This window comes from Aquarana catesbeiana, linkage group LG11, assembly GCF_042186555.1.
Source record: "Aquarana catesbeiana isolate 2022-GZ linkage group LG11, ASM4218655v1, whole genome shotgun sequence".
NCBI classification, from domain to species: Eukaryota; Metazoa; Chordata; class Amphibia; order Anura; family Ranidae; genus Aquarana; species Aquarana catesbeiana.
The window spans coordinates 17,998,286-18,283,517 of record NC_133334.1 but is presented as its reverse complement, the minus strand read 5'-3'; the positions used below and the strand labels follow the sequence as shown (position 1 = coordinate 18,283,517).

Sequence of the window (285,232 nt, the reverse complement as noted above, 5' to 3'; positions counted from 1 at the left end):
GTGTTCACATATTAATCTTCTGCTGATAAAGACGGGATTCTGCCACAACACCGAGAAGATAAAGTCCGGATTCTAATGAATTGTAATTACTGGTGAGAGCCGAGATAATGACGGGAAGAGACGCGTTCCGCTCGTGTTCCGGGGCCGCGTCAGACTATAACAGGCCGTAACCTCCGCAGGAATTTCACCTTCACAATGTATTTTAAGGGGAAATTATTTTATATTGATGTGAAGGTTTATTTCGTAGTGAGTTGCTGAACGGAATCATTTCTTTTGGATGTAGATGTGTGCCATCCGACTTAAAGGGAAAGAAGACTTTTGGTATTTTTTTTAGATATACCTTAATACTAGACATGTGCAGGACGAAAAAAATGTGTTTTGTTTCATTATTTAAATAATTTAATTTCATTCAATTTGTTACATTCAGAATTCATTTAGTTTAGTTTCGTATTCGAATTAGAAAAATTCATCCAAATTCGAAAAAATATCGAATCAGTATTTGAATTCCAAAACGCATCCAAATTCAATTTTTTTTTTTCCATTTAAATGCAGCTGTTGCATTAAGCTATTGATACTGACTGTCTGACAATTCGAAAATTAGAACAGAACAGAATAAAATAGAAAAAATAAATCACCATCTTCCAAAATTCGAATTTCAAATAGAATGAATCTGAAAAGAAAATTATAGAAAATAATAGAATAGAAAATATGAGAATACAATAAAATAGAAATTAATAGAATAGAAAAACAAAATAATAGAATAAAATAGAAAGAATATTATATTTAACCATCTTCCAAAATTCGAATTTCTAATAGAATGAATTTGAATAGAAAATAATAGAATAGAAAATAAGAGAATACAATAGAAAATAAAATAATAGAATAGAAAAACAATATAATAGACTAAAATAGAATATTATATATAACCATCTTCCGAAATTCTAATTTTGAATAGAATGAATTTGAATAGAAGAGATTAGGATAGAATAGAAAAGAAAATCATAGAAAAAAATACAAAAGTATAGAACAGAAAATAACAAAATAGAATAGAATAGAAAAGAATGGAATAGAAAAAATGTAAAAAAAAAAAAAAACATCTTCCGAAATTTGAACAGAATGCATTTGAATACAAAAGATTAGAATATGTAAAAGAATATAATATAATATAAGAGAATAGAATAGAAAAGAGTAGAATAGAAAAGAATAGAATAGAAAATCAATAGAATAGAATAAAATAAAATATAACCATTATATTCTATTTTATTTGATTCTTTTGATTTTCTGTTCTATTGAAAAAAATAGAACATTACAAAAAATAGAAAATTCTCCGATTTTCTATTTTATTCTATTTTATTCAAATTCATTCTATTCAAAATTCAGAAGATGGTATATATTATAGAATAGAAAAGATTAGAATGGAATAAAATTAGAATAGAATAGACCATAAAGAAACAGAATAGAACATAATACAAAATAATAGAACAGAAAATTATTTTATTCTATCCTTTACTTTTCTTTTATTTTTATTCTGTTGCTTTATTGTTTTATATTCTATTTTATTGTATTCTTTTTTTGAAAATCAATTTCTAATTTTTTCAAATTCGATTTTGATTCGAATTTGTGATCGAATTCGATTCAAATTAGTTTTCAAATTTGAATCAAATGTCGTCCAAATTTCGGTTTGTTATTTCGGGTTCGTTTAAACTCGTTACTATTGTAATTTGGTCATTCTAAAACATCCGAATTTCCAAATAACGAAAAATGTGTCTGAATTTCGATTTGGGACTGAAAAGAATTGCACATGTTTAAAACAGTATTAAACCCAAAAGCAAACATTTATTTTATTGCAGCTTACCAATTCTTAGATGTGATGGCTGCATTTGTTTTCCTTTTTAGAATTCTTTCTTCCAGACAGCGAGTCTGATGTTTTTCAACTGCCATTACTAGTAAAAAAATAAAAATAAATAAAAAGTCCATAAATCTATCCCATAGTTTGTAGACGCAATAACTTTTGCGTAAACCAATCAATATACGCTTATTGGGATTTTTTTTACCAAAAATATGTAGCAGAATACATATTGGCCTAAATTGATGAGGAAATTAGATTTTCTTCATTTTTTTATTGGATGTGTTTTATAGCAGAAAGTAAAAAATATTGAGCTTTTTTTTCAAAATTGTTGGTATTTTTTTGTTTATATCACAAAATATAAAAACCGCAGAGGTGATCAAATACCACCAAAAGAAAGCTCTATTTGTGGGGAAAAAAGGACATCAATTTTATTTGGGTACAATGTCGCACGACCGCGCAGTTGTCAGTTAAATCAATGTAGTGCCATATCGCAAAAAATGGCCTGGTCATGAAGGGTGGGGTGAACCTTTCAGAGCTGAAGTGGTTAATGTAACAGTAAAAATAAGAAATATTACGAATGTAGTCAAAAACAGAAGTGAGGGTTCGGAAGCCAAAATAGATGAGCTGGGATCAGAAAGCCAGGAGTCAGTATTGCCAGGAGCCAAAGATCAGGATCAGGAGCCAAAGATCAGGACCAGGAGCCAAAGATCAGGAGTCAAAGATCAGGACCAGGAGCCAAAGATCAGGAGTCAAAGATCAGGACCAGGAGCCAAAGATCAGGAGTCAAAGATCAGTATCAGGAGCCAAAGATCAGGACCAGGAGCCAAAGATCAGGAGTCAAAGATCAGGACCAGGAGCCAAAGATCAGGAGTCAAAGATCAGTATCAGGAGCCAAAGATCAGGACCAGGAGCCAAAGATCAGGATCAGGAGCCAAAGATCAGGATCAGGAGCCAAAGATCAGGATCAGGAGCCAAAGATCAGGATCAGGAGTCAAAGATCAGGAACCAGAAGAAACATCAGCCAGGCAAAAGTCAAACAGGAACACAGCTGAAACACATGGAAAATGTTGACCAGGCGAAGGCTCTGAAGGAATAGGCAAGGCAGCTTAACAACTTGCCAACCAGCTGCCTTCGTTATACGGCAGTAGGTCAGCATGTTCCCGCAAATTGCCGTAGGTGTACGTTGGCTCCTCTAAGGAGCCATAGCAGGCGCGCGCCTTCTGTGCGGCGGGGGACCTGATGCGCGTGGCCGGCGGCCTGCGATGTCCGCCGGCCACCCGCGATAACGGGAGAGAGATATGCCGTTCCTAGTGATCAGGTACAGCGATCTTTCTCCTCCTCCAGTCAGCCCAGCCCCCATACAGTTAGAAACACCCCCCTAGGGAACACACTTAACCCCTTGATCGCCCCCTAGTGTTAACTCTTTCTCTGGCAGTGACATTTATACAGTAATCGGTGGCTTTTTTTCAGCACTGATCGCTGTATAAATGTCACTTGTACCAAAAAAAGTGTTAAATTAGGCCGATCTGTCGCAGTCCTGCTAAAAATCTCAGATCACCGCCATTACTAGTAAACAAAAAAAATTATAATAATGATAAAAATGCCATAAATCTATCCCCTATTTTGTAGATGCTATAACTTTTGCGCAAACCAATCAATATATGCTTATTACGATTTTTTTAGCAAAAATATGTAGAAGACATTTTTATTTTTATTTTTTTTAAATTTTGGGGATATTTATTATAGCAAAAAAGTAAAAAAATATTGGGGTTTTTTTTTCAAAATCATTGTGCTTTTTTTGTTTATAGCGTAAAAAATAAAAACCGCAGAGGTGATCAAATACCACCAAAAGAAAGCTCTACTTGTGGGGAAAAAAAGGACATCAATTTTATTTGGGTACAGCGTCGCATGACTGCGCAATTGTCAGTTAAAACGATGCCGTATCGCACAAAATGGCCTGGTCATTAAGGGGAAAAATCTTCCGGTCTGTAAGTGGTTAAATAGCCAGAAGGGGCTGGCTGTAGGCTGGATTAATGAGGCAGGTAATGGTAACCAGGAGAGTCACTGTGGAAACAACGAGTGGCTGGTAATTAACCAACAGCTGAGCACTGAGATGAGAGCCGCTAAAAGCCCTGACAACCAATCAATATATACACTTATTGGGATTTTATTTTTTACCAAAGACATGTAGCAGAATACATATTGGGCTAAACTGATGAAGAAATTCGATTTTTTTACATTTTTTTTATTGGATATGTTTTATAGCAGAAAGTAAAAAATATTGTTTTTTTCTAATCAAAATAGTCAGGTTTTTTTTTTTTTTTTTTCCAAGAATAAAAACCGCAGAGGTGATCAAATACCACCAAAAGAAAGCTCTATTTATTGGGGGGGGGACATAAATTGTATTTGGGTACAACGTCATATGACCACACATTTGTTAGTTCAGGTAATGCAGTGCCGTATCGGTAAAAGGCCTAAAAAAAAAAAAAGAAAACAAATGCAGCCACCCCATCTAATGATTGGTAAGCTCCGATATATGACATTTTTTGATTTCGGGTTCAATACCGCTTTAAGGATTGCGTCTGAGTGTACACTTTTTTTTTGCATTTCCGCACAGCATGTTTTCGGCAGCCCAGAAATTTAAATGAGAATGATATGGGGGCCTCAAGTAAAAACTACAGGAGGGGCGGAGACAAGACCAGTCACCCTGCACAAGGAGAGAGAGCAGAGCTGAGGGAGGGGCCCAGCAGGCTCCACCCACTACAGACTGTCTGCAAAGAACTACTATAGGGGGCGGAGACAAGACCAGTCACTCTGCACAAGGAGGGACAGCAGCAGTGAGCGGTCTTTATTACAGGAAGGAAAAGTCTCACACTGGATTACTGCACAGATCTGGAAGTAATACACAAAGCTCACCGGGATTCAAGAAGAGGACACATAACCAATGAATTTAGACAATATTGATAATGAAAATCCCAATGTATTAAGTTTGTTTATTTTTGTATCAAATTGTATCGAGCACAAATAAGCAGAAGACCATCTGGAGATATCTTCCTCCTCCTCCTCCTCCTGTTGATACTCTGACAGCTTTGGATACAATGTTGGTGGATTCTTGTTGATGCAAACCAAAGTGCTTGAAGTTCAGAGGATACCGGGAGAGCAACCATGGAAATGTCCCAGTAAACCCACTCTGACCTCCATGTTCATTTATGGGGTCACTACTGTGAATGAGTGGTCTTGGTGGTGGCTCCTTGAAGTATCTAAGCCAATGGTGGTCAACTTTCTTGATATGGGGAACAAGTGCGTTCCCTAACATCACCATAGGATATGGTGAATATTCATTACCAGAGATAGCAGAAACACAACAGAATATAGTCAAAGGTTGTGGGCATGATGTAAGAGATAGTCAAAGATTGCACACACGATACAGTAGATGGTCAGAGATTACATACATGATACAATAGATGGTCAGAGACTGCAGACATAACACAAGAGATGGTCAGAGACTGCGGACATGATACAAGAGATGGTCAGAGACTACAGACATGATACAAGAGACAGTCAGAGACTGCGGACATGATACAAGAGATGGTCAGAGACTGTGGACATGATACAAGAGATGGTCAGAGACTACAGACATGATACAAGAGATGGTCAGAGACTACAGACATGATACAGGAGATGGTCAGAGACTGCAGACATGATACAGGAGATGGGCAGAGACTGCAGACATGATACAGGAGGTGGTCAGAGACTGCAGACATGATACAAGAGATGATCAGAGACTGCAGACATAATGCAAGAGATGGTCAGAGACTGCAGACATGATACAAGAGATGGTCAGAGAATGCAGACATGATACAAGAGATGGTCAGAGAATGCAGACATGATACAGGAGATGGTCAGAGACTGCAGACATGATACAGGAGATGGTCAGAGACTGCAGACATGATACAAGAGATGATCAGAGACTGCAGAAATGACCAATGGATTTAGATAAAATTTTATTTTCCTGGAGGTTACCTCAGGCTCAGCAGCATTGTCTGTTCCCTGGTCTGTGCACAATTCATACATTTTCCAGCAAGAAGAACAAAGTGAAGGTTACTTCTATATAGATTTAAAGCTTTATAACTCAGAAGAGACGCTCCATATGTACAGAATAAAGTGTTCTTGACTTGTGTTGCTCATTTTGTTCCCTTAGTAATTGCTTTGGATTAGCAGCATGGTGGCGGTAAGAGGAGATGTGAAGCCTTGGACTGGAAATGGTGAGTTACAGCCATGTGTGTGTGGGGGGGGGGGCATTCCAGTCTGATCAGTAAAGCCCTATGGGGTCAGGTGTGACTGGCTGAAAACAATGGGCTCCCTATAATCTTTATATAATCTAATTATAATATATCCTGTCAGAACATGATGACTGCAGAAATTATTTACAAATCTGTGCAGTATAAAGTATCTCACAAAAGTAAGTACACCCCTCACATTTCTGTAAATCTTTTCTTCTATCTTTTCATGTGACAACACTGAAGAAATGACACTTTGCTACAATGTAAAGTAGTGAGTGTACAGCTTGTATAACAGTGTAAATTTGCTGTCCCCTCAAAATAACTCAACACACAGCCATTAATGTCTAAACCGCTGGCAACAAAAGTGAGTACACCCCTAAGTGCCGGTTCACACAGGGGTGACTTGTCAGGCGACCTAGCCGCCTGACAAGTCACCTCCCGTTCTGTACAATGGAACCATTCTAATAGGAGCGACGCAAGTCGCTCCGACTTAGAAAAAGGTTCCTGTACTACTTTGGGGGCGACTTGGGGCGACTTGCATAGACTTCTATACAGAAGTCGTTTTGCAAGTCGCCGTGGCAGTCGTGTGCAGGTCGCCTCAGTGAGGCGACCTGCAAGTCGTGCCGCCCCTGTGTGAACCGGGGCTTAGTGAAAATGTCCAAATTGGGCCCAATTAGCCATTTTCCCTCCCCGGTGTCATGTGACTCGTTAGTGTTATAAGGTCTCAGGTGTGAATGGGGAGCAGGTGTGTTAAATTTGGTGTTATCGCTCTCACTCTCTCATACTGGTCACTGGAAGTTCCACATGGCACCTCATGGCAAATAACTCTCTGAGGATCTGAAAAAAAAAGAATTGTTGCTCTACATAAAGATGGCCTAGGCTGTAAGAAGATTGCCAAGACCCTAAAACTGAGCTGCAGCACGGTGGCCAAGATCATACAGCGGTATAACAGGACAGGTTCCACTCAGAACAGGCCTCGCCATGGTCCACCAAAGAAGTTGAGGTCACGTGCTCAGCGTCATATCCAGAGGTTGTCTTTGGGAAATAGACGTATGAGTGCTGCCAGCATTGCTGCAGAGGTTGAAGGGGTGGGGGGTCAGCCTGTCAGTGCTCAGACCATACGCCGCACACTGCATCAAATTGGTCTGCATGGCTGTCGTCCCAGAAGGAAGCCTCTTCTAAAGATGATGCACAAGAAAGCCTGCAAACAGTTTGCTAAAGACAAGCAGACTAAGGACATGGATTACTGGAACCATGTCCTGTGGTCTGGTGAGACCAAAATAAACTTATTTGGTTCAGATGGTGACAAGTGTGTGTGGCGGCAACCAGGTGAGGAGTACAAAGACAAGTGTGTCTTGTCTACAGTCAAGCATGGTGGTGGGAGTGTCATGGTCTGGGGCTGCATGAGTGCTGCCGGCACTGGGGAGCTACAGATCATTGAGGGAACCATGAATGCCAACATGTACTGTGACATACTGAAGCAGAGCTTGATCCCCTCCCTTCAGAGACTGGGCCGCAGGGCAGTATTCCAACATGATAACGACCCCAAACACCTCCAAGATGACCACTGCCTTGCTAAAGAAGTTGAGGGTAAAGGTGATGGACTGGCCAAGCATGTCTCCAGACCCAAACCCTATTGATCATCTGTGGGACATCCTCAAATGGAAGGTGGAGGAGCGCAAGGTCTCTAACATCCACCAGCTCCGTGATGTCATCATGGAGGAGGGGAAGAGGACTCCAGTGGTAACCTGTGAAGCTCTGGTGACCTCCATGCCCAAGAGGGTTAAGGCAGTGCTGGAAAATAATGGTGACCACACAAAATATTGACACTTTGGGCCCAATTTGGACATTTTCACTTAGGGGTGTACTCACTTTTGTTGCCAGCGGTTTAGACATTAATGGCTGTGTGTTGAGTTATTTTGAGGGGACAGCAAATTTACACTGTTATACAAGCTGTACACTCACTACTTTACATTGTAGCAAAGTGTAATTTCTTCAGTGTTGTCACATGAAAAGATAGAAGAAAATATTTACAAACATGTGAGGGGTGTACTTACTTTTGTGAGATACTGTATATACTGATGGTGTCATTAGGGCAGAGATTGGTGTCAGTAGTTTTTATTTTTAGTATTTATTTTTTTACAATTTGATTATTTTAATTATTTTTTTTTTACTATTTTTTAGGAGCCCTGTTAGGGAGCTTTGGAGAAATATCAAGGGTCTAAACATGGGCAACCTGCGCCAAACAGGGTAAATAGGGTGTGCCCAGGCACAACTGGAACATCCTGTGTGTACACCTATGGTGGGAGGGGCAGAGACACAAACTACTGCAGGAAATCTCAACATTGTGGGAGGGGCAGAGACACAAACTACAGCAGGAAATCTCAACATTGTGGGAGGGGCAGAGACACAAACTACTGCAGGAAATCTCATCATTGTGGGAGGGGCAGAGACACAAAGTACTGCAGGAAATCTCACCATTGTGGGAGGGGCAGAGACACAAACTACTGCAGGAAATCTTACCATTGTGGGAGGGGCAGAGACACAAACTACTGCAGGAAATATCATTGTGGGAGTGGCAGAGACACAAACTACTGCAAGAAATCTCCCCATTGTGGGAGGGGCAGAGACACAAACTACTGCAAGGAACCTCACCATTGTGGGAGGGGCAGAGACACAAACTACTGCAAGAAATCTCCCCATTGTGGGAGGGGCAGAGACACAAACTACTGCAGGAAATCTCACCATTGTGGGAGGGGCAGAGACACAAACTACTGCAGGAAATCTCACCATTGTGGGAGGGGCAGAGACACAAACTACTGCAAGAAATCTCCCCATTGTGGGAGGGGCAGAGACACAAACTACTGCAGGAAATCTCACCATTGTGGGAGGGGCAGAGACACAAACTACTGCAAGGAACCTCACCATTGTGGGAGGGGCAGAGACACAAACTACTGCAGGAAATCTCCCCATTGTGGGAGGGGCAGAGACACAAAGAACTGCAGGAAATCTCATCATTGTGGGAGGGGCAGAGACACAAAGTACTGCAGGGAAATATCATCATTGTGGGAGGGGCAGAGACACAAACTACTGCAGGAAATCTCACCATTGTGGGAGGGGCAGAGACACAAACTACTGCAGGAAATCTCCCCATTGTGGGAGGGGCAGACTCGAGACACAAATTACTGCAGGAATTCTCACCATGTGGGAGGGGCAGAGACACAAACTACTGCAGAGAAATCTCATCATTGTGGGAGGGGCAGAGACACAAACTACTGCAGGAAATCTCACCATTGTGGGAGGGGCAGAGACACAAACTACTGGAGGGAAATCTCCCCATTGTGGGAGGGGCAGAGACCCAATTACTGCAGGGAAGATATCTGTATTGTAGGTGTGACAGAGACATTAAAGCAGTTATAAACCCAAAAGCAAACATTTATTATTTTGCAACTTACCAATCCTTATATAGTATGTGATGGCTGCATGAGCTTCTTTTTAACATTATTTTCATTTTGGTGATCCAGCCTGTAAGTCTGTTGTTTTTCCAACAGAACAAGCTTTCCTGTGGATGTAGCAGTTAGAGTGTTGAGACAAGCCATTTACCGCTGACAGGGGTGCTTAAAATGATCAGCTTTTACTATACCTTTTAGTGCAGTGATGCTATCCTAGTTTTTTGTTTTTTTTTTCACGTAGGCTATTACTCTCTTTATGCAGAAGTGGGTGAATGACTGCAGTGAATTGTCAGTCGATGGGTCACATTCGCGTCATGCCGTCATCGGCGTCTTTTTCCCGATCGAATCCAATTCAGAGATGTTCAGCAAACATCTGCGCTTCCCATTTTTCAATCATGATGCACCCAACATTTTTCTGTATTTATTGCATGAAACTCTCCGGCAACCAATTTCTTTCAGAACATTTTCAAATAGCGGATCGTTATTTTATAGCTTTACAAAAAAAAAAAAAGGAAAGAAAAGGAGAAGAACTTTCAGAAGGTTCGGACTCCCTTTCAAGGCTTTCCTTTCCTCTTGTGCCGTTCTCCTCCATCCCTCCCTTTGTCATGCTCTGTATACATTACAGCCGAACCTTATTAGATTCCGCTCAGCTCTCGGCATAATCTGATCTCCCCTGACCTCACCACACCCGGCTACAGGTGATGACAGCTCCTCTCCTCATTATCCCCGCCGCCTGTCACTGCAAGGAGGACTCTGCAATATTTACACCATCTCTCCTGTCTTCTTCTACAATGTCCACAGATTCCTTCATTCTCTGCCAGACATTATTATTTTATTCCTATCAGAAAAAAATTGTCATTTTATGCAATATACCCGCTGCTGCTATTCCAGCTTAAAGCAGACCTAGCGCCGGCCCGGCGACTCCTGCAGACAGAAGTCCAGGACACACTTCTTGCATTGCTTCCTATGTGTGAAATGTCTGGGGATGCTGACCAACCCCTTCCCCCCCCCCACCCCTCTTCTTTTCTATTTCAAACTCAGGGCCGGTGTTACCACTAGGCAAACTAGGCAGACGCCTAGGGCGCATTGCTGCCTAGGGCGCCCGGCCACTGGTATTCCTACTCTCTTCTCTCTGCAGCAAGCAACTAAGTGTCAGCATCAGCAGGCAGCCGCCGCTCCGTTCACACATAGTGTCAGAGGCTCAGGACTGTGTCCCGACTCCCGAATGAATGGAAGCAAGCAAACGTTCATTGATGGGCGCTGGTGAGGCTGCAATTCATGGGCGCTGATGAAGCTGCAATTGATGGGCGCTGGTGAGGCTGCATTTGATGGGAGCTGGTGAGGCTTCATTTGATGGGAGCTGGTGAGGCAGCATTTGATGGGCGCTGGTGAGGCTGCATTTGATGGGCGCTGGTGAGGCTGCATTTGATGGGAGCTGGTGAGGCTTCATTTGATGGGCGCTGGTGAGGCTGCATTTGATGGGAGCTGGTGAGGCTTCATTTGATGGGAGCTGGTGAGGCTTCATTTGATGGGAGCTGGGGAGACTTCATTTGATGGGAGCTGGTGAGGCTTCATTTGATGGGAGCTGGTGAGGCTTCATTTGATGGGAGCTGGTGAGGCTTCATTTGATGGGTGCTGGTGAGGCTGTATTTGATGGGCGCTTCATTAAAAAGGTGGGGTATACATGGGCAGGGCAAAGGGGCTGTAGTCAGGGGTGGAGCCGGGGGGGGCAAAATGAGGTTTCGCCTAGGGTGTTAAAAATCCTTGCACCAACCCTGTTCAAACTGACCACACCAGGACATGGAAGCACATCTATCCCAGTGTGGTCAGCTTGCTTCTTTGCATTCTACTTGGAAGCGGAGCATGCCTGTACTCCAGTGGTCAGACTTCTGGGAAGATAGCAGAGTACTGCTGTTTCTCCAACACCTACAGCTCTTCACTTTGAAGATCAGACTGCTGCCTCTCTGCCTTCTGTGAACACCCCCCAAACCCCCCCCACCGCATAGCTTTTCACAATACAGATCAGTGTACTGCTGTTTCTCTGACACCTACTGACCTGCTGCCTCCCCTGCACAGCTCCTTACTATGAAGATCAATGTACTGCTGTCTCTCTGTCTCCTGCTGACGAGTCCCCTGCGCAGCTCTTCACTATGAAGATCAGACTGCTGTCTCTCTGCCTCCTCCCCCCTCCCCTGCATAGCTTTTTACAATAACGATGAGTGTGCTGCTGTTTCAATGACACCTACTGACCTGCTGCCCCCCCTGCACAGCTCCGTACTATGAGAATCAATGCACTACTGACTCTCTGCCTCCTGCTGACACCCCCCCCCCTCACACCGCATAGCTCTTCACAATAGAGATCAGTGTACTGCTGAAGGTCCATAAAGACGTGGATGAGGGAGTTTGTGGTGGAGGAACTTGAGTCCTGACCTCAACCCAATAGAACACCTTTGGGATGAATTAGAGCAGAGACTGCGAGCCAGGCCTTCTCATCCAACATCAGTGCCTGACCTCACATTCCCATAGACACACTCCTAAACCTTGTGGACAACCTTCCCAGAAGAGTTGAAGCTGTTATAGCTGCAAAGGGTGGGCCAACTCAATATTGAACCCTACGGACTAAGACTGGGATGCCATTAAAGTTCATGTGCGTGTAAAGGCGGGCGTCCCAATACTTTTGGTAATATAGTGTATCTATATCTCTATCTATATCTATATCTCTATCTATCTATTTATCTATCTATCTATCTATCTATCTATCTATCTATCTATCTATCTATCTATCTATCTATCTATCTATCTATCTATCTATCTATCTATCTAGATAGATAGACAGACAGACAGACAGACAGACAGACAGACAGACAGACAGACAGACAGACAGACAGACAGACAGACAGACAGATAGATAGATAGATAGATAGATAGATAGATAGATAGATAGATAGATAGATAGATAGATAGAGATAGAGATATAGATATAGATATATATATATATATATATATACCTTATATATATAAAAATTAAATTTTGCCTTGCATCTGAATGAGTTTTTTTAGGGTGAGGGTTCATGAATATTTTATCATAGTGATCATATTGTATTATCATATTTAAAATACAGATCATATTGATCCCTAATAGTAATTACTGATTGAGGGTGAAATGCGTCAGACGAGGGCTAAAGTATAGATGTTGGAAATACCAGGTAGTGGAATCAATAAAGTTTATTGCACCTGAAGAACAAAGAACTGTCCTTTTGTTTGCTTGAGACCACAGGGAGGATTGGGCTTGGCACCCAGGGCTAGTAGTTGCATAAAAGTCGCCTGAAGTGCTATCACTTGGAGTTGTTTAGCGCCAGCCTTTAAGTTCTACTTGTACAGATGTCAGCTTCAATACTTTCTATGTTATTGATCCAGAACAAGTGTGCAACCAGTGAAGTCTGGAGTCCTGGTAAGCTAGCCTGAAAACCTGTGGGCCAGCATCTTCTAGAGGGAATAGAAAGTGTTATCCTAAATATATATCTCTAATGACAGGTCCCCTTGGCCCAGGGCCCACCAGCTGAGTGTGTCTGACTCTCGTCTTACCATTGGTTTTGAATAACTGGCATCTCCATCTACGATGGGTGCCAAGTGTCCTGGATGTGCCAGGAAAGTCCGGCAGTATAGCCCTCTGTCTGTCCCGTGCCATGTCCCGGGATCACAGCATCAATCTCGAGTAATAAATGGGCACCATGAGTCGGTGGTCTCTGCATATTTAGAATGAGACAAGCCTGGACTTGATGGGCTGTAAATCTCTGTGAAGTACACACACACCTCACCTTGAGGGCAGGCAGGGGGCGGGAGCTGGCAGAAGCAGCTAGCTGCAGGGGGCGAGAGCTGGCAGAGGCAGCTAGCTGCAGGGGGCGAGAGCTGGCAGAGGCAGCTAGCTGCAGAGGGCGAGAACTGGCAGAGGCAGCTAGCTGCAGGGGGGGGGGCGAGAGCTGGCAGAGGCAGCTAGCTGCAGGGAGCGAGAGCTGGCAGGGGCAGCTAGCTGCAGGGGGGTGGGCGAGAGCTGGCAGAGGCAGCTAGCTGCTGGGGGCGAGAGCTGGCAGGGACAGCTAGCTGCAAGGGGGTGGGCGAGAGCTGGCAGAGGCAGCTAGCTGCTGGGGGCGAGAGCTGCACCAAGAATCTTGCTGAAGGGGGCGGGGCGCACACGTGACATCACACCATGTCTTGCTGAGAGCTGGGAGAGATGGTGAGGCGGGGGAGCAGGGCACACATGCAAGGTCATTGGTTGCTGGGGCACCCGCGGTCCTGACTGTTGGGCAGCGGGGATATGGCACATTGGACTAGCAGGCTGACGGTCCGGTAGGAGCACACCGATGGGGACACTTGATATAAGGGGGTACTCTGACGGTGACAATTGATTTATGGGGTAGTCTGATGGGGGCACCCAATGTAATGAATTACTCTGGTAGGGGCACCTGATGTAAGGGGGGACACTAATGAGGACATTTCGTTTTCATTAACCTCTTGCCTACAGGGCACTTTTACCCCCCTTCATGCCCAGGACATTTTTCAGCTTTTAGCGCTGTCGCACTTTGAACGACAATTGTGTGGTCATGCTACATTGTAACCATATGACATTTTTATCATTTCAAACAAATAGAGATTTTTTTTGGTGATATTTAATCACCACTGGGGTTTTTATTTTTTGCTAAATAAACTAACAAAGACCAAAGTTTTTGAAAGAAAAAAAACTTTTTCATAGTTTGCTATAACATTTTTCTCCTTCACTGATGGGCACTGATGAGGCGGCACTAATGGGCACTGATAAGCAGTACTGATGGGCACTGATAGGTGCCACTGATTGGCACTGGTAGGTGACACTGATGGGCACTGGTAGGCGGCACTGATAGGTGACACTGATAAGGAAGCACTGATGGGCACTGGTCAGTGGCACTGATAGGTGGCACTGATGGGCACTGATTGGTGGCATTGATAGGCAGCACTGATATGTGGCACTGATGGGCACTGGTCAGTGGCACTGATAGGTGGCATGGCACTGATAGGTGGCACTGATGGGCACTGATAGGTGACACTGATGGGCACGTATAGGCAACACTGATAAGGAGGCACTGATGGGCACTGGTCAATGGCACTGATATGTGGCACTGATGGGCACTGGTCGGTGGCATTGATAGGCAGCACACATAGGTGGCAATGATGGGCACTGATAGGTGACACTGGTGGGCATGGTTAGGCGGCACTGATAGGTAACACTGATGGGCACTGATTGGCAGCACTGGTGGGCATTGTTTGGACTGCACTGAAAATCAGGACACTAATTATCAGTGCAGATGTCCCTTTTAGAGAAGCCGGTTATCGGCTCTCTTCTGTCTTCCTCACGCTGTCAGCATGAGGAAAGGAGTGCCGATGACTGGCTTCTATTTACATCCGTGATCAGCTGTGATTGGACACAGCTGATCACGTGGTAAAGAGCCGCTGATTGGCTCTTTACCTCAATCTGTGATCAGCAGTGTCCTCCGGGCGCGATCACGGGAAGCCTTCATATGACGGCCACCCGAGCTGTAGCCAACTATAGCGCGTTGGCAAGTGGTTAAAAGCACCTGAGAGCGCGGCTTGCTCCACAAAAAAGGAAAGTAGATGCGGACAATCTTTCTCAGTCATAGCACAGACCTGAGATTCGGACATTGGCTGGAAGAAAATTTTAGTGTCCTCCTTGAATTTGAATTCAGTACCCCTGATATACAGCATAATGTGACGCCGCCCGCCATGAATAGCCGCCAGTCACCCGTTTACTCAGCCGACTCTCATACCAACCTGTTCTTCCCAGCGGCTGGTCTTTTATTCTGTGACAAGTCCTCACATACACTATGTGTAAGGTTTATTTTTAACAGCAACGTCATTCTGAAAATCCATCAGACAGCAATTACATGAAGAGGAGCCGGAGCCGGTTCACCTCTAATTAGAGACCTGGGAAGACGAAGTCGCTAGTCTGAGACTCTCACCAACTTCATTTAACAAAACGAGCGAATTCAGAGGATGTTATCACTTATTTACACCTTTCTGTATTAAGAGAAGATGTTTTCCTGCTTCCAACATGGATAGATAATAAATAGGGATGAGCTTCGAGTTCGAGTTAAACTCAGGTTTGACTCGAACATCGGCTGTTCGCCAGTTCGCCGAACAGCGAACAATTTGGGGTGTTCGCGGAACACCCTTTAAAAGTCTATGGGAGAAATCAAAAGTGCTAATTTTAAAGGCTTATATGCATGGTATTGTCATAAAAAGTGTTTGTGGATCCGGGTCCTGCCCCAGGGGACATGGATCAATGCAAAAAAAAGTTTTAAAAATGGCCGTTTTTTCGGGAGCAGTGATTTTAATAATGCTTAAAGTGAAACAATAAAAGTGTAATATTCCTTTAAATTTCGTACCTGGGGGGTGTCTATAGTATGCCTGTAAAGGGGCGCATGTTTCCTGTGTTTAGAACAGTCTGACAGCAAAATGACATTTCAAAGGAAAAAAAGTCATTTAAAACTACTCGCGGCTATTAATGAATTGCCGGTCCGACAATACACATAAAAGTTCATTGATAAAAACGGCATGGGAATTCCCCACAGGGGAACCCCAAACCAAAATTGAAAAAAAAAAATGACGTGGGGGTCCCCCTAAATTCAATGTCAGGCCCTTATCCGAGCACGCAACCTGGCAGGCCGCAGGAAAAGAGGGGGGACGAGAGAGCGCCCCACCTCCTGAACAGTACTAGGCCACATGCCCTCAACATTGGGAGGGTGCTTTGGGGTAGCCCCCCAAAACACCTTGTCCCCATGTTGATGGGGACAAGGGCTTCATCCCCACAACCCTTGCCCGGTGGTTGTGGGGGTCTGCGGGCGGGGGGCTTATCGGAATCTGGAAGCCCCCTTTAACAAGGGGACCCCCAGATCCTGGCCCTCCCCCCTGTGTGGAATGGTAAGGGGGTACAAAAGTATCCCTACCATTTCACAAAAAAACTGTCAAAAATGTTAAAAATGACAAGAGACAGTTTTTGACAATTCCTTTTAAATGCTTCTTCTTTCTTCTATCTTCTATCTTCCTTCGGTTTCTTCCTCCATCTACTTCTTCTTCTGGTTCTTCTGGTTCTTCTGGTTCTTCCTCTGGTGTTCTTGTCCGGCATCTTCCTCCGCGGCGTCTTCTTATCTTCTTCTCCTCGGGCTGCTCCGCATCCATGATGGCATGGAGGGAGGCTCCCGCTGTGTGACGCTTCTCCATCTTTTTCTCTTCATCTTTTTCTCTTCATCTTCTTCTCTTCATCTTCTTGTCTTCATCACACTGACACACGGGGACTTGACGGGGACTTCCCTGTGGCATTCCCCGTGACGTCTGAAGGGGGTGGGGTTACGTAACAGGTGACCCCGCCCCCTCTGACGTCACAGGGAATGCCACAGGGAAGTCCCCATCAAAGTCCCCGTGCGTCAGAGGGGGGGTCAACGGGTGGCCCCGCCCCCCAGTTATTTAAGAACTGTCAGAAGAGGAGAAGCGTCACACAGTGGGAGCCTCCCTCAATGCCATCATGGATGCCCCAGTGGTGATTAAATACCACCAAAAGAAATCTCTATTTGTTTGAAATTATAAAAAGTCATATGGTTACAATATAGCATGACCACACAATTGTCGTTCAAAGTGCGACAGTACTAAAAGCTGAAAAATGTCCTGGGCATGAAGGGGGGTAAAAGTGCCCTGTAGGCAAGAGGTTAATGAAAACGAAATGTCCTCATTAGTGTTCCCCCCTTACATCAGGTGCCCCTACCAGAGTAATTCATTACATTGGGTGCCCCCATCAGACTACCCCATAAATCAATTGTCACTGTCAGAGAACCCCCTTATATCAGGTGTCCCCATCGGTGTGCTCCTACCGGACCGTCAGCCCGCTAGTCCAATGTGCCATATCCCCTTTCACAAAAAGGGGCGACGCTTCTCCTCTTCTGACGGTTCTTAAATAACGGGGGGCAGGGCCACCCGGTGACCTGCCCCCCTCTGACACACGGGGACTTGACGGGGACTTCCCTGTGGCATTCCCCGTGACGTCAGAAGGGGGCGGGGTTACGTAACAGGTGACCCCGCCCCCTCTGACGTCACAGGGAATGCCACAGGGAAGTCCCTGTCAAAGTCCCCGTGCGTCAGAGGGGGGGTCAACGGGAGGCCCCGCCCCCCAGTTATTTAAGAACTGTCAGAAGAGGAGAAGCGTCACACAGCGGGAGCATCCCTCCATGCCATCATGGATGCGGAGCGGCCCGAAAAGAAGATGAATACAAGAAGATGAAGAGAAGAAGATGAAGAGAAAAAGATGAAGAGAAAAAGATGGAGAGAAGCGTCACACAGCGGGAGCCTCCCTCCATGCCATCATGGATGCGGAGCGGCCCGAGGAGAAGAAGATAAGAAGACGACGCGGAGGAAGATGCCAGACGAGAACACCGGAGGAAGAACCAGAAGAACCAGAAGAAGAAGATGGAGGAAGAGGAAGATAGAAGAAAGAAGATAGAAGAAGAAGAAGATGGAGGAAGAAAATGAAGGAAGATAGAAGATAGAAGAAAGAAGATAGAAGAAAGAAGAAGCATTTAAATAAAGGAATTGTCAAAAACTGTCTCTTGTCATTTTTAACATTTTTGACAGTTTTTTTGTGAAATGGTAGGGGTACTTTTGTACCCCCTTACCATTTCACACAGGGGGGAGGGCCGGGATCTGGGGGTCCCCTTGTTAAAGGGGGCTTCCAGATTCCGATAAGCCCCCCGCCCGCAGACCCCCACAACCACAGGGCAAGGGTTGTGGGGATGAGGCCCTTGTCCTCATCAACATGGGGACAAGGTGTTTTGGGGGGCTACCCCAAAGCACCCTCCCAATGTTGAGGGCATGTGGCCTGGTATGGTTCAGGGGGGGGCTCTCTCGTCCCCCTCTCTTTTCCTGCGGCCTGCCAGGTTGTGTGCTCGGATAAGGGTCTTAAATAAGGGTTTTAAATTTTGGCCGGGGTTCTCCTTAATATCCATACCAGACCTGAAGGGCCTGGTATGGAATTTAGGGGGACCCCCCACGTAATTTAAAAAAAAAAAATTTGGTTCGGGGTTCCCCTGTGGGGAATTCCCATGCCGTTTTTATCAATGAACTTTTATGTGTATTGTCGGACCGGCAATTCATTAATAGCTGCGAGTAGTTTTAAATGACTTTTTTTCCTATGAAATGTAATTTTGCTGTCAGACTGTTCTAAACACGGGAAACATGCGCCCCTTTACAGGCATACTATAGACACCCCCCAGGTATGAAATTTAAAGGAATATTAGACTATTATTGTTTGTCTTTAAGCATTATTAAAGTCACTGCTCCTGAAAAAAACGGCCGTTTTTAAAACTTTTTATTGCATTGATCCATGTCCCCTGGGGCAGGACCCGGGTCCCCAAACACTTTTTATGACAATAAATTGCATATAAGCCTTTAAAATTAGCACTTTTGATTATTCATGTTCGTGTCCCATAGACTTTAACGGTGTTCGCGTGTTCAAACAAATTTTTTGCCTGTTCGCAAGTTCTGGTGCGAACCGAACAGGGGGGTGTTCGGCTCATCCCTAATAATAAAGAAACAAAGAGGTAGATAGATAGATAATGATAGATACACTATATTGCCAAAAGTATTGGGACGCCTCTCCAAATCATTGGATTCAGGTGTTCCCATCACCTCCATGGACACAGGTGTATAAAATCACCCACCTGGGCATGCAGGCGGCTTCTACAAACATTTGTGAAAGAATGGGGTTGGGCACTCAGGAGCTCAGTGAATTCCCTGATAGGCGGCCACCTGGGCAAAAAGTCAATTCGTGAAATTTCCTTTGCTACTAAATATTCCACGGTCAACTGTTAGTGGTATTAAAGCAAAAGTGAAAGCAACTGGGAACAACAGCAAACTCAGCCACGAAACGTAAAATGACAGAGCGGGGTCAGCGCAGGCTGAAGCGCACAGTGTGCAGAAGTCGCCAACTGTCTGCAGAGTCAATAGCTACAGACCTCCAAACTTCATGTGGCCTTCAGATTAGCACAACAACATATGGTTGCCACCTCATCCCTTTAAACCCGAACACATATTAATTACACGGGTTCTGTGGCTGATTAAGGTGGTAATTAAACTCACTTGGTGCCTTATCTGCATTTAATTAGTCTCAGAACCCGTGTAATTCATATGTGTTCGGGTTTAAAGGGATGAGGTGGCAACTCTACGAACAACAGTGCATAGAGAGCTTCATGGAATGGGTTTCCATGACCAAGCAGCTGCGTCCAAGCCTTACATCACCAAGTTCAATGCAAAGCATCTGATGCAGTGGTGTAAAGCGCGCCGCCACTGGACTCTAGAACAGGGAACTCCAAACGATGGCCCTCCAGCTGTTGCGGAACTACATGTCCCACGAGGCATTGCAAAACTCTGACATTCACAGACATGACTAGGCGTGAAGTGAATTGTAGTTCCTGAACAACTGGAGGGCCGTAGTTTGGAGACCCCCTGCTCTAGAGCAACATGTTCTCTGGAGTGAGGAATAACGCTTTTCTGTCTGGCAATCTGATGGACATGTCTGGGTTTGGCAGTTGTCAGGAGAACGGTACTTGTCTGACCGCATTATGCCAAGTGTAAAGTTTGGTGGAGGGGGGATTATGGTGTGGGGTTGTTTTTCAGGGGTTGGGCTTGGCCCCTTAGTTCCAGTGAAGGGAACTCTTAACTCTTTCATGCTCCCAACTTTGTGGAAACAGTTTGGGAATGGCCCCTTCCTGTTCCAACATGACTGCGCACCAGTGCACAAAGCAACGTCCATAAAGACATGGATGAGCGAGTTTGGGGTGGAGGAACTTGACTGGCCTGCATAGAGTCCTGACCTCAACCCAATAGAGAACACCTTTGGGATGAATTAGAGTGGAGACTGCCAGCTAGGCCTTCTTGTCCAACATCAGTACCTGACCTCACAAATGTGCTTCTGGAAGAATGGTCAAACATTCCCATAGACACACTCCTAAACCTTGTGGACGGCCTTCCCAGAAGAGTTGAAGCTGTTATAGCTGCAAAGGGTGGGCCAACTCAATATTGAACCCTAAGGACTAAGGCTGGGATGTCATTAAAGAGGTTGCTAACCTCAAAAAAAAAAAAAAAAAAAAAAAACTGCAAGACAACTGGTATGCATCACATACTAGCTCATTATGAAATACTTACCTTAGAACTCACCGGCAGTGCCGCACACACTCCGCTTCCACGGCCAACATCTTTCACCGGCGTTACTTCTGGGTTTGCGGGCTCCGGCGCAGCGATGACATCACTCCCACACATGCACACGGGTGCCGCCAGTCACGGCACGGGTACTGGAGAAACATCGGCAGCAGCGCATATAGTGAATGTTAATGTATTTTATTGTACAAATAAAGTTGTTTATGATAGAATTCTATTTTTGTATTGGCACATTTAAAATCCCTATTTTCTAATCTCCCTGTTGGTTGGCTGGAAGTCTTTACTGTACATTTAAATTTTGGGGGATGGTGCCTTGAAGTTGTGCATAAGGGGATTTCCACTCCCATAGCAACCCTGCATACCTGGTGTGGATAAACCACAAAATGTACCTTTTATTTTTTTTTCTTGATTGCTGCATGGGGTTACTCCTTAAAACTGGGCCTGGTATGGAATTTAGAGGAGGGACCCCTAGACATTTTTATTGGTTTGTTCACTTCAGACCCTAGTCTGAGTATGCAGCATTGAAAGCCAGAAAAGGGGGGCAAGCATGCTATTTTTTTTTTGCAGACCTTAAAATACATAGCAGACCTAACAGGGCCTGATATAAATTGTGGGTGGCACGCTGTGCCATTATTTCTACCCTATCCCGGCCGCTTTGTTACATGGCTGGGTATTCCTCGCCAGCAAATAAATAGAGCCAGGGGACATGATTAGTTGCTGAAGCTGCAGAAGAAGGAAGCCCTCTACTGCAACATTGTACATAACTATTGATATCTTCCCTCTCATTACTGACGGCAATCTTCCTTTAACCCCTTCGATATCGGGCACTTTCACCCCCTTCCTGCCCAGGCCAATGTTCAGCTTTCAGCGCTGTCAAAATTTGAATGACAATTGCAACGCTGTACCCATATGACATTAATATCATTTTTTTTTAGAAAGATAGAGCTTTCTTTTGGTGGTATACAATCACCTCTGCGTTTTTTTTTACTTTTTGCTAAACAATGAAAAAAGCACAAAAATTTTGAAAAAAAAAAAACATTTGTCTTTGTTTCTGTTATAAAATTCTGCAAATATGTAATTTTCTTCTTCACTGATGGGTACTGATGAGGCTGCACTGATGGGTACTGATGAGGCTGCACTGATGGGTACTGATGAGGCTGCATTGATGGGCACAGATGAGGCTGCACTGATGGGTACTGATGAGGCTGCACTGATGGGTACTGATGAGGCTGCACTGATGGGTACTGATGAGGCTGCATTGATGGGCACAGATGAGGCTGCACTGATGGGCACAGATGAGGCTGCACTGATGGGTACTGATGAGGCTGCACTGATGGGTACTGATGAGGCTGCACTGATGGGTACTGATGAGGCTGCACTGATGGGCACTGAACACACCTGCCTGACACTGACCATTACACTGACCTGCCTGACCTACACACACACACTGTGTGTCTGACCTAGCCCAGCTCAGCCGTGGTGTGCGGTCACAGCAGGCAGTCAGTCAGTCACTCGTCACCGTCAGAGAGGAGCCGAGCCGAGGAGGAGAGGAGAGCCGCCCGCCCGAGCGGGGATGTGGCGTTCCCACCTTCTGGAGCCTGCAGGCTAAGATGGACGACACGTCACACGTCCTGCGGTCCTGGCATTGGCGCTGCAGGCTCCAGAAGGCGGGACCTGCAGCACTCGGCCACTTTCGGCTGCACTCGGAGTTGGCTGCTATGGCACTCGGCCACTTTCGGCTGATCAGATCAGTCCCGGCGGCCGGCGCTCGGGGCTAACAATGGAATGCAGCATTCCATAGACACGGGGCTTTTCGGGGTCACATTTGGGTCTTCAGCCCTCCCTAGCCACCCCCTCCCTACGCCCCTGCTGATGGACAATGATAAACTGCACCAATAGGCACCGATAAGCACTGATGAGGAGGCACTGATGAGGTAGCATTGATGGGCACTGATAGATGGCACTAGTAGGCACTAATGGGCACTGGTGAGGCTGCACTGATGTACACTGATGGGCACTTATGAGTCTGCACTGATGAGGTGGGACTGATGGCCACTGATGAGGCGGCAGTGATGGATTTCGATAAACTGCACCGATAGACACTGCTGAGGAGGCACTGACAAGGCAGCACTGATGGGCGGCACTGATGGGCACTGATTGGCAGCATTGGTAGGCTGCACTTATAAGCTGCACTGATGGGCACTGATTGGCGACACTGGTAGGTAGCACTGATGGGCACTGATAGGCAGCATTGGTAGGCTGCACTTATAAGCTGCACTGATGGGCCCTGATTGGCAGCACTGGTAGGCAGCACTGATGGGCACTGATAGGCAGTATTGGTAGGCTGCACTTATAAGCTGCACTGATGGGCACTGATATAAAGGAATGTGTCAATTGGCTCACATTCAATTCACTAAAGTATTAACGAATGCTGTTTGAAATTTGGCAAACCCAAACTTGGTGAATGCATTGAATTTTGCGCACTGCGCCCTGAGCTCGCCCAGTTCTGTGAGAATAGTGAATTAATATTCGCTATTGTCTTCCTGATTCTTCATCTAGGACTCCCAGCCAATCGGGTCTCAGGACCCATTTCCTGTTGGGCCAGGAGGAGAAGCACCGGATCTTCCTGGAGTGAGGAGCAGCAGCCCTACCCCGGATCCGTGTCATCCTCCTCATCACGGTAAGGCCTCCAAACCCCCGCCTTCCCATCCATCTAACGGGGGGAGGGGGGAGAGTGAGGGGGACAGGTTTGTATGCCGCCCTCCACCCCCTCCAAAATATTGAGCACCAGCCGCCACTGGTTGTTTACATACACAGATCCATCTCTTGTCACTCGCTATGCCCATCAGAGGGTCCTGGCTAGGAATCGATGGACAGGACCCGGTGATCGGCATGTAAGGGAGCCAATAAAAGCGCAGGTGGGCAGAGCGAACGCATTACCCGAAAAAAGCAGAATCACGTACTGTATATACCTACAGGATTCTGCGCAGCCAGCAGTAAAACTACAATGCGTGGTCGGCGAGTGGTTAAAGGGCATCCGTGATGTACTGGATGTCTTTCCGTGGAACCAACAACACACAACCACGGCACCGGGAAACACGCCTGTTAATTGGTTTTCTCTCAAGTCATCCTCAGAGATGCAAATTGATTGTTGGGCATCCACGCCATTCCATGAAGAAAATCCCTGCAGGTTATGCCGCAGGGGAGTAGAGGTGGGGAGTGGGGGGCGCGCGGTTGCGAATGGGTCCTCTCCGACTTCCATCAATAACAGAAGCGCGGTTTATTCTTCGCGTTTTGCTCGCCTTCAGACCTACAGATTAATAGTCCATGTTAAGAAGCGCGGCTCGGATTTCGTGTTTGGTCTCAGCGGGTGGAGAAAGCCAAAGACAAAAAGCAGCTGGAGTAAAGAAAACGCCTCTGTTTTCATCCCATTAATAGAAACAATACGTTGGCATCTCGCTGTTAGATCCGGCAGGCTGAACACAAGGAATTATTAAACAGAGAAAATGTCTGCAGATTCCATGTTATCGTGCGGGCAGGTGAACAGAAAACACCGAGCGCCTGCATGGAGGGGAGATGTCATTTAAAGTAGAACTTCAGCCCAAAAAAAAAAATATATAACAACATAAGTGAATAACAAGTCAAAACAGAAAAACCAGCTGCAACATTTACCTTCAATCCAGAGATTTCCCCCACAGTACTTTTTTCTTCCTCTAGATGTCCTCAGTCCGATGGTCAGCATCATTCCTCTGAGGCCAGGTCATCCTGGACCCACCCCCATACTGTGATCAAACATTGAAAGGAGAAGCAGCACAGAGAGGAGCTCATCTCTCTCTGTCACTCTGCTCTCTCCTCCTATCAGCATGCATCTTGTCAGTGCAATTGGCTCCTTGTGCTGCTTCCTCCTCTCGCACTCCAGCTCTGCTGTACAGGGATTGCAAGAGGCTGAGACCAGGTTATATTCAGGTACTTACAGTCAGTGGCAGGATGGCATCATCAAGTGCCCAGGCTGATGATGGCCGAAGATGGTAAATCGTGCCCTTGCCAGGCGGAATCCCCCTTTACATCAGGTGTCCCAAACAGAATTCCCCTTTACATCATGTGTTCCCAATAAAAACCCCTTTACACAGGTGTCCCCAGTAGAGTCCTCCTTTACATCAGATGTCCCCAGTAGAGTCCCTCTTTACATCAGATGTCCCCAGGAGACTCCCCCTTTACATCAGATGTCCCCAGTAGACTCCCCCTTTACATCAGATGTCCCCAGTAGAATCCCCCTTTACATCAGGTGTCCCCAGTAGAGTCCCCCTTTATATCAGGTGTCCCCAGTAGAGTCCCCCTTTACATCAGGTGTCCCAAACAGAATACCCCTTTACATCAGGTGTTCCCAATAGAAACCCCCTCTACGTTAGGTGTCCACAATACAGTCTCCCTTTACATCAGGTGTTCCCAGTAGAGTCCCCCCCTACATTAGGTGTCCCCAATAGAGTCCCCCCTTTACATCAGGTGTCCCCAATACAGTCCTTCTTTACATCAGGTATCCCTGGTTGAGTCCAACTTTACACCAGGTGTCCCCAGCAGAGTCCCCCTTTACATCAGGTGTCCCCAGCAGACTAACCCTTTAAATCAGGTATTACCAATAGAGTCTCTCTTTACATCAGGTGTCCCTGGTAGAGCCCCACTTTACATCAGGTGTCCCTAATAGAGTCCCCCTTTAAATCAGGTGTCCCCAAATAGAGTCCCCCTTTACATTAGGTGTCCCTGGTAGAGCCCCACTTTACATCAGGTGTCCCTAATAGAGTCCCCCTTTACACCAGGTGTCCCCAAATAGAGTCCCCCTTTACATCAAGTGTCCCCAATAGAGTCCCCCTTTACATCAGGTGTCCCCCTTTACATCAGGTGTTCCCAATAGAATCCCTCTTTACATCAGGTGTCCCCGGTAGAGTCCTCCTTTACATGAGGTGTCCCCAATAGAGTCCCCTTTTACGTCAGGTGTCCCCAATAGAGTCCCTCTTTACATGAGGTGTCGTTAATAGAGTCTCCCTATACATCAGATGTTCTTAATAAAGCCCCCCTTTACATCAGGTGTCCCCAATAAAGTCCCCCTTTACATCAGGTGTCCCCAATAGAGTCCTCCTTTACATCAAGTGTCCCCAATAGAGTCCCCTTTTACATCAGGTGTCCCCAATAGAGTCCCCTTTCACATCAGGTGTCCCCAATACAGTTCCCCTTTACTTCAGGTGTCTGTCTCAGCACTTGCTCTTTTCTGCCCCATGCAGGCTGGAGGGAGGAGAAAGCCAAATCCTCCCTCTAGCAGCAGCTGTTAGCCGCTGCCCCTTCTGAAAGGAGTGACACTGCGGTCACTCGTATCCCAGTGAGGGACGGGACGAGCAGCCAAATCAACAGCACCTCCCCACCTCAACACAGTGCCCGCTCGCACCCTCCCCCTTAATTATGTATTTATGATTACAGACTGGCATTCATTTATGGTTTTAATATTTGCATAGTGTTGGGCTTTAACCACTTCTCCTCTCACACAGGGGCGGACTGACAATTCATGGGGCCCCCGGGCAATAGGAGAAGATTATGGGGCCCCCGGTCAATAGGAGAAGATTATGGGGCCCCCGGGCAATAGGAGAAGATTATGGGCCCCCAGGCAATAGGAGATTATGGGGCCCCCAGGCAATAGAATATGGGGCCACACAGTATACACACACAGACACACAATATACACACACAGTATAGACACAAAGAATACACATACACACACTGAAAAGGTACTGGAGAGGCAGGGCAGCTATAATCTTGGGATTTTTTTCAAAAAACACAGATTTTTACATACTGTCCCTGGTTTTATTGAGGCTGGCAACCCTGATGGGGCCCCTTAGTGGCATGGGGCCCTCGGGCAGCGCCCGAGTGCCCGAATGGTCAGTCCGCCCCTGCTCTCACACCTGTCCACCCCCTATGGTCAGAGCAATTTTAACATGTCTGCTATTTATTTGGCAATAACTTTGTCATTAAGATAGCAAGGTAATACATACTGCATACATACTGCATATTATTTTTAAGGACAAGGCTTTCTTTTCACAGTATTGAAATGCAGCAATTATTTTTGTCACATCACAATCATAAGACAAGAAAATACAACAAAAAAAAAATTAGCAGTGTTAGTGTAAAATAAGTGTTACTACAGAAAAGTGCTCATTTTATTCTGTAATTTTTCTTTTTTTCAAAAAAATTTTTCTTTTTTAACCACTTCAGTACCCGGTCATTGTCAAATGACGTCCACAGATGGGATCTCCCATCCTGGGTGGACGTCATATGACGGCCTGGGCTTCCCGGCCGCCTAGGGGGCGCGCGCCCGCCGCGTTGCTCAGGACCCGGTGCGTGTGCCCGCGATTGCTCGTTAACCGGGCCGGACCGTGGATCTCTGTGTGTAAACACACAGATCCATGTCCTGTCAGTTGAGAGGAGACCGATCTGTGTTCCCAGTACGGAGGAACACTGATCGGTCTCCTCCCCTTGTGAGTCCCCTCCCCCTACAGTTATAATCACTCCCCTAGGAAACATTTAACCCCTTGTGTCCCCCTAGTGGTTAACCCCTTCACTGCCTGTCACATTTACACAGTAATCAATGCAATTTTATAAGAAGAGAAATATAAAGTGTGGCGCTAGTGGTGATACCTCGTTAGAGGTAGTGTTAACCCTGTCACGAGGATAGGGATATACAATCCTCAGATGTGTACAAAAAAGGAAAAAGAGAAGGGGAGGGGTTGGAGTGAGGGAGATATCACCTTCCCCACCCGCACTTCCCCATGGGTGAATTCAACATTAGTAAGGAAATTCATGCAAAGATATGTCTATATCTGTGTGCTAAGTAAGTGAAGATTTAGGAGGTAGGTGTTCCGTATCGTGACAAATAGGGAACACCTATCAGACTGGTACTTGGAGGTTCAACTCCAGGTTCTAATCAAACAGAAAAAGGAAGCTAAAAGAAAAAATATTATTAAGGCTAATACAATGATGTATACCAAGTACTATGCCTCCCAAAGGGGAGGGGGGCTAAAATAAATAAATATATAATCAAAAGTCCATCAAAATGGTAAGTACATAGATGCAAACATATTTAAAGTCCACCATCTTAGATATGGGATTACTAGATATCAATCTTGGTATAAAAAGTTCAATAATCTGCGGTGAACAGGGACTGTTGAACGTATCCCTGTTCAGAGGTAGGATTCCTCCCTTAGAGTGGTGACTTTGGCCCAAAAGGAACAGGTATATAATGCCCTTACCAGATCAGGTGGACTCACAGGCCCTTGGCGGTGAGTCAAACGAGCTTTGTACCGTCAAGCGGTGTGGGGCTGTAAAGCCGTATGTCGTTCCTGGGTAGAATTTTCCTGGTGTCACCGGAAGGCACGCCTCTAGCTCGATAGGTTTTCCCAGATGTCAATTAATGGTGTGCCCTTGGCAGGGCGTAGCTGGAAGCCGGGGTCAGCCAAAATCTTCAGGTAAAGGAAACCTAATCCTCAGCAGCCAATACCGTTTTTGTAGATGAAACAAGAAAAAAAGAAAAAAACTTCCACATAGTGTAAATCTTTCTCAAACATGGCGACGTTTATTAAAATAAGGTTTTGGTAGTAAAATACAAAAAATGGGCGGTAAAAACTAGGCTCAAAATATTGTAAAGTGTCCCAAGATTAAAAGTTTGCGCAGTAGGTGATGGTGAGGGTAAAATCCACAGAAATCTGACGCGTTTCGTCCTCAAAGACTTCTGCTGCAATTTTATAGCATTGATCGCTGTATAAATATGAATGGTCCCAAAAATGTGTCAAAAGTGTCCGATGTGTCCGCCATAATGTCGCAGTCACAAAAAAAAATCGCGATCGCCGCTATTACTAGTAAAAAAAATAAATACACTTTTTTTCTAAAAATGCCATAAATCTATCCCGTATTTTGTAGACACTATAACTTTTGCGCATACCAATCAATATACGCTTATTGCGATTTTTTTTACCAAAAATATGTAGAAGAATACGTATCGGCCGAAACTGAGGAAAAAATGTGTTTTTTAAAAAAAAAATGGGATATTTATTATAGCAAAAAATAAAAAACATTGTGTTTTTTTCAAAATCGTCGCTCTTCTTTTGTTTATAGCGCAAAAAATAAAAACCGCAGAGGTGATCAAATACCACCAAAAGAAAGCTCTATTTGTGGGGGAAAAAAGGATGTCAATTTTTTATGGGTACAACGTCGCACGACCGCGCAATTGTCGTTTAAAGTGCAACAGCGCTGAAAACTAAAAATTGGCCTGGGAAGGAAGGGGGTGAAAATGCCCGGTATTGAACCGGTTAAAATTACACTAAAGTTATGATTCTGGTACAAATGAAATAAAGTAGTTTTATTTAAATAACAGTCAGCAGAGAAATGATAGTTGAGGAGAGAAGGAGAATAAGGGGTTAGTTAGGGCTGGTTAGAGTAAACTAAGTGTTAATAAGGGGTTAAACAGAGGAACATTTTATTTAAAAAAAAAATCTTTTTTTTTACTTGTCAGGTTTCTTTAACTGACATAATTTGCAGATGGAAGTTCTTTGCTTTGCAGACAAATGAACAAAAAGATACAAAAGTAACAATATGATACATTGTATCTTTGTATATTGGCACCTGGAGCTGTGTTATTTATAAACACTGTCAGAGAGCTACACCTGCCGATACCCTCTCTGAGTATACAGTATAAACTACAGTCATGCCAGCTTTGATGAATCAAAGCTGACAATTGTTATATAATAGTGGGGGGAGTCTCAGAAGTGCAGAAGAGAGACTGGATGTGCTACACACGTCCTGTGTACAATGATGATGTTTTTTTTGGGCATGGGTAGCACGCCCAGGTCTGCAACTTGTTATGGAAGACCTGTAAGGCCTCATGTACAATGCTGCAGGTAAACGGTTTAGGAGCAGTTGAGAGGTTTTTTTCGTACACAGGGTCGTTTACAGTAGTTTCTAGGCAGTTGAGTTTAGGCTTCATGTACACGGGACGTTTTTACAACTTCTCCAGAACGATTTAACCTGACAGATAGTAACCCGGGTTTAAAGCGTCCGCTTTGCCACGTTTACATGTCGCGTTTAGCTGCCTTTTGCCGTGTTTGCATTTAGAAGCGTTTTAAAAAAAATGTTACTTTTTTTTTCTCAAAATAGCCAAAAATGATAAATGCCTGTAAATAAAACGTGGCTAAACGTGAGTTACTGCGTTTAGCCATGTTTAGAAGCGTTTGGCGCTTGAAATGCCTCTAAACTAAGTTTTTGAACCCATTTTTTTGCGTTCCAAAAAAAGCCTCTAAACTCAACTGCCTAGAAACGACTATAAATGACCCTGTGTACAATGCACTGATAAGATAACATAGAGGAGAGATCAGGGGCAGTTGAAAAAAATGCCCAACGGCTCCTAAACGTCCGTTTAGCAGCAGCAGTGTACATGAGGCATTAATGTTAAAAATATCACTTTTAAAAGTTAGGAGGGTGATTCATGATCATTAATGATATGATAAAATTAAAAAGTTCAAGATTTTTTTTTTTAATCTCTATTTTGGTGTATTTTGTTGTTACTCTCACCTTTAGGAGCGCTGGACACTATGAAAATCACAAAGGGCACAGCCCCATCTGGTGGCTGCACCCTGCACCTGCATACAAGCTTAGTAGCAGCAGAGAAGTAAATGCCAGAATGATTGAAGCAACCTTCAGATTTTGTAGCAGCAGGCCAACATCAAGAGGCAAAGGTCCACCAGAAGGGAAAGAGATTTGTCTTTACTGGAAATTATGATTTTAGGCAAAAATGCCATTATTTCCCACCATGCAATGGAGGACACAAGGACTCTATTTCTTAATGTATGCAATAATACTGTATAAGGCAATCCCTAAAAAAGAGGGATGGGAAGGGATATCATCAAAAAGTAGGGGCAAGAGAAACAGCTCCAACAACCCTTGAGAAGTTTCTATGACTGTAGACCAGTGATGGTGAACCCTGGCACCCCAGATGTTTTGGAACTACATTTCCCATGATGCTCAACCACACTGCAGAGTGCATGAGCAACATGGGAAATGTAGTTCCAAAACATCTGGGGTGCCAAGGTTCACCATCACTGCTATAGTGATGGTTGAAGGACCCAGAATGAAGCTTGGAGCACTGCTCTAAGCAAAAGAAGTTCAACCCCCCTGGTCCTCAAGTAGGGATTTTGGCCTTAGGCTCACACATCCAGCAGTGGCAAAACCCATAAACATGGACAACCTGACCTTAGTGTAAATATGAACGTTGGAGAACCTCAGCCAGCGCTGCTCCACAAACCACACTGACTGACGCGTTTCTTCCTCACGCATTGGGCGGGGCGAAACACATCAGAGAGTGTGGCTGGCAGTGCGGCCTTCTCCATGTTTTTGGATGCTGGCTGAAGGACATTATGCCCAAGGCTAGCATCTGTGGATACAGCGATATCCACCCGATAGAATTGAATAAAGGTTAAGACCGAAGACCAGGCAGAAGCCTTACAAGTACAGGAGATAGAAGCCTGATGTACGAAGGCCCAAGAGGTGCTCACCACCCGTGCCTAGATCCAGCAGAGCCAAAAAAAGAAGTTCTACCTCCTTTGGATACTAAGCTAAACTGAATGCAGTCATAGTGGCATAGCCCTTAGATCAGGGGTGTCAGACTAAATTTCATCATGGGTCACATAAGTCTTATGGTTGCCCTCAAAGGGCCAGTTGTATCTGTAAGACTAGATGTACAGAACACCTCCCCTTACACCAGATCCCAGCGGGCCTCCCCCACCTTTAGAAGTCAAGAGTCCCCCAACGTTCCTTACATCACAGTGCACCCTCCTTACCTTCTGCTGCTGCCGGGAAGAAGCTGGGGGCGGAGCTGGGAAGCGGAAATTGCAGGGTCTGGAGGAGGACTGGAGTCAGCTACCAGAGTCCGCTGAATGCTTAGACCAGGGGAGCCAGAGACGAGGGGGGTGCTGCTGCTGCACAGAGAGGTACGGGATCTGTAGGAGGAGTTCTGTCCTCTTTTCCGCTGCCAACTTCAGCAGCCTCTCCACAGCTACACAAAGAAGCACAGGATCTGGCGGAGGAGTTCTGTCCTCTTGTCTGCTGCCAAATGCTGAGACAAGGTGGAGGGTGGGGGCGGAGAGGAGGGGGGCGCCACAGCTGCCGGAGAGGTGTGAGGACCACATAAATAGCTTGGTGGGCTGGATTCGGTCGACGGGCCTTGTGTTTGACACATGTGCACTAGATGGCGTTGGCCCTTTTTGATGTATGTAATGTCCAGTAGGTGGCAGTATAACCAAACATTAAAGATTAGAGTCATGTGTCCTCCAATGAAACTTGGGAGAAAATAGATCTCCTTCAATAAATGATGTAGGGAACAAAGTGCAAAATATCAACCAATTATAATCCCCTTTACTGAACGCAGCAGATCACTATAAGTTGTATTCTGATTTCTTTTCATTGGCTACTTTTATCCATTACCATGTTTTAATGAATAGGCCAATGACAGCAGGAAATTGTTTTAAAATGGGAAAATGTTTTCTTATTTGCTTGCTTTTTTCATAATCCTACTCATAGTACAATCTGTTTCTAGAGATCATTTATAGTAAAATCAGAATTTTTCTATGAAACGCAGGAGGCGGAGCCAGCACCCAGGAACACACAAGATACATTTACACAGGTTCCGATTTCAGGCTGTTCAGAAAATGCGCACACTGCAGAAGCAGACAATCGATTTGCTAAAGGAACCCCTTAGGATACATTGTAATATTTAATAAAGAGAAAGTGCAGAAAAGTGTCTACATCGGCAATTACATTTCAGATCACATTTTTCTACAGCAGACCGGAAAATTAAAAAAAGAAATTGTACGTCACATGACGAATTTTTCCTGATTTACGGTTTTTGTATCTCATCGCATTGTGTGCATTTGTAACTGAAAGTGACCTGCAACAAATATCACAATGTACTGCATTTGTTTGCTGGCATATTTATCTTTCAACTGCTGAATTATGGTATTATTGATGGGCGTTGAGGACGTGGCGCTGCAGTGCCATCTGCTGGCTGCTTGAAGCTTATTCTAGATCAGCCTTTCCCATTGTGTTTTAACATGGAGGAACCCTTGAAATAACTTTCCAGTGTCAGCGAACCCCTGATAATAGTTACTATAGGGTACATACGTGCTATGATTACTGGGAAGGATGTTCCTTACATTGGTGATCAGTGGGAAGAATGTTCCTTACATTGGTGATCAGTGAGAAGAATGTCCCTTACATTGGTGGTCAGTGGGAAGAATTTTCCTTACATTGGTGGTCAGTGAGAAGAATGTTCCTTACATTGGTGATCAGTGGGATGAATGTTCCTTACATTGGTTATTAGTGAGAAGAATGTTTCTTACATTGGTGGTCAGTGGGAAGAATTTTCCTTACATTGGTGGTCAGTGAGAAGAATGTTCCTTACATTGGTGATCAGTGAGAAGAATGTTCCTTACATTGGTGGTCAGTGAGAAGAATGTCCCTTACATTGGTGATCAGTGAGAAGAATGCTCCTTACATTGGTTATCAGTGGGATGAATGTTCCTTACATTGGTGATCAGTGAGAAGAATGTTCCTTACATTGGTTATCAGTGGGATGAATGTTCCTTACATTGGTTATTAGTGAGAAGAATGTTTCTTACATTGGTGATCAGTGAGAAGAATGTTCCTTACATTGGTAATCAGTGGGAAGAATGTTCCTTACATTGGTGATCAGTGGGAAGAATGTTCCTTACATTGGTGATCAGTGAGAAGAATGCCCCTTACATTGGTGATCAGTGAGAAGAATGTTCCTTACATTGGTGATCAGTGAGAAGAATGCCCCTTACATTGGTGATCAGTGAGAAGAATGCCCCTTACATTGGTGATCAGTGAGAAGAATGTTCCTTACATTGGTGATCAGTGGGAAGAATGCTCCTTACATTGGTGATCAGTGAGAAGAATGTTCCTTACATTGGTGATCAGTGGGAAGAATGTTCCTTACATTGGTGATCAGTGAGAAGAATGTTCCTTACATTGGTGATCAGTGGGAAGAATGTTCTTTACATTGGTGATCAGTGGGAAGAATGTTCCTTACATTGGTGATCAGTGGGAAGAATGTTCCTTACATTGGTGATCAGTGGGAAGAATGTTCCTTACTTTGGTGATCAGTGAGAAGAATGTTCCTTACATTGGTGATCAGTGAGAAGAATGTTCCTTACATTGGTGATCAGTGGGAAGAATGTTCCTTACATTGGTGATCAGTGGGAAGAATGTTCCTTACATTGGTGATCAGTGAGAAGAATGTTCCTTACATTGGTGATCAGTGAGAAGAATGTTCCTTACATTGGTGATCAGTGAGAAGAATGCTCCTTACATTGGTGATCAGTGGGAAGAATGTTCCTTACATTGGTGATCAGTGGGAAGAATGTTCCTTACATTGGTGATCAGTGAGAAGAATGTTCCTTACATTGGTGATCAGTGAGAAGAATGCTCCTTACATTGGTGATCAGTGAGAAGAATGTCCCTTACATTGGTGATCAGTGAGAAGAATGTTCCTTACATTGGTGATCAGTGAGAAGAATGCTCCTTACATTGGTGATCAGTGAGAAGAATGTTCCTTACTTTGGTGATCAGTGAGAAGAATGTTCCTTACATTGGTGATCAGTGGGAAGAATGTTCCTTACATTGGTGATCAGTGGGAAGAATGTTCCTTACATTGGTGATCAGTGGGAAGAATGTTCCTTACATTGGTGATCAATGGGAAGAATGTCCCTTACATTGGTGATCAGTGAGAAGAATGTTCCTTACATTGGTGATCAGTGAGAAGAATGTTCCTTACATTGGTGATCAGTGAGAAGAATGCTCCTTACATTGGTGATCAGTGAGAAGAATGTCCCTTACATTGGTGATCAGTGAGAAGAATGCTCCTTACATTGGTGATCAGTGAGAAGAATGTTCCTTACATTGGTGATCAGTGAGAAGAATGTTCCTTACATTGGTGATCAGTGAGAAGAATGTCCCTTACATTGGTGATCAGTGAGAAGAATGTTCCTTACATTGGTGATCAGTGAGAAGAATGTTCCTTACATTGGTGGTCAGTGAGAAGAATGCTCCTTACATTGGTGATCAGTGAGAAGAATGTTCCTTACATTGGTGGTCAGTGAGAAGAATGTTCCTTACATTGGTGGTCAGTGGGAAGAATGTTCCTTACATTGGTGATCAGTGGGGAGAATGTTCCTTACATTGGTGATCAGTGAGAAGAATGTTCCTTACATTGGTGATCAGTGAGAAGAATGTTCCTTACATTGGTGATCAGTGAGAAGAATGCTCCTTACATTGGTGATCAGTGGGAAGAATGTTCCTTACATTGGTGATCAGTGAGAAGAATGTTCCTTACATTGGTGATCAGTGGGAAGAATGTTCCTTACATTGGTGATCAGTGGGAAGAATGTTCCTTACATTGGTGATCAGTGAGAAGAATGTTCCTTACATTGGTGATCAGTGAGAAGAATGTTCCTTACATTGGTGATCAGTGAGAAGAATGTTCCTTACATTGGTGATCAGTGAGAAGAATGTTCCTTACATTGGTGATCAGTGAGAAGAATGTTCCTTACATTGGTGATCAGTGAGAAGAATGTTCCTTACATTGGTGATCAGTGGGAAGAATGTTCCTTACATTGGTGATCAGTGAGAAAAATGTTCCTTACATCGCTCAAGTTAACATCTCAAACTCGTTGTGTTCCTCACAGCATTCTTGAACCATTTTTGCAGTGTGGCAAGGCACATTACAGGGGGTCCCCTAGTTACAAACATCCGACTTACAAACGACTCCTACTTACAAACGGAGGGAGACAACAGGAAGTGAGAGGAAATCTACCCCTAGGAAGGGAAATTCACTCCTGTAAGAGCTATTATGGGGAAAAGGTACCTCCACTAATGCTTTATCACCAAGGCTTGTTTCCACAACAACCCAAAATTTTCAAAATCCAATTGTCATTGGGACAGAAAGTGAAGTGAAATCTTCTTAACAGGGGCACAGACAGCAAAACAAATGTTACAAGGGTGATGATAACCCTTCCCTATGTTATCCAAAAAGCTTAAAAATAGTTTTTTTGGCTGGAGCTACACTTAAAAAATGTACCTGTTCCGACTTACAAACAGATTCAACTTAAGAACAAACCTACAGTCCCTAACTTGTTTGTAACCCGGGGACCCCCTGTATCCTGCAGAAAGATTCCACTGCAATCAGGGAATACCATTTCCATGAAGGGGTGTTCTTGGTCAGCAACAATGTTTTGGTGGGTTGTAAGGGTCAAGTAACATCCACATGAATGGCAGGATCCAAGTTTTCCCAGTAGAACATTGTGTCAGGGCTGGGCTCAGCCCTTCCTTCTCTGAGCTGGACGCTTAGCTGTCGGCTAATTGCCAGCTTCTATCTCTCCACAGTTACTCACCTGTTTATGATATCCTGCTCGTCAGTCCTGCCTTCTTAAGCCATCCAGCTCAGAGGATCTCTGCCTTTGCCTTTGTCAACATCACAGAGACTATCTCCTGCGTTCCTGTTAAAGACTTTCTTGGCTGACATCCCTTCTGGCTCCAGATCCTGCTTGCTGTTCCACTACACTAATCCCTGACTTTCTGGCTTGGTTGACTATCCGTTCCAGTTACCGAACTTTGGCTATATTTTGAGTATGTTTGTTCCATTTACTTTTATTGTTAAACAAGTGTGATTTAACTGTACTTCTGTCTCGGTCTGATTCATGGTTTCTGACACATTGCCCAAACCATCACACTGCCTCCTCCAGCTTGTCTTATTCCCATACTAGATCCTGGTGCCATCTCTTCCCCAGGTAAGTGATGCACACGCACCACAAGATGAAATTCATCAGACCAGGCCACCTTCTTCCATTGCTCCGTGCTCCAGTTTTGAGGCTCACATGCCCATTGTAGGTGCTCTTGGCTGTGGATACGTGTCTGCATGGGCACCCTGACCCATCTGCAGCCTGGTTTGAGTGAACAAACTTCATACAAATGTAGCGCCCTGGGGTTTAGTCAGGGAGCTCCTCACCAAACGCCTTGTCAGGAGTAGCTACTGCAGTTAGTTGTTAGAGATCCATTGATTTTCTCCCTAAGTTTGGCCTTGTTGCACTTCTCTCTTCTACCACCAGGTGGCCGCGAACTTGGTGGTACTAGATATGAGAAGGGCAACCTAAGGTCAGGTTATGGGTATATGGGTATCTCAGCCAATGGGTAGGGGTTTTCTTGAATCCCTTGGCCTGCTGGGAGAACCTATATATTCGGGTAAGGTCAGGTGATCTGTGTTCTGTGCCCCCAGGACCTCTGTCTGGGTGGATGTGTGTCGTACACCCCAGGCTGCTAGGCTGGAGATTGGGCCTATCCTGGGGGCATCTGGCTGCCAGGCTGTGTGAGGGCCTATCCAGAAGTAAGAGGGCAGCACAGGGTTGGGAGTCCAACCAAAAGTGCCGGTTCTGCCGGTTGGAGAACCTGTCAGTGGTCAGAGGTAGAAGGGAAGCTGTCACCACTAAGGGACCAATCGCCTTTACCAGGGACCACAGTGAGTAACTGAAGCAAGTACTGGAGCAACATTCTCTCTCTGGAGAATCAGAAAACTTCAGGTGGTGATCTTGTCAGGGACCCAACCAGCGGAGGTGAGGCTTGCAGAGCAGCCTTGTGTGTCAAGCCAGGGACTGAGCCGGTTAGCAGGGGTAAAGCTTGAGGAGTATCTGGAGTGCCAAGCTAGGGACCCAGCCGGGAAGCGTGGGTGACGCTTGAGGGAGAAACCACCGCAAAAGCCTTGAGGCACTCACGGGATTCAGGGTCGGTGAATCAGAGAGTCCAGTGAGGGACCAGGAGCTCAAGGGGCTGAAGAACTACAAGTAGACGTTGTAGTGAAGCTGAAGGAACCGTTGAACTTTGTGTTAGGAACTGTTAAGTACTGTTGCCATAGGAAACAGCAATCCTGCACGTGCAGAAGTGGTGCCATGCTGGGGCTTTCCCTGTACGGCTGTCCTCCTGCTGAAGTCTCTGAGTTTGCCAATTGAAATTGCAACTACTCAAGGTTGTCCTGGCCCTAACCCTCTTTCCCTTCAAAATATAAAAAGGACTGTTAAAAGAAATAAAACATCCAAGAAGTGTCTGGCGCCCAATGACTTTCACCATTTTTGCACCCACTATGCCTCACAACCCACCACATATTGAAGGATGTCAGCTCTCTTTGGCCTTGAAGGTTCTCATTATACTGGAAGAGGTTAAAGACTTTTCTACACAAATGACATATGAAAGTTTCTGTGCTCCTAAAGATCCCTTAAACGTCCTGCAATGACTGTAGACTCTCCCATCCCATATAATGTACAGTGGGGGCGGAAAGTATTCAGACCCCCTTACATTTTTCACTCTTTGTTATATTGCAGCCATTTGCTAAAATCATTTAAGTTCATTTTTTTTCCTCATTAATGTACACACAGCACCCCATATTGACAGAAAAACACAGAATTGTTGACATTTTTACAGATTTGTTAAAAAAGAAAAACTGAAATATCACATGGTCCTAAGTATTCAGACCCTTTGCTGTGACACTCATATACTCATATATATAACTCAGGTGCTGTCCATTTCTTCTGATTATCCTTGAGATGGTTCTACACCTTCATTTGAGTCCAGCTGTGTTTGATTATACTGATTGGACTTGATTAGGAAAGCCACACACCTGTCTATATAAGACCTTACAGCTCACAGTGCATGTCAGAGCAAATGAGAATCATGAGGTCAAAGGAACTGCCTGAAGAGCTCAAGGCACAGATCTGGCCAAGGTTACAAAAACATTTCTGCTGCACTTAAGGTTCCTAAGAGCACAGTGGCCTCCATAATCCTTAAATGGAATACGTTTGGGATGACCAGAACCATTCCTAGAGCTGGCCGTCTGGCCAAATTGAGCTATCGGGGGAGAAGAGCCTTGGTGAGAGAGGTAAAGAAGAACCCAAAGATCACTGTGGCTGAGCTCCAGAGATGCAGTCGGGAGATGGGAGAAAGTTGTAGAAAGTCAACCATCACTGCAGCCCTCCACCAGTCGGGGCTTTATGGCAGAGTGGCCCGAAGGAAGCCTCTCCTCAGTGCAAGACACATGAAAGCCCACATGGAGTTTGCTAAAAAACACTTGAAGGACTACAAGATGGTGAGAAATAAGATTCTCTGGTCTGATGAGACCAAGATAAAACTTTTTGGCCTTAATTCTAAGCGGTATTATGTGGAGAAAACCAGGCACTGCTCATCACCTGTCCAAAACAGTCCCAACAGTGAAGCATGGTGGTGGCAGCATCATGCTGTGGGGGTGTTATTCAGCTGCAGGGACAGGACGACTGGTTGCAATCGAGGGAAAGATGAATGCGGCCAAGTACAGGGATATCCTGGATGAAAACCTTCTCCAGAGTGCTCAGGACCTCAGACTGGGCCGAAGGTTTACCTTCCAACAAGACAATGACCCTAAGCACACAGCTAAAATAACGAAGGAGTGGCTTCACAACAACTCCGTGACTGTTCTTGAATGGCCCAGCCAGAGCCCTGACTTAAACCCAATTGAGCATCTCTGGAGAGACCTAAAAATGGCCATCCACCAACGTTTACCATCCAACCTGACAGAACTGGAGAGGATCTGCAAGGAGGAATGGCAGAGGATCCCCAAATCCAGGTGTAAAAAACTTGTTGCATCTTTCCCAAAGAGACTCATGGCTGTATTAGATCAAAAGGGGCTTCTGCTAAATACTGAGAAATGGGTCTGAATACTTAGGACCATGTGATATTTCAGTTTTTCTTTTTTAATAAATCTGCAAAAATGTCAACAATTCTGTGTTTTTCTGTCAATATGGGGTGCTGTGTGTACAATATGGGGTGCTGTGTGTACAATATGGGGTGCTGTGTGTACAATAATGAGGAAAAAATGAACTTAAATGATTTTAGCAAATGGCTGCAATATAACAAAGAGTGAAAAATTTAAGGGGGTCTGAATACTTTCCGTCCCCACTGTATAAAGGAAAAAGTAATGTATATTAAATGAATGGCAGTTTCCAATTGGCACAGCTCTCCCTCTTCAATGGCGGGTACTTTACATTCTCTCGCTCTACCTGCGCACACACCCGCCACTTAGACGCCTTTTAAATGCATTCTTAAATTGATCGGTTTCGTTCTTGAGATCCACACCACTTTTACAGCACGTCGCTTTGATGTCGGACAGAATTTCTCAGCTAAAATGAGCATTTAATATTATGCAGCTCAAAATGATTTTGATACATGAATTGCGCCGCTCGAAGGACGCTTTTCCCGGAGGCATGTTTGAAGTTTCTGTTTGACGTTGCATTCTGGAGTCAAGTTTTTCGGGTCCCCTCGATCTCTTCGACTTTTTTCCTGACTGAAACTGAAGTCTTCTTTCAGAATTGAGCTACGTGATACCAGCGGATGGACAAAGGCAAGTGTATCGCCTACCCCTGGTGATGTTTGGGTGAACGGACTCCGGATGTCATACAACCTTCCTGGCAATACCACACTCTCTGACACGCCCGGGCTGAAGGGTGGATATTTATTGTAACAATGCACAATAATTTAAAAAAAAAAGAAATGGAAAGCAGCAATAAGCATTTCAACAAGCGTGCTGAAACAGTTTCGAAATAACACATAACCTTAGTAATAGGCAATCAGACCAATGACTGACCCCTAATCCCTATACTATGGGAGGTCCCAACTAAGGGGCAATGAAGGAACATTTGTCTAACAGTCCCTGTATAACCCTCCCCTGCTGGCCAGTGCATTGGGGCCCAAATGCAACGTCGGAGCACGCAAACTTAAGTCCCTCTGAACCTGGGTATAGGTGCCTAAACTATTGTTCCTTTAACCACTTCCCGACTGCACTACAGCCAAAAGACGGCTACAGAGCAGCTGACTTGTTCTGGGAGGAGCATTAATTGTTGTCCTCTCAGAACCCCACCTCCTGCGGCACGCATTTCACCAACAAATTGGGTTATATATTGTGTTCTGTGCATTAAAATTCATTAAAGTGCACTTTTCCCAAACAAATTTAGTTAGAAAAATCTCGATGTAATTGCAATGATCGCCATTTTATTCTATCTGGGTTTCTGCTAAAAAATAAATATATGATGTTTGAGTGTTCTAAGTAATTTTCTAGCAAAAAATACTAATTTAATCTTGTAAACAAAAATTGACAGAAAAGGCCTGGTCTTCAAGTGGTTATACCTTTTAATAATCAGCTCTTTATTAATTCACAAGTTTAGTACACTTTAAAACTGGTGCACAAAAGTAAGATCGCTTTAACATTAATCGTGTACTGCCCCCTTAAAACCTGGGCTTCAGCATCACCTCAAAATAAACCGCTGTTTCCTGCACCTCTGGGTTAACGTGATGACGTCACGTAGCTCCGCCCCAACGCGTTTCATCACTGCATCATGTGAATTCATTCAAGGGTAAAGGCAGTTATCAGCTAGTGTCCGTGATTCAGCTTTAAGAGTCCAGGAAATGCCACTTTGCATCCACATAGTTTGTGCTTTCTGAAGGAATAACTCATCTGCTCATAGCTAATATTATAGATCTTATGAGAGATGAAACATATTAGCTCTGATCTTCGGAAAATTAATAATAAATCCAGACAGTTTGGTGCCCAGCAGTTGCAGAGTCTGGAAAGGTTCTTTTGATGGCGTGGCCCCCGGTGAGGTGATAATTGATTACCTTTATCTATAGCCTGAAGCCAGCAGGATCTTGTCATGGAGCCCGAGGGGGGTTACTGTCAGAGACTCATTAGCAGCGAGGTGTTAATTCCTTAGATGTCCCGACCCTGAGATGCCGATTCATATTCTGAATTATGAACATATAATCCTACTTTCTATATCTAATAGGGTTTAACCCTTTCATACGCCATCCGATAGAAAAAAAAAAAAAGCTCTGGATTTAGAAATCCTTTAATGTTTTGTTGCACAAAACTGAGTTCTCTTTGATCTGTCATATAGTTACATAGCTTGTAGGTAAGTAGCCTACTGTGTTCTTAGTCTGCCCAGGTCAGGGGGAAAGGATTAATGTTTCGCTGGGGGTCCAGCCTCCCTCCCGTATCCTATAAAAGGGAAGGGTGTCAGGGCTGGGCTCAGCCCTTCCTTCTCTGAGCTGGCCACTCAGCTGTCGGCTAATTGCCAGCTCCTATCTCTCCACAGTGACTCACATGTTGATGATATCCTGCTCGTCAGTCTTGCTTACTTATCCAGCCTAGATAATCTCTGCCTTCGCCTTGGTCAACATCACAGAGACTTTCTCCTGCACTCCTGTTAAAGACTTGCTTGGCTGACATTCCTTCTGGCTCCAGATCCTGCTTGCTGTTCCACTACGCTGATTCCTGGCTTCCTGACTTTCCAGCTTGTCTGAGTATCCGTTTCGGTTACCGAACTTTAGCTATGTTTTGGCCACGTTTGTTCTATTTACTTTTATTATTAAACAAGTGTGATTTAACTGTACTTCTGTCTCGGTCTGATTTTATGGTTTCTGACAGTAGGCGAAGGCCATGAATTCAGAAGATGCAGTCAATCCACTTGTTGGTAATATTTTTTCCAGATTGTATGAGCAGGATCACCGCATGGATCAGTTTGCCATGGCTTTACAAATGCTCCTGAGTCGCATGGCTCACCTGGAATCTCCTACTGTGGCTGCTCCAGTACAACCTTTGTTGCAGACCGTCCCTGCTGCTGCTCCAGTCTCTGTGCAGGCACCCGCCTCGAGTATTACCTCTATAAGAGGTATGTCTGGTTCCGCTCCATTTCCCCAGCAATTTGGGGGCGATCCAGTCCAATGCAGAAGGTTTCTCAACCAGGTTGAGATATACTTTAAGATGCTGCCCCAGGCGTTTCCCGCGGACAGAAGCAAAGTAGGTTTTGTCATATGAGAGAGCCTTGGCCTGGTCAAACCCTCTATGGGAGACGCAAAAACCCATTGTCCTGACTTACCCGGAGTTTGTGGCTTCCTTTAAAACGGTATTTGACGTTCCCGCACACTCCGCTTCTGCTGCCAAGTGCCTCATGTCCATCGAACAGAGTACGAGAACTGTTGCCGATTACGCCATTGAGTTCTGTACTCTGGGAGCAGAGGTTGCGTGGAACAATGAGGCCCTCGTGGCTGCTTTTTCTCATGGTCTCTCGGATACCATCAAGGATGAGATAGCAGACCGAGATATACCCACTGAGCTGGAGAAGTTGATCACGTTTGCCATCCTCATTGACTCCAGACTCAGAGAAAGACTCTCTTTTAAGGGGCGCTTGCGGAAGCCTCCTGTACGTTTGCCTCCGAACTTTGCAGTACCACCCGTGCCTCCCTCACCTCCCATGCCTCCTGGTACTGAGTCGGTCAGTGAAGGTGAACCCATGCCCTTGAGCTTCACGCATTTCTCTGCGGATGAGCGAACCCTTAGGAGGAGGGAGAGATTGTGCCTTAATTGTGGCCAGGCAGGTCACTTTTTGAAGTCATCTCCTACCTATCCAGGGAACGCCCAAACCCTGAGGTCCCGTCACAGACATAGCTTAGGTGGCGTTGTGTCGTCCCCAGTTATCCTGAAGGATAAGCCTCTGGTTCCGGTTACCCTTTCTTGGGCTGAGTCGTCTGTCGAGATACAGGTTCTAATCGACTCTGGGGCTGCAGGCCTGTTCATTGATGCTGCCTTTGTATTGGAGCACTCGATTCCCATCATATAACGCCCTCCCAGAACTGGCCGACAGCGCTATAGCCGTCATTCATCTATAGCGTGACCGGGAAGTTGTTAAGGAGGAACTCCGTACTTTTGGTACTGCACACATGTGGCTCATCTTTGAGTTGTGAGGCCATTTTAGTGTTTCATTCTTCATGTGGCCGCAGTTTCCGCCTGGTCCCGGGAATTGGTGAGCACAACTTCAGGGAAAGTGTTACCCCACGTGCAAGGGTCAATGACCCCGTTCAATGCCTGGCATAGCCCAAAGAACCCTCTCTGGGGTAGGACTCTCATGTGACCCTTTTTTGGAGCCCAAGAAGGAGGGAAACGTGAAGGACGTGACAACCACTACACCACACCTACCCTTACAATTCAGTCAAGTTGAAAAAGTCACATCCATTGGGTTAAACCAGGGGGCCTCAAACCTAAGCCTGTAGACCACATCCAGCCCCCTAGAAGATATTATAGCCCGCAGCTAGGGTCAGCTGTGAATTCTCAGACTCATTGCACAGATACAGATAAGTTTACCTCCCTTTCAAATTCCTTTACTCCCCCCCCACTGCACTGTGTCATAGGTTGCTTTGACCACTGGCATCCTACCTTCGCACTGTAAGTTGGATTACATTGGTAAGCAGGATTTCCGATGAGGACACTGACATAAGGGGAGTTCTGATGGGAGCACTCATGTAAGGGGGAACACAGATGGGTTATCTGATGTAAGGAGGGACCCTGATGGGGTAATGGGGTAAGGGGGGGGACTCTGATGGAAACACTTGTGTAAGAGGGACCCTGATGGGGACACGCATGTAAGGGGGGAATCTGATGGGGACACTGATGTAAGGGGGGGGCACTCCAGGTGCCACTGATGTAAGGGGGCATTAATAGGGACACTGATGTAAGTGGCACTTTGATGGGGACACTGATGTAAGGGGGGCACTGATAGGCGCACTGATGTTAGAGGGCAGTTTGATGGGGACACTGATGTAAGAGGAGGGGGGAGGGGTACTGATAGGCACAATGATGTATGGGGTACTAATATAATAAGGGGAACACTGATGGGAACACTGATGTAAGAGGGACACTGATGTAAGGGGGGGCACTAATAGAGACACTGATGTAAGGGGCACTTTGATGGGGACACTGATGTAAGGGGAGGGGGGGTACTGATAGGGACAATGATGTATGGGGTACTAATATAAAGGGGGGAACACTGATGTAAGGGGGACACTGATGTAAGGGGGGCACTGATAGGGACACTGATGTAAGGGGGACACTGATAGGGACCCTGATGTAAGGGGCACTTTGATAGGGACACTGATATAAGGGCAGACAATGAGGTAAGTAGTAAACTTATAGGGACACTGATGTAAGGGGTACTAATATAAAGGGGGCACACTGATGGGAACACTGATGTAAGGGGGCACTGATAGGGACACTGATGTAAGGGGCACTTTGATGGGGACACTGATGTAAGGGGGACACTGATGGGAACACTGATGTAAGGGGGACACTGATGTAAGGGGGCACTGATAGGGACACTGATGTATGGGGTACTAATATAAAGGGGGGGGCACACTGATGGGAACATGTAAGGGGGGACACTGATGTAAAGGGCAATAATGTAAGAGGGAGTACTGATGTAATGGGAGACGCTGATGTGGACACTGATGAAAAGGGGGACACTAATGGGGGCACTAATGTAAAGGGGGATACTGATATAACAGTGATGTAAGGGGGACGGTGATAAGGACACTGAGGTAAGCGGGGGGGGGGGGCTATTTTGAATTTCTTTCATTTGTTTTACTAAAGTTATTTTTCTTTTGTTCTGATTACAAAAAATTAGAACAGATCTAATTAAACGCATTCATTGATTTACATTTTATTTTTTATTTATAAAACTTTTTTTTTCTGACATGTAAATATTTATAAAATATACTTTGTAGCCCCTTGTCCTGGAAAGTTCGGAGACCCCCCCTGGGTTAGACCCGCAGTATGGCAGAGTAGTCCATGGACAGAATAACGTTTGTAGTGACCACCAAGGTTCCTTCTCAGGGACGGATTCCCAATTAGAGGATTTTTCCTTCTCTTATAAAATCAGTGGCAGATCTTCCATAATACTCCGGGCTCCATGGAGGAGAATCTCTGCCAATTAATATCTTATAAAAAATGAAAAGTTTCATATAAACACGCGCTTAGTAAAGAGGAATTAATTGCGGATAAGATTTCGCTTTGAAGTTGAAAGATAAACAGAGGAAACTGTACAGATTAATTCCATTTTATCTGCTACTCCTAGCCGGTGAAATAATCAAATTTCATTCTTGTCTTTGGGTCAAACGAAGCGACGTCACCAGCCGAGACTGCGGCGAATCGATTTAGTCGCAGTTAATGAAGGCGGCTGTGACTGCGCTCGCAGTTTTTTTTTTTTCCCTCTCTCTGTCAAGTGTTTGTCGTTCCATCCTTTCCAAATACAGATAATGCAATCAGCTTTCTGGACTTTGAAGAGACGGTGTGGGGGGGAGGGGGGGTCGCTCGGTGTTCAGTTTTGTATACAATGTAACACTAATGACTCCGGTATTCATGAAAATGTTACATATTTGTGCACTCACTCAGATCAGATTGTGTTTTGTATTCATTTTCCTAGGCATGTCTTTTTTTAAATGCAATGGAGAAAAAAAAGGAAGAGGAGTGGAGTAATATAAAAAGAATAAATACAGGTAAAAAGAACACAGGATGGGGGAGGGGGAGAGAGATGAGATGAGAGAGAATAGTAAAAAATAGAGAGAGAAGAAAACAGACAAAGAGGGAAATGTATACGGAGGAGATTGATTTGGTTAAAAATACAATACACACAAAGATTGAGGAATTTCAAGAAAATGCCACATTACGGCCACTAGATGGCGCTGACAATAATAGGAAATAAACATATTAGGAAAATTATGGCTTTTAAAATCACTTAGGGTTGATTCACCCCAGAATCGCTCATGGTCCGCATTCCTGTGTGATTCCTGTTCATTCTTTTGTAGTGCGATTTGCCAGCCCAGTCATTTTCATGGGCTGCAAATTGCCCCAGAACTCATGCAAAGTAGTGCATGCTGCCTTTCAGTGCCCATCAGTGCTGCCTATCAGTGGCTATCATTGCCGCCTGTCAGTGCCCATCAGTGCCGCCTATCAGTGCCTTTCATTGCCCATCAGTGCCGCCCATCACTGCCACCTGTCAGTGCCCATCAGTGCTGCCTATCAGTGCCTTTCATTGCCCATCAGTGCCGCCCATCATTGCCACCTGTCTGTGCCCATCAATGCCGCCTATAGTGCCTATCATTGCTGCCTGTCAGTGCCCATCAGTGCCGCCCATCAGTGCCTATCATTGCCGCCTGTCAGTGCCCATCAGTGCCGCCTATCAGTGCCCACCATAGCCCATCAGTGCCACCCATCAGTGCCTTTTATTACTCATCAGTGCTGCCCATCAGTGCCGCCTATCAATGCCTATCATTGCAGCCTGTCAGTGCCCATCAGTGCCACCTATCAGTGCCCATCAGTGCCACCTATCAGTGCCTATCATTGCCGCCTGTCAGTGCCCATCAGTGCCGCCTATCAGTGCCTATCATTGCTGCCTGTCAGTGCCCATCACTGCCGCCTATCAGTACCTATCATTGCCCATCAGTGCTACCTATCAGTACCTATCATTGCCCATCAGTGCCGCCTATCAGTGCCGCCTATCAGTGCCCATCACTGCCCATCAGTGCCCCCTATCAGTACCGCCCGTCAGTGTTCATCAGTGCCCATCAGTGCTGCATATTAGTGCTTCCTGATCAGTGCTGCCTCACCAGTGCATATTAGTGCCACCTCATCAGTGCCAATAGTGCCGCCTCATCAGCGCACATCAGTGAAGGTGAAAAATGACTTATTTACAAAATTTTATTACAGAAACTAAGAAAAAAATTCCCAAATTTTCTGTGTTTTTTCGTTTGTTTAGCAAAAAATAAATAAAACCCCAGCAGTGATTAAATACCACCAAAAGAACGTTCTATCTGTCTAATAAAAATGATGTTGTTTGGGTACAGCGTTGCATGACCGCGCAATTGTCATTTAAAGTGCAACAGCGCTGAAAGCTGAAAATTGGCCTGGGCAGGAAGGGGGTGAAAGTTCCCGGTTAAAAAAAAAAAAAAGGATGGGTAAAGTGGAGGGAACTTCATTAACCGCTTGCCGACCAGCTCACGCAGATATACTGCGGCAGGTTTGACGGCGCTGCGTGAGTTATGGTACCTGTACGGCGATTCACGCAGGTGCAATAGCGGGCGCGCGCTGCCAGCGGCACGCTCTCACTCCCACTGCACGCTGCTGGAGCGTGCCCGCGGGCTGGGTAGACTTGATGTCCGCCGGCGACCTTCTGATCGGGAACAGCGATCTCTGTCATGTCCCTGGTAGCCCGTCCCCCCTACATTTAGGATACACCCAGGGAACACACTTAACCCCTTGAGCGCCCCCTACTGTTAACCCCTTCCTTGCCCATGTCGTTTTTACAGTAATCAGTGCATTTTTATAGCACTGATCAATGTAATAATGTCACTGGTCTCAAGAAAGTGTCATTTGGGGTCAGATTTGTCCGCCGCAATGAGGCAGTCCCGCTAAAAATCGCAGATCGCCGCCATTACCATTAAAAACAATAAAAAAACAATAAAAGTCCCTAAATCTATCTCATAAATTGTTGGTCTTTGTTTGTTTATAGCACAAATAATAAAAAATGCAGAGGTGATCAAATACCACCGAGGGTACTTAGGGAACTCTATCAAGTAATTTCCAGACCGTTGTTCCTAATTTTTACTGACAGTCTACTGACTAGAAGGGTACCAGCTGATTGGAGAAAAGCCAATGTAGCACTCATTTTTAAAAAGGGCCCAAAATACATCCCTGGGAATTACAGACCAGTTAGCCTAACATCAATAGTATGTAAACTCTTGGAGGGGATGATAAGGGACTATATACAAGATTTTAGTAATAAGAATGATATCATTAGCAGTAATCAGCCTGGATTCATGAAGAATCGTTCTTGCCAACCCAATCTATTAACCTTCTATGAGGAGGTGAGTTGCCATCTAGATAAAGGAAGGCCCGTAGACGTGGTGTATCTGGGTTTTGCAAAAGCATTTGACACAGTTCCCCATAAACGTTTACTGTACAAAATAGGGTCCGTTGGCATGGACAATAGGGTGAGTACATGGATTGAAAACTGGCTGCAAGGGCGAGTTCAGTGGGTGGTGATAAATGGGGAGTACTCGGAATGGTCAGGGGTGGGTAGTGGGGTTCCCCAGGGTTCTGTGCTGGGACCAATCCTATTTAATTTGTTCATAAACGACCTGGAGGATGGGATAAACAGTTCAATCTCTGTATTTGCAGACGATACTAAGCTAAGCAGGGCAATAACTTCTCCGCAGGATGTGGAAACCTTGCAAGAAGACCTGAACAAATTAATGGGGTGGGCGACTACATGGCAAATGAGGTTCAATGTAGAAAAATGTAAAATAATGCATTTGGGTGGCAAAAATATGAATGCAATCTATACACTGGGGGGAGAACCTCTGGGGGAATCTAGGATGGAAAAGGACCTGGGGGTCCTAGTAGATGATAGGCTCAGCAATGCCAAGCTGCTGCTAACAAAGCAAACAGAATATTGGCATTAAAAAGGGGATCAACTCCAGAGATAAAACGATAATTCTCCCGCTCTACAAGACTCTGGTCCGGCCGCACCTGGAGTATGCTGTCCAGTTCTGGGCACCAGTCCTCAGGAAGGATGTACTAGAAATGGAGCGAGTACAAAGAAGGGCAACTATGCTAATAAAGGGTCTGGAGGATATTAATTATGAGGAAAGGTTGTGAGCACTGAACTTATTCTCTCTGGAGAAGAGACGCTTGAGAGGGGATATGATTTCAATATACAAATACCGTACTGGTGACCCCACAATAGGGAGAAAACTTTTTTTGCGGGAGGGAGTTTAACAAGACTCGTGGCCCCTCATTAAAATTAGAAGAAAAGAGGTTTAACCTTAAACTACGTAGAGGGTTCTTTACTGTAAGAGCGGCAAGGATGTGGAATTCCCTTCCACAGGTGGTGGTCTCAGCGGGGAGCATCGATAGTTTCAAGAAACTATTAGATAAGCACCTGAACACCCGCAACATACAGGGATATACAATGTAATACTGACACATAATCACACATAGGTTGGACTTGATGGACTTGTGTCTTTTTTCAACCTCACCTACTATGTAACCACCAAAAGAAAGCTCTATTTGCGGGGAAAAAAAGGGAGTCAACTTTGTTTGGGCACAGCGTCGCACGACCGCGCAATTGACAGTTAAAGCGACGCAGTGCCGTGTCGCAAAAAAAAAAAAATAGCCTAAGGGGGCAAATCCTTCCGGGGGGCTGAAGAGGGTGAAGATCACAGCTTTAAAGTGGCCTATGCAGCTATCTGCTGCCTCTAGTGGCCATGGCACCCTTGGCCGTGGCCTATGTTGATTATTGAAAAATTCGCCCCCCCCCCCCCATCAATACACCCCTCCAGCTCCTGCGCTCTTTTCCATTTCCCGCACATCCTCTCATTGAATCTATTCACATCCTCAGCATTTCATCTCAATATCCCCCGAAAGCCGGCTGTCTCTAATCCATTTTATTTTTCATTTTCAAAGTGCCTGGACATTGATAAATCTGCATTAGGCAGCGACACGCTCCACCTAAGAGGCTGAATTAGTTTGTAAAAAGAATTATTAAAGTCTTTTGATGTTAATAAATACCATCTCGCTCGCTGTTTGAAGGCGCGGGCCGCTGCGCTTTTGTCAACAGACAAGGATAATAGCGAGAAGCAGTTGTGATCACAAACATATAATTTAATGACTAAAATGGAGTTGGTGCCGTTATCAGCGAGGCCAAAAGCAATTTATAGAAAGGAGTTGTTTTTTTTTTTTTAACAGCAACCGTTAAAAAAAAAAAATAAAAAATTAGGAAATCGTAGAGGGAAGCGTTTGCTGTGACAAATAACAGCGGCGTGACACACCAGACATTATTATTTCAGCAAAAATATTTTATTATTTGCTTTTTTTTTTTTTTTTTTTTAATTGCTACTGAAAAAAAAAAAATATTGTGTACACACGCCGCCGACAGCCTTAATTGCTCTTCACAGTGTGAGTGGCTGCAGAAATGAATGAGCGGAGATTTGTCTCTCTTAGGAGACGTTTAATAGGAGATGAGACCCACAGCCACATATTTATTTAGGTGGAGCGCCTGCAATTATTCCACGCATTGACACCACCAGATCATGAGACCAATTAAGATGACAAAACCTCCTATTAAAAAGCAGGAAGCTAGACGTTGTGTGCTTTTTGAAGAAATAAAAAAAAATAAAATTTAAAATATTACATAACGGTTTTAGATAAACAACATACATAGAGATTTTTTTTTTTTCTGGGTCGCCAGGGAACAGTCAGGATTGAGTGGCGGATGCAAATTAATTTTTATGAACTCGGGGGATTGCGGGAAATATTGGCAAGGTGACTTCTATGATATCTCAGAGGGTTTATTCTCCTGAAGGACAGTCATGTGACTTCTCTGAACCTATTTCCATTACGAAGAAATTCTGGGAAAGAACATGGAGGCAATGATCTTTATGGTTCATGTGCTTCTTTTTATTTAAAGCTTAATTGACCATTCAGCTTAGGAGCCTAGTTCAAAGGGCTTTGGGCTTGTGCCAAATGCATGGCAATTTGAGATGCTTCTGAGATCATTCAGAATTCTTGATAGGTACAGTTGACTTGCAGTTGACCTTCCATTGATCTAGATTTGGCTTACAAGTTGACCGTCCATTGATCTACACTTGGCTTGCAGTTGACTATCCATTGGCGTCCACTGACCTACATCGGACTTGCAGTTGACTATTGCAGTTGACCATTGACCTACATCGGACTTGCAGTTGACTGTTCATTGACCTACATTTGATTTGCAGTTGACCTTCCATTGATCTACATTTGGCTTACAAGTTGACCGTCCATTGATCTACACTTGGTTTGCAGTTGACCATCCATTGACGTCCATTGACCTACATCGGACTTGCAGTTGATCATTGCAGTTGACCATTGACCTACATCGGACTTGCAGTTGACCATTGCAGTTGACCATTGACCTACATCGGACTTGCAGTTGACTGTTCATTGACCTACATTTGATTTGCAGTTGACCTTCCATTGACCTAAATTTGACTTGAAGTTAAAGTGAAGCTCCAGCCCCCCCCCCCATCAAAATATTAAAAATCAGCAAATACAAATACTAGTAGCTGCTGACTTTTAATATTAGGACACTTACCTGTCCAGGGATCCCCTGATGTCGGCACCCCAGGCGATTTTTTAATCGGCTCTCAGGTGCTGCCACCACCATTTCTTGTGAGGAAAACTGACAGAACTTTCCAGTAACGGTTAAGTTACCCAGAAGTGGGAGCGGGTACCTGTCAAAAATAGTGCCAAATGTGGCAGCGGAGGGGGGGGAAGCAAACAAGTGGAGCTTTCTCTTTTGGGTTGAGCTCTGGCTTAAGTTTCCATCAACTTGCAGTTGACCTTCCATTGACTAACATTTGGCTTGCAGTTAAGTTTCCATTGACCTACTTTTGACTTGCCATTGGCCATCCAATGACCTACATTTGGCTTGCATTTAAACTTTTATTGACTTACAGTTGGCTTGCAGTTGACCTTTCATTGACCTACATTTGGCTTGCAGTTGAGTTTCCATTGACTTGCACTTAGCCTTCCGTTGACCTACATTTGGCTTGCAGTTGAGTTTCAATTGACCTACATTTAACTTGCATTTGACCTTCTATTGACCTACATTGGACTTGCAGTTGAGTTTCAATTGACCTACATTTAACTTGCATTTGACCTTCTATTGACCTACGTTGGACTTGCAGTTGACCATCCATTAACCTACATTTGACTTGCTGTTGAGTTTCCATTGAATTTCAGTTGAACTTCCATTGGCCTACATTTGAGTTGCAGCTGAGTTTCCACTGACTTAGGTTTGACTTGCAATTGACCGTCCATTGATCTACATTTGACTTGCAGTAGATCTTTTATTGACCTACATTTATTCTGCAGTTGACCTTCTTCTGACCTGTAGTTGAGACTTTGCATTCCCATAAACAGCCCGTGCGCCCTTAATGGACGGGCCGACCCCCTGCATCCCAGTATCATTCTTTTCAGCTGGCGATTCTCTTTCAGGCAGAAGTGATCTGAGTGGCTAACTGATCGCTTCTGTGGGTTGCGGAAGGGGGTCCCATCCCCCCCTCCCGCCATGCCGCCTCTCCTGGGCTCTCCTGTCCCATCGCAGAGGCCGGGAGCAATGCGGCCTACTGCGATGGTTGCCCCTGACGCCGTTCCCTTTTCTCTGTAACTATGGAAACCGGGAGCGACGAGTAGTATGTCACTTCCGGATCCGCCCCTTTGGTTACCTGGCCACCAGCGGCCAGGAAAGCAGATGATTGGACCGATCCGATCTCCATGGACCAGCCCCTGCTGTTGTACACCTTGCTATATAAACAGTGACAAGTCTCAGGTGATACACGGAGATGAAACAAATCTTCCTACATAAGTTGTACCTGTTTATCTGCAGTCTTCCCTTCTCTATAGCTATTCAAAGTGCAGAATTGACACAGCATTTCTCAGCTCCAGAAGGCAGAGAGCAAGGATCGGATGTCATACAATGCACAGCATAGAAAAGGGAACTAAGTGTAATCTGAGACCTGAGTGGAGGGAATGGACACACCCCCCCCCCCCCTCTACATAGTCTCATAAGGAACCTTGCACAGCTAAGGCTGTCAACCACGTGCCATGTGCTGGAGGAGTGTGGGGGAGACTGTCTCCCAGGATTCTGTGGTGTGGGCATAACCTGTCAGAAGTGACTCATGCAGATAGTAGAGAGAGGAGAGAGCAGACAGAAATCACACTAGGTCCTATGGATTGAGGCAAGTACACTATAGAGAGATATGCTTTGTTAATTTTCCATATCAGGGGTAAACCTGTTCAATTGTTTGGTAACATAAATTGCTAATCAGCAAATCACATGGCAGCAACTCAATGTATTTAGGCATCTAGACCTGGTGAGGACAACTTGCTGAAGTTCAAACAGAGCATCAGAATGGGGAAGAAAGGGGAATGAGGTGACTTTGAACGTGGCATGGTTGTTGGTGGCAGACGGGCTGGTCTGAGAATTTCCGGGATTTTCACACACAACCATCTCTCAGAGAATGGTGGGAAAAGAGAAAATATCCAGTGATCGGCAGTTGTGTGGAGGAAAACGCCTTGCTGATGTCAGAGAAAAATGAGCAGACTGGTTCCAGGTGATAGAAAGACAACAGTAACTCAATTAAACATTCATTACACCCAAGGTATGTGGAATACGATCTCTGAACACACAACACATCCAACCTTGAAGCAGATGGGCTACAGCAGCAGAAGACCACACCGGGTGCCACTCCTGTCAGATAAGAACAGGAAACTGAGGGTACAATTTGCACAGGATCACCAAAATTGGACAATAGAAGATTGGAAAAACATTGCCTGATCTGATGAGTCTGGATTTCAGCTGCGACATTCAGATGGTGGGGTCAGAATTTGGAGCATGGATCCATCCTGCCTTGTATCACCGGTTCAGGCTGGTGGTGGGGGTGTAATGGTGTGGGGGATGGGGTATCACCGGTTCAGGCTGGTGGTGGAGGTGTAATGGTGTGGGGGATGGGGTATCACCGGTTCAGGCTGGTGGTGGGGGGTGTAATGGTGGGGGGGATATTTTCTTGGCACACTTTGGGCCCCTTAGTACCAATTGATCATGGTTTATACACCACGGCCTACCTGAGTATTGTTGCTGACCATGTCCATCCCTTTATGACTACAGTGTCCCCATCTTCTGATGGCTCCTTCCAGCAGGATAATGCCCCATGTCACAAAGCTCCAATCATCTCAACACTGGACAATGAGGTCCCTGTACTCCAATGGCCTCCACACTCACCAGATCTCATCCAATGGCCTCCACACTCACCAGATCTCATCCAATAGAGAACCTTTGGGATGTGGTGGAACAGGAGATTGGCACCATGGATGGGCAGCCGACAAATCTGCAGCAACTGTGTGATGTTATCAGGTCACTATGGAGAAAAATCTCTGAGGAACGTTTCCAACACCTTGTTGTATCTATGCCACCAAGAATGAAGGCAAAAGAGGGTCCAACCCGGGACTAGCAAGGGGGACCTAATAAAGTGTCCGGTGGGTGTAGATCTGATGACAGGTCCTCTTTAAGGTCTTTAATGTGTCACCAAAACTCCCTTTTTATTGCCTTTAACAGAATAATATATTGGCTACAAAACCAGTATATAGACGCGGATCCACGAGACAAAGTAAAATCTTATGTCACCGGCAGTAATAAGACCCGTTACCTCTGCAGATTCCCGCCCGCGGCCATAAGACTCGGTTTGCCATTTGAAGGAGATTTACGCGCGCCTGCCGCGGTGATATATCGATCGGCTCCCGGTATAAAACGCACTTTTACTTTTCTGCTTGCTCTTGAGTGAGACGTATTATAAATTCATCAGGGGCAGCAGCCGTAAATCCCGGGGAAAGTGTCAATTCCGCCATAAAAAGGCGCTAACTCGGAACACCAACTGGTGACATTTGAAGGAGTGTTGGGTTGGCGTACGATCGCTCCGGAATGCTGACGGAAAATGTTTCCGGCTCAAGGACAAACAGACAACAAAACTTCCCCCCGTGACAGACGATCCTGAATGCAAAGTGTAAATCCAACTTTATACAAGTTTCCAACAACAAACAAGTCGTAAATCTCACCGACGTCTTCGATTTTTACTGAGCCGTCATCTTTGGATTCGCTGAAAGCCAAAGTTTAATCTGCTTGTAGTTTGTTTTCCCTGGGACCCCCCTCCCCCGCCCTAATCAACATGCTGATAACATTTTTAAATAAAACTTTTTAATTTTCATTACAGTATTAAAGATGTTATCACTGGGTCTTTGTGCTTCTCTATGCAATGCAGGTAGATCATGGCTGGTGGGAGGAGTGCTGTACATACCTTCCTGACAACATCACAGCAGCCAGCCTCAGTACTCTTCCCTTAAAAAGCCCTCATGCAAGCAGTGGGCTGGCCCGTGGGAGGAGTTATGTAAATTTCTTGAAGGGTGGGGTTAATATGGAAAAGTAGGTGTTCCTAAGCAGGAATGCAGACCACTCTAGGTAACGCCCACTTAGTACTCCCCTCAAAGAGCCATCAACCTTGATGCAAGCAGTGGGCTGGTCTGTGGGAGGAGTTATGTACAATTCTTGATGGGTGGGGTCAATCTGGAAGTGGAGGTGTTCCTAATCAGGAATGCAGACCACTCTAGGTAACACCCACTTAGTACTTTCTCAAGGGCCATCAACCTTGATGTAAGCAGTGGGCTGGCCCGTGGGAGGAGTCATGTACATTTCTTGATGGGTGGAGTCAATATGGAAGAGCAGGTGCTCCTAAGCAGGAATGCAGTCCACCCTAGGTAACACCCACTTAGTACTCCTCTCAAAGAGCCATCAACCTTGATGCAAGCAGTGGGCTGGCCCATGGGAGGAGTTATGTCAATTTCTTGAAGGGTGGGGTCAATATGGAAAAGCAAGTGCTCCTAAGCATATAATGCAGACCACTTTAGGTAACGCCCACTTAGTACTTCCCTTAAAGAGCCATCAACCTTGATGCAAGCAGTGGGCTGGCCCGTGGGAGGAGTTATGTACAATTCTTGATGGGTGGGGTCAATCTGGAACAGCAGGTGCACCTAAGCAGGAATGCAGTCCACTCTAGGTAACACCCACTTAGTACTCCCCTTAAAGAGCCATCAACCTTGATGCAAGCAGTGGGCTGGTCTGTGGGAGGAGTTATGTACAATTCTTGATGGGTGGAGTCAATATGGAAGAGGAGGTGCTCCTAAGCAGGAATGCAGACCACTCTAGGTAAGGCCCACTTAGTACTCCCCTTAAAGAGCCATCAACCTTGATGCAAGCAGTGGGCTGGCCCGTGGGAGGAGTTATGTAAATTTCTTGAAGGGTGGAGTCAATATGGAAGAGGAGGTGCTCCTAAGCAGGAATGCAGACCACTCTAGGTAAGGCCCACTTAGTACTTTCTCAAGGGCCATCAACCTTGATGCAAGCAGTGGGCTGGCCCGTGGGAGGAGTTATGTACATTTCTTGATGGGTGGAGTCAATATGGTGCCACTAATCAGGAATGCAGTCCACCCTAGGTAACACCCACTTAGTACTCCTCTCAAATAGCCATCAACCTTGATGCAAGCAGTGGCAGGCATGTGGGAGGAGTTATGCAAATTTCTTGAAGGGTGGGGTCAATATGGAAGAGCAAGTGCTCGTAAGTATAGAATGCAGACCACTCTAGGTAACGCCCACCTAGTAATTTCTCAAGGGCCATCAACCTTGATGCAAGCAGTGGGCTGGCCCGTGGGAGGAGTTATGTAGATTTCTTGATGGGTGGGGTCAATCTGGAAAAGGAGGTGTTACTAATCAAGAATGCAGTCCACCCTAGGTAACACCCACTTAGTACTCCTCTCAAAGAGCCATCAACCTTGATGCAAGCAGTGGGCAGGCCTGTGGGAGGAGTTATGTAAATTTCTTGATGGGTGTGGTCAAATTTGAAAGAGCAGGGGCTCCTAAGTAGGAATGTAGACCACTCCATGTAATGCCCACTTAGTACTTTCTCAAAGGCCATCAACCTTGATGCAAGCAGTGGGCTGGCCCATGGGAGGAATTATGTCAATTTCTTGAAGGGTGGGGTTAATATGGAAGAGCGGGTGCTCCTAAGCATAGAATACAGACCACTCTAGGTAACGCCCACCTAGTAATTTCTCAAGGGCCATCAACCTTGATGCAAGCAGTGGGCTGGCCCGTGGGAGGAGTTATGTACATTTCTTGATGGGTAGGGTCAATCTGGAAGAGGAGGTGTTCCTAATCAGGAATGCAGACCACTCTAGGTAACACCCACTTAGTACTCCCCTCAAATAGCTATCGACCTTGATGCAAGCAGTGGGCAGGCCTGTGGGAGGAGTTATGTAAATTTCTTGATGGGTGTGATCAAATTTGAAAGAGCAGGGGCTCCTAAGTAGGAATGTAGACCACTCCAGTTAATGCCCACTTAGTACTCTTTCAAGAGCCATCAACCTTGATGTAAGCAATGGGCTGGCAGGAGTTATGCAGATATCAAAATACCTTGATGGGTGGGTGCAAGTTTGGAGGTATGGGCGTTTCATTTGCATGCAGACCGCCCACAAATCCAATGCATGAAAGGGGCGGGCCATGGATTATAGGGATGGGGGGGAAAGGGCTAGATCAGTGATTCTCTGCCAGGGTTCAAGAGGAATAATGGATCTATATTGGACAACCCATTCAATCAATATCCCACAAATAGGAAAGTGGATTTTAATTAATGGTGCAGATATGATTGATTATCAATCACATCTCTATTTCCACTATGTAATCTCATCAATAAATCTCTGACCTGGACGATTGACTCCCTGGTAAAACTTTTAAAGGAAGGGGCTCAGGCTGTTTTTTGCCTCTCTGCCAATTCCTCCACTGGCCTCCAGTCAGTGTCCACCACCTTCTCTACCAATACCTCCAATGGCCTCTATTCAGTGTCCAACATCCCTCTCTGGCAATCCCTCCAATGGCCCCCATTAAGTGTCAAACACCGCTCTATGTCAATCCATCCACTGGCTTCCATTGAGTGTCCACTACCCCTTCTCTGTCAATCTTCCAATGGCCTCCATTGAGTGTCCACCACCCCTCTCTGTAAATCCTTCCAATGGCCTCCATTCAGTGTCCACCACCCCTCTCTGTCAATCCCTTCACTGTCCTCCATTCAGTGTCCTCCACCCCTCTCTGTCAATCCTTCCAATGGCCTCCATTCAGTGTCCACCACCCCTCTCTGTCAATCCATTCACTGGCTTCCATTGAGTGTCCAATACCCCTCTCTATCAATCTTCCAATGGCCTCCATTGAGTGTCCACCACCCTTCTCTGCCAATCCCTCCACTGGACTCCATTCAGTGTCCTCCACCCCTCTCTGTCAATCCCTTCACTGTCCTCCATTCAGTGTCCTCCACCCTTCTCTGTCAATCCTTCCAATAGCCTCCATTCAGTGTCCTTCACCCTTCTCTGTCAATCCCTCCACTGTCCTCTATTCAGTGTCCACCCCTCTCTGTAAATCCTTCCAATGGCCTCCAATCAGTGTCCTCCTCCCTTCTCGGTCAATCCTTCCAATGGCCTCCATTCAGTGTCCACCCCTCCTCTCTGCCAAGCCCTCCACTGGCCTGAACAAAAAGCTGCTCAAACTTGGAAATTTGATAATAATAATGATATTATTATTACTATTATTATTATTATCATCATCGTCATCAATCTTCTGAGATGTTTGAGCAGTTTTTTTTTTTTTCAGCTAAACTTTTTAAAAACAAACTCAAAAATGTTAATTTTTGGAAATGGAGGTCTCACTAAAGTAATTATTATTATTACCTTCAATGGGTCTTCCATTTACAAAATGTATAATTTTTTAGGTTCATTATTCATTATTTTTAAAAGGTTTAGCTGAAAAAAAAACTGGTCAAACTTCTCAGAAGTTTGCTCATGAAAAATTATAATAATAAAAAAAAATAATAATAATAATAATAACTTTAATGGGACTTCCATCTCTAAAAATTTTCATTTTTTTAGGTTCGTTATTTTAAAAAAAAGTTTAGCAGAACAAAAAAAAAAATCTCCAACATCTCAGAAGTTCGCTCGTGTCTTTTCACTTTTCTGAACACCTCCAACAAAAGCCAAGCTGGCATTTCCGTTTTTTTTCTAAAAGCCAAGCTTTAAATACAAAAATTACAAAGGTTTACTGGATATAGTGAAAATCCATCAAGCTAATAATTTTTTTCCACTTCTTCAAGAAGCAAAACATAAATTACAGAGCCGTAAAAATCTGTTTTGGAAAATAAGATTGTAAAATTGGAACCTTTTTATTCAGACCAAACGCACGCCAACTCGGTAATGAAAAACATGAGTAAAAGTATTGTTCTTATTCCCAGCTTATGAGCTGTAAGCTATGTATGTGCTTCTTATGAATATTTTTTATTGATAAAGAGACAGCTACAAAAATAAAAATTATTACTCAAATAAAGCGGGAAGAATTCTCTGCAGCGAAAGGTAAAATCTGGATTCGCAGTAGCCGGCGTCGGCTGCCAGGTGTTGAGAAGCGGAAGACGCACCGAAGCTCTGACAGTTATCTACGATCTCTCTTCGGAAGAAAAATTATTGACACCGGGGGCAAGCTGACACTCTCGTCTCTTTTTTTTTTTTTTTTTTTTTTTTTCCTTTAAACATTTTTTTTTTATTCTAGTGTTTTAATTTCTCTAGACCTCGAGCACTAAATATGCTCAGAATTTTATAGCTGGTGTGCTAATGATTTATTCCAGGCTACTGATTCTATGATAAACGCAATTTCCACTTGTCTTTCTTAGCAAACTTTTCACGTGCATTAAAATTGATGTTGCATAAAAGAAAGTGCACTTTTAATTGAAAAAGAGAAAAAAAAATGGCTCACTTAAATGACTGTCTTTTTTTTTTTTCGCCGTTCTGGAAAAATATTGAGGCCGTCAAAAACGAGAGCAAATAAAACCCGAAAGGACTGCAACCTCATGGTGTAATCCACAATGATTTACACTTAAATTTTAATGGTATGATTTTTAAGACCCATTTTACGTGTATGGGATTGGCTGGGGAAAGAAAAAAAAAATAATGAAAAAGAGCTATTCGAGTAAATTGAATTTACGAGGAAAAACACCCATTCAGCAAAATAACTGAGAGTTTTGAACTCGTTATAACAAAGTATAGAGAGCAAAGAAGTGCCGCAACCCATGGCAACCGGATAATTCTATATCCTGCGGGCCAATTAAATTTGTGGTTGCTACAGATGTCCATCTCTAATTTATGGTTTTATTTAAAAGGACCCCCTTTGAAAAAGAAATTTCCAATTGGATCATTTAAGTTTTGTTAAGTAAAACAAACAAAAAACAAGTGCATACATTTACTGTATATACAGTATATTTAATTTATTTTATTTTTTATTTAAATATACATAATATATATATATATATATATATATATATATATATATATATATATATATATATACAGTAAATACAGCTGTTCTTTGAAGCCCTCCGAGGTTTGTTAGAGCACCTTAGTGAACAAACAGCATCATGAAGGCCAAGGAACACACCAGACAGGTCAGGGATAAAGTTGTGGAGAAGTATAAAGCAGGGTTAGGTTATAAATAAATCTCCCAAGCTTTGAACATCTCACAGAGCTCTGTTCAATCCATCATCGGAAAATGGAAAGAGTATGGTACAACTGCAAACCTACCAAGACATGGCCGTTCACCTAAACTGACCGGCCGGGCAAGGAGAGCATTCATCAGAGAAGAGCCAAGAGGTCCATGGTAACTCTGGAGGATCTGCAGAGATCCACAGCTCAGGTGGGAGAATCTGTCCAGAGGACAACTATTAGTCGTGTTCTCCACAAATCTGCCCTTTATGGAAGAGTGAGAAGAAGAAAGACATTGGTGAAAGAAAGTCATAAGAAGTCCTGTTTGCAGTTTGTGAGAAGCCATGTGGAGGACACAGCAAACATGTGGAAGAAGCTGCTCTGGTCAGATGAGACCAAAATTGAACTTTTTTGCCTAAAAGCAAAATGCTATGTGTGGAGGAAAACTAACACTGCACATCACCCTGAACACACCATCCACACCGTGAAACATGGTGGTGGTGGCAGCATCATGTGGTGGGCATAGGCGTGCGCAGCCTATTGCATTAGGGTGTGCACCCCAAAGCTCAAACAGACAAAAGTATTGGGACGCCTGCCTTTACATGCACATGAACTATAATGACATCCCAGTCTTAGTCCGTAGGGTTCAATATTGAGTTGGCTCCGCCCTTTGCAGCTATAACAGCTTCAACTCTTCTGGGAAGGCCGTCCACAAGGTTTAGGAGTGTCTCTATGGGAATGTTTGACCATTCTTCCAGAAGAGCATTTGTGAGGTCAGGCACTAATGTTGGATGAGAAGGCCTGGCTCGCATTCTCCTCACTAATTCACCCCAAAGGTGTTCTATCAGGTTGAGGTCAGGACTCTGTGCAGGCCAGTCAAGTTCCTCCACCCCAAACTCGCTCATCCATGTCTTTATGGACCTTGCTCTGTGCACTGGTCCTAATCATTTGGTGGAGGGGGGATTATAGTGTGGGGTTGTTTTTCAGGGGTTGGGCTTGGCCCCTTAGTTCCAGTGAAGGGAACTCTTAAGGCGTCAGAATACCAAGACATTTTGCACAATTTTATGCTCCCAACTTTGTGGGAGGAGTTTGGGGATGGCCCCTTCCTGTTCCAACATGACTGCGCACCAGTGCACAAAGCAAGGTCCATAAAGACATGGACTTAGCAAGGGTGTTGGAAAATTACCTTCAAGTGCAAAAATTCACATTACAATAGTAACTAAAATATCTAAAATTAAGTGTAGTGATCTAAAAAATAAAAATTCAAAAGTGCTATAATGGTGGGAACCTCCCAACTAAAAAAATTTTCACTTGAGATTAATCTGTATGGTAAATAGCTATAGGAGGGGTTTCCACCATCCTTGCTAAGTTTATTTTTATACAGTATGTCTTATTCTCAGCTTGATGTGTATTATATGTGAAGTTGCATATCACAGAGATCGGTGTTGTGATAATATTGAAGTTTATTGAGATTTCCATATATTAGAGGATTCCACCATTATTGTTAAGTTATTGATCAGTAAGTTAGCACTGCACTTTTCTTTTTTTTATTTTGTGGTGTGGGAACACATAACAGTGCTTAGTGGCCGGCCTTTCAATTACACTTTTTTTATTTTACCTCCAGTACTTTATTGTAAATAGTAGTGTGGTGATTACCTATTATACTAAAATCAGCATGTGGCATTAATAAACATCAACAGATTTCATTTGTGCCCCACCAGGCCGGCACACCCTTGGACAATGTGCCTGGCTGCTGAGTTCATCACCCCCATCCCTGCACTCAGTGCACTGATGGGCACTTATTAACAGCACTGATAAGCGGCACTGATTGGCACTGACAGGTGGTACTCATTTGCACTGGTGTGTAACTGACTGGCACTGACAGGTCGCACTGATTGGCACTGACAGGTGGCATTGGCACTGATTGGCACTGACAGGCAGCACTGGCACTGATTGGCACTGACAGGTAACACTGATTGGAAGTACTGATTGGCACTAACAGGTGGCACTGATTGGAAGCACTAATTGGCACTGACAGTCAGCACTGGCACTGATTGGCACTGCCAGGTGGCACTGATTGACACTGACAGGCGGCACTGATACTGATTGGCACCGAAAGGTGGCACTGATTGGAAGCATTGATTGGCACTGACAGGTGGCACTGATTGGAAGCACTGATAGGTGGCACTCATTGACACTGACAGGTGGCACTGATTGAAAGCACTTGGCACTCATTAGCACTAACAGTTGGCACTGATTGGAAGCACTAATTGGCACTGACAGGCGGCACTGGCTGGCACTGACAGGTGGCACTGTTTGGAAGCACTGACTGGCACTCATTGGCACTGACAGGTGGCACTGATTGGAAGTACTAATTGGCACTGACAGGTGGCGCTGGCACTGTTTGGCACTGACAGGTGGCACTGACAGGCGGCGCTGGCACTGTTTGGCACTGACAGGTGGCACTGACAGGCGGCGCTGGCACTGTTTGGCACTGACAGGCGGCGCTGGCACTGTTTGGCACTGACAGGTGGCACTGATTGGAAGCACTAATTGGCACTCTCAAACTGACAGGCGGCACTGACTGGCATAGACAGGTGGCATTAGTTGGAAGCACTGACAGAGGAGAGGGGGGGTTTACAGGGGCGTACCTAGAGCATTTGGCACCTGGGCGGATCATATATCTGGCACCCCCCACATTAAAATGTAAAAACACCCCACTGTGCTCCACTGGACCCCTTTACATTATTCAACCCCCCTCAGCACAGACCCCCCCTTCAGCACAGACGGACCTCCCCCTTCAGCATAGACCCCCCCCCTATTCAGCACAGACCCCCCCCCATTCAGACATACCCCACTTCAGCACAGACCCCCCCTTAGCACAGACAGACCCACCTTCAGCACAGATGGAGCCCCCCATTCAGCACAAACCCCCCCTTTACCACAGATGGACCCCCTATTAAGCACACCCCTCCTTCAGCACAAATGGAGCCCCCCATTCAGCATAAACCCCCCTTCAGCACAGACAGACCCCCCTCCCCCCATCCCATTCAGTACCTCTGATCAGCGTGGCACAGGCACAGCAGGTCCCCTCCCCCTGTGTACACATAAACACTGGAGGGGGAGGCGGCTTCACTCTGCTCGCTGTGCCTGTGTGACATCCGAGCAGGACCGAGCAGCTTAAGAAAGGGGGCGGGGCTACATACACGTAGCGGCCCCGCCAGACTCATCCCATTGGCTGGTATTCGGTAGCTGCTCGGTCCCGCCCACCCCGACATCATACATGAATTCTGACAGGTCCTCTCTCTCTCTCTGCATGCAGTTATTATACAGGAGGACAGTGTCACACTAAGCGATCGGCAATGTTATACTGCCTCACAGGTGGTGCGGGGTACACATTGCACATCAGCCCAGGCAGATGTCAGGATACAGAGGGCATGCAACTAAACACTGCTCAGGGGATTAGGGTGTGCCCAGGCACACCCGGCACACCCCGTGGGCACGCCTATGGTGGTGGGGATGCTTTTCTTTGACAGGGAAGGTGGTCAGAGTTGATGGGAAGATGGATGGAAACAAATACAGGACAATCTTAGAAGAAAACCTGTTAGTCTGCAAAAGACTTTGGACTGGGGCAGAGGTTCACCTTCCAGCAGGACAATGACCCTAAACATACAGCCAGAGCTACAATGGAATGGTTTAGATCAAAGCATATTCATGTGTTAGAATGGCCCAGTCACAGTCCAGACCTAAATCCCATTGAGAATCTGTGGCAAGAGTTGTAATTGCTGTTCACAGACGATCTCCATCCAATCTGACAGAGCTTGAGATATTCTGCTAAGAAGAATGGGCAAAAATGTCCCTCTCTAGATGTGCAAAGCTGGTAGAGACATCCCCAAAAAGACTTGCAGCTAAAAATTGAAGCGAAAGGAGGTTCTACAAAGTATTGACTCAGGGGGGCAGAATAAAATGCCCCCCACACTTCTCACAGATTTATTTGTAAAAAAGTTTGAAAACCATTTATCATTTTCCTTCCACTTCACAATTATGTGCCACTTTGTGTTGGTCTATCACATAAAATCTCAATAAAATACATTTACTTTTTTGGTTGTAACATGACAAAATATGGAAAATTTCAAGGGGTATGAATACTTTTTCAAGGCACTGTGTGTGTGTGTATGTATATATATATATCTATATATATATATATCTATATATATATATATATATAGATATATATATATATATATTTTATGTGTTATATTAGTATATACTGTATATCTATCATAACACAATACCTGACCCCTGCACTGTGAACATACTTCTGACTCCTGCATTCGGTACGTAGGGTCCAGTTTTAGGCCCCTCCTGCTGTTAGCATAATTTTGCCACACTCACCATTCACTATTAGCCCCACCCCTCCTCCACCCCCACTCTCGGGAAAACTGATTTTCAACAGCTTCCAGGCATGATTATTTTATTTTATAAATTGCAAAGTGCATCAACATAAAGTACATTGTTGCAATTCAGCTTTCACCACGTAGTACAACATTCGCTCTTTGGTCAATACTTTCTTCATCACCTTTGGTCTTTGCATCGCTTCACTGAACCAGCTCGTATATCCTTTGAGAAGGTTCGGGAAAATAGTGCCGGGAGCCCAGGTGTCCTCCCGTCGGTAATAAGGTGACCACGCCGTAATCAGCCAAAGATGAACGACGCGCTGTGATTTAAAACAAAGGTTCGGTGCGCCAGTAATTCCAGCGCTGAGGTCTTGCTCTAGAGAGTCTGATCTGTAATATAAAAGTTAAGTTAATTTTACAGTTGGCTGCTCATTTATAACGGTCTTGGTTTTGGGAGACGCGCTCAAAGATTAAAAGAGCTCCCCCCTGAGATGTCAGCCAACTGAACGCCGGGAAAAACGGTGGAGAGACTGAGATGTCATTGACCTGCCCCAAGCCGGATTTATAACACAAAGAAATAAAGTATGTGTTTCTATGTAATGGGGGCTGGCACAGGCGACAAAACCAAGGGCAGGGGTGCAGGAGATGTCAAAAAGTAAGCGGGGGTCCTTTAACATGTTTTTCAGGTTGTAATTGTAATGTTTACCTGAAAACAACTTTTTATGTAACCTCCATGCTTGCTGTACCATATTCCATCTTCAGATTCCTAGACCTCCCTCTAGTGGCCATCTGTATATATTTTTATAGCTTTTAAGAGGGCAGTTGACAGGTGGCTGGTAGGTGATATGCTGCCTCCTCAATGTCTGTTTTAACCCTTAAAGGCCCTCACCAGCATGCCGCAATCACATGCATTGCATGCAGTTGTAGGGCAATTGTAGTGAATGTAGCGCGGCCCCATTCTTCACACTTGAATGTATCGTGGCCATGAAGCAAAGCATGGCAGCCATGGCATTTGTTCAGCCTTGAGCAGCTGCACGTTTTTCTTTAGGTGGGTAGTCAGGGGGCTGCTAAAACTTTGGCTGAACAACCTATTTTTACAATCCACTGGGGCAGTCAGCCCATTTTACCACATAAACCTTATTGATCTCCTATGGGCCCATTTACACCTTTGAATTTTGAACCGATAGCAGGCTTCCATTCAAATGCATCAGCAAACGATGGTCGTCAAGTGATCACCTGATCCTTCCCACCTACACATCACACATAGGCATTCATTGGTGACAGAGCTTTCTGTGTCAAAGAAAGCTCATGGTCTCCGCTGATGATCGGTAGCTGGCGGGACTGACTCCTGATCGTGTGACCACTGTGACAGCCAATAACAGTGGTTACATGATCAGTCGATCTTTCCCACCCCTTAGTGTAAGACCCTGTTAAAGGGACCTTGGCTTGGCACCTGATCTAAACTCTCTTTTCCACCTTGTACAGACCACCCATACATGACCATCTCTTGGCTTCCAATCTCAACTCTCACATCCACATCCTACTGATCACTCATATATGACCTTGGCTTGGCTTCCAAACTCTGCTTTCTCATCTACGTCCTACTGACCACCTGTTATCTTTAGTCCTACTGGCCACCCATGCAAGACCTTGGCTTGGTTCCCAATCTCAACTCTCTCATCCATGTCCTACTGACCACTCATACATGACCTTGTTTGATCTCCTATCTCGAACCTCTCATCCACGCACATCTGACCACCAATACATGACCTTGGCTCTGCTCCCAACCTCAAAACACTCCCCCATGTCATACTGACCACTGGTACATGACCTTGGCTTGACTTCTGGCCTCAACTCTATCATCCACATGCTACTGACCATTTGTACATGACCTTGGCTTGACTTCCGATCTCGACTCTCTCTTCCACGTCCTACTGACCACTAGTACATGACCTTGGCTTTACTTCCAACCTCCACTCTCTCCTCCACATCCTATTGACAACCAGTACATGACCTTGGCTCTGCTTCCAACCTCAAAACTCTCCTCCATGTCTTACTGACCATTGGTACATGACCTTGGCTTGACTTCTGACCTCAACTCTCTCGTCCACATCCTACTGACCACTTGTACATGGCCTTGGCTTGGCTTCCGATCTCAAATCTCTCTTCCACGTCCTACTGACCTCTAGTACATGAGGTTGACTTGGCTTCTGACCTCAACTCTTTCATCCACATCCTACTGACCAGATGTACATGACCTTGGCTTGGCTTCCAATCTTGACTCTCTCCTCCACATCCTACTGACCACTACTACATGACCTCCTGATCACCCGTATATGACCTTGGCTTGGCTTCTGACCTCGACTCTCTCATTCACATCTTACTGATTAACCGTGTATGCCCCTGGCTTTGGCTCCTGACTGCTTTGCTATCTTCAATCCTACTGACCACCCATACATGATTTTGGCTTGTCTTCTGACCTCGACTCTCTCATCTACATCCTACTGACCACCCATAGATGACCTTGGCTTGTCTTCTGACCTCGACTCTCTCCTCCATATCCTACTGACCACTAGTACATGACCTTGGCTTGACTTCCGACCTTGACTCACTAATCCACATCCTACTGACCACCCCCATACATGACCTTGGCTTATAACCCCAACTCTCTCATCCACATCCTACTGACCACTCGTACATGACCTTGACTTGGCTTTCAACCTCGACTCTCTCCTCCATGTCCTACTGACCACTGGTACATGACCATGGCTTGACTTCTGACCTTGACTCTCTCATTCACAATTTACTGATTAACTGTGTATGACCCTGGCTTTGGCTCCTGACCACTTTGTTATCTTCAATCCTACTGACCACTGGTACATGACCTTGGCTTGTCTTCTGACCTCAACTCTCTCCTCCACGTCCTACTGACCACTAGTAAATAACCTTGGCTTGTTTTCCGACCTTGACTCTCTAATCCACGTCCTACTGACCACCCATACATGACATTGGCTTCTGACCCCAACTCTCTCATCAACATCCTACTGACCACGCACTCGTACATGACTTTGACTTGGCTTTCAACCTTGACTCTCTCCTCCATGTCCTACTGACCACTGGTACATGACCTTGGCTTGACTTCTGACCTCAACTCTTTCATCCACATTCTACTAACCATTTGTACATGACCTTGGCTTGGCTTCCAACCTTGACTCTTTCCTCCACATCCTACTGACCACTACTACATGACCTTGGCTTGGCTTCTGAACTTGACTCTCTCATCCACATCCTACTGACCACCCGTACATGACCATAGCTTGACTTCTGACCTCGACTCTCTCATCCACATCTTACTGATTAACCCTGGCTTTGCCTCCTGACCACTTTGTTATCTTCAATCCTACTGACCACTCGTACATGACTTTGGTTTGTCTTCTGACCTTGACTCTCTCATCCACATCCTACTGACCACCCGTACATGACCATAGCTTGACTTCTGACCTCGACTCTCTCATCCACATCTTACTGATTAAGCCTGGCTTTGCCTCCTGACCACTTTGTTATCTTCAATCCTACTGACCACCAGTACATGACTTTGGTTTGTCTTCTGACCTTGACTCTCTCAACCACATCCTACTGACCACCCATACATGAGCTTTACTTGGCTCCCGACCTTGACTCACCATCCATGTCCTACTGCTCACCCATGCATGACACTGGCTTGGCCCTGAGCTCATCACCACTACTCCAGTTCTTTCTTGCTGGTAATATCCTGCATCCAGCTACTGGGCCTGACCTGATCTTCTATGGGGCCTCTTCGTGATCCTTCTGAGACTCCAACTTCTGATCACCTTCAGGAGCATCCACCAACGTACTGGTCTCCTGGTACTCGCCACTTTGCCTTGTATTCTCTGCCACCAGCTCCAGGGATGTTCGGACCAGAGCCACATGGGGAGCCCTTTTGTCACTTCAGTTTCTAACTGGGTATTTTATAATATGGTGCAATCAATACATAAGACAATGTTGTCAATACATGTACACTCACTGATAAAATAATTTAAATAAATCATTATTACATGGCTGCATAAAATGGTGTATTGACATGATGTTTGTGAAGTACAAAAAATGGCAAGATCTTTGCACAATGATTTGATAGTTTGTGCTGGAGCAATTGATGTGTGAGTAAGTTTGCAAGAAACTAGGCCATTTCTAGCAAAACTGGCAATAACCAAGTCATAAGGGGGTTAAATACTGATGGAAAATAAGAACATGAAATCATCATATAAGAGCACATAGAACATGCTGAAAAATGCATTCCTTGGCTCCTGAACTCTGTGTTTTATTTGTCCTCTGTTGTCCATAACACTTTAACGCGTTTCGCTCCATGAGACTCCAATATGTTATAGAGTGCTAATTACTTTTTCTGCATAGCAGAGTGAACTACCTACCATACATATTCTACCAGCTATACAAAGCAGCTTGGGGGAGACATATGTTTGTGCTGTGTATAGCCATTATTTTAATATTCAACTTGAGTGTTTTATATATATATATGTATACAGCCCTCAAAAATTCCACTCACCTGCTTGCACTTTGTAAGTGGATTTTTTTAGGGCTTCCTGGGAGCGAGGGGGGGGGAGGGAGGTAAGCACGGGTTGTATGGGAGCCGTTCTCCCAGCAATCGGAGGGGAAGAGAGAGGAGAGCCGCCACCTGGTTGATTAGAGCTCAGGGAACATATCAGCTTTCATTTCAACAGCTGTGTGTTACCCGCCGCGCGCCGTCATATACAGCCCCTCCTCTTTGTCCGGGCACTTTGATAGACAGATTACCTAGCCAATCCCGGGACGGGTGATCTGTCTTTCAAATTGCCCGAGCTATTGAAATTAAAGCTGTTATGTTCCCCGCGCTCTAATCAACCAGGCGGCGGCTCTCCTCTGTCTTCCCCTGCACAGGTAGGCTGCATTAGTGACACAGGCTGCATTGGGGACACAGGCTGTACTGGGGACACAGGCTGTACTGGGGACACAGGCTGCATTGGGGACACAGGCTGTACTGGGGGACACAGGCTGCATTGGTGGACACAGGCTACACTGGGGACACAGGCTGCATTGGTGGACACAGGCTACATTGGGGGACACAGGCTGCATTGGTGAACACAGGCTACATTGGGGACACAGGCTACATTGGTGGACACAGGTTACACTGGGGACACAGGCTGCACTGGGGGACACAGGCTGCATTGGTGGACACAGGCTACATTGGGGACACAGGCTGCACTGTGGGACACAGGCTACATTGGGGACACAGGCTACATTGGTGGACATAGGCTACACTGGGGACACAGGCTGCACTGGGGGACACAGGCTGCATTGGTGGACACAGGCTACATTGGGGACACAGGCTGCATTGGTGGACACAGGCTACATTGGGGACACAGGCTACATTGGTGGACACAGGCTACACTGGGGACACAGGCTGCACTAGGGGACACAGGCTGCATTGGTGGACACAGGCTATATTGGGGACACAGGCTGCATTGGTGGACACAGGCTACATTGGGGACACAGGCTACATTGGGGACACAGGCTACACTGGGGACACAGGCTGCATTGGGGACACAGGCTACATTGGGGACACAGGCTACATTGGGGACACAGGCTACACTGGGGACACAGGCTGCATTGGGGACACAGGCTGCATTGGGCACACAGGCTACATTGGGGACACAGGCTGCATTGGTGGACACAGGCTACATTGGGGACACAGGCTGCATTGGTGGACACAGGCTACACTGGGGACACAGGCTACATTGGGGACACAGGCTACATTGGGGACACAGGCTACATTGGGGACACAGGCTGCATTGGGCACACAGGCTACACTGGGGACACAGGCTACACTGGGGACACAGGCTACACTGGGGACACAGGCTGCATTGGGGACACAGGCTGCATTGGGCACACAGGCTACACTGGGGACACAGGCTACATTGGGGACACAGGCTGCATTGGTGGACACAGGCTACACTGGGGACACAGGCTACACTGGGGACACAGGCTGCATTGGTGACATGGGCTGTACTGACAGACACAGGCTCCCAATGCAGAAACCAGGCACTCCCTATAAAAAGCCCCGGGTCTCATACTAACAACTGGGACCTGGCACTTCTGGTTCAAGGTCACCTGATTGCTGTGATAGCTTCTGATTAGCTATCACAGTGATCAGTCACTGTGAGCCCGCTGCTGTCTTTACTTCCTCTTATGAAGAGAAAGATACTGTACATTGTACACATACAGGATATATTATTACATATAATACATTGTATACATACAGGATCCATTATTTAATACATTGTATACATACAGGACACATTATATAATACATTGTATACATACAGGATACATTATATAGTACATTATATACATATATGATCCATTATATAATATATTGTATACATACAGGATTCATTATATAATACATTGTATACATACAGGATCAGTTATATAATACATTGTATACATACAGGATACATTATATAATATATTGTATACATACAGGATTCATTATATAATACATTGTATACATACAGGATACGTTATATAATACATTGTATACATACAGGATCCATTATATAATACATTGTATACATACAGGATACATTATATAATACATTGTATACATACAGGATCCATTATATAATACATTGTATACATACAGGATACGTTATATAATACATTGTATACATACAGGATACATTAAATAATGAATTGTAGACATACAGGATACATTATATAATACATTTTCTGGATTTTTGGTTGATATTCTGTCTCTATCATTTAAAATACACCTATGATAAAAATGATTTGTAAGTGGGGCAAACTTACAAAGTCTACAGAGGATCAAATAATTATTTTCCCCTCCGTACTTTCCTATCTAATTACTAATTCTAGCAACGTGAGCATTAAAAACAGTCGGTGTTGACGGAGCGAGTGAAGTTCCGGTGTAATCTGCGGTGCAGTGCACACACTCGAAGCTAAACACCGAATGCAATAAAAAAGTGAGCACACAAAAACTGAACCACAAGAAAGGACCCTGCCTCCGATATCCTGGGGTGCAAAGCTCCTGACGGGGACTGGGGTACTCGTGGTCCACCTTGGCCAAAACCAGGTGGATCCCATTCTTAAGACCTGCTGAAGCGAGTAATAGGTGGGCCCCCCCCCCGAAGTGAGACCCCATTAGAGGGGAAAAACCTGACTATAAGGCCACCCCCCCGCCCCCCAAGAAAACCTTTCAGGGCAAGTCAGAGGATCTACACCCTACCAATCAGAAGTGAATAAAATGCACAGTGTTGTGCAAAAAGTGCAAAATAAAAAGGTGTTTGGGGATGCCAAGTGAGAGAAATTGCCGGGCTTTCCCCTGAATGAAGAAATGATCAAATCAAGATCAAATAATTATTTTCCCCACTGTATATATAGAATAACATAGAGAGGGCGCACCGGCCTGGCGCATTATCTTTAAACACCGTTTTTTTTTTAAAGGAAAAGAGGTTCTTATACACACTAACCAATAGAAAGGTCATGCTCATCATAAATATCCAAGTAGAGACCCACCAGAACTACTATGCATGCTTCGTGTATACTGGGAAGATACCACATGGGTCTGCCAAACTGACGCGTTTTGAGGGGGATCCCCTCTTCGTCAGAGCTCTCTTATAGGGATGCCAGGGCATAGGTGACATAGTTATTTGTGTCAAAGACAGCCCTATGGTCTATGCTGATAATTGGTAGCCAGTGGGACTGACTCCTGATCATGTGACAACTGTGACAGCCAATCACAGAGGTTAAGTGATTGGGCAATCTTTTCCAACCCTTGGTCTAAGACCCTAAAGGGAAGCCAGAGCTGGGCGGGAAGGGGTTAATCTTGTATATTCTAGAGTTAAAAATATGTTTATATACATTTACCAGCCACTTTATTAGGTACACCTGTTCAATTGCTTGGCAGCACAAATTGCTAATCAGCCAATCACATGGCAGCCACTCAATGCATTTAGGCATCTAGACGTAGTGAAGGCGACTTGCTGAAGTTCAAACCGAGCATCAGAATGGGGAAGAAAGGGGATTTAAGTGACTTTGAATGTGGCAGACGGGCTGGTCTAAGTATTTCTAGGATTTTCATGCACAACCATCTCTCGGGTTTACAGAGAATTGTGGGAAAAGAAAAACTATCCAGTGAGCGGCAGTTGTGTGGAGGAAAATGCCTTGTTGATGTCAGAGGAGAGTGGGCAGACTTGTTCCAGATGATAGAAAGACAACAGTAACTCAAATAACCACTCGTTACATCCAAGGTATGCAGAATACCATCTCTGAATGTACAACAATATGAAACCTTGAAGCAGATGGGCTACAGCAGAAGAAGACCACACCGGGTGCCACTCCTGTCAGCTAAGAACAGGAAACTGAGGCTACAATTGGCACAGGATCAACAAAATGGGACAATAGAAGATTGGAAAAACGTTGCCTGGTCTGATGAGTCTGGATTTCAGCTGCGACATTCAGATGGTGGGATCAGAATTTGTGGCATGGATCCATCCTGCCTTGTATCACCGGTTCAGGCTGGTGGTGGGGGGGTGTAATGGTGGGGGGGATATTTTCTTGGCACACTTTGGGCCCCTTAGTACCAATTGATCATGGTTTAATCACCACGGCCTACCTGAGTATTGTTGCTGACCATGTCCATCCCTTTATGACTACAGTGTCCCCATCTTCTGATGGCTCCTTCCAGCAGGATAATGCACCATGTCACAAACCTCCAATCATCTCACCACCGGACAATGAGGTCACTGTCCTCCAATGGCCTCCACACTCACCACATCTCATCCAATAGAGCACCTTTGGGGTGTGGTGGACAAATCTGCAGCAATTGCGTGATGTTATCATGTCAATATGGACCAAAAGCTCTGAGGAATGTTTCCAAAGCCTTGTTGAACCTATGCCATGAAGAATGAAGGCAGTTCTGAAGGCACAAGGGTGTCCAACCCGGTACTAGCAAGGTGGACCTAATAAAGTGGCTGGAGAGTGTATATCAGGTTTATGTGTTTCCCACCGCGCCAAGAAGTCAACTAAACCACAAAATTAGCTTCCCAACTGAACCATCCCTGGCTCTAGGATTGCATACATTTGGCTCCTGAATTTTGTTTCGTCATTTGTCCATATTCTGCTTACGTGTTTCACTCCATGGGACTCCAATATGTTTTTCTTTATTCATCCATGGTATGCTTCCCTCTAATGACTTGCTGGTTGTATATTTATCCCATTGAACTTGGAGTGCAGTAATATGAATCTAACTCTCTTTGTATATAATAGACGTATTCCTGGCAGTATGAAGAGGTGCCATTGATCGGTGAATTGGCCTCCATACGGTTGGAACCTTTCATCCTCTGATTGCCATGTAAACAAATGCCGTCATTATCTAATTGTGATGAGACGTGACTGGAGGAGGAAGGAGGGAGGGAGGCCAAGGAAGACAAAGTCATTTCTACGCACTTCAGGTAATCAAGGTCCGCACTAGAAGTGACAAGGGCACTTTCCATTCACAGAGCACCAAGAGATTGCGCTCTAACGACAACGCGCCTCTCCGTGTGCTTTTCGCACTTGTGTGGCTTTCACTCCGGGGCTGAATGGAAACCTTCTGACTGATGGCTTTAAGTAGCTATAATGAAGACACCTGACTCTCAGCAGCTCGAAATCTGCCACTTAAGCTGGGAAATTGCCCACAATTTTAGCTGGTTCATTCCACGCCGCGCACTTTGGGGAGATTAGAGCTTAAGGAAGAAAAAACCTTCCTAATCATTTCCCAGGGAGGATGATACGATTGGGGGACAAGCTTCAGAATTTCTAGATAGTTTAAAGCGGAACTCCAGCCATTCCTTCAGTCTTGCACGGTTGTACAGGCCCTTCTCCTGGACTGAAATTACGTGAATTACTCTGATTTCACCGCACACTGTGAGCTTCTCAAATGTACATTGAAAGCCTCATTCACACCAGGTACTGATCCGTATAACCTGTATGAAGAGCCTCCTTCACCCACACAGGTGTGTCAGGCAGTCTGTTGAAATCAATGACTGGCGGTCAGCTGCATGGACCTGCACGGGTCTCAGACTACCGAATGTGCTTGGAGGTACATGAAGGTCCCTTCAGCCAGCTGCCTGTCATCGATTTCACCAGACTGTCTGCACGGGGCTACACAGAACACCTGTGCATCCCACATTGTTGAAGACAGCCCTTCACCAGGGCAACGCGGGTGCAAAAGGGGGCAGCTGCCCCAGGCCCGGTCATTGTTGTGGGGCCCAAAGCAGTTGTCCTGCCCCTTGTGCCCGCACTGCCCGCAAAAACTGTTGATAACTGGATTTGGTTATCACTCAGGAGATGAGGGCAGGACTGAATGTTGGGGGTGCTGGTGATTGGTTGGGTGTTATATCTGCAGCTTGAGCGGTGATTGGCCAGCTCAGTAAGGTAAACCTTGTCTTGGGAGAGCACCTGTCAGTCCCGGGCACAGTCACACCGACCTCTCTCCCCCACCGTGTCCAGCAAGCCGCTGACTATCGGCCCACTAAAGAACTTCTTCGCTGGAGGGTTCGTGGGGTGTGCCTGGTGTTCGTCTGACAACTTCTGGACACTGGGAGGGGGAGGCAAGATAGGTGTCTGTTGGGGGAGGGGTGGGGTTCCTGTGTACTGATGGGGTTAGTATAGGGGAGGGGGCCCTGTGTAATAATGAGGTTAGTATGGGGGAGGGGGTCCTGTGTAATGATCGGGGTAGTATAGGGGAGGGGGCCCTGTGTAATAATGAGGTTAGTATGGGGGAGGGGGTCCTGTGTAATGATCGGGGTAGTATAGGGGAGGGGGCCCTGTGTAATAATGAGGTTAGTATGGGGGAGGGGGTCCTGTGTAATGATTGGGGTAGTATAGGGGAGGGGGGCTTGTGTAATGATGGAGGTAGTATAAGGAAGGGGATTCTGTGTAATAATGGGGGAGGGGATCCTGTGTAATAATGAGGGTACTATGGGGGAGGGGTCCTGTGTAATGATCAATAAGGGGGGCCCTGTGTACTGATGGGGTTAGTATAGGGGAGGGGGTCCTGTGTAATAATGGGGTTAGTATGGGGGAGGGGGTCCTGTGTACTGATGGGGTTAGTATAGGGGAGGGGGCCCTGTGTAATAATGGGGTTAGTATGGGGGAGCGGGTCCTGTGTAATGATGGGGGTAGTATAGGGAAGGGGATTCTGTGTAATAATGGGGGAGGGGGTCCTGTGTAGTAATGAGGGTACTATGGGGGAGGGGTCCTGTGTAATAATCAATAAGGGGGGTCCTGTGTAATGATGGGAGTAGTATAGGGAAGGGGATTCTGTGTAATAATGGGGGAGGGGTCCTATGTAATGATCAATAAGGGGGGTCCTGTGTACTGATGGGGTTAGTATAGGGGAGGGGCCCTGTGTAATAATGAGGTTAGTATGGGGGAGGGGATCCTGTGTAATGATGGGGGTAGTATGGGGGAGGGGGCTCTGTGTAATGTGAGAGCAAAATTGCATGGGGGAGCAAGAAAATGTTTGCCCAGGGTCCAATCAATATTAAAGATGGTCCTCCACATGGGTGTACAAATCAGTACACTTGTGTGAATGAGGCTAAATGCACATATTTTTCTGCATTTATTATTTTTATTATTTTTTGCATAGGAGCCTGCAAAGCATTGCTCCTGTTATTACCGTGTAGGCAGATGCAGTTAGCTACTTTGCCACTAGGTGGCTCTGCACCAGAATAATGGCTGGTTACAGCAAATAGGGTCAACAGGTGCTAGGCCCCCTTTAGGTAGAACCCTCCCGCAGTGATATCATGGGTGAGTCGGTGCCCTCTTATAAGCTAGGTTTAGAGGAGCCCTAACAGCACTTGGGGCATGGGAGATAAACATCCCACATGTAACCAGATGTAATGTAACCAGCATGTGGAGGTCCTGGACAGGGCAGGAGGCTGGGGAGGAGTAAACCTGCACCCAGGAATAGCTGGTTTCAGTCTTTCTGTTCCTTAGGGAGGTGGGGGCTAGGGCAGATTTTAGGCCAGGCTAAGGGTTCCCTGTGTTGAGCTGTTTCCCTGGAGGGTTCCAGGAAAGGGGTACCTAGCTAGGGGGTGACTACAGATAGCACAGTCCTGAGAGTACTAAGAACCCTGTTGGAGGAGAGACTGTAAGGGAGATGGCTGCTGAGGTGCTGCACATGCTTTCACATGTGACTACTGCAGACCGCCCACTAAATGTGATTGACTGTGTAATGTGGAATGCCTGAATTCCACCAGTCAAGTGCAGCAAAACCAATTTTACATGTGGACATTCCTTCCTTGAAGGATATAAAGGTCAATGGCTGGGAATGTTGGGTGGAGGCCTCTGGCATAGAGTGGGGCACAAGATGGCTGAGGGCTCGGCCACAGCAGGAGGCACAGAGTTCTGGCTGTCAGCAATTTCCCCCATAACGGGCAACCAGGACCCCCAGGCATTTCTCAGTCGGGCAACACCACTTGCTTTGAAGACTACATGGCTTCCATGAGTGCCCCACCAAGTTCCATGAGGTTAGACCCAAATTCCCTTTCTTGTTTCTACTAATCCTATGCCTGGACTCCACTAACTTTTAGAAAACTTCACTATATATACTAGGGAAGGGTGTCACCTAGTGGAAGAAACTCCTCCTAGCATTTCCTTACACATTTGGATAGAAGAATCCACCGGCTGAATGAACAAAAAAAAATGTCTATGGCCAGCTTTACTCTAATTGAGTTCTCCAACTAGGACCCCAAATCCAGCAGACAGTTCATGGACCCACTGACCGGTGGTAAAGTGTTAATTCACATTTGCAGGCCTGAGCTTTCTTGAGAATTAACATTTGTCTGATGACCTTTTTTTGTTTTGTTTTTTAAGGTCCGCTGTGCGGTGTACACACTTATTACCAGGTGCAATAATAAAATAGTGAGCACCCAAAAATTGAACCACAAAAATGTGCAGAGGGTGTACACATGGTCCTGATATGGACCTTGGTTCTGACTCTGATATCCTGGGGTGCAAGACTCCTGATAGGGACATGGGTGCTTGTGGTCCACCTGGCCAAAACAAGGCGGACCCCATTCTTCAGAGGAGCTGCCGAAGCAAGATCCACCCATGTAATAGGTGTGATGCCCCTGAAGTGAGACCCCATAAGAGGAGGGGGGGGCCTGACCATAAAGCCATGTGTCTCCCCCCACCTCCAAGACTTTCAGAGCAAGTCTGAGGACCTACACTCTACTAATCAGGGGGTGAGTAAAGTGCATAGCGCTGTGCAAAATAAATAAGTGCTTAGGGGTGCCAAGTGAGAGACATTGGCGGGCCTTCCCCTGAAGAAATCATCACCTCACTCGCTATATTTGAATCACAGCCTTATCTGACTTGCTGCAGCTTCTAATGCACATGATGAGAAGCTCACAGTGTGCAGTGAAATTAGAGGAAGCCATTTCAGTCCAGGAGAGGAGCCGGTGCAACTGTGCAAGGCTGAAGGGAAGGCCGGAGTTCAGCTTTAAAACAATTCAAATTTATACTTTGTAATGATTAGATGACGAATGATCACCTTGCAGTCTGCAAACAAAGATTTTATGACACGCCGAGCTAAAATACAGCCATGAAGAAGATGCAATAATGATGTACATGAAAATGTCTATTACAGCAGAAGACAATACAAATCTGATATTACAGAGGTGAGCCGCTATTTCCAGTGCCGCAGCGCCCCCTGCTGTGTGATCTCAACAGTGGGGACCAAACAAAGTGTCTTCATAGAGCACAGCTGGACTGATTCACCTTGCGTTAGACGTCCTGTCATTCTTAATGGAGGGGTGGGGGAGGCACAGACACATAATTATTTATTACTGGGTTGAGCTTAGGGTTTAGCAGCAAGGAAAATGGCCGGCTTTGAAATCCTGCTTGCCTACATCCTCACAAAAATGCAACATGATCTTTTTTGGTCAGTCTGGGTTTATCGAAGGTTTTTCAGAAGACAAGTCAGGGATACAGAATGAAGAAAATAATGGGGGGTGGGGAGGGGGGAAGAAATCGTACATTATAAATATAATGTGTAGGAAGAACCAAGATAACTACCAAAAGGCCTCCTGCCTAAATATTCGCTAAAATGGGCCTTGCTCCCTGAGGAAGCAATATAGTATTCAGTCCACCATAACATGCATAGGCACCTTGACATGCCACATCACCCTGTTTCTGCCCCTACTGAGCCAAGAACCAGTTTCAGAATAGGCCACCCATAAAACCAAGAGACAAGTCCAACTTGCTTTTCAACACTTTAATGGATGTAACGGCACACTCTTGTCAATTCCCGGAGGTAGCTGTTAGCATTTTCCTCTATAGAAGGCAACCTTTCTCCTGTCCCTAGTGCTAAGCCCAACTAAGGGAACCAGAACCTCCAGGTGTTCCCCAGCCGGGCAATGCCACTTGCTTTGAAGACTACATATCTTTCAGGAGGGCCCTACCAAGTCCCATGTGGCCAGACCCAAATTCTCCTTCTTCTTCCTACTAACTCTATCCCTAAACTTCACTAATCCTTCCAAAACTTCACTATATGTTAGGTTCTAAGTGCTAAGCCCAACTAAGAGAACCAGGCCCTTTAGAAGTTCCCTAGCTGGGCAACGCCACTTTCTTTGAAGACTACATGGCTTCCAGGAGTACCCCACCAAGTCCCATTGGCCAGACCCAAATTCTTCGTCTTCTTACTGTCTCTATGACCTAACTCCACTAATTTGTATGAAAATCCGCTATATATACTATGGAAGGGAGCCAATTATTGGCAGAAACTCCTCCTAACACGTCCTTACATGTGTTGTAGTCTAGAAAATTTAATATTAAGACCCGTATGGACATGTCATAGTGTCTAAATACCTCTAATACCTGGTCATGTGAATGTACCCAAAATTACCAAACCAAACTGGATAATACTCATTTAGATAAGTCATGTCTATTTTTTACAGCAGTGCCCTAAAATCACCCCAAAACCTTCTCCTCCCATTTTGGTTTGTACCAAAGGTGTTTTTTAACACGTGCAAAGACCAGCTCAAAAACATGGGGAACAAAGCATCAACAAGAGAGTGTTGAGTTCATAAGAAATAGAGATAAAAGTGGAGAATGATTCCTTATCTGGGGGCTCCTCCAGGAAAAATATTCTCCTAATTAAAATACCGAGCTGATTACTCTCTCAATCCAGTAGTCAGAACCAGACTGGGGAGTCTCAGAGGCATTTTGAAAAGCATGAAGAAAGTTTGAATGGTATTTGTGACCCCAATTTGGGAGACATCAGACAGCATTCAGATGTGCCACTCCACCAGGAATCCACAAAGACACTTTTCATCATTTTTACAATTAAAAAAGTCAACCATAACAAAATGTTTCTACATTTTTTTTAAATAAGTCTGAAAACTGCAAAATTCCAAAGAAAAAGTTACTTGTGCTGGTTTTAAGGTGTAAACGGTAATCGTGTTGTACGTGATGCTATGGCAACCGGCCTCGCGCAACCTTTAGCAGGCTCAAGTATTCCTTTTTTCCTTTTCCATCTGTGGTGGCTGGCTTCACCAGATTTCAGGCGTACGGCTCAGCGGTGCCATGGGGTGCAAATCTTCAGAAAGCCATATTAGAGAAGCACTGATACAATGAAACAGAGGGAAACTTTCAGACAAGGCCACTGGCTCTGACGACGCAGCTCAGATACAACATGGCTTCCAGTGATGGTTACCCATCAGTGATTCAAACCATAGAAGTATAGAAAGGAGCGCCAAACTAAAAAAATAAATGAGAGAGTCCAAGATACTTTTAATTCATAATCCAATCACATAAAACAGCCAACATGTTTTGAGGACCAAAACACTTTCTCAAGATGGATTCAGAAGAAGATGTGCGTCAATGCCAATTCACAGAACAAGGGTCATTGCCAGTCAGCTACAAGTGCATGCACATTTACATCTAAGCTCATTTACAAGAGCACACTAATTCACTAGGGCACGCTATTTCACGCGGGCATGCAGCATGGTCCTATCCGCATACAGATGGATGGGCATGTGCACCTATTTCCAATCGTGGCGCAAGAAAGTCTATTTAAGGGACAGAGCTAATCTACAAAATTAGCTTTATGTTTTTTTAACTGCTACCCCGTGACATGAACCTGACCACAGCTTGTCTCTGTTGATTCATGTTTGACCTCAGCTAGTCCCTGACCAAATCTTGTCTCTGATGATTCCCGGTTTGACCTCGGCCTGACCATGTGCCATGTGTCTTTACCTGGGTCATCTGCTGGTGGCACTGTTGTTCCAGTAGTCGAAGAACACAGTTCCAGTGACCACCAGTGGGTGTCTCCCAGCAGCCAGGCTGAGGAAATAGGCTGCACCTGACGTGGGCTGCTGGGAGGTATTTAATCCCACCCATAACTTAGGTTCAGTGCTTCAGTGTTCTTCCCGAGAGCCGTGTCCTTGCCCTATCCTGGTTCCTGTACCTTCTCTTGTGCCTGATCCTGATTCTTGTACCTGCTCCGGTACCTAATCCTGAGACCTGGTCCTGTGACTAGCTTCCCTGTACCCTGTTCCTTGCTTCCGGTACCTTGCTTCCTGCTCCCCTTGTTTCCTGCCCCAGTCCTGACTTTGCCCTGCTTATGTGTACTTCCTCAACTTGTACATAGTTAGGTTATCGTTTAGGTTCCTGTACTGTTATATTTCTTTTTTATTTCTACATTATTTATGGTTTTCTGGTGTTGGAAGTGTATTATTTGTTTAAATAAAATTACTTTAACCTCATTCAGCCTGATTTGTTCTGATCTTACTGGATACCTGCATTTGGTATCCCTTACACCAAAGCTTTCCTCTGCTGATTCCTAGTTTGACCTTAGTTAGTTCCTAACCACTGCATGTTTCAGCTGATTACTGGCTTAACCTTGGCAAGTTTCTGATCACAGCTTTTCTTTACTGATGCCTGGTTTGACTTCGGCTAGTCCCTGACCATGGCTTGTCTCTGCTGATTCCCGGTTTGGCCTCGGCTGGTTCCTGACCACATCTTGTCTCTGCTAATTCCCAGTTTGGTTTCGGCTAGGTTTGACCTCGGCTGGTTCCTGACCATGGCTTGTCTCTGCTGAGTCCTAGTTTGACCTTGGGTAGTTCCTGACCACAGCTTGTCTCTGTTCATTCCCAGTTTGGCCTCGGCTGGTTCCTGACCATTGCTTGTCTCTGCTGATTCCTGTTTGACATTGGCTAATTCCTGACCATGGCTTATCTCTTCTGATTCGTGGTTTGACATTGGCTAGTTCCTGACCACAGCTCTTCTCTGCTGATTCCTGGTTTGATCTCGGCTAAACCATGACAATGGCTTATCTCTGCTGACTTTCTGGTGTGTCTTCGACTTTTTCTTTTGATCTCGACACAAATCTACTACCCTGGCTGTTTGACTCCTCAGCTACCAACCACCATCTGTCCAGAGCCCACTTTCAGCTTGTTGTGTGTTCCAGTGTCCTGGCCAGCTACCTTCCTGACAGCCAAGCCTGCCTCCAGAAGAGAGATTGGGCTAGACTCCTGGTGTCTATGCCACACTGTGTCTTCCCACTCCCTCCAGGGGTGTCTGGACAAGAAGCACAAGGGAAGCCCTCTTGTTATCCCGACCTCCAGCCAGGTACATAATACTCCTCTCCTTTATTAAATTATGACAGTGGGAAGTTATTGTATGTTCCAATTGTCTTCATTTGGGCCCTAATGGAGGAGGAATGTTTTGGCTCTTGAAACATGTTGGCTGTTTTATATTCTCAAATTATGAACAATTGACATTTAGACTCTCTCATCTTTTCTATACCTCCATGGGATGCAGATGGGCTACTTACCCTTTGAAGTCAAGTTGAGCCCTCTGTATTACTGGAATGTAGTCACCTTGGATATAGAGTAATAAATAGGCTTCTTTTTCAGGGTTTTTTTGTTGTTTGAATACCCTGTGCTGGATTGGATCAGTGTGGAGGGGGCGTGTCAGAATGACGGAAACCCGGGCCCCTGCTTGTGTGTGAAAGGAGTGGTCTGACTCTACAAGGTGCTGCCAGCACAGGGTATTTTAACCTGGCAATAAAAAAAAGAAACTAAAAGAGCAGTGTATTTATTGCTGTATTTACAACCTGACTGCATTACAGTAATGAATACAGAGGGCTAAATTAAGCTTTAACCACTTGCCGCCCCGACAGCTGCAGGCTAAGCAACGTAAAGAACTGCTGCAAGACTGCTTCTGTGCTTGGGGTGCGCATGCACACACCCGCCGCTGCAGACCTGCACTACAGGTGGACACAGCAGGATTTTGCCAGCAGTTCCCAGCCAATGATTTATGGCTGAGACCTCCTGATTGGCTGTGTCCAATCACAGCACAGAGCCCTGTAACAAAAAGAAGAACCCGCTCCAGGTGTCTACTTCCTAATGATCTCTCCCCTCTCCAGGCGGGGGTGCGGCTCAATATGCAACCGTATGCAGAAGTTGAACAAAATTGTCCCGGATGGCCGCACTCCAATGAAAACGATTTCTTTATTGTTATAATAAATCCATGCAGCAAGCATAAAACCGCTGACGCGTTTCACACCATTATAGCAGGTGCTTATTCGTAACGAAGTTTTAAAATAATGACAAAGACATGTATATATGCAAGCAGGCAAAACCCTAAATTGGTGTAATTAGGCGTGGAGTGCGCCCACTACAGGTGACACAACGCTCTCAGGTGATATAAAGGGGGGCAGCTGGAATTCTCTCTCACACGATCACAAGGTTAACTCTTCCGACAAAAATAAAGACAAGCAAGCCAAACCCATGAAAGATACCGTATTTATCGGCGTATAACACGCAAAAACTTTTAGGAGGGAAGTTTAAGGAAAAAAAACGTACATTTAAATGCCCATCAATACAGCCTTATCAGTGTCCATCTGCAGCCTTGTCCATCATTGCAGCCTTTGCAGCCTTTGCAGCTACAGGTATTTAAAATTGGCGCCGATCGTCGGCTGTGTCCACCCTGTAGTGCGCGGGCACTGAGGAGACTCCGAAAAACTCCAAACATCAACAGCTGATCGTGAGCTGGCACCGACATACACAGAGCCGAGTTTACTCGGCTAGTCTCGGCTCCTCTCGCAGTCCCGCCCAGTCCCGCCCCTATGATGGACATAACACAGGTCCAATGGCGGGACTGGGTGGGACTGGGCGGGACTGTGAGCGGAGCCGAGACTAGCCGAGTAAACTCGGCTCTGTGTATGTCGGCGGCGCTCGCTACGCTCCACTCACAATCAGCGGAGATCGGCGGGGATCGGCCTATAACACGCTCCCACAATTTTCCCCTGATTTTAAGGGGAAAAAAGTGCGTGTTATACGCCGATAAATACGGTATATAAATAAAGACCAAAAATTTGAAGGTGATGCACTCTTAACATAATGAAACCACCTTAAACAGGTGGAAAATATCCCACTCAAGAAAGTCAAGAACAAAAAAAACTTTCCATAAACATTTGTGTGCATATATATGTATATGTACTTTGATTAAAAAAATGCCTGCAGAGTTTCCCGGCAGAAGCACCTGTGCACGCCTAGCATTAGAATTCTCATGTAAACATATAAATATATAGGAAGAAAAATATATAAATACATATTGCTCTTGCGCATGCACAGGTAGGTAAACCCAGATTCCGTCAAAAAAAAAAAAAAACCCCGCAGGCAATCAGGATTCCCATCACACAGCACAGCATGAAAACACTGCTATTAACCCCCATGACAAAAAGACCAGATAACTGCGTGCAGACCAAACTTTCAGCCACAAACAACATGTTGATGGTTATGATTCAATCAATTAGGGTTCATATATGCAATATACCCCCTGCAGACATCAAGATCACCCATCAGACACACAATATTCCAACATAAATTTTAGAAAGAACAAATACATGCAAGGAGGCAGATAGACGTGATCGTGTCAGGAAGAAACCATCAAAGACATATATATAGAAACATTCGATCTGATCTTTTAGAAACTGTTTATCTGTCTGTCCCATCCAAAATTAATGTGACCACCGGGTTTGCTTAATAGACAGTCTATATAACCCCATACCGACTGTTTGGATGTCTTTCAGTCAGATGTCATAGGCTGGCAGCATGCCGCTCTCCAACATACGGCTATTGTACATAATTAAAAGCCTCCATATTCACATTTGAGTACAATGACATTAAAGTCTGGGAAGTAGACCCATTATTACTCATAGAAATGGGAAATGTCCCATTCATGATTTATTCCCTTCCCCCCCCCCCCCCTTCGGTTTTCTGGTGTTAAAGAAGAAGATCCAGTATATCTCTCTTTTACATAATATTCTGAATTTTTCCCCTCCTCTGACTGGCAAAGATATCTTCTCAACAACCTGGATCACTAAACTCGAAGTGTTTTTCTGGTGTACCAAATTCCAATGATTGGCTACATTGGTATTATGGCCTTTCTGAATGCCATACAAATGATCGTACAAGCGATCACGCAATTTGCCTGTAGTGCGCCCAACGTATTGTGTATGACATGATTGGCATGTTACAATGTAGACCAGATACCTCGTGTTACAATGTAGACCAGATACCTCGTGTTACAATGTAGATCAGATACCTCCTGTTACAATGTAGATCAGATACCTCGTATTACAATGTAGACCAGATACCTCGTATTACAATGTAGACCAGATACCTCGTATTACAATGTAGACCAGATACCTCCTGTTACAATGTAGATCAGATACCTCGTATTACAATGTAGACCAGATACCTCGTATTACAATGTAGACCAGATACCTCGTATTACAATGTAGACCAGATACCTCCTGTTACAATGTAGACCAGATACCTTGTGTTACAATGTAGACCAGATACCTTGTGTTACAATGTAGACCAGATACCTCGTGTTACAATGTAGACCAGATACCTCGTATTACAATGTAGACCAGATACCTCGTATTACAATGTAGACCAGATACCTCGTGTTACAATGTAGTTTAGATACCTCGTATTACAATGTAGACCAGATACCTCGTATTACAATGTAGACCAGATACCTCTTGTTACAATGTAGACCAGATACCTCGTATTACAATGTAGACCAGATACCTCGTATTACAATGTAGACCAGATACCTCGTATTACAATGTAGACCAGATACCTCTTGTTACAATGTAGACCAGATACCTCGTATTACAATGTAGACCAGATACCTCGTATTACAATGTAGACCAGATACCTCCTGTTACAATGTAGACCAGATACCTCGTATTACAATGTAGACCAGATACCTCCTGTTACAATGTAGACCAGATACCTCGTATTACAATGTAGACCAGATACCTCCTGTTACAATGTAGACCAGATACCTCGTATTACAATGTAGACCAGATACCTCGTATTACAATGTAGACCAGATACCTCCTGTTACAATGTAGACCAGATACCTCCTGTTACAATGTAGACCAGATACCTCGTATTACAATGTAGACCAGATACCTCGTATTACAATGTAGACCAGATACCTCGTATTACAATGTAGACCAGATACCTCGTATTACAATGTAGACCAGATACCTCGTATTACAATGTAGACCAGATACCTCGTATTACAATGTAGACCAGATACCTCGTATTACAATGTAGACCAGATACCTCGTATTACAATGTAGACCAGATACCTCGTATTACAATGTAGACCAGATACCTCCTGTTACAATGTAGACCAGATACCTCCTGTTACAATTAGCAAATGTGGTGATGTTAGACTGTTTGTTAGTAGCGCTCTCTTGAACTGTGTCACTGTTGTGGAAATTTTATGAAGCTGTTTTTAATATGTATTGTCACAGTGTCTCCCAGTGTTAGTTCTCCTGCAGCCTGGAAGAAGACTGGGGCAGACTGACGCTGGTTGAGATCTGTCTGCTAGTGGAAAACTTCCTGAGAATGGAGAGAAGTGTTTGCAGAGTGGGGGTATGTCCACCGGTGAAAGGGTCCCTGTGCAATGCACAGACATTCGTCTGGGGGGGGGATGTGTTTGCTCTGCAAAGACGTGATCGGTTTATCGGATGTGTGCTCGTGTCACCCCTGTATGTCTGATCAACATATTTGGGGTGTCATGGCGTACACCTGCAGATAGTCTCCCATCAGCAGGAACGGTAGTCATTGGTTGTTTTATAAACTCATGTCCTGTTTGGTCATATCCTGTGAAGGAAGCGATTGGCTGTTTTCTACAAGTGCACTTGGAAATGCAGTCACTTTCAGTGCACTTGTAGTGCAAAGTGGATTTGCCTTTCGTAAATCAACCCCAGAGTCTTAACCCCATCAGCAAGAATCTTTGCATAAATCGGATCATTGAATAATACCGGTAAGTGTTTAGAGACAAGGGGGGTTGTTTACGAAAGGCAAATCCACTTTGCACTACAAGTGCAAAGTACAAGTGCAAAGTGCACTTGAAATTGCACTGAAAGTGCACTTGGAAGTAAAGTCGCTGTAGATACGAGGGGGACATGCAAGGAAAATAAAAAACAGCATTTCAGCTTGTATATTGGATAATAAAATCAGCAGAGCTTCCCCTCATTTCAGATCTACCCCTCAGATTTATAGCGACTGCACTTCCAAGTGCACTTTCAGTGCAATTTCAAGTGCACTTTGCACTTGTAGTGCAAAGTGGATTTGCTTTAAGTAAATAACCCCCCAATGTTCCTGATTTTAAAAAATTCCATACTGAACAGAGTAGAGTAAATCGGTGTGGAGGACAAGGCAGATAAATGACATTTTGGTCCCCTGTTTCCCCTATTGATCTTCTTCCTATCAGGATTTTCTTGTAACAATTTTTCTTTTGGCATCTTGTTAGCGATATTAATCGCTCTGTTTAGTATGGAGTCAGAATAACCCCTCTCCTTAAAACGAGAAAACATGATTTTTGATTCCTGTGCATGTTCTTTATCATTACTGCAAATTTGTTTTGAGATGCAAAAATTGTCCCACTGGTGTCCCCCGCGGGGTATGTTTTAGGGGGTTGGAGTCCGCTCGAAAAAGTGCATTCCCTGCTGTAGATTTTCTGAAAAGGCTGGTGATAATTTTATCTCCCACCCCCCTTCAAAAATCGATTGGAGTTGGACTCTTATGTCCTGTGAACTCAAATTAAGGTCATTGTCATTTAAATAAGTCAACAACTCTTCCAAACTTCTATCAGCTTCTTCTGAAACTAGAAGTATCAGGTCATCTATGTAGTGACCATAAAATAGTGTGTTTACCCGAAGGGGACCACCACATGTAAAGATGCCGGACCTTTCCCACCATCCTTCTTTTGTAACACCAGAAAACCGGGGGGGGCGGGGATGAATCATGAATGGGACATTTCACATTTCTATGAGTAATAATGGGTCTACTTCCCAGACTTTAATGTCATTGTACTCAAATGTGAATATGGAGGCTTTTAATTACCGTATTTATTGGCGTATAACACACACTTTTTTCCCCTTAAAATCAGGGGAAAATCGTGGGTGTGTGTTATACGCCGATCCCCGCCGATTGTGAGCCTTTTGGCGGCTTTCGGCCGCTCACGGCGGCTCTCGGCGGCTTTCGGCCACATTCGGCCATTCTCGGCGGCTCTCGCAGTCCCGCGTGAGCCAGCGAATCCTGCCAAGAATGGCGGAAAGCCGCCAAGGGCGGCCGAGACACGCCGAGAAAGGCCAAGAGCGGCCGAGAGCCACCGAGAGCGGCGGCGCCATTTTTAAATGGCAGTAGTCTGCAAATGACACAGGGGCAAGGCTACAGATGGACACCGATAAGGCTGCATCGATGGGCATTTAAATGTAAGTTTTTTCCTTAAACTTCCCTCCTAAAAGTTTTTTTCCTTGAAATTCCTTCCTAAACTTGGGGTGCGTGTTATACGCTGATAAATACGGTATGTTGAAGCCCCCAACATGTGGATGGCCAGGTACATACCCCATGGCCATCCACATATACAAAAATATGCCAAATATATGCCAATCAGTGCCCACAAATGGCCACTGACTGGCAACATTATGCAGCAGATCAGACAAGTGATGCCCAGCAATGCCACCCATCAGTGTCATCAGTGTCACCTATCAGTGTCCATCAGTGCCACCTCTCAGTGCTCATCCATGCCCATCAGTGCCCACCTATTAGTGACCATCAATGCCCATCCATGCCCATCAATGCCCACCTATTAGTGACCATCAATGCCCATCCATGCCACCCATCAGTGCCACCCGTAAGTACCCATCAGTGCTGCCTATCAGTGCCCATCAGTGCTGCCTATCAGTGCCTATCATCAGTGCCCATCAGTGGCACCTCATCAGTGCCGCCTTATCAGTCCCCGTCAGTGCAGTCATATCAGTGCCCGCCATTGAAGGAGAAAACTTACTTATTTACAGATTTTTTTTTACAGAAACAAAGAAAAACTTTATTTTTTTTCAAAATTTTCAGTCTTTTTTTATTTGTTGCGCAAAGAATAAAAATCGCAGTGGTGATTGAATACCACCAAAAGAAAGCTCAATTTGTGGGAACAAAATGATGAAAAATGTGTTTGTGTACAGTGTAGCATGACCGCCCAATTGTCATTCAAATTGCAACAGCGCTGAAAGCTGAAAATTGGCCTGGGCGGGAAGGGGTATAAGTACATGGTATTGAAGTGGTTAAGCAACACGGTGGTCACATTCATTTTGGATGGGACAGACAGATAAACGGTTCCCAAAAGATCAGATCGAATGTTTCTATATATATGTCTTTGACAGTTTCTTCCTGACATGATCACATCTATCTGCTTCCTTGCATGTATTCATTCTTTCTAGAGAAAATTTTTTTCCGTGATCAATTCCCAATATTAATTGATCAGCACCAACGTCCCTTTATAATGAAAAAGGAGAAGACGCCCCCTAAACGGGGAATGTATGGGGCTTTCTGGGTGCTATTCATATACTTATCAACACCAGTTATGATAAAAAAATTATATTTTATTTAGACACATATACAAAGAAGAAAGAAAAAAAATATATAAAATACATGTACATTTCTTCCATACAAAAGATATCACAATTGTTCTACATGTTTCGCCTTACGGCTTCTTCAGGAACCTGCGTGAATACTCTTGTCTAATAAATAAGAATACAAGAGTTATAGATACAAGTTTTAATGCTCTTAAAGCAAAGCATTTTCAAAAAGGTTTGTTCATATTTTATTAAACTTTTTTTTGTATGGAAGAAATGTAGATGTATTTTATATACTTTTTTCTTTCTTCTTTGTATATGTGTCTAAATAAAATATTCTTTTTTATTATAACTGTTGTTGATGAGTATATGAATATCACCCAGAAAGTCCCATACATTCCCCGTTTAGGGGCGGTTTCATTCTTTCTAGAGTTTATGTTGGAATATGGTGTGTCTGATGGGGGATCTTGATGTCTGCAGGGGGTATATTGCATATATGAACCTAATTGATTGAATCATAACCATCAACATGTTGTTTGCGGCTGAAAGTTTGGTCTGCATGTAATTATCTGGTCTTTTTGTCATGGGGTTAATAGCAGCAGGGGCGGACTGACAACTCATGGGGCCCCCGGGCAATAGGAGAAGATTATGGGGCCCCCAGGTAATAGGAGATTATGGGGCAACCAGGCAATAGGAGAAGATTATGGGGCCCCTAGGCAATAGGAGATTATGGGGCCCCCAGGTAATAGGAGAAGATTATGAGGCCCCTAGGCAATAGGAGATTATGGGGCCCCCAGGCAATAGGAGCAGATTATGAGGCCCCCAGGCAATAGGAGATTATGGGGCCCCCAGGCAATAGGAGAAGATTATGAGGCCCCCAGGCAATAGGAGATTATGGGGCCCCCAGGCAATAGGAGAAGATTATGGGGCCCCTAGGCAATAGGAGATTATGGGGCCCCCAGGTAATAGGAGAAGATTATGGGGCCCCCAGGTAATAGGAGATTATGGGGCCCCCAGGCAATAGGAGAAGATTATGAGGCCCCCAGGCAATAGGAGTTTATGGGGCCCCCAGGTAATAGGAGAAGATTATGGGGCCCCTTGGCAATAGGAGATTATGGGGCCCCCAGGCAATAGGAGAAAATTATGGGGCCCCTGGGCAATAGGAGATTATGGGGCCCCCAGGTAATAGGAGAAGATTATGGGGCCCCCAGGCAATAGGAGATTATGGGGCCCCCAGGCAATAGGAGAAAATTATGGGGCCCCTGGGCAATAGGAGATTATGGGGCCCCCAGGCAATAGGAGATTATGGGGCCCCCAGGCAATAGGAGAAGATTATGGGGCCCCTGGGCAATAGGAGATTATGGGGCCCCCAGGCAATAGATTATGGGGCCATACAGTATACACACACACACAGTATACACACACAGACACACAGTATACACACACAGAATACACATACACACACAGAGAGGCAGGGCAGCTATAATCTTGGGATTTAAAAAAAAACACAGATTTTTACATACTGTCCCTGGTTTTATTGAGGCTGACAACACTTATAGGGCCCCTTAGTGGCATGGGGCCCTCGGGCAGTGCCCGACTACCCGAATGGTCAGTCCGCCCCTGAATAGCAGTGTTTTCATGCTGTGCTGTGTGATGGGAATTCTGTCTGCCTGCGGGGGGGTTTTTTGACAGAATTTGGGTTTACCTACCTGTGCATGCGCAAGAGCAATATTTATTCATATATTTTTCTTCCTGTATATTTATATGTTTACAAGCTACACAGTGCTCTGTACGCAGAGTGGTAGTCTGGCTGTTTCTTCTCCCAAAAACAGCCAAATCTCTTAGTAAAAGCCGTACACATTCCATACATCCCACTTCATAGGCATACAGTCAACCCTGAGATCTTTCCTTGATGTTAACCCCTTCCCAGCCAGTGTCATTAGTACAGTGTACAGTATTAGCACTGATCACTGTATTAGTGTCACTATTGAGGTCAGTGTCAGTAATGCCACGTACACATGACCGGACTTTCCGGCAAACTAGGTCCGACGGTCTTCCCGACTGACTTTCAGAACAAACGGACTTGGCCACACACTTATGGACTAAGTCCGATGGAAAGTCCGTTCGTTTTGTACGTGATGACGTAAATGGAACAAAAAAAAGGAAGTTCAATAGCCAGTAGCCAATTGCTTCCCTTGCGTCGTATTTGGTCCGTTGGACCAGCACACAGACGAACGTTTTTCCCGATTTTTAGTCCGTCGGACAGATTTGAAACATGTTCTATTTCTAGGTCCGTCGGATGTTTTCCTCAAAAACAATCGGACTAGCCCACACACGATCGGATTGTCCGACGGACTAATCCCGTCGCACCTAGTTTGCGGAAAAAGTCCGCTCGTGTGTACGCGGCATTAGTGTACCTCCCAGTTAGTGTCAGATCATCTGCCACACTATCACAGTCCCACTGTAAGTCACTGATCACCGCCATTACTACCCTGTTTCCCCGAAAATAAGACCTAGCGTGATTGTCGGTGATGGCTGCAATATAAGCCCCACCCCCCAAATAAGCCCTAGTTAAAGTCCTTGTAGGTCTTATTTTCACAGGGTAGGGCTTATTTGGGGGGGGGGTAGGGCTTATATTGCAGTCATCACTGACAATCACGCTAGGTCTTATTTTCGGGGAAACAGGGTAATAAAGCGTCTACAGCTGCATACATTCCAGTATACAGTGCCTTGAAAAAGTATTCATACCCCTTGAAATTTTCTATATTTTGTCATGTTACAACCAAAAACGTAAATGTATTTTATTGGGATTTTATGTGATAGACCAACACAAAGTGGCACATAATTGTGAAGTGGAAGGAAAATGATAAATGGTTTTCAACATTTTTTACAAATCAATATGTGAAAAGTGTGTGGGGGGTACATTTGTATGGCGCCCCCCGGAGTCAATACTTTGTAGAACCGCCTTTTCTCTACAATTACAGCTGCAAGTCTTTTTGGGGATGTCTCTACCAGCTTTGCACATCTAGAGAGGGACATTTCTGCCCATTCTTCTTCTTTGCAAAATATCTCAAGCTCTGTCAGATTGGATGGAGAGCGTCTGTGAACAGCAATTTTCAAGTCTTGCCACAGATTCTCAATGTGATTTAGGTCTGGACTGTGACTGGGCCATTCTATAATGCTGCGTACACACGGGCGGACTTTACGACAGGACTGGTCCGACGGACTTTCGAACGAACGGACTTGCCTACACACGATCAGCCAAAGTCCGATGGATTCATACGTGATGACGTACGACGGGACTAAAATAAGGAAGTTCATAGCCAGCAGCCAATAGCTGCCCTAGCGTCAGTTTTTGTCCATCGGACTAGCATACAGACGAGCAGATTTTTTGAACTGGACTCGAGTCCGTCGAAAAGATTTGAAACATGTTTTATTTCTAGGTCCGTCTGACTTTTGGGGAAAAAAAAGTCCGCTGGAGCCCACACACGATCGAATTGTCCGATGGAGTCCGGTCCGCCGTACCAAGTCTGCCGGAAAGTCCGCTCGTGTGTACGCGGCATAACACATGAATATGCTTTGATCTAATCCATTCCATTGTAGCTCTGGCTGTATGTTTCGGGTCGTTGTCCTGCTGGAAGGTGAACCTCCGCCCCAGTCTCAAGTCTTTTGTAGACTCTAACAGGTTTTCTTCTAAGATTGTCCTGTATTTGTCTCCATCCATCTTCCCATCAACTCTGACCAGCTTCGCTGTCCCTGCTGGAGAAAAGCATCTCAACAACATGATGCTGCCACCACCATGTTTCACGGTGGGGATGGTGTGTTCAGGGTGATGTGCAGTGTTAGTTTTCCCCCACACATAGCGTTTTTCTTTTAGGCCAAAAAGTTTAATTTTGGTCTCATCTGACCAGAGCACCTTCTTCCACATGTTTGCTGTGTCCCCCACATGGCTTCTCACAAACTGCAAACAGGACTTCTTATGACTTTCTTTCACCAATGTCTTTCTTCTTGTCACTCTTCCATAAAGGTCAGATTTGTGGAGAACACGACTAATAGTTGTCCTGTGGACAGATTCTCCCACCTGAGCTGTGGATCTCTGCAGCTCCTCCAGAGTTACCATGGACCTCTTGGCTCTTCTCTGATGAATGCTCTCCTTGCACACACCGCGTGCTCCATGACCGCGGGTCCCGTGGACTCGATGTCCGCCGGGTGCCCGCGATCGTGTCACAGAGCAGAAGAACGGGGAGATGCCTTTGTAAACAAGGCATTTCCCCGTTCTGCCTAATGACATGACAGAGATCACTGTTCTCTGTCATCGGGACCAGTGATCGCTGTCATGTGAGTAGTAGCCCACCCCCCCCCCACAGTTAGAATCACTCCCTAGGACACGCTTAACCCCTTCATCGCCCCCTAGTGTTTAACCCCTTCCCTGCCAGTGTGATTTACACAGTAATCAGTGCATTTTTATAGCATCAATCGCTGTATAAATGACAATGGTCCCAAAATAGTGTCAAAAATGTCCAATGTGTCTGCCGCAATGTCGCAGTCACGATAAAAATCGCAGATCGCCGCCATTACTAGTAAAAAAAAAAAATTATCATAAAAATGCCATAAATCTATAATTGGTTTTTCCGCAAACCAATCAATATACGCTTATTGCGATTTTTTTTACCAAAAATGTGTAGAAGAATACATATCGGCCTAAACTGAGGAAAAAAATAGTTTTTTTTATATATTTTTTTGGGGATATTTATTATAGCAAAAAGTAAAAAATATTGCTTTTTTTTTCAAAATTGTCGCTCTTTTTTTGTTTATAGCGCAAAAAATAAAAGCCGCAGAGGTGATCGAATACCCCCAAAAGAAAGCTCTATTTGTGGGGGAAAAGGACGTCAATTTATTTTGGATGCAATGTCGCACGACCGCGCAATTGTCAGTTAAAGCGACGCAGTGCCAAATCGCAAAAAAGTGCTCTGGCCAGGAAGGGGGTAAAATCTTCCGGGGCTGAAGTGGTTAAATTTGACCTCCAGACTCCCCCTTAGTCTTGTACAGTTGTTCAGGCCACTCTCCTGGACTGAAATTGCTTCCTCTGATTTGTAATGTAAGCTGCAACATAATAATACCTGAATGAAAAGGAAGCTATAAGACTAATTCTGCAAGCTGCTGAATGCATGGATGTACAGAAATGACATGTATTACTACATAAGAAGATCAGATTCCTCATATCTGCAAGACTCTGATGCAGCTGTTCTGCAGTGGATGTCAATTATCGTTTGTCCACTAGATGGCGATAAATGATTACCTGTATAACAGAGCCAACCCATAGAAGTGTGCACTGTATATTGAGTCACAGGCCATTGTACAAAGTACATTTACCCCCCACCAACTCTCGGAAATTCTTTGATATTGTTAGACTGCCCTTGATGGAAAGGTTAAATTAAATACAATTGTTACTACTACTTCTTTCTTTGCACATGTATAGTACTTCTAGATTGTAAGCTCTAATGATCAGGGCCCTCTGATTCCTCCTGTATTGATTTGTATTGTAACTGTACTGTCTGCCCTCATGTTGTAAAGCGCTGTGCAAACTGTTGGCGCCATATAAATCCTGTATAATAATAAAAATAATAATAATAGAGCCAATTCAGGCCTGGAGCTCCCACGTTTCTTAGCAAAGAAGTCCAGACTGAAAATTTAAATTGCAAAAAATTGTATTTGACCTCCTCCTGATGTGCCCCTTCCCAGGTCCACCGCTGGAGTCTCTTTTCTCCGTATCATAAGAAGAAACGAGCAAATCTTAAGTTTGTATATTTTGTGCACAGTGAGCTGCTGAAAGGATTCTTTGCACCATGGAAATAAAATGAGATTGTATATAAGTACAATTATTATTATCATTATTGTAGTGCCCACCCTTGAAGGAGCCGCCGCTGTGTCGCTGTGTCGCTGTCAGGGCATCAACAGCAATAGAAGTGCTTGTGGACCTGGCAGCTCTGCCAGTATTTAACATGGTCGCAGGAATTCTCATCGGTGCATTAATAATGTGCACACGCATGCGCACTGGCGTACAGGTGCACACATGATGGGTGCGCGCTGGAGCGCGCTGACGCTCAGACATGCACGCCTCCAGCCTAGTTTTGGCACCAATAGGCCTTTATAAGGAAGCCCGTCAGTGATTACAGTTGCTGGCTGATCATCGGCTCCTCCAGTGTGTTATCTCCTTGATCCTTAATCCTGTTCCTGTGTCTCCTGTTACCAAACCAGGCTTGTCCTTGACCTGTCCCCTCCCTGCTTGTCCTTGACCTGTCCCCTCCCTGTTTCCTGTGTTTGACCTTGCCTATTCACCTGACCACGTCTGCTCTGATACCCACCCGGCTCCTGACCTCGCCTTCCTCCAACCACGCTCCAGTCTTGGCACTATCCTAGACCTGCAACCTCTCAGGGCCGCCACCTGTCTGCTGACTCCATTCCAGCACACCAGCGGTACTCTGAAACTTCCTGCACACAGTCCAGCAGGCGAAAAGTGCTACTTTGGGCCTTACCCTTCCTGTTTCACACTCGAGGGGGGGGGGGGTCTGGAACTTACCTGCAAAGGGAAGCCCTCTCTCCATTGGCCTCCAGCACCCGGTACGTGATAGTTGTACTGGATCCTTTCTGCCCTGCACCCGTGATGACCTGCCCTTACCTGGACCTGAGAACAACGACACACTTTCAAAAGTATCTCCATTTTTGTTGAAAAAATAACCCCCCCCTCCTGCGGGTGATCTCTGTACATTGCAAGGATTTTAACAAACTTTGTTGCCGATTCTGACCTTTTGTTATTCTGAAGAAATCCCTGTGTGTGTTGTCTGTGTCCATGTGCAAAGTGAATGTAAATGGGAGTGATTTTATAATTATCAATCAGCTGCTGCACCTAATGAGGAAAGTGTCAGGGTCTGCATCCCTTTAGATGTAATTTCCCTTTGGGAGTATCTCACCATAAATGACATTTTTGTTGCAGGGGATGCCCAAAATCTGACTTGTATCTTCTGGGAAAATCAGTGAGCCAATCACACAAGCAGGAAATTACATTTCTTGGGGGGGCGGGGTTGGGGGCGTTCTGTACACCACAACCAACCTCCAGGTGGCCATATTGAATTTGACAGAAAAATACTTTTTACCGTCATTACATTGTGCTGTTCCATAACACCCAAACCCAAACTGCGACACCCCCCCCCCCCCCATAGCTTCCTTTTGATATATAATGTTTGGGGATTCTAAGTAATTTTGTAGCAAAAAATTGAGATTTTTACATGTAGGGAGAAGTTTCAGAATTGGCCCTTGTTGGGTGAGTCACATGAAAAGATGTTCACCCTGCTGAATGGTATTTTTTAATTTTTTTATTTGCATTGGTACATGTTCCCCATGGCGGTACCTAGCTAGTTATGGCCTTTTTTTAATATTAGCTTTCAAAAAAGCCTCAAGTCCAGAGAAAAACGACAAGGCACGCCTCCCATAGACTTCAGTGGGGCTCAGTAGGGTTTGGTGCTACCTTCGGGGGGGGTTGGGTTTACAGAATTTGCTGTGGGTTTGCTGAACCTCCTTCAAACTGAACTTTCCCGGTCTCCTCACATTACACCACCCCAGCAAAAGAATCTTTACTACAAGTCTAAATCGAGGTTTATTTCTTCAAGCTAAATATACTCTGGACCTGCATTCCGCTTAAATGTATGGCTGCTGAGACCACAACATGTGGCAGGGAGAGACCCTGTCATTGAGGCTTCTTCTTGAAGGCACATTTTCTAATTTGGTTTGCATGTGGTTGTTATGTCTCGTGACCTCAACTCTGCCGCTTCAGGCGATTAAAGGTCTGAACTGCCCGATGGATAAGAAAAGATTTCAAATTGCCGCAACGGCTCAAATAGCAGCTTGTAGAGTCTATGGAGTAGATGTCCCGGGTTGTCCGCCTTTGTTGTGGTGGGAGTGTACATTGGAAATGACACGCTACAAGTGGCGTGTGATCTACTAACTGCGACTGAGACTCCTGATAAATATAGATCCTGTAAATCACCAACAGACAGCGAGATACGTCTGTGTGTGTTCTGTGGGTTCCTCTGGGCGAGGTCCACCAATGACTTGAGAATAGGCTTCATCCACACCTTGTGTCAACCTGCAGACAGGAGAATCTGTACAATTTCCCTTCCACCCAATCTACTCCCACCTATAATGTTCACCGGTCCTGATCCGCCAGTCAAATTGGTGTTTTTTATTTGGTTCATTGTTTTTTTTTATATCAAAATTATACTAATCAAAAAATACAAAACCACTATGTGTGGGGGTAGAAAAATGAAGTAAGTTTTAACATCAGAGAAATTCTACTCACATCTAAACGGGCCACATCCAATGTCATTCTGGATTAAGATCATAATATCCGTGAAAATTCAGTATTATTTAAGGCAACGGAATGAGAAGTGAATAGGAGATAGAAGAGAAGAGGAAGAGGGGAAGAAAGGAAAGAAGGGGAAGAGGAGAAGAAAGGAAAGAAGGGGAAGAGGAAAAGAAAGGAAAGGAGGGGAAGAGGAGAAGAAAGGAAAGGAGGGGAAGAGGAGAAGAAAGGAAAGGAGGGGAAGAGGAGAAGAAAGGAAAGGAGGGGAAGAGGAGAAGAAAGGAAAGGAGGAGGAAGAGAAGAATGGAAATAAAGAGAAAGACAAAATGAGAAGAAGGGAAAAGGACATGAAAGGAAAGGAAGAGGAGATGAAAGGAAGAGGAGATGAAAGGAACGGAAGAGGAGAAGGATGGAAAGAAATAAGAAGAGGAAGAGGAGAAGAGAGAAAGAGGAAGAGAAGAAGAAAGGAAACAAAAAGGAAGGGGAAAGGAAAGGATGGGGAGAAGAAAGGAATAGGAAGGTTAGGAGAAAGGAAGAGGAAAAGAAGAAGAAAGGAAAGTAAGAGGAAAAGAAGAAGAAAAGGAAGAGGAAATGAAAGAAAGGGAAGAGAAAAGGGAAGAGGAGGAGAAGAAGAAAGGAAATGAAGAGGAAGAGGAGAAGAACGGGAAGAAAAGGAAGAAGAGAGGAAGAGGAGAGGAGAAGAAAGGAAGAGGAGATGAAAGGAAGGGGAGGAGGAAGGAAAGAAATAAGAAGAGAAAGAGGAGAAGAAAGAAAGAGGAAGAGGAGAAGAAAGGAAACGAAGAGGAAGGGCAAAAGAGAGGAAATGAGGGGGAGAGGAAAGGAATAGGAAGGTTAGGAGAAAGGAAGAGGAAAAGAAGAAGAAAGGAAAGGAAGAGGAAAAGAAGAAATGGGAGAGGAAATAAAAGGAGAGGAAGAGAAAAGGGAAGAGGAGGAGAAGAAGAAAGGAAATGAAGAGTAAGAGGAGATGAAAGGGAAGGAAAGGAAGAAGGGAGGAGAGGAGAAAAAAGGAAATAAAAGGAAAGGGAGATGAGAGGAGGAGAAAGAAAGAGGAGCATAAAGGAAAGCAAGAGGAGAAGAAGGGAAAGGAAGAGGAAAAGTAGTAGAAAGGAAAAAAGAGGAGAAAGGAAGTGAAGAGCAAGAAGAGATGAAAAGAAAGGATAAGGAGACGAAAGGAAGAGGAGATGAAAGGGAAGGAAGAGGATAAGAAAGGAAAGAAACAAAAAAGAGGAAGAGGAGAAGGAAGGAAGAGGTTAGGAGAAAAGAAAAGGAAGAGGAAGAGAAGAAGAAAGGAAGAGGAAGAGAAAAAGAAAGTAGGAGGAAATGAAGAGAAAAAGAAAGGAAGAGGAGAGGAGAAGAAAAGAAAGGAAGAGGAGAGGAGAAGAAAGAAACAGAGGAAGACGAGAAGAGGAAATGAAAGGATAGGAAGAGAAGAAGAAAGGAAAAGAAATGAAGAGGAGGAGAAGAAGAAAAGAAAAGGAAGAAGAGAGGAGAATAAGGGAAAGGAAGAGGAGAGGAGAAGAAAAGAAATAAAAGGAAACGGAGAAAAGAAAGCAAAGGAAGAGGAGCAGAAAGAAAGGGGAAGATGAAAAGGAGGAAGAGAAGAAGAAAAGAAAGGCAGAGGAAGAAAAGAGGAGAGGAGTGGGAGCGGGAGAAGAGAAAAAAGAAAAGGAAAAGGAGACGAGAAGAAAGAAAAGGAAGAGGAACAGGAGAGGAGAAGAAAAGGAGAGAAGGGAAAGGAAGAGAAGAGGCGAAGAAAGGGAGAGGAGAAAGAAAAGAAGTGAAGAGAAGAAGAGAAGAAGAGGGGGGAGATGAAGAGACATGCAAAGTGGGATGAAAGGGAAGGGAATACAGAAAAGAAGGGGAATGTAGGGGAAATGAAGGAGAGGAGAATAAAAGGTGGAATGAATGGGTGGAGGAGGAAGGAGAGTCTAAATGAACGGAGGAAAGTGACAGGATTAGGACCAATCCTCTAAAATATGTAACAAAACACCACAAATCCACATGGGGATTACACCAGACCTGGACAACCTGCTGCCCTCCCGTGTAATAGAAGAGTGGAATTACCTTCTCTAGCATTTCTACTAACTGACAGACATCAGAGGACAGAGGAACAGATACTGAAAGTGGGAAGAACTTTGCTCCAGTTTGTGGAGGAAGTGACTAGTCACCACCGGCGGTGATCTGCTCCCACCATGATAAGTTGAAGACTGAAGAAGCATTAATGGTGCTGTATGAGGAACCCATTGTAGGGAGATGTATACAGCACTTCTATATATGGAAAGCTCAGCCAATCATTACAGCTAGTGCCAGGACTCCTATATATGTTAGAATTCGACAAGGAAATTCCCTCTTTTACAATTTAGTAGTAGTAATTTATATTCGCCAAGTGCCAACATTTTTTTTTTAATTCCCAGAAACATTTTACTCCCAGAGGGATGAAGTGCTCTAGAAATCCATCAAAGAGCATTTATTGAATGGACTGAGCGTCTGAGGCAGTAGATCTTGGCAAGTCACGGTGAGGCCTAAAGGAACCCAAACTTACTGTGATGTACAGCTCATGGGATGGAGATGTCATCATTACTAATATCAAGTGGGGGTGGATGCAGCCCTGATTGAATTTATAGCCCTGTCTGTGTCCCATTGTGGAGATTTGCCCTCATTTCCTGTGCCAAATGCCAGCAGGAGGTGATCAGTAACCTTCTAATGGGGACACCTTTCCCAGTGACATTACCAAAGGTGGCAATTTCCCCACTACTTTCTTGTCATCCCAATAGGGCAGGAAGTGGGGAAGGGGAACCCCAATGGCAAAATCAGACAGAACAAAGACCTAAAAGCCTTTTTTACACCCTAACCAAAAAAAAAAGTTGTCTCGACTGTAGCTCCAGTTAATGAATGGCTGAGGAATACAAACCAAGGATATACCTGCGGCTGTAGGCAGATCATGGTGAGCCAGTCCCCCCTCTTCTCCTTGAAAGCATAGGATGATTTAGACTTGGTGGACCAGTCCATACTCACCTTTGCCGACTTGCTGCTAAACAGATCAAGGTGCTCACCTAGAAGTTCCACACCTGGTCTCATTCGTAGTGTTTAAATGGAGCTCAGAGCATTCCAACTGAACTTGGTCAAAAGTTATACCTGTCTGGATTGCTTTTCATTAATGACCAGGTTGTGCCTCTGTGCAGCTATACTTGCATTTGACAGAAGGTGTGGAGATAATATGTCAGTCACCTCCTCCCCCCTCTTCTTTAACCCTTAAATTGCTGTGACCCTTAAAGTGTTACTAAACCCAGGAGCCTGCATTCACTATATCTGGTCTCCCCAGGAGCCTGCATTCACTATATCTGGTCTTCCCAGGAGCCTGCATTCACTATATCTGGTCTCCCCAGGACTCTGTATTCACTATATCTGGTCTCCCCAGGAGCCTGCATTCACTATATCTGGTCTCCCCAGGACTCTGCATTCACTATATCTGGTCTCCCCAGGACTCTGCATTCACTATATCTGGTCTCCCCAGGACCCTGCATTCACTATATCTGGTCTCCCCAGGACTCTGCATTCACTATATCTGGTCTTCCCAGGAACCTGCATTCACTATATCTGATCTCCCCAGGACTCTGCATTCACTATATCTGGTCTCCCCAGGAGCCTGCATTCACTATATCTGGTCTCCCCAGGGCTCTGCATTCACTATATCTGGTCTCCCCAGGACTCTGCATTCACTATATCTGGTCTCCCCAGGAGCCTGCATTCACTATATCTGGTCTTCCCAGGACCCTGCATTCACTATATCTGCTCTCCCCAGGAGCCTGCATTCACTATATCTGCTCTCCCCAGGACTCTGCATTCACTATATCTGGTCTTCCCAGGAGCCTGCATTCACTATATCTGATCTCCCCAGGACTCTGCATTCACTGTATCTGGTCTCCCCAGGACTCTGCATTCACTATATCTGGTCTCTCCAGGACTCTGCATTCACTATATCTAGTCTCCCCAGGACTCTGCAGTCACTATATCTGGTCTCCCCAGGACTCTGCATTCACTATATCTGGTCTCTCCAGGACTCTGCATTCACTATATCTAGTCTCCCCAGGACTCTGCAGTCACTATATCTGGTCTCCCCAGGACCCTGCATTCACTATATCTGGTCTCTCCAGGACTCTGCATTCACTATATCTGATCTCCCCAGGACTCTGCAGTCACTATATCTGATCTCCCCAGGACTCTGCATTCACTATATCTGCTCTCCCCAGGACCCTGCATTCACTATATCTGGTCTCCCCAGGACTCTGCATTCACTATATCTGATCTCCCCAGGACTCTGCATTCACTATATCTGGTCTCCCCAGGACTCTGCATTCACTATATCTGGTCTCCCCAGGACCCGGCATTCACTATATCTGGTCTCTCCAGGAGCCTACATTCACTATATCTGGTCTCCCACAGTACACAGAACATGAAAATGCAATTTTTTTTAGTAAATACAAACTGTTAAATACCTTTTCTGATCAGCAGTATAAAGCAGTGTTGTGACTTCTATCAGTGTCTAGTTAAAGCTTGTAGGATGAGTTTTCATTCTCTTCTGACGTTCCTATGAGGCTGCAGGACCTGATCCTCTGTCTGGACAGTGCTGATTGGCCTTGTGCTAATCACATGCACCCTCCCAAGAAAAGAAAGAAAATTCTCTAGCAATACACACCAAACTGAGCATGTGCAGCTTGCTCCCGAGGCTCTGTTCTATCAGGAGATGGATTGGGGACAGTAGAAGACAGGATCAAACAGCCTTTTTGCACAATGCAGAGGATTAACCCCTTAGGATCCACAGTGACACTTTAACCACTTCACGCAAAGCGACGTACCCGTACGTCGGTACTTTGACACTAAATACCGGGGTTAAACCCCGGTATTTTATGGGGAACACCATGCACCCCACCCCCCTCCCGCCACAGTCCAGTCGTCTCCGCCATGCTCCGGACCCGCCGGTAGCGGAGGTGATTGCGTCCTCTCCCGTGGATGCCTGGCTGACGACTGAGGGGAAGATGGCTCCCACTTGGCTCCATAGCATGGGAGGGCGGAAGCGACGTCAACCGTCACTTTCGTCCATAGCTCTAAAAGTGAAATTTTCTATTTTTTTTTTATTATTGCATTTTAGTGTAAATATGAGATCTGAGGTCTTTTTGACCCCACATCTGACATTTAAGAGGCCCTGTCATGCTTTTTTTCTATTACAAAGGATGTTTACATTCCTTCTAATAGGAATAAAAGTGATCCAAAACATTTTTTTTTAAAAGGACAGTGTCAAAATAAAAGATTATAAGAAAAAAAATTAAAAATTTTGAATGCGCCTCTTCCCGACGAGCTCGCGCGCAGAAGCGAACACATACGTGAGTAGCGCCCACATATGAAAACGGTGTTCAAACCACACATGTGAGGTATCGCCGCGATCGGTAGAGCAAGAGCAATAATTCTAGCCCTAGACCTCCTCTGTAACTCAAAACTGGTAACCTCTAGACATTTTTAATCATTGCCTATGGAGATTTTTAAGGGTAAAAGCTTGATGCCATTCCACGAGCGGGGGCAATTTTGAAGCGTGACATGTTGGGTATCAATTTACTCGGCATAACATTATCTTTCGCAATATAACAAAAAAATGGGCTAACTTTACTCTTGTCTTATTTTTTTATTCTAAATAGTGTATTTTTTCCAAAAAAAGTGCGCTTGTAAGACCGCCGCGCAAATACGGTGTGACAGAAAGTATTGCAATGACCGCCATTTTATTCTCTAGGGTGTTAGAAAAAAAATATACAATGTTTGAGGGTTCTAAGTAATTTTATAGCAAAAAAAAAAAATATTTGAACTTGTAAACAACAAGTGTAAAAGAAAGAGGCTCGGTCCTTAAGTGGTTAAATTGCTGATCTAACAATCATGTGGTTGCACAGCAGTTGTGGCGCAGCCTCATTCACTTAGATGGGTCATGTTTGGTGGTGGTACTGCCTGTTAAATGCTACATGCTGTTTCGTTTTTGCTGCAAAGCATCGCACCCGCAGCTTGGGTATAGCCCTGAATTGTTGTGTTTAGGTAGACAGTCGCATGACAGTAAAACAGTGGCTCAGCTGGCTACTTTTACTGCCCTCTGGCCACCTGTGTGATTTAGCCCTGAGGGTTCCGTTCCCTGCTGGTGAGCTTCTGACAAACTGGGAGACATTGAGCTCTGCTCCATAGAAACCATTGTGACTTTATCACTGCCCATTGCATTAAGATTCTCCCACACAAAGGGGAAGGGGGGAAGGGGGGAAGGGGGCAAGGGGGGGGGGTGGAGAGGGGAGGAAAAAAGGGAGAGAGGAAGGGAGGATCTGAGAAAGCGAGCTTCCCAAGGGTCATGGGGAACCCTCATACACATAAAGAATAGCAGCTAGACTCAATATCAGTTTACTGAATCAGATCAGGTAGCGATTGCGATTGGTTGCCAGAGGTATCATTACTGCTCACTGACTGGCTGCTAGAAGTTAGAGCACACATTATGGCTCACTGATTATTTGCTAGAGGTTACAGCACATGACTTCTGCTTGTTGATTGGTTGCTAGACATTACTGTACATCAATACTGCTCACTGATTGGTTGCTAGAGGTTACTGGATATCCTTACCACTCACTAATTGGTTGCTAGAGGTTACTGCACATTATTACTACTCACTGATTGGTTGCTAGAGGTTACTGCGCATTATTACTGCTCACTGGTTGCTAGAGGCTACTGGACATCCTTACCACTCACTAATTGGTTGCTAGAGGTTACTGCACATTATTACAGCTCACTGATTGGTTGCTAGAGGTTACTGCCAGTCTGCGGCTATTTACATATCAATGCTGCCGATCTGAGGCTATTTGCATATTAATGCTGTCTCTATTTAAATACAGGGTCTGCAGGTCAGTCATCTGTACACGGCAATAGGGTAGAGATGAGCAGCATTAGTAACAGAACTTCACACTGAGATATCGGGACACAGCACAAGACTAAAACTTCAAGGAACAAGTATGAGGCAGCTGCTTTGGGCCACACAACAATGATGGGCCCAGGGCAGCTGCTAGGGTTGCCACCCTTTCTTCGAGCCAAACCCAAACACTTTAGTGACGTAGGGAAACATTTTTTGGTGTGTAGTATATGTTATAGGATTATAAAAGACCTTTGGGTACCCCAAGGAAAGCAGTAATGTGGCACGCACAGCGTGCGGTGGGTGAGTGTGCCCAAAATGTTCTTGCTGACATCAACGCCCAGCCTCCCAGTGATGACGAACCTGCCACCCGACAGCCGCCCCCAGCTCCCGGACGGCAGCAGATTTGTGTGTGGCTATCTCAGTTACTTGGGGACAGCCTGGTCTGAATGATGTGTCCGGGTTTAGGGCGAACTGAAACCCGGACACATAATTAAAAACCCGGACTGTCCGGGTGAACCCCAACAGCTGCCCCTTTTGCCCTGCAGATGGCCCTGAAAATACCCATGAGTCCCACACCCACCCCCTCTATATCCCTCTATCAAGGCTTGGGTATAAAGTTCAATATATTATTAAATTCAATGTCATTCAGAAGGAGATCTACTCATTAAAAATTGGAGAATTATTTGTTGTTTTTTTGGGGGGTTATGTTGTTTCTATGGCGAAGATTTAAGCTGCTATTTGTCCTGGTAGGGTGATATTCATACAGCCCCAAATAAAGAATAATAAGGCCCTATAAAAAGTAGGTAGAAATTAGAATATCTTAGAAAGGAAGTTTGTTCTTCCAAATAGCTGGGAATCAATTAAAGGGAATATAATAAAATAGAACGTTTTAATATAATTACCTTGTGAATATTATATCATAGCATATCTTGTGGTATGACTGTAGGTTACATACTGTCCAATTATGATGTATTTTGTAATGTGACTTGGAAATTGTTATTAATGTTTCTCTTTTGAATAAACAAAATACGGTATATTTTAATAACAAAAAGTATGCTGTGCCTTAAAAGTCCCACGCCAATACTATAGTGTAATATTATAGTGTGATATTATAGTGTAATACTATAGTGTAATATTATAGTGTGATATTATAGTGTAATATTATAGTGTAAGTTTGCATTAAGAAGAACTGACAATCCTGAAACATGTGTCTACATATTAGATACAATGTATTTTTAGGGTGTTTAGACACTGAAGGCTCTAGAACTGGATGCTCAGTGGGCTGGTGGACACAATAGAATGATTTGTCTTCTCTAATACTATTGTTCATATATACAATGGGGGGGGATTTACTAAAACCGGAGCGTGCAAAATCCGGCTCACTTCTGCATAGAAACCAATCAGCTTCCAGGTTTCACTGTCAATTAAAGTGGTTGTAAAGCTTTTTTTTTTTATTAAAATAACAAACATATTATACTTAGCAGCTCTGTGTAATGGTTTTGCACAGAGCAGCCCCGGTCTTCTTCTTCTGGGGTCCCCCGCCGGCGCTCCAGGCTCCTCCTCTTCATTGGGGCGGGGCCAAATCACGCTGTGGAGCGGGTACCTTGTCCCCACTTCCATTGGACCTCGCCACGGCACGGTATGTCAGAACGCCGGCCCCCTTTCTGCTCCCTCCGCCTTCTCCTGCTGCCAGGCCAGTAAGAGAGCGCAGCGCGCTTCGCACATGCACAGTAGGGTCCCAGCCGTGAAGCCGCCAGGCTTCACTGCTGGGTTCCCTTACCGCCAATGGCGATGGCAGCACCTGACAGCTGATGGAAACATCGGCTGCGGTGATGACATCGCTGGATTCCAGGACAGGTAAGTGTTCTAATATTAAAAGTCAGCAGCTACAGTATGTGTACAGCATGTGTAGATGCTGACTTTTCATTTTTGGAAGGGAAGGCGGAACTCCGCTTTAAGGTGTAAAACCTGAAGGCTTTACAATCACTTTATTCGAACAAGCTGAAGTTAGAAGCTGATTGGCTCCCATGCACAGCTGCACCAGATTTTGCTCTCTCCAGTTTTAGCAAATCTCTCCCAATGTCTCCAAGCTGCCCCTTTATTCTTATTGGTCCATTTCTTTATACTGTCCGAGAGTCACATTGCATGTATTATGTGTAAATGGCATCCTTCCTTTGTCTTCTGCAAACTCAATAAAAAGATCAATAAGAATCCATAAAGACATGGATGAGCATGGATGAACTTGGCTGGCCTGCACAGAGTCCTGACCTCAACCCGATAGAACACCTTTAGGATGAATTAGAGCGGAGATTGCAAGCCAGGCCTCCTCATCCAACATCAGTGCCTGACCTCACAAATGCACTTCTGGAAGAATGGTCAAACATTCCCATAGACACACTCCTAAACCTTGTGGACGGTCTTCCCAGAAGAGTTGAAGCTCTTATAGCTGCAAAGGGCGGAGCCAACTCAATACTGAACCCTATGGACTAAGACTGGGATGCCATTAACCATTTCAATACCCGCCCATAGTAATATGACGTCCGCAGATGGGATCTCCCATCCTGGGCGGGCGTTAATGACATCCTCAGCTTCGCGCCAGCATAGGGGGCGCGTGCGCGCCAACCGTGTCGTAGAGGAGCCAATGCGCGTGCCTGTCGGCCGTGATGTCCACCGGCACCTGCGATCGCTCGTGACAGAGCAGGAACATGGATCTGTGTGTGTGTAAACACACAGATCCACGTTCTGTCAGGGGAGAGGAGACAGATCATGTGTTCCTTGTATATAGGGATACCGATCGGTCACCTCCCCCAGTGAGTCCCCTCCCCCCACAGTTAGAATCACTCCCTAGGTAACACAGTTAACCCCTTGATCGCCCCCTAGTTTAACCCCTTCCCTGCCAGTGACATTTATACAGTAATCAATGGCTATTTTTAGCTCTGATCGCTGTATAAATGTCAAGGGTCCCAAAATAGTGTCAAAAGTGTCCGATCTCTCCGCCGTAATGTCGCAGACCTGATAAAAATTTGCAGATCGCCGCCATTACTAGTTAAAAGTAATAATAATAAAAATACTATAAATCAATAACTTATTTTGTAGGCGCTATAACTTTTGCACAAGCCAATCAATATACGCTTATTGCGATTTTTTTTTTTAACTGAAAATATGTAGAAGAATACGTATCTGCCTAGACTGAGGAAAACATTTTTTTTATTTTTTTAAAAAAATTGGGATATTTATTATAGCAAAAAGTAAAAAATATTGTGTTTTTTTTTTTTTTTTTTCAAAATTGTCAAAATTTTTTGTTTATAGCGCAAAAAATAAAAACCGTAGAGGTGATCAAATACCACCAAAAGAAAGCTCTATTTGTGTGAAAAAAAATAATCAAAATTTCATATGAGTACAGTGTTGCACGACCGCGCAATTGTCATTCAAAATTCCAGACCCCTGGACTGCAAAGCTGGGGGTCGTCCTGTTCTGGTGAGTGGGGATACAAAAGGGGGTGTCACTGCGCTCCTGCAAGGTGTCACTGCGCTCCTGCAAGTTTGTGAAGCATTTTCTGCACCTACTTCATTGTGGACTAACACTTCAGTTGCATTTATTTGGATTTTTATTTGGACTTTTTTGCTGATTTCCCTTATAGTGTGTGTTGCGAGTGCTGTATTTTTTTTAATCCACATTCAAATGTTATAGCACTGAAAGCTGAAAATGGGCCTGGGCAGGAAGGGGGGTGAAAGTGCACGGTACTGAAGGGGTTAAAGTTCATGTGCGTGTAAAGGCAGGCGTCCCAAAACTTTTGGTAATATAGTGTATGTACTGGTGCATTATCTTAGTACATTGTAATACAGTTAGGAATTGGCAGGGCCCTAATGTGTGCTCAATGGGAGGGGGAAGGGAGAGACATTATTATATACAGACTTCTGTGATATATCTTAGAGGTACAATGCTGCGGTGTATGCTCAGTGGAAGGAGCCGGTGATTATGCAGCGTTTTATACAGGCAGTCATAATATTCTTCTTTATATTGATTATAGTGCAGTGTGTGGTCGGTGTGCTCTGAGGGCGTATTACTTTATCCTTCCAGCATATAATACAGGAGTTGTGCCCCTGTGTATGCTCAGTGGGACGGGAGAGGAGATCCTGGCACTATACACATACTCTTATATATATTGTATCTATATATTCTTCCACACATAATAGTAGGGTGTTTACGGGGGTAGGAGAGACTACTGTATACAGTATATTCATCCAGAGTGCTGGGCTGCTTCTCCTGGCCTCCTGCCTTGTCCAGGGCCCGCACGTGCCCGGTACATCTACATAGGTGTGGGGTGTTTGGCCCCCTGTGCCCCAAGTGTGTTAGGGCTCCAACCTACCAGACTTATATATGGGTGCTGACACACCTATGACATCACTGCAGGATGGCTCTACATAAAGGGGTCCTAGCACCTGATGACACTGCTGTAACAAGACACTATTCTCATATGGAGCCACCTAGTGGCCAAGTAGCTAACTGCACCTGCCTACACTCATACTCAGCTTTTGCCAGCTTCTAGATGTGGGTGCTCATTCTGCAGTTCCACACCTGGCCTCGTTAGTAGTGTTTAAATCTTCGGGGGATAGGAGAGACTTCTGTATATTGTATTATATTCTTCCAGAGTTCTGGTCTGTTCCTCCTGGCCTCCTGCCTTGTCCATGGCCTGCACATGCCGGGTACATCTACATAGGTGTGGGGTGTTTGGCCCCCCTGTGCCCCAAGTGTGTTAGGGCTCCAACCTACCTGACTTATATATGGGCACTGACTCACCTATGACATCACTGTAGGATGGCTCTACCTAAAAAGGGGGCCTAGCACCTTATGACACTGCCTGCGGTAACCAGGCACTATTTTGGAACAGAGATACCTAGTGGCCACATAGCTAACTGCACCTGCCTACACTTAGGCTGCATTCACACCCGAGCGTTTCAAAGTCGGGCGTTTTTACCGCGATTTCGCAGTGTTTTTTACCGCGATTTTGCCACATTTTTGACGCGATTTTGTACAGGTCACCAATGTAAAAGGCAGAAAAACGCCTGTAATCTGCCCCGGGAAGCTCATGTTCTTGAGCGTAGGGCGTTTTTCAGGCGTTTTGCTTCAGGTGACAAAACGCTCAGATGTGAACAGGTGCCTTTGAAGTGAATGGGATTTTGCTTGTTGGGAGTTTTTCAGGTGTTTTTTTGGGCATTTTACGAGCGTTTTATGAGCTGAAAATGCTCAGGTGTGAATACAGCCTTATACTTACCTTTGCAAACTTCTGGAAGCTGCTAAGCACTTCAGGGTGCTCATTCTGCAGTTCCACACTTGGCCTCGTTGGTAGTGTTTAAAACTTCGGGAGTAGAAGAGACTTCTGTATATTTTATATATTCTATCAGAGTGCAGGTCTGCTCCTCCTGGCCTCCTGGCCTTTCCAGAGCCCACACGTGCCGGGTACATCTACATAGGTGTTTGCCCCCCCCATGCCCCGAGTGTATTAGGGCTCCTCCCTACCTGATTTATATATGGGTGCTGACTCACCTATGACATCACTGCAGGAGGGCCCTACCTAAAAGGGGTCCTAGCACCTGATGACACTGTCTGCTGTAACAAGACACTATTCTTGTGCGGAGCCACCTAGTGGCTAAGTAGCTAACTGCACCTGCCTACACTCATACTCAGCTTTTCCAGCTTCTAGATGTGGTTAAGCCATTGTATCTATACTGTATATCTGTATGCAATATGTATTTATTACAGACAATTATATAGGTCTAACAATTTACGCAGCACTTTCCATATTGTACATTTACATCAGTCCCTGTCCTCAAGGAGCTTACAATCTAAGGTTTCTATCTTACACACACATACCAGGGCCGGGACAAGAGGTGGGCAGGAGGGACGGCTGCCCGAGGCGCAGTGAAGTAAGGGGGACAAAGAATAGACCCAAGGTGATACACCCCATTCTATGACATGTATTAACAGTGGAGGAGCCATTCTCAGTACTGCCAGGGCCAATCTAGACAGGAGACAATTAACCTACCAGCATGTATTTGAAGGGTGGGAGGAAATAGGAGTACCCGGAGGAAACTAACGCAGGTACAAGGAGAACATGCAAACTCCATGCCATGTCCTGGCCAGAATTTGAACTGAGGACCTCAGTGCTGCAAGGCAGAAGTGCCAACCACTAAGCCACATATTACTAGCCAGTGACAGTAGTACAGGGCTCAGTGTTTGCACAGTGGGAAGGAAGACTATAACAGAGCTACACACATACTGTTATATTATTAATGGTACATTGTATCTGTATTTACTTGCATAGCAGTGCAGTGCCCCGCTGTATGCTCAGTGGGAGAGGAAACTATGATACAGAATTACATACACACTGCTTTATTATTAATGATACATTGTGTCTATTTACTCCTACATAATACTAAAGTGCCCTGGTGTATACTCAGCAGGAAGGGAAGGTATGACACAGGATTATGTATACTGATCAGTCATAACATTATGACCACCCACCTAATATTGAGTAGATCCCCCTTTTGCCACCAAAACCGGCCAGACCCATTGAGGCATGGACTCCAGTAGACCTCTGAAGGTACGTTGTGGTATCTGGCACCAAGCCATCAGTAGCAGATCCTTTAAGTCTTGTATGTTGTGAGATGGGATCTCCATGGATCGGACTTGTTTTTCCAGCAGAACCCGCAGATGCTGGATTGTATTGAGGTCTGGAGAATTTGGAGGCCAAGTCAACACCATGAACTTGTTGTGTTCCTCAAACTATTTTTGAATTCATCAGACCAGGCCACCTTCTTCCATTGCTCTGTGGTCCAGTTCTGATGCTCACATGCCCATTGTAGGTGCTTTTGGCTGTGGACACCCTGACCGCTCTGCAGCTACACCACCCCATACACAACAAACTGTGATCCTCTGTGTGATCTGACACCTTTCTATCAGAACCAGCATTATTTTTTTCAGCAATGTGAGCTCTAGTAGCTAGTGTTGCCACCTTTTCTTCAAGCCAAACCCAAACACTTTAGCAGTCTGGGACACCTATGAGTGCCCCAAGGAGAGTAGTAATGTAGAGTGCATAGCGTGCCACAGCGAACCGTGCGTGTGGCCAAATTGCTCTTGCTATCATCATCGCCCTGCCCCCCCAGTGTTGCCGAACCTGCCCCAAGACGACCACCCGCAGCTCTCGGACGGCAACAGATTTGTGTGTTACTATCTTGGTTACTTGGGGAGCCACCGCCCGGTCTGAATAAGGTGTCTGGGTTTCAGTCCATCTGAAACCCGGACACAAGATTCAAAACCCGGACTGTCCGGGTGAATCCCTGACAGGTGGCGACCCTACTAGTAGCTTTTCTATCGGATTGGACTACATGGGCCAGCCTTGGCTTCCAACGTCCATCAATAAGCCCTGCCCACCCATGACCATGTCGCCGGTTGGCTGGTTCTCCTTCCCTGGCCCACTTTTGGTCGGTCCTGACCACTGCAGACTGGGTATATACCACAAGAGCTGCAGTTTTGGAGTCGCTCTGGCCCAGTCGTCTAGACATTTCAATTTGGTCCTTGGCAAAGCACCTTAAATCCTTAGGCTTGTCCTTTTTTTTCTGCTTTCAACATATGATCTTCAGGGACAACATGTTCACTTGCTGCCTAATATACCCCACCCACTTTCAGATGCCATTGGAATGAGATGATCAGTCTTATTCACTTTACCTGTCAGTGGTCAGAATGTTATGGCTGATCGGTGTGTATTCTCTGTTGATATACATTGTATGTGAATATTGGTACACAGGGACAGCACAAAGTCTCAGTCTATGCTCAGTCTAGTTTGTGCTCAGTCTATGCTCAGTCTATACTCAGTCTATACTCAGTCTATACTCAGTCTATACTCAGTCTATGTTCAGTCTATACTCAGTCTATGCTCAGTCTATACTCAGGCTATACTCAGTCTATGCTCAGTCTATACTCAGTCTATACTCAGTCTATGTTCAGTCTATACTCAGTCTATGCTCAGTCTATACTCAGTCTATACTCAGTCTATGCTCAGTCTATACTCAGGCTATACTCAGTCTATGCTCAGTCTATACTCAGTCTATGCTCAGTCTATACTCAGTCTATACTCAGTGTAGTCTATGCTCAGTCTATACTCAGGCTATACTCAGTCTATGCTCAGTCTATACTCAGTCTATACTCAGTGTAGTCTATGCTCAGTCTATACTCAGTCTATACTCAGTCTATGCTCAGTCTATACTCAGTCTATGCTCAGTCTATACTCAGTCTATACTCAGTGTAGTCTATGCTCAGGCTATACTCAGTCTATACTCAGTCTATACTCAGTCTATACTCAGTCTATGCTCAGTCTATACTCAGTCTATGCTCAGTCTATGCTCAGTCTAGTCTATGCTCAGTCTATACTCAGTCTATACTCAGTCTATGCTCAGTCTAGGCTCTATGCTCAGTCTATACTCAGTCTAGTCTATGCTCAGTCTATACTCAGTCTAGGCTCTATGCTCAGTCTAGGCTCTATGCTCAGTCTATGCTCAGTCTATACTCAGTCTAGTCTATGCTCAGTCTATACTCAGTCTAGGCTCTATCCTCAGTCTAGGCTCTATGCTCAGTCTCGGCTCAGTCTAGTCTATGCTCAGTCTCGGCTCAGTCTAGTCTATGCTCAGTCTCGGCTCAGTCTAGTCTATGCTCAGTCTCGGCTCAGTCTAGTCTATGCTCAGTCTATGCTCAGTCTATACTCAGTCTAGGCTCTATGCTCAGTCTAGACTCTATACTCAGTCTAGGCTCTATGCTCAGTCTAGGCTCTATGCTCGGTCTAGGCTCTATGCTAAGTCTAGACTCTATGCTCAGTCTAGGCTAAGTCTATACTCAGTCTAGTCTATGCTCAGTCTATACTCAGTCTATGCTCAGTCTATACTCAGTCTATGCTCAGTCTATACTCAGTCTATGCTCAGTCTATACTCAGTCTATGCTCAGTCTATGCTCAGTCTATGCTCAGTCTATACTAAGTTTAGGATCAGTCTATACTCAGTCTAGGCTCTATGCTCAGTCTAGTCTATGCTCAGTCTATGCTCAGTCTATATTCGGTCTAGGCTCAGTCTATACTCAGTCTAGGCTCTATGCTCAGTCTAGGCTCTATGCTCAGTCTAGGCTCTATGCTCAGTCTATACTCAGCCTAGGCTCTATGCTCAGTCTATGCTCAGTCTATACACAGTCTATGCTCAGTCTATACTCAATCTATGCTCAGTCTATACTCAGTCTATGCTCAGTCTAGGCTCTATGCTCAGTCTATACTCAGTCTAGGCTCTATCCTCAGTCTAGGCTCTATGCTCAGTCTCGGCTCAGTCTAGTCTATGCTCAGTCTCGGCTCAGTCTAGTCTATGCTCAGTCTCGGCTCAGTCTAGTCTATGCTCAGTCTCGGCTCAGTCTAGTCTATGCTCAGTCTATGCTCAGTCTATACTCAGTCTAGGCTCTATGCTCAGTCTAGACTCTATACTCAGTCTAGGCTCTATGCTCAGTCTAGGCTCTATGCTCAGTCTAGACTCTATGCTCAGTCTAGGCTCTATGCTCAGTCTAGACTCTATGCTCGGTCTAGGCTCTATGCTAAGTCTAGACTCTATGCTCAGTCTAGGCTAAGTCTATACTCAGTCTAGTCTATGCTCAGTCTATACTCAGTCTATGCTCAGTCTATACTCAGTCTATGCTCAGTCTATACTCAGTCTATGCTCAGTCTATGCTCAGTCTATGCTCAGTCTATACTAAGTTTAGGATCAGTCTATACTCAGTCTAGGCTCTATGCTCAGTCTAGTCTATGCTCAGTCTATGCTCAGTCTATATTCGGTCTAGGCTCAGTCTATACTCAGTCTAGGCTCTATGCTCAGTCTAGGCTCTATGCTCAGTCTAGGCTCTATGCTCAGTCTATACTCAGCCTAGGCTCTATGCTCAGTCTATGCTCAGTCTATACACAGTCTATGCTCAGTCTATACTCAATCTATGCTCAGTCTATACTCAGTCTATGCTCAGTCTAGGCTCTATGCTCAGTCTATACTCAGTCTACAGTATGATCATCAGTATATGCCCAGTCTATGCCGTCTATGCTCAGTCTACAGTATGCCCAGCACTGGTGTGTGCAGACTATTGTATTAGGGTGTGCACCCCAAAGCTCAAACACATGTATGTGCGTGTGTTTATGTGTGTATATATATATATATATATATATATATATATATATATATATATATATATATACACACACTTATAAATGTAGACAAACATTTAAAATGTATAAAAACATGGATGGTGTCAGTAGGTCAAAGGTTGGTGTCAGTTGGGCAGTGTCAGTAGTTTTTTATTTATTAATTTATTTTAGTTTTTAGTTGTTTTTTTTTTTTTACAATATTTTTTATTTTCAGTTCTTTAAGGAGTCCCACTGGGGCTTTGGTGAAATATCAGGGGTCTAAGCAGACCCCTGATGCCTCACTATTGCGACAGAGAAAGGGGATGAGCACAGAGATTCCCCAGCCCCTTTCTCTGCAGCTTTAGTTGCACTGCACAGTGAATGAATGGTAAATGCTCTGTACTGAGCGGCTTCCTGTTCATTCACAAACTGAAGCCCAGTAAACACAGTTTACTAGGCTTCAGTTGTGAATGAACACAGTGATCTGTACCAATCACTCACTGTGCTCATTCAGAAAAGGAAGCAGTCAGTAAATGACACAGACCCGGGCAGCAGGGGGAATCAATGTTGCACAGGAGTGATTAGGTTGTGCCCAGGCACACCTGGCACACCTCCTGCGCACACCTATGATGCCCAGTCTATGCCCAGTCTACAGTATGCCTAGTCTATGCTCAATCTACAGTATGCCCAGTCTATGGGGGTTACTTACGAAAGGCAAATCCACTTTGCACTGCAAGTGCACTTGAAAGTGCAGTCAATCTAAATCTGAGGGGTAGATCTGAAATGAGGGGAAGCTCTGCTGATTGTGTCATCCAATCATGTGCAAGCTAAAATGCTGTTTTTTATTTTCCTTGCATGTTCCCCTCGGCTCTACAGTGACTTTACTTACAAGTGCACTTTCAGTGCAAAGTGGATTTTCCTTTAGTAAATAAACCCCTATGTCTATGCTCAGTCTATGTACAGTCTATGTCTATGCTCAGTCTATGTACAGTCTACGTCTATGCTCAGTCTCGGTCTATGCTCAGTCTCAGTCTATATACAGTCTATATCTATGCTCAGTCTCGGTCTATGCTCAGTCTCAGTCTATATACGGTCTATATCTATGCTCAGTCTATGCTCAGTCTCAGTCTATATACAGTCTATGTCTATGCTCAGTCTCAGTCTATATACGGTCTATATCTATGCTCAGTCTCGATCTATGCTCAGTCTCAGTCTATATACGGTCTATGTCTATGCTCAGTCTATATACAGTCTATGTCTATGCTCAGTCTATGCTCAGTCTATATACAGTCTATGTCTATGCTCAGTCTATGCTCAGTCTATATACAGTCTATGTCTATGCTCAGTCTCAGTCTATATACGGTCTATATCTATGCTCAGTCTCAGTCTATATACAGTCTATATCTATGCTCAGTCATAGTCTATATACAGTCTACATCTATGCTCAGTCTCAGTCTATACTCAGTCTCAGTCTATATACAGTCTATATCCAAGCTCAGTCTCAGTCTATATACAGTCTATATCTATGCTCAGTCTCAGTCTATGCTCAGTCTATGCTCAGTCTCAGAATATGCTCAGTCTCAGTCGATGCTCAGTCTCAGAATATGCTCAGTCTATGCTCAGTCTCAGTCTCCGTCTATGTCCAGTCTATGCCCGTGGTCAGTCTATGCTCAGTCTCAGTCTATGCTCAGTCTCAGTCTGAGTCTATGCTCAGTTACAGTCTCAGTCTATGCTCAGTCTCAGTCTATGCTCAGTTACAGTCTCAGTCTATGCTCAGTCTCAGTCTATGCTCAGTCTCAGTCTATGCTCAGTCTCAGTCTCAGTCTATGCTCAGTTACAGTCTCAGTCTATGCTCAGTCTCAGTTTATGCTCAGTCTCAGTCTATGCTCAGTCTCAGTCTCAGTCTATGCTCAGTGAGAGGCTCTCATCCAGCATCCCATACATCCTGATATAGTAATAATGATAGAATGGTTTCTGTATATACAGGAGTACAATGCTGCGGTCTATGCTGTGGGGGGTACATTACATTATATTATATACACTGAGTATTATTGATACATTGTATCTCTCCCTGTACAATGATAGAAGATCACACACAGAGCGATCCTCCGATCACCCGGATCTGTCCGGCTGGGAGGAGGAGGAGGAGGAGGAGGGGTAGTGATGGTGATGGGGGAGGGGGGAGGAGGAGGATGGAGGAGGGGAGGTGAGGCGGGGTGCTCCTCCTTCTCCTCCTGCAGTCAGTCGGTCGGTCGGTGATCTCCGGGCTCCCCTCTCCCGGGTGGTGTGCGGGGACAGCCGGGACAATGATCCGCTCCGGGAAGAAAGAGGAGGAGACCCTCATAGAGATGTCCGCCACTGACGGTGAGAGATCCGGGGGGGGGGGGCAGATAATTGGAAGATTGGATGGTAGAGCAGGGAGCAGATGAGAGGGCAGATGAGGGGGTATAGGAGCAGATGAGAGGGCAGATGAGGGGGTATAGGGTTGATAAGAGGGCAGAGGGGCAGATGAGAGGGTATAGGGGTATATGAGAGGGTATAGGGGCAGATGAGAGGGTATAGGGGCAGATGAGAGGGTATATTATTATTATTATACAGGATTTATATAGCGCCGACAGTTTACGCAGCGCTTTACAACATTCGGGCAGACAGTACAATACAATACAGGAGGAATCAGAGGGCCCTGCTAGGGGCAGATGAGAGGGCAGAGGGGCAGATGAAAGGTTAGATCAGATTGCAGAGGGGCAGAGAGGGTAGATGGAATGATAGGGGGACAGATGATATGACAGAGGGGTAGAAGAGATGGCAGAGGGACAGATCAGATGGCAGAGGAGCAGAAGAGAGAGTAGAGGGGTAGGTCAGGGGGGCAGATCCTGGGGGAGATCAGAGAGTATATCCTAATGGTGAGGGGCAGATCTTGGAGTAGAGGGGCAGATCAGAGGGTAGTTTGGGGGGCAGATCAGGGCTGTTGATAGTCATCCTGTGTGTTGTGTCTGGGCTTCTCCAGCTTTATCATTGCTGTGTATTGGGGTGACAGATGTGGGGTGTATCAGTGGGTGTCCTCCTCCTGCCATGTGCCTGTGACTCTGTTCTTGTATTGTGGTGATTGCAGGACATGTGTGCCCAGAATGGGGTGACTCACCTGGCTGGAATCCCCCCCCCCCCCCAGGAAGTCTGGGTATAGCAGAGTTCTGGATGTGAGTTTAGATGGAGCAGATTACATTGTCCATATTCTGCTGAAACCTTCTGATGTCATAGTGACACTTTCTGTGTTTGTAGATAGTTCTGTTCTTGTTGTTCTTTGTATTATACACAGTGATCAGTAATATTATGATACATTGTATACACTGTGATTGGTGATATTATGATATTATTATAATATTATGTGGCCTGTAGAGGAGGAGGGGAGGGGGTCACAGCTGGTTGTGTTTTGCAACTTTATAAATAGAAAATCTAGTTACATTTTGACAGCACTATAGAAACCAATTCTGGTCTATAGTAGACACAACATATAGGAACCTTTCCTTTCATGTGCAGAGAATTGACTGCAGCTTTTTTCCCATTTGGATAAAATTATTGGGGTCCTTCTAAACCACTGGTGTCCAATTTGCAGCTTGAGGGCCACATGCAACCTTTGGCTCTTACTGTGCAGTCCCTGGGGCCCCCCGCAGAGTGCAGACAGTAGTCTGTTCTGGTGCTTACTGATGCCATGGATAAAGATTGGATTGTAGTAGTTTAGTGGTTTGGTTTATTTCTTTCTTTCGCAATGTTACTTTTTCTGTGCTGGCAATCTCTCTTCTCTTTTCATGTTTAATTTGTTTCTTCGAACCTTATAGAATGGATCTTGTTGCGAGAAATAATACATATTGTGAAAGGGGCTGTAATAGCAGTGATTTGCTAAGTCTCTGACCATCTCCTGTACCGTGTCTGCCGACTCTGACCATCTCCTGTACCAACTCCTGCAGCGTGCCATAAGTCTTTTACCATGACCACAGGAGGATCCTTTTCCCAATGACCACCAACATGTAAGAAGGTTCTTCCCCCAATGACCATCAACATTTAAGAAGGTCCTTCTCCCGATTCCCACCAGCGCAAGAGGGTCCTTCTCCCGATGCCCACCAGCGCAAGAGGGTCCTTCTCCCAATGACATGGCTGCCAACGTAAGAGGGTCCTTCTCCCAATGCCCACCAGCGCAGGAGGGTCCTTCTCCCGATGCCCACCAGCGCAAGAGGGTCCTTCTCCCGATGCCCACCAGTGCAAGAGGGTCCTTCTCCCGATGCCCACCAGTGCAAGAGGGTCCTTCTCCCGATGCCCACCAGCGCAAGAGGGTCCTTCTCCCGATGCCCACCAGTGCAAGAGGGTCCTTCTCCCGATGCCCACCAGTGCAAGAGGGTCCTTCTCCCGATGCCCACCAGCGCAAGAGGGTCCTTCTCCCGATGCCCACCAGCGCAAGAGGGTCCTTCTCCCAATGACATGGCTGCCAACGTAAGAGGGTCCTTCTCCCAATGCCCACCAGCGCAGGAGGGTCCTTCTCCCGATGCCCACCAGCTCAAGAGGGTCCTTCTCCCGATGCCCACCAGCTCAAGAGGGTCCTTCTCCCGATGCCCACCAGTGCAAGAGGGTCCTTCTCCCGATGCCCACCAGTGCAAGAGGGTCCTTCTCCCGATGCCCACCAGTGCAAGAGGATCCTTCTCCCGATGCCCACCAGCGCAAGAGGGTCCTTCTCCCGATGCCCACCAGCGCAAGAGGGTCCTTCTCCCGATGCCCACCAGCGCAAGAGGGTCCTTCTCCCGATGCCCACCAGCGCAAGAGGGTCCTTCTCCCGATGCCCACCAGCGCAAGAGGGTCCTTCTCCCGATGCCCACCAGCGCAAGAGGGTCCTTCTCCCAATCACATGGCTGCCATCGGAAGAGGGTCCTTCTGCCAGTGGCCGCCATCGGAAGAGGGTCCTTCTGCCAGTGGCCGCCATCGGAAGAGGATCCTTCTCCCAATGAACGCCAATGTAAGGGTTTCCCAATAATTGAAAGTTATTCCAAAGGTTCCTCCGTGTTAAAAAGGCTGAGAGGGGCAGCGCATGTGGAAGGGATTGGGACCCATTTAAAATGTTGTCTCCACACAACAAATGTGTCATCACACCGATCCACCAGTTATAATGCAGACAGGCCGGGTTCACCGGACAGAATTTTCCAGTCTGACTCCAGTGAGCATTTCGTGGAGGCCAGTTGTTGAGTTTCCTGTTCAGTCTGTCTGACTATTTACTAAGAGTCTTATTGATTCCCACTAACAGCCGTAATGTTCTGGATTTTTTGTAATCCATAGAAGGATTTTAAGATGGATCTAGCACCAGAAATAATTTTTTTTATACTAAGTAATGTGTCAGCATTACACTTCCAGGTATTTATCATCTCTAACCATGCCCATAGTACTTCCTCTGGCAATGCCTTTGTGTGTTCCTCTGTCCAGATGGACAATGCCATCTTTGTTCAGGTATCATCCAGGGTCAGTGTACTTCCTAGACTGAGATGTCAGTTCAGAGATAGTCATTTAAATTGTGGCTCCTGTGCAGTTCTTGTCTGACACAGATCAGCCCCTTGCTGCACCCTCTCACCCTATGACTTGCTACTGAGTTACAATGTAGCAGTCTGATCACTGGGGGAGGGAAGACTGAGGAAATGCCTCCTCCTGCCTGCAGCAGGCAGAATACTTTATATATTTATGTGTGTGTGAAGTGACTGCCACAATGTGGTTGATGTGGGTTCTGGTACCTGCACTGTAGTCCAATACATCCCTGAGCAGGGTTCCTGTTACTCTGGCCTGTGATGATCGGATCTCTGAGGGGAAGTCTCCTCCGGTATCAGCACAGCGATGGTCACTGGTGGGATTGCGGCCAGCAGTATCAGTGAAGGTCGCTGGTTTCACGGCTCTGCATTGTGGCTGATGGGGTGTGATCATTTCCTGAGAGTAAACAGCCTGAGAAAATGTTTATTTTTACTTTCACAGAATACTGTGAATCATATTCAACAAACATCCCTCCCAGCGGTGAAAACGAGGATCTCGCAACAGACGCACCCAGGAGAGCCGGTTCATTACCGACCAGTCTGAGTTTATACCGATTCACGGCCTATTGGCTTAGTCTGAGCGCTGGTCTCCGATTAAAGCTGAACTCTGGGGTCAGTAAATATCACCCAAATCCATCGGTCATGTGAGTCCTTCTGGAACCCTGGTGAGCTTTGTGTATTTCTTCCAGATCTGTGCAGTAATCCAGTGTGAGACTTCCTGTAATAAAGACCGCTCACTGCTGCTCTCCCTCCTTGTGTAGAGTGACTGGTCTTGTCTCCGCCCCCTCCTGTAGTTTTCTGTAGTGGGTGGAGCCTGCTGGGCCCCTCCCACAGCTCTGCTCTCTCACCTTGTGGAGGGCAACTGGTCTTGTCTCCGCCCCCTCCTGTAGTTTTCTGTAGTGGGTGGAGTCTGCTGGGTCCCTCCCACACCTCTGCTCTCTCCTTGTGCAGGGTGACTGGTCTTGTCTCCGCCCCCTCCTGTAGGTTTCTGTAGTTGGTGGAATCTGCTGGGTCCCTCCCACAGCTCTGCTTTCTCCTTGTGCAGTGTGACTGGTCTTGTCTCCGCCCCCTCCTGTCATTTTCTGTAGTGGGTGGAGTCTGCTGGGTCCCTCCCACAGCTGAGCTCTCTTACCTTGTGCAGGGTGACTGGTCTTGTCTCCGCCCCCTCCTGTAGGTTTCTGTAGTGGGTGGAGCCTGCTGGGCCCCTCCCACAGCTGTGCTCTCTCTCCTTGTGCAGGGTGACTGGTCTTGTCTCCGCCCCTTCTGTGGTTTTCTGTAGTGGGTGGAGTCTGCTGGGCCCCTCCCACAGCTCTGCGCTCTCTCCTTGGGCAGGGTGACTGGTCTTGTCTCCGCCCCCTCCTGTAGTTTTCTGTAGTGGGTGGAGCCAGCTGGGCCCCTCCCACAGCTCTGCTCGCTCTCCTTGTGCAGGGTGACTGGTCTTGTCTCCGCCCCCTCCTGTAGCTTTCTGTAGTGGGTGGAGTCTGCTAAGTCCCTCCCACAGCTTTGTGCTCTCTCTCCTTGGGCAGGGTGACTGGTCTTGTCTCCGCCCCCCTCCTGTAGTTTACCACTTTAAATATATTTGAATACATCCACATGGAAGGGAATGTATCAATCGACCGCGTCACATCAAAATGAGAGATGTCCTCTGATTATATATATATAATATATGGTGTAGCTGTGATCAGGAGACATCGGTTGGGCGAGGTGGTTCAGGAGCTGCCAAAGTCTGGGATCTGATTGGGCGTGAGAATTTGCAGACAGCGTTTGGTCTTCTGAATGTCGCTTTGATCAATCTGGGTGGAGCCGTTTATTTTTATTTTTATTTACTTTTTCTTTTTTAAATTTAAAACAAAACAGCAAAAATATTAAAACATATATTTATGGAAAATGTGACTTTAGGATAAAATTGCCTGTTTTTTTTTCTTTTTCCATGTTCCCCCAGCTTTATTTGTAGAAGACGTCACGGTCTGAACATTTCCATATACGGGGGTTGGGGGGGAACGTTCGTATTCCATCCTGTGAGTTTGGCTTTTCTCTCCTCTGTGTCACACGTCCGGCATGCCAGAGGATTTCTCAATCAGGAATTTCATTCGTTTGTTGAAGTTCCCTTAAAGAGGATTTGTCAGCAATTATTTTTTTGTTTCCATGAAAAGATGGAAACAAAGAAGAGGGATGATGGAAACGGAACAATGCGGTCCATCCAGTCTGCCCCGCCCCCTTTGTATTTATTTATTGATTTTATTTGTTGTACCTCTTTTTCTCTGAGTATAGATCTATGTTTGCCCCAAGTATATTTAAAGCAGAACTTCAGTCATTTTTTTCATCTTTCCTTCTATTAAATCTTCTGCCCTTGTTGTTGTTGTTGTTGTTGTTGTTGTTGTTTTAACTTTTGGATAGTAAAACATTTTTATTTCTGCCAGTAAATCTCTTATACAGCCCACTTCCTGGTTCTTGTCTGGTCATTAGCCTAGGCTTATGACATCATACACAGATCTCTCTCTCTCTCTCTCTCTCTCTCTCTCTCTCTCCCTCCCTCCCTCCCTCTCTCCCTCCCTCCCTCCCTCTCTCTCTCTCTCTCTCTCTCTCTCTCTCTCTCTCTCTCTCGTGAGATTTTGCCAGGAAGGGGGGGGGGATGAGTCATAAGAGGGCCAATGAGAGCTGCATAGCTCTCTGTGTAAATCCAGGAAGTGAACAGTCAGCAGCTTCAGCTGCCCACAGTTGAAATGGCTGCAGCCAGACTCAGTGGTGGCAGATTTCTACAGCATATTTGGCAAGTACAGAATCGCAGTACATATAAAAAAAATTGCAAGTGGTCGGAGGGAAGCTTCGGAATGGCAAAGATGTTTATATTACAATTTATGTGAGCGGACTGCAGTTCCTCTTTAACCCCCTTCAATACCAGACACCCCCCCACCCCCACCCCCTTCTTTCCCAGGCCAATTTTCAGCGCTGTCACACTTTGAATGACAATTGCGCGGTCATGTAACACTGTACCCGTATGGAATTTTTATACATTTTTTTTTTTTTGAGACAGACAGAGCTATCTAATCACCTCTAGGTTTTTTTTTTTTGCTAAACAAATGGAAAAAACACAGAAATTGTTGAAAAAATACTTTGTTTCTGTTATAAAATTTGGCAAAAGGGTCATTTTTTTCCTGCACTAATGAAGTGGCACTGATATGCGCTGACGAGGAGGCACTGGCGGGCACTAATGAGGATGAACTGATGAGACTGCACTGATGTGCGCTGATGAGGAGGCACTGGCGGGCACTAATGAGGATGAACTGATGAGACTGCACTGATGTGCACTGATGAGGAGGCACTGGCGGGCACTAATGAGGATGAACTGATGAGACTGCACTGATGTGCACTGATGAGGAGGCACTGGCGGGCACTAATGAGGATGAACTGATGAGACTGCACTGATGTGCACTGACGAGGAGGCACTGGCGGGCACTAATGAGGATGAACTGATGAGACTGCACTGATGTGCGCTGATGAGACTTTCTTTTGGTGGTATCTAATCACCTCTAGTTTTTTTGCTAGACACATGAAAAAACACGGAAATTGTTTCTCTGTTTCTGTTATAAAATTTGGCAAAAAGGTAATTCTTCTCCTGCACTAATGACGTGGCACTGATATGCGCTGACAAGGAGGCACTGGTGGGCACTAATGAGGATGAACTGATGAGACTGCACTGATGTGCGCTAATGAGGATGCACTGATGTGCTCTGATGAGGCGGCACTGATGTGCGCTAATGAGGATGCACTGATGTGTTCTGATGAGGCGGCACTGATGTGCTCTGATGAGGCGGCACTGATGTGCGCTAATGAGGATGCACTGATGTGCTCTGATGAGGCGGCACTGATGTGCGCTAATGAGGATGCACTGATGTGCTCTGATGAGGCGGCACTGATGTGCGCTAATGAGGATGCACTGATGTGCTCTGATGAGGCGGCACTGATGTGCGCTAATGAGGATGCACTGATGTGCTCTGATGAGGCGGCACTGATGTGCGCTAATGAGACTGCAGTGATGTGCTCTGATTAGGAGGCTCTGATCAGGCGGCACTGATAGGCGGCACTGATGGTCAACAATGGGCTCAAATTCCACCACATCGCACCAAAGACTTGCAGGCACCTTTTTTGAGCCGCACTCCAACTGGACCACATGGTGATTTTGTACGGTGTGATCCGGTGCAGGCAAACCGCACTGTGTTTGCGATCGTTTGGAGTGTAGTTAACCTTGTATTGACACCCACAACCGATCGCAAACACAGTGCGATTACAAATGCGATGCGGGACCCGTGCAGGGATCGATGTGTTTCCCGCACCTTGTATGTGTGAACCTAAGCTTAGAAAAAAAAAAAATGCACAGGATTTTGCAGGTAAAAAAAAAAAAGTGCATTTATTTTTTCTTTACAGGAGCCTGCAGAGCATCGCACCCGAGATGAGTGGATTGCAGGTACAATGTCCGGCTCCTGTACAGACTCTCTCCAGCTTTGTGCCGATTCCTCTGTATCCAGAGCTGGAGGAAGAACGAATGAATTGGAGTGCGCTGATTGGCAGTTCGTTCTCTACTCCCACTAGCCGCAGTCCGGCCCACCTAAAGTCTGAAGGACAGTAAGCTGCCCCCCCCCCCGATAGTTTGGGGATCCCTGTTCTAGATTTACTGAAACTATATAATATGAAGACAAAATCAGCCAATTTGTATCCAATCGGGCAGAATATTGCAGTTGATGGTGGACCCAGGCTGGATTGTACAATCGGGTTGTGTAGTGTATGGCCAGCATTAGAATTCCCTGGACAGCATAGACTAGAGACGGCCCCCGTGGCTCCGCCCACAGCGAGGGGAACGTAAACCAGAAGACAATGAATAGGATGAATTATAAATAAGATACATGGGAACAATTAACGCTCCCCGGTGGTCAATAAACGTCTGCGGCTCGTTATCGTTCGTTAACCATACAGAGGTGTAAAGGCAAGTCATAAAAAATGTCACAGCTGTTCACACTGCTCCGCCATCGACTCCTTTCCTATCCGTCAGGACCCTCCGACCAGCGACACCAAACCATATCTTCATTCTCCAAAGCCAATCCATTGGCTCCCGCTGCTGTCGATCAAATCCTGGTGCGGGGGGGGGGGGGGGGCGGGGCTGAACCACACTGTGTGTGTCAGTAGCTACACACAGTGTGGCTCAGGGTTGAGCTTGCAGGGCCAAGTACTCAACCCCCCCCCCACCCCACCCCCGACTCGGGTTTACACCAGTGTGACTCCAAAGTCGCTCGATTTCCAGTGCGACTTTGATGCGACTTTACACTCTCAGGTACTCAAATCGCAGTAGTAGTGCAGGAACCTATTCAAAGTCGCTTAGGTCGGAACGGGTGCCATTAAAATCAGTGGGCCGCGGCTTTATGTGTTCAAAGTCGCATCATAAGTCGCACTAGTGTGAATGGAGCCTTAAAGTGATTGTAAAGGACTAAGTCGCCTGACCGGTCGCCCCTGTGTGTACTGGCACTTAGGCTATGTTTCCACTATTGCGTCCCCAAAGTCACGCGATTTTGCGGCAATTTTTTGCCGCGATTTTACCGCGATTTATTTTTTTTTTGCCACGACTTGAACCAATGCCTATTCTTGAGGTCTACGGACCTCAAGTCGCATCAAAATGGGACCAAAGTAGTGCAGGGACTACATTGAAGTCGCTCAGATATGAACGGTACTCATTGGAAATCATGGGGTACGACTTGTCATGTGGCTTTTCAGTCCCAAATCGCATGAAAAGTCACACTAGTGGAAACCGAGCCTAAAAGTTATTGTAAAGGATTTTTTTTTTTTTTAAGGCTCCGTTCACACTAGTGCGACTTATCATGCGACTTTGGACACATAAAGTCGCGCTCCATGCATTGCAATGGAACCGTTCTACTAGGAGCGACTTAGAAAAAGGTTCCTGCACTACTTTTGGGGGGCGACTTCGAAGCGGCTTGCATTGACTTCCATACAGAAGTCGTTTTTTTGAGCCGCACTGAAGTTGCCGTGTACGGGGCGGGTGACTTTGAAGCTGCTCCCCGGCACTTCAGGCTCATTTCGCCTTTGGGATCCGACTTTTGAGACCCCCCCCCCCCCCCCCGAGTCGCCGGACGCGTGCAATTCAATGTATTTCTATGAGAGCCGTTCTTACAGACACTACAGAAGTGGCAGCGGCTTCAGAAAAAAGGGTTCCTTCACTTTTGATGCGACTTCAGTCTGGAGAATGTGAAGTCGGATCAAAGTGGCACCCTCGCTGTGTCCGACGTGCCGGAGAGGTGGAGTATAATGGACGTTTATCTTCTACAAATCACATGTTTTTTTTTGTTTGTTTTTTTTTCCCCTCCAAATAGATGAGGGCGGCGATTATCTGAGCGTGCGTGGGCTGAGCAGAGCGGGGTGATAAGATATGGATGGGGGTGGGGGGGGAGGGGAAATGACGCTTGTTACCATCATAAAAATACCGCACAATTCACGCTTCTATTGGTGAACACGGCTAGGAGCAAATATGGTGAACCTGCGGACCGGGATGATGATAATGAGGATCTGTCACCGCCGATCTATAGAAGACTTCAGAGCCGTCATTCTTCTCCTCGCTTTATATAAAAAAAACGCATTTTCCTATAATTATCCTTTAAAAAAAAAATAAAAAACGCAGTTCATTTAGGCTTTGTTGGCGCTGGCGGCAGAGGGGGGCGGTAAAATCGGTCAGTACTCCAAGCCGCAGCCAGGATGCTTTGCGGCGCGACAGATTTTTTTTTTAACTCTGCGTGCCAACTTTGACAGGTGGCGCCCTCTGCCCGACTCGCCCATTGAAGCCAATGGGCTTGTATTAAGGCCAATGGGCCTGTGTTGAAGCCAATGGGCCTGTGTTGAAGCCAATGGGCCTGTGTTGAAGCCAATGGACCTGTGTTGAAGCCAATGGACCTGTGTTGAAGCCAATGGGACTGCGCCGCAGTCGTGTGCCAAACGCAGCTGTAGAGCGATAATTCAATGTAAAGTTCCTATTGGGATATCAAAAAAAAAAAAAAAAAAAGTATTTAGTATCACCTCCTAAATGCCTTTAAGCCGGCTGTCAACCGTGGCGGTCTGAGAAGCCATTGTGGAGGAAGGTAAAGCCTGTGAAATAAGCCTAACAACATGATTTTTATTTTTCTGACTCCGCCCCCCCAATAACTTAAATTTTATGACCTGTTGATCCCGCCAGTAGATGTAGTTATTTTTTTCCCCCACTTCCTTTAGCGGGGTGACACCTGTTTATAAAAGAGTCATGGGATGAATGTGACGACCATTTAGCCAGCTGAGACGAATACTTGGCCGTATTTTTGCCCAATACAGTGATTTTCTGTCATTGTCGGCTCCCTCTAGTGGCCATAATGAGGTATTTTTCCTGAAATACTTTAATCAGGAAAAATAACATACTGTGGCCACTAGATGGAGCTGGCAATCGCAGGAGATCATTATATTGGGCAAAATAAGGTCAGTATTTGTCAGGGAAAGGTGAATGATTGTCATATTCACCCAACTTTATTTTTTTTTTTTATATAAATATTTATTCTGCAAGGATATTGCACAGCAGCGTTGTCACCCCCCGCGGATTGGATAGTCTTTGATGGACTTGTAGACTGGCTGCAGGCTGGAGCCCAAATCAGTACTATGTCCAGTATTTGGATACTATTGCTGTTTATTGGCAACATTGTCACAATATGAGTTTCCATGTAAGGCTGGGTTCACACCGGTGCGGGTCGGGTAAGAACGCAAAATAAGACGCTTCACCGCTAGACATGTGCACTGCCGAGAAATTCATTAGTTTTTGTTTGTTTTTTTTTTTGTTTTTAGGTCATTTGTTATGATAGAAGTTCATAAATTTGTAGATTTGGAAATTTGAAGATTCGAAAATAAGAAAAAAAATTCCTAAAATTTGAAATAATAACTAATAATTACTACTTTGGAATTTCCTTTCAAATTTGTCTGTTAGTGAATGTAACAAATACAAATGTATCAGAAGTTACGAATTATCTAAAATAACGAATCACACATCTAAACAAATGAAACGGAATGAAATAATAATAATATAATAATAATAATAATAATAAAAAGTTTTTATTATTATTTATTATTATTACTTCGTTAAGGAAATTCCAATATCTATAATTTAATACTTATGAGTTCAGATTTTCAAATTTTCGGGTTTTTGAATCTTCAGATTTTTGATCTTTAGAATTTTCATTCTTATTTTCGAAATTTTAGAATTTTGGGATTTTTGAATTGCTGAAATTTTGGATTTTTGGATTTAGAATTTTCGAATATTCAAATTGATAAATTTTACGAATATTCAGAAATTTTCTTTAAATGGGTTTTCATTCGGATATTTCTGAATGAACGAATCTGTCTAAATTAGTTAAAAAAGACTAACTTGGAATGAAATGAATTGCGCTTGTCTATTTCCCGCTATAAGGCAGCGGAGAGTATAATTGGCCTTCGCAGTCTACTCCATCTCTTGACAGTGACGTGTCAACACTTGTAACAACCAATCAGAATTCACTTTAATTGGTAAAAGATGAATTTGGATTGGTTGAGTCTAGTGGGAGCCCATCGTAAGGAGGTGGCAAGTGGGCGGCCTGCGAGCTTCAAGAGCTCCCGACACCTGAGATATGAGAATCTGCTGGATGGCGCAACGCAGATTGGAAGGCCGCTAACAAATAAAATAATGTAAAATAATAAATAAATAACATACACTTTATTAGGTCCACCTTGCTAGTATCGGGTTGGACCCCTTTTGCCTTCATTCTTGGTGGCATAGATACAACAAGGTGTTGGAAACGTTCCTCAGAGATTTTGCTCCATAGTGACATGATAACATCACACAGTTGTTGCAGATTTGTCGGCTGCACATCCATGAGGCCAATCTTCCATTCCACCACATCCCAAAGGTGCTCTATTGGATGAGATGTGGTGAGTGTGGAGGACATTGGAGGACAGGGACCTCATTGTCCAGTGGTGAGATGATTGGAGCTTTGTGACATGGTGCATTATCCTGCTGGAAGGAGCCATCAGAAGATGGGGACACTGTAGTCATAAAGGGATGGACATGGTCAGCAACAATACTCAGGTAGGCCGTGGTGTATAAACCATGATCAATTGGTACTAAGGGGCCCAAAGTGTGCCAAGAAAATATACCCCCACCACCATTACACCCCCACCACCAGCCTGAACCGGTGATACCCCATCCCCCACACCATTACACCCCCCCCCACCACCAGCCTGAACCGGTGATACCCCATCCCCCACACCATTACACCCCCACCACCAGCCTGAACCGGTGATACCCCATCCCCCACACCATTACACCCCCACCACCAGCCTGAACCGGTGATACCCCATCCCCCACACCATTACACCCCCACCACCAGCCTGAACCGGTGATACCCCATCCCCCACACCATTACACCCCCACCACCAGCCTGAACCGGTGATACAAGGCAGGATGGATCCATGCTCCAAATTCTGACCCCACCATCTGAATGTCAGACTCATCAGACCAGACGTTTTTCCAATCTTCTATCGTCCAATTTTGGTGATCCTGTGCCAATTGTAGCCTCAGTTTCCTGTTCTTATCTGACAGGAGTGGCACCCGGTGTGGTCTTCTGCTGCTGTAGCCCATCTGCTTCAAGGTTGGCTGTGTTGTGGGTTCAGAGATGGTATTCTGCATACCTTGGATGTAACGAGTGGTTATTTGAGTTACTGTTGTCTTTCTATCATCTGGAACCAGTCTGCCCATTCTCCTCTGACACCAACAAGGCATTTTCCTCCACACAACTGCCGATCACTGGGTATTTTCTCTTTTTCCCACCATTCTCTGTAAACCCGAGAGATGGATGTGTGTGAAAATCCCAGAAATACTCAGACCGGCCCGTCTGGTACCAACAACCATCCCACGTTCTAAGTAACATAAATTCCCTTTTCTTCCCCATTCTGATGCTCGGCTTGAACTTCAGCAAGTCGTCTTCACCACATCTAGATTCCTAAATGCATTGAGTTGCTGCCATGTGATTGGCTGATTAGCAATTTGTGTCATGAGCAATGGTGTACCTAATAGAGTGGCCGGTGAGTGTGTATAAACACCGATTAAATGTATCTTTTTAGTGGTCATGTGACCTCCGGGGTCCTTTTTTGGTGGGTATTGTGAAAATAAGAAGTGGATTGTCTCTTCGGTGACATTGTATCTGGTTGGCATTTTCTTTTTCTGGAGGTTTTTCCTCTGCTGTATCTGAAGAGTAGAAGGTTGTCACCTTCCAGGAAATGATCTTGTAGGGAGAGTGATGATTGGGGTCAGCGGGGAACATTATTACATCTATAATCCTCACCAATACGATGACGCCGGTAATTAAACACACATTTCAAATTCATTTTTGGTTTCACATTCACTTCAACTCTGCAGGATCCGCCCAATGACAGGATGTTATTTGTTGGGTGGATTGATCCTTTAAGCTGTCTTGGCAGTGCAGAGGTTAATCTCCCTTTAGCAGGGCACCATCTGGGCAGCTCCGCCCCCTCGCCGGGTAATTTGGGTATTTTTAGAATAAAGGGCGGCTGGCTTTCAGAATGTTGGAAGTGTATGGAGGATGACTGTTGGTTACATTGTATCGGGCTGTAGGAGAAGCCCCTCCCCCATTGAAGACCTGTCTCCTTTATAGAGGATGACTTTCATATCGATCGGAGCCTCGATTCTGCCGCGCTCAGCTCCTGGCCGGTGTAAAGTTGCAGGCAGATGTCGGGCGCTCAGAATTCCATGCCAATAAACAGAAATAGAATAATCAGAGTGGTTGGGTCGTGGGAGAGGCTCAGTTTTTTTGCTGGATTTTTTTTAATTAAAGGACACCTTTAAAAAACATGGAGACTGGTATTGATTGAATGCTAGTGGCCTGGCTGTCATGCCAATTCTATGACTTCAGTTCTTTGAGTTTCTGACCACAGTTTGTGTCTCTGCCCCTCCCACAATGGGGAGATTTCCTGCAGTAGTTTGTGTCTCTGCCCCTCCCACAATGGGGAGATTTCCTGCAGTAGTTTGTGTCTCTGCCCCTCCCACAATGATGAGATTTCCTGCAGTAGTTTGTCTCTCTGCCCCTCCCACAATGGTGAGATTTCCTGCAGTAGTTTGTCTCTCTGCCCCTCCCACAATGGTGAGATTTCCTGCAGTAGTTTGTGTCTCTGCCCCTCCCACAATGATGGGATTTCCTGCAGTATTTTGTGTCTCTGCCCCTCCCACAATTAGGAGATTTCCCATATCCCCAAAAAGGAAAAATATTACCTTTTCTAATATAAATATTACATATTTGGAGTGATGCGTTTGCAGTAAACGTCTCGTCTTTTGTCTTTTAGATTAGAAGAGAAATTTGTTTAAACAAATCCCCCCCCCATCGAGCTGATTGGCTGCCGTGTAGAATTGTAGAGCGGTTGCCATGGTTACATGATAATTAAACCTTTATTATTTCCCAGCAGATCATTTGCATCGCTGCAGAAAATCGATCTGCTACAATGTTACATTGTGTTGTAGACGGACAATCGTCCTCCCGCTAATCATTGTTCTATTACAGAGCACCATCTATATCCATCTATATACCTCTATATACCTCTATAAACCTCTATATACATCTATATCCATCTATATACCTCTATATACATCTATATACCTCCTATATACATCTATATCCATCTATATACCTCTATATACATCTATATACCTCTATATCCATCTATATACCTCTATAAACCTCTATATACATCTATATCCATCTATATACCTCTATATCCATCTATATACCTCTATATCCATCTATATACCTCTATATCCATCTATATACCTCTATAAACCTCTATATACATCTATATCCATCTATATACCTCTATATCCATCTATATACCTCTATATCCATCTATATACCTCTATATCCATCTATATACCTCTATAAACATCTATATCCATCTATATACCTCTATATCCATCTATATACCTCTATATCCATCTATATACCTCTATAAACCTCTATATACATCTATATCCATCTATATACCTCTATATCCATCTATATCCATCTATATACCTCTATATCCATCTATATACCTCTATATCCATCTATATACCTCTATAAACCTCTATATACATCTATATCCATCTATATACCTCTATATCCATCTATATACCTCTATATCCATCTATATACATCTATATCCATCTATATACCTCTATATCCATCTATATCCATCTATATACCTCTATATCCATCTATATACATCTATATCCATCTATATACCTCTATATACCTCTATATCCATCTATATACCTCTATATCCATCTATATACCTCTATATCCATCTATATACCTCTATATCCATCTATATTCATCTATATACCTCTATATCCATCTATATACCTCTATATACCTCTATATACCTCTATATCCATCTATATACCTCTATATCCATCTATATACCTCTATATCCATCTATATACCTCTATATCCATCTATATACCTCTATATCCATCTATATTCATCTATATACCTCTATATCCATCTATATACCTCTATATCCATCTATATACCTCTATATCCATCTATATACCTCTATATACCTCTATATCCATCTATATACCTCTATATCCATCTATATACCTCTATATCCATCTATATACCTCTATATACACACTGCGATTCGAACCGTGTGGATTCCTTAAGGCTGCATTCCCACCTGATCGATTGCAAATCGCTGCAAAACTCTGGACGCGTTTGCGTTATGCTATTCCTTTTTTAATGGCATTCCCAATCTCGCCGCGACTGTCGTGCGGTAAATCGTGCTGCAATCGTGACGCGCTATGCTAGTTGTTCAAAAGAAGCTCAGATGTTCCTTTCTGAGCGACAAGCGTAGCGCTTTGCGGCTGCAGCACGATTTACCGCACGACGATCGTGCCAAAATCGCGGCGTGATTGGGGGGCCATTAAGAATTTTCATTATTATATATTCAAATTTCCGAATTAGAATAGTACTGAATTTTAATACGAATCCGAAATGATGAAAAAAAAAAAAAAAATTGGGGCGAAATTTAAATTTGAATCGTTTTCGAATTCTAATTCAGATCGTTTCGAATAATTTTCGATTTCAAAATAGTTTTCCAATTTCTGAAGAGAAAAAATGGAATAGAAAATAAAGGAATAGAATAGAAAAAAAAAAAATTTTTTTTTCTATTTTATTCCTTTCTTTTCTTTTCTATTTTTTCTCTTTGGAAATTGGAAAACTATTTTGAAATCGAAAATTATTCGAAACGATCTGAATTAGAATTTGAAAATTTCGAAAAGAATAAATGAAATGAATTCCGAAAATGAATGAAAAGAATTTATGTAAATGAGGAAACGAAACAAATGTTTTTCTTCTGCACATCTCTATTAAGAAGTAATAGCATCGCAAACGCATCCCGCGATTTGAAATTGCGGGCGGAATTGCGACGGTTCTGCCAGCAATCAGGTGTGAAGGCAGCCTTCAGGATAGATTGATGGAGGGAGCAGCATTGTGTGTAATGGCTAGCCTAGGGTGGGAATGCAGCATAAATGGCACCCTTGTTCTCCAATCAGAATGGTCCTTGTTGGGGGATATCATGTTTTCTGCTCTGCATTGTACCTTCTCCCAGGTAACGCAGCCTGCAGGTACATGACAGGTGCGATTGTTTGGGGACCTGTAATTCTTGTCCTGTTTATTATTTCTTCGAGGGCGTCTGGTCTGTAGAATACAATCCACAATCTTCACATTTTTAAAGACCGCTCCGCCCAAAACGCAGTGAGGGCAGCAGAGTATTGAATCCCCCCCCCACCATGTCCCCCATAATGGTGACATTTCCTCGTGATGATTCATCGCTTACAAATTCTGACAAGTCACATTTGATGCACGGCTACATCGGATGTAACATTATCCTCACCTCTTACATCATTCGTTCATTGCCGATCAGCCTGCAGTGGAAAATGTCCTCCTGGTGACGTCTCTGGCTTTTTATTGCAGACAGATCCGAGTGGTTGGGAGTCCTGAATGCTGCAGATCGTATTTGAAAGTAGCCTCATGTAGAGTGAATTATACACTTGCCAATCGGGCTGTGGCCGTCATTTTTATGATGGGCCTCCCAAGATCGGGCCCCCTGCAGTGCTCATCAGTGCCGCCTCATCAGAGCCCATCAATGCCGCCTCATCAGAGCCCATCAGTGCAGCCTCATCAGTGCAGCTTCATCAGTGCCACCTCATCAGTGCCGCCTCCTTAGTGCCCATCAGTGCTGCCTCCTTAGTTCCCATCATGGCCGTCTCCTTAGTTCCCATCAGGGCCGCCTCCTTAGTTCCCGTCAGGGCCGCCTCCTTAGTTCCCGTCAGGGCCGCCTCCTTAGTTCCCGTCAGGGCCGCCTCCTTGGTTCCCGTCAGTGCCGCCTCCTTAGTTCCCGTCAGGGCCGCCTCCTTGGTTCCCGTCAGGGCCGCCTCCTTGGTTCCCGTCAGGGCCGCCTCCTTGGTTCCCGTCAGTGCCGCCTCCTTAGTTCCCGTCAGGGCCGCCTCCTTGGTTCCCGTCAGTGCCGCCTCCTTGGTTCCCGTCAGTGCCGCCTTCTTAGTTCCCGTCAGTGTCGCCTCCTTGGTGCCCGTCAGTGTCGCGTCCTTGGTGCCCGTCAGTGTCGCCTCCTTGGTGCCCGTCAGTGCCGCCTCCTGGGTGCCCGTCAGTGTCGCCTCCTTGGTGCCCGTCAGTGCCGCCTCCTTGGTGCCCGTCAGTGCCGCCTCCTTGGTGCCCGTCAGTGCCGCCTCCTTGGTTCCCATCAGGGCCGCCTTCTTAGTTCCCGTCAGTGCCGCCTCCTTGGTTCCCGTCAGTGCCGCCTTCTTAGTTCCCGTCAGTGTCGCCTCCTTGGTGCCCGTCAGTGCCGCCTCTTTGGTTCCCGTCAGTGCCGCCTCCTTGGTTCCCATCAGGGCCGCCTCCTTGGTTCCCGTCAGGGCCGCCTCCTTGGTGCCCGTTAGTGTCGCCTCCTTGGTGCCCGTCAGTGCCGCCTCCTTGGTACCCGTCAGTGCCGCCTCCTTGGTGCCCGTCAGTGCCGCCTCCTTGGTTCCCATCAGGGCCACCTTCTTAGTTCCCGTCAGTGCCGCCTCCTTGGTTCCCGTCAGTGCCGCCTTCTTAGTTCCCGTCAGTGTCGCCTCCTTGGTGCCCGTCAGTGTCGCCTCCTTGGTGCCCGTCAGTGTCGCCTCCTTGGTGCCCGTCAGTGCCGCCTCCTGGGTGCCCGTCAGTGTCGCCTCCTTGGTGCCCGTCAGTGTCGCCTCCTTGGTGCCCGTCAGTGTCGCCTCCTTGGTGCCCGTCAGTGCCGCCTCCTTGGTACCCGTCAGTGCCGCCTCCTTGGTACCCGTCAGTGCCGCCTCCTTGGTGCCCGTCAGTGCCGCCTCCTTGGTTCCCATCAGGGCCGCCTTCTTAGTTCCCGTCAGTGCCGCCTCCTTGGTTCCCGTCAGTGCCGCCTTCTTAGTTCCCGTCAGTGTCGCCTCCTTGGTGCCCGTCAGTGCCGCCTCTTTGGTTCCCGTCAGTGCCGCCTCCTTGGTTCCCATCAGGGCCGCCTCCTTGGTTCCCGTCAGGGCCGCCTCCTTGGTGCCCGTTAGTGTCGCCTCCTTGGTGCCCGTCAGTGCCGCCTCCTTGGTGCCTATCCATGCTGCCTCATCAGTGCCCATAAGTGAAGAAAAAAAATTACCAGTTTGCAAAATTACAAACTATGAAAGGTTTTTTTTTTTATTACATTTTCGGTCTTTTTTCATTTAGCAAAAAGTAAAAAAATAAAAAAATAAACCCAGCTGTGATTAAATACAACCAAAAGGGAGCTCTATTTGTGTGAAACAAAATTGATAGTAATATATGGGTACAGCGTTGCATGACTGTGCAATTGTCATTCAAACTGAGAGAGCGCTGAAAACTGGCCTGGGCAGGAAGGGGGTAAAAGTGCCCGGTAGGCAAGGGGTTAACAAATATATATTTGGACACCGAGGATCCGCCACTTTAACCGGTGAACTGCTGCATGTCAGCGCTCTCTTTCCTTGGCACTGGTCCCGGGAAATGTCTTCTGCTGAGTGTTGGCTCTGCAGAGGTTCCGTGACGTCAGTCCTGAGCGCTGAGCGTGTGCAGCTGTTTCATGTCAGTCGTGGGTTGTGTGGGAGGTTATAGAACATCAAACAAAAAATATCTAAATCAGGGGCCCTCAGAGGTCTACATAAAGGGCCCCTTCACTGTCCTTCACATCTCAGGGAGCTGGACTGTGGTCAGTGAGAGGAACTAATGCCCCCGGGTTGGTGAGCAACAGTAAAGATTTAGTAACAGAGGAGGAGGAGGAATAGTGCCCCATCATTGGTATCAGTGGGAGGAATAGTGCCCCATCATTGGTATCAGTGGGAGGAATAGTGCCCCATCATTGGTATCAGTGGGAGGAATAGTGCCCCATCATTGGTATCAGTGGGAGGAATAGTGCCCCATCATTGGTGTCAGTGGGAGGAATAGTGTCCCATCATTGGTGTCAGTGGGAGGAATTGTGCCCCATCATTGGTATCAGTGGGAGGAATAGTGCCCCATCATTGGTGTCAGTGGGAGAAATAGTGCCCCATCATTGGTGTCAGTGGGAGGAATAGTGCCCCATCATTGGTGTCATCTTTCTATCTCATATTTCTGCTTATCTCATCAGCTGTAGATAAATTGAAGGTGATATTATGGGATGGATGTGACCTTCTATCCCTCATTATCACTCCTGAGCAGAATTATGGGCAGCCCCTCCCCCGCTCCTGAACTTTGGGATGGTGCAATCAATATGTACATCAGAGAAATGCCTTCTGTGACATCCCTGGAGGACACGTTCTCCTCTCTCGGTTCCTTTATACTTATCTTCAATGGATTCGTATCTCTCTGTCACTTTAATTACCTTTTAGAGATCAGCGGACTCATGGGCAGATTCAGGTAGAAAGGCAATCAATGCATTTGCATGCCCATGCTATAAAAATGCGTCTATCCAAGTCCACATGAAGGAAGAAGGGGGGAGGGGGGTAAATTGTGGCAACCCCAACATCTCTAATATTGGCTATTCCCCTGCTGATGCTATCATATACCTGCTTTATGCAGAGCACCATCTAGTGGCTGAAGGGGGGATTTGCATATGTATGGAGAAGAGGGACGTGGGGGGTTCATCTATTTGGTAACGGGGGGGGGGGGGGGGGGGGGAGTCACAGGAATTAGAATAGTTCTCTATAACAAGGACTGTTAGAGCCACTTGGACTCCAAAAGTCCTAAGTAAATTCAGGGTTGTATCTCTGAACTGGTTGTGGGATTCTGTCATTTAGGTAGAAATGGCCCTTTCAGAGGTTCTTTAGGGATGAAGTTTGTAAAACCGGTAATTCAGGTCAGCTTGTAGAATCATCGACTCTGAACAAGTAATCTTCATCTGCCCCGAGTCCTCAGGCGTCGGTGCTGAAATCCCAGCTTTCCAGAGGGACTACCAGGAGGACTGCGGCCTCACAGGACCGCGCCGGTAAGGTGCTGACCAAACCATGGAGTAGACCTGGCCGTATATACATGGATGGTTGGTCATTACCAACAGAAACCAGGTCAACGTTGCCAAGCTATTGAGAGAAGAGGAGCAGCAGCCAGGAAGGGTTAGGCACAGTACGGGCCAAATAGGCAGCCGGGAAAGTTAAAGTTGGAACAATCGATTTGTGGGCAGTTATAGAAACATCTGCCGTGTTTTGGCAGGTAGATCGCACAATTACATCCGATCTCCACCCTTGGTGTATAAGCTGTCATGTACAAACAGATGTCTCCTGCGAGCAATTGGACATCTGCCCAATGACCCCAGATTGCCACCACCCTCCACAACTGTGCTTCTGAACCTTTCCTCCGTGGCGGCACCTTTTTAAAATTATGCAAAATCTTGAGGCAGCTCCCGTCTAAAATGTAAAAAGTGTAAATGTTGCTTATCTATGGGAAACCTGAGCACACAACTGTCTTGAGGGAATTAACTTCAAATCAGAGGTCACCCCTTCACATCAAAGTTCTCCCTTCATGTCAGGCGTCCTCCATCAAATCAGAGGCTCCATTTTTACATCAGAGGTTCCTCTATACATGAAATCCCCTTTCACATAAGAGGTTTCCCCATGACATCAGAGGCCCCCCTTTGCTTGAGATCCTTTCTTCACATCAGAGGCCTCCCTATACTTGAGATCCCCTTCACATTAGAGGCCTCCCTATTACATCAGAGGCCCCTCTATTCATTAGATCCCATCTTCCCATCAGAGGTTTCTCTATCACATCAGAAGCCCCCTTCACATGAGAGGCTCCCCTATCACATGAGAGGTTCCCCCATCACATGAGAGGTTCCCCCCATCACATGAGAGGTTCCTCTATCACATGAGATGTTCCCCCATCACATGAGATGTTCCCCCATCACATGAGAGGTTCCCCCATCACATGAGATGTTCCCCCATCACATGAGATGTTCCCCCATCACATGAGAGGTTCCCCCATCACATGAGAGGTCCCCCCCATCACATCAGAGGTTCCTCTATCACATCAGAGGCCCCCTTCACATCAGAAGCCCCTTAACATCAGAGCCCCCCCCCCCATACTTGAGCTCTAACCTTCACATCAGAGGCCCCCCTATTCTTGAAATCCCCCTTCACATCAGAGGTCCCCCTATACATGAGATTCCCTCCTCACATCAGAGGTTCCCCCATCACATCAGAAGCACCCTTCAAATTAGAGCCCCCCCATCACATTTAAGGCTCCCTTATTACATCTGAGGCCCCCTATACGTGAACTCCTCCACATCAGAGGCCCCCCTATACTTGAGATCCCCTTTTTACATCAGAGGTCCCCCCTATCACATCAGAGGCTACATTATGAGATCAGAGGTCCCCCTATACAGGAGATCCTCCCTGCACATCAGAGTTTCCCCTAATGTCACAGGTCTTCCTATATATCGGAGGACTCCCTTTACATGAGATCCTCCCTTCACATCAGAGCCCCCCCCCCCCCCTCATACTTCAGAACTTTGGATAGAAAAACATTTGTTAGAAAATCTGTGGACTTTTCATACACTATAACTTGCCGGAATATTTATTTCTATGGAAGGGATGATTAATACACGGCGGAGGGCGATCGGATTGTGCTGCGCGTTCCACCATTCCCTTACGCCTGTGGCTGTCCTAAGCGCAGTGATAAGTAGCGGCTCCCGCTACAATATTTATTGCTCTTGTTAAGCAAGATTACTAAACCATCGAACATTATTATTATGTCACATGGGCCACAAACTGGGTGAAACGATCATTTATTCTGGATTCAGGTCAATGTCGATCTTCAGTTTACGATGTTTGCTCAGCGTTGCTTGTCGCTGTCCCGGGTCACTATGGCCAGGAAGTTCAAACTTGTCCTCAGATAAGAAAAGTCAACATTGTAAACTTTATAGTAGAAGAGATAAACTTCTTATTTTTATGATGCTGTTGTGAGATTTCACTGTATAGAAATCTGTCCAATCACAGCGCTTGGTGATCAGATTTCAGTGGTTCGTTATTGTAGCCAAGTCCCGGGCCCCCTGTGGTCTAATGAGAACCTCCAGAGTTAGGGACAGCTGACATCCTTCTATGTAGAGTGGGTTACGAGGCATGGTGGGTGTAATGCAAGGTAGATTCATGGGCGCCAGACACTTCTTGAATGCAAAGAGATTTATTGTCTCTTAAACAGAACTGAGGGAGAGTAGGTTGGGGCCAGGACACCCTTTAGTAGTTGCAATGTTAATTGGCAGACTCCGAGACCTCTACGGGTAGACAGCCATGCAGGGAAAGGCACCCAGCCGGACACCACATCTGCATGTGTAGACCCGCTGTCTCCTATGGCAACTATCTTGAACAGTTCCTATCAAAGGTTGCAATAAACTCTTTCACTTTCTCCACAATCTCCAACTGTAGATCTTCACTCAACTGAGCTCCCAGTCTTTCTCACTAGACTTGCTGATCCACTGCAACTGGATCTCCTGAGCTCTTCCAACCTTCTCATTCAGTATCTTCCTCAAGCTTCACCCCCGCTTCTCTGCTGGGTCCCTAGATTGGCATCCAAGATACTCCTCAAGCGTCACCCCACTGGCCTGCTTGGTCCCTGGCTTGGCACACAAGGATGCTCTGCAAGCGTCACCTCCCTTGCTTGACTCCTGACGAAGTTTCCCAATTCTTCACCGTCCCTGGTTGGTGAGAAGACAGCTCTGGTACTTGCTTCAGCTACTCACAATGGTCCCTGGTAATAAGGCGGATGTTCCTTTAGTGGCGACAGCTTCTCCTCTACCTCCGACCACGACAAGTTCTCCGGCTGGTAGAACCGTCACTTCTGGTTGGACTGCAAGCCCAGTCCCAACCCTGCGCTGCTCTCTTGCTTCTGGATAGGACCTCAGACAGCCGGGCCGCCAGATGTCCCCGGGATAGGCCCAATCTCTGGCCTAGCAACCTGGGGCAATACAACGCACGTCCACCCAGACAGCTGTCCAGAACCCCTATCACCTGATCTTATCCAAATAAATAGGCTCTCCCAGCAGGCCAAGGGACCCAAGAAGATCCCTGCCCATTGGCTGGGATACCCCATCTATTACTAATCTGTCTTTGCAATGCTGCTGTCTTATCTAATGCCACCAGATACCCGGCCACCTAGTGACAGAAGAGAGAAGTGCAACAATTCCAGAATTGGGGTGGAATCAACTGATCTCCTATCAATTGGCCAAGGCAGCTATACCTGCCAGGTAAATTTACTAGCAACCCCACCTAAACATCAGGGTTCTACGTCATGTATCTGTGGAGTTTATTGATATGGTCTGATTTGGTGTGCCGCCCATCCTTGAAGATCAAGATCTCCTCAGGGTTTCACAGATGTGCTCAAGTCAAACATTAGTCACTGCTTGCAGCTCCTCCCACTATAATCTCTGAGCTCCCTGCGACTCCGCCCACATGCTGGAGCATAAGTGGGAGGTTGCACAAGACTGGATCATGTCTGAAGGGGCTGCAGGAGCACATGGAAGTACGTGAGGGCCATGCTAGATACGTGCTGCAATGAGATTAAAGATGAACTTTAGGAAGGTATAAAATGCAGCACTGTAATTGTGAAAATATCATTTCATGTATTTAAGTCAGGGGTCTCAAACCAGCGGGAGCTGTTGTAAAACTACAAGTCCCATCATGCCTCTGCCTGTCGGAGTCATCCTTGTAACTGTCAGCCTTGCAAGGCCTCATGGGACTTGTAGTTTCGCAACAGCCGGAGGGCTGCCAGTTTCAGACCCCCGATTTAAGTTCAAGCAGTGTAAGTACCTGACGGTAACCTGATATCAGCCCCTTGCAGTCCCTGTAGAGCAGGGCTGGAGTGTGATAGAAAAGGCACTACAAGGAACCAATCAGTTTAAGAAGCATGCTGATAGGAGGAGAGAGAGAAAAGTGACAGCGAGATGAGCTCATCACTGTGCTGCTTCTCCTTTTACTGTCCAGTCACGGGTTGGGGGCTGGTCCGGGATGGAAGTGGGGTTTGCATGATGCTGGTCACCATCTTGTGGCAGAAAAGTAGAACTGCAGGGGGAAATCTCAGGATTGAAAATGAATATTGCAACAAAAGAAAAAAATGTATATGTTATTTATAGTAAATAGACCTGGAAAAAGAAAACGAATGCAGCCACCTCATCTAAAGACTGGCGTTGTGCAATAGATGACATTTTTGGGTTGATGAGACAGGAGCTGCACCTGCTGTATAGGACGGATTTGTATTCTCTGGTAGGACAAAGCGAGTGATTTGTCCTGGGGAGGTGTCAGCGAATGAAGTGGAGCCTTGCACCGCGCCGGCCGCCATTGTGTGCGGACAATGGTGAGGACGGAGCTCAGACAGATCTATAGTTGTGGTTTATAGACTCGTCCTTTTATAGAGGCTCCAATATTGAACGACGTCTTCCTGTGCAGGATGCGATAAGGGCGTGCTGTGAAGAGGAAGGGATGTCTCCTGTCATATGACTGCAGGCGCTGGACCCCATTCTATCGCATCATCATCAGGATAATGAAGTGCGGTCAGGACCCGGCCGAGCTCTATAGACTGCGGGACGCCACATGGACTCATCCTTCTAATGAAGTCAGCCATGATTCTTCACTCTCCTGTATTCTTTGATTGCATCTCACATTTGTACACTCTCTGTATACTGGGTAGTGCAATCAGCATCCCTGCTGTACGACTGCGTTTCCCCCCCCACAGGGGGTGTGTCTTTGATCACCACCCCCCCCCCCCCTCAAAGGTAGGGGAGGAGGGAACCTAATTGGGTTGTATGACCACTGAGATCAATTCAATCAGGCACAATGAGGGCTCATGTATACACAGGCTAGGTTGACCGCCGGCCGCAAGAAAACGCAAAAACGAGGCAAAATCGTTCCCCATGATTTTTACCAGGATTTTGCTGCGTCAAAATGTTCGTACTCCAGAGCTGCACGATTCTGGCCAAAATGAGAATCACAATTTTTTGTTTGCTTAGAATAAAAAGATCGCGATTCTCACGGCGTAAAATCTTTCACATTATACAAAAAAAAAATTGTGTTTAACTTTACTAGTTTTTTTTTCTTTTAAATTCATTAAAGTGTAATTTTTTCCCCCAAAAATTGCATTTGAACGACTGCTGCACAAATACAGTGTGATATAAAATATTGCAACAGCCACCATTTTATTCTCCAGGGTCTCTGCTAAAAAAATATATATATATATATATATATATATATATATATATATATATATATATATATATATATATATATATATATATATATATGTTTGGGGGTTCTAAGTAATTTTCTAGCAAAAAAAAATGATTTTAACTTGAAACCAACAAATGTCAGAAAAAGGTTTAGTGTTTAATTGGTTAAACTTCCCTCATTTACACACCAAAGTGTATTCCTTTGATCTAAAGGACACATCGTTACAATGTTTCTACTTAAGTTCCACTGCTAAAGAATGTTGTGATTCTTGGCAGACTGCCCGTTTTTTTTTTTTCTTTCTTCTTGGCTTTTAGCAGAGCAGAGAGAATTCTCTGCATAGTAAGATTCAGGAAATACTTTTTTCAAGATCGCAACGGGAAAAAAATCGCAATAATGATTGTTAACGATTAATCGTGCAGCTCTACTTTGAACGCAATTCTTCCACATTCAGGAGAGTGAGGTTGAACACCCCCCCCCCCCCCCCCCCCCTCTAACCACAGCAGCTCCTTACCGATCCTAAGAACCTATGTGTACATTTCACGTGTAGGCTTTTATGGAGTTGAGTTTAGGTCACAGGGGGTCTCAAACTGGCGGCCCTCCAGCTGTTGCGAAACTACAAGTCCCATCATGCCTCTGCCCGAGGGAGTCATGCTTGTAACTGTCAGCCTTGCATTGATGCTCATGGGACTTGAAGTTTCGCAACAGCTGGAGGGACACCAGTTTGAGACCCCCTGTGACCTAAACTCAACTCCATAAAAGTCTACACGTCAATGTACACATAGGTTTAGAGGGCCGCTAGTTTGAGACCCCTGGTTTAGGAGCTTTGGCAAAAAAACCCCACCAAACTCAAGTTTAGGAGTTGCCAGTGTACACGATGGAGAGCGTCTGTGAACAGCAATTTTCAAGTCTTGCCACAGATTCTCAATGTGATTTAGGTCTGGACTTTGACTGGGCCATTCTAACACATGAATATGCTTTGATCTAAACCATTCCATTGTAGCTCTGGCTGTATGTTTCGGGTTGTTGTCCTGCTGGAAGGTGAACCTCCGCCCCGGTCTCAAGTCTTTTGTAGACTCTAACAGGTTTTCTTCTAAGATTGTCCTGTATTTGTCTCCATCCATCTTCCCATCAACTCTGACCAGCTTCCCTGTCCCTGCTGGAGAAAAGCATCCCCACAACATGATGCTGCCACCACCATGTTTCACGGTGGGGATGGTGTGTTCAGGGTGATGTGCAGTGTTAGTTTTCCCCCACACATAGCGTTTTTCTTTTAGGCCAAAAAGTTGAATTTTGATCTCATCTGACCAGAGCACCTTCTTCCACATGTTTGCTGTGTCCTCCACATGGCTTCTCACAAACTACAAACAGGACTTCTTATGGTTTTCTTTCACCAATGTCTTTCTTCTTGTCACTCTTCCATAAAGGTCAGATTTGTGGAGAACACGACTAATAGTTGTCCTGTGGACAGATTCTCCCACCTGAGCTGTGGATCTCTGCAGCTCCTCCAGAGTTACCATGGACCTCTTGTCTCTTCTCTGATGAATGTTCTCCTCGCCCGGCCGGTCAGTTTAGGTGGACGGCCATGTCTTGGTAGGTTTGCAGTTGTGTCATACTCTTTCCATTTTCTGATGATGGATTGAACAGAACTCCGTGAGATGTTCAAAGCTTGGGAGATTTTTTATAGCCTAACCCTGCTTTATACTTCTCCACAACTTTATCCCTGACCTGTCTGGTGTGTTCCTTGGCCTTCATGATGCTGTTTGTTCACTAAGGTTCTCTAACAAACCTCTGAGGGCTTCAATCAGTGTTTCTCAACTCCAGTCCTCAATCCACCTCAACAAGTCATGTTTTCAGGCCTCCCATTATTTTGCACAGGTGATTTGATCAGTTTCACTGCCTTAGTAATTACCACATCCATTTCACCAGAGGGAAATCCTGAAAACATGACCTGTTGGGGCGCCTTGAGGAGTTGAGAAACACTGGATTACATGACACACAGGTGGACTCTATTTACTAATTAGGTGACTTCTGAAGGCAATTGGTTCCACTAGATTTTAGTTTAGGGGTATCAGAGTAAAGGGGGCTGAATACAAAAAAAATTGAAAACCATTTATAATTTTCCTTCCTCTTCACAATTATGTGCCACTTTGTGTTGGTCTATCACATAAAATCCCAATAAAATACATTTTTGGTTGTAACATTACAAAATGTGGAAAATTTCCTCTCTCCCCCCCCATCAACATAATGACATTTCTAAATAAAGTCTTTCTGTTTTCATTATATACCTTATTTTAGTCCTGGTGATGTCATCACTGGGTCTCTGTGTGTGTCTATGCAGTGCAGGCAGATCGTGGCTGGTGGGAGGGGCCGACAGTTTGCTGTACTTAGCTTGGGCAGCAGTCTACAGTCACCGCAGACACTGGTGCAGGTTAGAATATTGAGGCCCCCGGGGGGCTGGTTGTGGTGGGGAAGCTGTCGGCACAATTAGTGAAAGTTGTAGGAGGAGGAATGGAAGTCATGTGAGTGGGACGAGGTGCATTCAGAGGAGATCTGATTTGCTTCCCTGAGATATAAAGCCGCCTCGGGGAATACATACATCCCGCCACGCTGCAGAACCGGACAGACCGCTTTTACCTTCCTCTGTCTAATAACATGTAGATCTGTACAGGAGAGCTCACTGAAACCCCACCCCTGGGGGAGGAGTCACAGCATGTGACATATGGAGCTCTCTGTGAAGAAGAGTGTTTGGTTTTTTTGTTGTTGTTTTTTTTTACAATTTTTTTCATTATTCTTTGATACAATGTATTATTTTATTTATTTATTACTTTTTAATTTTTTTATTACAGTGTATTTATTACATTCCTTTTTAATTACAATGAATTTATTACAATGTATTTTTGTTTATTACTTTATTTTTTATTACAATGTATTAATTACTTTCTTTTTTAAATACAATGAATTTATTTATTACAATGTATTTTTTTTTTATTACTTTATTTTTTATTACAGTGTATTTATTACTTTCTTTGTTAATTACAATGAATTTATTTATTACAATGTTTTTTTTTATTTATTACTTTATTTTTTATTACAATGTATTTATTACATTCTTTTTTAATTACAATGAATTTATTACAATGTATTTTTGTTATTTATTACTTTATTTTGTATTACAGTGTATTTATTATTACTTTATTTTTTATTACAGTGTATTTATTTCACACATTTTTATTTATTTATTTTTTTTATTGTATTTATTACAATTTTAATTTTTTAATTTTTATTACCAAATTACACTGTAATAAAAAAAATAATAATTTGGTAATAAAAATTAAAAAAAAATTAAAATTGTAATAAACACAATAAAAAAATAAATAAAAATGTGTGAAATAAATACACTGTAATAAAAAAATAAAGTAATAAATAACAAAAATACATTGTAATAAATAAAAATAAATAACTAAATTGTAATTAAAAAAAAGTAAATTTTTTTTATTTATTTATTACAATTTTTTTTTTTTTTCATTTATCGTTATTGCTTCCATGGTGGCCATTCTCACCAATGTCAAAGTGATCATCAGGCAGCTCTAGAACCCCCCCGGATCACCTTTTCTTAAACAGCCGATCGCCCGCTGAAATAAACAACAAGCAGCTCATGGCTGCAGCCGGATGTTTGTTTTGACCACTTCCAGCCCAAGAGGATTTAATACGGCCGAAGGACGTTGAAGGGGTTAATCGGCTTAAATTTTGCCTCCCCTGGCTCCTCCCCCGGCTCCTCCCCTCTCATGACTTTTTCATTTCTGTTCCCTTATTTTTTAGTCCTGATGATGTCATCACTGGGTCTCTGTGCTTCTCTGCAGGCAAAAGGGGATTAGGGTGGCCCTCAGTCATAGGGCCCCATTCACACTAAAGTGGCCCCGTCATGTGTCTGGCAGTGTGTATAGTCCTCTGTTGGGGGTGGGGGGGGGGTACGATCGCTCTCACTTCCTTGGAATGTTCCCTTTCGTGTCCTCGGAGCCCGGGGCCACAGCTGATCATATCTCAGGAACTCCTCCAGAAATGGAAGAATTTCAAATATTTGACTCCTGACACACAATCACCAGCCAGTGATGGTTTATTATTATATATATACAGGGAGACAAAATGTTACTAATCCAAAACATTACAATGTAACAATTCTACACATTACAGAGTTATTAGATCCAAAGAAAACATTTATTATATTGCCGCTTCCCAATCTTTAGATGTGACGGCTGTATTCATTTTTTGGGGATTTTTTTGGCTTTTTTTCTTCTATTTTCATCTGGTGATTCAAACAGCCAGTCTGTTGTTTTTCAAAGGAACAAGCTCTCTTCCAGAGGTATCAGTTTACAAGGAAGGGACAAACCATTTACCACTGACAGGGGTGATTACAATGATCAGCTTTTTTTATTCATGAAAAACCTTCATCCCAAAAGGAGAAAAGAAAACTGTGACTGATTATAAAGTGGGAGGCGGAGTTTGGCTTCAATGTGTTCCTGTATCTAAATCTGCTAATCCATCTGTCATCCCCCCTCCACTCTCCTCAGTCTAATACACACCTGACCGAGGGTCTAACCCTCCTCTATAACACTAATGCTAACTTGTAATAAGATTAATCTGTTATGTATTATTATTATTATTATTCATTTGTTTTCATTTTATTTTAAATATTTATTTTACCGGTAACTAGATTTATTTTAATTTTGTATTTATATGTTTCTTTTAATTTTGGGGTGTGGGGTGGTCATGTGACATGATTTGGGTGTGGGGTGATCATGTGACCTGATTTGGGGTGATCATGTGGCGTGATTTGGGGTGATCATGTGACCTGATTTGGGGTGATCATGTGACATGATTTGGGTGTGGGGTGATCATGTGACGTGATTTGGGGTGATCATGTGACGTGATTTGGGGTGATCATGTGACGTGATTTGGGGTGTGGGGTGATCATGTCATGTCATGTGATTTGGGGGTGTGGGGTGATCATGTGACCTAATTTGGGGTGTGGGGTGGTCATGTTATGTGTTGTGATTTGGGGTGATCATGTGACCTGATTTCGGGTGTGGGGTGATCATGTGACGTGATTTGGGGTGTGGGGTGGTCATGTGATGTGATTTGGGGTGTGGGGTGATCATGTGACGTGATTTGGGGTGATCATGTGACCTGAGTTCGGGTGTGGGGTGATCATGTGACGTGATTTGGGGTGATCATGTGACGTGATTTGGGGTGATCATGTGACCTGAGTTCGGGTGTGGGGTGATCATGTGACATGATTTGGGGTGATCATGTGACCTGAGTTCGGGTGTGGGGTGATCATGTGACATGATTTGGGGTGTGGGGTGATCATGTGACGTGATTTGGGGTGATCATGTGACGTGATTTGGGGTGTGGGGTGATCATGTGGCGTGATTTGGGGTGTGGGGTGATCATGTGACGTGATTTGGGGTGTGGGGTGATCATGTGATGTGATTTGGGGTGATCATGTGACGTGATTTGGGGTGTGGGGTGATCATGTGACGTGATTTGGGGTGATCATGTGACGTGATTTGGGGTGTGGGGTGATCATGTGGCGTGATTTGGGGTGTGGGGTGATCATGTGACGTGATTTGGGGTGTGGGGTGATCATGTGATGTGATTTGGGGTGATCATATGACGTGATTTGGGGTGATCATGTGATTTGGGGTGTGGGGTGATCATGTGACGTGATTTGGGGTGTGGGGTGATCATGTGACGTGATTTGGGGTGTGGGGTGATCATGTGACGTGATTTGGGGTGTGGGGTGATCATGTGACGTGATTTGGGGTGTGGGGTGATCATGTGATGTGATTTGGGGTGTGGGGTGATCATGTGATGTGATTTGGGGTGATCATGTGATTTGGGGTGTGGGGTGATCATGTGATGTGATTTGGGGTGTGGGGTGATCATGTGATGTGATTTGGGGTGTGGGGTGATCATGTGACGTGATTTGGGGTGATCATGTGACGTGATTTGGGGTGTGGGGTGATCATGTGACGTGATTTGGGGTGTGGGGTGATCATGTGACGTGATTTGGGGTGATCATGTGACGTGATTTGGGGTGATCATGTGACGTGATTTGGGGTGTGGGGTGACCATGTGACGTGTTGTGATGTAACAATACTAACCTTCCTGCATGTCTGCTTATTAACCCTTTAACTTGGTTTGTGTTTTTATCTGAAGAGGATCTTTCTGTGCTCACTGAGATCAGGACTCCGGACTCTGCAGGTATCGTACCGATCTCTGTGCCTCCATTGTCTCTTCTGTCCCATCGATTGTCTGTGTTGTGATCGATTCGTCTTCTGATCTCATTCCCGGCTGTCGGGTTCCTCCTGTCTGGTGGATGTGATGTGACCTTTCTATGTTGTCTGATGACTCTCTTCTTATGTAGATTGTTCAAAGATTATATGTAGTATAAGTATCTCACAAAAGTAAGTACACCCCTCACATTTCTGTAAATCTTTTCTTCTATCTTTTCATGTGACAACACTGAAGAAATGACACTTGTCTACAATGTAAAGTAGTGAGTGTACAGCTTGTATAACAGTGTAAATTTGCTGTCCCCTCAAAATAACTCAACACACAGCCATTAATGTCTAAACCGCTGGCAACAAAAGTCAGTACACCCCTAAGTGAAAATGTCCAAATTTGGCTCAATTAGCCATTTTCCCTCCCCGGTGTCATGTGACTCGTTAGTGTTACAAGGTCTCAGGTGTGAATGGGGAGCAGGTGTGTTAAATTTGGTGTTATCGCTCTCACTCTCTCATACTGGTCACTGGAAGTTTAACATGGCACCTCATGGCAAAGAACTCTCTGAGGATCTGAAAAAAAGAATTGTTGCTCTACATAAAGATGGCCTAGGCTATAAGAAGATTGCCAAGACCCTGAAACTGAGCTGCAGCACGGTGGCCAAGACCATACAGCGGTATAACAGGACAGGTTCCACTCAGAACAGGCCTCGCCATGGTCCACCAAAGAAGTTGAGGTCACGTGCTCAGCATCATATCCAGAGGTTGTCTTTGGGAAATAGACGTATGAGTGCTGCCAGCATTGCTGCAGAGGTTGAAGGGGTGGGGGGTCAGCCTGTCAGTGCTCAGACCATACGCCGCACACTGCATCAAATTGGTCTGCATGGCTGTCATCCCAGAAGGAAGCCTCTTCTAAAGATGATGCACAAGAAAGTCCACAAACAGTTTGCTGAAGACAAGCAGACTAAGGACATGGATTACTGGAACCATGTCCTGTGGTCTGATGAGACCAAGATAAACTTTGGTTCAGATGGTGACAAGCATGTGTGGGGGCAACCAGGGGAGGAGGACAAAGACAAGTGTGTCTTGTCTACAGTCAAGCATGGTGGTGGGAGTGTCATGGTTTGGTGCTGCATGAGTGCTGCCGGCACTGGGGAGCTACAGATCATTGAGGGAACCATGAATGCCAACATGTATTGTGACATACTGAAGCAGAGCATGATCCCCTCCCTTCAGAGACTGGGCCGCAGGGCAGTATTCCAACACAACGACCCCAAACACACCTCCAAGATGACCACTGCCTTGTTAAAGAAGTTGAGGGTAAAGGTGATGGACTGGCCAAGCATGTCTCCAGACCTAAACCCTATTGAGTGTAGCACCCTAGAGTTTTAGTCAGGGAGCTCCTCACAAATTTACTTGCCAAGAGTAGTTATCTTCGTCGATTGATAGGGATCTATTGCTTTCTCCCTAAGCTTGGCCTTGTTACACTTTTCTCTTCTACCACTAGGTGGCCGGGTACTTGGTGGTACTAGATACGAGAAGGGCAACCCAAGGTCAAGTTATGGTTATGTGGGTGTCCCAGCCAATGGGCAGGGGTTTTCTTTAAGCCCTTGGCCTGCTGGGAGAGCCTATATGTTCGGGTGAGGTCAGGTGATTTGTGCCACCAGGGCTGCCATCTGGGTGGACGTGTGTCGTCTGCCCCGGGCTGCTAGGCTGGAGATTGGGCCTCTCCTGGGGGCATCAGGCTGCCAGGCTGTATGAGGGCCTATCCAGGAGTAAGAGGGCAGCGCAGGGTTGGGACTGCGGCTTGCAGTCCAACCAAAAGTGACGGTTCTGTCGGCCAGAGAACCTGTCAGTGGTCGGCGGTAGAAAGGAAGCTGTGGCCATGAAGGGACCAATTACCTTTACCAGGGACCACAGTGAGTAACTGAAGAAAGTACCGGAATCATATTCTTGCCAAAGGGCACGGTGGAGAATCAAGAAACTTCAGGCGGTTATCAAGTCAGGGACCCAACCAGCAGAGGAGACGATTGCAGAGCAGCCTTGTGTGTCAAGCTAGGGTCCAAGCTGGTTGGCAGGGGTGAAGCTTAAGGAGTATCTGCCAAGCTAGGGACCCAGCAGAGAAGCGTGGGTGACGCTTGAGGGAGATAGCACCTCAAACCTTGGAGAACCTCAAGGGATTCAGAGTCAGTGAATTGGAGGGTCTAGTGAGAGACCAGGAGCTCAGTATTGAAGAACTACAAGGAGTAGTTGTAGTGGAGCTGAAAGAACTGATACGTTTGAGTTAGGAACTGTTACCATAGGAGACAGCATTCCAAGTGGCGCCTTGCTGGGGCCTTTCCCTGCACGGCTGTTCTCCTATTGATGTCTCAGAGTCTGTCAATTGAGTTTGCAACAATCTAAGGGTGTCCCTAACCCTCTTTCCCCAAAATATGTAAAAAGGACTGTCAAAAGAAATAAAACCTCCTTTACATCCAAGAAGTGTCTGGCGCCCAGTGACTTTTACCATCTTTGCACACACTATGCCTCACAACCCACCACATACTGAAGGTTGTCAGCTATCTTTGGCTTTGGAGGTTCTCATTAGACCAAAAGGGGTAAAAGTCTTTGCTACATGAGCATCTATAGGACATCCTCAAATGGAAGGTGGAGGAGCGCAAGGTCTCTAACATCCACCAGCTCTATGATGTCGTCATAGAGGAGTGGAAGAGGACTCCAGTGGTAACCTGTGAAGCTCTGGTGACCTCCATGCCCAAGAGGGTTAAGGCAGTGCTGGAAAATAATGGTCACCACATAAAATATTGACACTTTGGGCCCAATTTGGACATTTTCACTTAGGGGTGTACTCACTTTTGTTGCCAGCAGTTTAGACATTAATGGCTGTGTGTTGAGTTATTTTGAGGGGACAGAAAATTTACACTGTTATACAAGCTGTACACTCACTACTTTACATTGTAGACAAGTGTCATTTCTTCAGTGTTGTCACATGAAAAGATAGAAGAAAAGATTTACAAAAACGTGAGGGGTGTACTTACTTTTGTGAAATGCTGTATATAGACCATATGTAGGTTGTATGCGGATTGTATATAGATCATATGTGGGTTGTATGTGGATTGTATATAGATCATATGTGGGTTGTATGTGGATTGTATATAGATCATATGTAGGTTGTGCAAAGATTGTTGAACCGGTGATGGTGCCATAATCTGAGCTGCCGGCAGAGTGCTGGGATCACAGGGGAACAGTGTGTTTGGTAAGAGTGTTACATATTAATGGTGATATGGATGACTCCTGTGCCGTACTTTTTTCACCAATAGAGCGCAACATGTTTCAACCCAATAGAACGTCATGCCAGACATTTTTGACCAACAGAAAACTTCTGACCAACATAGAGGCAGACACTTCTGACCAGTAGAATGCCACACCTTTCTAAACCAGTAGAGTGCCATACATTCTGGTCAATGGAGTGCCATATGTTTCTGGCCAGTGGGCACCATATGTTTCTGACAAATGAGACATTACACCTTTCTTCCCAATGGGGCACCATACATTTCTGGCCAAGTGAGCACCATACGTTTCTGTCCAATGAGGCCCCATACCTTTATGACCAATGGGGCACCAAATGTTTCTGACAAATGAAATGTCACACGTTTCTGGCCAATGAGACATCATATGTTTCTCGCCCATGGGGCACCATATGTTTCTGGCCAATGAGGCACCATACGTTTCTGGCCAAGGGGGCACCATACGTTTCTGGCCAATGGGGCACCATACTTTTCTGGCCAAGGGGGCACCATACGTTTCTGACCAAGGGGGCACCATACGTTTCTGACCAAGGGGGCACCATACATTTCTGACCAAGGGGGCACCATACATTTCTGACCAAGGGGCACCATACGTTTCTGACCAAGGGGGCACCATACATTTCTGACCAAGGGGCACCATACGTTTCTGACCAAGGGGGCACCATTTGTTTCTGACCAAGGAGGCACCATACGTTTCTGACCAAGGGGGCACCATTTGTTTCTGACCAAGGAGGCACCATACGTTTCTGGCCAAGGGGGCACCATTTGTTTCTGAACAAGGAGGCACCATACGTTTCTGACCAAGGGGGCACCATACGTTTCTGGCCACGGGGGCACCATACGTTTCTGACCAAGGGGGCACCATACGTTTCTGACCAAGGAGGCACCATACGTTTCTGGCCATGGGGGCACCATATGTTTCTGGCCAATAGAGCACCATTTGTTTCTGACCAATGGGAACCTAATCGTTTCTGGCCAGTGGAGTACCAAAGGATATTTGCTGTGAGCGGGGTCACCAGCGTTTTATATATATATATATATATATATATATATATATATATATATATATATATATAGGATATTTCCTGTGAGCGGGGTCACCGGTGTTCTATATAGAATATTTCCCGTGAGCAGGGTCACCGGTTTTATATATAGGATATTTCCCGTGAGCAGGGTCACCAGTGTTATATATAGGATATTTCCCGTGAGCGGGGTCACCAGTGTTATATATAGGATATTTCCCGTGAGCGGGTCACCAGTGTTATATATAGGATATTTCCCGTGAGCGGGGTCACCAGTGTTATATATAGGATATTTCCCGTGAGCAGGGTCACCGGTTTTATATATAGGATATTTCCCGTGAGCAGGGTCACCAGTGTTATATATAGGATATTTCCCGTGAGCGGGGTCACCAGTGTTATATATAGGATATTTCCCGTGAGCGGGGTCACCGGTGTTTGTAGGGAGACGTTGTTTCCTTTGTACGCGGATTTGCTCGCGTTGTACGGAGATGATGTTGCAATCGGTCGGACGGCTCGACTTTTCAGTTTTCAGACTATTTTTGGCTCCTGACCGTCTCTTACCACAAATTTTACAGGAAGTTTTAGTTGCTGAGCAACTGTGTTTTCTGCCGACTGATGAGTGTGACCGCAAAGTCTTTGATGAGTGTAGAGCTAAGAGGGTGGAGCTAAGACGGCATGACCCCGGCGCTGGGCGTGGCTGCAGATTCCCATTACAATGTATCAGTTGTAGAAATGTCTTTTTTGTTACTATTTTTAGTAACAGATATTATGGGGCTGGAGGCGGCAGACGCCGCACTCGGGTCCAGGATTTTTCTTTTATATGTGTAAAGCTCTATTCTCATAAGGCGATTCCAAATTTTGGCAGAACACGCAACTCGCGGTTAGTGCCGTTATACTTTAATGGCGCCCCAAACAGAGCGTTTTTGCTGTGATTGGTGCGTGACAGAATTGCGTGCCAAAAATCGCCATAAGCTTGCTGACCAAGCAGTAGCTTTTTTGGGGGCGACAATCACGCATAGGACAGACCATTGAAGTGAATGGGCCTCCCTGTGCAGGACGCGCATGCTCACTAAGCCGGGTCTGAATGTGGCCTTATAAAGGTGAACTCCAAGCAAACATAAGTCACAGATGAGTGCAGCTTTGTAATCATTAATATATCATTCAATTTATTTTATATATTTTTTAATACAAGTATGTTAGTGTGAGCGGGTACCAGCCTCTTGCAGTCCCTTCCCTGTACAACAGAGCTCAGACTTGAGGAGAGATAAGCAGGGCTGCCATTAGAAATCACAGGGCCCTGTACAGCCTACCTGACAGTCCCCCAGATTACAAAAATTACAAGAATTACAAGCATTTTAATTTAAAAAAAAATAGGTTTTCCAATTTTTTAAAGCATTTTTTTCTTTACAATTTAAAAAAAATATTTTTTCCAATTTTTAAAGCATTTTTTTTTAAAAAACAATATTTTTTACTTTTTTTAAAGCAATTTTTTGCAATTTTAAGAATCATTTTTAACTTATTTTTTTTTTTTTTTTTTTTTTTTTTACAATTTAAAAAAAAATATTTTTTTACAATTTATAAAGCTTTTATTTTTTTGATTTACAATTACATTTTTTTTCCAATTTTTAAATCATTTTTTTACAATTTAAAAACAATATTTTTTACATTTTTTCAACTTTTTTTGCAATCTTAAGAATAATTTAACTTTTTTTTTTTTACAATTTAAAAAAAAAAATTTTCCAATTTTTAAAGCATTTTTTTTACAATTAAAAACAATATTTATTTTTTTACTTTAAAGCAATTTTTTGCTATTTTAAGAATTTTTAACTTATATATTTTTTTAAATTGTAAAAAAAAAAAAAGTTTTGCAATTTCTAAAGCATTTTTTTACAATTTAAAAACAATATTTTTTACATTTTTTTTTCAGCAATTTTTTGCAATTTCAAGAATAATTTTTTACATTTTTTTTATATTTAAAAAAAAAAAACTTTTACAATGCTGTTGGGGAAGGGGAAGGAGGGTTGGATGAAATATCAGGGGTCTAAACTCCTGACGGCTCACCTTTGAGACAGAGAAAGGAATGGAGGACAGAGATTCCCCAGTCCCTTTCTCTGCAGCCTCAGCTGCACCGAAGATGAATGAACAGGAGACAGAGGCTCCTCCCTATTCATAAACTGAAGCATAGTAAACACAGATTACTATGCTCCATTCTGAATGGACACAGGAGCCGTTAAGAATTGATTGCTCACTGTGTCCAATTCAAATAAGGAAGGGACGAGTAAATGGCATATTTATTGGGGGCCCCTTCTCCCACTCTTCATCCGCCTGTGTGCACCCGTGGGATAGGGAAACCAGCGGCACTGAAGGGATATAGGGGAGGGGCAGGGCACACAGGGAGGGGGGGGATCGGTGCGGCTGGATGGGAAAGGGGGAGAAACTGGCTTTTACATGCTGGAGGGAGAGACACGGGCACAATGCATTGTTCTGCAATTGTCCTCCTGTCCAGATGCACCAATCCCGCTGTTGTCCGGGCCCCCTACTGGAGGACCCGTGGTACACCCCCCCTATCGGCGGCCCTGGGGATAAAAGCAGCACAAGGAGTCAATTAGTTGGAGGAGAGAGCAGAGTGACAGAGAGATGAGCTCATCACTGCGCTGCTTCTCCTTTCACTGTCCAGTCACAGGTTGGGGGCTGGTCCGGGATGGAGGGAGTGGCATGATGCTGACCAATCAGACTGAGGACACCTAGTGGCAGAACAAAGTACTGCAATGGGATTGAAGGTGAATAGTGCAGCAAAAGCTGGTTTTGTTATTGTATCTGATCTTTATCTATAGAATCAATTTTAGATTTACAAAAACTAACACATAAGGGTGTACCTAATCTATCCAGCGCAATCAATTTGTATCCAATCAGGCCAGCTTTGGCATTACGTAGTTGATGGAAGATCTAAAAAGAGATTTTTCATGTGGAATCTGTTAGATCTGGTCTCGGCACGTTGAACATTCTGTGATTGAGTCCCCTCGTCTGTGCTGTGTGTAGTGAGTATCGATCGGTATCTGTGTTGTGTTATCTGATCCATGTACGGTGTGTGGAGGATATCGTGTATCGAGTGCCGGATTTATTTATAGTAACGGTAACCAGAAGACCCGAAATGCCCGTCATGCCAATTCCATTTCCAGGGCGGTGAATGTGAAAAGCCCAAACGGATTTTATTCACCGATGTGTCTGTAAATGAGGCCACACATGATTCAATCTCGCCTTCTTTCTCGGGGGGGGGGGGGGCTTTTCCCGTCATATTGATACAAGTTACTATCATTTTTCAGTAAAATTTAATTGCAATGACTTTCGGGTACACGTCACGACGGCGCGGATGTTCGTTCGCTCAGGACAGTCGCTTCCTTCGCGATTCGACCAACTGAAAATCAGTTGAAAGTATCAAAAACGATGGATAAGTGTGATCGCGTTTCCATGGATGGGGTTGGGATGTCGGAGGCCCCATTTAATCCCTTGTACAGAACGATTCGTTATTTCCATAAAATTGTTTAGTTAAACGTGTTTAACCACTTCAGCCCCGGAAGACCAGAGCACTTTGTGCGATTCGGCACTGCGTCGCTTTAACTGACAATTGCGCGGTCGTGCGACGTGGCTCCCAAAAAAAATTGACGTCCTTTTTTCCTCACAAATACAGCTTTCTTTTGGTGGTATTTGATCACCTCTGCGTTTTTTTTATTTTTTGCGCTATAAACAAAAAAAAAGAGCGACAATTTTGAAAAAAAAAAACAATATTTTGTACTTTTTGCTATAATAAATATCCCCATTTAAAAAAAAAAAACACAATTTTTTTTATCAGTTTAGGCCAATGTGTATTCTTCTACATATTTTTGGTAAAAAAAAATCGCAATAAGCGTATATTGATTGGTTTGCGCAAAAGTTATAGCGTCTACAAAATAGGTCTTAGATTTATAGCATTTTTGTTATTATATATTTTTTTTTACTAGAAATTGGCGGCGATCTGCGATTTTTATCGTGACTGCGTCATTATGGCGGACACATTGGACAATTTTGACACATTTTTGGAACCATTGGCGTTAATACAGCGATCAGTGCTATAAAAATGCACGGATTACTGTATAAATGTCACTGGCAGGGAAGGGGTTAACACTAGGGGGCGATCAAGGGGTTAATTGTGTTCCCTAGTGTGTGTTCTAACTGAAGGGGGGAGGGGACTGACTAGAGGAGATGACAGATCGCTGTTCATACTTTGTATGAACAGACGATCTGTCTCTTCTCCCCTCAGAGAACTGGGATCTCTGTGTTTACACACAGAGATCCCGGTTCTCGCCGCGTCATCGAGACCGCCGGGCACTCGCATCGGCTTCGGGAGAAAGCAGTGGGCACGCACGCGCGCCCCTAGTTGCCGCCTTTGGAGCCGACGTACCATGGCGGCGATTCGCCTGCCCGTGCCATTCTGCCTCAGTATAACTGCGGTGGCTGGTCGGCAAGCGGTTAACCCGTTTTTTTTGTGTCGCCGCTTAAAGCTGGGGGACTCTATTCCCGCGATCCACAAAGATAAAGGGGTGCAGGCGGGTCAATGTGCTCATCCGAAAAGCAATGCATGCAATAAAATGAGAGGAGCGCCGCTTTCCCGGCCAATTAGTGCAACATAGGGGCATAAAGCGGCCTATGGCTAAGCCCCGGTGGGTGGGGACGAAACGCGCTGGGTAGCGTGGTTTGTTGATGGAGACCTGTGAGGAACTTCATCCCAATCTCGATGTTTATATGTGTTGGGGTCACATACACAAGGCTGAAGAAGACACAGCATTTTTATTGCTAAACTTTTTTTTTTTTTTTTTATGGATCTGTAACTTTTTTTCGAAGGGTCCCGGGTACACGGCTCCGTGACGATCGGTAAATGTTCAGATCTGTCCCAAGCATAGAAAAGTCCACATTTGGAGCTGCCTGTGTCCTAGCAACAGGGCCATGTATGCCCTGACGCCATCTTTACTAAGGGTATCTGCTGATCTGGCACCTCCACAGGAGCCCCCAACTCGGGGAATCCCATTGTGTACACTTCATTGTTACCATGGCAACATGTAAACAGTCTGATTCCCTGAGTAGAGCGACAGGCGCTCATGGGCGGGGCATGCTCACCCTGCACTGTCGGAGGTCACATGGCCAGGGCCTGTGGGCAGTAGATTTACCGCCACTTCCAGTCCCATAGTCAAAACAGGAAGTGAGGAAATCCTTACAAAGTGAGGGGCTCCTAGAACTAGTGTCCTAGCAACAGGGCCATGTATGCCGTGACGCCATCTTTTACGATGGGCATCTGGTAATCTGGCATCTCCTTCACAGGAGCCCCCAACTGGGGGGGGATCCCATTGTGTACACTTCTTCGTTACCATGGCAACATGTAAACAATCTGATTCCCTGGGTAGAGCAGCGGGCGCTCATGGGCGGGGCATGCTCACCTTGCACTGTCAGAGGTCATATGGCCGGAGCCTGTGGGCAAGTAGATTTGCCGTCACTTCCTGTCCCATAGTCAAAACAGGAAGTGAGGAAATCCCTACAAAGGGAGGGGCTCCTAGAACTGGTGTCCTAGCAACAGGGCCATATATGCCGTGACACCATCTTTACTAAGGGCATCTGGTGCTACCTCCTTCACAGGAGCCCCCAACTGGGGGGAATCCCATTGTGTGCACTTTTTTGTTACCATGGCAACATGTAAACAGTCTGATTCCCTGAGTAGAGCGACGGGTGCTCATGGGCGGGGCATGCTCACCCTGCACCGTCGGAGGTCATATGGCCAGGGCTTGTGGGCAGTAGGCTCCAAAGTGATGGAATCCCAGGACAAGTGTCCTAACAAAAGGGCCATGCATGCCCCAACGCCATCTTTACTAAGGGCATCTGGTCATCTGGCACCTCCTTCACTGGAGCCCCCAACTTGGGCAATTCCCTTCTTCGCACTTTGTTACCATGGCAACATGTAAACAATCTGATTCCTTGGATAGAGAGCCGGGTGCTCATGGGCGGGGCATGCTCACCCTGCACTGGCAGAGGTCATATGGCCGGGGCCTGTGGGCAGTAGATTTACTGTTACTTCCTGTCCCATACTCAAAACAGGAAGTGAGGAAATCCCTACAAAGTGAGGGGCTAGTGTCCTAGCAACAGGGCCATGTATGCTGTGACGCCATCTTTACTAAGGGCATCTGGTGATGCCTCCTTCACAGGAGCCCACAACTGGGGGGAATACCATTGTGTTTTTGACCATCTGTATCCCCACTAGGAAGTTTTACTTAATGGCACTTCCTGACCCATAAATAAAACAGGAAGTGAGAGGAAATCCCTCCAAAGTGAGGGAATCCCAGAACTAGAGCCCCCCGTTGGAAGATTTCCCCTCTACGCCTGTTCTGGTGACAACCAAAAATTTTAGATTTTTATTTTGCTGATAACAGTGAACAGGATGAATAGAGAGGGTGAATCTCCCGAACAGAGGGGGGCGGGGGCACAGACAACAATAAAAACCTGACAGGGGTTCTCCACTCCATCCAACACTACAGAAAATGTTTTGCCTTTAGTTACACTTTGAGCTCCGTTCACACTTGGGCGATTTGAATCACGGGCGAAATCTGCGCAATTCTGCCCGCGATTACAGAATTACGGCAAAACGCAGGACACGTTTTCGATGCTGGCAGAAAATTCTAGAACTTCTCGTTCCTCAGCGGCTGTAGTTTGATGTCAACCCCTCCCTCCCCCCCTGCCCCCCATGGGGTCATTGCCCCCCTGCCCCCCAATCTTGGGGTCATCGCAGTAAATGTTGGCATTTTAGAATGGTGCGTCTGTTTATATTGGATGTTGTTTCTGGGAATTCTACAATATTCTCTCTATAATAACTTCTTCTGCTTTTTTCTAGGAGAAGACCAGGCGCTGTATGAAATCAATTCCAATGCAGATTCCGAGCTTCCGGGGAACTCTGAGGTTGGTGGAAAACGATTCTTCTTCATAGATCTCTTTGTAACGTGCATCCGAGACACTTTCACGCGGGATAGTGGGGGAGGTGCGGTAGTTGGCAGCGCGGACTTCTACCAGCAGAGATTGGTGACTGTAGTGTAGAGATCCGTGCGGCAGAGGAAAGTATTTTATATACCGATTTCCTCATCTGCATTCACCCAAAATAAGATTTAAATTAAAAAAAAAAAAAAAAAAAAAAAAAAAAGGGTGGAGAAGTAGAGGCCGATTTCCATTTAGTTCGGAGCTGTTTTTGTTGCTTTCTTGCTAACTTCATTAACTGCATTTTACAGGGCTGCACCGCTCTTACAGCAAAGAATCCCTCCCATCACTTAGCTTGATATGCAACGTTGTGTCAAAGTGTATATAAAGCCAAAAAGGTGTTTTGTTTTTTTTTTGTTTTTTTTTTTATAATAGTTTTGGCTAATGTTTCGTTAAATTTGCCTATTTTACTTGTCATTATTTTATTTTTATTTTTTTTATTTTTTTTATTTATTTTTTTTTATTTATTTTTTTTGCTGTCTATGCAATTATAATTTGTATGGAGCAATAATGTTAAAAAATATCATAAATAACAAAAATACAAAAACTACAGTGTATATGTGTGTGTGTGTGTGTGTGTGTATGTATATATGTATGTGTATATATATATATATATATATATACATATACACATATATATATATATATATATATATATATACATATATATATATATATATATATATATACATATATATATACATATATATATATATATATATATATATATATATATATATATATATATATATATACACACACACATACATATTTATATACACACACATATATACACACATATATATATATATATATATATATATATATATATATATATATATATATATATATATATATATATATATATATATATATATGTATGTAAATATATGTGTGTGTGTATATAAATATATTATATATTATAGAGATATATGTATGTGTTTTTGCCTTTCATTTCTCGATTAAGCAGAAGGGCTGTTTTACAAGATGAGGGTTCATGTATACTTTAAATATATAAAGTGGTTTAAATATGAAAATATTAAAAAAAAAATAAAATAAAGAAAATTATATCACAACAGAAAAAAGTCATAAAAAAACTAAAATAAAAATCTCCCCCGATAACAACAATATAAAACCTCCCCAAAAAAGTTCCTGCATGACTGCAAAAAAAAAAAAAAAGAAAAAGAAAAGCACAAAAATGAAATCCCCGATTTACATGGACAAGTCGTGCTTTCACAGGTAATTTGTCCAAGTTTTCCAGATATTTATTTATTCAGAGTTTCTAGAGAACCCCGCCCCTCTAAAAAAAAAAGTCTGAAAAACAACACTCCTCTTATAGATACTGAAAGAATTTACACAACATGCCTGAAATAAGAGGTCTATTTTTCTTCAGACAGTTTTTTTGGGAATCTAAATGATTTTTGCATATAACTGGGGTTTTATATAGTTTTTTCTTTTTTTCTTTTTTTGTTATTTTTTGTTATATGTGTGATTTTTTTTTTTTTTCCTTTTTTTTCTTTTTTTTTTTCATTCAGGTAATGAAGCTAAAATAGTTATACAGTGCAACCTCGGATTTTCCAGCGTTTCACAATACAAACTGTTTTTTTTTTTTTTATTTTAAATCTGTCTCGCTTTGCGAGCGTTGTCTCACAAGACGAGCAGGATTCAAGCCTCTGGTACCGCTTTTAGCCAGAGGTGCAGGGGGCGCCAGTGACGCTTGGAGATCGCTCTGAGATGCTCGGAAACACTTAGAGACGATTGGAAACGCTCAATCGCTCGGTGACTACTCTGAGATGCTCGGAACCGCTCAAAAACACTCGTAAATGCACTGAGACACTCGGAAACACTCCTTTCCTTAGGGTCGGTTCACACTACAACGACTTGGGATCCGACTTGTAAGCCCTCAAGTCGCCCCAAGTCGCTTTACTTAGAGATTTGCATAATAGTCAATGAGAGCTGTCTTAATTTACACTACTGAAGTCGCTCCGACTTCAGAAAAGGTTCCTGTACTACTTCAATCCGACTTCTAGGCGACTTGTACCCATAGAATTCAATGGAAGTCGCCTCCAAGTCAGATCTCCATCTATATTGAAGCGACTTTACAGGAAAAGAAATTAGTTTACCCAGGCAAACCCCTCCCAGAGAGCTGATTATTCTGTGATTGGCCACAGCCAAAGTCGCCTGTCCTGGAGGCGACTTGAAGTCACATTGTAAGTTGCTTAAAGTCGCGATGAAGTTGCGTTGAAGCCGCGTTGAAGTCACCTTGCAAAGTCGCGCTGAAGTCGTGTTGCCCCTGTGTGAATCGAGGCTTAGTGTCTCCGGCCCCCCCGCACTTCTGGCCGCATGTGGTACTGCATAGACAAGCAGTGGCTGTGGAACAGGTTATCTGAGTTTCCATTATTTCTTATGGGGAAACTCGCATTGATATACCAGTACTTTGGATTACAAGCATTCTTCTGGAACTAATTATGCTCATAATCCAAGGTACTACTGTATAATCTGTGTAACAACAGTCTGACAGTGTAGCTTACAGAGGAAGTAAACCCCACCTCTTCTTTTTTTTTTGGTCACCTGTAAAGTCATAATGTGCTAGTATGCATCGCATACTAGCACATTATGTGAAACTAACCTGCAAACGCAGCCCTCGTCGTCCCCGCTGGAGGCCGCATCCATCTTCACCCGTCTTCCTTCCAGAAGCCGAGTGATGTCACTCCCGCCCAGGAGGCACCGGTCACGCCACAGGTGGGCGTTCCTTCAGAGCACATTCGCCAATGACGTCAAATTTAGGAGATCTTTACAGTATCAGTAGGTACAAACATTAGAGGGAAGTTTACTTCCTCTTCAATTTGTGGTCAAATTTGAGACCCCCCCCATATAAATGTTTTGTTATGTATTCCCATTCACACAGCATACCTTAAAATAATAAAAAATAATAAAAGAATAAAATAAAAATTTATATATATATATATATATCTATATATCTATATAGATATATAGATATATAGATATATATATATATATATATATATATATATATATATATATATATATATATATATATATATATATTTATATATTATAAAATGTCTTCTCTTCTCTAGTTGATTCTTTGGAGCAGGATTATACATAGGATAAAAAATAGTGACCAGGCAGGCTCTTTATTTAAGTGACAATGCAATGTGGGAGTGACGTCATCCCGCCCTGGCCAATCAAGATGGCTGAAGACTGGCTTTTCCAATCCAAGCGCTGAGCCCCCGAAATGCGTTGGCTGTTCCAAAATATATATTTTTTTAAAGTGTACAGGCTGGTGTGGAGTTCCCATCCTTTCGAAACTTCACTGAAGACTGGCACCTGGAAGGAGTTGGGGGGGGGGGGGAGGGCAATGCCAACGCGGGACCTTAGGGGTAAGTATTCTTGCCTTTTGGTTCCCCTTTAAGGCTTCTTTCATTTGAGCAGTCAGGGGTAGCTAAAAACACGTCTGATACGCATTTTTATTGCCCCATGACCGTCCACCTACAGACAGACGTGATGGTTTAACGGGTCTGTACCAATGCTACGGCTGCGGCACATTTAGCCGAATTTGTCAGACTTGCCCACAGGGGGTCAGTGGGGGGGGGGCGTTCTACAAATGCAAGCCAATGCTTGGCTCATTTTTGGCATTGTTATTTTAATACAAAATCCCACTTGGGAAGAAAAAACATGTAAAACCATAAAATAAATGATACAGTAAACAAAGTAAATAAAATAGTAAAATCAATAAAACAGTAAAAAAAAAAACAGGTACAATAAATAAAAATAAATAAAGCAGTAAAAAAAAATGATAAAACTTTAAAATGGTAAAGCAAAAATTAAACTGTAAAAAAAAAAAAAGTAGAAAATAAACAAAACCATAAAAAAGTTATATATATACATAAGAAGTAAAAAAATAAATGATATAATATAATATTGTATATGTATGTGTGTATATATATATATATATATATATATATATATATATATATATATATATATATATATATAATTATTATACAGGATTTATATAGCGCCAACAGTTTACGTAGCGCTTTACAACTTGAGGGTAAACAGTAGAAATACAATACAATTTGATACAGTAGGAATCAGAGGGCCCTGCTCCTTAGAGCTTACAATCTAAGAAAATATATATATATATATATATATATATATATATGATATTATATTATATTATTTATTTTTTTTACTAAGGGGAAAACTGGGGGGACAGGTTTATAAATAAACAATAATATATACAATCTACCTCCCAAGCCTTTATCATTATTGCTCCATACAAATCAAATAAACGCCTGACAGGGACGCTGACGCCTTCCAAAGCCAAAACAACTAAATACTTGGCTTTACATACACTTTATTGTGCATATTGTATTCTCTGAGTGTTGCTTTGTGAAAAATACAGCAAACTAAAATGTTTTGTGTACTAGTCTTGTGTTCTAGACGGACCAAGAAAAAAAAAATGGCGCCTGGAGTCCTGTTGCCATGGACACCGAGGCCATTTTTTGCTTTTTCGAATGAGCTCCATTGTTTGCATGTGTTTTCCCCTTTTTTTGTATTAACACCGAGCGATGCTCCGGCCAAAACAAACATCTCCGTGGTTGAGAACGTGCAAAGAATCTGTTCCTGTTGTCATGGCAACAAGGTAACTGGAAGTCTGGTTGCTATGGGAACCACGGATGACCTCTTGTGACCCGGTTTTCATTTCGGAGACCTTTGATGTAAAATAAGGAGTGAGGCCGAGCTACAGAAACAGAAGCAAAGCGGATAAGTTGCCCCTAGCAACCAATTAGATTACACGCGATGCAACTGTATCTGGTTGCTATGGCAACTTTACCTTTTTGGTCATTCTTTTTTTTTTCCCCTCTTTGGTCAATTTTTTATAAATATGCCCCATGATTTTTCCAAATGTTGTTATCCATCGCAACTAATTAGATTACAAGCGATACAACGCTATCTGTTATCTATGACAACATTGCTTTTGTCACTCACTTTTATTCATCTTTGCCCGAAATAGTTTTGAAGCTTACAGCTTTGCCCATAGCAACCAATCAGCACCTAATTATCTAGGGGCTCATTAAAGTATCTTCTGTAAAACAAATTTGAGCAAAGAGGAATACAAATTTGTGACAAAAAGCAATATTTCCATAACAACTGACCCACTTTTTCAAATTGTGTTGCCCATAGCAACCAATCAGCACCTAATTATGACTTTTCTATGGGCCCAATAACGAAATGAAATGGGGGGGGGGGGCAACTTTACCTTTGTCATTCTTTTTTTTTTTTTTTTATTCCTCCTTTGCTAATTTTTTTGTAAATAAGTCACTTTGTTTGGTGTTGCCCATAGTAACCAGTTAGGTTACACGTGCTATAACATAATGTGGTTGCTATAGCAACATTGCCTTTTTGTTTTGTTTTTTTGTATTCTCTTGTTTTTTGTAACCCCCATTTCCCCAAATTGTGTTGCCCATAGCAACCAGCTAGGTTACACATGACGCAACAAAATGCGGTTGCTATGGAAACATTGCCTTTGTCACAAATTTTTATTCCTCTTTGCTCGAATTGTTTTTTTTTTGTAGCCCAGCCCGCACTTTTTCAAACTGCCCATAGCAACCAATCAGCATTCAATTATCACTTTTCTAGGGGCCCATAAAAAAATGAAATGGGGCCCATGGTTGCTATGGCAACTTAGTCATTCTTTTTTTTTTTTATTCCTCTTTGCTCATTTTTTTTGTAAATAAGTCCCATTTTTTTTTTTTTTTTTTTTTACAAATTGCGTTGCACATAGCAACCAGTTAGGTTACACCTGCTACAACAGAACGTGGTTGCTATGGCAACATTGCCTTTGTCATTCTTTTTTTTTTTTTCCTTTTTTTTTTTTTTTCTATAACAACCCTTATTTTTCCCAATTGTGTTGCCCATAGCAACCAGTTAGGTTACACACAATGCAACAGGATTTCAGTTGTTATGGAAATATTGCTTTTTGTCACAAATTTTTATTCCTCTTTGTTTAAATTTGTTTTGTAGCTCAGCACCCACTTTTTCAAATTGTGTTGCCCATAGCAACCAATCAGCGCCTAATTATCCCTTCTCTAGGGACCCATTAAAAAAAATGAAATGGGGCCCCATGGTTAATATGGCAACTTTACCTTTTTGGCATTCTTTTTTTTTTTAATTCCTCTTTGCTAATTTTTTTTTGTAAATAAGTCCCATTTTTTCCCCCAAATGGTGTTGCCCATAGCAACCAGTTAGGTTACACATGATGCAACAAAATGCGGTTGCTATGGCAACATTACCTTCATTTTTTTTTTTCTCCATATAACTACCCCTATTTTCCCAAATTGTGTTGCCCATAGCAACCAGTTAGGTTACACATGACGCAACAATATGCGGTTGCTATGGAAACATTGCTTTTGTTGTTTTTTATTCCTCTTTGCGTGAATTTTTTTTGTAGCTCAGCCCGCACTTTTTCAAACTGCTTTGCCCATAGCAACCAATCAGTTCCTAATTATCTAGAGGTTCGTTAAAGTTTAAATGAGGCCCATGGTTGCTATGGGTGACATGCAGAGAAATGAGACACGGAGCTTTGTAAACCTACAAGAGGCCGGGGAGCATGGAGGATTCAGGCCTAGTTGGTTGCTATGGTAACACCTCAAGATGGTCAGTCATGATCCCGCATGTCTGTTTCTAATGCTCCCCCCCCCTCCCCCATTACTGATCTCCACCATTAGTGCTCACATATTAATCGTTTTGTTCTTGGTTTGGATTGTTACTAACCGCATTATATTTTTCCCATGATGCCGCGGGCAGGGCCTGAGCAGCACAGAGAGCACCTTTCTAATCAACAACCATCAAAGGGTAAGAGGCCCGGTGCATGGTGGGCCGCCGCCGCGCCCGCTCACCCGTGTCGGTGTTGTAGTTGCATGCTTAGTGGAGAACACATTCCAATGCTCCGCCTTCCAGAGACCCAACATTGGCTGGGTATTACCCGAGAGATCGCCCATATCAGGCTACCAGGGACCCCTTCCCTATTAAAGGGGAACTGTCAGATTAAAAATTATTGGAGTTTTGTCCAGTAGTTTGTGTCTCTGCCCCTCCCACAATGATGAGATTTCCTGCATTAGTTTGTGTCTCTGCCCCTCCCACAATGGTGAGATTTCCTGCAGTAGTTTGTGTCTCTGCCCCTCCCACAATGGTGAGATTTCCTGCAGTAGTTTGTGTCTCTGTCCCTCCCACAATGATGAGATTTCCTGCAGTAGTTTGTGTCTCTGCCCCTCCCACAATGTTGAGATTTCCTGCAGTAGTTTGTGTCTCTGCCCCTCCCACAATGTTGAGATTTCCTGCAGTAGTTTGTGTCTCTGTCCCTCCCACAATGATGAGATTTCCTGCAGTAGTTTGTGTCTCTGCCCCTCCCACAATGTTGAGATTTCCTGCAGTAGTTTGTGTCTCTGCCCCTCCCACAATGTTGAGATTTCCTGCAGTAGTTTGTGTCTCAGCTCCTCCCACAATGATGAGATTTCCTGCAGTAGTTTGTGTCTCTGCCCCTCCCACAATGGTGAGATTTCCTGCAGTAGTTTGTGTCTCTGCCCCTCCCACAATGATGAGATTTCCTGTATTAGTTTGTGTCTCTGCCCCTCCCACAATGATGAGATTTCCTGTATTAGTTTGTGTCTCTGCCCCTCCCACAATGATGAGATTTCCTACAGTAATTTGTGTCTCTGCCCCTCCCACAATGGGGTGTCTCTGCCCCTCCCACAAAACTTGGACAGAATTTGCCTCAACACTGGAATCCTGAAGAGTTTTAGGGAAGTATCAGTGTTGGGTGGAGTTACCCTTTAAGAACAGTTTAGAAACCAATTAAGAAAACTGTCTCTTTCTGTTTTTTTTTTTTATAATACGCCCCCCGATGGTTCCTGAAACCATGATTATTATAGGATGACATTGGAATGTGTTCTGATGGTGAGGGGGTTGGCTGGTCTGTGCTGGTGCATTGGTGATCAGTGTACTAACCTCATGTCACACTGTGTGCTTCATTAACCCTCATTCATGCCGATGTCTTAACGAGTTTGTTTTCAGGTTAATCTTTGTTCAGATTTCATCCGGGGTCACCATCTACTTCCTGGACTGAGAGGCCAATGTAGTCATGTATATGGTGTTCTGTGTTCACAAATATCTGACACAGATCAGCCCCACAGTGCAGAAAAGCTGAATACATAGAGATCTCATTTACAACTCCTGCAGGGGTGGGAGGGGGGCTGTAAAAATAGGAGGTTGAGATGCGGATTTCCTTGAAATTATGGTAAAAAAAAAAAGAAAAAATTGGAGATTTCAGCAAAATTGCACCTTTTTAGGTGAAATGTAGTGAAGTCCATGGGGGGGGGTGGGGAGGATGAAATGAAGGCTCGTTTATTTCATCCATCCTGGATCTGATCCTATAAGAAGCATGGCCCTTCATCACCCTCATCATCTTCATTCTCATCACCCTCATCATCTTCATCCTCCCCAAAGAAAAACGGGCCAAAGAAAAATAAATAAAACAATCCTCACAATTTTTAGGGGAACCCCACACCATTGTTTCCGTTTTTTCATAAATATGCACTGTCACTGTAATTCATCGTTCTTCTCTTCTTTGGGAGCTCAGGAGATTCCCGGGTGACATTATTACCTATAAAAGATCATTTTACGATCACTGATGATGTCATCCAGGGATTCCCCGGATTTCCCAGAGTCTGATCACCTTTTGGAATTTAAAGTGGCGGTACACATTTATTAAACATGGAAGGAATTGCATGTGGTGCTCCTTCATATCCCAACCAGAATCTCAGCCTGGGAAAAGGAAGGCAGCAAACATTCGGCGGGTGAATCGGGACGCTGACTTGCGGCGGGTGAATCGGGACGCTGACTTGCGGCGGGTGAATCGGGACGCTGACTTGCGGCGGGTGAATCGGGACGCTGACTTGCGGCGGGTGACTCGGGACGCTGACTTGCGGCGGGTGAATCGGGACGCTGACTTGCGGCGGGTGAATCGGGACGCTGACTTGCGGCGGGTGACTCGGGACGCTGACTTGCGGCGGGTGAATCGGGACGCTGACTTGCGGCGGGTGAATCGGGACGCTGACTTGCGGCGGGTGAATCGGGACGCTGACTTGCGGCGGGTGACTCGGGACGCTGACTTGCGGCGGGTGACTCGGGACGCTGACTTGCGGCGGGTGACTCGGGACGCTGACTTGCGGCGGGTGAATCGGGACGCTGACTTGCGGCGGGTGAATCGGGACGCTGACTTGCGGCGGGTGAATCGGGACGCTGACTTGCGGCGGGTGAATCGGGACGCTGACTTGCGGCGGGAGAATCGGGACGCTGACTTGCGGCGGGAGAATCGGGACGCTGACTTGCGGCGGGTGACTCGGGACGCTGACTTGCGGCGGGTGACTCGGGACGCTGACTTGCGGCGGTGAATAAGAACCCTGACTTGCGGAGGGTGAATGATTAGAATCTGCCCATAAGTGAAATGCCAGGTTTGGTTGATTTTCTTGTTGAATATTCGATGTCTCATTCATTGCTGATATTTGTGCAGATCACTCCACAGAAATGGCGCAAACACCGTCTGTTTATGAAGAGCCGCCTCGGGGTAATGGAGTTTGGTTTGCGCTTTGATGACATTTGCATTAAATTACCACCAAACTTGAACTGCAAATTCAGTAACAGATTCTATATATCGATACAGATGAACATTCGATATCCTGAGCTGTGTGCACACCGACCACCGACGATCCATACAAGCCCCTCCCACTACTATCAAAAATGGCAAAATAGAAGCAGATGATATGAAATTTCCTGCAATAAATCAGCCCAATGATAGTCAGGAAGTGAGTTGTTCACCAGCAAATATCTCCCCCTGAGGAAGTAAGCTGTGAACCAGCAAATATCTCCCCCTGAGGAAGTGAGCTGTGCACCAGAAAATATCTCACCCTGAGGATCAGAACTTTATATAACATGACCGGCTCTGTAGATTTTTTGGGGAAGTCCCTGAGCTCTTCACACTGAATGTTGTATTTTAGGTTTGGTGGTCTTGTGAATGCCATTTGGTGAACTGACTTACAGCCTGTTGTGCTCTTGCATGAGAGATGTAGAGAATCTGGAGATTTATAACTGCAAGAAATGCATATATTGTAGCTCCAGAGTGTGCAGCTTCCTTCTACAGCTTCTCTCACAGGTGATTTGTTTTGCGATGGGTTTCTCCATTTGGGGTAAATAATGCATATTAATGCCTTCACCACACAAAGGATTTCCAATTTCTAAATGAGAGGTGACTGGAGCAGCGCAGAGTATTTCAGGAAATTAGCATGTTGGTATTATCTATATCAGGGGTCTACAAACTTTCGAAATAAAGGGGCAGTTTACTGTCCTTCAGACTTTAGAGGGGACTGTGACCATTGAGAGTAGAAAATCCCCCCTGAATATGTGGGAGCAAACAATGCCTCATCATTGGTCTCAGCGGGAGGAATAATGCCCCATCATTGGTGTCGGTGGGAGGAATAGTGCCCCATCATTGGTGTTGTTGGGAGGAATAGTGCCCCATCATTGGTGTCGTTGGGAAGAATAGTGCCCCATCATTTGTGTCGTTGGGAGGAATAGTGCCCCATCATTGGCGTCAGTGGGAGGAATAGTGCCCCATCATTGGCGTCAGTGGGAAAAATAGTGCCCCATCATTGATGTCAGTGGGAGGAATAGTGCCCCATCATTGGTGTAAGTGGGAGGAATAGTGCCCCATCATTGGTGTAAGTGGGAGGAATAGTGCCCCATCATTGGTGTCAGTGGGAGGAATAGTGCCCCATCATTGGTGTCATTGGGAGGACTAGTGCCCCATCATTGATGTCAGTGGGAGGAATAGTGCCCCGTCATTGGTGTCGTTGGGAGGAATAGTGCCCCATCATTGGCGTCAGTGGGATAAATAGTGCCCCATCATTGGTGTCAGTAGGAGGAATAGTGCCCCATCATTGGTGTCAGTGGGAGGAATAGTGCCCCATCATTGGTGTCAGTGGGAGGAATAGTGCCCCATCATTGGTGTCAGTGGGAGAAATAGTGCCCCATCATTGGTGTCAGTGGGAGGAATAGTGCCCCATCATTGGTATTAGTATTTTCTACCCTGGTCAGCCGAAGCTGTGTCACCGCTGTGGAGTAAAGCGGCATTTGAGCTCCTCCTGTTCAGCCTTGATATGTTCAGTGTGTCGGGGTCAGGGTCATGTGGCTTAGGACTGCACCGAGATGATCAGGTGCAACCTGTGCCTGCGCCTTGGTCACCCCTACAGCAGATGATCACTAAACCACTGTGCAACCCCGTGGTCCTATTCAGACTCAAATATCATAAAAGTCTAGCTTGCTTTGGGGTGCCAACCAAGTTCTGGGTGGACCTCATATGACATCTCAGGCCAGCAGATGTCCTGAGGCCTGGCACAATATGGAGAAGGAGGTAATAGGTGACTTGTTGAGGACAGGATGAAGGGTGAGGCCCCAGGTGTACCGTCCTCCTCTGTGGTGACCGACTCCCCTGGTCCTGTTCAGGATCCCTCCCAAATTGTCTGTAAGTATTCCTCCTGTATCTGTCTCTGTGTTTCGGCAAACACCCAAATTTGTAGGGGCACTTGGTGAGATGTTCACCCGCCGAGCCCCCCACAATGCACAGTGGATTCTAGGTCCTGATTGGGCAAAGATTTGCCCAATCAGGGCACAATGAATAGCTGTTGTTAAGGAGTGGACCTGGGAAGCCGGCAGCCGTATCCGGCCTGGGATGTCATAAGAGGTCCACCCAGAACTTGGTTGGCACCCCAAAGCAAGCTGGACTTTTATGATATTTGAGTCTGAATAGGACCACGGGGCTGCACAGTGGTTTAGTGATTAGCATTTCTGCTTTGCAGCTATCTAGTCCATTGGTTTGAACCTTGGCTGAGACACTATCTTGTGCAAAGAGCTGGCCTTCAGCCACCACTCCTGGGAGATCCTCCAAGGATATTCCTTCTCCCTGTACTGACTGAAGCAGACCTTCACCCTGAAGGACATGCCCTGCCTCCTCCTTCCCCCCTCCTTCTCATACCGATGGACTTTTTTTTCTTAAAGTATCTGCAGATCAGCACTTCCATATTGCTTGTCTAGGCAAGAATGTCTCCCTGCCCCCTCAGTGTGTGCAGATGTGCCACGGGGCTTGTTCCCTGAGGGAGCCCTGTGGCACACCTGCTCATTCTTGGGTTCCCCCAGCCATCTGCACACATGCAGCATTTCCCGTGCATTTGCAAAGACTGCTACCAGGGAAGTCTAAAACCTTCCCTGTCTTTGCGCATGTATGGAAAATGACCTGCACATGATCATATGTGTTGAGTTCTGCCAGAACCCGAAGGCTGGGCAGAGTCTGAGGGCACATTTGTGCATGCCCCATAATGGTGACACCCTGGGGAGTTGGGTGGAGCCACCTGGTAGGCGGACTGAAGTTCTTCAAGACCTCATTGAGGACACCTATTGGTTTAAGAGATCCAGTGCCCCGCACAGGGCGTGTGGATAGGGGGGTACCACCAGTCCACTTGTATGGGGCCCAGGCAGTAGGGTAAATTGGATGTGGGCAGAGAGGGAGGCCGGTGGGTGGGGATGATAATTACTGGAACTGATCCCCTGCATGGTTCTCTCTGCAGCAGCTGAAAGCTGGCATCTTCTTCTCTCCTTCTCGCCAGCTTTCAACTGCTGCAGAGAGAGTCATGCAGAGGGTCAGTTCCTGTAATTGAACCTCTACCAGTGAGTGGGAACTGAAGCATAGTAAACTGTTTTTATTGAGTTAGGAAAAGCAGGAAGACATTAGCGAATAATAATTCACTAATGTCACACAACTTGGTAGGCTCTGCACCCCGAGACCAACCTTCTTCAAGCCATTAGAGCCTCAGGCTCTAATCCATGAGCTTCAAAGTAAAAAAGAAACCCATTGAAATCCATGGGTCCATCTCACTGCATGTAGTCTAGGGGCCGAACGCATGGATTAGGGGTGCGGCGCCCCTGTGCCCCATATGAGCGGCCCGCCACTGCTGGAGGAACACTAACTGAGGGACGGCTCTACGCTGAACACTGCAGACAGCTATTAAAACATATGCAAAGAAAAAGCAGATGAAAGAAGTTTTGGATTCTAAGTTGCCTATTGGCTCTGGATATATTAAGAGCCAATATGCTTTGGAGCGGAGGTCGGCAATCGCACATGAGGGGCAGATTGCGATCCTTCCTTGCTGACCCCGGAACCTGGACAGGAGGGGAGGCATTTACTGTAACCGATCCCCTGTATTTTCCTCCTGCAGCAGCTGAAAGCCGGCTTCTCCGCCCCCCCCCCCCACTCCCAGCATTCAGCTGCTACAGGATGAAAATACAGGGGGATCAGTTACAGTAAATGCTGCCCCTGCCGAGCCTCCTGTCCCTGTGCTTCTTTTTTTCCTGCTTTGGGCCCCCCCCCCCCTCATCCCCCCTGCAGTGCTGCCAACTTCATTCCTATCCTCTCACGCCATCTGCTGCCGGGTATGTTCAGGATGGAGAATGGGGTAAGGGGCTGGTAAATATGTAATTTACCAGTCTTACCAGTCTCTTCCTTTTCTGCGTGAACACAGCGAGTGATTGGTACTGATTAGTCACTGTGTTCAATAATACCTGAAGCATAGTAAACTTGTGTTTGTGAATGAACAGGACTCCGCTCAGTACAGTGTGCTTCCCATTCATTCACTGTACAGTGCAGCTGAGGCTGCAGAGAAAGAGATGAGGAATCTCTGTCCTCAGTCCCTTTTTCTGTCTCAAAAGTGAGACATCAGGGGTCCTACTGACCCCGTCCACTGCTCTACTGACACCGTCCACTGCCCTACTGACACCGTCCACTGCTCTACTGACACCGTCCTCTGCCCTACTGACACCGTCCACTGCTCTACTGACACCGTCCACTGCCCTACTGACACCGTCCTTTGCTCTACTGACACCGTCCACTGCTCTACTGACACCGTCCTCTGCCCTACTGACACCGTCCTCTGCCCTACTGACACCGTCCACTGCTCTACTGACACCGTCCACTGCCCTACTGACACCGTCCACTGCTCTACTGACACCGTCCTCTGCCCTACTGAAACCGTCCACTGCTCCTTTGCTCTACTGACACCGTCCACTGCCCTACTGACACCGTCCACTGCTCTACTGACACCGTCCACTGCTCTACTGACACCGTCCACTGCTCTACTGACAACGTCCACTGCCCTACTGACACCGTCCACTGCCCTACTGACACCGTCCACTGCTCTACTGACACCGTCCTTTGCTCTACTGACACCATCCACTGCTCTACTGACACCGTCCACTCCTCTACTGACACCGTCCACTGCTCTACTGACACCGTCCACTGCTGTACTGACACCGTCCTCTGCTCTACTGACACCATTCACTGCTCTACTGACACCGTCCACTGCTCTACTGACACCGTCCTCTGCTCTCTACTGACACCATTCACTGCTCTACTGACACCGTCCACTGCTCTACTGACACCGTCCACTGCCCTACTGACACCGTCCACTGCCCTACTGACACCGTCCACTGCTCTACTGACACCGTCCTTTGCTCTACTGACACCATCCACTGCTCTACTGACACCGTCCACTGCTCTACTGACACCGTCCACTGCTCTACTGACAACGTCCACTGCCCTACTGACACCGTCCACTGCCCTACTGACACCGTCCTTTGCTCTACTGACACCATCCACTGCTCTACTGACACCGTCCACTCCTCTACTGACACCGTCCACTGCTCTACTGACACCGTCCACTGCTGTACTGACACCGTCCTCTGCTCTACTGACACCATTCACTGCTCTACTGACACCGTCCACTGCTCTACTGACACCGTCCACTGCTCTACTGACACCGTCCACTGCTCTACTGACACCGTCCACTGCTCTACTGACACCATCCACTGCTCTACTGACACCATCCACTGCTCTACTGACACCGTCCTTTGCTCTACTGACACCATCCACTGCTCTACTGACACCGTCCACTGCTCTACTGACACCGTCCACTGCTCTACTGACACCGTCCACTGCCCGACTGAACCTAACCTCTTCCCTACTGACACCATTCACTGCCCAAACCCAACCGGATCTGGCCCATGTGAAAGGAGACTGAGGCAATGTCCATATGTCTGCAGACTATAGTCATTGGCCCACCTTCTACCTGCTCATCGGTCTCTTCCAGTAGACCTCATCACATTGGTAAAGACTCCTTGCCTCCTTCCTATAAGCCCACATAGGCACCTCCCCCTCCGGCCCATCACTGTACAGAGCTGCCACTCCCACTATAAGCCTGATGTCAGGAATGCAGCAGAAACATTGATTTCTGGGATCTATAAAGGGATGAGATGTGTCGGTGTGCAGGGACTGCCATCATCCTAAAAAGTATTAACAAAGAATATATGCAACTAAGTGCACATGAGGGACGCCCCTTTGGATTTTATAGGCAGCATATGAGTAAAGGAGAGTAGATAGTGGTAAAAGGCACATATAATGCCAACTTTATTGATATACAAATATAAATAGAATTTTCTAAAAGACAGAACAAGCATACAAAAAGTTTTATACAAAGAACGTTAATATACGATTACTGGATTGTGAACCATACAAAACATAAATGTGTGATAACACCCGATGCCATACGCCCAGGAAACCAACCCAGTCGGGGTGGGTAGGATGGGGGTAGGTGGCTAGAAAATGTATCCCAACATGTTTCGGAGAAGACCGTAGTCAAACTTGTATGTTCCTTCTTCAGGGGATTTTATTTTATATATAGACGGGTGAAAAAATGTTTCCTGTCTCTGAAACATAAGTGTATACATAAATGAGTAACATAGCAAGGAAAGACTATATGATGGTCTATTCACTGGCCATTGTTTGTTAAAGGTAAGTAAAAACACAGTACTTACATGGTTAAACTCGCATAATAGGTCAAAGAATAATAGATAAAATTATCTATTATTCTTTGACCTATTATGCGAGTATTACTCGTATACTCATTTATGTATACACTTATGTTTCAGAGACAGGAAACATTTTTTCACCCGTCTATATATAAAATAAAATCCCCTGAAGAAGGAACATACAAGTTTGACTACGGTCTTCTCCGAAACATGTTGGGATACATTTTCTAGCCACCTACCCCCATCCTACCCACCCCGACTGGGTTGGTTTCCTGGGCGTATGGCATCGGGTGTTATCACACATTTATGTTTTGTATGGTTCACAATCCAGTAATCGTATATTAACGTTCTTTGTATAAAACTTTTTGTATGCTTGTTCTGTCTTTTAGAAAATTCTATTTATATTTGTATATCAATAAAGTTGGCATTATATGTGCCTTTTACCACTATCTACTCTCCTTTACTCATATGCTGCCTATAAAATCCAAAGGGGCGTCCCTCATGTGCACTTAGTTGCATATATTCTTTGTTAATGATTTCTGGGATCTGCTGATGCTGCAATAAAATGTGAGTTTTTGGCTTTTGCTGAAATGCAGAAACGACCGGCAGAGAGATGTTACATTAGATATCTGTGACATCTTCTGGCAGTTCTTGGCTCTGTAATGGAGGGAAATGATTAATACAAATTTATGTAACGTCACTTATAAACCTTACTGTGCTCAACTTATGGCCGGAGAATTGTTGAGGCATTTAAATCTTCAGACTGGAATTTCTGAGCTTTGCCTGAGATTTCCAGATTAGTAAATGCCATAGATGAGGATGAAGTCTCAGAGTATCTGGATTATTTGGACCAGCCTTTCTTAAACTTTTTACCCCTTAGGAGCCCGTGCAAAAATGTTCAGGCCTCAGGGAAGCCCTGCTAAGTGTGGTCCACTGGTGGTCAATTGGGAAAATGTCTCTTCCATTGGTGGTGGTCATTGGGAAAATGTCTCTTCTATTGGTGGTGGTCATTGGGAAAATGTCTCTTCCATTGGTGGTGGTCATTGGGAAAATGTCTCTTCTATTGGTGGTGGTCATTGGGAAAATGTCTCTTCCATTGGTGGTGGTCAGTGAGAAGAATGTTCATTGCACTGGTGGTCAGAATGACACCCTTAAAGTCTGGCTCTACCAAGTGGTGTCGGACCTGGAACTATGCAGGTTGGAGGTCAGTTAGCCACAGGTCAAGGAACCCCTAGCCATCTCTGGAGGAACCCTTGTTGAGAATGACTGGTTTGGAATATTTGTGGGATTAACAGACCTGCAGTTTGGTATAAGAGACGCCGAGATAAATACTAACTTCACACAGGACCTTTCATGTAAAGGGATTGTGGCCACTAATCTGTACTATTGCCTATGGATACTAACAACATGCCTTTGAGCTTCTGTGTAGTTATATTTGCTGTGTTTTATGTTTACAATGTAAAAAATAGAATTGATCTCTCTCTGTAATACTTGTAGATACAGTGATGTGTGTTTTCCATTATTTCACATTTAATAAGGCCGGGGGTTTAGTTTATGCAAAACAAAGAAGAAACATTTTACAAATTAGATGACTTCTAGATACAGAGCCGTCTCCACCTCACCCCTCAAAACACAAAACAATACAGATAGAAGAGCCGGGATCAATGGAAGAGAAAGAGGATGAAATGCGTTCTGTGTGGGAAGACAGGCCAGTGCGGACACATCCTTCACCAGAGTACAGCAATTCTCCCATTACAACCCGGCTGTACCCTCTCCTCTCTCCTCTCTTTTCTCTCTCTCTCTCTCTCTCACTCTCTCTCTCTCCTCTCTCTTCCTCTCTCTTCCCTCTCTTTCTCCTCTCCTCTCTCACTCTCTCCTCTCTCTTCCCTCTCTTTCTCCTCTCCTCTCTCACTCTCTCCTCTCTCTTCCCTCTCTTTCTCCTCTCCTCTCTCGCTCTCTCCTTCTCTCCTCTCTCTCCTCTCCTCTCTCCATCTCTCCCTCTCTCCTTCTCTCCTCTCCTCTCCTCTCCTCTCTCCTCCCCTCTCTCCTCTCCTCTCTCCCCTCCTCTCTCCCTCTCTCCCCCCCCCCCTCTCTCTCTCTCTCTCTCTCTCTCTCCCTCATTCTCTCTCTCCCCTCCACCCCATCCTTGAACTCTTTCTCTCTCATCTCCTTTCTCTTCTCTATCCTCCATGTTCTTTTGCTATGTACACTATCTCCTCTGTCAGAGCCCCATTATCTCTCACCACCATCTCCTCTCAGCCCCATCTCTCCCTTATCCTCCTATCTCCTCTATCTCTGTCCTCCCATGTACTTCCCCTCTCTCTGTCTCTCTCTTACACACCCCAATTATCGCTATCTCTTTCCTGCACCCTCTCCTTCTCTTACTCTCCCTATCTCATTTTCTTCTTCGCTCTCTCTCCTCTTCTTTTTCTCCCTCTTTCTCTCTCTCCTGCTCTCTTTCTCTGTTTCTCATTATTTTCTTTCCTCTTTCCTCTTCTCTCTCTCTGTTACTCCTCCTCTATCTCGCTCTTTTGCTCGCTTTCTCATGCGTTCTCTCTCTCTCTCTCGCTCTCTCCCTCGCGCTCTCTCTCGCTCTCTCCCTCTCTCCCTCGCGCTCTCTCTCGCTCTCTCCATCACTCTCTCCCTCGCACTCTCTCTCGCTCTCTCCCTCGTGCTCTCTCTCGCTCTCTCTCGCTCTCTCTCGCTCTCTCCCTCGCACTCTCTCTCGCTCTCTCTCTCGCTCTCTCCCTCGCGCTCTCTCTCGCTCTCTCCCTCGCGCTCTCTCTCGCTCTCTCCCTCGCGCTCTCTCTCGCTCTCTCCCTCGCGTTCTCTCTCGCTCTCTCCCTCGCGCTTTCTCTCGCTCTCTCCCTCGCGCTCTCTCTCGCTCTCTCCCTCGCGCTCTCTCTCGCTCTCTCCCTCGCGCTCTCTCTCGCTCTCTCCCTCGCGCTCTCTCCCTCGCGCTCTCCCTCGCGCTCTCTCTCGCTTGCTCCCTCGCGCTCTCTCCCTCGCGCTCTCTCTCGCTCTCTCCCTCGCGCTCTCTCGCTCTCTCCCTCGCGCTCTCTCTCGCTCTCTCCCTCGCACTCTCTCTTGCTCGCTCCCTCGCGCTCTCTCCCTCACGCTCTCTCCCTCGCTCTCGCCCTCTCCCTCGCGCTCTCTCGCTTTCTCTTGCGCTCTCCCTCGCTTGCTCTCTCGCTCTCTCTTGCGCTCTCTCCCACTCGCTCTCTCTCGCGCACTCTCCCTCGCTGTCTCGTGCACTCTCTCTCTCTTGCTCTCTCCCTCGTGCTCTTTCGAGCACGCTCTCGCTCTCTCTGGCGCGCTCTCTCCCTCGTGCTCTCTCGTGCGCTCTCTCTTTCGCTCTCTCTCTCGCTCTCGCGCGCTCTCTCTTGCGCGCTCTCTCTCTCTTGCTCTTTCTCTCTCTTGCTCTCTTTCTCTCTCTTGCGCTCTCTCTGTCGCTCTCTCTCTCGCTCTCTCTCTCTCGCTCTCTCTCTTTCTCTCTCTCTTGCGCTCTCTCTCTTGCGCTCTCTCTCTCTCCTCTCTCTCTCTCTCTTGCGCTCTATCGCTCCCTCTTGCGCTCTCTCTTGCTCTCTCTCTCTCTATTGAGCTCTCTCACTCTTGCGCTCTTTCTCTTGCGCTCTTTCTCTTGCGCTCTTTCTTTCACTCTCTCTTGCGCTCTCTCTCCCTCTCTCTTGCGCTCTCTCCCTCTCTCTTGCGCTCTCTCTTTCTCTCTCGCTCTCTCTTGCGCTCTCTCTGTCTCTTGCTCTCTCTCTTGCTCTCTTTCTCTCTCTTGCTCTCTCTCTCTTGCGCTCTATCTCTCTCTCTTGCGCTCTCTTGCTCTCTCTTTCTCTTGCGCTCTCTCTCTCTTTCTCTCTCTTTTGCGCTCTCTCCTCTCTCTCTCTCTTGCGCTCTCTCTCTCTCCCTCCTCTCTCTCTCTCCCCCCTCTCTCTCTCTCTCTCCCCCTCTCTCTCTCCCCCTCCTCTCTCGCTCTCTCTCTCCCCCTCCTCTCTCGCTCTCTCTCCCCCTCCTCTCTCGCTCTCTCTCCCCCCTCCTCTCTCTCTCCCCCCTCCTCTCTCTCTCTCTCCCCCCTCCTCTCTCTCCTGCGCTCTCTCTCTCCCTCTCCTCTCTCTCTCTCTCCCTCTCCTCTCTCTCTCTTGCGCTCTCTTTCTCTCTCTCTCTCTCTCTCTCTCTTGCTCTCTCTCCCCCTCCTCTCTCTCTCCCCCTCCTCTCTCTCTCCCCCTCCTCTCTCTCTCCCCCTCCTCTCTCTCTCCCCCTCCTCTCTCTCTCCCCCTCCTCTCTCTCTCTCCCCCTCCTCTCTCTCTCTCCCCCTCCTCTCTCTCTCTCTCTCTCTCTCTCTCTCCCTCCTCTCCCTCTCTCTCCCTCCCCCTCCTCTCTCTCTCTCTCTCTCTCTCTCTCTCTCTCTCTCCCTCCCCCTCCTCTCTCTCTCTCTTGCTCTCTCCCCCCCCCCCCCCTTAAAATCCAGTTATTTTGAAGATCTTATCCCGGGGATCATCCTCAGTAATTCTCTGATGTTTGATCCAATGATGGGATTTTAGTTGGGGGGATTTCTCTCTCGTGGTATTTCAGTCTCTGTGGTTCTCTATCGGCTCTCTGTAGTATTGCTCTCTCTCTCTTTGTAGTATTGCTCTCTCTCTTTGTAGTATTGCTCTCTCTCTTTGTAGTATTGCTCTCTCTCTTTGTAGTATTGCTCTCTCTCTTTGTAGTATTGCTCTCTCTCTTTGTAGTATTGCTCTCTCTCTCTTTGTAGTATTGCTCTCTCTCTTTGTAGTATTGCTCTCTCTCTCTTTGTAGTATTGCTCTCTCTCTCTTTGTAGTATTGCTCTCTCTCTTTGTAGTATTGCTCTCTCTCTCTTTGTAGTATTGCTCTCTCTCTCTTTGTAGTATTGCTCTCTCTCTTTGTAGTATTGCTCTCTCTCTCTTTGTAGTATTGCTCTCTCTCTCTTTGTAGTAATGCTCTCTCTCTTTGTAGTATTGCTCTCTCTCTCTTTGTAGTAATGCTCTCTCTCTTTGTAGTATTGCTCTCTCTCTCTTTGTAGTATTGCTCTCTCTCTCTTTGTAGTATTGCTCTCTCTCTCTTTGTAGTAATGCTCTCTCTCTTTGTAGTATTGCTCTCTCTCTCTTTGTAGTATTGCTCTCTCTCTCTTTGTAGTAATGCTCTCTCTCTCTGTAGTATTGCTCTCTCTCTCTTTGTAGTATTGCTCTCTCTCTCTCTCTGTAGTATTGCTCTCTCTCTCTTTGTAGTATTGCTCTCTCTCTCTCTCTGTAGTATTGCTCTCTCTCTCTTTGTAGTATTGCTCTCTCTCTTTGTAGTATTGCTCTCTCTCTCTTTGTAGTATTGCTCTCTCTCTCTTTGTAGTATTGCTCTCTCTCTCTTTGTAGTATTGCTCTCTCTCTTTGTAGTATTGCTCTCTCTCTCTTTGTAGTAATGCTCTCTCTCTTTGTAGTATTGCTCTCTCTCTCTTTGTAGTATTGCTCTCTCTCTCTTTGTAGTAATGCTCTCTCTCTCTGTAGTATTGCTCTCTCTCTCTTTGTAGTATTGCTCTCTCTCTCTCTCTGTAGTATTGCTCTCTCTCTCTTTGTAGTATTGCTCTCTCTCTTTGTAGTATTGCTCTCTCTCTCTTTGTAGTATTGCTCTCTCTCTTTGTAGTATTGCTCTCTCTCTCTTTGTAGTATTGCTCTCTCTCTCTTTGTAGTATTGCTCTCTCTCTTTGTAGTATTGCTCTCTCTCTCTTTGTAGTATTGCTCTCTCTCTCTTTGTAGTATTGCTCTCTCTCTCTTTGTAGTATTGCTCTCTCTCTTTGTAGTATTGCTCTCTCTCTCTTTGTAGTATTGCTCTCTCTCTTTGTAGTATTGCTCTCTCTCTTTGTAGTTTTGCTCTCTCCGGTGAGAACAAGTTTTACATTTTCTGCCTCTGTTGGGATTCTTGATTTTCTTTGGCTGCTGCCCTAGAAGACATTAGTCAGAGCCGGGCACGGCGGCCGTTCCTGGGCGGATTTGTTGACATTTCACTCCAATTTCCAAACAAAGTCCAGGCTGAGTGAGCTGGCACTGGAGGCCATGATCTCCTAGGTGTGAGCCCCTCCATTAATAATGACTCTGGTAGAGCTGGTGGTGTTGTATTAACACAATGTTGTGCCATCTGCGGGCGCTGGACCTGATCCAGACTCTTATATAAAGTACTAATCCATCTCATCACCCACATCAGATCTCTCCACCTCATCTCACCTCCTAATTATATCAGTCAACATTCACAGGCAGTATTAAAGGAAACTCAAAACTTTATTACTTTAACCTTTTTCCAATGTGTGTATGCACATATGTGACCTCACACAGGGGGTCTTCTTCCAGTATACAGTATGTACCTGGGATTGTGCTGGCCGGCATGGTGACCGCGCTGTCATCAAAGACTCTCTGGGTCTAGTACTAATGATCAGGAATTGAGAAGACCGGCTCCCAATCACATGATTGATGTAATAAACTATGATTGCCTAGCACAGTGATCAGTAACTGTACAGCCTGCCCCTGTATTCTTTCTCCTCTTAAATGGAGAAAAAGATCCATTGTACACTGGAGGAGAAGCACAAAAATAGATTTGTGGTATACTAGATGGGAAAGTATGTAAAAACATACATTGTATACTAGAGGAGAAGCACACAAAACATACATTGTATACTAGAGGAGAAGCACACAAAACATACATTGTATACTAGAGGAGAAGCACACAAAACATACATTGTATACTAGAGGAGAAGCCCACAAAACATACATTGTATACTAGAGGAGAAGCACACAAAACATACATTGTATACTAGAGGAGAAGCACACAAAACATACATTGTATACTAGAGGAGAAGCACACAAAACATACATTGTATACTAGAGGAGAAGCACACAAAACATACATTGTATACTAGAGGAGAAGCACACAAAACATACATTGTATACTAGAGGAGAAGCACACAAAACATACATTGTATACTAGAGGAGAAGCACACAAAACATACATTGTATACTAGAGGAGAAGCACACAAAACATACATTGTATACTAGAGGAGAAGCACACAAAACATACATTGTATACTAGAGGAGAAGCACACAAAACATACATTGTATACTAGAGGAGAAGCACACAAAACATACATTGTATACTAGAGGAGAAGTACACAAAAAGACAGAATGTATACTAGAGGTGAAAATACACAAAGAGATACATTGTATACTAGAGGAGAAATATGCAAAAAGATATATTCTAAGCTAGAAGGGAAGTATCCAAAAAGATACATTATATACTAGAGGAGAAAATACACAAAGAGATACATTGGGGTTGATTTACTGAAGGCAGATCCACTGTGCACTACAATTGTACTTGGAAGTGCAGTCGCTGTAGTGGGGAAGCTCTGCTGATTTTATCATTCAATCATGTACAAGCAAAAAAGCTGTTTTTTTTTTTTTTCTTGCATGTTCCACTCAGATCTACACTACATTTGTAGTGCAAAGTGGATTTGACTTTAGTAAATAACCCCCATTGCATAATAGAGGAGAAGTACACAAAAGATATACTAAAGGAGAGGAATATAAACTAAAATTTTTTTTTTATGTAATTAAAAAGAAAAGAATTCAAATGTCTGGATCAGGGATTGGGGTCAGTCGGGGTGTCTGGTATAAGGTACATTCACACCTTTGATTAGATTTGAGAACCCCAGCGGGGGGTAATCTGCGTTCCTGGGGCCGATCGCTCGCATGTGATCGCGGCATGAGTGATTACCTGCAAGTGGCCGTGATTGGCCAGGGGAACCAGCATAAAGTAGCAGGTCAGCCTGATTTCAGGTGCTACTTGGCTGACACCTATGCCACTTCATGCACAGACTCTATGCAAGTCCCACCTGAAATCGCAAAAAAATGGTGCAGGAACTTTTTTTTTTTCAAATCGGTGCGGCATTGTGAAGTGGGAGTTGCACCGATTTGAAGGGTTCCATTGCCAACAATAGGGTGTGAATTGTCATGTGATTGGAACAGTCAAATCACATGACAAGTCGCCCCGGTGTGGGCTTAGGTGACATCAACTCCTGACTGCCGAGGATCACTGCTGGACTTTGATTCGGAAGGCTCGTTTTCTACCACAATCCGAGCATTTAGATACATTTGTAATGTGTTAGTGCTGTGTTTTTTTAGAATCTTTTTATTTATTTTTATATAAATATTTATTTAATTATTAGTATAATAATAATTATTTATTTTTATTTTTTTACTCATTTGTACTTACATGCGTTTGCAGTGTGTTCCGGTGTGGAAAAATATAGCATGCTGTAAGAATGCACATGGAAGCACTGCCATGGTGTACGTTCATTTTTCTTGCATATCCTTTTGTACTGTGTTTAAAAACGTACCCAACCACTTCTGATGTCAATGTACAATCAGATTGTATAGAGTAAGACCAGTGTAAAGCCTGGTACACACGGGCCGAATGCCGGGCAACATCAGCTGATTCAATACAAACCGACCAACGTTCGGCCCGTGTGTACTGTAGTCGGTCCGCTTCTGTCCAAGGAGGATGGCCGAAATAGGTCTCCCGACCGGCTCCCGGTCCATTCTCCCAGGCAGTGGCTGAGAGCGCTGACTGGAGTGTTCTGGTGGGGGGAAGTCCCCAAGACCCCAAGTCCCCCTGTCAGAACACAGTAGGACAGCAGGGGAGATCACTGTACTAATATCAGATTGTTAGTACAGCAGATCCGACCGGAGCTGGGTTTAACAAAAAAAAAAATATTTGTGTGTACTAGGCTTAAAGGAGACTGTACAATCAGATTCTATAGTGTATGGCCAGCCTTAAAGGGGATTGCAGAGAGTAGTTTCCAGTGCCTTGAAAAAGTATTCATACCCCTTGAAATTTTCTACATTTTGTCATGTTACAACCAAAAACATAAATGTATTTTATTGGGATTTTATATGATGGACCAACACAAAGTGGCGCATAATTGTGAAGTGGAAGGAAAATGATAAATGATACAAATAAATATGTGAAAAGTGTGGGGGGTACATTTGTATGGCGCCCCCCGGAGTCAATACTTTGTAGAACCGCCTTTCTCTACAATTACAGCCGCAAGTCTTTTTGGGGGTGTCTCTACCAGCTTTGCACATCTAGAGAGGGACATTTTTGCCCATTCTTCTTTGGGGAAGAAAAGTGTGGCGTGCATTTGTATGACACCCCCCTGAATATGCTTTGATCTAAACCATTCCATTGTAGCTCTGGCTGGATGTTTCGGGTCGTTGTCCTGCTGGAAGGTGAACCTCCACCCCAGTCTTAAGTCTTTTGCAGACTCTAACAGGTTTTCTTCTAAGATTGCCCTGTATTTGGCTCCATCCATCTTCCCATCAACTCTGACCAGCTTCCCTGTCCCTGCTGAAGAAAAGCATCCCCACCACATGAAGCTGCCACCACCATGTTTCACGGTGGGGATGGTGTGTTCAGGGTGATGTGCAGTGTTCGTTTTTTCCGCCACACATAGAGTTTTGCTTTTAGGCCAAAAAGTTTAATTTTGGTCTCATCTGACCAGATCACCTTCTTCCACATGTTTGTTGTGTCCTCCACATGGCTTCTCACAAACTGCAAACAGGACTTCTTATGACTTTCTTTCACCAATGTCTTTCTTCTTGTCACTCTTCCATAAAGGTCTGATTTGTGGAGAACACGACTAATAGTTGTCCTGTGGACAGATTCTCCCACCTGAGCTGTGGATCTCTGCAGCTCCTCCAGAGTTACCATGGACCTCTTGGCTCTTCTCTGATGAATGTTCTCCTTGCCCGGCCGGTCAGTTTAGGTGGACGGTCATGTCTTGGTAGGTTTGCAGTTGTGCCATACTCTTTCCATTTTCCGATGATGGATTGAACAGAGCTCCGTGAGATGTTCAAAGCTTGGGATATTTATTTATAACCTAACCCTGCTTAATACTTCTCCACAACTTTATCCCTGACCTGTCTGGTGTGTTCCTTGGCCTTCATGGTGCTGTTTGATCACTAAGATTCTCTAACAAACCTTTGAGAGCTTCACAGAACAGCTGTATTTATACTGAGATTAAATTACACACAGGTGGACTCTATTTACTAATTAGGTGACTTCTGAAGGCAATTGGTTCCACTAGATCTTAGGGGTATCAGAGTAAAGGGGGCTGAATACAAATGCACCCCCCACACTTTTCACATATTTATTTGTATCATTTTCCTTCCACTTCACAATTATGTGCCACTTTGTGTTGGTCTATCACATAAAGTCCCAATAAAATACATTTACGTTTTTGGTTGTAACAAAATGTGGGAAATTTCAAGGGGTATGAATACTTTTTCAAGGCATTGAAGGAGAAGAGGGATTGACAGGCGGCTCCGATACAAAGTGTTGACAGATGGGAAGTCGCACTGCAGCAATACACATTACACCCAGACGAGGAGTTGTCCTATTCACTCACAACATGTTGTATAAACATAACTGCACTGCTGCCATGTTAATGCGGATCAACTGCTTGTTATTTTAGCCCCTTTATGTAAACCAAACCAGGGTGAGCGATGGCAGCCAATCAGAAGCCTTCTTTCATGGGGTTGGTCATACCGGGCAAAACTCTGAGCCTGGTTGCTATAGGTTACAGCAGCACATCGCTGCCCTGTGTTGCACTTTGCTCCATATGATATTTGCTACAATTCGATTTCTTTATTTTTCCTCTCTCTGCAGCGGATTGGCTGCTCCCCCGCCGACTCGGGATCCCGAAACCGTATAACTGATTCTCACTTTACTTCTACAGATAGACGGACAACACCAGAGCAAAGACTCCATCTTCTTCCGCGATGGCGTGCGCAGAATCGACTTCGTCCTCTCCTACCTGGAAGATACGGGGAAAGATGCCGAGAAAAAAGCTGTAAGTACAACTAACATAAATCACCGGATCTTTTTGTAATTTAAGAGCAGCACAAGTCAGTGTAACCCTCCCAGGTATTTATTACCCCCAATGTGTCAGAGTACCCCCCCCCCCCAACCACAATGCCTTTATCTGATTTTGTCTCCAGAAGGATAGCACCATCTTTGTTCAGGCATCATCCAGGGCCATCATCACTGAGATGTCAAATCAGACATGACACAGATCAGCCCCTGCTGCAGACTCTCCCCTTGCTACAAAGTTACAGACTGATCACTGAGAGACAGGAGAATGAGGAAATGCTGCCTGCAGCAGACTGATCACATCATCTCAGCCTAGGCGAAGTCACAGAATGGAGCTCAAAGACAGCTCTTTAAGCAAGATTCTATGCTGTATACTGTGACCTATTAGGAATGAAATCGTGCAGACTTAACGTTATTGACTCCACTTTAAATACACAGCAGTTCATGATTGAGCAGGTAACCTCAGTCTCTGCACCAGAAGAGCTTACACTCTAATGTCCCCCCACAGTCACACACTACTACTATATATCTCTGACCTATACCGCAGTGCTGTACAGAGAACACTGAGCCAGTCCCCTCATTCTCTGCACCAGAAGAGCTTACACTTTAATGTCCCCCCACAGTCACACACTACTATTATATAGCTCTGACCTATACCGCAGTGCTGTACAGAGAACACTGAGCCAGTCACCTCAGTCTCTGCACCAGAGGAGCTTCTCCACCAGGTGGTGCTGTTTTGCAAGGTGCTGTTGGCTCAGTCTGCTGGAATCTCAGTTGGTGGAACCATCAAGCCTGGGCCTGTCCTGCAGGCTTCTCCCCCAACCACCATGCAGTGGGTGGGGGGAGGTAAAGGTGGAGGTTCTCCAGAGGTACTGAGGCCCACTCCATGTGCTCAAGCTGCAATGGATCCTGGGCCTGTCCCTATGCAAGAGCTTTCCAGTCTTACCAGTCTTCCAGGATAAAGTGGTGAACAGACTTCGCACCCATAGTTCCCAACTGTCCCTGATTTCGAGGGACTGTCCCTGATTTTGAGCAATGTCCCTCTGTCCCTCATTCCTCCTCATTTGTCCCTCAGTTTGGTCTGATCTATATAGATGTATATAAAATGCACTTTTTATCTATCAAAAAGTGTTTCCCAGTGCTAAACCTTTCATCTGATTTCTAAATTGCTGCATTTGTAAATTCCAGAAGCCAATATAAAGGAATAGTAGTGGTAAAAAAAAGCACTTGTGGGTTTTACCAACCTTGTTTTTTTTGTACAATTCTCCTTTAAAGGGGGCGTGGCAAGGGGTGTGTCCTATGCCTGCATACTTTTGCTGATAGGTGTCCCTCATTCCCATCTCAAAAAGTTGTGAGGTATGTTCACACCTACTATTTCTCCTAGTGTAGTGAAGGCAGTGGAGGGTGCTGGACCAGCGTGTATGGTGGTGCCAACCCCTCCTCCCCGGTGTGGCAGAAGTGCGGCTGGAGGTCAGCAGACACAGAGGGGTGGAGTGATGGATGGATTGGATGATGGTGGAGGGGGAGGTGGGAAGGGAATGAGGGTGGCTGGTGCAGAATGCAATGTGGATGATGTGGAAGTTGGGGTGATTGATGTGGGGGGAGGGGTAATGGGGGGGGTTTGGCTGAGGATGCCCTGGGGAGCAGGGGGGAGGAGGTTCGGGATTGTCGAATGAGGATTTGGAATGGTTGGAGGCTAAAAGGAAAAAGGGTAAGAGGCGGAGAAGGAGGAAGGATGTCAAAGCTCCTGAACCTAGGAGGGTGGAGGTGGCAAATGCTTTTGAGGTGTTTTCTGAGGTGGAGGGTAGAAGTTCTTCTGGTGATGAGTCTAAGGAGGAGGAATCACAGGGGACATTGAAGCGTGTAGGGTCTCCAGGTAGGGAGGAGGGTAAGCAGGCTAAGAAACGTATATCTCAATCATCCTGATGTTGGTTCCCACTCCACTGAAGGTGGCAACCATTAGCATAAAATCAGTAAGTGCTCATAATATGGCCTTATTGATGGTGATATTTTCTTTTTGCAAGAGACCCGGTTGTCCAGGTTGGCTGATATTCCTCTGGTGAAGAAGGAGTGGAGGCCGCGGCCCCTCCTTCTGGTCTCTTGCGGCCGAGCCTTACACTGGAGTTGCGGTACTTTTTTCCGACATGGTAACCTGTCGGCAGATTATTGAGGTAGAAATGGGGAGATGCATGGTCTTAGAGGTCTCCATGGAGGGGCAGGACCTGCGCCTGATTAACATCTATGGGCCCCAGACAAAATGGGACAGGAAATGCCTATTCATGAAGATCAAGACTTTTCTTTTTACAGCCCAGTAAGTTGTCTTTGGTGGTGATTTCAACACCTTCACTAGGACTAAGGACAGGAAAGATACCGGAGCCAGGCTGGACTGTGACGGCTTTTTTTTTTTTTTTTAAACACAATAACTAGAGAAGCAGGTCTGGTTGATGTTCACATTCATTGCTGCCCAGACGACACGGGATTCACTTTTCAGCGAGGTAGTAGTCAGAGTAGAATAGATAGGTATTTTTTTTAAGGGGGAACTCTGCCTTCTCGGCACCAGTATGTCAGGCGGTGGAGTTTTCCGATCACTGTATTCTGTCTGTGACTCTGAATAGCTCCCATACACCATTTAAGGGGAGGGGTTCCTGGAAGCTGAATTCGGCACTCCTGGACGATTAGAAGGTGAGTCAATCCTTTAAGGATTTTTTTTTCAGGCACAGGTATCAGTCATGGACTTTTGCAGCAGTAAGTCAGAGTGGTGGGAGCCTACAAAACAAAGGATTGTTGGGTTTTTCAAGGCCATTGGAAAAACTAAACAGCTTGATAAGTGTGTCACCTACCGGCATCTGCGGAGGAAGCTTGATAGGCTTGTCTCAAATAATGGAGATCCGGGAATGATGACGTGTCTGTTTTCATCTCTGGGGTCGAGGAGGTGGTCCCGGTGATGGAGCGCTATGCTGAAGCATGTGGCTCAAAGATCAATCAGGATAAGAGTGAGGTTTTTTTGGATGGGAGAGGAGGGCGACGACTTCGAGCTTCCGGACATTTTCCCAGAGCCCCAATAGGAAATTAAAGTTTTAGGCATCAAATTTGGTCCCGGTGATTATGGCCTCGCAAATTGGGAAAGGAGGCTACAAGATGCCGATGCCAAGGTTTCCAGCTGGAAGGATTGGAAACTCTCTTACAGGGAAGGGATTGACCTGATTAAAACTTACCTGATCCCATTATTTCTGTATGCCAGCTTTGTCTGTGTTTTGTCAGTGTCTCTCTATGCGAGAATCTACAGCTGTTTCTTCCAACTGTTATGGGGGAACAAACTGAATCTCGTTAAGAGGTCTGTAACCTACCTTCCCAGGCGGATGGGTGGCCTAGGTATGGTCAACCCGGTGGTATTATTATTATACATTTATATAGCTCAGACATATACCACAGTGCTGTACAGATATCACTGAGCCAGTCACATCAGTCACCAGAGGAGCTTACACTCTAATGTCCCCTCCCCCCACAGTCATACACTATTATTATATTTATATAGCTCTGACATATACCGCAGTGCTGTACAGAGAACACTGAACCAGTCACATCTGTCTCTGATGTCAGATATATAATAATTATTGGTGGCGGTTTGTGGTCGGTGACGCTGTCACCTCCTCTCTGAGTGTGTAACTACTTTATGTAAACAATTGAATGGAGACGGTTGATAAATAAACGTCTCCCCGCCGTTGTCCCATGTGACCGCCCTCCTCCTTATCTTCTGAGCTGCTGGGCAGAGTGTCTTGGACGGCTGCCATGCTGCAGGACGACGTCACAGGGCGGTGCCGGTCCGGGGCTGACTATTACTCCAGCACTGAAATGAGCCGTACACGATGACCGCTGCCTTCCAGGACTCGCACCTCTCACCTTCCGATTATCAACGCTACAGATCATTTTTATCTTTTAATCAAATCGTTCGCTAATCACTAATTTCTCATCAGACAGAAAATCCAAAAGAAAAAAAAAATCTCTAACTTAATTTTAGAACAAGTTTAGTCTGCTTATATCTCCATAAAATCATAACATTTGCATTACATACTTTATTATAGACCGAGTGATGTCATCAATGGGTCTCTGTGTTTCTCTATGCAATGCAGGCAGATCTTTAAGCTATCTGTGTCTCTTGGAGCTGAAAGCTGAAGTTTAATCTGCTTATATTTGCCCTTATAGTTTTATATATATATATATATATATATATATATACACACACACACACACTATAGTATTGGGACGCCTGCATTTACACGCACATGAACTTTAATGGCATCCCAGTTTGGGGTGGAGGAACTTGGCTGGCCTGCACAGAGTCCTGACCTCAACCCGATAGAACACCTTTGGGAGGAATTAGAGTGGAGACTGCGAGCCAGGCCTTCTCGTCCAACATCAGTGCCTGACTTCACAAAGGCGCCTCTGAAAGAATGGTCAAACATTCCCATAGACACACTCCTAAACCTTGTGGACGGCCTTCCCAGAAGAGTTGAGGCTGTTATAGCTGCAAAGGGCGGGGCCAACTCAGTATTGAACCCTACGGACTAAGACTGGGATGCCATTAAAGTTCATGTGTGTGTAAAGGCAGGCGTCCCAATACTTTTGGTAATATATAATGTAACATCCTATAGGAAGGTTTAGTTTTATTTCAGCCCAGAAAATAAATGTATTTGACTGGTGCCACCTGGTGGTCAGTATCGGTACTCCGCTATTAGCACATCACTTGAAAAGACCTACAGTGTGAATTTATAGTCAGTGCACATCTTGTGTTATCATGACGTTCACAGTTGTTTTTATTGAGACATTTATTGGTACATTTCACATCTTGCTGTACCATAATATTTATCTATCTATCTATCTATCTATCTATCTATCTATCTATCTATCTATCTATCTATCTATCTATCTATCTATCTATCTATCGATATATATGATCTCTGGGACGCAGACAGCAATAAAAACCCAACAGGGGATTCAGCCCCTCCCCAATCCATCCAAAGATAACATTAGTAAAAGTTTTGGCTTTGGATACATTGTAATGACGTTTTATCCTTCATGCCTCATTGATGATTGATTGGTTTGTGAAGTTTTTTTTTTTTTTTTTTTGAGTCGTCAAGCAATTAATCTTATTATTGTTTTTTCATCCCTCAGGAGAGACGGAGAGAATTTGAGATTAATATGCAGAAGGCCGGCCTGGAGCTGGAGACCGAAGATAAAAAGGTGACTTCATCCAGAATGTTCCTGAGATCAGATAAAAGATATGAGGATCAATTATATAGTGTCTGTGGGTGAATTACATCAGTCTCTGTACCAGAGGAGCTTACACTCTAATGTCCCCTCCCCCCACAACCACACACTATTATTATTATACATTTATATAGCTCTGACATATACAGTAGTGCTGTACAGAGAACACTGAGCCAGTCACATCAGTCTCTATGCCAGAGGAGCTTACACTCTAATGTCCCCCTCCCCCCACAGTCACTAATATTATACATTTATATAGCTCTGACATATACTGCAGTGCTGTACAGAGAACACTGAGCCAATCACATCAGTCTCTGTACCAGAGGAGCTAACACTCTGTCTCCTCCCCCACAGTCACACACTATTATTATGATACATTTGTATAGCTCTGACATATACCGCAGTGCTGTACAGAGATCACTGAGCCAGTCACATCAGTCTCTGTACCAGAGGAGCTTGCACTCTAATGTCCCCTCCCCCGCAGTCACTATCTTTATACTTTTATATAGTTCTGACCTAAACCGTAGTGCTGTACAGAGATCACTGAGCCAATCACATCAATCTCTGTACCAGAGGAGCTTACACTCTAATGCCCCCCTCCCCCCACAGTCACATCAGTCTCTGTACAGAGGAGCTTACACTCTAATGCCCCCCCACAGTCACACACTATTATTATTATACATTTATATAGCTCTGACATATACCGCAGTGCTGTACAGAGAACACTGAGCCAATCACATCAGTCTCTGTACCAGAGGAGCTTACACTCTAATGTCCCCCCACATTCACTATTATTATACATTTGTATAGCTCTGACATATACCACAGCTCTGTACAGAGATCACTGAGCCAGTCCCATCAGTCTCTGTACAGAGGAGCTTACACTCTAATGTCCCCTCCCCCACAGTCAGACATGTATCCTGGTGTCCAGGCCTTACCTTTATGACATTTCTCCGCAGGAATCTGAAAACGGTAAACTGTATTTTGTGAAGATCCACGCCCCCTGGGAGGTCCTCACCACCTATGCGGAAGTCCTGAACATTAAAGTTCCCATCAAGGAGAACGACATGGCCCAGACCTACCATCCCCTCAAAGTCATGGCGAAGTTTTTCCGCCTGCCGGAGGACGTCATGAATCCGGAGCCGGACTACTTCACCGCATCCTTCAGCAAGCAGAAACAGGAGCTCTTCCTCATCCAGGACCAGAACACCTTCTTCTCCGCATCCACCCGCAACAGAATTGTGAGTGGTGACGGGCTGGGGGGATCATTCTATGGCTATAGGTGGACTTTGGTACCTACCTATCTGTTTTAAAAATGATGATTGGCAAGGCATGCCGGGACTTGCACTTCTACAGCTACGGAAAAGTTCATTAAACGGGTTTTCATTTATTAACAAATTTGTCAAAATTTGTGAAAAAGCAAATTCAGAACAAAAGGAATTGCACATGTCTAGGTATAACATATAGCATAATAATATAGGATTTAGCTTGTACCTTTTCAGCAGCTGCAGATTCTCATTTTCCCTCTTAGCTGAGTGAGAAAAACAAGGGATTGTGGGTAAATCTTATACCCATAAACACAGGTTTTTTCCTTGTAGTTAAGAGGGCTGGGCTGGAAGGGAGCATTTGTCTTTTTAGACACGCCCCCTTCTATGACACTGCAGTGAGAGGAGTGCCTCCCCTGCAGTATTTTCATTGGACAGCTGGGGCCAATGGTGCTTTACCATTGGTCCAAGGCTCCAAGCTGTCCTTTGAGCTCAGTGCCTCTGACAAGAAGCGAGGAGAGGCACTGTGAGCTCATCCTCTCAGTCTGCTGCAAACAGAGTGTGCTAGCTTGTATTTAAACTGGACGCTCTGTATGTAGCTTCTGACAGGCTGCGCAAGGAGGCCCATATCTCCAGAACCATAGTGGTGGGTTAGGACTTCGGCTACCTACCCCCGAATTTGGGGTCTCTGTGACCTCAGGTCGCCGAGCTACTACCCTCGAAGCTCAATCGTTTTTTTTTTTTTTTTTTTATGTTCATGGCAGGTGAGGCTCTGCCTCATCTGCCTCCCCTGACTGCACGTTCTCTGTCCCTACTGCCTTTGGCTACCTACCCCCCCCCGCCCGAATTTGGGATCTCTGTGACCTCAGGTCGCCGAGCTACTACCCTCGAAGCTCAATCGTTTTTTTTTTTTTTATGTTCATGGCAGGTGAGGCTCTGCCTCATCTGCCTCCCCTGACTGCACGTTCTCTGTCCCTACTGCCTTTGGCTACCTACCCCCCCCCCCCCCCCCCTAATTTGGGATCTCTGTGACCTCAGGTCGCTGAGCTACGACCCTTGAAGCTCAATCCTTTTTTGTTTTTTTTTGTTTTTTTATGTTCATGGTAGGTGAGGCTCTACCTGGATGTCCTCCAGCCAGGAAATGAGGGCGGGGCTCTACCTGACTTTCTGCAGCTTCTAATGCACATTGTGAGGAGCTCACAGTGTGCGGTGAAATCAAAGTAGGTCATTTCAAACTAAAGGGAAGGCCGGAGCCCAGTCGTGATGACTGTGGAGTGACATCCAGGTCTTCTGGAACAATGAGATGATCCTGCTGTTCAGACTATTCTTTGTAACCGATGACAATCTTCCATTTCCAGGTGTACTATATTCTCTCTCGCTGCCACTATGGACCGGAAGAAGAAAAGAGGAGATTCGGGATTAAAAAACTGTTAAATAACGGCACCTACAATTCCGCTTTCCCGCTCCATGACGTATGTATCACTGTGATAATAATGTCTGATATTACTCAATGTCCCAAATTCTGATTTCACTACTAACATGACCTTGTACTAGAGCAGGGGTCTCCAAACCTCCTAAAGGAAGGGCCTTCAGACTTAATGCCCCAAGGGCCGGATAAAGGTAAGCAAAGGGCCACAGCTTGGAGACCCCTGTACTTGAACATTCCATATATTATCTGCAGTCACTGATGTATTTAGTACTTGGCTGTGATTGGTTGTTCCTAACAATTTCATCGACATGTGGGAGCTTGACCAATCATGGTTCTTCTTGCCTGTGAAGGTTCTTCTTTAGCCAGGTCATGGTATATCCAGTAGTAGTTGGTTACATTAAATTGGACTTGTTTTGTAATGTTGAAGATGTTTTGTAGCTTCTCCAAACCACCAAGTCCAGTTCTAATGAGTATTAGGAAGATACGTCAACATTTATATCTGCATTGGTAGCAAAGACACCTTCATCCAATCACCATGGAACGTGCTAAGGTAGATGATGATGGTCCAGGAATAGGATAGGAGGTTAGCGTTCTCCTATGTCCTGGTCTTTGTATATCTAGTAGTAGTAGGTCACATTCAACTGGACTTGTCCTGGAATGTTGAAGATGTTTTGTAGCTCATCCAAGCCAGTTCTATGGTCCTAAGGAGTGGCAGAACCCAGTAATTATGTCCACACAGACAATTTAATCAAATTATCCTTTTTATCTGACATCCACTATATGGCCAAAGACACCTGATCATCAGATCTACACTATATTGCCAAAAGTATTGGGACACCTGCCTTTACACGCACATGAACTTTAATGGCATCCCTGTCTCAGTCCTTAGGGTTCAATATGGAGTTGGCCCACCCTTTGCAGCTATAACAGCTTAAACTCTTCTGGGAAGGCTGTCCACAAGGTTTAGGCGTGTGTCTATGGGAATGTTTGACCATTCATCCAGAAGGGCATTTGTGAGGTCACTGATGTTGGACGAGAAGGCCAGGCTCGCAGTCTCCATTCTAATTCATCCCAAAGGTGTTCTATCGGGTTTAGGTCAGGGTTCTCTGCAGGCCAGTCAAGTTCCTCCACCCCAAACTCACTCATCCATGTCTTTATGGACCTTGATTTGTGCACTGGGGCGCAGTCATGTTGGAACAGGAAGGGGCCATCCCCAAACTGTTCCCACAAAATTGGGAGCATGAAATTGTTAAAAATGTCTTGGTATGCTGACGCCTTAAGAGTTCCCGTCACTGGAACTAAGGGGCCAAGCACAACCCCTGAAAAACAACCCCCACACCATAATCCCTCCTCCACCAAATGATTTGGACCAGTGCACAAATCAAGGTCCATAAAGACTTTTGGCAATATAGTGTATGTTGGACCTACCATTCCAGAATCATGGCCCCTAATATGGATTCCAACCCCTCCCCTTTTCCTGGCATCCCCTATACCAAGCTCTAGTTTTCTGGGTAGACTTTCCATAAGATTTTTGAGGGTGTCTGTGGGAATCTGTGCCCATTTATGAAATCCGGTACTTATGATGGATGAGAAGGCCTGGCTCACAATCGGTGTGCCAAGTTCTCTTAAAGGTGTTCTGTTGTCACGGTCAGGGGTCAGGCTTGGAGACCAGTAGCTATAGCACTAACCGGTACTCACCAGAGCTCCTGATGGTGGAGATGGGTTTTGCTGTATGTTTGTACCAGGTGGCGGTCCTCAGGATTACCCCACCAGGAGCTGAGTAAGCTGAGGTCCAGTACCAGATATAGCAGGTAGGGATCACACAGAGGCGTAGTCAGTAAGCAAGCCAAAGGTCAGTAACAATTGGTTGCAGGTTGGTATCAAGCAGAAGAATAGTTGAGGAACAAGCCAAAGGTCAGTAACAAGAGGTAGCAAATATACGGATGGTAGCAGGAGTGACATAAGGGAGATATTTGCTGGAGAGAGCACAATAATCTGGCAAACAGTGCAAAAGCATGTCTTAAATAAGAAGTTCATGGGAGGAGCAAAGGTTTCAAGAGAAACAAGACAGAAGACAAGGTTCTCTTAAGAGATCAGGCAGGGAGCTGTCCAGCAGCTCAGGTGGCCCAGCAAGAAGAGACATTGCCAGACACAGCAGAGCCCGCAGGTTCAGACATCAATAGAATTGAGGTCAAGGCTCTGAAGGACACTCGTTTCTCCACACCAAACTCCTCAAATTATGTCTTTATGAAGATGTTGATTGAGAAGACCTGGTTTGTTTTCCGATTCATCCCAATGGTGTTTAGTAGGGTTGAAGTCTGGGCTGTGTGCAGGACACTCAAGTTCCTCCACAACAAATTGGTCAAACAATGTCTTTATGAAGATGTTGGATGAGATGATCTGGCTTGTTCCATTATATCCCAAAGGTGATCAGTAGAGTCAGGACTCTGAAACCCACTTGAGTTCCTCCACACCAAACTGGTCAATCCATGTCTATATGGAGCTGGCTTTGTACACAGGAGCACAGTCATGGTGGAACAGAAAAGGGTCTTCGCCAAACTGTTACCACAATGTTGGAAGAACAGAATGGTCTACAATGTCTTTACAGTTAATGATGTAGTATTCACAGTACCCTTCAATGAAAACGACTAAACCTCATCTTTTTGAGGAGGGGCATCCACATACTTTGACCATAAAGTGTCTGTTGGCCATTGCAAACCCTCTTGAAAATGTAGCACTTTATGTCATGATCCATTCAGTATAATTGTTTGGTGTTCTCCGTTGTGGCTGATTGTGCTGTGTTTTGTTCCGGCAGTGTCAGTACTGGAAGAAGTCTGAGGACACAAAGTGTATGAATGAGAGGTACACATTATACACGCACTGGGCCAGGTTTGGCAAGTTCTACAAGGAGCAGCCACTGGACCTCATCAGGTGAGTGACTAGGTGGAGATGTAAGAAAAATAATCTACTTTTAATTCAAATAAGTAACTTGAAATACAGAGATTAGCACTATAACACACATAAGTATAGGTACTATAACACACATACTGTATGTAAAGTATAGGCTCTATAACACACACACTTATGGGCATTATTACACACATACGTAGGGGTACTATACCACACACATATACAGTATAGGCACTATAACACACCTATGTATAGGTACTATTACACACATATGTATAGGTACTACAACACACATACGTATAAGTACTATAACACACATACGTATAGGTACTATACTATACACATCTACAGTATAGGCACTAAAACACATACTTATGGGTACTATAACACACATACGTATAGGTACTATAACACACATACTTATAGGTACTATAACACATCTACGTATAGGTACTATAACACACATACATATAGGTACTATACCATACACATCTACAGTATAGGTAATATAATATACATACTTATGGGTACTATAACACACATATGTATAGGTACTATAACACACATACGTATAGGTACTATACATATAGGCACTATAACACACATACTTATGGGTACTATAACACACATGTATAGGTACTATAACACACATACGTATAGGTACTATACCATACACATCTACAGTATAGGCACTATAACACACATACGTATAGGTACTATAGCACATACGTATAGGTACTATAACACACATACGTATAGGTACTATAACACATATGTGTATAGGTACTATAACACACATACGTATAGGTACTATACCATACACATCTACAGTATAGGCACTATAACACACATACGTATAGGTACTATAGCACATACGTATAGGTACTATAACACACATACGTATAGGTACTATAACACACATGTGTATAGGTACTATAACACACATACGTATAGGTACTATACAATAAACATCTACAGTATAGGCACTATAACACACATACGTATAGGTACTATAGCACATACGTATAGGTACTATAACACACATACGTATAGGTACTATAACACACATACGTATAGGTACTATAACACACATACTTATAGGTACTATAGCACATACGTATAGGTACTATAACACACATACGTATAGGTACTATAGCACATACGTATAGGTACTATAACACACATACTTATAGGTACTATAACACACATACTTATAGGTACTATAACACACATACTTATAGGTACTATAACACACATACGTATAGGTACTATAACACACAGACTTATAGGTACTATAACACACATACTTAAGGGCACATAACACACTTAGGTATTGATATTGTAAAAGTTCCTCACCCAAAGCACTGAGAACTTTGTAGAGGTTCAGGAGAACTCGTTCCGTCTTTGCGGTGTAATTCCTCTTCTAGCAGCCTTCCTTCCTATGGTTTAGTGTTTATTTCTCTCTGCAGGAAATATTACGGGGAGAAGATCGGTATCTACTTTGCTTGGCTGGGCTTCTATACGGAAATGCTGTTCTTCGCGGCTGTTGTTGGTTTTTTTTGCTTCCTGTACGGCTGGATAACGATGGATGACAGTATCAGCAGGTGAGATCATTCATCATCAGAAAACAATAGCAGATCAAGCTGACAATACAAGTGATAAAAATAAACTCCTTTTCTAAGCTTAAAAAAGGTTTGAATTGGCTTCAGTAAAAAATGGGAAATGGACAATTTTGGGTAAAATAGAACCACTTCTGCAAAAGCGCGACTTAACGTTAGTTAAATAACATTTAAGTTTTAAGGAAGAAAGATCCTCTTAAAAGGCTCATTCACACCATGTGCATTGACCTGCATTGATCAGCGAAGGCTTTAGTGCAAGGATACATTGCATAAAATTGTCTGCAACAATCGCACAAAAATGCATTACAACGCAGGACCGTGCACTGCAAAATGCTGCTGTACATAGAGTGAAATGTGTTGTTTTTTGGTGAGATTGTTGTTTTTAGGTCCTTTAGTAGTAAACTCCAGGGAGCAGCCAGACATATCTATGACCCTGTAAGAGCAGGCACAGTGTTCTTAAAGTGGTTGTAAACCTCAGACATGAAATATGAACAAAGCATATCCCTCTATAGTGTGTGCTTGTCTCAGTCCGGAGCACTAAGTGGCATTGCTGTCTGCTGCCCCCTTCCTCTGCTATCTGCATGAATCATTTTCGACAATTTATTCTGACACCAAGTGAAAAAGTTGACAGGGGAGGGACCTCCAGCATACAGCCTGTGGTTGGCAGCTTCAGCTCTGTTCCTGTGTGCTGTGTGAAGGGGGGGGGGGGGGGTCTCTTCCCTCCAATCTGCTCTCAGAGCATGCTGTATAAAATCTGTACTTTGAACAGATGTAGAGAAGACTGCAGATAAACAGGTACAACTTATATGGGAGGATTTGTTTAATCTCCGTGTATCACCTGAGGCCAGTCATTTTACTGGGTGTATGGAAGGGTTTACAACCACTTTAAGTGGCAGTGGATGTCTCTATAATTAACCTGGTCTTTGATCCTTTGATAGCAGTCAAGGATTCCTTGATTGGTGGGCCTTGAATCTTTCTTTCAATGTCCAGTAGTAGGTTCTGCTCAGCTTCTCTGCAACACTCTTCAGCAAGAAGATTCTTTACAGATGCTTCTTCCAGGCAGACATCCTTTAGCCCAGTTCCTTTCTGATATGGACTCAAGCAGATGACCTGAGGTCCTTGGGCCTCCAGTACATGCCATCAACTGGGGCAAGGCCTAAACTGAGATTCCTCTAGACCCCAGAGGAACCCTTGAAATACATTTTAGGCCTTGAGGAATCCCTTCTAAAACCAATTCATTGGGGTCAGTGGTAAAAATGCCCCTTGCGTTGATGGCTAGTTTAAAGAATGCCTCAATTACAGTGGGGATAAGACTATCATCCTTATAGACAGCTAAAGAAAAGACCATTCAGGTCCTACAGCTGACTCTGCCAAGTGGTGTTGGCCTTGGAAATATGCAGGCACCATCAGATGAGAGGTCAATCATCCACAGCTTAAGGAACCCCTGGACACCTCCTGGAGAAACCCTAGGGTTCCACAAATCCCTGATTAAAAATAACTGCTGTGGGAAGACCTCTTCTACAGGCAGAAGCTGAGGAGGTGAAGAACCCTCTGCAGGGTCAGGGACCCTCTGGAAAAGTTCTCTAAATATGTACATTACATACTGCAGATGGTTCTGCCAAGTGGTTTTGGACCTGGATCTATGTAGACTCCATCAGATTGGAGGTCCATCATCCACAACTTAAGGAACTCCTAGATACCTCCAGAGGAACCCTAGGCTTACACAAATCCCTGATTAAAAAGAACTACTTTGGGAAGACCTTCTTCTTTCCGGGCAGAAGCCTAGGAGGTGAAGAAACTTCTGGAAAAGTTTTCTAAATATTTATCATCTACCAAAGAACCTCAGGGATTGGTTGGGTCAACTACATGTTTATAACTCAATGATTTTCCTACAATCCAAACCAAGCGGCACCACTCCAAAAATTAACACACTTATCTTAGGAAAACCAGCAGCAGAGTCAAGAGCTCAGGCTGATTTCAGCCTAGGTGAAAGACACACAAAATGTAGTTATGGACACGCCAGCTTGGGAGAGGTCCTTACAAATTTAATCCTCTTCCTTTGACAGTTTGAGTCACAGGCATTGGACAAGCCCGCAGAGTGCTGACTTTACTGGATGCATGCTTGTTCCAGATCAGTGACTTAATGTACTGAATCTGGTAAGAGGCAGCTGAGCCATTATGTCCTTTATTGTGCAGAATAATACGAGGAGGGGCAGAAGACTCTGTTGTTGTAAAGTGCTGATTGACTGATGGCCTTCTACCATTCATTGTTGTTTTGTCTGCAGTAAAGAAATTTGTGATAACACCATTGGTGGTCAGATCATCATGTGTCCCCTGTGTGACCAACGCTGTGAATTCTGGAGATTAAACACCACCTGTGAACCTTCCCAGGTAATCCCACCCCCACCAACCTCCACCAGTCACATTATACCCAATGCCAATACTCCAGCCTAATAAATGTTTTCTTTCCCCCCAGTACTCCCACCTATTTGATAATGTGGCCACTCTGTTTTTCGCAATATTCATGGGGATATGGGGTAAGTGACTTTGAAAAGTTACCTTTACTGGGGGTCCAGAACAATGACACATTGACACTTGAGGGTCCCAGAACAATGACACACTGACACTTGGGGGTCCAGAACAATGGTACACTGACACTTGGGGGTCCAGAACAATGGCACACTGACACTTGGGGGTCCAGAACAATGACACACCGACACTTGGGGGTCCAGAACAATGACACACTGACACTTGGGGATCCAGAACAATGGCACACTGACACTTGGGGGTCCAGAACAATGACACACCGACACTTGGGGGTCCAGAACAATGATACACTGACACTTGTGGATCCAGAACAATGACACACTGACACTTGAGGGTCCCAGAACAATGACACACTGACACTTGAGGGTCCCAGAACAATGACACACTGACACTTGGGGGTCCAGAACAATGACACACTGACACTTGGGGGTCCAGAACAATGACACACTGACACTTGGGGGTCCAGAACAATGACACACTGACACTTGGGGGTCCAGAACAATGACACACTGACACTTGGGGGTCCAGAACAATGGCACACTGACACTTGAGGGTCCCAGAACAATGACACACTGACACTTGGGGGTCCAGAACAATGACACACTGACACTTGTGGATCCAGAACAATGACACACTGACACTTGAGGGTCCCAGAACAATGACACACTGACACTTGATGGTCCAGAACAATGACACACTGACAGTTGGGGGTCCAGAACAATGACACACTGACACTTGGGGGTCCAGAACAATGACACACTGACACTTGAGGGTCCAGAACAATGACACACTGACACTAGAGGGTCCAGAACAATGACACCCTGACACTTGGGGGTCCAGAACAATGACACACTGACACTTGGGGGTCCAGAACAATGACACACTGACACTTGAGGGTCCAGAACAATGACACAATGACACTTGAGGGTCCAGAACAATGACACACTGACACTTGGGGGTCCAAAACAATGACACCCTGACACTTGGGGCTCCCAGAACAATGACACACTGACACTTGGGGGTCCAGAACAGTAACATACCGACACTTGGGGGTCCCAGAAAAATGACTCCCTAAAACTTGGGGGGTCTGGTTGATCAGTGATTGGTTGATGTGGGGTTCTGTGGCTTTGCAGTGACTTTATTCCTGGAGTTCTGGAAGCGGAGGCAGGCACGGTTGGAGTATGAATGGGATTTGGTTGACTTTGAGGAGGAACAGCAGCAACTTCAGCTGCGGCCGGAGTATGAAGCCAAATGTACCCACAAGAAGAAGAACCCAGTCACTCAGGTAATATCAGTGCGTGTGCCATGACCGGTCATATGTAACAATGTATCTCCCTGTAGTAACGTGTACCTGTAACATGTACAAACCAGAGGTGGCAGGAGACGGGTGTTCCAAATATGAGCAAGCGGAGCAATTCTCTATGATGTCACCAAATCTAATTGATTCAATTGGCTGCATTCTTATTCTAATACAAGCCATGGGAGGTGGCAGCTCCTTTTTATTCAGACAACATTCTGTCTAAAAATCCACCAACTGGCTGAGAAATGACAAAATCTGCAGACTAGACCTCTCTATAGCGCCCTCCCCAGGTACATAAACACTCCTGCATTTTTCCCACATGAGTAAAGCACAGCTTTTCACTTGCCGACTGCAATACATAAATATACGTTGAGGCTTTGAAGTCGTTTATTGTGGTTATGGCTGAAGTTGTCAGCCATAGCCCCCGGTATTTTTTTATTTTTTTTTTTAATGAAAGCAGTCTGGGCGGCTCATTAGCCACTGGATGGCTTTTCAGAAACAGCGGGAGGGGACGTCCCCTCCTCCCACCGCTTGCCAGTGTTTCTTGGGCTTACTGTTTTTACCACCGTGCCCGAGAAACAATCTGACAGTGCGGCCGGCTGGTCACAGAGCCGAAAAGAGATCAGATTGTCTCTGATTGCCTCTATGGCCTTGGAGGACTGGAGCGACGTCACTTCCGGTCTAGGGCGAAAGGGAACAATTCTTTTTTTTCAAAGCAAAAGATCACATTTTTTTGCTCTCTTGCTTTTAAAGGTAGAGGATTGGATTTGGGGACTTTTTGACCCCAGATCTCTCCTGTTATCCTTATTTCTATTACAAGGGATGTTCCTTGTAATAGGAATAAAAGTAATAAAAAAAAAAGAAACCATGTAAAAAAATAAGAAAAAAAAAAAAAAAAAAAAAAGCGCCCCCATGCTCACGTGCAAAAGTGAACGCATATGTAAACGGCACCACACATGTGAGGTATCACCGCAAACATTACAGCGAGAGCAATAATTCTAGTGCTAGACCTCCTCTGTAAGACCCCTTTCACACTGGGGCGCTTTGCAGGCGCTACAGCGCTAAAAATAGTGCCTGCAAAGCGCCCTGGAAGAGCTGCTGCTGTGTCTTCCCCCCCCCCCCTCCGAGGGCTTTCACACTGGAGCGGTGCGCTAGCAGGACGGTACAAAAAGTCCTGCTAGCAGCATCTTCGGAGCGGTGAAGGAGCGGTGTATTAATGGGGCAGCGCGGCTATACCGCCGGCATAGCGCTGCTGCAGCAGCACTTTGCGGTGGTTTTAACCCTTTCTTGGCCGCTAGCAGGGGGGTAAACCGCCCCCTGCTAGTGGCCGAATACCACAGCTAAAACGACGGTAAACACCGTTTTACTGCCGACGCCGCCCCAGTGTGAGAGGGGCCTTACTCGCCTATGGAGATTTTTTAAGTATTGTAGTTTGTCGCCATTCCACAAGTGTGCGCAATTTTAAAGCGTTCTCTATTTACTCGGTATAACTTCATCTTTCATATTTTACAAAAAAAATTGGGGGTGTATATATAGTGTTTTTTTAAATTATTTTTAATTAATTGAAGTGTATTTTTTCTCAAAAAAAATTGCATTCGAAAAAAACTGCTGCGCAAATACCGTGTGACATAAATGATTGCAACAATTGCCATTTTATTCCCTAGAGTCTCTGCTAAAAAAAAAAAAAATATATATTATGTTTGGGGTTCTAAGTAAGCCCCCCCGCCCCAAAGCACCCACTCCCCCATGTTGAGCGCATGTGACCTGGTATGGTTACCTATGGTGGTCCGCATGTAAATATCAATATAATAATAGTTTCAATTTAAAAATTCATATTGGATTTAGTCCTCTCCTGGCCTCTTTGGTACATGTTGCCGTCTAATTTTCTAATATTTTATTTGTATGATATTTTTCTTTTTGCACATTTCCTCCACCCGCAGTATTATGATGGAGTGATTGGACCGGAGATCGCCCTTCACTTATAATAACACTTTCTGTTGATTCCTATAAATGGTGTCATTTACTTCATATAACATAATTTTATTTTATTCTCATTTCACAGAATTCTAACACGATTCTTTTTTTCACAGATCAGGATCTCCACATTTCCAATGTCAATATCAATATGAAATATAGAATTAGGGGTCAGTCTGCCTATAACTGATATCTCAGTCATATAAAGTGACATTAAAGGTTCATTTTATTTGTATTTATTTATTTTTTAACAACAAGCCTGTCATACTTAGCTGCTCTGCGTAATGGTTTTGCATAGAGCATCCCAGAACCTCTTCTTCTAGATCCCCCCCCGCCGTTGCTCCTGGCTCCTCCCCCTTGACCAGTGACCCCCCAACAGTGAGCCACTTGGTATAGGGGCACTGCTGTATGCTCGCTCTTGAGTCTTGCTCTATGAGTCCATAAGGCTACTTTCACACTAGGGCGTTAGCAGTAAAGCGCTGCAAATTGTAGTGGCACTTTACCGCTGTAATAGCGTCGCTTTTTGCCCGCTAGCGGGGCATTTTTGACCATGACAATGCCGGCAATGAGAAATTCAGAAAAAAACTGCGTGGGGTCCCCCCCCCCCCCAATCCATACCAGGCCCACACCTAAAAAAAAAAAAAAAAAAAAAAACGGCATGGGGTCCCCCCAAAATCCATACCAGACCCTTATCTGAGCATGCAGCCCAGCAGATCAGGAAAGGGAGGGGGGATGAGCGAGTGCCCCCCCAAGCCATACCATACCACATGCCCCTGACATGAGAAAATGATTGACTGATCCGAAATTCGAATCGTTCCGAAAGTTTGGAATTCATTAGAAAACAAATATATGAAAAGAAATCAAACAAATGTACGAAATGAAATTCATTACTATTTCATGTGGGGATTCGGATACATCCAAATCTCTGAATAACCAAACATTTGTACGAATTCATATTCGGACCGAAACCAGTTGCATATGTTCTACCCATGACAAGCAGCCGACCTCCTGTGTTCACATTGCAGCAGGGCAGCCGCACGGCGCAGGACCCAGAAGCTTGTGGAGATCACTGCAGTAGCCATGTCTTCTTCAGTGATTTCCAGCTTCTAGAGGGGATCCGACAAGGATGGTGTATACATAGTAGGTCCAAGCTGGAACAATGTATCTATGTAGCAATATCCATACCTGGAATTCTTCTATAAACTACACATAGATCCTTGTCAGTGACTTGGAAATGCCGTGCAATGTCCTCACCACCAGGGGGCCGGGGAGGAGGAGGGGGGCCCGGGAGGAGGAAGGGGGCCCGGAAGGAGGAAGGGGGCCCGGAAGGAGGAAGGGGGCCCGGAAGGAGGAAGGGGGCCCGGGAGGAGGAAGGGGGCCCGGAAGGAGGAAGGGGGCCCGGAAGGAGGAAGGGGGCCGGGGAGGAGGAAGGGGGCCCGGTGGGTAGTTTGAATCTTCTAGCACACACCCAGGACTGAAATATAAGTTTAGGCGGACTGACCTATGTATTTTATTTGCTCTAAACTCTTACAATTTTTTTTTCTATTGTAAAGCATTGACTATGTTGGTTATTACCATCTCTGATCTTGTCACAGTGGGGGCGGCCATATTGTATATACGAGTTACCCCACCCTGGCGGTGCTTCTGGGGCAGCAAAAGATGAAACCCAACACACAAATTGGCTTTAAATATCGATATAAAACTATATCTGCAGATTTTAAATTAGCAGCTTCAACTTCCAACATCCTGACAGGTCATTGTCCCCCTGTCGGTGTCAGGATGATGGTCATCAGTTGAGTGAAGTGGAGATATTTGGTATCCCCGGGATCTCTGTTATACTTCATCTCTGATGGAACCTCAGGTGATGGATCTGTAAAATGCACAAAATTATTTTTGTAACAGTTATAAATGACTTCATATGTTTACAATGTATCTATTGTGTAGAGCGGCACAGGACTGGCCAAAAAATGTAAACTGGTCCACGTGTTGCTGACTCCACAAAGCATGTCCACCCTTAAAGATGAATTCCGAGTATGGATATTTTTTTTTACTTAATTACATTGTTCCCGCTTGCACCAACTATGTAAAATACCATACCTGTGGGATCCCTCTAGAGCAGGGGTCTCAAACTGGCGGTCCTCCAGCTGTTGTAAAACTACAAGTCCCATGAGGCATTGCAAGGTTGACAGTTACAAGCATGACTCCCACAGGCAGAGGCATGATGGAACTTTGTAGTTTTGCAACAGCTGGAGGGCCGCCAGTTTGAGACCCCTTCACTATAAGCTGGAAATTACTGTAGCAGACACCACTACTACACCACCACTAAACTGCTACTACTATACCGCTAGTCCAGTGATCTCCACTAGCTTCCAGGCCAAGCGGCTGCCCAGCTGCATTGTGAACACAGGAGACCAGCCACTGGGCATGGGCGCCATTCAGAGAAGGCTTTGCATTTCCCGAATAAATGCAAAGCATTCCCTACTTGGACAAGGTGGGGAGATGATGTCATACTATCCACCTCGTCCAATCCGAGAACACTTTGCATTCATTGAGAAAAAGTGAAGCATTCTTTGAATAGCGCCCATGCCGAATGGTCAACCTCTGGAATTTAGAATGCGGTAGGGCAGCTGCTCATAAAGCTAGTGGAGATCACTGGAGCAGCAATGTAGTAATGGTGTCTACTACAGTTCTTTCCAGCTTCTAGAGGGATCCTATAGGTATGGTATATACAGAGTTACATTGGTTCAAGCTGAAAAAATATAACTATGTAATAAATTCCATACCTGGCATTTTTTTTTTTAACAAAGATGGATGCTCTGCAGTATGGAGGAAGCTTAGATGTCCCCATTGTGTACAGATCACAGGTGCCATTGAGTGCTGTCATCCATGGTACAAGTAACCTATTTTGCTTTGTTCTTTGTCCCGCGGTCCCCGTCTCTGATGTGTTGTTCTGGTTTGTTACACATTCAGCCTTTCTACATTTGTAGGAACTAGAAATGGTATTAAAGCGAAATCCTGCCAATATCTGTGGCAAGCTCTTGCTATGCTGGACGGCCATTTTCTTCTGGGTAAGAGGAGCCCCTGGAAGCTCAGCCATCTCTCTGCCGACCAATGACTAACCAGATTAACGTTTTCTGTTGGTTTCGCTACGGGAGCAAGAAGAGGGTGGCGGCACTGGCGTTCATGTCTTGCGGATGTGTGAAAGGGTAAAAAGTGCTCTGATGGCCATCTTGTTACGTTGCTCAAGAGATTTTAAATTTGCATTGCGTTGTGGGCAGAAGAATGTGCATGGGCATAGTGTGCACGAGAGGGGTGGGGGTGTATTTCCAAAAAAAAAAAAAAATTTAAAAAATTGTAAATATATATATATATATATATATATATATATATTATGTATGTATAGTATGTACGTGTGTGTGTATATATGTGTGTATATATATATATATATATATATATATATATGTATGTATATATATATATATATGTGTGTGTGTGTGTGTGTATATATATATATATATATATATATATATATATATATATATATATATATATATATATATATATATATATATATATAAAACATTTTTTTCTACTATATTATATATATATTTATTATAAAAAAATATATATATATATTATAATATATATAATATAGTAAAAAAAAAGTTATATATATATATATATATATATATATATATATATATATATATATAATATTATAATATATAAAACATTTTTTTTACTATATTATATATATTATATAATATATATTTATTATAATAAATATATATATATATATATATATATATATATATATATATATATATATATATATATATATATATATATATATTATAATTAATATAATATAAATAATAATATATATAATATAGTAAAACATTTTATATATATATAATTTTTTTTTTCGTTAAAACAAAGAAATCCACTCTTGCCTCTGTAGTCTGGATTGCAAATCCTGTAGTTAGGCCCCGTATCATTCTATTTTTAAAACATTTTTGCACAAATCTCAGAAGCATTTGTGCAAGCTGAACTAAATGTCACCGTAATTTTTGTAAGAGATTAATTCCTGTGTCATCGGCTCCATCTAGTGGCCAAAGTGAAATACAGATTTCTCAACGAGCTATTTTCAGATATCAATACTGTATATGGCCACTAGATGGAGTTGAAGATGCAGGCAATTATCTCTTACAAAAATGATGATGGTTTCATTCAAGTTGCACAAATGTTTCTGACATTCGTGCAACGATTATTTTATGAATAGGGTGAAAAGACTTAGAAATGAAAATTCATTTCTAATCTTGTTTTGCTTGGTTTACAAAATGATGGTTCTTGAATTTTACAAGAAAATAAGCCAGAATAAATCATCCCTAAACGAATGAAATGTTCAGGGGTCAGTCTACTTGTACATTATATTTCATTCATAGTGGAGTCTGGTCACTTCCGGGCTTCAAACCAGAGCTGAAGTAACAAGATTGTTATTCGTTACCATAACCTTTTTTTGCCCACTTTGGAATGGTCCCACTCCACACATCATTCTCGAATTATAGAAAGGGAATGAAGAGTCCAGTGAGTAGAGCAGGACATCCTAGTTATGGCAGAGGTGGAAAGTTGAGTGCATAGGACTTAGAAGTTCTCAAGAGGCAAACATTTTAGGTGTACTCACCCTGTAAGTCTAAAAATGGCAAAAATTCAAAAAAATTCAAACTGTGTGCCTAAGGAAAGATCAAACCTGCTGCATGGCGCAACGTTGAGCATAAAGTAACATTAAGAAATTTAAGTAAATTGTGAATATTTGACAAAGATGTTCAGATGTTCCTGAAGGACCATAGTGTCCGGCTGGGGATTTCCATGGGAAGTGTTCTCCAGGTCGGGGGTTCACCATTTGTCTCCGAGCCGATTAGGCTCCATGCACAGTAACAAGATGGCTTCTGTCCTGCTTTTATCTTCACACAGCTCTGGTCCTATATTTCTTATATTCTCCTTTTGTGGTGTGGTCTTTACTCCATGGTGAATTGTGGCCTGCTTGCTTGATTATTTCAGGAAATGGAGCCTTTTTTGCCTTTGACTAGCAAGGCAGCACGGTTCTGCTTCTCAGGAACCACGGTGCTATTCTGGGTGAGCCTATTTTATTTATCTCTAATACTTCCTTAACATCTGTCTGTGGTGTTTCTGTGTTTTCTGTCCTTTTTGCTCTCATGTGCTTTCCTGTGAAGTCTATTCTCAGACCATTTATCAGTTGTGGTTTCCCTTTTCAAACGAGTGCAAATTGATCGATCATGTCCGGTTGTGCAGACTTGGACGTTCATGGCCAAATGTAACTGCTTGGAATGCCCTCAAATTGGGGATGGGATAAAGGGATTGATGATCCACCACAACCACATACACATTCAGCCCATGAATATATACGCTTAGACATATTCCCACCTTCCAACTTCTAAGGTCAAGGAAAATCAGCTTCTGAAGATGAAAATTAACTAGTATCAATTATTATCAGATTGCAGAGGTGTAACTAGAACCTTCAGGGCCCCGATACAAGAAACCCTGAAGGGCCCCCTGACCCCTGACCAGGGTTCTTCCCTCCAAGCCAGGTGGCGGAACACCATGGCCCAGTCGCAAATACGACTTTTGTGACCCTGGTAGTTCCAAAACTGGTGCCAGTAGTTATTTATTTTATTTCTGTTATTTTTTTACCATTTCAGTTTATTTACAACATTATTATATTTTTTTTTCTATTTTTTTTTAGGCGCTCTATTGGGGGGCTTTGGTGAGAAAGCAGGGGTCTAAACAGATCTCTGATGTTTCACCTTTAAGACAGAGAAAGGAGAATGAGGACACAGCCCTTAACCTTCATCTCAGCTGCATAGAATGAATGGACAGGAAGAGCTCTGTACAGAGGCTTCCTGTTCATTTACAAATGCAAGCATAGGAAAGCCTTTACTATGCTTCAGTTATCAATGGAAAGAGTTAGTGATCGGTACAAATCACTGACTCTGTCTATACAGACAAGGAAGGGGCCAGTAAATTATATGTCTATCTACCCCTTTCCCGCTCTCCATCCTGAAATATACCCCACAGCAGCCAAAGGGAGGGGGACCCGGCAAAGCTGCAAGGGATGGCCGGGAGACAGCACAGGGGCCTGGAGGCAGCAGAAAGAAGCTGGATAGAAGGTGTGACATAGAGAAGAACCGAACACAAGTTAGTTAGCGGTTTACTCATTAGAAGCCTCAGTACCACTTGGGACATTTTCTAATCTGGTCCTCAAACCACATGACCTTTCTAAGTGCAAATAGTTTTCTTCTAAAAAGTGATTTAGAAGATATCTTCTCTCCAAGACCCTACAGAAACCTTTGTCAGCCATGGTTCCATGGAACCCTAGGATTCCTTCCAAGGTTGCTGAGGTTCCTTGAGCAATTACCAGTGGTTGGTTGATTTCCCCCTGACACTGGCCACCAAGCCTAGGGGGAAATTTTCCACTGACCACTAATATAAGCAAGTTAGCAAGTTATTAGAAGCCTGAGAACTGCTTAGAACATTTCCTAATCTGGTCCTCAAACCACACAAGACCCTTCTTAAGTGTAAGTAGTTTTCTTCTAGAGAGTGAACGAAAAGATATCCTTTCTCCATGGTCCTATAGCAGGGATCTTCAAACTACGGCCCTCCAGCTGTTGCAGAACTACACTTCCCATGAGGCATTGTAAAACTCTGCCTTTCACAGACATGACTAGGCATGATGGGAATTGTAGTTCCTGAACAACTGGAGGGCCATAGTTTGAAGACCCTTGCCCTATAGCATCCTTCGTCAAGCATGGTTCCATAGAACCCCAAGGTTCCTTCCGAGATTGCTGGTGTTTCTTGAGCATTTACCAGTGGTGGATTGATTTCCCCTTACACTGGCCACCAATCCTAGGTGGAAATTTTCCTCTGACCACCAATATGAGGGGTCACTACACTCACCACTATTGTTACTGCCTACCACAATTTTTACTGTTTTTCTTAAATTTATTTTCAATTTTAAATAAAATTAGTTGTAAATGAGCAGAAAAGAGTGGTCTTCCTTGGTGTACAATATTCTGATATTCCACATTATTTAGTCTTTTATTTAAAGCTGCTTATGAAATGAAATGTAATATATCATGAGTTGTAGGTATAATAATCCTTAGCAGAGGTTCCCAGAGACCTAAAAATTTCAAGGGGTTCATCAGGGGAAGCCTTTCCCAACCTTTTTATCCTGGAGGAATTCTTGAAATTATTTTTAGGTCTCCGGGAACTTTTGCTAAAACAAATTCATTGGAGGTGAGTGAGAAAAACGTCCATTACATTGATGGCCAGTGAAAAGCATGCTCCTACTTACAGCTGATAAGATCATTGGTGTCCTGCAGCTATTTCTGCCAATTGGCTTTTGACTCAGGAACGGGCAGTCAATTAGCCACAACTCAAGGAACCCCTAGCAACCTCTGGAGGAACCCTAGGGTTCCACAGAACCCTGGTTGAGAATGGATGCTCCAGAGTAATGGGGTTGAGGAAGACTGTACTATGGAGCTGTATGAAGGCAACTAGTTTAAGGGGGGAAACAATAGACCGATAGCTAGAGGGGAATTTACACCTCATCTGTGTTTTATGAAACCTTTTAGATCTGTGTTGGTCATACATTTTTGTAAGGGTCTTCACTCATATGGTGCCTTAGGAGTCGTGGTTTGCTCTGAAAGTCCAGGTCTTCTGTACGCCGAACATTCACAGTGAGGGGGTCAGAATGGGCGTCACTTGTCCCACTGCTGTATTGGTACAACTTATTAAAAAATGTCTGCATATGGCGGAGACTTTCTGACTTGTTTAACTTGGAAACCACAATATATAAATCTCTTCTAACTCCAATCACTTTGCACAATTTGCCAATCTAATGCACATTTAATGTTATACATACATATATATATATATATATATATATATATATATATATATATATATATATATATTGTCTAATTTATTGCCTAATTGCTATATTATAATAAGTAAAAGTACAGAATATAATTGTCTACTGTTAGTCCTGATCAAGCCAACATTCTATTTGGGTTTTGTGAAAATCAGGGAAGTTTTATGGCCTCTGTCAGGTTTTTATGGCTATCTGTGTCCCTGTTGGGAAAATTTCCCCTCTTCCCCAGGACGGGAGGGTATGGAAAATCTCTCTAATCCAGACAAAACACATTTAGTAGAATGGGGAAGGGTTGGGACACCGAGCAATATTTTATTGCCATCCATTCCCCTTCTATTTCAATGATATGGTGGCTCCCCCACCCTCACCTATTTTGAGTTTTGCCATCATGGGGACAAAGTATGGAAAAATCTTCTCAATGGGGGTCAAATAAAAACTTTTGTGTAGAGTAAAGAATTATAGCGCTGCCCCATCTATATGACTCCACCACAATATTTTTGTTTAAAATAGCCAAAGAATATCCAACGGGTCTTTGGGGGGGGGGGGGGGGGTTGTGCAAATTGCATTTTTTTTAAGCTATAAAACTATAAATATAATCAGTACTTTAATAATCCCAACAAGAAATTATTAAATCATTATCAAAACTGAACAGTATTAAAATACTATTAGAAATTTGCAGACAAAATAAATACCTATAAATTATTATACAAAAAAAAAAAAAGTAATTAAGAAAATATAAGTAATTAAGTATATAAGTGATCAGAAAATATAAGTAATTAAAAACAAATAAAAAAAAGGTTTTATTTGCGAAGGAAAAACCAATGCGCTTTAAGGGGTTTTGGAAGTCCCCCTTCTTCATGGCAATAATCATCTAAAACCATCAACATTAGAATATTAATGCAAAAATTAATACCTATAAATTGTTATAAAAAGAACCCAGAAAATGTATGAAATTAAAAACAAATAATATTTTCTTTAAGCCAACACATTTCATGGGGTTTTGGAAGTCCCCCTTCTTCATGACAATAAAAAGACCATCAACTGAAATATTATAAAAGTTCTCAGGCAAAAATACCTATAAATTATAAAAAGAACTCAGAAAATGTAAATCGAAAACAAATCATCCGCTAATTATGAATTCAAATATATCCATAATATATATATATATATATATATAGATAGATAGATAGATAGATATATAAAGATATCTATCTATATATATATATAGATATATATCTATATCTATATATATATATATATATATATATATATATATATATATATATATATATATATATATATATAGAGATATATATATATATATATATATATATATATATATATATCTCTATATATCTATATAGATATATATATATATCTATATAGATATATAGAGATATATATATATATAGATAATTTTTTCATATACATTTTAGTAGAGATTATATGAAACCAGTAATAATAATTTATACAATCATATAATTCTTTGATCACTTTTCATAGGGGTAGCAGTATAGCCTCACGTGTGAATGAGCCCCACATTCTTCGAGGCTTTCAATACACAAAACCTATAAATATAATCATTATTTAATCAAGTCAGTATTAGAATTCTATTAAAAATTTGTAGGCAGAATGAATATCTATAAATTATTATAAAAAGACCTCATAAAATGAAACAAATTAAAAACAATTATTCTTTTCTTTAAAATTGGCAAAGACCAACATGTTTGCCAACATGTTTCAAGTGGTTGTGGAAGTCCCCTTTCTTCATGGCAATAATCATATAAAACCATCACCATTAGAATATTATAAACGTTCTCAGCATAGGCGTGTGCACACGGTGTGCCAGGTGTGCCTGGGCACACCCTAATCATCCTGTGGCACCCAGATACTCCCTACTTAGAAAAGGACTGGGGAATCTCTGTCCTCAGTCCCTTTCTCTGTCTAAAAAGTGAGACATCCGGGGTCTGTTTAGACCCCTGATATTTCACCAAAGCCCCCTCAATGGGGCTCCTAAAAAAGTAAAATAATAAAAATTAACTACTGACACCGTCCTCTGCCCTACTGACACCATCCATCGCCCTACTGCTATATTTTATATATATTTATTGTATATACATACACACAGGTGTGTGTGTGTGTGTGAGCTTTGGGGTGCATACCCTAATGCAATAAGCTGCGCACACCTATGGTTCTCAGGCAAACATGAATACCTATAAATTATTATGAAAAGAACTCAGAAAATGTATCAAATTAAAAACAAATAATAATTTCTTTAAGCCAACACATTTCAATGGGTTGTGGAAGTCTCCCCCTTCTTCACGACAATAAATATGTAAAACCATCAACTGAAATATTATAAAAGTTCTCAGGCAAAAATATCTATAAATTAAAAGAACACAGAAAATGTAACAAATGAAAAACAAATTATTAATTGTATATTAAAATCGATCCAGAAGGTTATGGAAATGTATCCATATACATCCCAGTAAGGATTATATAAAATAATAGTAATTTATCAAATCAGATATAGTCAGACCACCAGATATAATGATGGAATTTAATTTTTGATGGCTTTTCATATATAGCCTCAGGTATGAATGAGCCTCTAACATTACCTTTCCTTAGGGAAACCCTAAAGCTCTCATTCTTCACATGCTAATTGGCTGTCGTGCTGATCCTTGGATATCAATTCTTTGAATCTCTGACCCCCCAACAAGTACACAGATAAAGACTTCTGACTTTTTTCAATCCGCAGAAATGTTCCAGATTTGTGACCTAGAGATGGAAAAATGGGGTCAGAGGGGTCAGCAAGGCCAGGCAGCTAGCATTTTCAGGTCAGCAAGGGCAGCCTTTGAATTTCCTTAGGGAAAGGTTCACTTTAAAAGTGTAGAATGGCCGACAGGTTCACTTTAAAAAAAGTTCTGGGGCAATATTATCATTTCTTGGCAATGCCGGTACTCCCATCCATTAGAGTAGATGTGCCAAACTCAAGTGCTGGAAAATGTTTTCCGGTGGTTGAAATTGGCAGGGAATTCACATCATCCAATCCTGTTCCACCCGGAATGGAAAGGAGAAATTCATTTCTGGGCGGCTCTTCGTTTTATCTCTTCGCTTTTTATGTCATCGTTTTTTCTTCCCATCGCAGACACTAACCTTATACCGTGTGTCCTGCAGATCCTACTGATCATAGCCAGCGTGATCGCCATTATAGTATACCGACTGGCGGTCTACGCAGCGTTCGCCAGCGTCATGGAAAACAACGACGCGCTGCAGCCAATCAGCCGATTGCTCACCCCTCAGCTGGCGACCTCGGTGACCGCGTCCTGCCTGAACTTTATCATCATCATGATCCTCAACTTCCTTTACGAACGAGTGGCCATATGGATTACCGACATGGGTAAGTGTTCTCCGTTTCCAGCACCACTTTATGCATTGGCAGACCTGCTTTAGACTTCAGTCCATCCAGCCAGTATGACGGTCACTTGCTGAATAAGCGCCCTCCACAAGCAGCTTAACTCTTCAAGTTCACACTAGAGCTCGGCGCAGGAACACGTTGCCCTTGCAAGACGTATGTTGGGGCCATTAATTGTCTTGGTGTATGAGGCGGTATTAGCAATTTGTCAAATATTGGGTCATAATTGATATAGTGGTCACAGGAAATGGGCGGAGCTGGGAACCCACCAGCCAGCCAGTTCTGGTGCTGTATAAAGCAGGCCCGTCATGATGTATTCCAACTTCTAGGACTAAGGAATGCCGTTTGAGTCGCAGACAATATAGAGCCCTCTGCTATTCTGAGTGCAGGAAGTTGTCACCAGAGCTGACCTCCATCTACAGGGCGGCTTCAGACAAGTGAAGACATCCATAGCAGACTTGTGTGAAGGGTAAATAACGGCGAGCTACATTTTATCTCTGGTTGAGAAGTAGTCACACGCAGGTGTCAGAATCCACGTCTGTTCTCAGATGGAACTCTCAGGATTGCACAAAATACAAGGTGTCCCAAAAGTCGCCATACAGTGGGAAAAATGGGAAATTGTAGCTAAATGTACCTTTATTTGTAAATATTTTGTAACAATTCGTAAGGAATATTTTGTAAAGTATTAATAGTAACTAAAAATTTTTTTTTTTTTTTTTTTTTTTTAAATTTAAAGCTTTATTAAAGAGCAGTGCAGTACAAAGATGAACATAAGTTACAAAGGAATATTGGAAGAATCCCCCATTAGTAAGGGATAGTAATTATGCATGGATATCGCAAGTAAACTAAGGTTCAAAACCGAAAACTGTAGCCTTTGATACGTTAGGAAAAACTAATGTTGATGTTCCCTGTGTTGGCGGAGAATCCCAACACCCCTGACGGGAACTCACTGTGCTAGGACTCCGCCCTCCACAGGGAGAGCATGGAGGCTGATCCAGAAAACCTACCGTACCCACCCCCGGGGACCTGCCATCACCCGAGAGGTGGGAACAAGAGACCCTTACTAAGGCCATAATACCCTTCCATCAGAAACCCTTCAACAAGCCGAAATCCGTTCTGAGTTAAGAGCTAAAACTCGTTGAAGACTATCTGAAGGTGGCAATAGAGATTCTACTATTATGTAAACGGATAGTAAAACATAACTTTTACACTGCTAGCTTGGAATCAATTCGTTGTACATACCAAAAAGATATGGAGAGACAGAAGAGAGGAAGAGAAGGCGAAGAGAAAAAGAAGAGAAAGAACAAGATAAGAGAATTCGCTGTCATGGAGAAAACATTTGTAACCAGTCCAAGGACCCCCTTTATTTATTTATTTTTTTTTTATATTTATTATATGAATAAAAGATTCAACTAGGCTGAGATAATGGAATTCCTGTGATAAGGGAAATGCCTAGGTGCCTAGCCCAGGGCTCCCATGTTGCCTCAAATGACCTAGAGGTGTCCGTCATAGAGCTGACTATTTTTTCAAGTGACATGATCCAAGATATCTTTCTTTTGGCAGCCTGGAAAGACACTGTGGGTTGCTTCCAGGCTTTGGCTAATGTAGTCTTAGCTCTTAGTAGCATAAATGAAATTAATTTTTGAGAGTGTTTTGTTGTTTTAGGGGATGGAGCATTGAGTAAGGCCACTTGGGCTGATTTAGTGATGGGAAGTTCCGTTACTTTACGGATTAATGTGAATATTTTGTTCCAGAAACCTCTTATTTTCGGACACTCCCACCAGATATGGATCATAGAGCCCTGGGCTTGACACCCTCTAAAGCATAATGGGGAGGCAGAGGAATACATATTTGCAAGTCTGGAGGGAACTAAGTACCATCGCATAAGCACTTTTATATTAGTTTCTATCAATGCTATATTTAGAATACCTTTAAAGGCTGTGGATCCTCTCTGATGCCAATCCTCCAGGCTCCAGGTCTCCCGCAGATCCTTTTCCCATGAGTCCATGTAAGAGAATTTTGCGGTGGGTTCCACAAGGGACGCATAAAGGAGAGATATACCCCCCCTTGTGTCAAGTGCTTGACCGCACCAACGTTCATAAGGTGTAAATTCCAGAGGGAGTTCTTGTCCCTTCATTAGGGAGGCAAGAAAATGGGATATCTGAGCGAATCTAAATCTCTCTGACCCAGGGAGTTTGAGTTTAGTTAGGCTTTGCTTTAGCGTCAATGGGCCAGATGGGGAGAGAAAGTGGCCTATGCGGTACATCCCCTTGTCTAACCACCATTTGAATGACTTAATGTCCAGACCCGGAGTAAAGCGGGGATTATGAAAGATGTGCTCCAGAGGGCGTAATGGTGAAGTTACAGCTGGGGAGCATTTCATCGAGTCCCATAATTTAAAGGATTGAGACAGTGTTGGAGCTAAAATGGTAGGCCTTAATTTCATAGGGCACCAGAGCAGGTAGTCTAGGGTATATGTCGGAGCAGCTTGTCTCTCTATTTCTATCCAATCGGGTTTCTCAACTTTGAAATATACCAAAGATAGTTGGGCCAGCCTTGCCGCTTGGAAGTATCTGAACAGGTCTGGAAGACCCAGGCCCCCTTTGGTTTTGGGGCTAAGAAGCACATTCCGGGCTATTCTATATCCTTTTTTACCCCAAACGAATTTTATTATCTTCCCTTGTAGTGGTTTGAGATGATGTTTTCTAATATCTATCGGGAGAGACCTAAACAAGTATAGAAGCTTGGGCAAAAGAGTCATTTTGATAGAATTGATTCTGCCCAGCCAGGAAATATTAAAGTTGGACCATGTTTGGATGTCAGATTCTAATGTGCGGAACATGGGAGGGAAATTAGCCTGGAAGAGTTGCTCAAACTTAGGGGTTAGATTAATTCCTAGATATCGGATTGAGGATTCGCTCCATTTAAATTTAAAAGCAGGCTTGAGCCTATTCACATCTGCGTCTGAGAGCGAAATATTTAATGCCTGTGACTTATCCATATTGACCTTTAAGCCCGACAAGGATCCAAATGCCCTCAAGAGGTTGCAAATATTGGGAAGAGAGATAGTAGGGGAAGTGACAAATAAAAGGATGTCGTCCGCAAAAAGGGCACATTTGTGGGATTGCGATCCACACTTAACCCCTTTGATGTTTTGGTCAGTCCTGATCGCAATTGCTAGGATCTCTATGGCTAAGGCAAAGATCACTGGGGAGAGGGGACACCCCTGTCTGGTTCCCCTGGTTATTTGAATGGGATCTGAGTAGAAGCCATGCATTTTTACCTTGGCGCTCGGAGTGGAGTACAGTGCTTTCAGGGTATTTATAAAATTGTTCCCAAATCCCCATCTCCCCAGGACTGCAAAAAGGAAGGACCAAGATAAGGAATCGAAGGCTTTTTGGAGGTCCAAAGACAGCAATAAGCCTTCCTGCCTTGGGCCTCCATCCCATCCCGACTGTAAAAGAGATACTATATCGACCGCCCTTCTGACCTGGTCCGGGCCTTGTCTTCCCGGCATGAAGCCTACTTGATCTTTATGAATATATTGATTGATGAAGGAGTTGATTCTATTAGCCAGGATTTTAGTGAGTATTTTCAGGTCGTTGTTAATCAACGAGATTGGTCTGTAATTTTCGACTAGAGATGGATCCTTGTCAGGCTTGGGTATGACCGAAATGAAAGCTAAATTTAAATTTGGCTCAAGGGGAGACCCTTCTCTTTTGGAATTGAAGAATTTTGTGATAAAGGGTGCCAAAGTTTTCTTGAATGTTTTATAGTATTGATTAGAAAAACCATCGGGGCCAGGAGCTGAGTTCCCTTTTAAGTTTTTAATGACGTCTAATGTTTCTTCCGTGGTGAAGGGGGCTTCCATGATATCCTTATGCTCATTACTTAGGGTTGGAATGTTAATGCTATCTAGGAAAGCTTTTAAGGAGGAGTCAGACATTGTGTCATTTTGTTGATACAATTTAGAGTAGAAAGAGTGGAAGGCTTGCAGGATTTTAGGGGAGTTAAGGGTAGAGGTGCCATCCTGAAGTCTAATATTGGGGATGGAGAAGTTAGTGATTTTGGGAGATAGCTTTCTTGCTAGAAGGGTACTCATCTTATCTCGCTGAAAATAGAATTTTGCATTATTCCATTTCAGGTGTGTCTCTGCCCTCACTGTGTGGGCCGGATTTAATGCTGTTCTGGCTGCATCTAGTTGGGCTATGGTGACCGAGGTAAGGTCCCGTTTATGTTGCTTGCATAGAGCCTTGAATTCCCTCTCTAGTTTCTCAATCCCCGCCTTTTGCTCTTTCTTTTTCCTGGAAGATATTTGAGTTTTCCCCTTATGGTCGCTTTATGAGCGGCCCATAGAGTCTCGGCTGAAATTCCCTCCACATTGTTCCGCAGAAAATAATCTTTTATGTCCTTCTCAAGTTCTATGACTGAGATATGGTCATTAAGAATGTTGTCGTTGATTCTCCAATGGGTATTGGGCGGTTTGTGAGAGCCGCCCCTTAGTGTTACGATTACCATAGCGTGATCCGATAGGGCAGAATCCTTTATATAGGCCTTAATCGCATAGGGTATATGTACTACTGACATTAGTATGTGGTCGATCCTGGAGTATGTTTTGTGAGGGTTTGAAAAGTGTGTATAATCCCTCTTAGTGGGGTTAAGTTCTCTCCAAATATCGGATAGGCCTTGTTGATATATTATTTTTGCAATCTTGGAGCTTGTTTTTGTGGGGCGAATTGATTGAGCTTTTAAAGGTTTGGATTTGTCTAGGCCTGGGTCAAAGGCCACGTTGGAGTCACCTCCGAAAATTACCGTTCCTTCCAATAATGGAGTTAGAGTTTGTAGCATTGCTTGGAAGAATTTTGTTTGGCCCTTATTGGGGGAGTAATACGAGATGAAGGAATAGAGGCTTTCATCTATTTTACCCTTGACCAACAGGAATCTGCCTTCAGGGTCTCTGTGCACTAAATCGGGCTTAAATTTGCATTGTTTTGCGATTAAAACCGCAACACCTCTGGTCTTGTCCTCTGCATTCGCTAGAAAGAATGTGGGATATTGAGCATGTAGAAATGTTGGGTCATAATTGGGTGGGAAATGTGTTTCCTGGATCATGACTACCGCCAATTTTTGTGTGTGGTAAGATTGGAATAATTTACGCCTTTTAACCGCTGAATTTAGTCCCTGGGCATTATGGGAGGCTAGTTTAAAGGAAGGGTGAACCAAATTGCCACTAGACATGTCGTCTAATTGGGGGAGTTGTGTGTGGTGCGGTATCTCTTACCTCCTCTGGGCGCGGTGGAGCGTAGTTATTCGGATCGCGAGGTAGGACCTGGAGCCTGGAGGATAGTGGGCTGTTCAAGCATCCTGTGGACTGGCACAAGCAAAAGAAAGGGTTAGAAAATAGGACAGAAGAGGAAAAGAAAGAGAACGAGAGTAAATGCAAGTGTTTTCGAGAGATTAGTCCCAAAAGGAACCGGTGGCATCGAGGGGGTGTAAAGATCCCCTCCATGCCACCCAACCATAAACAATAATAGCCCTCCGAAGAGGTCATCAGTCCATCTCCCGACCATGGAGGTTCCATTGTCGATAGATGGATGGAGGCGCATGACTGCTACCCCAGTCAGAGCCAACCCAATTGGTAATCCTAAAAAATGAAATTAACGAAATCTATTAAGGACAACCATGTCAACAGAAAAGCATTTCAGTTCAATTGTAACAAAGCCAGCCGGCTTAATAAAAAATAAGACAAAAATAAAGTCCTGCTGAAGGCCAAAAAGGCTTGGGGGGATATGTTAAGGGCATGGGGGGTGGGAGGGTGGAGAAAAAGGGAGGGGAGGTGGATGAGGGACAGGGATGAGTTCAATAGGGGGGGTAGTTGTGGGGGCTGAAAAATACCCCAGTAGGAGCTGTCCATTCCTAATAGGCTCGTGAGTCGTCGTGTCCGTTCCCTGGACCACCAGAACACCAGCCGGTGAAAAGGCAGACCCGCAGGTGGGAAGTCCCAATAACTTGTTCTTCAGTGTACGTTGCAATGTTGATTGTGGTAAATCTAGGCGTCCTCTGTGGGAAGGGGTGGGATCCAATTGTTAGCGAGTCGCTTGAGAAGGCACAGATGCCCCATTGGTAGTGATCGCAAGACACAACGAATCTTATTCTAGGTGTGGAGTGACCTAATCGGTCAGCTGTGTCGAAACCTGTGAAAATCCATATGGACGTGGAAGTCCAGTGTCCCTGATGAGTTCAGAGATCGTGCATCCTGATCCTAAGTAGATCAAGATGGTCTTTTAGGGTGGATGATGACTTGGAAAGTTTCCTGAGTAATGTGTCCGGGTATTGTCCGGGCGCAACCAGATCATTCAGGCATCGGTTCTCTCGTTCGTCTACTCTTTGTGGTTTTCCATAAAGGGGAAACTGGGCTGGTTGGTGTCTGTCTCTTATAAGATCCGGGTTGCATGTTTGATGTGTCCATCTCCAATTCTTGGGAAATAAACTTCAGAGACAGGAGAATCCGCTCTCCTTCAGGTAGAGTGGTGAATGAGTGTGTCTTGCCTTTGTAGGTGAATTTTAAAGCAAAGGGGAAAGCCCACCAGTATTTTATTTCTTTTTGTGTCAGGACTAGAAGTAGAGGTTTAAGGGCTCTACGTTTTTGGATCGTCGTGGGCGATATGTCGGCAAATATTTGAATTTCGTGTCCTTGGAATGATATGTGTGGTTGCTGGCGGGAGAGCTTCATGATGCTCTCTTTCACTCCGTAGTGATGCGGCTTCACCACGATGTCCCTGGGGAACCCATCTTTTCTGGGGGGACCCAGAGATCTGTGGGCTCTGTCTAATTCCAGGTAGTGTTTAGATATATCAGGGATAAGGGATTTAATTAATTCTTGTATTGCTGCGGGTACATCCGTGCACGATTCTGGGATGCCTCTGACCCTGAAGTTCTCCCTTCTCGATCTGTTTTCCAAATTGTCGATCCTACTTAAGGCTACATCCAACTGATCCTGCACGATCTGTAAGTGATCAGAATTTTGATTGGTTCTGGAGACTGTGTAGTCCAGTTTTTGTTCAATCGCTTCAATTCTGGTTCCCAGATTCTGGAAGTCTGATCGGATGTCATTTGTTATTTTTTGAGCTGTATTAGCTAAGCCCCTTTCCAGTAAGTCAGATAGTTTGAGGAAGAGGTCTCCCGCATTCTGGGGCATATCTGTGCCTGTGCTTCCCATGCATTCAATATTATGCTGAGAAAGAGGAGAGTGCCCCATAGGAGATAACAAGGGGGCTGCCAGGGGGCTCTCATTTAGGAAAGCCGAGTTGTGGCCTGAGGGGGATGAGGTGGGATGAGCATAGGAGATTGCAGTGGAAGGGTAAGAGAGAGTAGCAGGAGCGATCACTTGCCTGGGTTCTTGTATCCCCCTGATGCTGCCTGTGTCTGAGGCGCGGCCGCCATCTTGGATTCGGCCTGATGTTTCTCAGCCTCAAAACGGGGTCCCAGGTCCTTCTTGACTGCTGTGGATGGCATGGGTGGGGAACCGCTGTGTTCCCCTTGCCGAAATTGCTGTGTGCGGGCTGGCAGCAGCTTCCAATATGGCGCTAGGGCGGCTGGCTGGCTGGTGTAGTGAGGAGCTCCCGGCTTACGCGGCCATCTTGGAGTCCCTCGCGCATGCGCACCAGTAACTAAAAATTTTATATAAAATATAATATGTTTGTTAATTTTTCCTATGTATGGAGGCTTTTGGGACACGCTGTGTAAGGTCCGAACTATATAGCAAAAATGGTTAAAACTATATAAACAAAACTAAACTAAACAAAATAAACTATATAAACAAATAAAGGGCACCAACATTCCTTTCATTTGTTTTAAATGTGAGAGCACATACTCTGTCAGCAGAGGCTCATATTGTACTTTTTGTACACTTTGGGTTTATATACAATATCTCAGAAAAAGTGAGTACACCCCTCACATTTTTGTAAATATTTTATTCTACCTTTTCATGTGACAACACTGAAGAAATGACACTTTGCTACAATATAAAGTAGTGAGTGCACAGCTTGTATAACAGTGTAAATTTTCTGTCCCCTCAAAATAACTCAACACACAGCCATTAATGTCTAAACCACTGGCAACAAAAGTGAGTACACCCCCTAAGTGAAAATGTCCAAATTGGGCCCAATTAGCCATTTTCCCTCCCCGGTGTCATGTGACTCGTTAGAGTTACAAGGTCTCAGGTGTGAAAGGGGAGCAGGTGTGTTAAATTTAGTGTTATCGCTCTCACTCTCTCATACTGGTCACTGGAAGTTCAACATGGCACCTCATGGCAAAGAACTCTCTGAGGATCTGAAAAAAAGAATAGTTGTTCTACATAAAGATGGCCTAGGCTGTAAGAAGATTGCCAAGACCCTGAAACTGAGCTTCAGCTGGGGGTGCCAAGACCATACAGCGGTATAACAGGACAGGTTCCACTCAGAACAGGCCTCGCCATGGTCCACCAAAGAAGTTGAGGTCACGTGATCAGCGTCATATCCAGAGGTTGTCTTTGGGAAATAGACGTATGAGTGCTGCCAGCATTGCTGCAGAGGTTGAAGGGGTGGGGGGTCAGCCTGTCAGTGCTCAGACCATACGCCGCACACTGCATCAAATTGGTCTGCATGGCAGTCGTCCCAGAAGGAAGCCTCTTCTAAAGATGATGCACAAGAAAGCCTGCAAACAGTTATACGCATTATATGATGATGCTGTACTGGTGACAGTATGTAAAACATGTATCTACTTAATTTCTCCTTTTTTCCAAAAAATTATGACAAACGATTACAACTTAAAAAAACTCGATGCCTCTTACTAAATACCTTGGACTTTGCAAAAATTGGTCATTTGGGGGGTATTTGTACCGTCCTGGCATTTTAGAGCCTCAAAAAATGAGATTGGCCATCGGTACATCAGGATTGATCGCTTTTCAGATATATATCCCATAGTTTGTGGACTCTATAACTTTCCTACAGACTAAATATTATATACTGATTTGGGTTATTTTGACCAAAGAAATGTAGCAGAATACATTTTGGCCCAAATTTATGAAAAAAAAGAAAACAGAAACCAGTGGTGGCTGGTGCTCCAAACAAACCTGAGACCCCCCCCCCCCCCCCCCCTCGGTCACTTCAGCCCACCACCCCACCACCTCGCTCGTAGATCAATCAGCACTTGCTCTCTTCAGGTCATGGCTGCAGCTTCCCCTCTCCGTCTCCTCCATGTCCCAGCAATGGCTGCTTCTCCTCCCGGCCAATCAAGTCTTCGGACTCCCGGCCAATGGGGTCTTAGGACATCTAGGCAATCGGGTTTCAGAACCCACTTCCTAATTGGCCAGGAGAAAAAACAGGAACACATTAGCAGATAGTAATTTGCTATTGTCACACAACTGGGTGGGCTCAGGGTACAGTGCTCTGCGCCCAGAGCCCACCCTTTTTTGAAACCAATTAGAGCCTTAGACTCTAATCATGTGCTTCAAAAAAAAAAAAAATCCAATGGATTAGTGGGGTGGCGCCCTGTATGGATGGGTCACCACTGACAGAAACTAATGCCGCGTACACACGATCGGACTTCTCGTTGGAAAAAGATATGATGGCTTTTCCGATGGGATTCCGCTCAAGTTTGCCTTGCATACACACAGTCACGCAAAATTTCGCTGAACTTACGACTGTCAAGAACGCGGTAACGTACAACACTACGATGAGCCGAGAAAATGAAGTTCAATGCTTCTGAGCATGCGTCGAATTGTTTCTGAGCATGCGTAGGAATTTTACGCATTGGAATTGCCACAGAATATTGCATTTTCAGATGGGAACTTTTTCCGACCTAAAAATTAGGAACATGCCCTCAATTTTTTGCTGGCTGGAATTTGGCCAGCATAAGTCCGATGGAGCGTACTCAGTCGCATTTTCCGACGAAAAAATCTCATCCGTCTTTTGCGGGCTGAAATTCTGCTCGTGTGTATGTGACATAAGAAAAGTGTGTTTTTTTTTGTTTTTGTTTTTTTTTATTATGGTATTTTTTTGTTTATATAGCAAAAAAAAAAAAAAACAAGTGGTGATTAAATACCACCAAAAGAAAGCTCTTATTGTGTAAAGAAAAAAAAAATGATATAAATTTTATTTGGGTACAGTGTTGCAATTACAAGTTAAAGTAGCGCAGTGCTGAATAGCAAAAAAAAAAAAAAAATTTCTGGTCTTGAAGGGGGAAAATCATCCGGAGGTCAAGTTGTTAAAGCGGAGTTCTGCCTGAAAAAAAAAAAAATTAAAAGTCAGCAGGTACAAATACTGCAGCTGCTGACTTTTAATATTAGGACACTTGTCCAGGGAGCCTGCAATGTCCTCACCCGAAGCCGATCTGTCCCTCAGCTCAGGGTAGAGGCGCCGGCATCTTCAGTTCCCTACTGCGCATGTGCGAGCCGCGCTGCGTGTTCTGACTGGTCCCTGCTGTCTTCTGGGACCTGTGTGTCTCCCAGAAGACAGCAGAGGGGGGACGGAGGAGGGGCCGGACATGGCGTAGATCGCTGCAAATACTGTGGCGGTCTTTTGCCAGAAGTGGGAGCAAATACCTGGATTAGACAGGTATCTGCTCCCCCCTCCCCCCTGAAAGGTGCCAAATGTGACACCGGAGGAGGGGAGGAACCGGATCAGCGGAAGTTCCATTTCTGGGTGGAACTCTGCTTTAAGAAAGCTTTTGGAGTCTTGGTAAATCTTTGCTGTAGGAGATGCTCTACAAACGAATGTATAAGTTGAGACTGAACAATGTTCATGGGTTTTGTGGCCGTACGTAGACTTGTCTTCTCCTAGACCATTACCATCACCACCTAAAATGTGCTTAATTTCCCGGCAGAAATCCCCAGGACGCATCTGGAATATGAGAACCGCCTCACCATGAAAATGTTCCTCTTCCAGTTCGTCAATTACTATTCATCTTGTTTCTACGTGGCGTTCTTCAAGGGCAAATTTGTGGGCTTCCCGGGAGACTACACCTACATGTTCAACCAGTGGAGGAATGAGGAGGTGAGTCCTGTCCTCTTAGAGGATGTTCTTGGCCTTGTGTTGGTATCGGCTCTAGACGAGCGACTTTAAAAATCTGTCCTACTCCCAGTTCACACACTACAATGTATTGACTTCGTTTTTTTATTCTTGACCCCTTCAGTGTGACCCGGCCGGTTGTCTTATAGAGCTCACCACACAGCTCACCATCGTCATGGCTGGAAAGCAGATCTGGGGGAACATCCAAGAAGCTTTTGTTCCGTGAGTAGAAATAATTTTTTTCATTGATTTTGTTAAAATATTTTAATAAACTTGAATCCTGTCTTCCTTAAAAAGCATATTACAAAGATTTGGAGACCCCCTAAGGCAGGGGTAGGCAACCTCTGCCCTCCAGCTGTTTTGAAACTACAAGTCCCATGAGACATTGCAAGACCCTGACCATCACAAGCATGACTCCGAGAGGCAGAGGCATGATAGGATTTGTAGTTTCACCACAGCTGGAGGGCCGAGGTTGCCTACTCCTGCCCTGGGGTGACTCAACCTTTTAAACATGGAGGAACCATTGAAATAACTTGCATGTTTCAGGGAATCCTGCTAATAATATATGGGCAGCTGATATATTTTGTAGACCAGTGGTTCTCAACCCTGTCCTCAAATACCCCCAACAGGCCATGTTTGCAGGTTTTCCTTCATCTTGCACAGGTGCTTTAAATCAGAGTCAATAGCTTGGTATTTTGGACAGCTATTTGATGTAAGAGAAATTCCCAAAACATGGCTTGTCGGGGGTACTTGAGGACAGGTTTGAGAACCACTGTTTGTAGACCACCATTAACCAGAAAAACTGTTACACATATAATGTAACTTTTCAATTATCTTCTGTTGGATACACATGGTGGGAAACTCAGTGTGCAGTGAAATCGGAGGAAGTAATTTCAGTTGAAAGACTGAAGGGAAGGCTGGAAGTCAGAATTAATTATCTTGTTTGTCAAAACCCCATAATTTATTTATTTATTTTTGCGTATCATTGGTGGTCTGTGACCCTTTCCTATGTTACAGGTGGATTTTGAACTGGTGGGGGCGCCGGAGAGCCAGGAACAGCCCAGAGAACCTGTACAGCCGCTGGGAGCAGGACTATGACATGCAGATCTTTGGAAACTTGGGACTTTTCTATGAGTACCTGGAAATGGGTGAGATAGATACTTGTCTACACTATGTCAAGCGGTTAGACCGCCCTTTCTGAAGTTTTTTTTTTTTTTTTACGAGAGAGGAACTCTTGAAATGACTTTCAGATCTCCTGTTAATAATTACTGTATCTACAGTTCACAGTACATTGAGGTGATGGTCACTAGGAAGAATGCTCCTTATGTTCGATTCATTTCGTTATGAATTCGAAATTCGGACAAAATTTTTGTTATTCGGAGATTCGGATGTATCTGAATTTCTGGAAAAGAAAATGATAGTAACAAATTTTAACTAAACACATTTTTTGAATTAGAAAATTATTTCAAATTCGAATTTGAAAATGATTTTGAATTTGAATTCAAAATGGAAACTTATTGCAATAAATACAGTAAGGTATAAAAGTCAAATAAGATGATGCTTAATAGAATAGAAAAGAATAGAAAAAAAAATAGAAAATAAAGGAATAGAATATAACTGAATAGAAAAGGATGGAATAGAATAAAATAGAAAATAAAGGAATATAATAAAATAGAATAGAAAATAATAAAATAGAATAGAAAATATTAAAATAGAATAGAACAGAAAATAACAGAATAAAATATAAGAATAGAAAAGAATAGAGCAAATATAGCGGTCTTCCAAAATTCGAATTTCGAAATTTCAATTGACTTGAAATTAAAAAATATATTTTCAAACTTTTCAGTTGTATACATCTGTAGCCCCTTATATTGGTGGTTGTTGTGAGGAATCAAACCGTCAATTGTAACCAAGAGAATATTGTATTGGTGGTGTTGGGGGGGGGGGGGGGGGGGCTGAATCCAAGAGATGAATTTAATCTTGCAGTGTGACGTGGGATATGAATGAAGGGGAATGATATAGAAGTCTAGGGGACAAATTACAAACATAAGGATTTCCGAGAGAAGAGCCCCACACCAGTGGTAGAGAGTCCAAAATAAGTTCTTCTAAACCACCTGTTTATTTTATTGAAGACCACAAGTCAACACGTTTTCAGGTCTCCTTCATCTGGGCACCAAGAATCTCTGTAAGATGGGGAAATGAATTGGAATGATTCCAGATTGAATGGAGTTTCGTGATACAAAGATAGTCTTTTTAAGCCTTTCTCAAACTTTTTAAAATGAGGGAACCCTTGAAATATCTTTCCTGTCCTAGGGAACCCCAGCTAATAATTAGTATATCTACAGCTCATGGTACATTAGCGTGATGATCACTGAGAAGAATGGTCCTTACATTTGTGGTCAGTTGGAAGACTCTTTTCTTACAGATAGCTAAAAAGACCATTGATGTCAGTGGTTACTTATCCATAATTGCTCCTTTCTGGAGAAACCCTAGAGTTCAGTGGAACCCTGGTTGAGAAAGGCTGGTCTATATGTATCTGTAGTAAGGCCGGCTGGGTTTTGCAGCCTCTCCTATCATTGGTGTTCCCTTCGTTCTCGTCTAAAACATTTGAACCTCCTTAAACTGTGAATCTCGTCCTACAAAGCCAAGGGTAAAAGAATGTTTCATCACCACATGCCTATTTAATTTACACAATACCAAGACTCCCCCAATTTTTAGGGGAAAGACAAATAGTGTTGAGACTTTTTAGGTGGAAGGTCTCTCAAAGAAATGTCATGACACAAACAAGTACTAAAAGTCAATCCTTAACCCAAACCAAAAAATATGGCCTCCCTGAGTGATAGAGCTGAATTTCAATGAATGAAAGGGGCCGGGGGCTACCAAAAAGTGGGGGGGGATTAGCAGGTTGGGTTTTGCAGCCCCTCCCACAACTGATGTGGCCTTCATTCTCTTCTAAATGTTTTGAACCTCCAACTGTGACTCTTGTGCTACAAGGCCAAGGGTCTCCTGGGACAAAGCTAGGATGATCGGTGTAGCACTGTGGACAGATTCTTAGTCTCAACGTGTTTCGCCTAAAGGCTTCTTCAGGAGAGGGGTGTTTTTAAAATAAAAACGTCAAAGTAGGACATCTCATCAAGACAATTAGACCAAAATTGAACAGCAAGCGTGTTTTGCACCCAGCATGAATATATTTGATTACGTTTTTTGTGGTTTCCAGGGGTTATAAATGCCTAAGTATACCAGGACACAGCATATCTGTGGTAAATTTATTACCTATATATGAGCACCAGTTTGACCGAGTGCTATCACTTATATGATCAGTGTGAACATTATTGTTGCCTTTGATTTTAGGAAGTTCTGTGTTGCTAATGTATAACACACTTGCTGTCCAGTGTTGGTCAGATTGGCTTGATGAGATATCCTATTTTGTCTTTTTTGCCTTTTATTTTAGAACACATCTCTCCTGAAGAAGCATTTAAGCGAAACGCATTGAGACTAAGAATCCATCCACAGCGCACCACTGTAATCATCATAGTCCCAGGAGACCCTTGACCTTGTAGCACAAGACTCTTTGGCCTTGTAGCACGAGACCTACAGTTGGAGGTTCAAAAGATTTAGAGGAGAATGAAGGCCACACCAATAATAGGAGGGGCTGCAAAACCCAACCTGCTAATCTCCCTCTCTTTTGGCCAGCCGCCGCCCGTTTTATTCATTGGATTTTAGCTCTTCAAGTCATGAAGGCCATTTTTTGGTTGAGGGCTAAGTGTGACTAAAGAATTTTTAATACTTGTTTGTGTCATGATATTTTATGAGAGATCTTCCAACTAAAAAGTCCCAACACTATTTGTCTTTTCTCTGGGGGAATCTAGGATGGAAAAGGACCTGGGGGTCCTAGTAGATGATAGGCTCAGCAATGGCAGGCAATGCCAAGCTGCTGCTAACAAAGCAAACAGAATATTGGCATGCATTAAAAGGGGGATCAACTCCAGAGATAAAACGATAATTCTCCCGCTCTACAAGACTCTGGTCCGGCCGCACCTAGAGTATGCGGTCCAGTTCTGGGCACCAGTCCTCAGGAAGGATGTACTGGAAATGGAGCGAGTACAAAGAAGGGCAACAAAGCTAATAAAGGGTCTGGAGAATATTAGTTATGAGGAAAGGTTGTGAGCACTGAACTTATTCTCTCTGGAGAAGAGACGCTTGAGAGGGGATATGATTTCAATTTACAAATACTGTACTGGTGACCCCACAATAGGGATAAAACTTTTTCGCAGAAGAGAGTTTACCAAGACTCGTGGCCACTCATTAAAATTAGAAGAAAAGAGGTTTAATCTTAAACTACGTAGAGGGTTCTTTACTGTAAGAGCGGCAAGGATGTGGAATTCCCTTCCACAGGCGGTGGTCTCAGCGGGGAGCATTGATAGCTTCAAGAAACTATTAGATAAGCACCTGAATGACCACAACATACAGGGATATACAATGTAATACTGACACATAATCACACACATAGGTTGGACTTGATGGACTTGTGTCTTTTTCCAACCTCACCTACTATGTAACTATGTCTTCCCTTTGAAATTGAGGGAACAATTCAAGTCTAGAATGGCAGCCAATATAGAGCAGTGATCTAAAAATGACGCTGTGGTGCTCTGTGTACAGATTCTTAGTCTCAACGTGTTTCGCTTAAATGCTTCTTCAGGAGAGGGGTGTTCTAAAATAAAAGGCAAAGTAAGAAATCTCATTGGTATTGTGTAAATTAACTATGGACCTGGTGGTAAAATACTCTTTGGCCTTGTAGCCCGAGACTCACAGTTGGAGGTTCAAAAGATTTAGAGGAGAACGAAGGCCACACTAATGGTAGGAAAGGCTGCGAAACCCAACCGGCCTTATTCCGGATACATATAGACTTATCTTTGTATCACAGAACTCCATTGAGTCTGGCGTCATTCCAATTCATTTTTCCAGCTTACAGAGATGCTTGTGACCCTGATGAAGGAGACCCAAAACGTGTTGGTTTGTGGTTTTCAGTATTTTTCTAAGAATTTATTTTGGACTCTCTACCACTGGTGTAGGGCTCTTCACTCAGACATCTTTTTCTTTTTTTTTTTTTCTAATTTGCCCCCTAGACTTCGTTCATATGCCAGGTCACACTGAAGTTTAAATAAAACCGCTTGGATTCAGCTCCTCGTACAACTCTCTCTCAATTCTCTTTTACAATTGGCCTTCTAGCATGAGACTCACAGTTGGAGGTTCAAAAGGTTTAGAGGAGACCAAAAAATGGAGGCCATTTTTTGGTCGGGGTTGAATGTGACTAAAGGGTTAACGTTTAGTACTTGTCTATGTCATGTCTTTTCTTTGAGAGACCTAAAAAGTCCCAACACTGTTTGTCTTTCCCTTGAAGATTGGGGGGACGTTGGTGTTGTGCCTCCTTTAGCTTAGAATGGCAGCCAATACAGAGGACCTGTCCCCTTTATAAATGGTGGTGATGGTCACTTCTTCTATAGAAGTCGGAGCTTTTCCATAAATATTTTGTAGGGTTTTTACCCGACCTTCTTATTTCCTTCTAGTCATTCAGTTTGGGTTCATCACCCTCTTCGTGGCCTCCTTCCCGTTGGCCCCTCTTCTCGCCCTTCTCAACAACATCCTGGAGATCCGCGTTGATGCCTGGAAGCTCACCACGCAGTTCAGACGACCGTTTGCGGCGAAGGCTCACAGCATCGGAGTGTGGCAGGATATCCTCAACTCCATGGCCGTTCTGTCTGTGGTGACCAATGTGAGTAAGAGGACCTGTCTCTCCTCACCCTTGCTTGGAAAATGAGAATCCTAAAAAAGTAACCACGAAAAAGGCTACATTTCCCATTGAGAAAATAATATGCTCCTCCCCTTCCCCACCTCCACACTAGCAGAGTGTAATTTAGCAACTGATCAGCAGATTGCACAGTTAAAATCTGCAGCAATTTAGCAACTGATCCGCAGATTGCACAGCTAAAACCTGCAGCAATTTAGCAACTGATCAGTAGATTGCACAGCTAAAATCTGCCGTAATTTAGCAACTGATCGGCAGATTGCACAGCTAAAATTTGCAGTTATTTATCAACCAATCAGCAGATTGCACAGCTAAAATCTGCAATAATTAAGCAAGTGATCAGCAGATTTCCCAGCTAAAATCTGCTGTAATTTAGCAACTGATTAGCAGATTGCACAGCTAAAATCTGAAGTAATTTAGCAAATGATCAACAGATTGCTCAGCTAAAATCTGCTGTCATTTAGCAACTGATTAGCAGATTGCACAGCTAAAATCTGCAGTAATTTAGTAACAGATCAGTAGATTGCACAGCTAAAACCTGCAGTAATTTAGCAACTGATCAGCAGATTACACAGCTTAAATCTGCAGTAATTTAGCAAAATGATCAACAGATTGCACAGCTAAAATCTGCAGTAATTTAGCAACTAAGCAGCAGATTGCACAGCTAAAATCTGCAATAATTTAGTAACTAATCAGCAGATTGCACAGCTAAAATCCACAGCTCCCAGGTTCCTGGAGATGTTAGCATATAATGCTTGGGGAATAGCAGTGACTGACACAAACTACACAGGGCATAGAGAAAAAAAATGATTGATGGCAGAAGAAAGCAAATAACTGTGAGAGGTGGACCAATGAGAGTACAGATCAGGAGGGGAGGGGACTGAGGACATTCAGACATGAAATGCACGCCGGTGTTCTGACTAGAACTGTCCTCCTATCGGATAGTGTCCGCCCCGTACTGCGCAGGCGCAGCGCTTGCGCAGTACGGAGCAGAAGGAGATGCCGAAAGTGTCCGATGTTGATCAGCTGACCATCAGCTGTACACGGCGCTTGGGCACTTCTTAGCGATGGCTGTGTAAGAGGGCCCCTCGCAGGCTCGCTTCGCTCGCCGCGCTTCGGGCACGGTCTCGCTGCGCTTGGCATCTATTTATTCTAACTCTATGTCCACTTGGATAGTGGGGAATGAACCTGGACATAGGGTGAGAATAAAAGCGCAGGCGCCGTGTACAGCTGATGATCAGCTGTTAAACTTCGGAGACTTTCGGCGTCTCGTTTGTCCTCCGTACTGCGCCTGCGCAGTACAGGGCGGACACTATATGATAGGGGACTGTATTCGACAAGACACCGGCTCAAAATAGCTGCTACAGCTTCAAATATATAATTATCTGAACCTGAATACCTCAATGAGGAAATGTACAGCATTTTGGCCACTAGATGGAGCTTCGGGAATTAATCTGATAGAAAACATGTGGTGGATTTTTGTTCAGTTTGCACCAGTGTTTCTGACATTCATGCAGCGCGTTTTATGAATAGACCCAGAAACGTCACCCAGTCGGGGTTTACATCGATGCCCCCTTTTTTAAACTCATATTTTTTTATGTTTTTTTCCCTTTAGGCTTTTATCGTGGCTTTCACCTCCGACATGATCCCGCGTCTAGTCTACTTTTACGCCTATTCCGAAAACGAGAGGGTCCCCATGTCCGGCTACATCAACAGCAGCCTCTCCATCTTCAACGTTTCCGACTTCAATGAGAAAAGCATGCCGCTGGAAAACCTGATGAACGTCACCCAGTGCAGGTGAGAAGATCGATCGTTCGTCACTCCGATTCTTTTTCTGTTCTGAATATAGGACTACAATTCATCATAGAGCTGAGAGATGTTTTCTGTGTGCCATTGTAGAGATTTCCCTTCACTTCCTGTCCCTCGGCCACAACAGGAAGTCCCTCCAAACGAAGGAAATCCCTGGTTGTCATCAGAATTGGTGTCCCCCATTGGAAGATTTCCCCTCTATTACTTCTCTGGAGACAACCCAATAATTGGGATTCGGTGATAACTGTGACATGACAAATAGAGAGGGTGAATCTTGATAACGGGGGGCACACACAGCAATAAAAACCTGACAGGGGTTCTAATCCCCCTCCACTCCATCCAAAACTAAACGCAAAGTTTTGCCTTTAGTTATACTTTAAATACTTAAGGACCGCTCCGCATACATATACTGCGACAGGCGGCCCTTAAATGCAAAATCACGTACCTGTACTTGATTTATTTCTTTGGGCCTGGTGTGCGTGCACGTGCACCACTGGTGACCCGCTGTGATTGGACACAGTGGGAGCCAATCAGTGGGTCTTGGGTGAATCCGATGTCCGCTGGGACCCGCCAATCGTTCTCGAGGCAGACAGAACTGCCTATGTAAACAAGGCAGATTGCTGTTCTATCTGAGGGGAAGATGGAGATCTTGTGTTCTTGCTAAGCAGAAACACTGATCTCAGTCTTCCCCTAGTTAAACCATCTCCCACACAGTTGGCAAACACTCCCTAGGAACACAGTGAACCCTTTGATCGCTCCTGATCTTAACCCCTTCCCTTCCAGTGTCATTAGTACAGTGACAGTGCATTTTTTAGCACTGATTACTGTATTGGTGTCACCGGTCCCTAAAAAAGTGTCAGGTGTCAGATTTGTCCGCTGCAATGTCGCCCCTCAATGAACTGTAGCTCCCCAGTGCCGGCAGCACTCATGCAGCCCAAGACCATGACACCACCATGCTTGACTGTAGACAAGACACACTTGTCTTTGTCCTCCTCACCTGGTTGCCCCCACACACGCTTGTCACCATCTGAACCAAATAAGTTTATCTTGGTCTCATCAGACCATAGGACATGGTTCCAGTAATCCATGTCCTTAGTCTGCTTGTCTTCAGCAAACTGTTTGCTGGCTTTCTTGTGCATCATCTTTAGAAGAGGCTTCCTTCTGGGATGACAGCCATGCAGACCAATGTGATGCAGTGTGCGGCGTATGGTCTGAGCACTGACAGGCTGACCCCCCCACCCCTACAACCTCTGCAGCAATGCTGGCAGCACTCATACGTCTATTTCCCAATTCAACCTCTGGATATGACGCTGAGCACGTGACCTCAACTTCTTTGGTGGACCATGGCGAGGCCTGTTCTGAGTGGAACCTGTCCTGTTATACCGCTGTATGGTCTTGGCCACCGTGCTGCAGCTCAGTTTCAGGGTCTTGGCAATCTTCTTATAGCCTAGGCCATCTTTATGTAGAGAAACAATTCTTATTTCCAGATCCTCAGAGAGTTCTTTGCCATGAGGTGCCATGTTGAACTTCCAGTGACCAGTATGAGAGAGTGAGAGTGATAACACCAAATTTAACACACCTGCTCCCCATTCACACCTGAGACCTTGTAACACTAATGAGTCACATAACACCGGGGAGGGAAAATGGCTAGTTGGGCCCAATTTGGACATTTTCACTTAGGGGTGTACTCACTTTTGTTGCCAGCGGTTTAGACATTAATGGCTGTGTGTTGAGTTATTTTGAGGGGACAGCAAATTTACACTGTTATACAAGCTGTACACTCACTACTTTACATTGTAGCAAAGTGTTATTTCTTGACCTCCAATAGAATGACTGACTGTGTCACACACTAACCTGTTGATGCCTGCAGGCTTTGGTCCTCCTCTCCCCCCGTGCCCCCTCCTTGCAGATCCTTTCAAATTTGCTGAAAAGGCACCAAGCACTGTGATGTCACAATTCACTTGACCAGCTGTTCGGCCACCGCGAGGCCCACTTCAGTGAGACGGGGCTCCTAACTCTGCCTGAGCACAGCCGCGTTAAGGTCCCCCGTCCTTCTTAACTTAGGTTGAGTTGAGAGGTATCTTGATATAGTGCGGTCTTACCCTGACGAGTCCTGACACGCTTTAAAGCGTTGGCCAAATTGGGAGGCCCTCTGTGAACCTTTAGAGCCACCTCTATAGAGCATGGGTGGAGATTCAGATTCCTAAAAATGCCCGTTCTTCACTAGTACTCTTCTAGCTGTTATGACTAACGCGTTTCACTATAGGACCAGAAATCCACCTTGTTCCAAAATACCCATTCCAACTAATTTTAGCAATCTATTCAATGTTCTTTAATAAATGAAGTTAAAGTTCCAGCCTAGGGGTAGACACCACACCATATCTGCTGTTACTTTACTTGCTACTTTGTTGGAAAACCCGTCCTCTTGTGTGCCCCTCTGAAACTTGTTTCACTTTGCAGTTTGTCCCTTCCAGCTTCAGAAACCAAATGTTCTATCGGCTTTACATAGATCAAGGCCTCACTGTCTTTAGAAAATATAGGAAAGTTTTCGTTTAGAATGGAGTTTCTATCAGTAGAGAAGCCTTGGTAGACCTCCAAATCCAAGTAAAGTTTCTTTGTTTCTTTTTTTGTTGACCAGATACCGAGATTACCGCTATCCTCCGGAACATGAGAGGAAGTACCTGCACACCATGCAGTACTGGCACGTCCTGGCCGCTAAAATGGCCTTCATCATCATTATGGAGGTAAGAGCGATGCGGCAACCATACCACCGTCTTCAGAGCATTGGAGGAAAGATTCACTCTGCCCGTCTCGGGCAAACCAGGCAGAGTAAACTTGGCTTTCTTCAAGAAAACAAATCCAAAAAGGAGAGGGGGCGTAATCTCAGAAATTTATAAAATAAAATGGATTGTGGAAATAGAAATGAAAGAAAAAAATATAATCTTTTTCCACTTAAAGGTTTTGAATGTAAGAGATACATCCTAAAAAAAATGTCAACGTTTCTAAGATGGATCTCTTACTTCCAGCTTCCCCCCTGCTGCTGCTATTACTGGCTGTCAAAATGACAGCCGGGTATTGTTTTATATTACACTGGAGGATCCGCTGCCAAAATGTATCCACTCCTGTGTACAATGCAGACAATCTGCAAGTCATTACAGCGTAAATACAATGTAACAATGTATTTAATTGCATTTACTATTTTAGTCATATGCAGATCAAGGGTGTGATCTTCTATCTGCATATGACATTCAGTGACAGAAAACTTGCAAGTAAAAATAAAATAAAATATATTTTAATTTAATGCCTTATTAACCATTCTAAAACCCAGTTAGCGCTAGTTGACTTATTCCTCATCTTCTGCCCTTGGCTATTTTTTCTGATTCTTTTTCTTTCTTTCTTTTCTTTGTTTCTGTTTTTTACTTTTAACATTGATTTGTTTTTCATTAGGTTTGTTATTTTTTTAGGTGTCACATAAAGTGTTAAAATATAAATAAACAAAGAAAAAACCCCCACCATTTTCTATTTTCAAATTACTGCACCACGATTTGCCCTAGAAACAGCTATTTTAATCAGACTAATTACAGAATAAAATGTTAACTTTTTATCTGCTGTATAACTTTTTTTTTTAACTACCACTGGTAAAAAAAAAAAACTTTTTCCTATTTACATTTTTATTATTATTTTCAATTCAGTTTTTTATTGTATTTATTATTTTGTGTATAGATTACATTTTTTTTTTTCAAGACAACATTGGCAAAAGAAATCTTAGTTTGCAGCCCCCATCCCCCCCCCCCCCCTCTCCAAAAGAAAGGTGTATTATTTTGTTATCTTACAATAAGTAATGGTAAAACTTATTTCAAATAAACAGGCCCATAGTGGAAATTTTAAAATAGATGGGTATGAGAGCCAAAGTGGTTAAATTACTATGTATCTAAAACTGTTTTTGTTTTATTTGTTTTGGGGTTTTTTTTAGATTTTGTTTTGGATAGAGGAGAAAGGTTAAAATCCTCCTCTATTGTTATTATTATTATTATTATATATATATTTTTTTAGTTCTGGATAGAGAAGGGAAAGGGTAAAACCCTTGTCTTTTTTTTTTTTTTTTAGATTTAGTTTTCGATAGAGGAGAAGAGAAAAGTTAAAAACTCGTCTATTTTTTATTTATTTTTTTAATTTTTTTTTCTTGATTTAGTTCTGGATAGAGGAGAAGGGATAGGGTAAACCCTTGTCTTTTTTTTCTAGATTTAGTTTTGAATAGAGGAAAAGGGAAAGGTCTATTTTTTTTTTTTTTAAGATTTAGTTCTGGAAACAAGAGAAAGGGTAAAACCTTTTTTGTCTTTTTTTTTTTTTTGTTGCTGCCAGTGTTTCATTGATTACCCTTCAATCCCTGTCTTCCAAACACAAAGGTTTTCATACCTGTTTTGGTGACAACTCAAACTTTGGATCTCCATCACTTGCAGTCCAAGTGAAAGTGGTCACCAAAACAAGCGAAGAGGGCTTGGTGGCTCCAGTGGGGACACAGACAGCAGTAAAAACCTGATACAGATTCTAAAGCTTCCTTTTTTTATACAGAACATTTTGGCTTTTGTTATATTTTATGTTCGAGTAACCAAATTTATGTCCTGCTTGCAGCACGTGGTGTTCGTGGTCAAGTTCTTCGTGGCTTGGCTGATCCCCGACGTCCCGTCCGAAGTGAAGGCCAGAATCAAGCGTGAGAAGTACCTGACGCAGAAGATCCTTCACGAATACGAGTTGTGCAAGCTGAAGGAGAAGCTCTGCGAGAAGGACAACTGTGCCGAGGTGGCCAAGGAGGTCGTCGCCACGGAAGGGAAAGCCCAGCTCTCCGCGGCCATGTAGCAGCGGCTAACCTTCCTTCTAAGAACACTCGTCACTTTGACGCCGTATACAAGGCCACGAACTAGACTTTAATTCTATGTCTGATGACGTAACGCTGAAAGTGCTGAAACCAAACACTCTACAACGTTTTTTTTGGAGATATTTATGGAGTTGAACTCCGTCACAGCTGCTCTTGTGTATGGTGGTCACCAAAAAAAAAAATCACTGTGCCGCATATCACATATCACACTGCATTATGAATTTATGTGCAAACCTTCCTATGTGTCTAACAAAGTCACCGGGTTTACGGGAGGCCCTCAAAGGGCCACAAAGCATCAACGTAACACCAAACCAACAAACAGCCAAAGCTTGAGTATTAAAGCAGAACTCCAGTATGATTTGGTTTTCAAGGGGGACGTAATGTTGTAGCCATTAGTCTTCACTATTGGTCCAAACAGCACACCGGCCACTCCCATGCAGTCCCCGCATCGCCGTTGCTCCCCGCCCATCACCATATCACAGAAAGGAGAAGAATGATACTTGAGTGGTCCCGTGACCGCTACATTACATTCCTTTAAATAAAGTATTCAGAAATGTAGGAAATAAGGAGAGTACATGGTCCAGGGGTAGGGGCGGGTGCTGGGGGAGGGGGAAGGGTTACTTAAATGCCTGGAGTTCTGCTTTAAATTTGCTATTTGTGAGTTCATTGAGGAATCCCGACAACGACTTTGACGTGGCATTGCGCCAATATCATTTCGTGGCCTATAATTCTATTCTGAGCCATACGCCTTTTTTTTTCCTTTGCACTCTACAATCCTCTTGTAGGCTTTGACCGTCAACAGGGTTCAAATTTGGCAAAGCCTTCTGGTCTTGAAAAATTCTAAAGGTAGCCAACAATGTGACTTATTACCATGAGGTATATTTTATAATCAGCTGTGCACTATATGCATTATTTTTTATTTTTTTTTTCCTACCATTGGGATTTTATTTTCCTACCACAGGCCTTTTGCAAAAAAAAAATGTTTTAGATCAGAAAGTCAAAAAATTGATAGACCTAAAAAAAACTGCTTGTCTTAAGTACATTTGGTTTTTTTTTTTTTTGTAAGAAAATTTAAACGGTTGTACGTTTTTTTTTTTTTTTAAGCACTGCACATTTATTTCAAAAAGTCCCTTTACAAATAAATGGCAAATTAGTTTTTTTTTTTTTTTTAAATGGAACTGTTGGTTGTGAAATTTTAACCGGTGCACCTTTTATTTCAACAAATTCTTTTAAAAAAAATACAAAATTAGCCTCGGCACCTCCAGAAGTCTTATTTTTGTTTTTCATACCATGGAACTATTAGACTTTGTTAAAATACTTTTAGGTCGTCAAGGCAAAAATTTGATAGACTTTTTATGTCTATCACATTTTTGACATGTCAATCTAAAAGTATGTTAACAATAGCTAATGGCTCCATGGTTCCAATCTGTTTCTTTCAAGTACAATTGGATTTTTTTTTTTTAAGAAAATTTAAACATTTTTAAGCATTGTATCTTTATTTCAAAGTCCCTTTAAAAATAAATGCATCATTTTTAACTTAGAAAAAAAATAACAGTTGGTAGTGATATTTTTTAAGGCAGTGCACCTTTATTTTAAAAATTAAAAAAAAAAAAAAAAAAAAAAAACTAATTTAGCCATGACTCTTCCAAAAAGTGTATTTGTTTTTCATACCATGGGACTATTTTTATTTTTTATTTTATTTTATTTTATTTATTTTTTATTTTTTTTGGAGCCATCGTTAAAATACTTTGATTGACAAGTCAAAAAAATGATAGACCTAAAAAACAATCTATTTGTTTTAAGTACAATTGAATTTTTTTTTTTTAAAGAAAATTTAAACAGTTGTATATTTTTAAGCATTGCATTTCAAAGTCCCTTTAAAAATAAATGCAAAATTAGTCATTTAGAGAAAAAAAACAGTTGCTAGCAACTTTAAGCAGTGCACCTGTTTTAAAAAGTTATTTTTTTCATAATGATTTTAGGTCACCAATTAAAAAAAAAATTATAGATTGCAGGACACCACAAACGAGCATCAGTCTATTAAAGTAAATTTGGATTTTTGTTTATAGAAAATGTTTACAGTTATTTTTTTTTTTTGGTATTGCACCTTTATTTAAAAAAAACAAAAAACACAAAATTAGTCACGGCACCTCAAAGCATTTTTTTTTTTTACAAGGGGTTGTAGTTTTGCGACTATTGCAGTCACAATACTTATTTATTTTTCGGGCAAGGATCTAAAGGACAACTCTAAATATTGGTTGAAGGCCAGACGACATTTCCTGAAGGATGGTTATTGACAGAAAGCAACCTCAACGCTTTCTTCAGTGACCTGTGTGTTGTGTCACCTCGATACAGGAAGTCATCATCTACATATCTCAGTTTCCTGTGGACGCCATTGGTAGCGAGTGTGGTTATTGTTCAGGAAGTCGTGTGGTTTTGGCAGTTCGATAACTTTTTTTTTTTTTAATTTTTTTTTATGTTTATGGTTTGTTTTTTGTTTCTTGTACCCAGGGCTACCTCACGGAAGTGCTTTATGTTCCAGTGAGAGCATTTTATGAAGAATTTAACAGCAGTGACTGTTTTGCATGAATAAATTCTGTGTAAAGAAGAAGCTAGATTTTATTCCTATTTAAAGTGATGTTTTTGAAATTTTTTTAAACGTCTAATGCCAAGACCCTTCTGTGTTATGTGCCTTGTTTTTGTTTTTTTTACATGTAAACCTGTATAAATGCCATGTCTTGGAACTGTAAGTTTGTATTAGGATAGGATACCTGTCTAGAAGCCTTAAAAAAAAAAAAAACCCTGAAAATATATATATATATATAGATATATATATATATATCTATATATATAGATATATATATATCTATATATATAGATATATATATAGATAGATCTATATATATATATATATCTATATATATATATCTATCTACATATATATTTATATATATATATATATAGATAGATAGATCTATATATATATAAAAAATTAAAAAAAATATATATATTTATTTAAAATATAGATCTATATTAATATATAGATATATATTTAAAAAAAAATATATATATATCTATATATATAGATATATATATCTATAGATATATCTATAGATATATATAGATATATATATATCTATAGATATATCTATAGATATATATGCTTAAAAATATATATTTTAAAATTATATTTAAATATATATATATATATATATATATATATATATATATATATATATGTCTATGTATAATTTTTGCACCAGACTACATGTACTTATTTAATCATCAATATCTGTAACATTATATAATCCTTATAATCTTTCACCACAAACAAATGTACAGTGTAATTTCCCCAAAAAATCATATATTTGGGCATCAAAAAAAAAAAAAAATGGTGCTAAAAGGAAAAAAACTATTTGTGTTTGAAAAAAAAAAAAAACACTGTCTAACCCAAGCTAGATCCATCTCCTGGTTCTCCATTTCAGTATTTTGTCTGTTTATGAAAAAAAAAAAACCCTTACTCTTAAAGTATTCTTTTTTCCGATATATGCATGTTGTGTAGGGCGCCCCCTTGTGGCCGCACAGAGAAGCTACATTTTTTTTCAGCAAGTGCTTCTCACCCCGTACATAATTCTGTGCTTGCCGACTTGTATCCGGTTCACTGCTGACCTCGATATTTAACTCCTGAAGTGCCTGCGAAACCTTTCCTTTGTACATTGCGTTGATAATACATATATCTATATATAAATGTGTATGTCTGGGATATGGGAGATTAAAGGAGCAGGTCCATGAAAAATCACATTTTTTGGGTACACAGCAGACTGAGACCCCCAAGTGGCTCAGTCTGCGAACTCTGTCTGCTGTGTTTTAATTTTTTATTTTTTTTTAATTCCCCAAAAACATTTTATGTTGTAAATGTTCCCAGATTTGCAATTTTTCAAACTTTAGACCTTCAGGTGTGATGCTAAATTAATTTTTTTTTTTTGTGTTGATGGTGGATATTGTTTTTGGCGTTTTTAGAGATTTTTATGGTTATTAGACTGTTAATGGATGAAAAATTGCCAAAAATCGATGGCAGACATTTGCACCTTATGTGAACGGTTTGATTTACTTACCCAAGAAAAAAAAAAAGTTAAAGGAGATTTTTATCTTAATTTACTGTTTACAGCCTATTCCAATACATGATTTTTTTCTTTATGTTGCTTTCTTATGTTCTCCTTCTGTTTTCCTTGAACGTCATTGTCCACCAGGTGGAGCTAATTGCAGTTTGTCGCCAAAAAATGCAGAATTTTTTTTTTCCAAAGAACAGGACAGTGCTAGGACAACCAGCGTTGTACATCTCCACCTATGTTAGTACATGGCTGAAAAGCGCAGACTCGGTTTTTGCTCAATTGCTACTCAAGGCGGTTAACTGCAAGTAGAAAGCTTACGCTACTTTTAATCTCCCGGGTAGCTCCGCCCTAATGCGGTGACGGCCAACAATTGGTTAAATCTCTCAGTAGCCAAAGATTACCATTTCCTGTGTAGCCGAGGCCACAGGAACTCAGCCTCTGCAGCCATGTTCCCAACCCCACCCATCTACAGGCATGTTCCCAACCCCGCCCACCTGCAGGCGTGTTCCCAACCCCGCCCACCTGCAGGCGTGTTCCCAACCCCGCCCACCTGCAGGTGCGTTCCCAGCTCCGCCCAGCTGCAGGCGCGTTCCCAGCTCCGCCCAGCTGCAGGCGCGTTCCCAGCTCCGCTCAGCTGCAGGCGCGTTCCCAGCTCCGCCCAGCTGCAGGCGCGTTCCCAGCGGCGCCCACCTGCAGCCGCATTCCCAACTCCACCCACCTGCAGCCGCGTTCCCAGCGGCGCCCACTTGCAGCCGCATTCCCAGCTCCGCCCACCTGCAGCCGTGTTCCCAAATCCGCCCACTTGTAGCCATTATCAGGGACTTTTGCTCTTCCTGCTAAACTTTCCTTTTATTTCAAAAGCAATAGAGAGTGCAGCAGCTGAAGGGAGACTCCATAAGGAGCGACGCAGCGGCTTCGATCTCTGAGAATGATAGGACCTACCCACAGCTGAAATGGCAGGTTTGGATGGACTAACCCTTTAAATAAATTCTGCCCTCTAAAAGCATAGAGTTAAAAAGAAGAAAACCTGTAGAAACATTTTATCCCGACCAAGGACAATGTATATAACACGCATATCAATAAAGAAATCTGGTCGCCTCTCACAAGCCCATAAAATTGGGGGAAACTCTCTGGGCAAGATGATGCCAAAAACAGACAGGGGTTCATCCCACACCCTTAATTGTCAATCTAAGAATTAAAAAATGGCAACAGCCATTAAAAAATTAGATGTAACTTTATTGTTCTGGACACACATAGAGTTCCCTCCTGGGACTTCCTCCACTGCTGCATTTCACCTAAGCCATCTCTAAGCCCAATATCATGGGTGAAATGCGTCAGCTGGAGAAGATCCTAGGAGGGTCTGTTTTAAAAAAAATTTCTGTGCCAATGTCTCAAGCATTAGCACAGCTATCCCAAGAAATTGCCGTAATTTGTCTAATATGTTTACATCCTAAAATTACCAGCTCCATCTAGTGGCCATATTGTGGCATTTTCCTGTAATACCCCAATGAGAAAAATGCTGCATTATGGCCATTAGATGGAGATGAGAATCATATGAATTAAACATATTAAATCATTAGCCATAATGTGACCTGCTGGTTGAATTCCTGATTGGGGTATTTCAGTAAAATTACACCTTTTGGCCACTAGGTGGAGCTGACGATCATAGAAATAGTAGATCATTAGCTCCATCTAGTGGCCATAATGCAGGATTTTCCTGAAATATCTAAATGTGGCACGACTGTGTTCCTGATTGGGATATTTCAGTAAAAGGACACCTTATGGCCACTAGGTGGAGCTGCTGATAATAGGAATAGTAGATCATTATCTCCATCTAGTGGCCATAATGCAGTATTTTCCTGAAATACCTAAATGTGGCACGATTGGATTCCTGAGTTGGGTATTTCAGTAAGGCTCGGTTCACACTGCAGCCGGCTGTGGATCGCACAGGAACGCTGTGCGTCCCCATTCTCCGGTTCAGGGACGAATAAGGGCCGAATCTTTGCCTGAATTCCGCCCTGAAAAGGGGCTAAAGACGCACAGTCGCACTGTGCAGTGCGCTCCGCAGCCGCTCTGGAGATGTGTGAACAAAAGAGAGCCGGTCACATTCTCCTGCTATGCGAAGTGGGTGCGAAGAAACCTGCATCCAATTCTAATAGGTGTGAACCCAGCCTCATAGGACACCTTATGGCCACTAGGTGGAGCGGACGATCATAGGAATAGTAGATCTTTAGCTCCATCTAGTGTCCATAATGCAGGATTTTCTGGAAATACATAAATGTGGCACGACTCTGTTCCTGATTTGGGTATTTCAGTAAAAGGACACATTATGGCCACTAAGTGGAGCTGACGATCATAGGAATAGAAGATCATCAGTGCCATCTAGTGGCCATAATGCAGGATTTTCCTGAAATACCTAAATGTGGCACCACAGGATTCCTGATTGGTGTATTTCAGTAAAAGGACACCTTATGGCCACTAGGTGGAGCTGCTGATAATAGGAATAGTAGATCATTAGCTCCATCTAGTGGCCATAATGCAGGATTTTCTTGAAATACCTATATGTGGCAGGATTGGATTCCTGATTGGGGTATTTCAGTAGAATTACTCATTGTGGCCACTAGGTGGAGCTGCTGATAATAGGAACAGTAGATCATCAGCTCCATCTAGTGGCCATAATGCAGGATTTTCTTGAAATACCTATATGTGGCACGATTGGATTCCTGATTGGAGTATTTCAGTAGAATTACTCATTATGGCCACTAGGTGGAGCTGACGATCATAGGAATAGAGGATCATAAGCTCCATCTAGTGGCCATAATACAGGACTTTCTTGAAATGTCTAAATGTGGCACGATTGGGCTCCTGAGTGGGGTATTTCAGTAAAATGACACCTTATGGCCACTAGGTGGAGCTGATGATAATAGGAATAGTAGATCATCAGCTCCATCTAGTGGCCATAATACAGGACTTTCCTAAAAAATACCTATATGTGGCACAATTTTGTTCCTGATTGGGGTATTTCAATAAAATGACTCTCTATGGCCAGTAGGTGGAGCGGATGATCATAGTTATAGTAGATCATTATCTCCATCTAGTGGCCATAATGCAGTGTTTTCCTGAAATACCTAAATGTGGCATGATTGGATTCCTGATTGGGGTATTTTAGTAAAATGACACCTTATGGCCACTAGGTGGAGCTGATGATCAAAGGAATAGAAGATCATCAGTGCCATCTAGTGGCCATAATGTGGTATTTTCCTGAAATACCTAGCTGGAGCTGAGAATCACAGAAAGTAGTCATATTACACAAATTACGGTGATTATTTGATGGCTGTGTGAATGCTTGAGACATTGACACAGCTCAATTTTTATAAACGGACCCACCATGTCTGTACAGAAAGTTACATCCAATGACTTTTTCTATAAAACTTGTAGCCGGCATCATTCCCTCCAAGATTCAATAGCGATGGTTCTGCCATCACAGTATTTCTATACGACATATCGCCATGATTGTAGAAATCGGACCTATCGTAGAAGAGAAGGGGCGGCGTTCTCTGATGTCATACACTCTCTCTGGTTTTGTATTGTGTGGTCAGACCTCACCTGTGAAAAGATTGGGATTGGGTGAATCTTTTTGTACCGGCACCTCACTCCGGTTACTCTTCTGGTTTTTCTATATTCCTCTTCCGGCTCTCGGCTGGTTTTGTGTTTTTTTTATATTTTGTTACCTCTTCAGCGAATAAAGAAAAATAAAATTTCACTGAAAGAAAAATGTTCCGTTGTGTTTTCTGTGACTGGATGGAGGGCTGAGGTCCGTCATCGGGAATTTGTTATGGAGAAAAGAAAAGGGGAACATAAACTATGAGGGCCAGTTCACACCACATGCAGTGAAAGCGGGGTCTCTGATGTGAAAGGGGACTTTGATATGATGGGAGGGGGGACTTTTTGATGTGAAAGTGGGACTCTGATATGATGGGGGGCTTCTGATGTGAAAGGGGGGTCTCTGATATGAAGGCGGCTTCTGATTTGAAAGGGGAATCTGATATGATGGGAGGCTTTTGATGTGAAAGGGGGGTCTCTGATATGGGGGCTTCTGATGTGAAAGGGGTGCTTCTGATGTGAAAGGGGACTCTGATATGATAGAGGGCTTTTGATGTGAAAGGAGGGTCTCTGATATGGGGGGCTTTTGATGTGAAAGGGGGGTCTCTAATATGGGGGGCTTCTGATGTGAATTGGGGGTCTCTGATATGGGGGGGCTTCTGATGTGAAAGAGGGGTCTCTGATATGATAGGGGGCTTCTGATGTGAAAGGGGGGTCTCTGATATTATGGGGGCTACTGATGTGAAAGGGGGGACTCTGATATGATGGGGTGCTTCTAATGTGAAAGGGGTGGCTTCTGATGGTAAAGATGATAATGTGGAAAAGAGGAACTCGAGGGACATGATGGAATGTTGATGCTCTAAAGTGATGGGGGCTTCTGATGTGGTGGGGAGCATTTCATGTTAAAGGGCGGCTTCTAATGTGATGGGGGGGTGGCATCTGATGTTAAAGGGGGGACTCTGATGGAACGGGTAGGTCTGATGTGAAAGAGGGGGATTCGATGTGCAAAAGGGGACTCTAATATAATGGGGGGCTTTTGATGTGAAAGGGGGGGGTCTCTGATGTGAAATGGGGGGACTCTGATGGAATGGGGATGCTCTGATGTAAAGGGGGCTTCTGATGTGAAACAGGGGCTTCCAGTGTGAAAAGGGGGACTCTAATGTGTAAGAGGGGACTCTGATGAGAATGGGGGGGGTGCTGATGTAATGGGGGAACGTCTGTTGTTATAGGGGGGACTCTGATATGATGGTGGCTTCTCGTGTGAACAAGGGGGACACTGATGTAAAAGGGGATTCTGATTTAAAAGGGGGACTCTTAAGTGTTAGGGAACGTCTGATGTTAAAGGGTGGCGTCTAATGTGATTGGGAGGGGGACGGGACTTCTATAGTGAAAGGGGAACTCTGATGAAACGGGGGAGGGGGGGTTCCGATGTGCAAAGGGGGGCACAAATATTTATAAAATACACAATTTGGCCCTTGTACTGAATAGATTGGCGATCCCGGATCAAAGCAGAGCACACGATGAAGGATGTGTAGGTGGGGGTGGGAGAGTGGTGTATGCGGGGGGGGGGGGGGGGTTGTCACTATTAGTAAAGACTGTGTCAAAACTCTAGTAGATCCCGAAACAGAAGCAGCTGAAATTTTAGGCAAATCCTCCCATGAGGCTCAATTCACAAAGCCAATGGTGGCCAACCACGCTTCCATTGTTTTATCCCCTCAATGTGCGATTCCATCAAAACGATCAATTCTGCAATCAATCAAATAGCCCTGACATCCCTTCAAATCTATTTAAACTCCATTTCTTTCGCATTTCATCTTGAGTCAACCCAGGGAAGAATGTTATTGATCTGTTTGCAACAATTGGCAGCACTGATACTTTGTTTATAAATAGGGATGGGCCGAACGACCCCCTGTTCAGCTTGCACCAGAACTTTCGAACATCGTGAAAGTTCGGAACAGAATAATGAGCCCCATTGAAGTCTACGGGATCATTTGAAGGACTATATGCAAGTAATTGGGCATACAATGGTTATGGGGGTCCAGGCACTGCCCTGGGGGGCACGTATCAATGAAAAAAAAATTTTAAACAAAGATCATTTTTAAATGAGCAGTGATTTACTCATGCTTAAAGAGAAACAATAAAAAGTGAAAAAATCCTTTCAATATAGTGCCTGGAGGTCCCTTTAGTCTGCCTGTGAAGTGGCGCATCTGTACCATGTATAGAACCTGTTGCAGCAAAAATTACATTTATAAAGGGAAAAAAATTACATTTTCCCTGCAAGCTTTCTTAATTTCTTAAGCAACGGCTTCTGGAGCCAGTCTGTATGATGGGGCCGCAATGACGTGCACTGGGAACAAGATTATAGTTTTTTTTGGAGGAATGACCTGGTCCACCTTTGCCTGTGGACACATACGCTGCTGCCCCCCTTACAGTGCCAAGGGAAGGTCTGCCTCTCCTTGTCCTCCCAGACATGATGGGGGGCTTATTACCCAAATGTAATAGAGACGGGGAAATGTGTAATTGATGCACTTTAACCACTTGCCTACCGGGCACTTAAACCCCCCTCCTGCCCAGGACATTTTTCAGCTTTCAGCGCTGTCACACTTTGAATAACAATTGCACGGTCATGCTACACTGTACACACATAACATTTTTTAAATAATTTTTTTCACACAAATCGAGCTTTCTCTTGGTGGTATTTAACCACTTCCCTACTCAGCCATAGACATATGACGTCCTGGGATGGGATTTCCCATCCTGGGTGGACATCATATGACGTCCTGGGATTCCCGGCCGTCTAGGGGGCGCGCACGCGCCGCGTTGCTCGGGACCCGGTGCGTGTGCCCGGCGGCCGCGATGTCTGCCGGGCACACGCGATTGCCCGTTAACCGGGCCGGACCGTGGATCTCTGTGTGTAAACACAGAGATCCACAGCCTGTCAGGTGAGAGGAGAGCGATCTGTGTTCCCAGAACGGAGGAACACTGATCGGTCTCCTCCCCTTGTACGTCCCCGCCCCCTACAGTTAGAAGCATTCCCTAGGAAACATATTAACCCCTCCCCGCCCCCTAGTGGTTAACCCCTTCACTGCCTGTCACATTTACACAGTAATCAATGCAATTTTATAGCATTGATCGCTGTATAAATGTGGTCCCAAAAATGTGTCAAAAGTGTCCGATGTGTCCGCCATAATGTCATAGTCACGAAAAAAAATCGCGATCGCCGCTAAAAAAATAAAATAAATATTTTTTTTTTTAAATGCCATAAATCTATCCCGTATTTTGTAGACGCTATAACTTTTGCGCAAACCAATCAATATACGCTTATTGCGATTTTTTTTTTTACCAATAATATGTAGAAGAATACGTATCAGCTGAAACTGAGTTAAAAAATAGTTTTTTTTTTAAAAAATTGGGATATTTATTATAGCAAAAAGTAAAAAATATTGTGTTTTTTTCAAAATTGTCGCTTTTCTTTTGTTTATAGCGCAAAAAATAAAAACCGCAGAGGCGATCAAATACCACCAAAAGAAAGCTCTATTTGTGGGGAAAAAAGGACGTCAATTTTTTTTGGGTACAATGTTGCACGACCGCGCAATTGTCATTTAAAGTGCGACAGCGCTGAAAACTAAAAATTGGCCAGGGAAGGAAGGGGGTGAAAATGCCCTGTATTGAACCGGTTAATCACCACTGGGGTTTTTATTTTTTGCTAAACAAACAAAAAAAGACCAAAAATTTTGGGGAAAAAAAGAACTGTTTTCATATTTTGTTATAACATTTTGCAAACAGGTAATTTTTCTCCTTCATTGATGTGCGCTGATGCGGCACTGATAGGTGGCACTGATGGGAGGCACTGAAGGGCACTAATAGGTGGCCCTGATAGGTAGCACTGATAGGTGGCACTCATGGGCACTGATTGGCAGCAGTAATCGGCACTGGTGTGCATTGATAGGCAGCACTGTTTTGGTAGGTGGCACTGGTGGGCACAGATGAGGCGGCGGCTTTCCGTGTTTGGGACCAATGTCTCTCTGACAGATGCCAGTAATCGGTGTTGGGGTAAAGAAAAAAAAAGCAGATTACCGGTTCTGTTTACATCACATGATCAGCTGTCATTGACTGACAGCTGATCACGTGGTAAGGGGTAGGGATCGGCCCCTTTCTCCGATCTTTGATCAGCCGAGTCTCGTAGACTCGGTTATCACAGAGCGCATGCCCCACAGGGGGCGTGCAGGCAGCTCATGCATGAAAAACGGCTACAGCGCAGGCCTTAATTACCGGTAGGGCGTCCATGTACATCTTCCCTGCTATTAAGGCTTGTGCTGTAGCTGTCTTTCAGCTATAATGCGGGCATGAAGGAGTTAATCAATGGAAAGTGGTGTTTTGCGCTCTTTAACTTGAGGACTGCCATTTACAGAAATGTCACTACAACATAGTGCAGTAAAACTGCACTGACACACTACAATATAATGCAGTAAAACTGCACTGATGCACTTCAATATACTGCAGTAAAACTGCACTGACACACTACAATCTACTGCAGTAAAACTGCACTGACACACTACAATATAATACAGTAAAACTGCATTGATACACTACAGTCTACTGCAGTATAACTAAACTAACACACTACAATATACTGCAGTAAAACTGCACTGACACACTACAAAATACTGCAGTAAAACTGCACTGACACACTACAATATACTGCAGTAAAACTGTACTGACACACTACAATATACTGCAGTAAAACTGCACTGACGAGCTTCAGTATACTGTAGTAAAACTGCACTGACAGACTACAATCTACTTCAGTAAAACTGCACTGACACACTACAATATAATGCAGTAAAACTGCACTGACACACTACAATATACTGCAGTAAAACTGCACTGACACACTACAATGTACTGCAGTAAAACTGCACTGACACACTACAATGTACCGCAGTAAAACTGCACTGACGCACTACAATGTACCGCAGTAAAACTGCACTGACACACTACAATATACTGCAGTAAAACTGCACTGACACACTACAATATACTGCAGTAAAACTGCACTGACACTACAATATACTGCTGTAAAACTGCACTGACACACTACAATAAGGCTGCCCTATCTATAGACTGTTTGCATCTCACAAAGAGCGCAATGCTCAAAAGGACATTTTTATAGCAACATTTGTATATAACATAAACCATGTAATCTGCGCTATTTGTTTGTTTATTTGTACACTACAATATACTGCTGTAAAACTGCATTGACAGACTACAATCTACTTCAGTAAAACTGCCCTGACACACTACACTGACTATCACTATATTCACACTACACTGACATTTTAAACTCACAATAGAATCACTATAGCACACTAACTCGCTAGTAGCAAACATTGAAGTACATCACACTGCAAATGCTCTGGGAAGGAACCTTTTATAGCGGGGGGGTCTATAAGCAATGAGTCACGATTGGGCACAGTCATCATGACTTTCTCCAATCATGGCTCAGACAGTGCTCTGTGCCCTGATTGGGCAAAGCCTTCATTACTTCAGCCAATCAGGGCTTAGAATGCACTGTGTGGCGTGCAGTGCATTGAGGGGCGTTCGGTGGGCCGGGTGCCTTGCTAATTTGGTTGTTTACCAAACAGGCGTAGAAGCTAATGTTCGGGCCGAACTTATGGCTCGGCCTGAAACACTCGCACAGCACTATCTATAAATAGTATTGTATTTTGACTGGTTCGATTACATTGTATATCCTATTAATCAAAATCCACTTCCCTGTGTGTAGCTTATCGATCTAATGGGTTGTCGATTGATTCATTCTGTCGAAAGATGTTTGATTGGAAAATAAATTGATCATTTGATTGAAGCGTGTCTGGTCACTATTAAACACCAGGATAATATACTGCAGTTTTACTGCAGTATATTGTAGTGCGTCAGTGCAGTTTTACTGCAGGATAAGGCTAAATATATCTAAAAATAGTGAGTTATTTTCAGTTAAAGTTTAATCTGCTCACATTTGGTGTCACTGACCTCCCCCCTCCCCCCCAAATCGATGGGTCTTTTGTGCTTCTCTATGCAATGCAGGCAGATCATGGCTGGTGGGAGGAGCCTGTACATGGCTTCCTGATGACATCACAGCACCCTGCCTCGGTACTCCTCTCAGGAGCCCTCAGTCCTGATGCAAGCAGTGGGAGGAGTTATGCGAATATATCAAAATGCCTTGATAAGTGGATGTCAGTCTGGAGGAGTGCTGTCTCTTCTTTCGAAATTCAAAGGGGGCGATGATACCGAATAGGCGGCTGATACAAATGCTGATCCGGATTTTATTTTATTAATGAGGGATTGATTATGTGGACATTAGGATTCTCTCCTATGAGATGGAAGATTTGCGATTTCAGCAACTGTTCCAGGAAATGTGTTTTTCGCTCTTTTGTCCCCCGCTTTCAGTGGAAGGAATCTCTCTTTGTTTTGTGGACGAGCGCTCGCTATAGAGACCGCAGTATGAAGGCTGAGCGCAGGCTGGAGCACATTGCACACCCCCTCCCCCGTTACCTGGAAAGATCTACAGAACAAACACCTATAAAAGGCTATTTACACCTCCGAGAGGAAATCAGAAGGAGCGGCGCGTGGCGGAGGATGGGAGACCCCTCGGAGCAGGTCAGTGATGAGAGCAATTTATATTTAACAAAATATTGTAAGGCAGAAGTGTGTCAATAGTCCAATTCTGCTATTATTACTTAACTCCAGCCAAAAAACAAAAAAACAATAAACTATCATCCCATTAGGAAAAATGTAATTTAAAAAAAAAAAAGCATCTCTTGTTGCAATACAACCTGGAGCTCACACCCGCAGTGCTTCTTTTCTGCCACAAGATGTCCTCATCCTGATAGCAAGCATTATTCAGGTCAGTTCCTCTGAGCCCAGGTCACCCTGGACCCCACTCAGTGGCTGGACAGTGGAAGGATAGCAGCACAGTGAAGATATCTCTGCTCTCTCCTCATATCAGCATGCTTCATGTTAGCGCATGGTCCCTTATGCTGCTCCTTCCAATGCTGTGCAGGGACTGCAAGAGGAGGATACCGGGGCAAATTCAGATACTTACACTGCTTGTGTTTTTTTTTTCTTTTTTCCCCAAAGTCCAACCCACCATTTTTCCGTCTCTCCAAAATTCATCCCCCCTATTTTTCTGTCTCTCCAAGTTTCAGCCCTTCCCCCATATTTCTGTCTCTCCAAAGCAACCCCCATCTCCCCATTTTTCTGTCTTTCCGAAGTTCAACCCCCCCCCATTTTTCTGAGTCACCAAAGCTCAACCTCCCTCCCCCCATTTTTCTGTCTTTCCAAACTTCAACCCCCCCTCCTCCCCCCATTTTTCTGTCTCTCCAAATTTCAGCCCTTCCCCCCCATATTTCTATCTCTCCTACAACCCCCCCCCCATTTTTCTGTCTCCCTCCCCACATTTTTCTGTCTCTCCAAAGTTCAACTCCCCCCCCCATTTTTCTGTCTCTCCAAATTTCAATCCCCACCCCCATTTTTCTGTCTTCCTCCCCCCATTTTTCTGTGTCTTCAAAGTTCAACTCCCTCCCCCCATTTTTCTGTCTCTCCAAACTGCAACCCCCCCTCCCCCCATTTTTCTGTCTTTCCAAATTCAAATTTCAGCCCTTCCCCCCATATTTCTGTCTCTCCTACAACCCCCCCCCATTTTTCTGTCTCCCTCCCCCCATTTTTCTGTCTCTCCAAAGTGCAACTCCCACCCCATTTTTCTGTCTCCCTCCCCCCATTTTTCTGTCTCTCCAAAGTTCAACCCCCCCCCCCCACATTTTTCTGTCTTTCCAAAGTTCAACTCCCCCCCCTATTTTTCTGTCTCTCCAAATTTCAATCCCCCCCCATATTTCTGTCTCTCCAAAGTTCAAACCCCCCCCCATTTTTCTGAGTCTCCAAAGCTCAACCTCCCTCCCCCTATATTTCTGTCTCTCCTACCCCCCCCCCATTTTTCTGTCTTCCTCCCCCCATTTTTCTGTGTCTTCAAAGTTCAACTCCCTCCCCCCATTTTTCTGTCTCTCCAAATTTCAGCCCTTCCCCCCATATTTCTGACTCTCCAAAGCAACCCCCATCTCCCCATTTTTCTGTCATTTCAAAGTTCAGCCCCCCTCCCCCTATTTTTCTGTCTCCAGCGTTCAACTCTCTCCCCATTTTTCTGTCTCTCCAAATTTCAACCCCCCCATTTTGATACCACTCAAAAGTTCAACCCCCCCCCATTTTTCTGTCTCTCCAAAGTTCAGCCCCCCCCCCCCCTATTTTTCTGTGTCTTTAAGGTTCTGCCCCCTTCATTTTCCTCTACACTGCTTGTGTTTAAAAATAATTTTAAGGGTTGATTTATAAAGACTTTCCATTGCCATACACCCAGAAAGTACACATATATTTGTTCTGTTGTAATGGAGGACAAAAACAATAAATGTTATTAGGCTATATCCTGTGCTGGTTGAATGTTTTTCATTGATTTTGCACAGAAAATACCACACCTGGCCACTAGATGAAGCTTAGTATTGTAAGAAATTCCTATGATACTTAGCTCCATCTAGTGGCCAAATGCACACTTTTCCAGAAAATATCACATTTGGCCACTAGATGGAGCTTAGTATTATATGAGACTCCTATGATACTTAGCTCCATCTAGTGGCCAAATGCACTCTTTTCCAGAAAATACCGCATTTGGCCACTAGATGGAGCTTAGAATTATACAAGATTTCTATGATACATAGCTCCAGCTAGAGGCCCAATACAGTCTTTTTAAGAAAATACCGCATTTGGCCACTAGATGGAACTTAGTATTATAAGCAATTCCTATGATACTTAGCTCCATCTAGTGGCCAAATGCAGTCTTTCCAATCTAAAATTGCTGATTTACAATTGTAATCGTAATAGGGTGACACCTGTCTCCTAATTATGCTCCTTCACTGTCACCCTGTCATGTACCCACCTGGTGGAGAGACTACAAATGGCTGCGCACACTGCCCAGGTGTGGAGCATCGTTATTGCTATCAGGAATATGCTCCTGAGCAATGGTGTGCAGCCCACACTGGAGCAAGTACAGGAAGTGGCTAAAATAGGCAGAAGGAGATCGGCAACAATGAAATGGATAAGGGAATGAAAAAAAAAAGATAAAAAATGGCAGATGTTTATGATACATGGTACACAGAGCAAACTAAGTGTCATCTAGTTGGGGTTTATAGCTGAGCTCCAGGCAGATGCAAAAAAATAAGTTAGTTAAAAATAATAATCCAGTTACAGATTTATTAAAAAGTTGCTAAATGTATTTTTAAACAATGCTGTTAGAAGTACCCAAAGGCCATCTCTATATTAGCTCTCTGTAAAGCTCTGCACAGCAAAAAAGGAGTTTGTGATCAAAGAATGAGCAGCCTGGCTGAAGGCCAGTTGGTGACAAGCAGTAGACAAAAGTTAGGTCCTTGACCTGGCTGGGAATGAGTTGGTGACCACGTGGTGGACAAAAGAGAGGTCCTTGACCTGACTGGGGTTGGGTTGGTGAGCAAGTAGTAGACAAAAGAGAGGTCCTTGTGATGCTTAGGGGTGGGTTGGCCAAGCAGTAGACAAAAGGGGAAGGGTTGGTGACCAAGCAGTGGGTAAAAGTGAGGTCCTTGACTTTACTAGGGGTGGGTTGGTGACGAAGCAGTGGGCAAAAGTGGGGTCCGTGACCAAGCAGTGGGCAGAAGTGAGGTTCTTAACCTGGCTGAAGGTGGGTTGGTAACCAAGCAGTAGACAAATGTAGTGTTCTTGACTTGACTGGGAAGGGTTGGTGACCAAGCAGTAGACAAAAGTGAGGTACTTGACTGGGGGGTGAGTTGGTGGCCAAGCAGTGAGCAAAAGTGATGTCAGTGACCAAGCTAGGGGTGGGTTGGTGGCCAAGTAGTGGTCAAAAGTGAGATCCTTAACCTAGCTGAAGGTTGGTTGGTGACAAAGCAGCAGACAAAAGTGAGGTTCTTAACTTGACTGGGGAGAGGTTGGTGACCAAGCAGTGGGTAACAGTGAGGTACCTGACTGGGGGTGGGTTGGTGACCAAGCAATGGGCAAAAGTGAGGTCCGTGACCAAGACGGGGGCGGATTGGTGACCAATCTATGGGCGAAAGTGAGATCCTTAACCTGGCTGAAGGTGGGTTGGTGACCAAGCAGTAAACAAAAGGGAGGTTCTTGACTTGACTGGAGAAAGGTTGGTGACCAAGCAATGGGTAAAAGTGAGGTACCTGACTGGGGGTGGGTTGGTGACCAAGTAATGGGCAAAAGTGAGGTCTGTGACCAAGCTGGGGGTGGGTTGGTGACTAAGCAGTGGGCAGAAGTGAGGTTTTTAACTTGGCTAAAGGTGGGTTGGTGACCAAGCAGTAAATAAAAGTGAGGTTCTTGACTTGACTGGGGAAAGGTTAGTGACTAAACAGTGGGTAAAAGTGAGGTCCTTGATTTGACTGAGGGTGGGTTGGTGATCAAGCAGTGGGCAAAAGTGAGGTCCATGACCAAGCCGGGGGGTAGGTTAGTGACCAAACAGTGGGCAAAATTTAAGTCCTTAGCCTGGCTGAAGGTGGGTTGATGACTAAGCAGTGGACAAAAGTGAGGTCCTTGACCTGACTGTGGGTGGGTTGGTGACCAACCAGTGGGCAGAAGTGAAGTCCTTAACCTAGCTGAAGGTAGGGTGGTGACCAAGCAGTAGACAAAAATGTGGTTCCTGACTTGATTGGGGAAAGGTTGGTGACCAAGCAGTGGGTAAAAGTGAGGTCCTTGACTTGACTGGCAAGTATATTTGTCTGGAGTTCATATTTAAAGTAAGCTAGTCACAAGTCAAAAAAAAACTAAGTAGATTCTAAAGGCAAGACTAGTTTAGAAACGCAGGAGTCGCAAAATGGCCACACACTTTGCAGCATCCCAAAAGCCCAGATACAAGGACAAGGACTATGCATACGGGAGCTTCACTGGAGCTCCAATGTTTCGCTTGTATCCATCATCCTCCCAGAGTCCCAGGCAGTGTGCAGCACCTTATTGACCAACACAAGCTTGAAGCTGACAGGTGCTTTGAGACAATTTCTTTTATTGTAAGCGCTGCGTAAATGGACAGCGCCATATAAGTACCATTAATAAATAAGTAAATATTGTTAAAATCCTTAAAATAAACATGACAATGAACTGTAATTTCGAAAAAATATATATACATTCACCCTATTCTAGTAGATGTTTTAGGATTCTTACCCAGGCATCACTACAGAACTCCTCCAAGCCACCCGACTACCAACAAGGTCTTATTATCCATAAACTGGTATTTGGTTTTATTGTCTGGTATTCCTGGATTCCACCAACTGAGGTTTCTCTTATTTGGGCAAAAGATGTGTTTTCATGCTGAAGAAACCAGTCCACCAGACTCCGCCGTCCATCACCTCCCTCATTGTCCCCTGACAGATATAAGATATGAGATCTGTGTTGGGACATCTGTAGTGGAAGGGGAGGGTTGAGAAATCAATTTGGATCTCGCTACTGATTAATCACTATGATTGCTCCCAGGGATGGCTGTATGTTCAGGTTGGGGGGGGGGGGTGCACTGGGAGCTCCCTTCTCCATCTTTGGGGATGCTAGGAGGTGGGGGGAGCTCTGTGCACTGGGGGTACTAGGAGGTTGGGGAAGCTCTGTGTATCGGGGGTACTACCCTGTTTCCCCAAAAATAAGACCTAGCGTGATTGTTAGTGATGGCTACAATATAAGCCCTACCCCCCAAATAAGCTCTACCCTGTTTCCCCAAATGTAAGCCCTACCCTGAAAATAAGACCTACAAGGACTTTAACTAGGGCTTATTTGGGGGGTAGGGCTTATATTGCAGCCATCACCGACAATCACACTAGGTCTTATTTTCGGGGAAACAGGGTAGGAGGTGGGGGAGCTGTGTGTATTAGAAGGTGCTAGGAGGTGGGGGAGCTCTGTGTATTGGGGGTGCTAGGAGGTGGGGGCTCTGTGTATTAGAAGGTGCTAGGAGGTGGGGAGAGTTCTGTGTATTGGGGTAGTACTAGGAGTTGGGGGGAGTTCTGTATATTGGGGGGTGCTAGGAGCTGGGGGGGACCTGTCTATTAGGGGGTGCTAGGAGGTGGGGGGAGTTCTCTGTGGGTGCTAGAAGGTGGGGGAGATTTGTGTATTGGGGGGGTGCTGAGATGTAGGGGAGCTCTGCATATTGGGGGTGCTACGGGGTGGGGTAGCTCTGCACTGGGGTACAGGGGTTGGGGTGGGAAAAGGGGGGAGCTCTGCATCCATGCAACGGGGGGCGCAGTTTGCCATCTTCGCACAGATTGACCATGTCCTGGCACTGATCACTCCTTATATAGGTAAGCTTGGAGGTACCAAAAGTATTTGCTATCTAGATTTTGCTGAAGAACCTTTTATTTAAAGAGTTACTGGTTGACCCAACTGAAGGTTCTTTTTATTTCTTTTCTCAGAGCTTAGAAGATGACTTTTGTGAGAAAACAGGCACCTTCTTGGGGACTATCCAGAGAGTTATCTTCCCTATCACCTTCCTCTTCATCCTCCTGATGGGATTGTCCCTGAACCTCGCTGTCATGTGGATCTTGATAGCTCGGATCAAACGCTGGAACAGAAGCACCATCTTCCTCTTCAACCTGGTCCTAGCTGATGTCACTTGGGTCCTTTGCCTTCCTTGCTTGATATACTACCACTTCAACCATCTCCACTGGATTTTCGGCGATGCCGTCTGTAAAATAACCAGGACTATTTATCACGCCTGCTATTACTGCAGTATCTATTTTGTTACCTGCCTAAGCATAGATCGCTACCTAGCCATCGTACATCCTCTCAAGTCTTTGAGGATCCTCAAGAAGCGCCAGTCCTTGCTTATCTGTGTGACCATTTGGATGGCGACATCTGTCAGTAGCTTGCCTGTAACCTTCTTAGCCGGAACTCAAGTCTGTGAGAACAATAAAACTATCTGCTCCCTCTATGTGTTTTCTCGTAAGACACATATCACCTTGCCTTACTCTTTAATTGCAACTGCTATTGGGTGTCTTCTACCCTTCGCTTCCATATGCTACTGCTACTGTAGCAGTGTAGGTGAACTAAGACGGATTGAATTGCAAAGAATAAAGAAGAGAAATCTATTGACCAAACTCATGTGCTCGGCACTGGTAATTTTTGGTCTTCTCTACCTACCTTATCATGCCTCCCGAAACTCCTGCATATTTTTGAGAATGTTTATGTCAAACATGACAGAGGTCATCGAGAGGGCGGATGCTCTTTTCTTCATAGAGATGGCCGTGTGCAGCCTGAATACCTGTATCAATCCTCTCTTCTGTTTTCTTGCTGGAGGGGACTTTCGGGAACAAGTTTGTCAAATAGTGAACTCCATCCCACCTATCAAAAAATGGAGGCTTAGGAAAAGGAGAACAGTTTGCCCAAAATAAAACTTTTTTTTTGGCAAGGCCAAACATTGCAGGTTAAAGCAAAGACGTGCTGTTACTGGGGCTCGCCAGACCACGAGATGTTCTATTTCCACCAGAAATGGCCTGTTTCGGAGCTAAACATTTGGGGTTCATTAATGTAGTACAGGTCTGCAAACTTTCTAAAGCAAGACCCAGTTTACTGTCCTTCAAACTTTAGGGGGCTGGACTGTGCCCAGTGGGAGTAAACAATTCCAGATCTTTGTTATTAGAGGGAGAAATAGTTGGTGCCATTGGGAGGAATCGTGTCACATTTTTGTTGTCAGTGGAAGGAATTATGCCCCATCATTGGTGTCAGTGGCAGGAATTATGCCCCATCGTTGGTGTCAGTGGCAGGAATTATGCCCCATCGTTGGTGTCAGTGGCAGGAATTATGCCCCATCATTGGTGTCAGTGGCAGGAATTATGCCCCATCGTTGGTGTCAGTGGCAGGAATTATGCCCCATTGTTGGTGTTAATGGCAGAAATAATGCCTTAAGGGCCAGATAAAGGCAAGCAAAGAGCCGCATCCAGCCCCAGGACCATAGTTTGGAGACCACTGATGTAGAATAAAGGGCTCAGGCTCAACTGGTATTCACAGCGGTAAACCATGCATGAGACGGGGACACCCAGGAACTGTCCAAACAGGTTTGTTCAGCAAGCCAGAAAATAAACCATTCAATGCAGAATAGCTTTTTACATCAAGTCCATAGCATAAAAATAACAAAAAAAATCGGCTTGTCCAAGCCACTAACTAAACTCATGTTAGTTCCTGACTAACAGGATGTCCTCCTAATGAGTTCCCTCAAAACAAATAGGCAGCACTTGCACCTTCTTAGTGTTCTGTCAGCAGTCAGCAGTCTCACCCAGCAGCAGGCTCTCATTGCGGAGAAGCATCAGTCAGGTCATATGTATAAAGGCCCATGGACAGTTGACTAGTTAGTGAGGTCTGGCTAACAGGTAAAATGTTGGACCTGGGACTGGAGGCTTTATCTCACCCAAAGCTCTAAAAAGCCCCTGGGTTTAAAGACTCAGATCAGAACTTATTGAGTTCTAAAGGAAACAACAAGGTTTGCTTCCTCCATAGCAGACAGAAACCCTGAGAACCCTCATCATCTACGTTGGTGTCAAAATGGATGCAAATAAAGGAACGTTTGTTATGAGCCTTCTATGCCAATTTCTGTAATGAAATTTCTCAGAGGGACAGCAATAAAAACATCGTCAAAGCTCAAACCCGTCCTTATGTTACTAAAAATATGTTTTTTGTTCTTGTCCATGCCACTGTTAGAGAGATTTCCCATCACTATAATATACTCCCATCTTTGGGTTGTAGTATAGACAGTTATTGGAGACCAAGGCGGTAAATGAACACAACACGGGGGGGATTCTTGACCACACAACTAAACTATCTCTTGAAACATAGAGAAGAAAATCTCTTCATAGTTCTTACCTCTATCTCTTCATAGTCATTGGGGTAATAGGGATAAGCAGAGAGATTCTGGAAAATTTAATTTCACCATTTGTGAAATTTGCCCAAAGTGGTAATTCCCATTGTCTTTTATTGAGAAAAATTTGCTTTAAGAAGATTATTTTTTTTTTGTTTATTTCAAAGATTTTATTTATTTTTTGGTGGGGGGAGGGTCTATTTGGGTAGTTTGGTTTATTTAATTTATGATTGTATCTGTGTTTTATCCTTTTTGTATACATTCCTAGGTGTGTACTGCCTCTTTCAATATTTAATTTTATTTAATTTTTATTTAAACAAATAAAAAAACGAAAGTAATGTGGCAAATTATGTATTATTTGCATGAGAACAGGTCCTGGATAGATGAAAGGAGCTTTTGTAACCATTTATAACCGCCAAACATCACCTTAATGTTGCCTTTCCCAATGACTCCAATGTAGTTCACCAAGTTTGCCACATTTTTTTATGATAATCTTCCAATTTTCTCCAACTTTCAATTTTGCTGATCCTTATTGGTTATCTTTTTGATATATTGGAATTCCCGTCCTCCCCTTTGTTGTTTATTGGCTGCCTAAAAACAATTACTATCCATATCAAGCAGATTATCCTGTTTTAGACTTCAGTTTCAAAGAATGACACCTGGATTGTGAAATTTTTCATACTCTCATTACTCCGTTACTCCTATCTGTAGCATTTGCTTTCCCAACAGCAGGCAGCAAAATAAGGGAACTATTAACATATCCCCCGTTCCTTGTTCTATAATCAAGAAAAAAAAAGAGGTTTGCAATTTTTCATACTTACCTTGCTACTGCTTATGCCCCATACACACGATCAGATTTTCCAACAACAAATGCTAGATGTGAGCTTGTTGGCGGAAAGTTCCAACCGTGTGTACGCTCCATCGAACATTTGTTGTCGGATTTTCGGCCAACAAATGTTGGCTAGCAGGTTCTCAAATTTTCCAAAAAAAAAATTTTTGTTGTCGAACTTTCAGATCGTGTGTACACAAGTCCATCGGACAAAAGTCCACGCATGCTCAGAAGCAGAATCGGCCGGTCTTGTAAACTGGCGTTCGTAATGGAGGATTAATATTCGTGACGCAGCAAATTAGGAAATCTCCAAATGCAGCGCACAATTCTCTTCTTCTTTCATGGGATAATAATGAAGCTGCTTTGCCGTCGATACTGATGGAGTTATTGCAAACGAATTTCAAAGGATTTTTTCTTTTAAAGTGATATCAATAATAATAATAATAATAATAGCGCTAAATGAAAAACGCAAAAGGAAAAGCGCAAATCAACACTCTACTAACACGAAATTAGCAGAAGGAGCCCAAAGGGTGGCGCTAAAGAGCTGAAAAGCCACGTAGTACGTCTAGTATGTCACTACGTTCGTAATTGTTGGCCAACATTTGTGTGACCGCGTGTATGCAAGACAAGTTGGAGCCAACAACCTTCGAACAAAAATCCACGGTTTTGTTGTCGGAAAGTCCGATCGTGTGTACGGGGCATAAAGAGTTGTAATTCAGATTCAGATTCTGAATACTTTATTAATCCCGAAGGGAAATGTTTGAAGATACAATTATACTCAACAAAGAACAAAGCAAAACACAATAACAAACAAAACTAAAACACAATAGCAAAACGTAACACAAATAACATAAATCAACAAATTTATATATACAATAAGACGAATTGAAATAAAACAAATCAAAAACTGAATGAAATACTATACTATATTATAATAAACATGCCATCCTATTAAAATAAGGCATTGCATAAATAACACTGGTTGTACAAAATAAATAAATAAATAAAACTAAAATTTGGATTACTTCCCCTATAAATATTAGACTAAAGATTGTTACACATAAATTAGCCTAATAACTTAATACAAATACACCCAAGTCCAGGTTATAACCTCTGCATCCAGCATGCACAGTGAAGAATTTAATTTTATTTGATGTAAGTCCTCCGGACACGCGAGTTTATTCTACCAATTTGTCATATTATCTGATTACACGAATGATCATGTAAACGTGAAAGTGTTTACATTGTTTTACCATTTTTATATTATGGGTTACGCTAATCATTTTATAGTTTGAGTTCTGTTAATAATTTTATCTTTCCATACCTTACTATACTTATATATATATATATATACAGTATATACTCTGTATTAGAGCTGCACGATTAATCATTAAAGAATCGAGATTCTTCCCCCCCTCGCGATCTTAACACAGCATTTTCCCGATTCAGTGCAGAGCCTTCTCTGCTCACAGCTGACTGCCTGTTTTTTTTTCTTTTGTTTTTTTTTTGACAGCTGTCTGCCAACTTTATCACAACATCGCTTAGGCGGAGATAAAGAGAAACATTGTAACATTTTGTTCTTTAGATCAAAGGAATGAACTTCGGTCTGTAAATGAGGGCAGTTTAACCATTTAAAGACTAAACCTTTTTCTGTATTTTTTTTTGCTAGAAAATTACTTACAACCCCTAAACATTATATATATATATATATATATATATTTAGCAGAGGCCCTAGAGAATAAAATGGCGGTTGTTGCAATATTTTATGTCACGCTGTATTTGCGTGCGCAGTGGTCTTTCAAACGCAATTTTTTGGGGAAAAATTACACTTTAATGAATTTAAAAAAAAAAAAAAAAATAAACAGTAAAGCTAGCCCTATGAGGGAATCGTGATCTTTATTCTAAGCAAAAAAAAATGTGATTCTCATTTTGGCCAAAATTGTGCAGCTCTACTCTGTATCAATCACTATTCTTAGTATTATCTTATTTCTATCTCATTATTATTCTGTTTTCATGATCTCGTTATATTTTATGATTCCTCGTGATTCTATTTCTCTTTGTGAACATATTATCAATATCACGCAGTGACTATGTTGTATATGATGTATACACACTATATGATTATTTCTTATATAATACATATCTATAATCTGTGGTTAGGATGTTCTAAAATACACCATTTTAAATAAATTATTTTTTTTACGTTATTTTTATGTCAGCCTTTCTCAACATTTTTAACCCCGGAAGCACCTGTAAAATAATTTTTAGATCCTGAGGAACCCTTACCGAAAGCAAGTCAATGGCAATGGAAAAAAAAATTTCCCTTACTTTGGGGGTCAATTCAAAGAATGGAACCCTTGCCATGATGGTTAGAATGCCATCCTTATAGATAGCTAAAAAGACAATCGTGTCATTCTACTGGCTATACCAAGGGGCATTGTTCCTGGAACCATGCAGGCGCCACCAAATAAAAGGTCAATCACCCACAGCTCAAGGAACCCATTGCAACCCCAGGAAGAACCCTAGGATTCCATGGAGCCCTGGTTGTTTTATATTATCTTATCTCAGCCTTCTCCTGATGAAGGGGGGGGGTATTGAGTCCTCAAAATGTGTTGACCTCCCTTCATGTTCAATAAAGATTTACTGCACTCACATTGTATCTGTGGGGCTCCAGTCTTTGTACCGGAAATCAGGTCCTTCACATTTCTTGGTTCTTGTCTGATAACTTGTCTGCTGATGTCTCTGGTGGCAGAATGAGAGACAGTATCTCTCTTGGATGTGATTGCTGCTGGTTCAGGATTCATACCTATAATACACTATACTGCATAAAATATCCTACTATGATGCTATCATCAGCGGGTGGAGCCAGACCACAGCCATGCGAAAAGCCATGCAAAGAGAGAAAGAATGGTCCCCAAAATAATTTTCTGTAATGTGGAATAGACAACTGTGAGAACATGATACCTCATGGGAGGAGCAGAATGTTATATCTCATGGGAGGGGCAGAGAGTGATATCTCATGGGGGGGGGCACAGAGTGATATCTCATGGGAGGGCAGAGAGTGATATCTCATGGGAGGAGCAGAGAGTGATAACTCATGGGAGGAGCTGGAAGTGATATCTCATGGGAAGCACAGAGAGTGATATATCCTGTGGGAGATGCAGAGAGTAATATCTCATGGGAGGAGCAGAGAGTGGTAACTCATGGGAGGAGCAGAGGATGATACCTTTTGGGGGGAGCAGAGGGTGATACCTTGTGGGAGGAGCAGAGAGTTATATATCTTCTGAGAGATGCAGAGAGTGATATCTCATGGTAGGAACAGAGGGTGATACTTTGTAGTAGGAGCACAGAGGGATATTTCATGGGAAGAGCACAGAGTGATATCTCATAGGAGTAGAAGAGAGTGATATATCTTGTGGGAGATGCAGAGAGTGATATTTCATGGGAGGAACAGAGGGTGATACCTTGTGATAGGAGCACAGAGTGATACCTCATGGGAGGAGCAGAGAGAGATACCTCATGGGAGGAGCAGAGGGTGATACCTCGTGGTAGGAGCACAGAGTGATATCTCATTGGAGGAGCAGAGAGTGATATCTTATGAAAGAAGCTGAGAGTGATATGTCTTGTGAGGGATGCAGAAGGTCGTCTCTCATGGGAGGAGCAGAGAGTGGCATATCTTGTGGGAAATGCAGAGTGATAACTCACGGGAGTGATATATCTTGTGGGGGATGCAGAGAGTGGTCTCTCGTGGGAGGAGCAGAGGGTGATACCTTGTGGAAGGAGTAGAGGATGATACCTTGTGGGAGGAGCAGAGAGTTATATAGCTTGTGGGAGATGCAGAGAGTGATATCTCATGGGAGGAACAGAGGGTGATACCTCGTGGGAGGAGCACAGAGTGATATCTCCTGGGAGGAGCAGAGAGGGATATATCTTGTGGGAGGAGCACAGAGTGATATCTCATGGGAGGAACAGAGAGTGATACCTTATGGTAGAAGCAAAGGCTGATATCCTGTGGGTGGAGCAGAGAGACTAGCTATTGTAGGGAAATAATGTCATTAAAGTATATCTAAAAACAGCATTTTTATTTCATTTTGGATAGAGTAGACAAGGTCAGGAGCCATGTTGGTATATATTGCTGTCTTTGTCCCTTTAAGGGAAATTTCCCAACACGCCCTGTTCTGGTGATACCTATGATTAAGCCCTGATTGTGGGTGAAACATGTTATGGTCTGTCAGAGTAATGATGCAAGAATTGCCATGCAGTGGTCTCAATGACGTTTAATAAACTTAGTGGTGTGCGGTTGTACTGCTTGAATGGTTTTATACCTCCTGTTCTGGTGACAACTGTAACTTTTGGGTTTTCTGATCACTTACTTTCCTGGTAGCTAGGGCTGAGCTATGGTTCATGCCAAACTCAGTTCAGCCTGAACCCTTGGAAGACATGCCAACCACATCAGGTGTGGTCATTTTAGGCCAATGATGTCACCAGCATCTCTCATCCTTTGTTCCATGTGACTGCAGGTCAGGAAATTTCATGGCCACAGCTGACTGGGCTGGTGGTCTGCTATCATGTGCCAGTTTCCCATGGGTTTGTGTCAAGTTGAATTTGTGATACCAATAATCCTTATTGGCAACAAGGGTGAATTTCCCCTATGGGGACACAGAAAAAGAAAATACTTTCAAGTTTCAAGAGATACAAGAAATGGGCACCTGATTCAATCCACTGGTGACCACTTATATCTGGGTTTAATTAGTGCCATGCTTACTCAGTGAACATTAAAATGTACCTATAATAAAATGAATGCCTAATTTCAGGCTAGAACCTTCTCCTACACTTCCCCTCAGTCAGCATACTTTTTAATTTATACCTATTTTTCCAGGATTCTTTTGACCTGATCACATGATAAGCAGGGTCCTCTTTGTCCTAATCTGTCTTCCAGTGATGGGTGGTCCTAAATGCCATTTAGAACAGCGATCCAGTCAGTACTCTTCTCCAAAGCATTCTCTAAGAATGGCTTCGTGACACAACCCTAGAGGCTGGCCCACAGCGCTATGCACTTAGGAGAAATGGGTTGAATGATGATGGTCATCATTTAACCTTGGGGAGGACCAGTATGGGACCTCAGGGGATAACTTGTGCAGTGCAGGAACAAACTGTAGATAGGGTGAGTGTTGCCTGTTTTTTTTATTCTTATAAGAGATCTAAGAGGGAACTCTGATGGGGATTCTGATGTAGAGGTGGGTACTGATAAGGACCCTAATGTAAGGGGGTATTCTAATGGGGGCCCTGATGTAAGAGGGAACTCTGATAGGGACCCTAATGTAAGGCGGTATTCTGATGGGGGCCCTGATGTAAGGGGGTATTCTGATGGGGGCCCTGATGTAAGAGGGTATTCTGATGGGGGCCCTGATGTAAGGGGGAACTCTGATGGGGACCCTAATGTAAGGGGGTATTTTGAACGGCTCTGATGTAAGGGGGTATTCTGATGGGGACCCTGATGTAAGGGGGTATTCTGATGGGGGCCCTGATGTAAGGGGGTATTCTGATGGGGGCCCTGATGTAAGGGGGAACTCTGATGGGGACCCTAATGTAAGGGGGTATTTTGAACGACCCTGATGTAAGGGGGTATTCTGATGGGGACCCTGATATAAGGGGATATTCTGATGGGGGCCCAGATGTAAGAGGGAACTCTGATGGGGACCCTAATGTAAGGGGGTATTTTGATGGGGGCCCTGATGTAAGGGGGTATTTTGATGGGGGGCCTGATGTAAGCGGGTTTTCTGATGGGGAACCTAATGTAGGGTATTCTGATGGGGACCCTAATGTAAGGGGGTATTTTAATGGGGACACTGATGTATGGGAGAACTCTGATGGGAACCCTAATGTAAGGGGGGATTTTGATGGGGGCCCTAATGTAGGGTATTCAGATGGATACCCTAATGTAAGGGGGAACTCTGATAGGGACCCAAATGTAATGGGATATCTTGATGGGGATTCTAATGTAGAGATGGGCACTGATGGGGACCTTGATGTAAGGGGGTTTTCTGATAGGGACCCTGATGTAAGGCGAGACACTGATGGGTATTCTGATGTAGAGGTGGACACTGATGGAAACCCTATTGTAAGGGGGTATTTTGATTCTGATATAAAGGGGGACTCATATATTTATAAAACTGATTTTTTTTTTATACTATGTGGCTCTCATACAAATTTGATGACCCCCTAATCTAGAGTATCCCAGGAGCCCCCAATACAAAGTTGCTGCGTGGCAGTGCCACCTCCTACATGGGCCCATAGGGAGAAACAGGAGGGAGTAACACCAGGCACTGACCCCTTAGACGAGGTTAGTATTTTTATATTCAGTATCCAGGGCCCTGGGGCCCTCCAGGGTCCTCACCCTCTCCGTGTCTATGTCCAGGCCCCTGGAAATGCCTCCTCTACCATCCCAGTGACTATTTTTCTGCGCTTAGTTTGACCACAGTTTCACTTTAAAGGAGTTGTTCAGCTAATCTTCATCATAAAACGATGGCGATGAATAATTTATTTCGGCGTGTTGTTACAAATAACGAGTGCGACTCGCAGACCTCGCCTTCCATCGCCCTTCGTATTCCGTGTTGCGCACTAATGGGAGTTGGCATAGGTCGGAGGAGCCTGCAAACGCACACAAACCTAATATGTTTATCTGCCTTATCATTTCCTTCTCCATAACCAGACTAATTAATCACGTTGGGTTTATTTTTCCTTATCGGGTTTTATAAACTGCAAAACGTAATTGAGGGAGCGCGTGACACCTGTTTTGATGCTGGAAAAGGTCAAGCTGGAATCTTGTGAAGCTGTTATGTTTCTATGGATCTGTTTATCTGAGGTGACACCAGCGGAGGAAAGACCAAAGTTGCCTTTCACAGGCGCCATCCCGGGATGAGGGGAAGATGTCAGATTTCCGGGAGCAACACTGATACTTTTTTTTTTATCCTTTAATGAACTATTGTGTATTTCTAGTTTATTGTTGTAAGATTTTCATGAAATCACTTTTACACATTTGTACATTTTTAGAGTCTCTTTCTAGTGGTTATCTTCAATCCAGGCAGTGGCGGCCCGTCCATACGGGGCACAGGGGGGGCCGCCCCCCAAATCCATGTGCCTGGCCCCTAACCTACAAGCAGGGAGCCGGACGCATGGATTCCAATTAGGTTTTTTTTTTTTTTAGATCCACATGATTAGAGCCTGAGGCTCTAAAAAAGGGTGGGCTCGGGGCACAGAGATTGTTTTCTGACCCCCCCCCCCAAAAAATATACCACTGGCCGCCACTAACTCCAGTCACCCGGACCGGCATTCACTTCCAGACACTCCAAGACAATGAGCGACAAATGGGACACACGATGTACCAGTTGAAGTCCATTGGGACGAAACGAGTTGGGCTTGGCTCTCTGCTTTCCACATTGCCCCCCTTTTTTACTCTGTGATCACAGTTTTTATTCGTACCGATGTATGTTGGTTTTTATAATTTAAAAAAACACTTTTTGACCTACACCATATGGAGGCATTTTTTCTTTCCATAACCCCCCGGATGAGAGTTCTTTAGCTGTCCAGCCTGGCTTTCTACGCCTGAGTTCCAGCCTTGGTGCCTCCGAGTTTTGTTTGGCGGTTACCTGCACACCCCTTGGAGTCGTGTCTGGAGGTCTTTGGTTCCTTGGAGATCTGACAATTTGATGATCTTGGTACCCCCGCTTGACTGACTCAATGTTGTTGACATTTGAGTCCACCTTTTCCAGTAAGAGTAGATATACTTTTCCTTTGGTTGAAGATGTACCATCCTTGATGCTCTACATGCCGGACAGTGGCAGTGTATTCCATCCCTTAGTAGCCACCATCCGGTGGTGGACTTACACCGGTCCCCACCAGAAGTCCCCTTCACATCAGAGAGTCCCCATCAGAATCCCCTTCACATCAGAGAGTCCTCCCTCTTCTCCCCCTCCCACATGTACTCACCGTTTTGAAGGCAGCTTCTCGTTCCTCTCTCCAGTCATGTGATAACAAGTGCTAAGGGGAGAGAGGAAGGAAAGTCTGCCGGCTGTCCATCTCCCCCTGCAGGCTGGAGGGAGCATAACGCCTAATGCTCTCTCCAGCAAGTGACGGAAGCAGCTCCTCCTGACAGAAGTGAAATCGTGATCACTCACTGTCAGTGAGGAGCGGCTCCAGGACTGCACCTGATTGGCCGACTGAGCCATTCGGCCCACCGGGAAACTTCCAGTAGTCCTGATGGCCAGTCCATGCCTGTTTATTTGTGATTGATTTCCCATCACTCACTTATTATGTGTATCTTGTCATACATGTTTACCATTTAGCGCTACATTTTTGATTATTCGGTCCAAGCCAATGAACAAGTCCATCAGCTTTGTTTTTTTGTATTTTATTGAGGGATTAGAACTTGGATGGGGTTAAGGAATTCATGGGATGCCCAAAAAATGATTCTATGGTTTGGGACAATTCAGATATTCTCCTCCTGCGCTACACTTGCTGCACACTATCTCTCCTCCCTCCAGCACAGTCCTTCAGGCACTGCTAGCACATGGTTAGGCCTAACTCTGGTTTCGGCCAGGCCTTGGCAAAGTTCCTTATTACAGGCAGGGACTGCGGGCCCCTATAGTGTAGCAAAAGAAAGTATCGGTGCTAGCTGCCCTCTTTGGTGGACTACTGATCCCAGTCAGCCCTTTGCAGACCCTGACAGCCCTCCTGACTGCAGAGGCCCGACTTCCTTGCCAGTAACATCACAGTCTCTCCTGCTGGCTCTACATCCATCTCAGACTACACACTCCCAGTCCGCTCCGGCATGCCTCTCCCAGCTCTCCTGACTGTGCCTGTCACTCGCCGACACCTGATGGATCCCTCCTGGAGACTTGCCCGGCAGTATTCCCCACTGTCCTCTCCCGCTCCTGTTCAGGATACCCCTTGGGTTGTGTGGGGTTCCTGTTCAGCTTCGAGTACCCTGGCCCAAGGTCAACCCCCCTAAACAGGGGGGGGGCTCGCACCAAGGCCCCGACAGCCTAATACTCCATCTCCTGTTCTTTCACCTGAACAGCTCCTGCCCACCTGGGCTGACTCTAGGTATTTAAGGAGGCCTGCCCCCTGCCAATCCATATTGGGGATTGGTCAGGGCTCCTTAGAACACCCCAGACAGCTCTACCTCTCTTCCCAACCTTCCTTCTAAAAGCCTCTAGAAGCGGAAGGGAGGTAACTGAAAGGTGAAACTAGCTGGGAGTCACCAGCCTACTCTAAGCCACTCCCAGCCCACAGATCAAAACAAACAGGCCTAACTTCTGGCTAGGCCTGCCTAAATTTACCTGCACTACAACCAAAAGTCTCACAGGACTCTCATGGGGACCCTAATATAAGGGGGGACCCTGGTGTAAGGAGGAACTCTCATGGAGACCTTAATGTAAGGGGGGCAGTGATGTAAGAGGGACTTTAATAGGGACCCTGATGTAAGTAGGAGGACTCTGATGTAAGGGGGAACTTTGATGGTGATCTTAATGTAGGGGGGTCTCTGATGGGGCTCCTGAAGTAAGGGGAACTCTGATAGGGACCCTGATGTAATGGGGGACTCTAATGGGGATCCTGATGTGGAGGAAGACTCTGACGAGCACCTGAATGTAATGGGGTCTCTGATAGGGACTCTGATGGGGACCCTGATGTAAGAGGGGTTCTGAAAGGGACCCTGATGTAAGAGGGACTCTTATGGTGACCCTGTTGTAAGAGGGACTCTTATGGTGACCCTGATGTAAGAGGGACTCTTATGGTGACCCTGTTGTAAGTAGGACTCTGATGGGGACCCTGATGTAAGAGGGACTCTGATGGGGACCCTGATGTAAGAGGGACTCTTATGGTGACCCTGATGTAAGAGGGACTCTTATGGTGACCCTGATGTAAGAGGGACTCTTATGGTGACCCTGATGTAAGAGGGACTCTTATGGTGACCCTGATGTAAGTAGGACTCTGATGTTAAGGGAAACTCTGATAGCGATCGCAAAGCAGAGTTCCACCCATTTAAAAGTCAGCAGCTACAAAAAGTGTAGCTGCTAACTTTTAATAATCAGACATTTACCTGTCCCACGGTCCAGCGACGCGGGCGTACGGAGCCCCGCTACTCTCCGCGGCGTCGGCATTCTAACTGTGGGCACCCGGCTGTGGCTTCACAGCTGGGCTCACACTGCCCATGCACGAGCCACGCTGTGCGTTGTGAATGGTCGGGCAATCATCTGGGACCTGTGACGTGTCCCAGACGATTGCAGGGAGGGAGGGGGGAGAGGAGATCTTCCTTCCGGCGCTGTGGCGCCAGGGGAGGAAGTGGGAGCTGGGTGCCCCTAAAAACAGGACATCCGCTCCCTCCCAAAAAAAATGACATGCCAAATGTGGCATCTCAGGGGGTCACCATCACTTAAAGCGGAAGTTCCATTTTTGGGTGAAACTCCGCTTTAATGTAAAGGGGAACTCTGAAAGGGACGCTGATAATGTAGGGGGGACCCCAAAGGGGATCCTGATTTAGAAGAGAACTCTGAATGTAAGGGGAACTCTGATGGCGATTTAATGTAATGGGGAACTCTGATAGGGACCCTGATAATGTAGGGGGTTCTGATGGTGACCCTGATCCAAGGGGGCTCTGATGGGGACCCTAAAGTATGGAGGGCTATGATTGGGGACCCCTTTAACAGGGAGGACTCTGATTGGAACTGTGAAGTAAGGCAGAACTCTGATGGGGACCCTGATGTACGGAGGACTCTGATGTAAGGGGGTACTCTAGTCAGGATCCTGCAGTAGAAGAGAACTATGATGGACATCTGAATGTCAGGGGGACTCTGATAGGGACGCTGATGGAGATTATGATGTAAGGGGGAACTCTGATGGGGACCTTGATATAAGGGGAACTCTGATGGGGACCTTGATATAAGGGGGGATCTGATGGAGACCCTTATATAAGAGGAACTTTGATGGAGACCCTGATATAAGGGAAGACTCTGATGGAGACCTAATATAAGAGGGACTCTGATGGAGACCCTGAAATTAGGGGGGCTCTGATGGAGACCCTAATATAAGGGTACACTTTGATGAGGATCCTGATGTAGAGGGGACTCTAAAAGGGAACCCTGATATAAGGGAGGACTCTGATGGGGATCCTGATGTAGAGGGGTCCTGATGGGTTATTTATATGTAGAAGCTACTTGGATTTGAGCAGAGTTATATCCTTTTTCTATTGCAGTGCAGGTGAGTGGCCAGTCCTGAGCCTATAGCACTATATCCAGTGGGGCATTTGCATTGTGCAGAGCAGAGTAGGGACTGGCCAGAGAGGGACTCCTTGTAGTGCAATATAGATGAACTAAACCCCCTGTTTTTGTTGTCCCCATATCACACAGGCTTCTGAAGGCCATTTTAAAAAACACATTACACAGACATAGTCCACTGTTGTCACCATCAAGAAACCCGTCCTCAGAAATGCCACAGAGCCATCGCTGGAGTGCAAGTAGGTGGACAGGAAGTGGCTGCAAAGGGGCTGCAGGAGATCCGCAGCACCAAGATGGAACAAAAGGATAAAACAAAAAAATAGAAATTACATAGCACACAGAGTAAACTCAATATCATTCAGGTATGGTTCACATCTACTTTTTCTAGACACAAAGAAAGCGGGTTACTTTCTGGGGATGAGCAGAGTGATTTCATCCAATGAATGAAAAGAAGCAGGACAGGGAGAGTCAGGATGGGGAGGAATGAGCTAAAGGATGCTGAATGTCCTCCAGCAAGGAAATGAGGCGGGGCTCAATCTAACTTGCTGCAGCTTCTAATGCACATGGTGAGAAACTCACAGTGTGCAGTGAAATCAGAGTTAGCAATTTCAGTCCAGGAGAGGAGCCGGTACAACGGTGCAAGACTGGAGGGAAGGACGGAACGCCCCCCCCCCCAATTCATTTTAACAAAAAGGCACAATTTCGCCTAAGTCTTCTAAATTTCTTTGGGATTTCCTGGACATGAAAGCGCTCAGTCCCGCTCCTCCTATCACTGATGTCTCGGTGACGGGGATTTTCTGGTTGTAGAAATAATAATAATAATAATTTGTCCAATTATCTGTCATCGGGGGTCATGTCTGATGGGGTGAGGTGAAGTGCCTCCTTGTGGGGGGGATGATTATCTCTCCATCACACCAATTGTCTGCCTTTGTCTGGTCACTAATAACCTGCAATTTGGAAATGTCGGGAAGACTCGGCTCCTTCTGGTGAACTGGTGGAAGGAGCGAGAGACCCCCTCATCATTGTGAGGACCAGAGACCCCCTTCATCAGTGTGAGGACCAGAGACCCCCTTCATCAGTGTGAGGACCAGAGACCACCCTCATCAGTGTGAGGACCAGAGACCCCCTCATCAATGTGAGGACCAGAGACCCCCTCATCAGTGTGAGGACCGGAGACCCCCTCATCAGTGTGAGGACCAGAGACCCCCTCATCAGTGTGAGGACCGGAGACCCCCTCATCAGTGTGAGGACCAGAGACCCCCCTCATCAGTCTGAGGACCAGAGACCCCCTCATCAGTGTGAGGACCAGAGACCCCCTCATCAGTGTGAGGACCAGACACCCCCTCATCAGTGTGAGGATCAGAGACCCCCTCATCAGTGTGAGGATCAGAAACCCCCCTCATCAGTGTGAGGACCAGAGACCCCCTCATCAGTGTGAGGACCAGAGACCCCCTCATCAGTGTGAGGACCAGAGACCCTCTCATCAGTGTGAGGATCAGAGACCCCCTCATCAGTGTGAGGACCAGAAACCCCCCTCATCAGTGTGAGGACCAGAGACCCCCTCATCAGTGTGAGGACCAGAGACCCCCCTCATCAGTGTGAGGACCAGAGACCCCCCTCATCAGTGTCAGGACCAGAGACCCCCTCATCAGTGTGAGGACCAGAGACCCCCTCATCAGTGTGAGGATCAGAGACCCCCTCATCAGTGTGAGGACCAGAAACCCCCCTCATCAGTGTGAGGACCAGAGACCCCCTCATCAGTGTGAGGATCAGAGATCCCCTGATCAGTGTGAGGACCAGAAACCCCCCTCATCAGTGTGAGGACCAGAGACCCCCCTCATCAGTGTGAGGACCAGAGACCCCCTTCATCAGTGTGAGGACCAGAGACCCCCTCATCAGTGTGAGGACCAAAGACGCCCTCATCAGTGTGAGGACCAGAGACCCCCTCATCAGTGTGAGGACCAGAGACCCCCTCATCAGTGTGAGGACCAGAGACCCCCTCATCAGTGTGAGGACCAGAGACTTCCTTTATCAGTGTGAGGACCAGAGACCCCCTCATCAGTGTGAGGACCAGAGACCCCCTCATCAGTGTGAGGACCAGAGACCCCCTCATCAGTGTGAGGACCAGAGACCCCCTCATCAGTGTGAGGATCAGAGACCCCCTCATCAGTGTGAGGACCAGAAACCCCCCTCATCAGTGTGAGGATCAGAGACCCCCTTATCAGTGTGAGGACCAGAGACCCCCTCATCAGTGTGAGGACCAGAGACCCCCCTCATCATTGTGAGGACCAGAGACCCCCTCATCAGTGTGAGGACCAGAGACTCCCTCATCGGTGTGAGGACCAGAGACCCCCTTATTAGTGTGAGGACCAGAGACCCCCTCATCAGTGTGAGGACCAGAGACCCCCCTCATCAGTGTGAGGACCAGAGACCCCCTTATTAGTGTGAGGACCAAAGACCCCCTCATCAGTGTGAGGATCAGAGACCCCCTCATCAGTGTGAGGACCAGAGACCCCCTCATCAGTGTGAGAACCAGATACCCCCTCATCAGTGTGAGGATCAGAGACCACCTCATCAATGTGAGGACCAGAGACCCCCCTCATCAGTGTGAGGACCAGAGACCCCTCACAGACCCCCCTCATCAGTGTGAGGATCAGAGACCCCCTCATCAGTGTGAGGACCAAAGACCCCCTCATCAGTGTGAGGACCAGAGACCCCCTCATCAGTGTGAGGACCGGAGACCCCCTCATCAGTGTGAGGATCAGAGACTCCCTCATCAGTGTGAGGACCAGAGACCCCCTCATCAGTGTGAGGACCAGAGACCCCCTCATCAGTGTGAGGACCAGAGACCCCCTCATCAGTGTGAGGACCAGAGACCCCCTCATCAGTGTGAGGATCAGAGACCCCCTCATCAGTGTGAGGACCAGAGACCCCCTCATCAGTGTGGGGACCAGAGACCCCCTCATCAGTGTGAGGACCAGAAACCCCCCTCATCAGTGTGAGGACCAGAGACCCCCTCATCAGTGTGAGGACCAGAGACCCCCTCATCAGTGTGAGGACCAGAGACCCCCTCATCATTGTGAGGACCAGAGACCCCCCTCATCAGTGTGAGGACCAGAGACCCCCTCATCATTGTGAGGACCAGAGACCCCCTCATCAGTGTGAGGACCAGAGACCCCCTCATCAGTGTGAGGACCAGAGACCCCCTCATCAGTGTGAGGACCAGAGACCCCCTCATCAGTGTGAGAACCAGAGACCCCCCTCATCAGTGTGAGAACCAGAGACCCCCTCATCATTGTGAGGACCAGAGACCCCCTCATCAGTGTGAGGACCAGAGACTCCCTCATCAGATCAATGGACACATGGAAAAGATTTACATGGTATCAGATATAGAACTGGGGGATTTCCTGAGGAGAGTCTGAGAACTGAAAACCTGTGTCTGTACCAATACTTACAGTGCCTTGAAAAAGTATTCATACCCCTTTGAAATTTCCCACATTTTGTCATGTTACAACCAAAAACGTAAATGTATTTTATTGGGATTTTATGTGATAGACCAACACAAAGTGGCCCATAATTGTGAAGTGGAAGGAAAATGATAAATGGTTTTCAAATTTTTTTACAAATAAATATATGAAAAGTGTGGGGGGTACATTTGTATTCTGCTCCCTTTACTCTGATACCCCTAACTAAAATCTAGTGGAGCCAATTGCCTTCAGAAGTCACCTAATTAGTAAATATTGTCCACCTGTGTGTCATATATTCTCAGTATAAATACAGCTGTTCTGTGAAGCCCTCAGAGGTTTGTTTGAGAATCTTAGTGAACAAACAGCATCATGAAGGCCAAGGAGCACACCAGACAGGTCAGGGATAAAGTTGTGGAGAAGTATAAAGCAGGGTTAGGTTATAAAAAATCTCCCAAGCTTTGACCATCTCATGGAGCTCTGTTCAATCCATCATCGTAAAATGGAAACAGTATACCACAACTGCAAACCTACCAAGACATGGCCGTCCACCTAAACTGACCGGCCGGGCAAGGAGAGCATTCATCAGAGAAGAGCCAAGAGGTCCATGGTAACTCTGGAGGAGCTGCAGAGATCCACAGCTCAGGTGGGAGAATCTGTCCACAGGACAACTATTAGTCGTGTTCTCCACAAATCTGCCCTTTATGGAAGAGTGACAAGAAGAAAGACATTGGTGAAAGAAAGTCATAAGAAGTCCTGTTTGTAGTTTGTGAGAAGCCATGTGGAGGACACAGCAAACATGTGGAAGAAGGTGCTCTGGTCAGATGAGACCAAAATTCAACTTTTGGGCCAAAAAGCAAAACACTATGTGTGGTGGAAAACACTGCACATCACCCTGAACACACCATCCCCACCGTGAAACATGGTGGTGGCAGCATCATGTGGTGGGGATGCTTTTCTCCAGCAGGGACAGGGAAGCTGGTCAGAGTTGATGGGAAGATGGATGGAGCCAAATACAGGACAATCTTAGAAGAAAACCTGTTAGAGTCTGCAAAAGACTTGAGACTGGGGTGGAGGTTCACCTTCCAGCAGGACAACGACCCGAAACATACAGCCAGAGCTACAATGGAATGGTTTAGATCAAAGCATATTCATGTGTTAGAATGGCCCAGTCACAGTCCAGACCTAAATCCCATTGAGAATCTGTGGCAAGACTTGAAAATTGCTGTTCACAGACGCTCTCCATCCAATCTGACAGAGCTTGAGATATTTTACAAAGAAGAAGAATGGGCAAAAATGTCCCTCTCTAGATGTGCAAAGCTGGTAGAGACATCCCCAAAAAGACTTGCAGCTGTAATTGTAGAGAAAGGGGGTTCTACAAAGTATTGACTCCGGGGGGGCGCCATACAAATGCCCCCCCACACTTTTCACATATTTATTTGTATCATTTATCATTTTCCTTCCACTTCACAATTATGTGCCACTTTGTGTTGGTCTATCACATAAAATCCCAAGAAAATACATTTGCGTTTTTGGTTGTAACATCACAAAATGTGGAGAAGTTTAAGGGGTATGAATACTTTTTCAAGGCACCGTATTACTGTATGAGTCACAGCTGACTTGTTTCTTTTCTTTTCTTTCTCATCTTTTGTGTCTCTCTAATTGCCCTTCAATCCCCGGAGTTCCCCAGGTAAGCGCAATGCATTGATGTGGACACTAGGGGGCGGCCTAGGAAAAGGGTTGGATATCTTCCTATTCCATCATTAAGACAGAACATCTCAGCACTGAGATCAGACATTAGCAGGGAGGATAACCTTCCATTTTCTTGAAAGCTTGGAGGTCAGAAATCAATTTCCGACATGATAATCCTGATATCTGACAGAGAAAGATTCCTGTTTGTCCTACAATACAACACAGATTGAAATCGGCGGCGACATCTTCACTCCTATCTTTACAAAATACAAATCTGGAACATCATTTTATAATATTAAAGCCGTGTGATCTACATATCAATTACATCCCAGGCAAGCTTTTTTTTCCGTGGAAAAGAGTCAGAACCTCTGTTGGGTTTTAATTCGACATGTGTCTGCGCTGGGGTGATCGCTCCCTTCTGCTGTCCATCATGGAAAGGAAATGGGGAAAAATCTTCTCGGCGGGGATACAGACATCACTAAAAACCTGACAGGGCTTCTAACCCTCCCCACTTTTTTTTAAAACTCAACAAAAAATATTTTGGATTTCCATATTAATTATAACCAGGTTGATGAATGTAGTTCTGCATATTTATGACATATTGTAACAATCACCTCTTCTACCTGGCGCTGGGTCTCCTCTCCTGCATGTGACTGAAGGCACTTCCAGGTTTTACTCCTAGTACCGGCACAGCAGCCAATCAGAAGACAGCTCTTCTAGTTGGAATTGGCTTCAAATGGCAAAGCAACACGTGGCTCGGCATTTGAGCACTAAGTTTAGGCCGAGCCCCTGGGCCTCCAGTGTCTGCCGGTGTCTCCTGTGTTCCCTGTGCCTCCAGTGACCCCCACACTCCTGTACTTTCTGTGACCCCTGCACTCCTGTGCCTCCAGTGACCCCTGTGCCTCCACAGACCCCTGCACTCCTGTGCCTTCAGTGACCCCTGTGCCTCCAGAGACCCCTGCACTCCTGTGCCTCCAGTGACCCCTGTGCCTCCACAGACCCCTGCACTCCTGTGCCTCCAGTGACCCCTGTGCCTCCTCTGACCCCTGCACTCCTGTGCCTTCAGTGACCCCTGTGCCTCCTCTGACCCCTGCACTCCTGTGCCTTCAGTGACCCCTGTGCCTCCACAGACCCCTGCACTCCTGTGCCTTCAGTGACCCCTGTGCCTCCAGAGACCCCTGCACTCCTGTGCCTCCAGTGACCCCTGTGCCTCCTCTGACCCCTGCACTCCTGTGCCTTCAGTGACCCCTGTGCCTCCACAGACCCCTGCACTCCTGTGCCTCCAGTGACCCCTGTGCCTCCACAGACCCCTGCACTCCTGTGCCTTCAGTGACCCCTGTGCCTCCAGAGACCCCTGCATTCCTGTGCCTCCAGTGACCCCTCTGCCTCCCCTGACCCCTGCACTCCTGTGCCTTCAGTGACCCCTGTGCCTCCAGAGACCCCTGCACTCCTGTGCCTCCAGTGACCCCTGTGCCTCCACAGACCCCTGCACTCCTGTGCCTCCAGTGACCCCTGTGCTTCCAGAGATCCCTGCACTCCTGTGCCTCCAGCGACCTCCACACTTCTGTACTTTCTGTGACCCCTGCACTTCTGTGCCTTCAGTGACCCCTGTGCCTCCACAGACCCCTGCGCTCCTGTGCCTTCAGTGACCCCTGTGCCTCCAGAGACCCCTGCACTCCTGTGCCTCCAGTGAACCCTGTGCCTCCACAGACCCCTGCACTCCTGTGCCTTCAGTGACCCCTGTGCCTCCAGAGACCCCTGTGCCTCCTCTGACCCCTGCACTCCTGGGCCTCCAGTGACCCCTGGGCCTCCAGTGTCTGCCAGTGTCTCCTGTGTCCCCTGTGCTTCCAGTGACTCTTGCACTGCTGTGCCTCCAGTGACCCCTGCACTCCTGTGCCTCCAGTAACCCCTGCATTCCTGTGTCTCCAGTGATCCCTGCACTCCTGTGACCCCTGCACTCCTGTGTCTCCAGTGACCCCTGCATTCCTGTGCCTTCAGTGACCCCAACACACCTGTACTTTCTGTGACCCCTGCACTCCTGTGCCTCCCGTGACCCCTGCATTCCTGTGCCTTCAGTGACCCCAACACACCTGTACTTTCTGTGACCCCTGCACTCCTGTGCCTCCCGTGACCCCTGCATTCCTGTGCCTTCAGTGACCCCAACACACCTGTACTTTCTGTGACCCCTGCACTCCTGTGCCTCCAGTGACCCCTGCATTCCTGTGCCTCCAGTGACCCCCACACACCTGTACTTTCTATGACCCCTGCACTTCTGTGCCTCCAGTGACCCCTGCACTCCTGTGCCTCCAGTGACCCCTGCACTCCTGTGACCCCCGCACTCCTGTGCCTCCAGTGACCCCTGCACTCCTGTGCTTCCAGTGACCCCCGCACTCCTGTGCCTCCAGTGACCCCTGCACTCCTGTGCTTCCAGTGACCCCTGCACTCCTGTGCCTCCAGTGAGCCCTGTACTCCTGTGCCTCCAGTGACTCCTGCATTCCTGTGCCTCCAGTGACCCAAACACACCTGTACTTTCTGTGACCCCTGCACTCCTGTGCCTCCAGTGACCCCTGCACTCCTGTACTTTCTGTGACCCCTGCACCCCTGTGCCTCCAGTGACCCCTGCTCTCCTGTGCCTCCAGTGACCCCCGCACTCCTGTGTCTCCAGTGACCCCCGCACTCCTGTGCCACCAGTGACCCCTGTACTCCTGTGCCTTCAGTGACCCCTGCACTGCTGTGTCTCCAGTGACCCCTGCACTCCTATGCCTCCAGTGACCCCTGCATTCCTGTGCCTCCAGTGACCCAAACACACCTGTACTTTCTGTGACCCCTGCACTCCTGTACCTCCATTGACCCCTGCACTCCTGTACTTTCTGTGACCCCTGCACCCCTGTGCCTCCAGTGACCCCTGCACTCCTGTGCCTCCTGTGACCCATGCATTCCTGTGCCTCCAGTGAGCCCCGCACTCCTGTGCCTCCAGTAAACCCCGCATTCCTTATGCTTCCAGTGACCCCTGCACTCCTGTGCCTCCAGTGACCCCCGCACTCCTGTGCCTCCAGTGACCCCCGCACTCCTGTGCCTCCAGTGACCCCTGCACTCCAGTGCCTCCAGTGACCCCTGCACTCCTGTGCCTCCAGTGACCCCCGCACTCCTGTGCCTCCAGTGACCCCCGCATTCCTGTGTCTCCAGTGACCCCCGCATTCCTGTGCCTCCAGTGACCCCCGCATTCCCG

General features: G+C 44.6%; 1 protein-coding gene across 6 annotated transcripts; it reads left to right on the top strand.

The window, feature by feature from the left end:
- Nucleotides 1-118,136: 118,136 nt before the first annotated feature.
- ANO5 (anoctamin 5) lies at nucleotides 118,137-250,000 on the top strand. 6 transcript variants are annotated; one of them, XM_073604023.1, is made up of 22 exons: nucleotides 118,137-118,302; nucleotides 150,523-150,567; nucleotides 161,825-161,889; nucleotides 168,799-168,846; nucleotides 188,763-188,876; nucleotides 194,069-194,137; nucleotides 195,124-195,405; nucleotides 196,788-196,901; nucleotides 199,674-199,789; nucleotides 201,238-201,372; nucleotides 203,673-203,778; nucleotides 203,864-203,924; nucleotides 205,068-205,219; nucleotides 210,196-210,276; nucleotides 218,337-218,559; nucleotides 229,438-229,607; nucleotides 229,747-229,844; nucleotides 230,640-230,770; nucleotides 235,190-235,395; nucleotides 237,044-237,225; nucleotides 239,876-239,981; nucleotides 241,870-250,000. In XM_073604023.1, the coding sequence occupies exons 1-22, from the start codon at nucleotides 118,245-118,247 to the stop codon at nucleotides 242,092-242,094; spliced, it is 2,787 nt and encodes a 928-aa protein (XP_073460124.1). In that variant the 5' UTR covers nucleotides 118,137-118,244; the 3' UTR covers nucleotides 242,095-250,000. The 6 variants fall into 6 exon arrangements, with proteins under 6 accessions (XP_073460124.1, XP_073460127.1, XP_073460128.1 ...); XM_073604024.1 differs by lacking the exon at nucleotides 210,196-210,276 and adding an exon at nucleotides 212,270-212,344 and having other exon boundaries at nucleotides 118,138-118,302; XM_073604026.1 differs by lacking the exon at nucleotides 168,799-168,846.
- The last annotated feature ends 35,232 nt before the right edge of the window (nucleotides 250,001-285,232 follow it).

What these genes read in the sequence shown, in the direction of transcription:
- ANO5 (XM_073604023.1), top strand. Translation starts at nt 118,245, where the DNA reads ATGATCCGCTCCGGGAAGAAAGAGGAGGAGACCCTCATAGAGATGTCC. An exon ending in CAGGACTCCGGACTCTGCAG is followed by an intron (nt 150,568 to 161,824) that starts GTATCGTACCGA and finishes GCTTTTTTCTAG; the next exon opens with GAGAAGACCAGGCGCTGTAT. An exon ending in GGACGGCCATTTTCTTCTGG is followed by an intron (nt 210,277 to 218,336) that starts GTAAGAGGAGCC and finishes TGTGTCCTGCAG; the next exon opens with ATCCTACTGATCATAGCCAG.